A 269,588-nucleotide genomic window follows, 5' to 3' on the forward strand; every position below is an offset into this window, starting at 1 on the left:
TCTGTGCTCAGTGTAATGATATTAGTACTCCAGTAATGATACAGCTCTGTGCTCAGTGTAATGATATTAGTACTCCAGTAATGATACTGCTTTGTGCTCGCTGTAATGATATTAGTACTCCAGTATTGATACTGCTCTGTGCTCAGTGTAATATTAGTACTCCAGTAATGATACTGCTCTGTGCTCAGTGAAATATTAGTACTCCAGTAATGATACTGCTCTGTGCTCAGTGTAATATTAGTACTCCAGTAATGATACAGCTCTGTGCTCAGTGTAATGATATTAGTACTCCACTAATGATACTGCTCTGCGCTCAGTGTAATGATATTAGTATTCCAGTAATGATACTGCTCTGCGCTCAGTGTAATATTAGTACTCCAGTAATGATACTGCTCTGTGCTCAGTGTAATGATATTAGTACTCCAGTAATGATACAGCTCTGTGCTCAGTGTAATATTAGTACTCCAGTAATGATACTGCTCTGTGCTCAGTAATGATATTAGTACTCCAGTAATGATACTGCTCTGTGCTCAGTGTAATATTAGTACTCCAGTAATGATACTGCTCTGTGCTCAGTGTAATGCTATTAGTACTCCAGTAATGATACTGCTCTGTGCTCAGTGTAATGATATTAGTACTCCAGTAATGATACTGCTCTGTGCTCAGTGTAATGATATTAGTACTCCAGTAATGATACAGCTCTGTGCTCAGTGTAATGATATTAGTACTCCAGTAATGATACTGCTCTGTGCTCAGTGTAATATTAGTACTCCAGTAATTATACTGCTTTGTGCTCAGTGTAATGATATTAGTACTCCAGTAATGATACAGCTCTGTGCGCAGTGTAATATTAGCACTCCAGTAATGATACTGCTCTGTGCTCAGTGTAATGATATTAGTACTCCAGTAATGATACTGCTCTGTGCTCAGTAATGATATTAGTACTCCAGTAATGATACTGCTCTGTGCTCAGTGTAATATTAGTACTCCAGTAATGATACTGCTCTGTGCTCAGTGTAATGCTATTAGTACTCCAGTAATGATACTGCTCTGTGCTCAGTGTAATGATATTAGTACTCCAGTAATGATACAGCTCTGTGCTCAGTGTAATGATATTAGTACTCCAGTAATGATACTGCTCTGTGCTCAGTGTAATATTAGTACTCCAGTAATGATACTACTCTGTGCTCAGTGTAATGATATTAGTACTCCAGTAATGATACTGCTCTGTGCTCGCTGTAATGATATTAGTACTCCAGTAATATACTGCTCTGCGCTCAGTGTAATGATATTAGTACTCCAGTAATGATACTGCTCTGTGCTCAGTGTAATGACATTAGTACTCCAGTAATGATACTGCTCTGTGCTCAGTGTAATGATATTAGTACTCCAGTAATATACTGCTCTGCGCTCAGTGTAATGATATTAGTACTCCAGTAATGATACTGCTCTGTGCTCAGTGTAATGATATTAGTACTCCAGTAATGATACTGCTCTGTGCTCAGTGTAATGATATTAGTACTCCAGTAATGATACTGCTCTGTGCTCAGTGTAATGATATTAGTACTCCAGTAATGATGCTGCTTTGTGCTCAGTGTAATGATATTAGTACTCCACTAATGATACTGCTCTGTGCTCAGTGTAATGATATTAGTACTCCAGTAATGATGCTGCTTTGTGCTCAGTGTAATGATATTAGTACTCCAGTAATGATACTGCTCTGTTGTCACAGTAATTACAGCGGGAATGTATGTTTAGAAGAACTGTGCAACTCTCTAGGCAGCCTGTTACCGGATTGGTGAGAAGGCCCCCTCCCCTGTTCCGCCCCCGCCCCCCTTCCGCCCCACCCTTGTTCCGTCCCCGCCCCCACCCCTGTTCCGTCCCCGCCGCTTTCCCGCCCCGCCCCCGCACCTGTATATTGGAACGCTCTGCTCCTCTGCACCTTCTTCACGATCTGGTGAGCGGCCCGGATAGAGGTAAGTGATCGGCTGCCATGGACGCTCTCCATGCTGAGACTTGGGGCTGCAGGCGGATCTGGGCTGCTCGTACTCTCCTGTAGAGGCGCAGACGTGTCTGATGATGCATTGTTAGGAGAGGATCTGCACATCAGGACTTCCATAGATGTCTCTCGTCACCACGATCGTATGTAACTGACCTGGCAGTTCCTATTCTCCGGTCTCATACACCGCGGGCTGTGTTTGGGGCTTGCTATTTCTGCAGCGCTTCCCTCAGTGTATAGTGCTGGAGTGTGAGGTGAGCTGGGACTCTCCAGCGCTGACCCCAGGAGCCTGCACAGCAGCAGCAGGACCCGCACCCCAGGATTCCTACATCCTTTGTTTCCACCCCACAAGCCATGGCAGTAATTGAATGCAGACTTATGTAAGACATATGATGTAACCCACTGCTATAAAGAAATCCCTCACCAGGGGCTGAAAGTGTTTGTCAGAAGTATTGCCCGGGTGATACTTTACCTGTATAAAATAAAAACCACTCACTGGAGTGTGGCTTTAAAGATGATGCGGGCATTGTAGGTATTCTGGAATCCTTCTGTGGACAGGAGAGCGGAGCTAAGAGAGCACGGATAGTCATGTGAGACTCCCTCATTTTCAGCATATGTTCCTAAAGGACAGGGAACCAAAAAGTGATGCCATGGAGGACTTTAGATATGCCAAGCTACTAGTGATGGGTGAAGTGGCACTGTCAAGCACCGGGTCTGCGCATGGACCCCAAACACACGCCCCTCACCCCTTCACCCCCTTCCCGTTTTGATACCCAGTCATGACAAAGCCGAGAGCCAGGGCTGGTATTCTCGGGCTGTGGAGGCCCATGGTTATTGCCCCCTCCCAGCTGAAAATAACAGCCTGCAGCCTCCCCAAAATTGTTTCATCCATTAATGTGACAATTCTGGTGCTTTACCCGGCTCATCCCGATTGCCTTTGTGTGGAGGTAATATAAGGGTTATTGACAGCTCACAGCTGCCACTAAGACCTGGATTAGTAATGGGTAGGGGGGTCTGAGGACCCCCACCCCATTACAAAAAAAACCACCCTCTTTCTCCAATTTACTAACCCCCAAAATATGCAGGTTCGACATAATCCACATAAGGTTCCACGCTGATCCCGCCTCTGCTACATACTGAAATCACAGCATGCGGGTACGTTAGATAACATGACCATCCGCAGCGGCTGCAGGCAGACACTGACTGCACCACATCTGTGAGCAGTGATGTTACTAAGATCAATGAGACCTGCATGCCCAGGCAGAAAACTGTGTTTTGTTTTTGTTTTTTGCAAGGAGATGCAGATTTGGTGCTGAAATTTATTCACCAAATTCATTCACCAATTCTGCTTCTCCTTGCGAAAAAACAAACCCCAAACTCATCTAACCCACATCGCGTTTTACCCTTTTTTTTGCCAGGAGATGCAGAATTCCTGGTGCAGGAATTTGGTGCATAAATTTCAGTAGCAAATCTGCATCTCCTTGCAAAAAATGCAGTTTACTTGCATTTTTCCTCCAGGAGATGTAGATTTGGTGCTGAAATGTCTGCACCATATTTACATTGCATCTCCCAGCAGAAAACCGCACCGAAACAGCATCAAAACCTTTTGTTTTCTTTTTTGGAAGGGGGGAGGGGTTCTACCAGGAGATGCAGATTTGGTGTTTGAATTGATACACCAAATCTGCCTCTTCTGGCAAAAATGCATCAAGCCTGCATTGTGTTTTGATACGTTTTTCCGCCAGGGGATGCAGAACTGGTGCAGGAATTTGGTGTATACATTCCAGCACAAAATCTGCATCTTTTGTAAAAAAACAAAAAACAAAAACCAAAACACATGTTTCTGCCAGGAATGAGTTTAGCTGAGGTGAGTATACCTGTGGTCACAGCTGGGATACAATGGGAACCTCCAGCTGTGACCGCAGGTAAACGCGGTGATGTCACAGCTGTGGCTCAGTGTCTGCCTGAACTGACCTGGGAGCCTCGTGTGGTGTGCTGGCCCATGATGTGTGGCTTGCTGCTGTCTGCAAGCTTGGGGCAAGTTTCCAGATCGTGACTTTTGTAATTAGCCATGAAAAGAGGAGCATATATGGATGCACGTATTTTGGCTGGGATGGAAAGTGGGAAAATATATTGTAAACTGGGATTAGAAAGATACTGCCAGATAGAGGGTTGTTTGAAGCCAGATACAATGATGTGTTGAGTGCCTGATGTGAGAATACAGAAGATATGGGAACTCCTTCTGTGGGAAAGCTCTGTATGTCATTACAGTAGTTATGGAGGACTCAATGCCAGAGCGGATGCTGGATGTGGCTCGTGACCATCTCTGAGGTGAATGTGGCTCTCAATGTAAGAAAGGTTGGGGACCCTTGGGATATCTTACTGATAGCTGGAGGCCTGACTGCTTTGACCTCCTGCGATCCCCATCACAAATGGAGTGGCAATGGGCATGCTGCACGACATTCAGGCCCGCTCCCAGCAAAACGTAAGGCATCCCCTATCCTGTGGGTATGGACTTCTATCTTGGGAATAACCTTTTCCTATATTACAAATGTCCACATTTTTTTAATTTTTTTTTTTTTTTATTTTTAAAAAGACCAAAAGAATGGTAAATTCATCAGGATGCATTCATGTAATAAATTTGGTGGCTCCTTTATCAATGCCCCTTTTTCCAAACTGTTTTCATGCCTGTCGAGGAACGTGTAAGAAAACAAATTCTAAAGTTTTGAAGGTAAACCATACAGTGAGCAGAAGAAATGGGGTTCTGATCTTAAATCCACCACAAGTCCACACGATCCTTAATTCTAAGCATGCACGCCTTCTGTTCAGGGCCAGGGAAGATGCCAAGATGCTTGTGTATAAAGAAGCCTGTCCTGTGGCTTTCACTGACGCCAGCCGCACCCTGGTAATAGGCGTGATGGATCGGGATTGTCTTCTGACCTAATTTGTCACAATTGAAGGTTTCCAAAATCCATTCCGTCAGTTATATCAACAATCTCAGACTTCCATTGGCAAAATGTTTGTTGCTACTGTTGTCCTATATCAATAAATTATGTTTAGTAATCCATTAAAATACTAAAAGTATTGTGACTTCTTCTACATATTAAACCTGCAGGAGCTATTATGACCTCCAATTCGAAGTCCATAGGAATTAATATGGAGGTAGTTGTCGTCTCCTCCACTCTCTTGCTGAGTCTTACAGATCCAGAAAAGTGGATGGGATTTATAGAAATCTCCTGCCCTCTGTGCTCCTTTTACTGGGCATAATCTGACCTGCGGTGTGTTTTCCACATCCGCAATATGCCACTTTCTCTTGCTGTGAACCGTTTTATTCGCAGATTTGTCATAGACTTGCACAAGGTGCGTAGAATCTGCAGGTTAACAACAGATATGTATTTTTAGTGCATTTCCACCTCATAAACACACCATATAAGTAGATCAATAAGGTTTTGTTTAAACCACCTGTGGAGAGGTAAAAAAAAATACCTGGAATCAGCAGGTACAATTGTTTCAAGGAAAACAAGTAAGGGCACAAACACATCATTCTGCCGCACTGCCAGATCCGGCATGAGGGCAGTACAGTACAGTACAGTTCAGACAGTTCGTCAAGCCCCGGTCACCTGCTGTCACTTGCTCCGGTCACATTACCGCATGTGCCCGGAGCTTGCCAGTGAACCTTAATGTACTGTACTGTCCTTGTGCCGGATCTGCGAGTGCGGCAGGAAAACGCTGATGTGAAACCAGCATAATGCGCTCAACCAACATGACCTGTATGCATGCTCACCACGCAAGACTCCATTGCTGAACAAAAGGCATGTTGAAGTGTGTTGAAAGTTTTCTCAATAACCTATAGACAAGCCTGTGAAATACTGTGAGTATAGTCTGGTCAGATGAGACCAAAATTGAACTCTTTGGAGACCAAAAAGCACTGCTTATCACCCCCAAAACACCATACCAACAGTGAATTTGAAGGTGTGAACATCATGGTGTGGGGCTGTTTTTCAGCATATGGCACTGGCAAACTTTATATTATTGAAGGAAGGATGAATGGACAAATGTACAGAGACATTCTTGATAAAAATCTGCCCTCTACCAGGATGATGAAATGAAGGTGGAAATTTCAGCAAGACAATGATCCCAAACACAAAGCCAAGGAAACTCAATTGGTTTCAGAGAAAATAAATCTGCTAGGATGTCCCAGCCAATCACCTGACCTGAATCAAATAGAAAATTTATGGAAGAAATTAAAGCTGAGTTCACAGGAGCCCACAAAACCTTCGGGATTTGAATAGTACCGTATTTTTCGGACCATAAGACGCACTTTTTTCCCCCCAAATGTTGGGGGAAAGTTGGGGGTGCATCTTATGGTCTGACTAAAGGGCTGTGGCCGGGAACGAGGGTGCTGCGGTGGAGCGGGTCATCGGGGGCATGAGCAGGCTGTAGCAGCCTGCTGTGACCACGTGGGCCCGCTCATTACATATGCATGCCCATCCTCCCGCCCATCTCTCAGCGCAGAAGCCGGCACTGACAGGTGGGCGGGAGGACGAGCGGGGACGTGCGCATAGTAAAGAGCCGGTGCGCATGATCACCCCTGGCAACTACAGCCTGGAGTGATCATGTGCGGCTGTATTCACTGTCCCCCCCCCCCCCCCCCCGCGCGTCGTCATCATCAGCGCGGGGTGCAGTAAATCAGTGTACTCGCCCGTCCTCGTGTGTGGAGCCGTCCCCCTGCAGCACGCGATGTCTTCCTGTCTATGCCAGTGAGCTGATCTGTGCTGATCAGCTGATCGGCACAGACAGGAAGACATCGCGATGCTGCAGGGGGACGGCTCCACACACAGGTCAGCGGCGCAGAGAGGAAGATAAGTGTTGAAGGGAGTGAGGAAAAGGTGAGTATAAACGTTTATTTTTTTTCTCTGTGCTATAGGATACAGGCCATATACCAGGATGGTATATGAGCAGGATGGATGGGGGGGTATATGAGCAGGATGGATGGGGGGGTATATGAGCAGGATGGATGGGGGGGTATATGAGCAGGATGGATGGGGGGGTATATGAGCAGGATGGATGGGGGGGTATATGAGCAGGATGGATGGGGGGGTATATGAGCAGGATGGATGGGGGGGTATATGAGCAGGATGGATGGGGGGGTATATGAGCAGGATGGATGGGGGGGTATATGAGCAGGATGGATGGGGGGGTATATGAGCAGGATGGATGGGGGGGTATATGAGCAGGATGGATGGGGGGGTATATGAGCAGGATGGATGGGGGGGTATATGAGCAGGATGGATGGGGGGGTATATGAGCAGGATGGATGGGGGGGGTATATGAGCAGGATGGATGGGGGGGTATATGAGCAGGATGGATGGGGGGGTATATGAGCAGGATGGATGGGGGGTATATGAGCAGGATGGATGGGGGGTATATGAGCAGGATGGATGGGGGGTATATGAGCAGGATGGATGGGGGGTATATGAGCAGGATGGATGGGGGGTATATGAGCAGGATGGATGGGGGGTATATGAGCAGGATGGATGGGGGGTATATGAGCAGGATGGATGGGGGGTATATGAGCAGGATGGATGGGGGGTATATGAGCAGGATGGATGGGGGTATATGAGCAGGATGGATGGGGGTATATGAACAGGATGGGGGTATATGAACAGGATGGGGGTATATGAACAGGATGGGAGTATATGAGCAGGATGCGGGTATATGAGCAGGATGGGGGTTTATAGCAGGATCATATACAAGGCAGGAGGATCAATACCAAGGATGGGGTACCTTAGTAGAGAATTTGGGGACATTACTCCCATAACAGTGTCAGCCGCAGATCCTTGCCCCATAACAGTGTCATGACCACATTTTTTTGCTTAAAGTTTTATTTATTTTCCTATTTTCCTCCTCTAAAACCAGGGTGCGTCTTATAGTCCGAAAAATACGGTATGTGGAAGAATAGTCCAAAATCACACCTGAACAAAGCATGTGGCTAGTTTCTCCATACAGGAGTCATCACAAATAAAGTTGAGAGAGTACCTAACTATTTATACTCGCTATACTCATAACAAGTACTGTCTACTACCGAATAGCATTTGCAATGCAAGTCAATGGGGAAAACTCGCAAAGTAGAGTAACCCGAATGCCGTACTATTCGTGTGAGCAGCAAGTAGTACGGCATTTGGGTTACTTGTTACATTGCGAGTATTCCTCATTGACTTGCATTGCACACGCTATTCAGAACAAATACACGAGGACTAGATCATACTCGCTATACTCACAACGAGTACTAATAGTTAGGTACTCGCTCAACTCTAATCACCAACAAAAGCTTTTGTATGAATTATTAAATACATTTCAGTAAGTGTGTTCAATAGAGGAAGTTTGGTTCAGGTGGACCTTAAGGCTGCTTTCACACATCCGGTTTTTGCAGTGCGGCTCAATCCGGCTCAAAAACCTATGCAACGGAAGTGGCGAAAAAAACGGATCTGTTGCATAAGTTTTTCCATGCGGCCCGTCCGTTTTTTGACGGATGCGGCTTGATACTGAGCATGCGCAGTGTAAAAAACCGCGGCCGGATGCGGTTTTTGCCGCAGGACGCCGCATCCGGCGTCCATAGGCTTGCATTGTAAATAGCGCCGCATTGCGCCGGATCTGGCGTGATGCGTTTTTTTCGCTGCACAAAAAGTGCCAGGCAACGTTCCATCTGGCTGCCGCATGGGCTAAATATGCTGCATCCGGCAAAAACTGGATGCAACGCAAGGACATGCGGCACAATACGGCACTAATGCAAGTCTATGTGGAAAAACGCAACCGGCGGCAAAAAACGGTTGCGTTTTTTCTGCAAAGCGCCGTATTGTGCTGCTCAGCAAATAAACGGATGTTTGAAAGCAACCTAACACTAGAAGTCCCAGAGAGGGGTCATTTAACATTTCTACCTTTGGAAGCCAGAGACAGGTCGAATGACCTGAAGGATTTTAGCTAACTTCCTATAATCACCGTCTTTTGTTCTGTAATTAAGGCCATTACTGTCGCACCACAGGACGTTGTTGTTTTCCATTGAGTTTAGCCATTTAGTTTCTAGTTAGTTCTATTCAGTGTGGACTAAGGGTCATTTGACCCTCTTTCGGGACTTCAGGGGGAGCTCGAAATTTCTGGGAATTCTATTAAATAAAGTTCGGTTTGGGACCCAGACTTGACCTTAACTTCAATGGAAGTCACTGATTGGACAGTTTGGGTCTAACTGCTTGGAATGTGACAGCATCCCACCTTTACATGGATGGCAGATGTTGGAGCCTGGAGTCGGCCTCTAGGTACTATGGAACCTGACACTTGGTAGCACTGCCCCTGTGTATGATGTGTAATATGTTTTAGGTGTGGCCATCATCTGCATGCTGATAACCTTAACCATATGTAACTGACCTAGTATATGGTGACTTGCATTTTTTTAAGGCGTATACTGCATGTTTCAGAGTTACTTCACTTGTATTTCATGTTCACTGGGATAAATAGTTTTTTTTTTTTTTTTTTTTTTTTTTTCTTAACCATATATGCATGGTAACACTTCTGAGAATCTTAAGGTCCACATCACACACTGATTGCCCCATAAAAATACCTATTCTGATAAGTGGAACTGATTTTCAGTCACAAGAAATTTGGCAGCAAAAGTGCTGCATGTGAATAAACCCTTCACACTGGTCCATGTAGCAACTCCATTCCGTCACCAATAGTTTTAGCTTAGTTGGAACATTTTTGGATAGTGCAATATGTTTTTTATTACAATAGACTTTTCTAAGCATCTATAGGATTTACTTTATAATGCTCTAAAATATAATATATATGATCATGGTATTTTGCCGCAGTGTTCTGGCCGCCTATTCTCCACATCCTGTCATCCTGGTCTCTTTTCTTTGTTCTCGTTTTAGAACAATTAATCATGGCTCAGACACCAGTACTTCATTACTTCTTCGGACGTGGAAGAGCAGAATGTATCAGGTGGCTGTTAGCGGCAGCTGGTGTTGAGGTTGGTAATGTATATTTGTATCTAAATCTATCACATGCAGTCCTCCATATTGAAATTGCAACACCAAAAAGGAAAAATGATGGAAATCACGGGGGCGATAGCCACACATACTCGAAAGTGAATGAAATCAAAATACTTTGAAAAAAAAATAAATAACAAAAAAGTGTGTGTGTGTGTGTGTGTGTGTGTGTGTGTGTGTGTGTGTGTGTGTGTGTGTGTGTGTGTATATTCTGTAGTACCCAGGCGTTGCCCAGGATATTGACTGTCTGTATTTGTCTGTCTCTCTCTCTCTGTGTGTGTGTCTGTCTCTCTTTGCCCGGCTGTCTCTTTCTATCAGTCTCCCCACCGACATCTTATTACCTCACACACAAGCTTATTATACTAACAGTTTATTTTGTTCCTATAGCAATCACTGACAGTTGCTATTAATAGCCTGTAGCTCCCACCTCCATTCAGTTTAATGGAGGCAGGATTTTTGAGAGTAACTGTAAAGCTCTGGGTTAAATTTTCCTGTCAAAACATAGTCTGACGTTCCCTGAGTCACATGAGGCGTCTGTGCAACATTTCGTGATTGTAAATGCAACGTTGCGGATTCCTTTAACACACACACACATACATACATACATACATACATACATACATACATACATACATACAGCTTTATATACTTTTCAAAGTATCTTGATTTCATTCACTTTCGAGTATGAGTGCCACTTGGAGAAACACATGCGCTTTCATGCCTGGGAATGCTATTCGTTTGATTATTAAGTTGTCTGAGGAAAGTTCTTCTGGACTCTGTACTTTAGCAGAGATCATCAAGATCCAGTGCTGGCTGCTCCTTTTTTTTTTTTTTTTTTTTTTTTTGACCAATGACTTCCCAGATGTGATCATTGTGAACAAAGTCTGATAATGAGCACACTTTCCTGCACATGGATGCAGTGTCGTTCGCAATGTATGGACATTACTGGTCTGCGAAGTTCAGCACTAAGAGAAACCAAGGAAAAAATTGTGAAAACATACCCTGCTGTAACTAAATAAAAGCATAGTGCATATAAACATAGGGTACTTATTAAACACTGTTTTTGATCAAAAAAAAGCATAAAGCTATCCCACCAACGCCAAGGTGTACCCAGTTGGGATAGTACCTACACTCTCTAATATTAAAACCTTACCATGGGTCTAAAATAGGCCTCAATGTGGCTAAGGGCTGAGAGCGACCGGGTCCCAACAGGACACACACAGTCAGGGGGATTCACAGAATGAAATGTCCAGCTCGCTGAGAAGGGGGCCACTCCCTGTTTGTACTGAATACAAACTACATAAAAACAAAAAAGTGAGCCAGAGTATGAGATGGTATACATGGAACTTGTGAGACCATGTTCACACTGGCCATGAGACAAAGAGCACTAGTCTGAACTTATGTGCACAGATCACTAACGCAGACTAAACTCTCAGAAACATAAACATATGCATGACTGAATATATGAACAGCAAGTTGCTTTTAACAGTCAGTCTTTTTAGAGTAACTTCAGGTTTCCAAAGACATCAAGTGGTAAAAGAGGAGTGCTGATTATTTTTTAGGTGTTTTCTTCTCTGAAGATGCTCTATACATTCTATTAGAAGTCAGTTGCAATACTCAAGAGACGCATGGGCGTCTTTTTGAATATTTTTAATAAAAAAAAAAGTTTCTTTGAATAGCGTTTAAAGGGTCCAGAAAATGCACTTAAAAAGGATGCCACAAAAATACTGATACTTAAAAATAATAAATAAAAAAAATAGCTCGCTGATTGCCTTCATTCAGATGTCCAGTTTTTTGCATAAGAGTGCCGTCTGTGTTTTTTCAGGGCTAGCACTCATGCCTATAATACTGAATGGGTCTGTTTCTCCCCACCCCACCACATGTGTTTTGGGTGGTTTGTATTTTTTTTTTTTTTTTTGTTTTCACGAGTGCCAGGTCAGGTTTTAATCAAGGAATCTACATAAGGGCCGTTTCACATTTATGCTATTTTAACGGATTCGGGCTCCGTTACAAATACAGTACAGTTCATTTATTTACAGTGGAAGCGCGACATCGTGTGGACACAAGCGGGTACTGCATGACACACTCGCGCCATAGTAACGCGCTTCAAATGTAAATAAATGAACTGTACTACATTAGTGACGGATTCCGTTTGCATCAAAACAACGCAAGTGTGAAACTAGCCTAAAAAGTGGCATCCTAAAAATTTTTACAAAAATTTTGCTGTTTGTATTCGAGTATTTGAATCACTTGCTTAAAGTGAACCTGTCAGGTGCAATATGCACCCAGAATCATGAGCAGTTCTGTGCATATTGCTAATTCCTGCCTAACCGTCCCTGTATACACTAGCATAGATAAAGAGATCTTTAGAAAAAGTATTTCTATAGCTTTTATGATATGCTAATGAGTGCGGGGACTAGTCGCAAGGGCGTTAGTTCCTGCAGTCATTCCGCCCGTTTAGCACGCCCCTATAGGCGTGCTAAACATGCTATTCAGTGACTATTGCCCAGCATCATCATTGGCAGTGACACGCATACCTGTGTCCATTGTACTGCCTCAGACCACTGCGCATAGTCTCGGGGTGCGTGATCAGAAGTTCCCGTCACTTCTGATCATGCGCACTACACCAGTTTGAAGCAGGGATGCGTACACCCGGCTTCATAATGCGCATGACCAAAACTCCGGGGTCATGCGCACTGAACCAAAATCCAGCATCTGGCGATGTGGCAGTAGGTGAGATTGACCATGCCTCTGACACCGGTCATTCATTAGCATGTTGGCACGCCCACAGGGGCATTCTTGCATGCTAATAGGGCCGACTAGCCAAAGGAACGAACACCCCTACGACTAGTCACTGGCCTCATTAGCATATCATAAAGGATCTTTAGAAATACTTTTTCTAAAGATCTCTTTATCTATGCTAGTGTATACAGGGACGGTTAGGCAGGGGTTAGCAATATGCACCAAGAACTGCTCATGGTTCTGAGTGCATATTGCACCTGACAGGTTCAGTTTAATGTGGGTTTTGAAGTGAATCTGCTTCAAAATTGAACAAAAAAAAAATAAAAAATCCTGATGCCCAAAAAGAAACTAATTGCTATTTTTCTTTTGTCTTCACAGTTTGAGGAGAAATTTTACAGAACAAAGGAGGAATATAATAAGCTGGTTCAATGTAAAGTATTTTTTTTTTTCCAGTATGGTGAAGTATAGATGGTATATTATGGGGCCGGGAAAGTCACAAAAATTTTGTGTAACGTGAATTTGCTAAAAAATGTTGCTATGTTTGGTGTGTTTGCGCCACTTTGCATCAGCGCTGCTGAAATGTGTGGCGCTGAGGAGAAGCCATGGTGAGATCCAGTGTGGTCACACTTACCCATCCCATTCATAAAAAGTACCAGCGTTTTGTTCACAAAAAAATCAAAACACAAGCAAGAGCTCTACTCCTCTATATTTATATGCCGGACTGTATAAAGGGAGCCGGTGAGGTGCAATGTGCACCCAGAACCATGAGCAGTTCTGGGTGCATATTGCTAATCCCTGCCTAACGGTCCCTGTATACACTAGCATAGATAAAGATCTCTTTAGAGAGAGGATTTCTAAAAATCCTTTATGATATGCTAATGAGAGCAGCAACTACCCGCAAGGAAGTTAGTTAGTGGGCTCATTCCACCCTCTTAGTATGGTAGCACGCCCACAGGGGTGTGCTAACATGCTATTCAATGCCCACTGCCAGCATCAGCACCAACAGTGACGTACGTACCTGTCCGTTGCTGCAGCCTCAGACACCAGGCACTGGGCATGATCAGGTCAGCGCATTTCCGGTCATACGCACTATGAAGCTGGGTGAACGCGTCCCAGCTTCATAGAGGTCTAATGCGCATGACCGGAAGTGCAGGGGACTTCTGATTATGCACACTGCTTGGCGTCTGAGGCTGCAACTCAGCTGAGTTGTATTTCATGGTCCACACTGACCTAAATTTACAACCCATGTGTCTATTGGGCTTTTAGTTTGGGTCAGGAGACCCGTGGCCATATGCAGACTGTGAAATTCATCTTTCTGCCCCAGATGCCACATTTTATTTTTTTTTGGTTTCCTGCTATGCTACATGGATATTGTCTTCATGTGAACACGCTCTGCTTTGTGGGCTGTTTCTCAATAGTTAGCTTCATCATAGCCTCAGGCACTTGGATGGAGACCAAATGAAATATGAACGTTACTGGTATGTGCAAAAAAACCCCACATGAATGCCCCACCTCACAACTTGCAGGGCTCATAGGATCTGCTGCTAATATATACCAGTGCCAGCTATCACAGGAGACCATCAGAGGTTTTGTGGAGTCCATGACTCGCCAAAGACCATAAAGCTCAACATGCCACTTGTTGTTGCTCACATATATGGAGGAATAGAAAGTCCTTTTTTTTTTTTTTTTTTTTTTTTTTTGCTATTTTTGAGTTGATTGATCACCAATGTCAAAGGAGGATACACACAATATTTGGTAGGTAGTATTAACCCCTTAATGACCTGGTACGTCCAATGTCAGCTGAGCTCTGTGTTCGCCCTGGGCCTGCATCTTTCCTGTGTTGATAAGCCATCATTTGCTTCTAATAGATGTGGGTGCAGTTAAGGGTTTTCCACTGGTGTAAATGCCACTGTTAATCTCTGAAAGCTGCATTTATAGAGCACCATCTGGGGGGCACACATTTCTTAACACCCATCACCCCAGTCCCTTGATGCGATCACATGTCGATTTGTTAACATGTCTGTTAGGCAGATTGGGCTTTAGAGATCCCCAACAGTCATGTCAACCAATCGCTCAGCCCAAGTCATGATAGGCAGATTGGGCTTTACAGATCCCCATCATGACTTGGGCTGAGCAATTGGGCTTTACAGATCCTCAACAGTCATGTGAACCAATCTGCCTATCATGACTTGGGCTGAGCTTCACAAGAGACCAGGATTTGTGCTATAAACAGCAATACTATGGCATCAATCATCTGATCGATGGTTTGATTTCTTTGGCTGTGTGGATTGGATGGGTTGCTACCGACATCTGATGAGAATTTTAATTTCATGTCAATAGCACCCTTTTTAGAAATATATTTACTTAGAAAATTGGTGACGTGTTCAATACTTATTTCACCCGTTGTATATTTTTAAAAAACTTTACAAAATTGTAGAGGTTTTTTTGTTTGTTTTTTTGCAGACAATGGATCCACAAAAATAAATTGATGCCGATTTATTTATAATGGCAGGTGTTCTGTCTGTGAAAAGCACAGATATAAAGCGTACACGGATGTTTAGGTCGGTTTTTAGACTAACAATCTTAGCTCATATACAGCAGTGTACAAGCCTTCAGGCCGCAGATCTAGACTACTGTGCTCATTCACTAACTGCAAATAGAGACTTTAAGGAACTGAATCCCAAAGTATTCTGCAGAATTCTAATTGTACAGTCATTAAAGGAAGTAAAACTTCCTGAGGCCTTGTGCCGTCCATATGCAAAATGAATTACACGTAGACCTAGACCATAACTGAATCCACCCTTATACCATCTATTTATAACGGATACTTTGCAACAATTAGGCTGTGTGCACACGTTGCGTTTTTTACCGCGGAAACGCTGCGTTTAGAACCGCAGCGTTTCAGTGGCAAATTGCATGCGTTCAGCTTTCCCAGCAAAGTGTATGAGAAAGCCGAAAAATCAGTGCACACGCTGCGTTTCTAAACGCAGTGTTTTGTCTGCCAAAAATCGGTGCGGAAAGATAAGCAGCATGTCACTTCTTTTGTGTGGTGTGGCTGCGTTCTCTCCCCCATTGAATCAATGATGTGGGTCAGAACGCAGCTACACCGCAGTGAGCTGCTTTTTTGTTCCGGTCCGCGGGCTTTGTCGGCATACAGAACTCAGGCATTTACCTGGAAGTGAGGTAAAGAGGTTTCCTGTTGACCTCACTTCCTGGCAAAGTCCTGAAAAGCCCCCAATGTCGCCAAAGTGCCCGCCCCGACCCCCCCCCCCCCCTCCCGAAAATCCAACATGGCCGCGCGCACAGCAGCGCACCGGCCGCCCTACTCCTATGATTTCTGTCGCATGTGCCTTGAGACATGCGACAGAAAAATGCCCCCCAGGCCCTGCCAGGTCACCCCCTATTCCCCCCGGTATTCCCCCTTACCTGTCCGGTCGCAGCGCTGATCCCCCGCGGCCCCCTCCTCCTTCACAGCAGACGCCGGTCAGTGCGGTCACATGTGCAGATCAGCTGACAGCCAGCACTGTGTTCAGAGAGCTGTGCTGGCTGCTCGCACTCTGCAGCTGTGACCCGGGGAGAGTGGGTGCAGATTTTTGGCACCCACTCTCCTCAAATGGAGGGTCTGCCCTCCTAGAAAATGGGGGATACGTTCCCTGAACGTGCCCCCATATTCTAGAAGGTCCAGAGCCGACGTGGGACGTCCAAATGGATTTCTGCGGACCCATTTTTTTCAAATTTTTTGATTAAATTGGTGAATGAGGGAATGATTTGGGGAGTGTTTTTTTCTAATAAAATTTTTTTGTCATTTTTTTTGCTTTTGTTTACTGTCAATTAGTTATGTCTGGTATCTGATAGACGCCGTGACATCACTAATTGCTGGGCTTGATTCCAGGTGACATTACATATCTGGTATCAACCCATTTATTACCCCGTTTGCCAACGCACCAGGGCGCGGGATGAGTTGGGGCGAAGCGCCAGGATTGGCGCATCTAATGGATGCGCCACTTCTGGGGCGGCTGTGGCCTGCTATTTTTAGGCTGGGAAGAGTCCAATAACCATGGCTCTTCCCACCCTGAGAATACCAGACCCCAGCTGTCAGCTTCACCTTGGCTGGTGATCTAATTTGGGGGGACCCCACGTTTATTTTTTTTTTTTTAATTCTTTATTTATAAATAAAAAAAAAAAGCCTGGGGAGCCCTCCAAATTGATCACCAGACAAGATGAAGCTGCCAGCTGTGGTTTGCAGGCTACAGCTGTCTGCTTTACCCTGACTGGCTATCAAAAATAGGGGGGACCCCACGCCATTTTTTTCATTGTTTTTTTTTTTTTTTGGATAAATACTAAGCTAGGCACCCTTTAATGCCACATGAAAGGTACTAAAAGTGCCAGCTTAGAATATGCAGGCGGGGGTGGGACGTTATATATATTTGACATCCATTCATCCATTGACGCTTTTTTGGCTGTGTGCCCACAATCAGGTTTTGCAGTGGTTTGGGCGCTGAGTGTTTTCCCTGCGTCCATAACGCTGCGTTGTGCAGTAGAAGCACAGTGGAAGGATTTTTGGAGATCCCATGCCCACTGTGCTTCTTTTCTCCGCAGCATAAACTGACCGGTGGCGCAGCTTCCCGAGCCTCAGCATGTCAATTTATGCTGTGGAGACGAGAGTGCTCTCTGCAGGTAGAATAGAGCTAAAGTCCACAGCAGCCTGAACCCAAATCGTGGGCATGGCCAGCTGCGTTCTCCCGTGGACAACACTCACATCTCTGCAGGAAGGCGGGCACTGTGTACTAGACGCCGTGTCGCTGGATCACGGCCACATAGCCTAAAAGTGAGAATATTGTTGCTACAGCAACATTTTGGGTGAAGTAGCTGTGGATTCAAAATGCTTAATATACTCCTGAATAAAATCCTTGAGGGGTGCAGATTCCAAAATGGGGTCACTTGTGGGGGTTTTCTGACGTATAGGTACCCAAGGGGCCCTGCTAATGTGACATGGTGCGCGAAGTTTATTTCAACTTTTCCAAAATTCAAATGGTGCTCCTTCCATTCCAAGCCCTCCCATTTATCCAAACAGAATGTGGAGAAGGAAATGACATCACAGGTTTTTTTTTCCAAAGGTCTGTGTTCAACCAACTTTATTAACACTGACAAGTCTTAAAAAACGCACCTAAAAAAACACATGAAAAACGCATAAAAAACGCATGAAAAACGCATGCGTTTTCGATGCGTTTTTCTCAAAAAGCATTGTTTACAATTCTCCCCTCTGCCAGAGGGTGTTTTTTTTTTTTTTTTCCGCGCTGAAAAAATAGAAACGTGTGCACATAGCCTTAGATAGGAAACTATTATGGGTTTTTTCTTTTTATTTATTCAATTGTGGATGAAAAATACATATGTCTAAAAAAAAAAAAAAAAGATACAGAAAACTTATGGATGCGAAAAAATATGGGGATGAAACATTATCAGTCACCGTCCCCTCTCGCAGAATACTATAGGATTTGTGTGAGCCCTTACCGACCCTGGTAATGCATGACCCTTATCACCCTTTCTGGCCCTGCACCTTCTAGAACAGTGTATATCTTTATATACATAACACTGGTGCATTGCTTTGCTGGCTTCTGGGTGTTTCTTGCTATCTCGATGGGAAATTGTGTTCATGTGAACACGTTCTGATGTGTTGGCTGTTTCTTAGTCAGTTTGATTATGGCTGCAGGCAGTTGGGTGTAGAGCGGCTCACAACTATTCACTGCATAATACCGGCAAGTACAAAGACACTTCCAGAATAGGCAACCTGGGATTACATAAGGCGTGTAGCTCAGGGTCTCTCAATCATCTAATGTTGCTTGTTTAAACATGCGCCACAACCGTCTCTTCATTGCTTTAGAAGAAATGGGAGACTGGTATTTTCCAAAACCTGAGAACCCCGAAAGGATATGTGCACATGCTGTCTATTAAATGCTGGTGTACCCGCTGAGTTTTTCCTGCAAAAGCAATGATGGTGGTGTTTTTCCTGAGGAGTCTTGAGCTTCTTTTTTTTTTTTTTTTTTTCTTCTTGCACCTTTTGTCTCCTGTATGTTGACGTGGCTGGGGCATTTTTTTTTTTCTTTATGTATTAATGAGTGGCTTCAAAGTAGAATAACTGTTAGGGTACTTCTTTTAATCGCTTTGTGGAAGCATAAGGCTTGCAGCCAAAACTGCACCTTAGCAGAGAGAGCCTGGAAATGTCAGAAAAAACGCTTGTAATTGTAGGTGCGTTTTTGGTGCGTTTTTCACAACATTAGTTTTTGCTTTGTTTTTGTGACAAATGTTGACAAAAACGCAGGAAGAATGAACATGCTGCATTTTTTTTGTCACAAACTTTTGACAAATAAAACGCTGACAAATAAACTGCAGTGTGCGCATAGAAAATCTGACTTCTCATAGACTTTGCTGGGAAGTCAAATGTCAGAAAGTTCTGACAAAACTACAGCCAAAAACGCAGCGTGCGCATGTAGCCTAAGAAGCAGGGGCCGCTCCATGTGTGAAATCAGTGGGCTAAAAATGAGAAAGCTGCTCACCTGGTAAGATTGTGCAAAATGCTGCATAAAGCTTGAGGGATGGTAGGACTTAACTGCTGGTCCATCCGCTGAACCTTACCTAGTCAGGCATGGAATTTGAAGATGTAGAAATTGCGGTGTTGTGAGGCACTGTTGGGTCCAGAGTAAGCAGGGCACCCAGGAGATTGGAAAGTGGGGAATTTTGGAGTTGTTTTTAACTCCTTTATAAGGTACAAAATGGGCATGTAGACATATACAGTGAGCAGGAATGACCTATTGGGATACCCACCTCTAGCTCACATGAATACTTAAGGGAAGCATTAATGTTTCAGAAAAAAACAGACAAACATGCAAATAGCCTTTAAAATTAACATATACTTAGCAGGTATTTTGTATAGTTTCATTTAACCCTTCGGGGTCAATGTGCCCAGTTTAAAAATCCTATAGGACTTGCTGTTGATAAATTTCTGACACCATATGGTGACTGATGCTGGTATCTGTTCTAATAAAATGAAGACCACTAGGATCCTTGGAATGGTCCATGAAACCATGCTACAAACCACCATTTCTAATTACTGGACCTGTGCTTGTTCATCCTCTGTCTTGACAGTTTGGATGGTTCTGCCGACATATTGGAGATTTGTATCATTCCTGTATGTGTAATTCTAATCTGTAACTTAGGAGCCACAATATCCAGCTGTCGCTTCAATAGAGAGCCTAGAAATGCTGGCTTGATGAAAATCCATCTTCCCTCAAATATATATATATTCTCTTTTCCTTTTAGCTGGAGATCTGCTGTTTGGCCAAATACCAATGCTGGAAATAGATGGACAGAAACTTGTACAAACCAAAGCCATTCTGAATTACATAGCGGGAAAGTATAACCTCTTTGGAAGTGACCTGAAAGAAAGAGCCTAGTAAGTCCACTTACTTCATCACTCCTGAATGATTGTCTTTTTTTTTTTTTTTTTAGACAGTCTGTCATCTCTGCATTGAGACTAACATTTACTGTGGACAGTGGTTAAGATAATGTCTATATATATATATATATATATATATATATATATATATATATATATATATATATATATATATATATATATACTCTCAATATGTGGGGGGACGACTGGCACGATAGTTTCCTTGTGCCCCTCTAGTTCAATCTATTAATAGCCCCCTTTTATTTCAAAATTAACTTTATTCTCTTGGCAAAAGGGAACTAGCTGGCACGATAAAATGAGCAGTCAGTGAATATTTTTACCCCAGTATTTGTAACCCAAAACCAGGAGTGGGACAATTGGAGGAAAAGAATAGAAACACGTCACCACTTCTGTATTTATCACCCACTCCTAGTTTTGGCTACTAATACTGAGGTAAAAAACTCACCAAATACTCAACAAGTGCAGATGGCCTTAGGCCCCTTTCACACGTCAGTGATTCTGGTACGTTTGTGTTTTTTTTTTTTTTTTTTTTGTTTTTTTTTTAACGTACCAGAATCACGGACATACGCAGACCCATTATAATGAATGGGTCTGCTCACACGTCAGTGATTTGTCACTGCACGTGTCTCCGTGCAGCGTACCCGCGTGTGCGTGATTGCCGCACGGAGACATGTCCATTTTTTTCTGGCATCACTGATGTTCCATGTACCACGCAGTGGTGTGGTCCGTGAAACACGTGCCAGAAAAAAACGTACTTTTAAAATAAAAACATTTTAACTCACCCGGCGTCCAGCGATGTCCTCTGCAGCCCGTGCAGCTTGCTCCTTCTGTGCCGGCTGATTACTGTCGCGCATATTCATTATGCGCGACACAGCCGACCCGGAAGCAGCTGCTGCAGGGGTCACCGCCGGCCGGATGCTGCGTCGCGGGAGCGATCAGCACCATGGACAGCGGGAGCGGGCGCAGGTGAGTGAATCTCTAAGTGCAATCACGGGCCACGGAGAACGGAGCCCGGATTGCACTTAGACAACCCACGTGTGCCGTGATTTTCAGCACACGCAGGGACATGTGCGTGTTTTACACGCCAGTGAAAAACGTCACTGTTTTTCACTGACGTGTGAAACGGGCCTTAGAGGTATTCTCAAGTTTGGATGTTGCCCCACTCCATTCACACAAGCAGGATGTTTGAGGGCCCCAGTGATCTAACTCCTAGTGATAGGAAAGTTATCCCTGTTTCAAATATGTGGAATAACTTTCAAACTTGAATACCCTTTTTTAAAGCAGGTAGTCATTCCTTGCAAAACAACAAAAACCAGAAACAGCACTGTTTAAGGTATTAAAATAATTGACATGGTTTAATCGCTTCTATTTCCATATTGAGGTTGCCTGAGGTTATATGACAAAACCAACAATGACTTTTCTTAAAGGGAATCCATAAAAAAAATCTTCCTTTTAATAACTGAAAAGTGTAACATATATTAATGTTTTTAATGTTTTTTGTTTAAATATTATCCTTTGTTTTTAATTGACCAAAATATATACAGTGGAACCTCTGTTTACGAGTAACTTGGTGTACGAGTATTTTGCTATACAAACCTTGCTGTAAATTTGTAACTCAGTTTACGAGCAATCTTTGCTATAAGAGCAAATACCACACACCCTTCCGATAACATACTTTCACTGCGCTCTAACCCGCTCTTGCAGTCCGCACAAACACACACACATATTATGCTCACCTTACATTCCGTTCCCTCGGCAGCCTCCTGGTTCTTGTTGTCCACAGGTACAGTATGTGTATCAGGTAACCATCACGGCGATGGAGGAACTTATGCTGTCAGCGCTTCTCACAGGCAGCGCGCTGACCAATCAGAGGCAAGCGGCTCCTGCGTATGTTGTTGACTGCGGAAGCTCCTGCATTGTCGCGATGGTTACCGGATACACACACCTGCGGACTACAAGAACCAGGAGACCGCCAAGGGTAAGGTGAGCATAGAGTGTGTGTCTGTGTGTGTGTGAAATGGCACAATAGTGGACCAGGATCGGACATTGCACAAGTTGTGGAATGAATTGTCTGAGCTTCCATTATTTCCTATGGGAAATTTTGCATTGCTAGATGAGTAAATTGGTTTAAGAGTACACTCCCAGAACTGATTGTTCTCACAAAACCAAGGTTCCACTGTATATAAAAAAATTTAAAAGTTTGATATTTTCCAGTCTTAAGGCCGCTTTACACGCTGCGATCGCACCCGCCCCCGTCGTATGTGCGTAACGGGCAAATCGCTGCCCGTGGCGAACAATATCGCTAGGATGCGTCACACGGACTTGCCTTCCTAGCGACGTCGCTGTGGGCGGCGAACAACCTTTTTTAAGGGGGTGGTTCGTGCGGCGTCACAGCAACGTCAATCAGTGGGTCACCAATAGAAGCGGAGGGGTAGAGAGCAGCCGCATTCACGTCACTCCTACCTCGTTGCTGGAGGACGCAGAAACGCTGTTCATCGTTCCTGGGGTGTCACACGTAGCGATGTGTGTTGCCTCAGGAACGACGAACAACCTGCGTCCAAAATGAGCAATGATATTTGGAAAATGAACGACGTGTCAACGAACAACGATTTTTCACTATTTTGCGATTGTTAGCGGTCGCTCGTAGGTGTCACACGCAACGATGTTGCTAACTACACCGGATGTGCGTCACGAATTCCGTGACCCCAGCGATATCTCGTTAGCAATGTCGTTGCGTGTAAAGCGACCTTTAGACACTAGGGGGAGCAGCTGCTGAAATCCTGGTGTACAACTAGCTCACATTACAACTGCAATAAGTCGGCGGAATCTGCTCTCGTGTCACACCTCCCCCTTGACTTCCAGGATGTTTCCAAATGATAAGGGAGGATGAAATTTAGGATCACAGTGTGGAGCCATTTTGTTGGTGACTGCAGAGATCTTGAACTGTGGAAAGTGTCACCGAGGACTGCTAGTTTAGTGCCCCACTGTGTACTTTGCTGCCATATTGCTGCGTGTATTATTGTACTATAGATGTTGGGCTGCGATCACCGCCATTCACCCCACCTCCTCTCCCGACACCTCATCCTATGAGCCTGGTGTCTCTAACAGCTATACTCTCTCACTAATTAATTAGTGAAAGGAGCTGTCCTCCCTGCAGCATCTCCTGTCATCCCAGTGTCACTGCTTGACTAGCACAGAGTGGGTGACTGGGAAAGTGCAGCAACAGCATGCGTTATGGGCTCCACAGAGATGGTGCCGATCTCCTTCCAGAGCTGTGATCTGGACAGCCCAGGGGGGCGCATCCAGATCCCAGCAGAGGGAGCTCTCTGTGTTAGAGAATAGGGTCCGAGCCCGACAATCAGAACCAATGCACAGAGGGCTGCCATAAATGAGGTGAGTAACTGTTGTTACACACAGCAGATCCAAGATGGCATCCCTCAGTGTTTGAGTAAAAATAAACAATTTAATTTTGTATTTAAATTTTTGTTACTTTTTTATTAAAGGTAAGGTGTCACCTTTTTTATTTTTGTATTAAAAATAGTGATTATGAATTTTAAGTATTTTTAATACAAAATTAAATTCACTTTTTTGTTTTTTATTTAATTCTAGTTTTACTGAAGCACTGGGGGCTGCCATCTTGGATTTTCTGTGAGTAACGACCGTTACTCACCTCCTTTATGGCAACGCCCAGGGCATTCACTCTGATAGGCTGTGTGCGCACGTCTGCATGTTGCATGCTTTTACGCTGCGTTTAGAACTGCAGCGTACCTGCCTGCGACCCCAGCACAATCTATGAATGTGCATAATCCAACCGCACATTGCGTTTGAGAGCGCAGCATTTCGGAAGCTAAAATTTTGATCCAAAACGCTGCGTTCTAAAAAGCAACATGTCACTACTTGTATGCGTTTCGGATGCTTTTCCCACTCTATGGCAGAGCACGCATCTAGAACGAATGAATTCAACACTTCATCCAGAACGCAGCTTTTCGGCTGCGTTCTGAAACGCATGAACGCTGCGGAAGATTTGGCACGGCAGAACGCGGACGTGCGCACATAGCCTCAGTTGGACTGCAATTCTATACTTACACTCTGTATTATCTGCTGTGAAATGGATGCGCCCTGCGAGCTGTCCAGATCACCATAGAGGGAGGAGATCAGCGCCATCTTTGTGAAGCACACAGCGTATGCTGTGCTCCACTGTCCCAGTCACCTGCTGGGATGGATGGGGTGAGTACATGCAAACCAATTTGATGCAGTGTGTGGCGTATGGTTTGATCAATGACATGCTGACCACGCCCCACCCCTTTTAACCTCTGCAGCAATACATCTATTTTGAAAAGTTAATGTCTTGATATGACGTTTACCATGTGCACTCAACTTTTGTCTACCATGGCAAGGCCTGTTCTTAGTAGAAGCCTTTCTTGCTAAACCACGGTATAGTCTTGGCCACCGTGCTGCTACTGAGTTGCAGGGTGGTGGTAATATTCTTATAGACTAAGCCATCCTTATGTAGAGCAACAAATATTTTTTTTTTTTTTTTTTCCTTCCAGATTCTTAGAATTTTTTAGCCATGAAGTGTTGAATGTGTGAGCGATTAACACCAAACTTAACACCCCGGTTTCCCATTAGTACTTGCGACCTTGTAACGCCAATGAGTCACATGACACCGGGGAGGGAAAATGGCTAAATGGGAACAATTTGGCCATTTTTCCTTAGAGGTGTACTCTTTTGTCATCAGCGGACATTAATGGCTGTTAGTTATTTGGAATGCACTCCAAATTTACACTGTTATACAATCTGTACACTGACTACTTACTTTTTATCAGTGTTGTCTTCAGTGTTATCCCATGAAAAAATGTAATAGATTTACTAAAATGTCAGGGATGTAATCACTTTTTTCTGATAAACTGTATCTACCTGACAGATTGCATATTGTGTATTTAACTATTCACATTACCTACATACATATAGACATCTGTGTATAATTTATACATTGCTTTCTCTTGTCTTCCAGCATTGACATGTATGTTGAAGGAGCCAGTGATCTAAATACATTGATCTTGTCCTACTTCTTTCTCTCTGATTGTGATAAGGAAAAACAACTAAATCTGATGAAGGACAAGGCACATAAAAGATACTTTCCTGTGTACAGTAAAGTAAGAGATTACTTATTTTTAACTCCTTTTCTTTGTGGCCATCAGTTTTGTTCTAACACTTTATTATTGATGAATGAATTTACTATAGAACCTGAAGGTCTCATCTTCATCTCCTGTCTTTTTTATCCAGATATTGTCATTAGTAAACCAATAATGCTGATAGAGTATAATCGTAGATCGGAGATATTTGTTGGTGGATTGTGCCAATTCCATAGCTGAAAGTGACAGTTCAACAAACCATGTAGTGTGCAGTTTTTCACTATTTGGTCATTCAACAAGACCAAATCTGTAAACCTGTCCTGAGGCCTGCAATAACTCTGTGTGGTCAGTATGGACGCCATGCTCCTGAGGTTAAGGGAATACATATGGCTGTCGGTGACGGGCGGTGAGCAGTGGACAGGCCATTTGAAATATCTTTACTTCTTCATTACCAGTTAATTGGCTTGGTGGAAAATGTCTAAATCTTGGGCTAAGCCCCCCAGATTTCACAATAGAGCCTGCTGCTGGGTTTTCCATAAGGCCAATCTAGGCCATGGCCTAGGGTGCAAGAGTCAAGGGGGCATATAATAACCAAATAGAATTACAGCGTCGGCTCTATGCTTTATCTTTGCCACCGCTGTAGCTTCTAATTGTGACAGAAGACATCTTAAGGGTACGCTCACACGAGTGTTGAAATCGGATGAGTGCAATGCGAGAAAATCTTGCATTGCACTCGGACCTATGTTAGTCAATGAGAGAGCAGTTGGTCAGCTTTTCTCGCATCCAGATTCTGGATGCGAGAAAAGCGGCAGCATGCTGCGATTTTCTGCTAGAGCCGTATCCCTCGCACCCATTCAAGTGAATGGGTGCGAGAGAAACATCGGACTGTACTCTGATGTTATCCCAGTGCAGTGCGATATACGCACAGGCAGACCATGGAGGAGATGGGAGGATTAACCCCTCCCTCGCCTCTGCAGCGCCTGCCCTCACCTTCATAGCTGTGACCCGATCGCAAGATCGGGTCAGTCGCATGACACACGGCTCATGCTCGCAGCAGAGCCTGAGCAGGGGGTCATTAGCATATCGCATTATACTCTTATTATACTGACCTGAAATTATGAAGAAAGTATGCCAACATACTCCGGTCTAAGATGCATTTAATAATGCGTGTTATCTGGAACTGTATTAAATTTTTTTTTGTTGACTGTTGCCAGAATGGGTTTGATAAAATATAAAATGTAGCTAGGCCCATCAATCAAGCTGAAAAGTAATATCTAACAAAATATTCAGATTTGCCAATGTGGTCATAAGGGTCCTTAATGCCTCCCTAAAGGACTTTGACTTATGTTAAGCCTAGTCTGAGCTTGTGGGATGCTGGTTTGCAGCGCAGGATACCACAACCTCTGTGGCCTTCCTTATTGTGAAAGTGCAGGACCATGCTTTGCACTAACCTAGTTCTGCCGCATACAGTTACCAAACAGTGACCTCTCCAATGATGTTATCCTTTAGTGACCACTTAGTCAAGTATTCGGTTAAATGGCGATCTTGCTCCTTTCCCAGTGAGGAAGGCCACTGACTGTTGTGGGCTACTGGTGCATGCTGAGATCCCATAACCTGGAAGTTTGAACACACCTCATGTGAAAAGGACATTAGGGACCTTTGTGTCTACTTTTCCTAATAGGTGAGATTTAAACAAAAAAGAAACCCAACGGAGGCTGTCCCCTCTCTTAAATTAAATAAAAAGGGCAGCTCCAGAACAGTGACAGGTTACTTATCATTACAGATGCCTAATTTTCTATTTTAGGCTCTTGAAGGTAAGGATTTCTTAGTTGGAAACAAGCTCAGCTGTGCAGATGTATATCTATTGGATGTTATTTTAGCACTGGAAGAATTTCATCCCGACATTCTGCAGGACTTTCCTAACTTACAGGTAAGTGCTGTGCAACATTAAAAATATCTGCTGTTTTAGACGATAATGCAAAAAAATATGACGTAATTAAATTTTATATTCAGTTCATAGCTTTACAACTGTAGGAAAGAGACAGACTATCCTGAAGTCCCCCATAACACTTAACACTTAATATATTATATATATATATATATATATATATATATATATATATATATATATATATATATATATATATATATATAATAATATAATATAATATATATATCCCCCCCCCCCCCTTCCCCCTATGCTGCTCCACTGGGATGAAAATATTTTAATTTGTATGCGAATTGGTTTTGCAAGTGCATGGTGGGTGATTCAGTGCACTTGCAGTCCTGGCCTCATCACATCACCGTTCCTCCAGTCAAGGGATGCATACATCCTATGGCTGTAGATTTAGTTCTCTAATGTTTTCAGGCAGCGCCAAACATATCTTCACATCAGAATTTATTTATTATGGAGAAGCTTTGATGCACTGTTTCAATTCTAATGTATATTCTTATTCATTATTTAGGCTTTTAAAAAGAAAACCTGTGAAATCCCAAATATAAAGAAGTTCTTGCAGCCAGGAAGTAAAAGGAAACAAATGGCTGATGCCACCTACGTAAACACCGTGAAGGAACTCTGTTTCAGCTAATGACTGAGTCCAGTTGCATGAAAAATTCTGACTTGCTACCAGTGGACTTCACATTTACACCCTGGAAGTCTCTTCCCGTGATCAATCTTGGGCAATTAAGTTTTGTTACTTTTCAGAAGCCATACTTAATGTACCCACATCTTTTTACATGCTGCCATATCTGATTATGTAATGTACACTAAAAATGCTTCTAAAAATTGATTTAAAAAGTTTTTTTTTTTTTTTTTAATGGCTTTCGCATAAAAATAAAAATGTCGATTCCTACAATGCAATCTACACCTGACTTCACTGTAGAACAGAAAAATGGCATAGGTGAAGTATTTCACTGTAATGTTCACAAACAACGTCTGATTCATATATTAAAAAGGTGTATGTAATGGCAACATATTGAGGTGAATTCTTTACAAATACCTTTTATTGTACAATTTTAAAGGTGTATTCTCCCTTTGAACAGATCTCTTAAATATACCATGAATCTCTGACAGATAATGGTCCCATCTTTTGGAACCCTCCATGTGTGACATGTAGTGATGAGCAAAATTTGGTTCCAGTCTGGAATACAGTTCCCTTATAAGTCTATGGGGACCAGAATCCAGAGATTAAAAATGTTGGAAGAAGGGATAGGAGCGCTTGCTGTACTCACTGAGGATCATTCATGGCAGCACACTGCTTCCAGATCGCGCATTAGGCTCATCGCATATGCACTGTTTTGCCTGGCTGTACTGGCGTCTGACTGCCGTCAGATAAAGCCCATGGCTGCAGCCCCAGCCCTGCACTTATCTTGGCTGTGTGTCAAAATAAGAGAGCCACAGGCAGCTTTTTTTTTTTTTTTTTTTTTTTTTTTTAACACTATGCGCATGCGCTATGCTGATAGTCAAGATAAAGTCCGACAGCTGGGGGCTGGTATTCTCAGACTGGGAGGTCCATGCTTTAGTGGACCACTCCACCCCCATCCTAAAAGTAGCACCCTGCAGCTGCCCAAGATTGTCGCATCTATTAGGCTAGAGACACAACTGACTACAACCAATCACAGATGCCAGGATGGGCAGTGAAATCGGTGCATATGCGAAGAACCTAATGCGCGGCTCAAACACCCAGAATCCCAGGCCCTGCACCCAGGTACCTTTTGAAACCGTGCAGTCTGGACTTTTACAGTCTGGGTTTTCTCATCACTACCCATAAGTGAATAGAGTGCTGCGTACATGTGCTGCTATTCATTCTCCACGTGTTGATGCAACAGCCACCTCTCCAGAAGGATAGAAAGACAAACTTTTTTTTTAATGTATGCAGTTACAGCATAAATGTCCAAAGTGGAAAAGTAGCTTTTGAAGGTGGTGAGAAACCACAGATATTGATGTGGAATAAAATTACTAATGGTTGTCCGGTCATGCCATAATAAGTGATAGGTCATCAATATGAAATTGGTAGGGGTCTGACAACAATCCTCCCCACTGATCAGCTGTTATTTACATCTGGCGGCCACCGAAGTACACACATGGGAAGGAGCTGTGGAGTGCAGTGCTATTCAAAGTATAGTGGTCACTACTACACAAACTCCTCCTATCCTTTTGTATAGGAGCTTATCTGCAGTACCTAGCAGCTATTTCTATACATCAAAAGAAGCTGTACTTTGTGCTGCTTCAAATATTTGCTCTGTTAGCAGCGAAATGTAAAATGACAGCTGGTCAGTGGAGGGTACTGAATGGCTGCTAGGAGATAAATGAAATATATCAATTTCTCAGGTGTGAGGGAGTTGCGGTGTACTGATGCAGTCATCTTCAGGTTGGCCTCAACTATTGTACATACAAGTCCCTAATGTCTTCATTACACAAGTCAGCATGTGCCGCGCTTCAGCTCCCTCTGAACATCACTTCTTTATACATCCAACAAGTAAATGAAATGGCACTCAGTGTGATCGGCCAAGAATCAATGCATCGTGTCTGGGTCAGTTTCTTACCCTCACCACTGTCCACTACCAGAACCAATAAGCTTTAGGCTGCTTTTACATCAGCGTTTTTTTGACGAACGTAAAAAAAAAATATGCAAACCGCATATGACTAGATCCTGTTGATTTAGTGTTGAACGCATGCAAACGCAAGTGTTATTTTACAGGATCCTGTCACTTGCGGTTTAGGGGTGGACATTGAAGTCATGTGATCAGGAGTCAGTGGAACTCTACCTGACAGCCTGCAAATGCACACGCCACTGTTGAAGGTTGAGGGGGGGGGGGGGGAGAGAGAGAGAGAGGGACTCTCTGTGATCACGCCAGGCTGGTCTCTGGGCATGCTCAGTAGAGCAAACAGGATCGTTTCTATCAGCATACCACCGTTCACATGCGGTTGCGTGCGGTACAGTCAGGATCCAGTGACATGTGCTGTCTGTATACGATCTTTTATGTCCTACTCTGCCCAGGAAATGTAGTATAATCAGACCATGTACCTGTACGGTCAGACACAGCAGGTACACATAAGATTAGCTCAACACAGGAACTTTTTTTATTTTTCTTAACATCCAATAGTAGAAATTATTATTTTAATCAATAGATCTTAGAATGAACTTCAAAATTAACTGTGGGAAAACCCCTTAATAGCACTACTACTGACAAACTGTGCTTTACACTACACAAGTTGCTCTAAAACACTTTATCCTATAAAATATGCACATTAACCCTTTTGGTACTATAAGGTTGTGCTATAGGTTCTTGCACATTATAGCAGTAGCTGATGGAGGGTTACAACTTTCAGACAGAAGGTGCGCCAACCCATCTTACAATACGAAACAAAGGTGGAGAGCATTTGTGACGACTTTGCATAGTATAAAAATATACTCAATGTTCCTATATGCATTCGATCTGCGGGATTGACTGCAAAGTGTATACATGCTTTATCGTATTTCATAATACCCAGCCTGAAAGGTGTGCATTGGGCATCTAGCCATCCTAAACATGAAACTGTATTTATCAGTGCTCAATCAGCCATGCTAGGAGTCCATAGGATGAGCAGTGACCTGGTTTGACGCTTTGTTCTTAGTTTAAGCTATGTTCATATCTAAATTTGGTGTACAGTATGTTGGAGGCTGTCCCTGTATTAGAGACCATCTTCTACACAGAGGGAAAAAAAAAAAGTTCTTACATACCAGTGCTAGTATCCTCTTTTTACATGTACTTTTCTCTTGTCCTTTAAAGCCCATACACCCAGCACAAATTGCAAATTCTGTATTGCAGCAGGAAAATGAAGGGAATTTTGTTTACTTACCGTAAATTCCTTTTCTTCTAGCTCCAATTGGGAGACCCAGACAATTGGGTGTATAGCTACTGCCTCCGGAGGCCGCACAAAGTACTACACTTAAAAGTGTAAGGCCCCTCCCCTTCTGGCTATACACCCCCCCGTGGGAGCACGGGTCCCTCAGTTTTAGTGCAAAAGCAAGAAGGAGGAAAGCCAATAACTGTTTCAAAAACAAATTCAATCCGATAACAATATCGGAGAACGTAACTTATCAACATGAACAACATGTGCACCCGAAAAACAAATACCCTAAGAAAAAACAGGGCGGGTGCTGGGTCTCCCAATTGGAGCTAGAAGAAAAGGAATTTACGGTAAGTAAACAAAATTCCCTTCTTCTTTTTCGCTCCTAATTGGGAGACCCAGACAATTGGGACGTCCAAAAGCAGTCCCTGGGTGGGTAAAAGAATACCTCGTGATCGGGCTGTCAGGCAGCCCTTTCTTACAGGTGGGCCACCGCCGCCTGCAGGACTTGTCTACCTAGGCTGGCATCCGCCGAAGCGTAGGTATGCACCTGATAATGCTTGGTAAAAGTATGCAGACTCGACCAGGTAGCCGCCTGGCACACCTGCTGAGCCGTAGCCTGATGCCGTAATGCCCAGGACGCACCCACGGCTCTGGTAGAATGGGCCTTCAGTCCAGAAGGAGTCGGAAGCCCAGCAGAACGGTAGGCGTGAAGAATTGGTTCCTTGATCCACCGCGCCAGGGTGGATTTGGAAGCTTGCGACCCTTTATGCTGACCAGCGACCAGGATAAAGAGTGCATCCGAACGGCGCAGAGGCGCCGTGCGGGAAATGTAGATCCTGAGTGCTCTCACCAGGTCCAACAGATGCAAACCCTTTTCAAATTGGTGAACTGGATGCGGACACAAAGATGGTAAAGTGATATCCTGATTGAGATGAAAGGAAGATACCACCTTGGGAAGAAACTCTGGAATTGGACGCAGTACTACCTTGTCTTGGTGAAACACCAGGAAGGGAGATTTGCAAGATAACGCCGCCAGCTCTGACACTCTCCGAAGAGACGTGACCGCCACCAGAAAAGCCACTTTCTGTGAAAGCCGAGAAAAGGAAATCTCCTTCATAGGCTCAAAAGGTGGCTTCTGGAGAGCAATTAGAACCTTGTTCAGATCCCAGGGTTCCAATGGCCGCTTGTAAGGGGGAACGATATGACAAACCCCTTGCAGGAACGTGCGTACCTTAGGAAGTCGCGCCAGGCGCTTCTGAAAGAATACGGATAGCGCAGAGACTTGTCCTTTAAGGGAGCTAAGCGACAAACCTTTTTCCAACCCAGACTGCAGGAAGGAAAGAAAAATAGGCAATGCAAATGGCCAGGGAGAAACTCCCTGAGCGGAGCACCAAGATAAGAATATCTTCCACGTTCTGTGGTAGATCTTGGCGGAGGATGGTTTCCTAGCCTGTCTCATGGTGGCAACAACATCATGAGATAAACCTGAGGTCCCTAGGATCCAGGACTCAATGGCCACACAGTCAGGTTCAGGGCCGCAGAATTCAGATGGAAAAACGGCCCTTGAGACAGCAAGTCTGGACGGCCTGGTAGCGCCCACGGTTGTCCTACCGTAAGATGCCACAGATCCGGGTACCACGACCTCCTTGGCCAGTCTGGAGCGACGAGAATGGCGCAACGGCAGTCGGACCTGATTTTGCGGAGCACTCTGGGCAACAATGCCAGAGGTGGAAACACATAAGGTAGTCGGAACTGCGACCAATCCTGAACTAAGGCGTCTGCCGCCAGAGCTCGGTGATCGTGAGACCGTGCCATGAAAACCGGGACCTTGTTGTTGTGCCGTGACGCCATCAGGTCGACGTCCGGCATCCCCCAGCGGCGACAGATCTCCTGAAACACGTCCGGGTGAAGGGACCATTCCCCTGCGTCCATGCCCTGGCGACTGAGAAAGTCTGCTTCCCAGTTTTCCACGCCTGGGATGTGAACTGCGGATATGGTGGATGCTGTGTTTTCCACCCACGTAAGAATCCGCCGGACTTCTTGAAAGGCTTGCCGACTGCGTGTTCCCCCTTGGTGGTTGATGTACGCCACCGCTGTGGAATTGTCCGACTGAATCCGGATCTGCTTGCCCTCCAGCCACTGTTGGAAGGCTCGCAGAGCAAGATAGACTGCTCTGATTTCCAGAACATTGATCTGAAGGGTGGACTCTCTCTGAGTCCACGTACCCTGAGCCCTGTGGTGAAGAAACACTGCTCCCCACCCTGATAGGCTCGCATCTGTCGTGACCACCGCCCAGGATGGGGGTAGGAACGACTTTCCTTTTGACAATGAGGTGGGAAGAAGCCACCATCGGAGAGAGTCCCTGGCTGCCTGAGAGAGGGAGACATCCCTGTCGAGGGACGTCGACTTCCCGTCCCATTGGCGGAGAATGTCCCATTGTAGAGGGCGCAGATGAAACTGCGCGAAAGGGACTGCTTCCATTGCTGCCACCATCTTCCCTAGGAAATGCATGAGGTGCCTCAAGGAGTGGGACTGGTTCTGCAGGAGAGATTGCACCCCTGTCTGCAGAGAGCACTGCTTGTCCAGTGGAAGCTTCACTATCGCTGAGAGAGTATGAAACTCCATGCCAAGATATGTTAGCGATTGGGTCGGGTTAGATTTGACTTTGAAAAGTTGATAATCCACCCAAAACTCTGGAGAGTCTTCAGTGCCACGTCCAGACTGTGTTGGCATGCCTCTTGAGAGGGTGCCTTTATAAGTAGATCGTCCAAATACAGGATCACGGAGTGACCCTGCGAGTGCAGGACAGCTACTACTGCTGCCATGACCTTGGTGAAGACCCGAGGGGCTGTTGCCAGCCCGAAAGGTAACGCTACGAACTGCAGGTGTTCGCTTTCTATAACGAAGCGTAGAAAACGCTGATGCTCTGGCGCAATCGGCACGTGAAGATAAGCATCTTTGATGTCTATTGATGCTAAGAAATCTCCTTGAGACATTGAGGCTATGACGGAGCGTAGAGATTCCATCCGGAACCTCCTGGTTTTTACGTGTTTGTTGAGCAACTTTAGATCCAGGACGGGCCGAAAGGACCCGTCCTTCTTTGGCACCACAAACAGATTGGAGTAAAAACCGTGACCTTGTTCCTGAAGAGGAACGGAAGTCACCACTCCTTCCGCCTTTAGAGCGGCCACCGCCTGCAGCAGAGCATCGGCTCGGTCGGGCGGTGGGGAAGTTCTGAAGAAACGAGTTGGAGGACGAGAGCTGAACTCTATCCTGTACCCGTGAGACAGAATGTCCTTCACCCAACGGTCTTTGACCTGTGACAGCCAAATGTCGCCAAAGCGGGAGAGCCTGCCACCGACCGAGGATGCGGAGAGAGGAGGCTGAAAGTCATGAGGAAGCCGTCTTGGTAACGGTTCTTCCTGCTGTCTTTTTTGGGCGTGACTGAGTCCGCCAAGAATCTGAGCCTCTCTGATCCTTTTGAGTCCTTTTGGACGAGGAGAATTGGGACCTGCCTGAGCCTCGAAAGGACCGAAAACCAGACTGACCCCTCCTTTGTTGGGGCTTGTTTTGTCTGTGTTGAGGTAAGGATGAGTCCTTACCCTTGGAGTGTTTAATGATTTCATCCAAACGCTCCCCAAACAATCGGTCGCGAGAAAAAGGCAAACTGGTTAAACACTTCTTGGAAGCAGAATCTGCCTTCCATTCTCTCAACCACAGGGCTCTGCGCAAAACCACGGAGTTGGCTGACGCCACCGCCGTACGGCTCGTAGAGTCCAGGACAGCATTAATCGCGTAAGACGCGAATGCAGACATTTGAGAGGTCAATGGTGCCACCTGCGGGGCAGATGTACGTGTGACCGAGTCGACTTGTATAAGCCCAGCTGAAATGGCTTGGAGTGCCCATACGGCTGCAAATAACAGAAGACAATAGAAGTTGGTGTTTGATGCCGCGCCAAAGGATCACTGGTTCAGATAGTCAGACCAATGTCACTTTATTTTCATCCAGGTCTACGCGTTTCAGGAGCACCTGCTCCCTTCCTCAGGACCGTCAGTATACAAATAACATCAAATCTGTCTTACAAAGGATCAGACATACAATAAATAGTCATAGTGACGTCATAGGGCCATCCCTCTAAGGAAAAAAACAGGCGGGAACGAGGTGCCACGTTGTCAGTTATGACGTGTTAAACAGATTTTGTGGATATATACAAAAACAAAACATTTTAAACAGTAGGGAAAACTTATACATAGACAAATCTCATCGGAAGAAACAAATGAAAAAAACAAAAAAAACAAGAAAATAACATACTAATCGTGTATTGAAAAGGTTTGCATCAACGTACAAATATCCGTTGATTCACAATTGATAATACAAATACTGGATGTGAGATACACCGGGATCAAACCAGGGGACGTGAGGGCGCAAAGGAATATACTAATAGGTGTATGTAGGGTTAAATATCGAGGGGGAACACTTGTACTAGTGTGTGTCGCCACCCGGGAGTACATGGTTTTAATAAAAAAAAAGGGGGGGTTAAGAGTCACTATAACAGCACAAAAAGCAAGAGGTGTCATGGAAGCGAGCAGACAAGCAAAGAATCCAGAGGAGATTTTACCCGATTCAAGATTCAAGACCGCAAGTTTACTATCGGGCAGATAGCGTGGGAAAAAAATGAACCACGCATGCGCCCCAGGTCTATGCTGTGAACTGAGGGTTAAACAAGTTCAAGACCGTGGGAAAAAACTCATAGCGCATGCGTGATCATCGAAAACATCTCGCATTCGCCTCAGACAGCGAAAAAAGGGGAGACAGCAGGGAAAGCAAGGAATCAGCAACCGTACAGGGCCAGATAATCCCCTGAGAAGCTTTACAATAACCAAAAATATATGGGATGAAAGAAAAAATGCGGAACGAAACACCAAAAAGGCCATGTGGAAAAACATATATATATCAATGCCGGTTATACCGAAAAGGAGGGGGGAGAGAGGGAGGGAATTTTAGTGCCAATGGTGAGAGGAAAAAAATGTATGAATATAGATGCGGGATAAACGGAGTGGGAAAGGGTCCTCATAAACCCGAAAGAATGATAATAACAAAAAAAATTATTAGAACAACCTAAAATTAGAATAATAGGTATGTAAGCATATATATAAATACGGTCATGTGATAGTGACCACCCTACCAAAAAACAATTGAACCCAATTGTTATACGTGTACACAAAGAACCGTGTGCAGGATATACACACATAATAAGAAAACACAAAACATATATATCAATATAAAAATAAAAAGATAAAATCAAAGGTTCAAATACCCGACGGTAAGGGGAAGAGAATAAAAAATAGACTAAAAACGTGAGACCTGGTAATAGAAACATATAGAACATGCGATACAATAATTGGGTTGACAAAAATCACTAAAAACTAAAAATGTAAATATGTATATATATATAACTAAAAACAATTATTTTTATATAAAACAAAGGAGGAGGAATTACAATAAACGCTAAGATCACATAAAAGTATCAGAACGAAATAAAATACAATAAGATATAAAAGGCGTTTCAGTAAAACAGAAGAGATAGGAATTACCATAAAAACCCCTGAAACCACAATAGAAATGTAAAAATGGGTAGTACTCCTCATACCCCACTAAAATACCACAACAAAATTATCAATGAAATAGATCCGTCACCTCATTTAAGCCCCGAGGTTTAAGGGTATTAAGCCTATAAATCCAATAGGTTTCTTTTCTACCAAGAACTTCAAACCTGTTAGGATTATGTGCAGGTATCTGTTCAATAGGGGTGACTTTTAATTTAATTTTTTTATTATGATAAATGGTGGTATGACGGGACAACCCATGCAACATATACCCCACTTTAATGTTGTGCCTGTGGGAGTTAATTCGGTTATGTAGGGCTTGAATCGTTCTCCCTACATACCGCTTCCCACAGTCGCACTCGATCAAATAAATGACGTGGTCCGATTGACAATTCAGATGACCCTGTATCGGAAAATCCATATCCCCCGAGTCAGATCCAAAAGAGACCCTACCATGTTGAATTGATTTGCAGCACAAACAATTTTTGCTCAAACATCTATACGACCCAAAAGGTTTATTAGTATTGATATTATTACTACTGGTGCTGGAGGTACCCTTCAGTCTGCTCGGGGCTAATTGATTCTTTAGGTTGGAAGCCCTGCGAAAAGTGATTCCAGGATGAGTAGGTAAAACGTCTTTGAGAAAAGGGTCATTGCGTAATATAGACCAATGTTTCCCTAATATCCCTCTGATGGCGTCTCCATCACTACTGAACGTAGTTAAGAAATTGGATGCAAATTTATTTTTGGGGACGGATTTACTATCAGACTCAGCAGCTGCAGGGGAAGGGGTATCAAGTACCTGATGTCTATTTACCTGATACGCTTTTTTTAAAACAGTCAAAGGGTATTTCTTACATAGAAATCTCTCTTTTAGAACCAAAGATTGCTCCTTGAAATCATTGTCTAATGTGCAATTTCTTCTGATTCTTTGGTACTGATTTTTAGGAACGTTGAGTAACCACTTATCATAGTGATTACTGTTAAAATCAATATATCCATTGCAATCTACTTTCTTAAAAAAGGTTTTAGTCAGGATGGAGTCTTCAGTGTGAGAAATGGTCAGATCCAGAAAATTAATAGAAGTCTGATCCACAGTGGGTGAGAATCTCATACCCCAGGTATTTTTCTCTATTCCCTCTAGAAAAGGAGCGAGATTGCTCTCAGTATTGTCCCAAATAATGAATAGATCGTCTATATACCTTTTATAAACGACCACCTGTTTGAATAATTCAGAAGAATAGATAAACAATGTTTCAAAGAGCCCCATGAACAAATTCGCAAATGTGGGTGCTGCTTTTGAGCCCATGGCCACGCCACAGCACTGGTGATAGATTCTGTCTTGGAAAGTGAAAAAATTATTTTTGGAAATAAATTCCATACTATCCAGAATGAACTTTTTTTGTTCAGTAGGTAAGCGGTCATCCATCTCTAGGTATTGCCTGAAACATTCAAGACCCAGGTCGTGTGGGATATTTGTGTACAGAGAGGCGACGTCAAGGGTCAGGAAAAGAAACGAATCCTTCCATACAATGTTTTTCAAAACGCTTATAAGTTGAGGAGAATCTCTGAGGTAGCTTCTCAAATTAAAAACATGAATCCTCATGATAGAATCGACGTAAGCCGCCATATTCTCAGTAAGTGCCCCAATCCCTGAGATGATGGGCCTCCCAGGGGGGTTAGTCAAATTTTTATGTATCTTAGGGAGGTGGTAGTAAAATGCCAATTTTGGGTTTTTGACATCCAAAAACTTGAATTCATCTTTATTGAGGATCCCTGATTCAGAGGCTCCCTTGATTAAGGCATAATACCTGGAAATAGAATCCTGATATCGTGACATCTCCACTACCTCATAATGTGCACTATTGGACAACATCCTTAAGGCTTCCTGGATATAACTGCCTTTGTCTTGTAAGACAATACCCCCTCCTTTATCAGCACTGCGAATTACCAAATCAGTATTGTTTTTCAGGGAAGAAAGGGCCATTTTTTCCTCTCTGGATAGGTTAGTTGTAACAAGTTTCTTACTGCTATGGATCATTTTGAAATCCTCCAACACCAGATCGTTGAACGTCTTAATGTGGTGTCCTATACTGTGCAGGGGATAAAAGTTGGACTTCAATTTGTAATCAGTATGGAAAAAATCATCATCCTGAACTACTTCACTGTTAGTGGGAAAATGTTTGTTCATCTGGAAATGCCTTGTAAGAGTAAGCTTCCTGATATATTTCTGAAGATCAAAAAACAGCTCAAAATCATCAGAAGGTTTAGTAGGGCAAAAAGACAGGCCCTTTTTCAGGACACTAAGTTCACTTTTGGAGAGGTTGTAGCTGGATAAATTAAAAATGCCAGCGGTGTCATTTTTTGCTACATACTCTTTTTCCCTTTTTTGCTTGAGCCTACTCCCTGCTCTGGTCCCTCTATATCGTTTTTTCTTTTTCCTCCCCTGGGGGTCAGAAAATTCGTAATGGGAACCTGTGAGTTCCTGGCCAGGGGTAAAAAAGGCACACACAGATTGTTCTGAAGAGTATTATCTATAGTGATAGTACCCCTATTATGGATAGCCAAAGGGGATGTTCGAGTCGAGGGAGAAGAATTGCTTTCATGAGCCTCAGAGGAGGTGGGCAGGGGTATATATTCCTCGTGCACAGACAAGTCGAGTAAATCAATAAAATCATTGTCAGGATGGCCACTAGTCACAGAAGGAGCCATATGAGACTCTAGTGCTGATATGGAGTCCCTGCTCTTTCTGATTCTTTCAATTTGTAATCTCAAAGCCTCAAGCTGTTTTTTTGTGTGTTCAAAATCTATGGGTCCCCTCACTGAAGGTGGAACTTCAGATGTAGGGTCTATAGCCCCTATTTCCATAGGAGTATTCACTATCAGCATATTAGTTGTAGAGGAGTCAAGAAAAACCTCATCTGTATTAACATCAGTGGGAGGATCATGAGGCTGAATGCCATGTTCTGACCGAGAGGGGGGGGGGGGACCCCCCACAGGAGTGTCTTTCTGTTCTGAAATCTCATTAGGCATAGATGTGCCCCTTCTGTTTAGTGAACTCGTACTCCTCTTGTGGTATTTACTATTAAAGAAATTTCTATGATTACTACGAGATCTAGGTCTCCAGGCAGGGGGATTAGTAGCTTTCACGGCAACCCCTTCACCCAGGTTTTTATTGGGTAACATGTCAGACCTGTCCCTTTGTAGCTTTTTAGACTTACGGAATATGGTGTCCTGTTCAAGTTGGATCAGTTTGGTATTTATATCTGAATTAAGAATCTTGTATTCTGGATGCAGGTCGTACTTACTGAGCTCCTTATAGAGCTCCGAAATACTAGTGGAAGCATTCACAGCAATATCATTACGTTTCTTGTGCAGGCATTGCAACATTCCTTGCATACATGTTAGTAAAATCATGTCCCATTCACTGGTAAAGATCGGGTCAGCAGGGAAAGGCGAATCATGTTTGATCCTCAGCCCTCTGGGACACAACCTTTCTTCCAAGTAAATCGTCAGAAAACGGGCATCAAGCCCAAAACGAAGCTCCTCTTTGAGCAAGTCCTCCAAACGTAGGAAAAGTTTCCTCATAATACCTGTGTCCTCCTCTGAATAAATATCAGGCAAAACAAGTTCTCCATCAATGTTATGTATCTCCGGGGTACCTACAGTTTGTAGTATCAGCTTCTCTCTAGAGGACAAACGATTGTTGAAGTAATCCATATTGATAGACAAAGGACCCTCTGCTGCTCAATCCACCAAGGAAGAAGATCTGGTCTTGCCAGGTCCAGAAATCAGATGAATAAAAAAGCTGTGGATAAACAAGCGCCAATAGGGTCTTACCCAACAAAATGTAGGGAGGGGAGGGGGGAGTAATGCTACTCACCAGATGTGGTTGTCAAAGACACAACCACTATATCAGCATGAATAATCGATCCACGGCTGCAGCCACCCAGTGGCAGATAACAGAAGACAATAGAAGTTGGTGTTTGATGCCGCGATAAAGGATCACTGGTTCAGATAGTCAGACCAATGTCACTTTATTTTCATCCAGGTCTACGCGTTTCAGGAGCACCTGCTCCCTTCCTCAGGACCGTCAGTATACAAATAACATCAAATCTGTCTTACAAAGGATCAGACATACAATAAATAGTCATAGTGACGTCATAGGGCCATCCCTCTAAGGAAAAAAAACAGGCGGGAACGAGGTGCCACGTTGTCAGTTATGACGTGTTAAACAGATTTTGTGGATATATACAAAAACAAAACATTTTAAACAGTAGGGAAAACTTATACATAGACAAATCTCATCGGAAGAAACAAATGAAAAAAACAAAAAAAACAAGAAAATAACATACTAATCGTGTATTGAAAAGGTTTGCATCAACGTACAAATATCCGTTGATTCACAATTGATAATACAAATACTGGATGTGAGATACACCGGGATCAAACCAGGGGACGTGAGGGCGCAAAGGAATATACTAATAGGTGTATGTAGGGTTAAATATCGAGGGGGAACACTTGTACTAGTGTGTGTCGCCACCCGGGAGTACATGGTTTTAATCAAAAAAAAGGGGGGGTTAAGAGTCACTATAACAGCACAAAAAGCAAGAGGTGTCATGGAAGCGAGCAGACAAGCAAAGAATCCAGAGGAGATTTTACCCGATTCAAGATTCAAGACCGCAAGTTTACTATCGGGCAGATAGCGTGGGAAAAAAATGAACCACGCATGCGCCCCAGGTCTATGCTGTGAACTGAGGGTTAAACAAGTTCACAGCATAGACCTGGGGCGCATGCGTGGTTCATTTTTTTCCCACGCTATCTGCCCGATAGTAAACTTGCGGTCTTGAATCTTGAATCGGGTAAAATCTCCTCTGGATTCTTTGCTTGTCTGCTCGCTTCCATGACACCTCTTGCTTTTTGTGCTGTTATAGTGACTCTTAACCCCCCCTTTTTTTTTATTAAAACCATGTACTCCCGGGTGGCGACACACACTAGTACAAGTGTTCCCCCTCGATATTTAACCCTACATACACCTATTAGTATATTCCTTTGCGCCCTCACGTCCCCTGGTTTGATCCCGGTGTATCTCACATCCAGTATTTGTATTATCAATTGTGAATCAACGGATATTTGTACGTTGATGCAAACCTTTTCAATACACGATTAGTATGTTATTTTCTTGTTTTTTTTGTTTTTTTCATTTGTTTCTTCCGATGAGATTTGTCTATGTATAAGTTTTCCCTACTGTTTAAAATGTTTTGTTTTTGTATATATCCACAAAATCTGTTTAACACGTCATAACTGACAACGTGGCACCTCGTTCCCGCCTGTTTTTTTTCCTTAGAGGGATGGCCCTATGACGTCACTATGACTATTTATTGTATGTCTGATCCTTTGTAAGACAGATTTGATGTTATTTGTATACTGACGGTCCTGAGGAAGGGAGCAGGTGCTCCTGAAACGCGTAGACCTGGATGAAAATAAAGTGACATTGGTCTGACTATCTGAACCAGTGATCCTTTGGCGCGGCATCAAACACCAACTTCTATTGTCTTCTGTTATCTGCCACTGGGTGGCTGCAGCCGTGGATCGATTATTCATGCTGATATAATGGTTGTGTCTTTCACAACCACATCTGGTGAGTAGCATTACTCCCCCCTCCCCTCCCTACATTTTGTTGGGTAAGACCCTATTGGCGCTTGTTTATCCACAGCTTTTTTATTCATCTGATTTCTGGACCTGGCAAGACCAGATCTTCTTCCTTGGTGGATTGAGCAGCAGAGGGTCCTTTGTCTATCAATATGGATTACTTCAACAATCGTTTGTCCTCTAGAGAGAAGCTGATACTACAAACTGTAGGTACCCCGGAGATACATAACATTGATGGAGAACTTGTTTTGCCTGATATTTATTCAGAGGAGGACACAGGTATTATGAGGAAACTTTTCCTACGTTTGGAGGACTTGCTCAAAGAGGAGCTTCGTTTTGGGCTTGATGCCCGTTTTCTGACGATTTACTTGGAAGAAAGGTTGTGTCCCAGAGGGCTGAGGATCAAACATGATTCGCCTTTCCCTGCTGACCCGATCTTTACCAGTGAATGGGACATGATTTTACTAACATGTATGCAAGGAATGTTGCAATGCCTGCACAAGAAACGTAATGATATTGCTGTGAATGCTTCCACTAGTATTTCGGAGCTCTATAAGGAGCTCAGTAAGTACGACCTGCATCCAGAATACAAGATTCTTAATTCAGATATAAATACCAAACTGATCCAACTTGAACAGGACACCATATTCCGTAAGTCTAAAAAGCTACAAGGGACAGGTCTGACATGTTACCCAATAAAAACCTGGGTGAAGGGGTTGCCGTGAAAGCTACTAATCCCCCTGCCCGGAGACCTAGATCTCGTAGTAATCATAGAAATTTCTTTAATAGTAAATACCACAAGAGGAGTACGAGTTCACTAAACAGAAGGGGCACATCTATGCCTAATGAGATTTCAGAACAGAAAGACACTCCTGTGGGGGGTCCCCCCCCCCCTCTCGGTCAGAACATGGCATTCAGCCTCATGATCCTCCCACTGATGTTAATACAGATGAGGTTTTTCTTGACTCCTCTACAACTAATATGCTGATAGTGAATACTCCTATGGAAATAGGGGCTATAGACCCTACATCTGAAGTTCCACCTTCAGTGAGGGGACCCATAGATTTTGAACACACAAAAAAACAGCTTGAGGCTTTGAGATTACAAATTGAAAGAATCAGAAAGAGCAGGGACTCCATATCAGCACTAGAGTCTCATATGGCTCCTTCTGTGACTAGTGGCCATCCTGACAATGATTTTATTGATTTACTCGACTTGTCTGTGCACGAGGAATATATACCCCTGCCCACCTCCTCCGAGGCTCATGAAAGCAATTCTTCTCCCTCGACTCGAACATCCCCTTTGGCTATCCATAATAGGGGTACTATCACTATAGATAATACTCTTCAGAACAATCTGTGTGTGCCTTTTTTACCCCTGGCCAGGAACTCACAGGTTCCCATTACGAATTTTCTGACCCCCAGGGGAGGAAAAAGAAAAAACGATATAGAGGGACCAGAGCAGGGAGTAGGCTCAAGCAAAAAAGGGAAAAAGAGTATGTAGCAAAAAATGACACCGCTGGCATTTTTAATTTATCCAGCTACAACCTCTCCAAAAGTGAACTTAGTGTCCTGAAAAAGGGCCTGTCTTTTTGCCCTACTAAACCTTCTGATGATTTTGAGCTGTTTTTTGATCTTCAGAAATATATCAGGAAGCTTACTCTTACAAGGCATTTCCAGATGAACAAACATTTTCCCACTAACAGTGAAGTAGTTCAGGATGATGATTTTTTCCATACTGATTACAAATTGAAGTCCAACTTTTATCCCCTGCACAGTATAGGACACCACATTAAGACGTTCAACGATCTGGTGTTGGAGGATTTCAAAATGATCCATAGCAGTAAGAAACTTGTTACAACTAACCTATCCAGAGAGGAAAAAATGGCCCTTTCTTCCCTGAAAAACAATACTGATTTGGTAATTTGCAGTGCTGATAAAGGAGGGGGTATTGTCTTACAAGACAAAGGCAGTTATATCCAGGAAGCCTTAAGGATGTTGTCCAATAGTGCACATTATGAGGTAGTGGAGATGTCACGATATCAGGATTCTATTTCCAGGTATTATGCCTTAATCAAGGGAGCCTCTGAATCAGGGATCCTCAATAAAGATGAATTCAAGTTTTTGGATGTCAAAAACCCAAAATTGGCATTTTACTACCACCTCCCTAAGATACATAAAAATTTGACTAACCCCCCTGAGAGGCCCATCATCTCAGGGATTGGGGCACTTACTGAGAATATGGCGGCTTACGTCGATTCTATCATGAGGATTCATGTTTTTAATTTGAGAAGCTACCTCAGAGATTCTCCTCAACTTATAAGCGTTTTGAAAAACATTGTATGGAAGGATTCGTTTCTTTTCCTGACCCTTGACGTCGCCTCTCTGTACACAAATATCCCACACGACCTGGGTCTTGAATGTTTCAGGCAATACCTAGAGATGGATGACCGCTTACCTACTGAACAAAAAAAGTTCATTCTGGATAGTATGGAATTTATTTCCAAAAATAATTTTTTCACTTTCCAAGACAGAATCTATCACCAGTGCTGTGGCGTGGCCATGGGCTCAAAAGCAGCACCCACATTTGCGAATTTGTTCATGGGGCTCTTTGAAACATTGTTTATCTATTCTTCTGAATTATTCAAACATGTGGTCGTTTATAAAAGGTATATAGACGATCTATTCATTATTTGGGACAATACTGAGAGCAATCTCGCTCCTTTTCTAGAGGGAATAGAGAAAAATACCTGGGGTATGAGATTCTCACCCACTGTGGATCAGACTTCTATTAATTTTCTGGATCTGACCATTTCTCACACTGAAGACTCCATCCTGACTAAAACTTTTTTTAAGAAAGTAGATTGCAATGGATATATTGATTTTAACAGTAATCACTATGATAAGTGGTTACTCAACGTTCCTAAAAATCAGTACCAAAGAATCAGAAGAAATTGCACATTAGACAATGATTTCAAGGAGCAATCTTTGGTTCTAAAAGAGAGATTTCTATGTAAGAAATACCCTTTGACTGTTTTAAAAAAAGCGTATCAGGTAAATAGACATCAGGTACTTGATACCCCTTCCCCTGCAGCTGCTGAGTCTGATAGTAAATCCGTCCCCAAAAATAAATTTGCATCCAATTTCTTAACTACGTTCAGTAGTGATGGAGACGCCATCAGAGGGATATTAGGGAAACATTGGTCTATATTACGCAATGACCCTTTTCTCAAAGACGTTTTACCTACTCATCCTGGAATCACTTTTCGCAGGGCTTCCAACCTAAAGAATCAATTAGCCCCGAGCAGACTGAAGGGTACCTCCAGCACCAGTAGTAATAATATCAATACTAATAAACCTTTTGGGTCGTATAGATGTTTGAGCAAAAATTGTTTGTGCTGCAAATCAATTCAACATGGTAGGGTCTCTTTTGGATCTGACTCGGGGGATATGGATTTTCCGATACAGGGTCATCTGAATTGTCAATCGGACCACGTCATTTATTTGATCGAGTGCGACTGTGGGAAGCGGTATGTAGGGAGAACGATTCAAGCCCTACATAACCGAATTAACTCCCACAGGCACAACATTAAAGTGGGGTATATGTTGCATGGGTTGTCCCGTCATACCACCATTTATCATAATAAAAAAATTAAATTAAAAGTCACCCCTATTGAACAGATACCTGCACATAATCCTAACAGGTTTGAAGTTCTTGGTAGAAAAGAAACCTATTGGATTTATAGGCTTAATACCCTTAAACCTCGGGGCTTAAATGAGGTGACGGATCTATTTCATTGATAATTTTGTTGTGGTATTTTAGTGGGGTATGAGGAGTACTACCCATTTTTACATTTCTATTGTGGTTTCAGGGGTTTTTATGGTAATTCCTATCTCTTCTGTTTTACTGAAACGCCTTTTATATCTTATTGTATTTTATTTCGTTCTGATACTTTTATGTGATCTTAGCGTTTATTGTAATTCCTCCTCCTTTGTTTTATATAAAAATAATTGTTTTTAGTTATATATATATACATATTTACATTTTTAGTTTTTAGTGATTTTTGTCAACCCAATTATTGTATCGCATGTTCTATATGTTTCTATTACCAGGTCTCACGTTTTTAGTCTATTTTTTATTCTCTTCCCCTTACCGTCGGGTATTTGAACCTTTGATTTTATCTTTTTATTTTTATATTGATATATATGTTTTGTGTTTTCTTATTATGTGTGTATATCCTGCACACGGTTCTTTGTGTACACGTATAACAATTGGGTTCAATTGTTTTTTGGTAGGGTGGTCACTATCACATGACCGTATTTATATATATGCTTACATACCTATTATTCTAATTTTAGGTTGTTCTAATAATTTTTTTTGTTATTATCATTCTTTCGGGTTTATGAGGACCCTTTCCCACTCCGTTTATCCCGCATCTATATTCATACATTTTTTTCCTCTCACCATTGGCACTAAAATTCCCTCCCTCTCTCCCCCCTCCTTTTCGGTATAACCGGCATTGATATATATATGTTTTTCCACATGGCCTTTTTGGTGTTTCGTTCCGCATTTTTTCTTTCATCCCATATATTTTTGGTTATTGTAAAGCTTCTCAGGGGATTATCTGGCCCTGTACGGTTGCTGATTCCTTGCTTTCCCTGCTGTCTCCCCTTTTTTCGCTGTCTGAGGCGAATGCGAGATGTTTTCGATGATCACGCATGCGCTATGAGTTTTTTCCCACGGTCTTGAACTTGTTTAACCCTCAGTTCACAGCATAGACCTGGGGCGCATGCGTGGTTCATTTTTTTCCCACGCTATCTGCCCGATAGTAAACTTGCGGTCTTGAATCTTGAATCGGGTAAAATCTCCTCTGGATTCTTTGCTTGTCTGCTCGCTTCCATGACACCTCTTGCTTTTTGTGCTGTTATAGTGACTCTTAACCCCCCCTTTTTTTTGATTAAAACCATGTACTCCCGGGTGGCGACACACACTAGTACAAGTGTTCCCCCTCGATATTTAACCCTACATACACCTATTAGTATATTCCTTTGCGCCCTCACGTCCCCTGGTTTGATCCCGGTGTATCTCACATCCAGTATTTGTATTATCAATTGTGAATCAACGGATATTTGTACGTTGATGCAAACCTTTTCAATACACGATTAGTATGTTATTTTCTTGTTTTTTTTGTTTTTTTCATTTGTTTCTTCCGATGAGATTTGTCTATGTATAAGTTTTCCCTACTGTTTAAAATGTTTTGTTTTTGTATATATCCACAAAATCTGTTTAACACGTCATAACTGACAACGTGGCACCTCGTTCCCGCCTGTTTTTTTTCCTTAGAGGGATGGCCCTATGACGTCACTATGACTATTTATTGTATGTCTGATCCTTTGTAAGACAGATTTGATGTTATTTGTATACTGACGGTCCTGAGGAAGGGAGCAGGTGCTCCTGAAACGCGTAGACCTGGATGAAAATAAAGTGACATTGGTCTGACTATCTGAACCAGTGATCCTTTGGCGCGGCATCAAACACCAACTTCTATTGTCTTCTGTTATCTGCCACTGGGTGGCTGCAGCCGTGGATCGATTATTCATGCTGATATAGTGGTTGTGTCTTTCACAACCACATCTGGTGAGTAGCATTACTCCCCCCTCCCCTCCCTACATTTTGTTGGGTAAGACCCTATTGGCGCTTGTTTATCCACAGCTTTTTTATTCATACGGCTGCAAAAGCTGGCGCCAACGACGCTCCAATAGCTTCATAGATGGATTTCAGCCAGAGCTCCATCTGCCTGTCAGTGGCATCTTTAAGTGCCGCTCCATCTTCTACTGCAATTAAAGATCTAGCTGCAAGCCTGGAGATTGGAGGGTCCACCTTGGGACACTGGGTCCAACCCTTGACCACGTCAGGGGGAAAAGGATAGCGTGTATCTTTAAGCCGTTTAGAAAACCGCTTCTCAGGATAAGCGTGGTGTTTCTGGATTGCATCTCTAAAGTCAGAGTGGTCCAGAAAAGTGCTTAATTTACGCTTGGGATATCTGAAATGGAATTTCTCCTGCTGTGAAGCTGCCTCCTCCGCAGGAAGAGCTGGCGGGGAAATATCCAACATCCTATTGATGGACGCTATAAGATCATTCACTATGGCGTCACCATCCGGTGTATCCAGATTGAGAGCGGTCCCAGGATCAGAATCTTGATCAGTTACATCCGCCTCATCACCCATAGATTCGTCCCGCTGGGATCCTGACCAGTGAGACGAAGTTGAGGGCCCCTCATAACGAGCCCGCTTAGGTTGTCTGGGACTGTTGTCTGAGTCAGAATCGTCACCCTGGGGTGCATGTGACACCCCCGGAGCTTGGAAGTGTTCCAGCTGAGGGGGACCAGGGAGCAATGATGCCACAGTGTCCATGGTCTGAGTTACTGGTCTAGACTGCAATGTTTCAAGAATCTTTGACATGGTCATAGACAATCTGTCAGCAAAAGCTGCAAACTCCGTTCCTGTCACCTGGACAGCATTCACAGGTGGTACACTCTGGGTCACGTCCAGCAGAGGCCCCGGCTGTGCAAGTTGCACAGGGGCCGAGCACTGCACACAATGGGGGTCAGTGGAACCTGCCGGTAGAGCAGCCCCACATGCGGTACAGGCAGCATATAATGTCTGTGCCTTGGCACCCTTGCGTTTTGCGGACGACATGCTGTTGCCTCCTTGTAATCTAGGAGGGTATAAAGCCGAGAATCACCAGCGACCGTACAGTACAAAGTATTTGCAAACACAAAATACTCAGTATACAAACGGCACAAGTGGGGGTGAGCCCTTGAGGGCTGCTTACCGCCCGCTGAACAGCGGGTATGAGGCCGTAGAATCCCGTGTCTGGGTCTCCCCGTCTCCCCTCTGCAGCTCAGCGTGCAGGCAGGAATGGCTGCCGGCGTTCAGTGAAGAGGGGCGGACCGTGGGCGTGCCACAAACAAAGTGCGGGAAACTGCGTCCTACTGTGCCTGGTGTGAGGGCTGGAGTATGTAAAAAAGACTCCAGCCCTCAGCGCTGATGCTCTGTACAGCGTCCCGCCCTCCTCCTGACTGGCAGGTGCGGAGGCGGGAACGAACGAACTAGGCCGCAAAAGCCGGGGACTGTAGTAATAAGCGCGGCCGTGATATATGCACGGTCAGCGCGGAAGTCCCCGGCGCACCACAAGTCCCAGCCGCGTCGCAGTCCCAGCGGCCGGCGCGACCGTTCTCCCTGAGTCTACCCACTCAGCTAAGCTGAAGTGAGGAAATGGCACAAGCGCAGCAGCGCTGTTGTCCCCGGCGCACTAACACACCCAGCAATGCTGCGGTGTGCGCGCGTATGCACGGGGACACAGAGTACCTTGACGGAGCAGGGCCATGTCCCTGACGATACTCAGCTCCATATCCAGCGGCTTCTCCAGGGGCTGTGGATGGAGCACGGTCTCAGTGCCTGGAGACCGGTAAAATCCCACTTCGCCCAGAGCCCTAATGGAGATGGGGAAGGAATCAGCATGTGGGCTCCAGCCTCCGTACCCGCAATGGGTACCTCAACCTTAACAAGCACCACCGACAGAAAGTGGGGTGAGAAGGGAGCATGCTGGGGGCCCTGTATGGGCCCTCTTTTCTTCCATCCGACATAGTCAGCAGCTGCTGCTGACTAAATAGTGGAGCTATGCGTGCGTGTCTGACCTCCTTCGCACAAAGCAAAAACTGAGGGACCCGTGCTCCCACGGGGGGGTGTATAGCCAGAAGGGGAGGGGCCTTACACTTTTAAGTGTAGTACTTTGTGCGGCCTCCGGAGGCAGTAGCTATACACCCAATTGTCTGGGTCTCCCAATTAGGAGCGAAAAAGAAAAAAAGATTTTCAAATCAAAGCCATTGTGGTAAAAGTTCACATTGCTATCAAAATGGGACTGCAGTGGATGATGTGTCTGTATATAAATGAGAATATATGTAGTAATTACTGTTTATATGAAGGTGTAGCTTTTTTGACAACTTTTCCTTCCATACCAATTAAGTCCCTGCCCAAAGCAGAAACATGCCAATTCCTGCTCCATTTTTGTGATATGACGCTAGAGAAGGCACTATTCTACTCGAAGCTCCCATTCCCACACACCATACGACTATAGTATTGTCTTAAGTCCTAGTACAGTTGTATATTTAATAGCATATAAAAGCTGTGTCACACCCACCCAGAATATTAAAGTATTAATAGGGTTGTCAACTCCTCCAGGGGTGCTGAAATATTAAGACGTCACACATTGCTGTCCACCCTGCCCAGGTTATTGAAGGCTGCACATTCTCCTGGAAGAGAATTGGGCCAACTATGTTAATGTCACTCTGCTCAAACTCTGACCCAAGTGTACTTTACGGTGATCCAATTCTATCACATGAGAGTCAGATTGCAAGTGAGAAGACAGGAAAAAAAAAAAAACATTTCTCCATTGTCTAGCAGCATATCTTGGACTGCACTCGGATGACACATGGGGCATTGCCACTGATCAGCATTGCCCTACAGTTTGACATTGGTTCGAGTACTATTCCATAAAATAATCAGATAGCACTCGTCCGATACATATGCTTGTCAGCCCCAACAGTGGAAATAAGAGACCGCTCACACTGTTGCCCACCTGGTCCTTGAATACTGAGTATCCGCTTGACAGTGTGTTGCATAGATTATCTTCAATTCATAGCAGAGACTCTTCCTACTGCACATACTCACATGTACCAGTCCTAATAAATTGAGTCCATGAAGTTAGAGATCAATGAAAACCAAGCAGGGGGGAAGCTGTACTTAAATGTTTGTTCACATCATGCTGCACTGAATGCCTCCACTTCGCACAAAAGAACTGTTCAAACTGACAGTGCTTTTAACATTCTAGGACAATATATTCTATATAACTCCATGTTCCAAATTATTATGCAAATTGGATTTATGTGTCATAGCAATTTTTTTTTTCTTTTCAATGAAACTCATTGATGGTATTGTGTCTTAGGGTTCTTTGGATCACTTAAATTGGGGATTCCCAAACTCCAGTCCTCACGGCGCCCAACAGGTCATGGTTTCAGGATTTCCTTAGCTTTGCACAGGTGATGCCATGATAATGCTTCCATCACCTGTGCAATGTTAAGGAAATCCTGAAAACATGACCTGTTGGGGGCCATGATGACTGGAGTTTGGGAATCACTGACATATCAATCTCAGATACCTGTGATAATTAGTTTGTCAGGTGAGCCCAATAAAAGGAAATCTGGATGTTCCACAATATTAAGCAGGCCACAGTTTTCAAGTAACATGGGAAAGAAAAAGGATCTCTCTGCTGCTGAAAAGCATCAAATAGTGCAATGCTTTGGACAAGGGATGAAAACATTAGACATTTCACAAAAACTTAAGCGTGATCATCGTACTGTGAAGAGATTTGTGGCTGATTCTGAGCACATATGTGTTCATGCTGATAAAGGCAGAACGAGGAAGGTTTCTACCAGGCAAGTCTCAGATAAAGAGAGCAGCTGCTAAAAAGCCATTACAAACCAGAAAACCGAAATTTGAAGCTGCTGGTGCCTCTGGAGTCCCTCAAACCTCAAGGTATAGGATTCTTCAAAGGCTTGCTGTGATGCATTCGGCTACCCCTAACCAGTGCTCACAAGCAGAAACGGTTGCAGTGAGCCCAGACATCCATGAAGACTAATTTTCAAACAGTCTTGTTTACTGATGGAGTGTCCAGAAACCCTGGATAGTCCAGATGGATGGAGTAGTGGATGGTTGGTGGATGGTGATCATGTCCCAACAAGGCTGCGACATCAGCAAGGAGGTGGAGGAGTCATGTTTTGGTCCGGAATCATGAAGAGACATCTGGTAGGCCCTTTTAGGGTTCCTGAAAGTGTGAAAATGACCTCTGCAAAATATATAGAGTTTCTGATTGGTAACTTTCTTCCATGGTACAAAAAGCAGAAATGTGCCTTCAGGAGCAAAATCATCTTCATGCATGACAATGCACCATCTCATGCTGCCAAGAATACCTCTGTGTCATTGGCATGTATGTGCATAAAAAGGAGATAAACTCATGGTGTGGCCACCATCTTCTCTGACCTCAACCTTTTAGGCTATGTGCACATGCTGCGTTTTTTTGACGCTGCGATTGTGCGTTTTTGGCCACGAAAAACGCATAAAAACGCACCCGCAGCAAAAAACGCATGTGTTTTTGCCACGATTTGGTGTGTTTTTTGCTGCGTTTTTGATCTCTGCGTTTTTCGAATGCATTGCATGGGGGGAAAACGCAGAAAAACGCAGGAAGGAATTGACATGTCCATTTTTTTTTTTAAGCTCAAAAACGCAGCTTAAATAAAAAAAAAATTGTGTGCGGACAGCAAAAATAAACTCAGACTTTGCTGGGGAAGCAAAGTCATGCAGTTTTGAGGCAAAAAATGCACCCGAAAAACGCGCAAAAATGCCGCGAAAAACGCACTGTGTGAACTTAACCGTAGAGAACCTTTGAAGTATCATCAAGCAAAAGATCTATGAGGGTGGGAGGCAGTTCACATCAAAACAGCAGCTCTGGGAGGCTATTCTGACATCATGCAAAGAAATTCAAGCAGAAACTCTCCAAAAACTCACAAGTTCAATGGATGCAAGAATTGTGAAGGTGATATCAAAGAAGTGTTCCTATGTTAACATGTAACTTGGCCTGTTAGGATGTTTTGGATTTAAATAGCTTTTTATTTCAGTAAATGTGACCTCCTAATGCTGCAAATTCCACAAATGTGCATTTTCAGTTCTTTAACACTAGAACTACTGAGGTAGTCATTTTGACTACTTTGCACCATGTATTTCTATATAGGTGTCACGAGTCCAGTAGTTCTAGTGTTAAAACATATAAATGGCCAGAACTTTGGGTCAATGTAATAGACGGTGATCCCCAAATGCTCCCTAATTTACAAAACCCTCCACCAGGCTTCAATCTACCAAGGAAAACATGGGTTACTCTAAATCGTATCAGAACAAACTTTGGCGTCTGTGCAGATTTTATGTATAAGTGGGGAAAATATGACTCTCCGACCTGTGACTGTGGAGAAGATCGTCAAACTATCCAGCACATTGTTGAGGAGTGCCCACTGAGATCCTACCATGGTGACAAGAAGGATTTCTATATTGTAAAAGATAACGCTATTGCATATATAGAAAATCTTGATATTCAACTTTGATTTTTATCCTTTTGATATTTTTCAATCACTGTCTATTGTCTGGTGTTTATTTTTATATGATGGTAAGGTATACATTCATACGATTAAATAAATAAAAAAACATAAACATGTTTAGAAACTCTACTGTGTCTAATAATTTGGAACAGTGCATTTTGAGTTTTTTTACTTTTGAAGATTATACTGTTATCATTGGGAGGTTTCTTCTATAAAATTTGATGCATAATCTAACGGGTGATGGCCTTTATTAGACTGACCGTCATTTGCACCAGCAATTTAGGAAAATCTGAAAAAAATATCATTTGCATAATAATTTGGAACATGGTTTAAAAAAAAAAAAAAAAAAAAGTGTGATTTGCCAAGTAAAAGGCATACTATAAATAAGTAAAAAGCAATAGTGTAAATAAATAACAACAACAGGTACTTAAACACTTTTTGATTAAAAAGTGCAACGCCATCCTACAGTGACAAGGCGTACCCAAATCAGGGCAGTACCTGCACTCTCTAATGTTAGGACCAAATCACTCCCTGTCCTTATTCACATTGAGAACTGTTCTGATACATGGTAAGGTTTTAATATTAAAGAATATAGGTGCCATTCAGATTTGGGTACACCTTGTCACGGTCGGATGGCTTTACGCTTTCTTGTTTAAAAGCAATGGTTATCAACTACCCCATGTTATTTATATTTATTTATATGCACTATTGCTTTTTACTGCAGAGTAGGTGTCTATATTGTTTTTTTTTTATCTTCGGTTTTGTTGGCGATTGTGAACAACATGCACTTACAAATTTGCATGTAGACCAACATACTCTGGCTCATTCTTTTGGTTAAACATACATCAAGACCGTGACCTAGCTGTCATACAGAACTAAAAATAATTTTCCACATATTTATTGGGCTGAAAATGGTGTCCGTAGTAGTTAAAAGGGTCATGTTCACATGAGCACAGGTTTTCCAAGAGCAAACAACGTGAATTTGTAGAAGAAATGGTAGCTAAAGCTTGGGATAGCGCGAGGATTTGCAGCCGCATTAGCGCCAGTCTAGTCCAGAGTTGATTTTCATGCAGACATTAAGCAATAACAAACATACTATGAATTTTAAAATCCACACAGATTTTCCTAATGTCTATGACCAGATATAACACTCCATTTACAAATTATTGTTAGACGAAGGTCAATGGATTCTGTTTGATGATAATAAAATCAGCACCTAAATCCTGACAGAATCCCAAAAACATGGAAGTGTGGCCTATTACCAGCAAATAAACGTTTACATTTGTGGACTGCACAAGATTTACCAGTACAGTATTGCCAAGTTTTACCTACATAAGAGAGACCATTGGGAGCACTGGAAAAGCTTGTTTTATTAATTCCAGCTGAATTATTTGGCAATATGAAAAACAAAAATATATCTAGATTGAAAAATCAATACAACAGATTATAAAGATTCAGTGCAGATTTCATTTTTAGCAAAATGTATAAAATTGATCCATGGTTAGAGAAGGTCTTCAGTAAGTGCAGGCCTCTAGGTCAAGTTGATTAGCAGCTTGAAGATCATGACAATGCTGTAGAAATTAGCAAGCAATTATTAGTTTTACTGTAGTAACCAATATGTCATAGAATTTACATTTTAAAAAAAGTCCTAGATAATATCTTAATTTTTACAGTGTACCTAATAAAGAACAGGCAGGTAGTTGCTAAGTATCTGCCTATTGTGCCTAGATCCAATCCCTACAGGCACAAAGGTCATCGACCGCTCCTGCCAGCGATTCAGCAGCTTCCACTGATGTCATGTCCACAGAGCAGTGGCTTCTCATCCACTCTGCTCTGTTGAAGGGGCATGACTGCTGATGTCATGCTGATTGATAGCCGATTCCCTGCCTGTGGGAAGCCATCGGTCATTTAGCATGTCATTGACAAAGCAACCTGGATAAAGGGAGAGTAAGGCTATGTGCGCACAGTGCGATTTTCAGGTGCATTTTTGCTCAGAAAACTGCATGACTTTGCTTCCCCCAGCAAAGTCTATGAGTTTTCATTTTTGCTGTCTGCACACAGCGTTCTTTTTTAGGGGAATTTTTGTGGTGCCCACAAAAAACGCATGTCAATTATTTTTGCATTTTTCACCCATTCAATTCAATGAGATGTTCAAAAACGCAATGAAAAACGCAAATTGCAAATATAGCTTCGTTTTAGTGCGTTTCTATGACTAAAAACGCAGCTATAAACGCAAGTGGGAATTAATAGCGCTATATAAAAGAATAAATATTAATAGTAATAGTAATAATAATAATAATAATATTATTATTAAGTGGTGGGTAGAACCGTATTTTTCGGACTAAGACGCACCGGACCATAAGAAACACCCTGGTTTTAGAGGAGGAAAATAAAATTTTTAGCAAAAAATGTGGTCATGACACACTTATGGTGCGAGGATCTGCTGCTGACACTAATATGGGGGTAATGTCCCCAAATTCTCTGCTAAGGTACTCCATCCTGGTAATGATCCTCCTGCCTTGTATATGTACCCCATCCTGGTACATGCCCTTATCCTGCTATAAACTGGCATCCTGCTATATACTCCCATCCTGCTATATGCCCCCATCCTGCTATATACCGCCATCCATCCTGCTATATACCCCCATCCATCTATCCTACTATATACCCCATCCATCCTGCTATATGGCCCCATCCTGCTATATACACCCATCCTGCTATATACCCCCATCCTGATAAATAACCCCATCCTGGTATATGGCATGTATTCTGTATCACACACAAAAAAACCCAAAACGTTTATACTCTCCTTTCCTCGCTCCATGCAGCATTGCTTCTCCCCGTCTGTGGCGGCAGCAGCGCTGCTGGAGTGTGGAGCCATCACCGGTCACTTCCCTGCAGCATCCCGATGTCCTCCTGTCTGTGCCGGTCAGCTGGTCTGCATGACTAGCTGTGCGCACAGCGATGACGTCATCGCTGTGCTCACCGCTCTCTACACGGATCACCTGACCGGCACAAACAGGAGGACATCGCGGTGCTGCAGGAGAACGGTGAGTATGCCGTACTGATTCACTGCACCCCGCGCTGATGATGATGCGCGGGGGGCAGTGAATACAGCATGATTACTCCAGGCTGTAGTTGCCAGGGGTGATCACGGTCGGCGGTTTAATATGCGCGGTCCTCCCCCCGCCCATCATCCCGCCCACCTGTCAGCGCCAGCTTCAGCGCTGAGAGATGATGGGAGGGATTATGGGCGTGCATATGTAATGAGCGGGCCAACGTGGTCACGGCAGGCGGTGCCACAGCCTGCTTGTGCCGCCGATGACCCGCTCCACCGCAGCACCCTCATTCCCTATATTCAGACCATTAGGCGCACCCCCCACTTTCCCCCAACATTTGGGGGAAAAAAGTGTGTCTTATGGTCCGAAAAATACGGTAGTTGCCAATGTATGTAGAGCGCTATGGAATTAATAGCGCTATATAAATGAATAAATATAATTATTAAGTGGTGGGTAGTAAAGTGACATGTACAGGAAGAGGATTCCTTCTGTTCGTAAACACAGAAGCGTGAATCCTCCTGGTACCGCCATCGCTGCTTCCACCTCCCGCCCGGCGCCATGTCCGCTCCCGTCCTGCGCCATGTCTGGACGGGAGATGGAAGCAGCTGCTAAATCAAAAGTGAACAGTAGAAACAAACAAAAAAAAAAAGTCATACTCACCTGTCTGCAGACTCCCGGTGCCATGTCCACTCCCAGCTCCTCTTCCCAATACCGCCACCCCCGCTCCGGCTGTGTGCCAACTCCCAAGCACGTCCGATGGCTGCAGGACCTGGCGATGATCACCTGATGCGGTCATCTGCCGCATCAGCTGATCGTAAGTCTCGCGGTGACGCCAGCTTTTTACCGCCCGGCCGGCTAACACTACCAGCTGATGCCGTCAGGAGATTTCATCAGCTGATTACCGGCAGCTCCTGCAGCAATCGGACAAGAGTCAGCATAGACGTGTGGAGTTTTTGTGTTTTTTTTTTGCACTGATGCATCAGCGGATTGTAGAAACGGCTTTTATACAATCAGCTGATGTGTGATGTGATTCAGGCCCTTGAACCTGACATCATCTGATCGCTTTGCTTTCCAGCAAACCGATCAGATGATATTGGATCCGGATTGGATGGCGTGGGACCCTTGACCCAGGATTACTGCGGGGGGGGGGGGGGGGGTTCTCTATTTCAATAAAGATGGAGTCACTAATTGTGTTGTCTTATTTCTAATAAAAATATTTTTCTGTGTGTTGTGTTTTTTTTATCTTTACTAGAGATTCATGGTGGCCATGTCTAATATTGGCGTGACACCATGAATTTCGGGCTTAGGGCCAGCTGATAATATACAGCTAGCCCTAACCCCATTATTACCCAGCGAGCCACCCGGCATCAGGGCAGCTGGAAGAGTTGGATACAGCGCCAGAAGATGGCGCTTCTATGAAAGCACCATTTTCTGGGGTGGCTGCAGACTGCAATTTGTAGCGGGGGTGCCCAGAAAGCTTGGGCACCCAGCACTGCAGATTCCAATCCCCAGCTGCCAAGTTGTACCTGGCTGGACTCAAAAATTGGGCGAAGCCCACGTCTTTTTTTTTTTTTTAATTATTTCATGAAATTCATGAAATAAAAAAAAAAAAAAAAAAAAAAGGGCGTCCCTGTATTTTTGGTTCCCAGTCGGGAACAAATAGGCAGCTGGGGGTTGGGGGCAGCCCGTACCTGCCTGCTGTACCTGGCTAGCATACAAAAATATGGCGAAGCCCACGTCATTTTTTGAGGGGGCAAAAAACTCCTGCATACAGTCCTGGATGGAAGATGCTGAGCCTTGTAGTTCTGCTCCCCCTGCCTCTCCCTCCAGCATACAGTCCTGGATGGAGCATGCTGAGCCTTGTAGTTCTGCAGCTGTCTGCTCTCCTGCATACACTAGTGGAGAATGAAAAACATCTTGAAGAAGGAAATGACATCAGACTTTTTTTTTTCAACACTGTTTAATAGCATTGTTCATGTATGGCATGCGTTTTTTGCCGTGGGTGCGTTTGTGCGTTTTTTGCTGCAAAAAACGCACAAAAACGCAGCGTAAAAAAAACGCAGTGTGTGAACTTACCCTTAGGGCATGTGCGCACACTATGACCTGACCAGTGCAGAAAAAAAGCGCACCCTCTGGCAGACTTGACACTGTTTGGGCAAAAAGAATGCATCCAAACGCATGTATTTTGGATGCATTTTTTATGCATTTTTGTCAGTGCGGTCCCCCGGCAATTCAGCTCTGCTACATGCCCGCTGACAGCAGACACAGAGGCAGGCAATGAGAATGAACTTCACCTGACTTCATTGTCATTCCCCGGCTCTGTCTCTGTGTGCTGTCATGAACTCATATGCAGTATTAAAAGCAGATAATTTACAGCCAAGGTGAAAAATCCTGCTGCAACTCTTTTTATAAAGAGAGTGTGTGCACGAATAATGGGACACACACACTTCAGCAGCAGAGTACATTGGGTAATTCTTGCTTTGCAATTGGAAGAAAAATTAAACTCACCTTATTATTGTTACTAATCCAGCAGGCATGAGTTTCCTACTGTGATTGTACCTCACGCCCATTATTATAGTCAGAGCTGCTGCAGCAACTGTGTAAAGAAAGCAAATGATCATTGGTATGAACAAAAAAAAAAAAATTGAGAGAATTAATAATGAGGCAGTTTGCAGGGCTCAAGTCTGATGAGCAGTGAAGTGGCTGCTGGACCAGAATCCTGGGAGTTCATTAGCTTCTCTTTAGTTAAAATTACAAAAACTCACTGACCCACTTCTATCATCCCATCTGTCCTGCACCAGTTTTTTGTTTTTTTTTTGACCCAGTGCAGACGGTGCTTAAGATACTTGCACAAGACAGATTGGGATCTGAATGGGCTGTAGATGCATAAAAGGCTAGGTTAGGATAAAAAGTGACCAGTACGTAGTTATGAAGCATATACAAATTTTACTTTTTAAAAATATACTAGCTGTAGTACCTAGGTGTTGCCCGGGATAGTAACTGTCTCTCTGTCTCTCTCCCAGTCGCTGTCTCTCTGTCTCTCTCCCAGTCGCTGTCTCTCTCTCTCCCAGTCGCTGTCTCTCTCCCAGTCGCTGTCTCTCTGTCTCTCTCCCAGTCGCTGTCTCTCTGTCTCTCTCCCAGTCGCTGTCTCTCTGTCTCTCTCCCAGTCGCTGTCTCTCTGTCTCTCTCCCAGTCGCTGTCTCTCTGTCTCTCTCCCAGTCGCTGTCTCTCTGTCTCTCTCCCAGTCGCTGTCTCTCTCCCAGTCGCTGTCTCTCTCCCAGTCGCTGTCTCTCTCCCAGTCGCTGTCTCTCTGTCTCTCTCCCAGTCGCTGTCTCTCTGTCTCTCTCCCAGTCGCTGTCTGTCTGTGTGACTCTTTGGTCGGCCTGACTCTTTGGCCGGCCTGACTCTTTGGCCGTGTCTCTGTCTCTTTTTCTGTCTGTCTCTATCCGTCTCACCACCGACATCTTATTACCTCACACATAAGCTTCTTATACTAACAGTTTATTTTATTCCAATAGCAACCACTGACAGTTGCTATTAATAGCCAGTAGCTCCCATCTCCATTCAGTATAATGGAGGCAGGATTTTGGAGTTTGACTGTATAGCGCGGGGTTAAATTTTCCCGTCAAAACACAGTCTATGACGTTCCCTGGGTCACATGGGTCGTCTGTGCAAAATTTCGTGATTGTAAATGCGACGGTGCAAATTCCTTTAGCGGACATACAAACATACACTGAGCTTTATATATTAGATTGAATTTATGGGTATATACTTTCCACTACCTGGATATATGGAATATTGCTTAGTGTATAGCAACATTTTAAGAATTCTACGAAACGTGGAATAGAACTGCCTTATGTATGGGGCGCTAGCAAACACCAAGAATCAGAAATACTTCATATGCTGCAATAAGAGATTCCAAATTATGAAGTAGGCAGCTCAAACCCATGCAGAGCTAGTGGGACATTATACTACAAAAAAAACAAAACACACACACACACACACACACACCAATGAAGTTCAGGCAGGCACTCCCTGTAACGTTGTGGTGCTTTACCATAGGACGGCCTCCCCAATCATTATAAAAAGGAGGATCAGCACTCACTTTGAAAACACTTAAATAAAAAGCATCAAATAGATTTTAAAATGTCCAAACATGATGTTCAAGATCTAAATATCAAATATGACCTGTTGGCTGGTAGAACCTCTCATTGTGAATGCACTTCATTAAATAGGGTGTGTACCGAACACCTGAATTGCCCTAATGCAATTACAAGTTACAAAGTCTATTCCTCATAATATAAACAATCTTACATAAATGTGTTAAAACACAATTTATAATAAAATGAGAATAAAAACAAAAACAAGCATACTAAAAATACATACGAAGAATTAATACAAATTTATTCAGCGAGTTTTCAACCATATATATATAGACCTATTACTGGCATTATCATCCACTTCAAATTATATATTATATTAAATTATATTATGTGCTAAAGCAAAAATATCTAAAATTAAATATATTTCAGTCATTTTATTAACAAGGCCTACCATTTAAATGGTAGGAATGTGTTCAGTGAACAAAAGGGAGAAAAAAAAATCCTCAAATAGTGAAACAACATTACTATTATGTACAAAAATCATATCATAGACTAATTCACATCCTCCAAATAATCTTCAGTTATCATCCTGTGAACGAAAGACATGTTTTATACTTGGTTTAAAATATCCAAGGCATTAGTCACATATAACAATTCCTTTAAAAATAATAGAGTAAATAGCCAAGGAATAAAAATCAATCACACCTTTATTGAAACATGAAGGATAAAAAACATTGAAAGAGAAAGATAAGCCAAAAAACGTTCCTTTCATAAGCTTCCTATTTAAGCACACGTGCATGACATCGATCGATCGATCTATGTAATCTATCTATCTTTCTCATATTAGAACTCAATAAAGAGGGGGTATTGCACAATCCCAAGAGGTGAATACAATTGAATGATGAATCTCAGACAAAAATATTGACTGGAAATATATCTATACAAACCTAGAAAAGTGTTACAAAAAAAACCCAACAAAATATTGCACTATCCAATCAATATAACAAATGCCATCAGAGGAGGGAACAGAAGAAAAAAAAACAAAAACAAAAAAAAAAAAAAAAACAGGGATATACGAGCAGCCACAAAACAAAAAAAAAGCACAAGCAGTATATAGGCCAGAAATATTGCACTTGCCCATCCGTACAAAATGTAATACAAGTAAAGAGAGAAGGCAATAAAAGGGACTAGGAAATAGCCACTATATAATCCCAAAAGTTGAATATATGAAAAAGCGGTAGCCCAAAACGTATTGCACTGGCCCAAATACAATAGAAAACAAATGTGTCGCCCTGGGCAAGCCAGGGGACACAGGTCGCACACCACCACACCCTACATCCCAGGTAGAAACATCTAAGCTAACCAAAAATCCTTGTTGCCTTCCTCCAGAGACTGATGATTCACACCAGGGGGTGGGCCAGGCGGTTGGCTCCGCCCACCGAGGAGATCACAGCTCTGGAGGCGGGAAGTACCAGGCAGTCTAGAGCTGGAGTTGAGTCAGGGAGGAGGAAGTGGAAGGAGTGGAGGAGTAGCCCAGACAGGGCTAAAGTAAACAGCTAAGCGAAAGTGAAGAAAGAAAAGTAGTAAAGGAGGAAAGCAAGAGTGGTGACAGAACAGAAAGAGTGTGCAAAGCCTGAAGAGTCCAGCTGAGTGCAGGGCAGGTCAGCAAGGTCAGCAACGGCGGTGACTGTCTGAAGGGGGACCGTTTGGAAGTTCCTGGAAGGACCCCGTAGGCTGTGTGCCCGGTGGTCTGGAGCAGTGTTCCGAAGGACAGTCAGCACCAGGGCAGGGGCCTCTCGGACCCCGGCAAGGCTTGGAGTCGCCGTAATTTGCCGAATCCGTCAGTGAAGGGGACGTAGATCCCCCAACAACCAAGTCCCGATTGAAGGCAACAGCCCAGCCAGTGTAAGAGAGACACCGCCACCGCCAAGGCACCAGTTTCTTAGGGCCAGCGCCTGCGGGCAAAGAGTAGAGCTCCTCCGGTCCAGCTTGAAGCCGGGGAGCGGGTTACCGGTGGGGACCCATCGCAACCAACAAGTACACCAAGGTGCTAGGAAAAGGGACATCACCGTCACCTACCGGGAGAGCAAGTGCAGCCGTCCGTGGGACCGTCTTACCAGCAGTCTGGTTTACCGTAAAAACTGTGTCAACGTCTCAGGCTGAGTGAGTACCACAGTGCCGCAAGGTACAGCGCTGCCCCCGCGTCCCTGCGCCCACCAGGCCCTGCACCCCCCAAGCCATCACCGGGCCCCGGGATCACCAACCCCTACCCACGGAGGGGCAACACAACACCTGGCTGCTCCGCATCACCATCCCCGGGATCCCCATCCAGAGCAGCGGTGGTGCAATCACCACAACCGTGGGTGGCGTCACGGACAATAAACAATCCCCACACCCAAACAACCCCTTTCACTCACGGGCGAGGAGTGCCGCTCGAGAAACCCCCGGGATCCGGCCCACAGCTCGAGCCACCACTGAGCAGCAGCCGCCGGACCCAAGCAGAAGGGGTGAGCGTAGTGTGCTGACACCCTCCTCCCCGCCCGCGACACAAACAACAGGAGAGGCAAAGAGAAAGTTAAGGACACATAAACAGCTATAAAAGGACAAGTGTCAGGCTGTGGATACTATGCCAGGAGCAGATGAATAAGGACAAGTACTGACGTGCGTTTCGCTGGGGACGTCTTCACATATAGTCCAATTCCCATCACGCCCTGTAAAGAAAGCATCATCATTGATGACAAACTCTCCTGCACCAGTAACCATGATCCTGCAGGTAAATAATTCTCTTTATAAAAGGATATTCAGCAGTTTAGTAGTAGGATAATCATAACTAAGCTATAAAAAGCTAGTAATTTCAGTCTCGATTTAGCCTTTTTGGTTCTAAAGATTGCAATCTATCCAAAACCTGTCTCTGCTTGAGAATTTGGACCCGATTACCTCCTCTCTGTAGCTTCACCTGCTCCAAGGTTTGAAAACACAGTGGAGAAACATTGTCCACATTTCAGAGTGTGATGGTATAGGCAGTAGCTTTTTTTTGATGGATCATGTACTTCTACTTGGAGAAACGACCCCAAAAATGAAAAAGGGTTATCCAACATAAAAATAAGACAGGTTTTGTGGACATGCTAATGAACACGCAGAGTCACAGGATGATCTCACCTATCCGCTGCCATCACGTCCAACGGGGGATTTCGGCTCAGTGCGTATGTCCTCGGAGTTTGGGTCATGCGCACTATGAAGCCGGGTGTATGTGTCCTGGCTTCAAATTGATGTAGTGCGCATGACCCAAACTCCGGGGTCATGCGCACTAAGCTAAAATCCAGCGACGGTTGGCGATGGCGGCGGATAGGTGAGTGAGAACATCCTGTGACACTGCGTATTCATTAGCATGATAGCACACTTACAGAGACGTACTAACATGCTAATGGGGGTGAATGGCAAGGGAAGCAACGCCCAGGGGACTACTGCCCTCGCTCATTAGCTTACGGTGAAAAAAAATCTCTTTATCTATGCTAGTGTATACAGGGACAGTTAGGCAGGGATTCGCAATATGCACCCAGAACTGCTCATGATTCTGGGTGCATATTGCACTTGACAGGTTTCATTTAAACTCTGGCAAAAGGGGCTATTCAATAAAATGATTAGAAACAGAACAGAAAAACATTGGCTAATATTTGGCAGCATTGTAAAAAGAAAAAAAAAAAAAAAAATTGGTTCAGAGGTTTTTATCCACATTTAGAAAAGGGACTTTTGCTCTTCTGAATTGTACACATTGCTCAAGTTATTACACAAAAACATTTTTCATCATCCATATACAGACTTTTTTTTACGAAGTCTGTATATGGATGATGAAAAAGTTCTCGTATAATAACTCTCGAGCAATGTGTACAATTCAGAAGGGCAAAAGTCCCTTTGCTAATAAATACGGATGAAAACCTATGAAACAATTTTTTATTTTTTTTAAAAACACACACACACAGACACACACACACACGTAATTTTGTAGTTTGCATGCTGCAATGTCCGTGTGGACTTTGTTGGAAAAATGACCCTACAAAAAAAAAAAAAAAAAAAGTTATCCATACACAAGATCTGTCAAGAAAAGAAAGAAAAAAGGAATATATATATATATATATATATATTATATAATATATATATATATATATATATATATATATATATATATATATATATATATATATATATATATATATATATATATATATATATATATATATATATATATATATATATATAGACGAAAGTTACTGCCTATACCACCTCACTGCAATGTGGACAATGTTTCTCCATTGCATTTTCAAACCTTGGAGCAGGTGAAGCTACAGAGAGGAGGTAATCGGGTCCAAATTCTCAAGCAGAGACAGGTTTTGGATAGATTGCAATCTTTAGAACCAAAAAGGCTAAAGCGAGACTGAAATTACTAGCTTTTCATAGCTTAGTTATGATTATCCTACTACTAAACTGCTGAATTTCCTTTTATAAAGAGAATTAAATATTTACTTGTGGGATCATGGTTACTGGATCAGGAGAGTGTCATCAATGATGATACCTTCCTCACAGAGTGTGATGGGAATTGGACTAAATGTGAATAATGCCTTGGATATTTCAAAACAAGTGTAAAGTATGTCTTTCATTCACAATAAGATAACTGATGATTATTTGGAGGATGTGAATTAGTCTATTTTTGTAAGATTCTATTACGATTTTGGTGCATTTACTTTATTCAGTGAATAATAGCTGCCATTTAACTGATAGGCTTGGTTAATAAAAATGAATTATATTTTAGTTTATTCATTTAGTTATCTTTTGCTTGGTCACTTTCCCCATAGTCAAATTGGAAAGGAAGCACCAAAACAAGACACAGACACCAGTATGTGGGAGAAAGAAAAAAAATAAAAAATAAAATTTAAAGCTTAATAAAAGAGGGCTCTGGTGCTTGGACTGTTAAATACATCCCATAGAACTAGGACAAAAAAATAAATAAATAAAAAAATAGAAATTGATAATTTACAAAAAAAAAAAGTTGCCGTTAAACTTTGTGAATCATTTTTTCAGAATGTTTTTTTGTCAATACAGATGTCGTCACTTTCACAAGTTGCAATTTTGTTGTGAAATAGTTATAACTTTTAAAGTCACATGCCACCGCTAGATGGCACGCTGGCTGTAGCAGTGTCTGTACAGGATCAGAAGCTTTATATATACACACACTGAACAAAAATATGAAAAAGGAGAGCAAAGACAAGTGGTGTTTATCAGCTGAACTCAAAGATTAATCATTTTTCTATGTACAGAGTCCAACAATAGAGATAGGGCAGCACTCACCAGCGTCCAGTAAAAAAAGACTTTATTTATTCATGGTGCAGGTAAAAAAGCAGGAGCAGAGTTGACAGCAGGGCCCCCTCATGGACGGCAGCCGTTTCGCGTGTACTCACGCTTCCTCGGGTAGCGTGAGTACACGCGAAACGGCTGTCGTCCATGAGGGGGCCCTGCTGTCAACTCTGCTCCTGCTTTTTTACCTGCACCATGAATAAATAAACGTGAGTACACGCGAAACGGCTGTCGTCCATGAGGGGGCCCTGCTGTCCACTCTGCTCCTGCTTTTTTACCTGCACCATGAATAAATAAAGTCTCTTTTACCGGACGCTGGTGAGTGCTGCCCTATCTCTATTGTTGGACTCTATCCAGGAATTTTTTTTGCTTGGGGGATAAGCACCACTTGCCCAGTGTATGTGGAGGATTACCGTCTGCCGTCTACAAAAGCAATACGGCTGATGCCCAGGGGTAGGTAGCTGCGGCAATTTCTGTTGATTGATTTTTCTATGTACACAAAAGGCATTTTTCTCTCAAATATTGTTCATTAATTTGTCTAAACCTGTGTTCGTGATCACTTCTCCTTTTCTGAGATCCATCCACCTCACAGGTGTATCAAGATGCTGACTAGGCAGCATGATTATTGTACAGGTGTGTCTTTGGCTGGTCACAATAGAAGGCCACTCTAAAAATGTGGAGTTGTACAGTATAGAAGAGGTGGCAGAAAACCAGTCAGTGTCTGGTGTCACCACCATTTGCCAGTGTGCAATCTGCCCTATACAGTGAAAATCAGGATTCATCTGTGAACAGAACATCTCTCCAACGTGGCAGATGCCGTTGAATGTGAGCATTTGCACACTTAAGTCAGTTATGACGATAAAATGCAGTCAGGTGGAGACCCCAATGAGGATGACAAGCATGCAGATGAGCTTCCCTAAGAAGGTTTCTGACAGTTTATACAGAAATTCTTTGGTTATGCAAACCAATTGTTGCAGCAGATGTCCAGGAGGCTGATCGGAGATGATCTTGGAGGTGAAGATGCTGGATGCTGAGGTCCTGGGCTGGTGTGGTCTGTGGATGTGAGGCCAGTTGGATGCACTGCCAAACTCTCTGAAATGCCTTTGGAGACGACTTATGGTAGAGAAATAAAAAATTGTTTAAAAGAATTGAAGTCCTCAGTGGTTGATACCTTTTAGGCTAAAGCCCCACTTTGCGTTCTCCTACTTGCAGTTCAGAACGCACGTTTTGGGCTTAATTGATTTGACCAAAGATGCCTTTTCCAGAAATTTAGCGCTAAAAACGCATGCGTATTTATGCGTTTTAAGCGCTTTTTGCATGCTTTTTCACCTGCGTTTTGACAGATGCGTTTTGAACATCAAGACACTGATAAATAAAGTTGAAACTGTCAAACAGACTGAAAAAAAAGAGAAAAAAAAGGATCAGATCTATATTAATGGAAAAAATAATTAAAATGGATATATTTCATGAAATTATAGCGGTAATATACATTTTATTGGTAAAATAGCAATAAAAGTATATTTTTCTATGTGTATGTGTATGTATGTGTGTGTGTGTAAAGGGACATATGAAATCATTATTTTGAGGTTCAAAAGACTATATTACTTACCGGTAATGGGATTTTCCTGAGTCCACGACAGCACCCACGAGAGAGGGATCCGCCCCCTTCAGGACAGGAAACCTACAGATAAAAAAGGGGCAGTCCCCCTCCCTCATCAGTTGGTTGCAGAGAACCGGGAGAGGAACCGCCAATGAATGAATATACAAAATTGACAATCCCAGGACACCAAATGGTGAAAAACAAACAAGAAAGGGCAGGGGTGTAAAGGGTGCTGTCATGGACTCAGGAAAATCCCATTACCGGTAAGTAATATAGTCTTTTCCTTTCGTCACGACAGCACCCACGAGAGACTTAGAGAGAATACACTCAGAGGGTGGGAAAAAACTGCGCGAAGGGCCAAGCCTCCAAGGGAAGACAGTGGAAGAACAAAGGCCAGCCGGCAGAGCCCGGAAAGGCGGACGGAGAGGACCAGGGTGCAGCCGTACAATACCATCGATGGAGACACAGGTCACATTCACCCAAGGGGGAGGCAACCGCCCAGGAGAAGGATCCGACACCGAGGAGGCCAGAGGAACTCGCATCACCACAGACGATAGGGAAACAGCATCCCACAGCCATCGGGATAAGGGACGTCACGCCACGCGAGGACCACAGCCGGAATCCTGAAAGACAAAGAACAAAGACCAACCCCGCCGCCAAGGGGCCGACCTAGCGACATAGGCGAGGACAGAGCCCCCCGAAACGAAGGAATGGAGAAAGCACCCCGCGCGGGAAAAAACCCAAAGACACCCCGCGCGGCAGGAGAACAACCCGAACCGGAACACCCTAAGGAAGGAAGGACCAACGGACAGGGCCGGACAGGCGCGAACTTGCCCAGCAGAAGCAAGGGCGACCAAGAGACAGAGGAACAGGGACGGCACCGTACCGGACGAGGAGGAGAAGAGACTCAGAGGCGAAGCAGGAAGTCCGAGGCGCCAGGCCAGGAGGAAGGTCAGGGAGGCGCAAGGCGGCAGAGGCGCAAGGCAGGAGCGCCGCAAGGAGCAAGCATAAAAGCGCAAGGCCTAGAGACGCAGGACGAGAACACAGGCCCACACGACCAGGAGGCCCCGAGGACTCAGAGGCCAAGAGGCACAGAGGCCAAGAGGCACAGAGCCCTAGAGGCCCAGAGTCCAAGAGGCCCAGAGTCCAAGAGGCACAGAGTCCAAGAGGCCAAGAGGCACAGAGGCCCAGAGGCACAGAGGCCCAGAGGCCCAGAGGCCAAGAGGCCCAGAGGCCAAGAGGCACAGAGGCCCAGAGGCACAGAGGCCTAGAGGCCAAGAGGCCCAGAGGCCAAGAGGCACAGAGGCCAAGAGGCCAAGAGGCCCAGAGGCCAAGAGGCACAGAGGCCCAGAGGCCAAGAGGCACAGAGGCCAAGAGGCACAGAGGTACGGAGGCCAAGAGGCCCCGAGGCCAAGAGGCATAGAGGCGAAGAGGCACAGAGGCCAAGGGGCACAGAGGCACAGAGGCCAAGAGGTAAGAGGCATCGAGGCACAAGGGCCAAGAGGTACAGAGGCCAAGAGGCACAGAGGCCAAGAGGCACAGAGGCCCCGAGGCACAGAGGCACAAGGACCAAGACGACAAAGGCCAAGAGGCACAGAGGCCAAGAGGCACAGAGGCATAGAGGCCGGAGCCAGGAGGTATAGGGCCAGGAGGCCCACGCCAGGAGGCACAGAGGCCAGGAAGGCACAGAGGCCAGGAAGGCACAGAGGCCAGGAAGGCACAGAGACCAGGAAGCCACAGAGGCCAGGAAGGCACAGAGGCCAGGAAGGCACAGCAGGCCAAGAGGCACAGAGGCCAAAAGGCACAGAGGCCAAAAGGCACAGAGGCCAAGAGGCCAATAGGCACAGAAGCCAAGAGGCCGGAGCCAGGAGGCACAGAGGCATGGGGCCAGGAGGCCCAGAGGCCAAGAAGGCACAGGGGCCAAGAAGGCACAGAGACCAAGAAGCCAAGAGGCACAAAGGCCAAGAGGCAGAGAGGCCAAGAGGCACAGAGGCCGGAGCCAAGAGGCACAGAGGCCAAGAGGCTAAGAGGCACAGAGGCCGGAGCCAGGAAGCACAGAGGCACGGGGCCAGGAGGCCCCGATGCCCGGAACTACACAGAGGCCCGGACCACACAGAGGGCCGGAAGCCACACAGAGGCCAGGAAGCCACACAGAGGCCAGGAAGCCACACAGAGGCCAGGAAGGCACAGAGAGGCCAGGAAGGCACACAGAGGCCAGGAAGGCACACAGAGGCCAGGAAGGCACACAGAGGCCAGGAAGGCACACAGAGGCCAGGAAGGCACACAGAGGCCAGGAAGGCACACAGAGGCCAGGAAGGCACACAGAGGCCAGGAAGGCACACAGAGGCCAGGAAGCCACACAGAGACCAGGAAGCCACACAGAGGCCAGGAAGCCACACAGAGGCCAGGAAGCCACACAGAGGCCAGGAAGCCACACAGAGGCCAGGAAGCCACACACAGGCCCGGAAGCCACACACAGGCCCGGAAGCCACACACAGGCCAGGAAGCCACACACAGGCCAGGAAGCCACACACAGGCCAGGAAGTCACACTGAGGCCAGGAAGCCACACAGAGGCCAGGAAGCCACACAGAGGCCAGGAAGCCACACAGAGGCCAGGAAGCCACACAGAGGCCAGGAAGCCACACAGAGGCCAGGAAGCCACACACAGGCCCGGAAGCCACACACAGGCCAGGAAGCCACACAGAGGCCAGGAAGCCACACACAGGCCAGGAAGCCACACAGAGGCCAGGAAGCCACACAGAGGCCAGGAAGCCACACAGAGGCCAGGAAGCCACACAGAGGCCAGGAAGCCACACAGAGGCCAGGAAGCCGTACAGAGGCCCGGAAGCCACACAGGGGCCAGGAAGCCACACAGAGGCCAGGAAGCCACACAGAGGCCAGGAAGCCACACAGAGGCCAGGAAGCCACACAGAGGCCAGGAAGCCACACAGAGGCCAGGAAGCCACACAGAGGCCAGGAAGCCACAGAGACCAGGAAGCCAAGAGGCCAGAGGCACCGAGGCAGGAGCACGAGGTCAGGAGGCAACCAAGGCGCGCGGCCAGGAAGCCCAAGGCACAGAGACAGTACACATAGAGGCCCGAAGGCAGGAGGCACCGAGGCCAGGAGGCACAAAGGCCCGAGGCCAAGAAGTACAAAGGCCCGAGGCCAGAATGCCCAGAGACCCGAGGCCAGAAGGCACAGAGGCCCGAGGCCAGAAGGCACAGAGGCCCGAGGCCAGAAGGCACAGAGGCCCGAGGCCAGAAGGCCCAGAGGCCCGAGGTCAGAAGGCACAGAGGCCCGAAAGGCACAGAGGCCCGAGGCCAGAATGCACAGAGGCCCGAGGCCAGAAGGCACAGAGGCCCGAGGCCAGAGGCACAGCGGTCAAAGGCCAGGGGGGACAGCGGCCCCAGGCCAGGAGACACAGCGGCCCAAGGGCAGGCAGCACAGAGGACCAAGGTCATGAGGCACAGAGGACCAAGAGCAGGCAGCACAGAGGAACAGAGGCACACGCCAGGAAGCACGAGGCCCGGAGCACGAGGCCCAGAGACACAGAGGCCCGAGGCCAGGAGGGCCGGAGGCCAGGAGGTACAGGGACCAGGAGGCCCATGGACCCAACCCCAGGAAGCGCAAAGGCCAGGAGGCCCAGAGGCCGGGAAGGCCAGAGGCCAGAGGCCCGGAGGGCGCGAGACCAGAAGACAGGGGGGCTAGAGGACAAAGAGGTCACAGACACCAGGAGGCCCAGAGGCCACAGAGGCCAGGAGGCCCAGAGGCCACAGAGGCCAGGAGGCCCAGAGGCCACCGAGGTCAGGAGGCTCAGAGGCCCAGAGGCCCGGAGGACACACACAGGCCACATGGGCCAGAAAAACACATAGGCCACATGGGCCAGGAGACACAGAGGCACAGGGGCCCGGAGGCCACAGGGACCAGAAGGTGCCAGAGGCCACAGGGGCCAGGAACCCACAGAGGCCACAGGTGCCAGGAGCCCACAGGGGGCCAGGAGCCGACAGGGGCCACAAGGGCACAGAGCCTACAGGGGCCAGGAGCCTACAGGGGCCACAGGGGCCACAGAGGCCACAGGGGCCAGGAATCCACAGAGGCCACAGGAGCCAGGAGTCCACAGAGGCCACAGGAGCCAGGAGTCCACAGGAGCCAGGAGACCACAGAGTCCACAGAGGCCACAGGGGCCACAGGGGCCTGGAGTCAACAGAGGCCACAGGGGCCTGGAGTCCACAGAGGCCATAGGGGCCTGGAGTCCACAGAGGCCATAGGGCCCCGAAGTCCACGGAGGCCACAGGGGCCAGGAGTCCACAGAGGCACAGGGGGCCAGGCAAACACAGAGGCTACAGGGGCCCCGGGCCATGCGGCAGAATCCAGCTCCAAAGTCCGATCAGGAAGCCACACAGCCCGGCCCGAAGCCACGCACCGACCCCGGACCAGCGCAGGCAGGGACTCCGGGACGATCCTCCGTGCACTGCCGAGACACCGCCGAGGAGACAGAGCGTGGACGCGGCCCCGGACACAGCGCACCCGCCGTGCAGCCGGAAGGCGCAGCCCGCGCCACAGGGAGAGGCGCCGGCCACCGAGCACAGTGTGTTCGCCGGGCAGCGGTGAAGACGCAGGCACGCGTCAGGGAGAGGCTCCGGCCCGACCGCAATAGACTTACCAGCACCGCAGCGTCCGGCCAGGATGGAGGGGACCACGGGCTTCACGAGGAACCTTCCCGGCCGCTCCCCCGGAAGTGCTCCTGTATACTTCCGGGTCACTGCAGCAGGGAAGCGTGCACCTTCGACGCGGCAGGGACCCCCCCCCGCCGCGCACACGATCCGGTAGAAGCACACCCTGCTGCAGGCGTCATATCCCTGGAGGCAAAGCCGGACCAGGAGAAAGAGGACGAGGTGCACCGGAGGACGGAGTCCACGAGGGGAGCTCCACCGACCGTGCTTCCGGATCCAGAGCTCCGCCGTTCCCTTGGAGACCGCACAGACTCAACAGGACCCAGGTACTGTAGGTTCCGATCCCAGCAGGACAGGAAACCAACTGATGAGGGAGGGGGACTGCCCCTTTTTTATCTGTAGGTTTCCTGTCCTGAAGGGGGCGGATCCCTCTCTCGTGGGTGCTGTCGTGACGAAAGGAAAAAGCAATTTGTTTTGGTAGTGCAAAACGCATGTTTTCTGCATTGAAAAAGCAGGTAAAATGCAGGAATTTGAAGGAATCTTGGTTTTGGCCATTTCTCATTGACTTCGATGTTAGCAAAACGCACCCAAAATGGCAAAAACAATTGACATGCTGCTTCTTTCAACACATGGTTTTTGCCACAAAATATGCAAATTAACGCAGCGTTTTAAAACGCAAAGTGGGGTCTGGAAATCACATTTATCCATAGAAGATCATGGAAAGGCAAAACGCAGGCCATTTGGCATGAAAAAGGTGCTTCTAAAAATGCTGCAGAAACGCAGGTAAAAACGCAAAGTGGGGCCCTAGCCTTAATGGCTAACTGAAAAGTTCACGGTACACAGTACAAAGATATATTTTACCGGTAGAGAAATAAATATTCAATTCACAGGCAACAGATCTAGTGGACATTCCTGCAGTCAGCATGTCAATTCCATGCTCCCTCAAAACTTGTGATATCTCGGGCAATGTGCTGTGTGATAAAACTCCACATTTTACAGTGGCCTTTTATTGTGGCCAGCCTAAGGCACACCTGTGTAATCTTTATATGCCACACCTGTGAGGAGGATGGATTATTTTGGCAAAAGAGAAGTGCTCATAACTCAAATTTAGACAAATTTGTGATTAATATTTGAGAGAAAAAGGCCTTTTGTGTACATAGAAAAAAAAAGTCAGATACTGGATTTCAGCTGTAGGAAAATGGGAGCAAAGTTCAGTTTATATCTTAGCGACAGCCCTCTAGAACTGAGGAGAAGGTGTTTAGCTTTACATTAATCCTGCTATCCTGCTAGTATTGACAATTTTCTGTAGACATGACTAACATTCTCCCATCACAAAACGATCAAAGTGCAGAAAACCAAACACCATTCCTACAAGAATATAAATTGTACTTACTTAGTGATATCTTGATATCCCTTTGATTGTATGAAACACATATAGCCCCATAGCCTGAAATCAATCCAAATGCAAGACCGGCAAAAAGCGATACAATACTGCCTGCAAGATAAAGCAACAAGGTATTTGAATAAAGAAAAGTTTCAGGAGTTTGTTCATGCATTTTAAGTAAAGCACCCCCCACTGAGGAGATTTATTAAGTTATGTGTGCTTGAATTCTGGCACAATTTGTACCCCCCCTCCTCTTCTGTGATTTGTACCATAGTTATAAGTTTTAGACACTGACAAAAGGAGTAGGGTCTAGTGGAAAATGTGGATGGCTTATGTTACACCAGGCACCAAAATTTTGACTTTGGCGAATCTTTACATTGGAGTCTGTGAGAGGTCTACTCTAGCAGTGGAATGGAGTAAGGCTGTGTGCGAATGTTGAGTTTTTTCATGCGTTTACGCTGCGTTTTGCACCGCAGCGTAAACATACGCGTCCTGCGTCCCCAGCACAATCTATGAAGATTGTACAAATTCCATCCGCACGTTGCGTTTTAGAATGCAGCGTTTCGGCTGCTGAAATATTTTGCCAAAACACTGCGTTCTACAAAACAACATGTCACTTCATTTGTGCGTTTTGGATGTATTTTCCACCCATTGAAATCGATGTCGATCTCTCTGTCTCTCGGTCTATGTCGGTCTCTCTCTCTGTCAGTTGGTTGGTCAGTCTCTCTCTGTCGGTCAGTCAGTCTCTCCCTCTCTCTTTCATACTCACCGATCACCGAAACGGCACTGTGCACAGCTGTCACACTGCTCTGGCAGCTTCTCCTGCTTTTGAAAATGCCGGCCCACTCATTATTCCATCTCGTATTCCCTGCTTCCCCCGCCCACCGGCGCCTATGATTGGTTGCATTCAGATGAGCCCCCAGACTGAGTGACAGCTGTCTCATTGCAACCAATTACAATAATTAAAAAAAAACAAAAACTACGTGCGGTCCCCCCCAATTTTGATACCAGCCAGGGTAAAGCCGCACGGCTGAAGGCTGGTATTCTCAGGATGGGGAGCCCCACGTTATGGGGAGCTCCCCAGCCTAAAAATATCAGCCAGCAGCTGCCCGGAATTTCCGCATCCATTAGATGCGGCAGTCCCGGGACTCTACCCGGCTCATACCGAATTGCCCTGGTGCGGTGGCAATCGGGATAATAAGGAGTTAATGGAAGCCCATAGCTGCCACTAAGTCCTAGGTTAATCATGGCAGGCATCTACGAGATACTCCCCCATGCTTAACCTGTAAGTTAAAGAAAATAAACACATACACCCAATAAAATCCTTTATTTGCAATAAAAGACGAAAATAAAAACAAAATCACCCTCTTTCACAACTTTATTAAAATCCCCAAACAGCCCTCCAGGTCCGACATAATCCACAGAGGTCCCACGACTCATCCAGCTCTGCTACATCGGAAGCTGATAGGAGCGGCTGTAGAGCACGACCGCTCTGTCAGCTCCACGCAGCAACTGAAGCAAGACGCGCTGTCAGCGATAACGTCACTCAGGTTACCCGGCCAGGTGGAGCACTACAGCTGTGGCCGCGGGTAACCTGAGTGACGGCACCGCGGGTCACCTGAGTGACTGAAGTGAGACCCGCGATCAGCGGTGCCCTCAATCAGGTGATTTGCGGTGATCGGGCGGAGGACTCCAGCTGGCCGCGGGTAAGCTGAGTGACGGCACAGCTGATTGTGCGGCTCGCTTCAGTCACTCAGGGGATTTGCGGTTACCAGTGAGTCCTTCACCGGTGACCGCAAATCAGGCCGCGGCAGACAGTCGCGCAATGACAATGAAGTTCATCCAAGTTAATTCTGATCGCACGGCTCTGTCTAGTAGCCAGCTAGACAGACAGTGCGTTCCCACTCGGCTCTATGGTGATGTAGCAGAGCGGAGTGGGAACGCACTGTCAAAAATGCATCCATTCTGCATTGAAAATGCATCCATGCAGCGTTTTGATGAGTTTTGAAACGCACATGCAGTGGCAAAACGCTGCGGAATATGTGTCACGGCAGAACGCAACGTGCGCACATATCCTACATTTTTCCTATAATTTGCACTGCTAAACTCGAGTGTTGAAAAGGTTGCAATAAAAGAAACAAAATAAAAAAAACCCTGCATCGCACATCACGATGGTATAGAGGCGACGCGCTTCTTCTTTGAGGGTAGCAACTTGGGCGGCCCTTTACGTGGGCTGATTATCGAACTTTTAGAATTTATTTTGACCCACAACGTGTCTGTTTTCAAGGATCGATTCTACCTCCAGAGACGTGGCACCGCCATGCGCGCAGCATGCGCATCAGCTTACGCTAATCTATTTCTCGGTAAATGGGAACGGAACATCTTTCATAGCAACATCTTATTTTCCAAACATGTCATCTTTTGGTATCGATATATAGATGACGTGCTGTTCCTGTGGCAGGGTGCAGAGTCTCTGTTGGTAGATTTTATGAAGAACCTTAACCATAATGACTTAAACATCAAGTTAACATATAATGCACATCAAAAATGTATAGATTTCTTAGACATACACTTTGAGGTGGGGGCTGATGGTGCATTGCAGACGGACATTCACAGCCCACACACAGTCCACCATTAGGGCCGTCCCTAAGGGGCAATTCTTGAGGGCAAGACACGTATGTTCAACCAAACAAAAATTCAAAACCCAAGCTTTGGACCTCATGGAACGCTTTAAAGAAAGGGAATATAGCAACCGAACCATTACACATGGTTATCTCAGGGCAAAACATACCCCTAAAGAACAACTCCTCTTCAAACATGCCCCGCCCCCCCCCCCAGAAAACAAAATAACGAAATCAGATTCATTACTACCTTTAACTGCCAGTGGCAATCTATTAAAGCATCCTTACAGAATCATTGGGAGGTTCTAAAAACAGATGACGTATTGGGTAAGAATCTTTCAGATTTCCCCCTAATGACGCCCCAAAAAGGGAGGAATCTGAAAGACAACCTAGTCAATAGCCACTATGTGGCTAAGCCTAGAAACCGTTTTGGTACTACTAGAACAGAAAGGAGGGAAGGCTGTTACCCATGTGGAGACTGTTTAGCCTGTAGGGATGGAACTATAATCAGAAGTATGGAGTTTGAGTGGGCGGGTAACTAAAAACACCACAAGATCTTGAAATATATATCTTGTAGTAGTACCCACATCATTTATCACGCGACATGCCCTTGTTCTAACATATACATCGGACTCACCTCTAGACAACTTCGAGTCCGAACAAGAGAGCATGTCCGTGACATTATCAACTCCAGACAAACTGATGATCTTACATCCCTTAGAACCCTCCCCGGACACTTCAAAACCGCCCATAATTGTGACCCCTCTGGACTAAAGGTGAAAGGCATTGATGCCTTGCACTGTGGTATCAGAGGGGGGGACTTAAAGAAACAATTGGCACAATTGGAGTGTCGGTGGATCGTCACTCTAGCTAGCACCATGTCCCCTAATGGGTTAAACGAAAAATTAAGCGTTGCACCTTTCTTATAATCTATGCACCCCACCATTATCTATTCCTTGAATATGATCTATATTGCATCCTAATAATACATTTTTAATTGTGTTCTTGTCTCTATGTTTTTAATGTTTAGTGATAATCCATCACGAGCAATATTTTTGTATCCAATGTCATACCATCTCTGAAACACGTTGATATTCCAGACACGTTGAATTTTTGAAAAGTGACGTCTTCATGCCTTGATTAATCCATCTCACTGAAGCAATAATTCCATCTACACTTAGGTGCTATATCCCCATCTCTATATATTGCCTTTTTGCCTCATTGTTAATTACCATTTCTCAGTTAGGATAATGTCATTATTGTTATACACTGTATTTATCGGTTATTTGAGTATGAATGCTGTGCATCAGTACAATATTTATGAGACCCATTATTTAAAATTTCATCTTTATTAACATTCCTAGATTTAAGATAATTCTTTAGTGTTTCTAATATTCGAGATACCCCCTTATAAGATGTGGGACCTTCCTATAATATGGAATATACTCAGGTTCGCCACTTTTTTCTGGGATGATGAATGTGATGTCTGCTGCATATTCTCATATTTGTTATACTAACATGACACTTTTGTCTGAATATTTATCATGCTACTCTATACTAATGTAGCGTATAATATATTTATATTTCTATATATATATATATATATATATATATACACATACATACACACATATATACATACACACACATATATATATATATTATATGTGTGTGTGTATGTATATATGTGTATATATATATATATATAATCATACATACATACATACGTGTGTGTATGTGTATATATATATATATATATATATATATATATATATATATATATATATATATATATATATATACACATACACACACGTATGTATGTATGATTATATATATATATATATATATATATATATATATATATATATATATATATATATATATATATATATATATATACATACATATATATATATATATACACATATATACACACACATATACATATATATATATATATATATATATATATATACACAGTATATATTTTTCTGATGGATATTTACTTCATCTTACAGCGGTCCATCTGTAGCAGTAATCACATTCCACCCGAAATGGTTTGTATGCCATATGATAGCCTGCCCCCATAATGAGACATACTGATATTAGAGTGGATTATTCCTTCAATGTGCGCATGCACCACGGCGGACATTTCCGGGTGCATACACTCGGCGGCCTATAAAAATCCGACGCGCATGCTATAATGATGTCATCGGGAGATTTCTCCTCGAGCATGCACGCGCCGGTCAGAGTGCTGCCGGACTGTGTGCGATTCTCACGGATGTCACCCGCGACGCATGCGCCATACCCGATGGATAGATTCCACCTGAGGACGTCTTAATTAGACGTTTCCATATTGCACAGTGGCAGTGAACCTGGCAGTCTATCTTCATGGGTAAGTTACTCACACAGGATATTTAACCTCGTATTTCCTAATATATATTCCCAAATAAGTTTCTGCTGATATAGTATTATCATGTGCCTCCCTTTCTTCCAGGCTATCTGGATAGAATTATATGGGATGATGCACATTGAACCACTTAACTATATATGATAGACAACATGATATATCGACTGTGGCTCTCAAGGTAAAAAAAGGTTGGGGACCCTGAGGTAAAGTAAGCAGAACATGTTACAGATATATAGTTCCCCATGACTTGTATGCTGGCGTGTTTAAGCAGAACTGTACGAGGGGCTGCTGATAGGTCTTTGGCTTTACCCAGAAAGAAAGGAGATTGGATGATGAAACTTAACACACTTCTTTCATCTGTATTCAAAGTTTTGTAACCATAGCAAAAAGAAGGATTTTGTTTGTGCCTCAAACCAGGCATCCCTAGCAGCAAAGGCATCAGGAATGGTGTGAAATTTGGTACCCTTGAGGCGTTTCTTCAGATCTGGAAGCAAATGATAGTTGGAGGGAGCTAGATCTGGTGAACAAAGGTGGGTGGTCAACCAGCTGGAAGCCGAGCTCTACCAGTTTTGCCATGGTCACTTGCGCAGTGTGAGCAAAGGTGTTGTCTTGCAGGAACATGATTCCTTTGGACACCTTGCCGCGCCTTTTTGGCCTTCAGAGCTGCCTCCAATTGGTCCAAAAGTTCAATGTAATACCTTGCATTGATGGTGGCACCCTTTTGAAGGTAGTCCACTAGCAGCACGCCCTCCTTATCCCAGAACACAAGACGCCATCACCTTAGTGGTTGATTTTTGCACCCTGGACGTCTTTGGACAAGGAAAACCACTGTGCCTCCACTCTTTGGCCTGCTCCTTGTTTTCAAGGTCATACAAATAAATCCAGGTCTCATCCATAGGGATCAGTGGATCCAGGAAGTTCTCATCAGTCCGGAAATGCTAACAAATGGACCGGGAAGTTTTCATTCCCGTGCTTCTCTGATCTGTTGTCAAACATTTGGGAACCCACTTAGGAGATACAGTGGGAAAACCAATTATTTCGTCAGCCACCAATTGTGCAAGTTCTCGCACTTAAAAAGAGGAGAGAGGCTTCTAATTGACATCATAGGTAGACCACAACTATGAGAGACAAAATGAGAAAACAAATCCAGAAAATCACCTTGTCTGATTTGTCAAGATTTTGTTTTGGAAATTATGGTGTTTTGGGCCTGTCGCTGAGCAACATGGACATTCAACTCCCTCCAAAGGTTTTCAATGGGGTTGAGATCTGGAGACTCGCTATGCCACTCCAAGACCTTCATATGCTTCTTACGAAGCCACTCCTTTGTTGCCCTGGTGGTGTGCTTGGGACCATTATCATGCTGAAAGACCCAGCCACGTTTCATCTTCAATGCTCTTGCTGATGGAAGGAGGTTTGCTCTCTAAATCTCATGATACATGACACCATTAATTCTTTTACGGACCAGTCGTCCTGGTCCCTTTCCAGAGAAACAGCCCCAAAGCATGATGTTGCCACCCCCATGCTTCACAGTAGGAATGGTGTTATTTGGATGCAACTCAGCATTCTGTCTTCTCCAAACATGACGAGTTGTGTTTCTACCAAACAGTTCTACTTTGGTTTCCACAGACCATATGACATTCTCCCAATACTCTTCTGGATAATCCAAATGCTCTCTAGCAACCTTCAGACAGGCCCGGACATGTACTGGCTTAAGTAGGGGGAACACGTCTGGCACTGCAGGATCTGAGTCCCTGGTGGTGTAGTGTGTTACTGATGGTAGCCTTTGTTACGGTGGTCCCAACTCTATGCAGGTCATTCAGTAGGTCTCCCCGTGTGATTCTGGGATTTTTGCTCACTGTTCTTGTGATTATTTTGACCCCACAGGTTGAGATCTTGCGTGGAGCTCCATATCGAGGAAGATTATCAGTGGTCTTATTCTTTCTTATTATTGCTCTCACAATTGATTTCATCACACCAAGCTCCTTGCCTATTGCAGATTCAGTCTTCCCAGCCTGGTGCAGGGCTACAATTTTTTTTCGGGTGTCCTTCAACAGCTCTTTGGTCTTCACCATAGTGGAGTTTAGAGTGTGACTGTTGTGGACAGGTGAGGGGAGGTTGTGAATGAGAAGCTCTACTGGGGTCTAAAGGGAAAATTTTCTCCTTGCGGAGACTGACAAACCAAACTGGCTGTCAGTGGTGAGGAGCCTTATAGCTGCAATGCTCCTCTGGGTAATATTCAAACTGTCTCTTCAGGGAGGATTGCTTTAGCTGAAATTCGTTGATTCTCTAGTATGAGGTTGTGCACAGCATCAACAAAGTCCAGAACAACCACTCTCGGTCATCCAGGATGTTTCTCATCATTGATGCTGAAGTGGCCCATTGTAAATTTGACAACCCAGTTTTTAATTGTGGAATATGAAGGGCATTGATCCCCCAATGTCTGCGACAGATCACCATGAATATCCTTTGTGGACTTTCCTTGCAGAAACAAGAATTTTGTTACTACTCTGCTCTCAGTTGCTGTAAATATTGCATTAGACTCCGCCATTCCCCCCCCCCCCCATGCTTAGAGCACTGTTGCCATGAGCAACAAACACAAAAGTTTGAAAACACATATTAGACGCATAAGGCTTTCATGTGATGTAACATTCGTTACCATAGAAACAAAAAAAGAATCACAAAAGCAAAAGACTTATCAGTAGCCCCTTGTACAGTCACATGTGGGTATTGCCAAGTTCAGCAGAAAATGTGACCCGTTTTGATGCCAGTTTTACCCATTTTCCAGTGTGAAAGTGTAAAATCTGAGGCTAAAACAAAATGCAATAATTTTCTCTTTACCGCCCAACAGTATAAAGTTCTGTGACATGTGGTGTCAATATACTTGTGTCGCCCTGGGCAAGCCAGGGGACACAGGTCACAACACCACCACACCCCACACTCCAGGTAGGCACATCACAGCTAACCAAAAATCCTTGTTGCCTTCCTCCAGAGGCTGATGATTCACACCAGGGGGTGGGCCAGGCGGTTGGCTCCGCCCACCTAGGAGATCACAGCTCTGGAGGCGGGAAGGACCAGGCAGTCAGCTCAGGGACGAGCTTGAGTAAACAGAGAGTAGCCCGGGCAGGGCAAGAGAACAGTCAGGGAGGAGGAAGTGGAAGGAGTGGAGGAGTAGCCCAGGCTGGGCTAAAGTAAACAGCAAGTGACAGTAAGAAAAGTGAAAGTAGAAAAGGAGGAAAGCAAGAAGTGGTGACAGAGCAGAGAGTGTGCAAGCCTGTGAGCCCAGCTTTGTGTAGGGCCAGAACAGCAAGGTCAGCGACGGCGGTGACTGTCTGGAGGGGGACCGTTTGGAAGTTCCTGGAAGGACCCCGTTGGCTGTGTGCCCGGTGGTCTGGAGCAGTCTTCCGAAGGACAGTCAGCACCAGGGCAGGGGCCTCTCGGACCCCGGCAAGGCTAGGAGTCGCCAAATTTGCCGAATCCGTCAGTGAAGGGGACGTAGATCCCCCAACAACCAAGTCCCGATTGACGGCAACAGCCCAACCTGAAGCAGAGAGACACCGCCACCGCCAAGGCACCAGTTTCTCAGGGCCAGCGCCTGCGGGCAAAGTGTAGAGCTCCTCCGGCCCAGATTGTAGTCGGGGAGCGGGTAACCGGAGGGAATCCACCGCTACCATCAGTCAAACATAGGTGCAAGGAAGAGGGACATCACCGTCAACTACCGGGAGTGCAGGTGCAGCCGTCTGTGGGACCGTCCTACCAGCCGTTTGGTTTACCGTACAAACTGTGTCCAAGTCTCAGGCTGAGTGAGTACCACGGTGCCGCAAGGCACAGCGCTGCCCCCGCGTCCCTGCACCCACCAGGCCCCGCACCTCACCACCCATCACCGGGCCCCGGGATCACCAACCCCTACCCACGGAGGGGCAACACAACACCTGGCTGCTCCGCATCACCATCCCCGGGATCCCCATCCAGAGCAGCGGTGGTGCAATCACCACAACCGTGGGTGGCGTCACGAACTATAACAATCCCCACACCCAACCACAATCCCCTTTCACTCACGGGCGAGGAGTGTCGCTCGAGAAACCCTGGGATCCGGCCCACAGCTCGAGCCACCACTGAGCAGCTGCCGGACCCGAGCAGAGGGGGTGAGCGCGGTGTGCTGACACCCTCCTCCCCGCCCGCGACATACTCACTGCACCCCTAGAGGAATTCATTGAGGGGTGTAGATGGTAAAATGTGGTCTACCACCTAAGAGGCTCTGGCAATGTGAGATGGCACCTCCAAACCATTCCAGCAAATTCGGCACTAGAATATGGCACTTCTTCCCTTCTGAGCTTTGTACTGTGCCTCAAAAGTAGTTTTCCACCACATATAGGATACCACTTCGTGTATCTGTACTCAGGAGAAATTGCACAACAAATTGTATGCAAAATTTGGGACTAAAGCAGTTTGTGGGGGGTTTTTTTTTTTTTAAGTTTTTATTGCTTCAAGATTCCTGTGAAGCGCCTAAAGGGTTAATAAACGTCTTGAATGTAGTTTTGAGCATCGCAGGGTGCAGTTTTTAAAATGGTGTCACTTTGGGTAATTTCTATTTTGTATCGTATCTATGTCAAAGGAGAAAAAAAAAAAAACAACCAAAGAAAAACACCACACTTGCTGGAATATATTGAAGCGTTCTAGAGTCATTAGAACAAAGTGATACTGGTCAGGAAAATGATAACAGGTTTGGGGATGAAGGGGTTAACAGGGGAGAGTTTAGAGTGCTACTGGCATGGTATAATAGGCTATTGTAGCTGGAAGATCTGGAGGTCATCATTACTACCTCAGGGATAGTAAGGGAGGCGCTCTCCCAGCCTCCTCAATGCTGCGATCAATATGGATTGCTGCATTTAGGGGGTTAATACAAACAGGGACTGGGAATTGTTTATCACTCTATTGCTGGACATGTTTGGACCGGTGTAATAAGAGCGCATGAAAACGCAACCGATTTTCATCCAGAAAACTCAGATTACACTGGGTAATAATAGAGGACAAATAATTGTTAAAGGGAACCTGTCACCAGATTTGGTGACTATAAGCTGCGGCCACCACCAGTGGTTGCTTATATACAGCATTCTAACATGCTGTATATAAGAGCCCAGGCCGCTGTGTAGAACGTAAAAATCACTTTATAATACTCACCTAACGGGCGGTGCGGTGTAGAACGGTCGAATTGGTGTCTCCGTTCTCTGGGTCCGGCGCCTGCTCTTTCGGCCATCTTTGTCCTCCTTCTGAAGCCTGTGTGCATGACGCTTCCTAAGTCACGCACACTAGCCGTCAATGAGGTCCTGTGCATGCGCACTTTGTTCTGCCCTGAGTAGGGCAGATCAAAGTATTGTAGTACACCTGCGCAGGACCTCAATGCCTTCTCATGTGCACGATGTAGGACATGTCATTGCATCCAGGCTTTAGAAGGAGGAGGACAAAGATGGCCAAAAGAGGAGGCGCCGGACCCGGAGAATGGAGACACCCATCCGACCAATCTGCACCATACCGCCTGTTAGGTGAGTATTATAAAGTGATTTTTACGTGATTTTTATATTTTAAGAGCCCACTGGTGGTGGCCGCAGCTTATAGTTGCGAAATCTGACCGGTTCCTTTCAAGGCAATTATCTCTGTAGGCAAGAGCCCCTTAATGTGTAGAAGGCTATTTCAGAGTAACAAAAACATTAATATGTATTTATATTGCTCTTACCTTTACGGGAAAATCCCATGAAGCCCCCAGCAATCAACATGGATGCATATCCAAAACCAAACCAGTCTATGGCCATGATTCTGGAAAGATAAAAAGATATGAGCATTTTACCAGTATTTCTGGACAGAATATGGCACAATTAGTCATCTGATACAGTGCATGTGTCAGCAGATTGCTGTATGTTTTTACTCCATAGTGGGTAGGAGAAACTTGCATTTCCCACCCAGATATGAGAAAAAGCCAATGCCAAGCAAACACCCCTGATGGCCACCCACAATAAGGGTTATTCAGACGAAGTCCTTTTCAATCCCACTTTAAATAAGCTAGTGAAAGACTTCTGAAATATCATCCAAATGCTGCTTATTTTTTCCATCCAAACTTGAATCAAAGTGGGGGTCTCAGTCTCCCCCCCCCCTAAACTTGAACCATGGTCAATTCTTTCAGTGGTGATTGCAACACTTCATCTATTTAACTTAATGGAAAACATTCTGCCAACATTTTTAGATTTGTCTGCACCAAAATCCAAAATGTGCAAATACCCCAAGGCTATGTTCAGATGTAGCGTTTTAACGGTGTTTTCAGCAGCCAAAACCTGCTTTTAGGACTAAAAAACACTGCATTCAAAATGGCCATTTTCAGGTTTTGTGGGGGTGCAGATTACTTGTGCTTTGTCTAAAAGTGCAAGTTAAAAAGTTTTATTCACCAAAATGTTTCAAAAAGACTTATACAAAAAAAAACAAACAAAAACACCCCACAAAACACAACCCAAAAAACCCCCAAAACTTGTGCATGCAATTTCTGTAATCACGTAGATTTGAGGTACTGTGAAAAGCAGCTTTTAATTTGCAGAAATAAAAAAGCAGCAAAAATGCCGTTTGTGAACATAGCCTTGGAGACTTCACTGAGATGTCAGTGATTTTTCATGTACACAACCAGATCAGCGCTTAATCAGTGGGTGAAAACATGATAAAGGACATGTACCGAGTCCCACAAACAGGTGACAGCAGTTTTCTAAAATGGATGAGTGTATGGATTGATGAAGATCTATGGCTCCAGCACACATGTGAATGCAGCCGCCATAGCAGCCATAGTGGTGGACGCTCAGTGGGGTCTTTGTGCTGCCAGCTTCTCTACTGAGCGTACACCACATTCATTCAGCGCCATGAACATGGCATGATTACAGATCAATAAATGTAATTTTCTTCATTACAGACGTCCGTTACTTTTATTTTGTATAAAAACATGGAGATCAGTGTTTGATCAGTTTTTACTATTAGCGTTTCATCTGTAATTTTTACTGATGAAAAAGTAAAAAGCTTCTACTATACTTTGCAATATTAATCACCACACACCATTATTTTCACTGACCCATAGACTATTGCTGGTTATTTTTTATGTGTAGTGTGGATCAAAAATGGGCATGTCCCTGTAATTTATTTTGCAGGGACATGGTCTGCATAAACAGCACATACATGGGAAGAGCCCCGTAGATTAGTGGGTGCATGTTCTATGTGAAAAACGGACGGCTGAATGTAGCCTAAGAAGTGCGGTGGTCCTTCCTATATTATTGCCAGGATATCCATTCCTCTGTATTTCTAATTAAAACTAAAGAGGGGGGGGAGGGAATGACAACATCTCCATATCAAAATCGTAACACACAAGGCGTGTTTCGAACATACAATTTTTTTTCTCCTGTCTTCATGTGGATACTGGCCACAGGTTTTCCGTGCACATGATTAATGGAACCCGCATGGCTGAAGTGGTGAGCTGATACAATATATACAATTTTTTCCTTATAATCTTCCTGAAGGTGTCAATCAGGATTCTACAAACAAGTCAATCCAGTGTAATTCTTTATTTGGTCTATAGTGAAAGGAAATATAGAATATTAAAATATTTCTTATAATTATTATAATTATTTCTGCAAGAAAAGCACATTTTTTTTCAATGAAGCTAACATTTAATTAAGCAGAAATACACTCTATACATTGTTAATGTGGTAAATGAATATTCTAGCGGCAAACATCTGTTTTTTAATGTAATATCTACATAAGTGTATAGAGGCCCATTTCCAGCAACCACCACTTCAGTGTTCTAATGGTACATTGTGTTTGCTAACTGTGTTAGAAGGCTGATGGATGTTTAGAGATCCCTTGAAAATCCTTGTGCAAATATCTTAGCACAGCTGAAAACAGTTTTGCTGATTAGAGAAGCTATTAAACGGACCTTCCTTTGAGCTAGTTGAGAATCTGGAGCATTACATTTGTTGGTTCCATTAAACTCTCAAAATGGCCAGAAAGAGAACTTTCATGTGGAACTCGAAAGTCTATTCTTGTTCTTAGAAATTAAGGATATTCCATGCAAGAAATTTCAAAGAAACTGAAGATTTCCTACAACGGTGTGTACTACTTCCTTCAGAGGAGAGCACAAACAGGCTCTAACCAGAGTAGAAGGAGAAGTGGGAGGACACGCTGCACAACTGAGCAACAAGACAAGTACATTAGAGTCTCTAGTTTGAGACAGGTCCTCAACTGTCAGTTTCATTAACTAGTGAAGAAAAACCAAAAAGCCAGCACTAAATGTGCACTTCAGCACTAAAAATTCCAGTGTGGTTTGCAAATTCCTTCTGTTGCCATCAAAATTCATGTTGGTGCCTGTTCACACACAGCCACCGCCCCCTGGTCCATAGGCATCATTATTTAAGCACCACCTGCCTGAGGCTGTTCCGCCCTTCATCCATGCTTGCTGGTCTGGCACTGTGAGGGCCAGTTCTTACATTGTGCTGGTGTGTGTGGTTCTGCCACACACACTGGCACCTGGGCTGCCTTTATTCGCAGTTGTCAGTCCTTGCAGCATGTGAGCGGTTCTGACATTCCCCAGGTAAGTGGTGTTCTTATATGGTCCTGTTCAAGTCATTATATGAGACCTTATGGTACGATATTAATTTATAACATAGTGTAGGGACCCCCCTATAGAGATTTGCCGTGACGGGGCAGGGGGGCTCAAATCATTGATCAATAATTTGCAAAAAATCTCATTGAATTGTTACAGTAGGAATGAATTTGTGAATTTTACACTTTTTATTTTTTCATTGTTGCATGCCATTCATGAGCAATGCTGGCTCCCCTCTTCTTTTCATTAACTAGTACCCGCAAAACACCAGTGTCAACGTCTACAGTGAAGAGGCGACTCTCCCCTGAAGGCCAGCATACCAAAAACAAAGCCATATATGAGACTGGCTAATAAAAGGCAAAGATTAATATGGGCAAAAGAACCCAGACATTGGACAGAGGAAGATTGGAAAAAAGTGTTATGGACAGACGAATCGAAGTTTGAGGTGTTTGGATCACACAGAACAACATTTGGGTCATTCCACATCAAGTGGACCAGTTTTAAAAATCGTTCCCACTCGACCTTCTCTGATTTTGTTGAAAATTTCTAAGGATGTACATGTATGTTTGTAAAGAGGTTCTGTACATTTTTAGGGCCAGATCTCAAATACATTGGGCACTGTTAACCTTTCACTGGATGTTCCACCAAGCCTGCGGCTTCAGCTAAGAGGATTTTGCAAACTTTGGCACATAGCCATTAGAGTTGATGCTGAAATTTGGCATACTAGCTCAACTTTTGCTGCTAAACATGATAAAATTATTACCAGCTATGACAAAACAATATTTCGGCCGCAATTTTGTGTCAAAGTAGCTTGTAAAACGTGTCTCATAAAATGTATGTCTAACTTTGCCCATATATAACTCAAGACCAAAAACCAATAGTAACTGGTGCTTTGCCCTGTACACCAAACATCTAGATGACTTTGCATTGCTGCAATATCACGGTCAAAGCACATGTATTTGTGGAAATATTCACACCCACATATGATGACAAACTTTAAAAAAATGAATTTTACCTATTTTTAGGTCAAATTTCTCAAAAAGGGTACCCCTAAAATATATTAATTCTGATATCATTAGAAAGAGCACATTTTTCTCTACAAGGATCATTGTTTGTTTTTTTGGAGTCTCTCAGCTTAAGAAAAGAAAAATGCTACTGAACATGGTGTTATTTATTAATACGCAATGAATGGTAACTACACTATTCAAACCCTTGCGTTGGTCCATAGTGGTTATACCACAACCAATTCCCTAAGAATTGGTATTATAATCCTATTAAGAATTGTAATAATGCTGTCTTTCGAGAATTGGCAGCCCCATCGCCTAGGAGCCATGGCCGATAGCCGTGCAAGGCCAGCCGCGGCCGTCTCTTTATCGCAGGTTCCGAAGCCTGAGGGTGGGTGTCTTTGCCTAGGATCCCAAGCCTAATATTGGGTATCTTTTGTTGGTTCCCAAGCTATAATGTTCAGTCTAAATGGTCTGGAATAGTTGCTTCAGCAATGGATCTGCAGCCCAGTACAAAAATTTCAAACATTTTCTCAGCTTGTGCCACCACAATGCTGATTTCAATATCAGCGTTGAATGGAATTTTTTTGGTACCAGTCATGGAAAGTCGCCCTGTGATGGGATTGAAGGGACAGCAAAGAGGTTGGCAGCTTGTGACACCTCAAACAATGCAAAGAAAACAAGTTCATAATCAAACAATACTAATATTTTAGCTCAGGAAGAGTTAAGAAATCAAAATTTTGTGGACCAACCATGATTTTTATTCACAGCTTTCATGCATCTTGGAATGCTTTCCACCAGTCTTTCACACTGCTTTTGGGTGACGTTATGCCATTCCTGGTGCAAAAATGTAAGCAGTTCTTCTTTATATTATGGCATGTGACTATCCATCGTTCTCTTGATTACATTCCAGAGGTTTTCAATGGGGTTCAGGTCTGGAGATTTTGATGTAGTAGTCCTTCATCCACACATTGATTGACCTAGCTGTGTGGCATGGTGCATTGTCCTGCTGGAAAAACCAGTCCTCAGAGTTGGGGAACATTGACTAGGCAGAAGGAAGCAACTGTTTTACCAACTATAACACACACATGCAGACCCAGAACAGTACAGAGTGAGAAAGGGAGGTGAGAAAGGGAGGAATTATATGGATGTTGTCATGGGTTCTGGAAAAAACGGCTACCGGTAAGTAACCTTGGTGTTTTCCTTTCACCCATGACAGCACCAGGTGAGAGATTTTCAGAGAATAAACTTATTAGGGAGGGATCACAGCCTCACGCTAGGTCCAACCGAGTGTGTCAGAAAAAAAAAAAAAAGACTGCGGCCCTGCAGACCTGGTCAATAGATACCTGCGCTATCTCAGCCCAGGAGGTAGACACATTTGGTGGAATGTGCCCGTATGTCATCAGGGATGGCAGCACCACTATATGAGTAGGCTAAAGCAATGGCCTCCCTAATCCACCTAGAGATATTACTCTTTGACACCCAAAAACCTTTCCTACTACCCTGAAAGGCTATAAATAAAGATTGTGTTGTCCTCACACTATGTTTTACTGATATGTTTTGTAGTAGGGCTCTCTTAACATCTAGCGTATGGAATCTGCATCCCCCTGGATTTGTGGGATGGCTGCAAAAGGAGGGCAGAACTATTTCCTGCGTCCTGATCCAGCTTATCATCGAATATCTGAGTATAGGGATGAAATACCGATAAGGCTTGTTAGTCACTGACCCTATGATCAAGGTAACTAACAAAATTGTCTTTAACCCCTTCACCCCCGGCCACTAAAACACCCTAATGACCGGGCCATTTTTTGCAATTCTGACCAGTGTCACTTTGACAGGTTATAACTCTGGAACGCTTCAATGGATCCTGGCGATTCTGAGATTGTTTTTTCGTGACATATTGTACTTCATGTCAGTGGTAAATTTAGGCCGATATTTTTTGCGTTTATTTGTGAAAATTTAGGAAATTTGGCGAAAATTTTGAAAATTTCGCAATTTTCAAACTTTGAAAATTTATGCCCATAAATCTGAGAGATATGTCACACAAAATAGTTACTAAATAACATTTCCCACTTGTGTACTTTACATCAGCGCAATTTTCGAAACAAATTTTTTTTCCGTTAGGAAGTTAGAAGGGGTCAAAGGTCATCAGCAAATTCTCATTTTTCCAACAAAATTTACAAAATAATTTTTTTAGGGACCACATTACATTTGAGGTGACTTTGAGAGGCCTAGGTGACAGAAAATACCCAAAAGTGACCCCATTCTAAAAACTACACCCCTCACACTGCTCAAAACCACATCCAATAAGTTTATTAACCCTTTAGGTGCTTCACAGGAACCAAAGCAATGTGGAAGGAAAAAATGAAAATTTTACTTTTTAAACACAAAAATGTTACTTTAGCCATAAAATTTTCATTTTTACAAGGGAGAAAAGAGAAAGTACACTCTACAATTTATTGTGCATTTTTTCCTGAGTACGCTGATACCCCATATGTGGTAAAAATCAATTGTTTGGGCGCACGGCAGAGCTCGGAAGGGAAGGAGCGCCATTTGAATTTTTGAACGCAAAATTAGCTGCACTCATTAGCGGACGCCATGTCGGGTTTGAAGACCCCCTGAGGTGCCTAACCAATGGAGCTCCCCCACAAGTGACCCCATTTTGGAAACTAGAGCCCTCAAATAATTGTTCTAGATGTTTGGTGAGCACTTTGAACCCCTGGGGGCTTCACAGAAGTTTATAGCGTTGAGCCGTGAAAAGAAAAAAAAATTTTTTTTTACCACAAAACGGTTGCTTCAACTAGGTAGCTTTTTTTTTCACAAGGGTATCAGGAAAAAATGCACCATAAAATGTATTGTGCATTTTCTCCTGAGTACGCAGATACCTCATATGTGGTGGAAATCAAATGTTTGGACACACAGCAGAGCTCGGAAGGCAAGGAGCGCCATTTGAATTTTTGAGTGCAAAATTAGCTGCACCTGTTAGCGGACGCCATGTCGGGTTTGAAGACCCCCTGAGGTGCCTAAACAATGGAGCTCCCCCACAAGTGACCCCATTTTGGAAACTAGAGCCCTCAAATAATTGTTCTAGATGTTTGGTGAGCACTTTGAACACCTGGGGGCTTCACAGAAGTTTATAGCGTTGAGCCGTGAAAAGAAAAAAATTTTTTTTTACAACAAAACGGTTGCTTCAACTAGGTAGCTTTTTTTTTCACAAGGGTAACAGGAAAAAATGCAACATAAAATGTATTGTGCATTTTCTCCTGAGTACGCAGATACCTCATATGTGGTGGAAAGTAATTGTTTGGGCGCATGGCGGGGCTCAGAAGAGAAGGAGCACCATTTGACAGCAAAATTGGTTGGAATCATTAGCGGACGCCATGTCACGTTTGGAGACCCCCTATGGTGCCTAAACAGTGGAGATCCCCCACAAGTGACACCATTTTGGAAACTAGAGCCCTCAAATAATTTTTCTAGATGTTTGGTGAGCACTTTGAACACCTGGGGGCTTCACAGAAGTTTATAGCGTTGAGCCGTGAAAAGAAAAATTTATTTTTTTACCACAAAACGGTTGCTTCAACTAGGTAGCTTTTTTTTTCACAAGGGTAACAGGAAAAAATGCACCATAAAATGTATTGTGCAATTTCTCCTGAGTACGCAGATACCTCATATGTGGTGGAAAGTAATTGTTTGAGCGCATGGCGGGGCTCAGAAGAGAAGGAGCGCCATTTGACTTTTCAAACGCACAGACGCAGTGCACTGATCGGCCGCTGCAGGACGCACGGTCGGATGCGATAAAAAAAAGCGTCGGGGATACGAAAAAAAAAAGTCATGCCAAAAATTGACCATGGATGCAGATACGTTATGTGCATCCCTGATCAGCGCTTGGCGGGATGCACGGACGGATGCGATACAAAAAGCCTCGCAAATACGGAAAAACGTCACGCCAAAAATTGAGCAGGGATGCCGATCCGTTATCTGCATCCCTAATCAGCGCTCGGCGGGACGCATGGACGGATGTGATACAAAAAGCGTCGTGAATACGGAAAAAAGTCACGCCAAAAACTGACCACGGATGCAGATCCGTTATCTGCATCCCTGATCAGCGCTCGGCGGGACGCACGGACGGATGCGATACAAAAAGCGTCGTGAATACGGAAAAAAGTCACGCCAAAAATTGACCATGGATGCCGATCCGTTATGTGCATCCCTGATCAGCGCTTGGCGGGACGCACGGACGGATGCGATACAAAAAGCGTTGGGGATATGGAAAAAAAAGTCACGCCAAAAATTGACCATGGATGCCGATCCGTTATCTGCATCCCTGATCAGCGCTTGGCGGGACGCACGGACGGATGAGGTGTAAAAATGGACAGGGGATAAGGAAAAAAAAAAAAAAGTTATACTCACAGTACCCAGAGGACTAGCAGGAGGATCACTGACCAGAAGAGCTGCAGAGGAACAGATGGCAGAGAGATGGACAGCTTTACAGGAGCAGCAGGCAGATCAGCAGAATGCCCAGGAAGGACCCAGCGATGGACGCAGATGTGATCAGGCCGGTGAAGACAGGTAAGAGGACGTCGGGGGAGAGCAGAGGGGGAGAGGGGGGGTTGAGAGCAGAGGGGGGGTTGAGAGCAGAGGGGGGGTTGAGAGCAGAGGGGGGGTTGAGAGCAGAGGGGGGGGGGGAGCAGAGGGGGAGGGGGGGAGAGCAGAGGGGGAGGGGGGAGAGCAGAGGCGGAGACCGGAGAGGGAGCTGCAGAAGCAGAATAGAGATAATGGGGGAGGCAGTCAGATCGCGGGGGGAGCAGATCGGGATGTGGGGGGGGGGGGTTGGGGGGAGCAGATCGCGGGGGGGGGGCACGGCAGGGGCTATCACGGCAGCGCGCAGGGGCACCACGGGAGCGCGCACGGGCTGCAAGGTGAGCACAGTACTCACGTGCAGCAGCAGCGGTGACCTCAGCTACGGCGGCGGCGGCAGCAGCAGCGGTGGCGTGGTACCACAAGTACCAGCCACTGCACGCTGCAGACATGTTGGGGGAGGGCTCGCAGGCCAGCACAGGCCTGGGGAGGGCGGCCACCGGCAGATCAGACCGCCCCACTGCACACTGATTGGAGCGATCGTGCTATGACGCGCAATCGCTCCAATCAGTGCTGCAGGGGCTGGGGGCGGCATGTTTGAGGTCCACCTATGATATGCTGCAGCAGCTGCGGCATCTCATAGCTGGATTTCACAGGATCGCACTAATTCGGGCATTATTTTTGCCGAAATTAGTGCGATCGATGTGGTTGGCGGTTCAGATTTGAACAGCCAATCACATCGATCGTCGATAGGGGGTGGCGATGCCGCCCCCCTGGGGTCAAGCAAAGGTCCCCTGCTGTAATAAACAGTAGGGGACATCATTTGAAAGCCGTTGCTATGGCCACGGCAATCAAATGAAGTTTAGGCAGTAAAATTACGTCCCTGGTCGTTAAGTCACGTTAAAATAGGACGTAATTTTACTGCCCGCGGTCGTGAAGGGGTTAATGTTAACTTTAGGATGATTTCGGCAATGGGCTCAAAGGGATGACCTGTGAGGGCGTCCAAAACTAAAATTTAGATCCCACGGTGGAACTTTAGGTATGACTATTGGTCTAGTCCTATCGCAAGGTTTAATAAACCTTTTAACCCATTGGTTAGCTGCCAGGTTACAGTTGTATAGGGCCCCTAAGGCAGAAACATGAAACCTTTAGAGTGTTTACCGCTAGCCCTAGGTCAAAACCCCTCTGCAGGAATTCTAAAAAATGTATGGAATAGGAACCTCTACACCCAAGGGTCTATTTGCAAATGGAAAGAACTCATGGCACACTCTCCCATAGATTTTTGTGGCAACTAGCTTCCGGCTCTTTAGCAATGTAGGGACCAGGTTAGAGGAGAACCCCTTGCGCATCAGCAAAGACCTCTCAAGTTCCATGCTGTAAAATGGAACCCCTTCTCCTGTCCGTGGAATACTGGTCCCTGCACTAAAAGTTCCGGAATCTCCATCAGAACCCATAGATCCGTGACTGACATTGTCCTCAGGAGAGAGAACCATGGCTTCTTGGGCCAGAAGGGGGCGCTGAGAAGGATTATCGCCTGATCTTTCCTGATTTTCTGTATAAAACGGTCGGTAGCATGACAATTGGGGGAAAGGCATAGGACAGCTTTAAAGTCCATGGAAACAGAAGTGCATCCACAGCGTAGGGCTGGTCTGCCGGGTTTAGAGAACAGAACTGGTCTACCTGCCTGTTTAGTCTGGTGGCAAACAAGTCTATCTGCGGTGTTCCACACAGAGTCACTATCTGCTGAAAGATCCATGGATTCAAGGCCCATTCTCCTTGATGCAATTGATGGTGACTGAGGTAAATCTGCCGTAGTGAGAAGACACTTTATGTGCAGAGCCGAGAGGGAGAGGAGATTCTGCTCAGCTCAGTGGAAAAGACTGTAGGATGCTTGCATGAGAGATGGGGACCTTTTGCCCCCTTTGTGGTTTATGTATGAGCCTATGGATTGATTGTCCAAAATTACTCAAACATGTTGCCCCTGGAGGAGGGGAAAAAAGGATTTCAGTGCTCGTTCCACTGCCCATAGCTCCCTGAGGTTTGAGGGCTGCACTGCTTATTGTGCCGACCACGAGCCCTGGGATATCTGTTTGTGGAGGGGAGCTCCCCAGCCGGACTGGCCGGCATCAGTAGTAACCACTTTCTGATCCTGCGAAAGCCATGGAACTCTCACGGACAAGTTGTCTATGGATGTCCACCATAGCAGGGAATTCCTGACTGCCAAGGATAGAGTGACTTCCCCTTCCAAATGTTCTCCTAATGTTTTTGGGCAGACAGCATTTGCCATTGAAACCCCTCGAGTGGATCTGGGCCCATGGAACTGCTGGAAAGCAGGAAGTCATAGTGCCCAACAGAGACACAGCTTTTCTTAGAGACATTTTAGGATGGCGTATTGTCTTCAGGGCCAACTCCGATACCTTCAGTATTTTCTCTGCTGGCACATGGCATAACTGACACTTCGAGTCTAGTGTGAGACCGAGAAATGTTTGAATTGTAACTGGTTCTAATTTCGATTTTTCGAGATTCACAATCCATCCTAGGTTTTCCAGGACCATCTAGAGCAGTGTTTCTCAACTCCAGTCCTCAAGACCCACCAACAGATCATGTTTTCAGGTTTTCCTCAAGCAGGCTTTCAGGATTTCCTTAAAGTTGCACAGGTGATTGAATTATTCCGTGTCTAATATCGAGGAAAACCTAAAAACATGATCTGTTGGTGGGTCTTGAGGACTGGAGTTGAGAAACACTGATCTAGAGGTACTGCAGGTGTTTTGCACATTGTTGTTTGGAGTTGCCAATCACCAGGAAGTCGTCTAGATAGGGAACAAGCAGCACATTCTGGATTCGCAAGTGAGCCGTCATCTCCTCTACTATTTTTGTGAAAATCCTTGAGGCGATAGACAGCCCGAAAGGAAGCGGTGTGAACTGAAAATGGCGTAGTTTGTTTAGGATGAAAAGCACCACTTGGAGAAACCGTTGGTATTTTTGATGGCTGGGGACATGATAATAGGCGGCCCTGAGGTCTATCACTGCCATATAACAGTTGCGGACAGCTTTATAGCTGACTGAACGGATTCCATCTTGAATGGATAATTCTGAATAAATCGGTTGATATGTTTGAGGTTGATTATGTTTCGGAAAGAACCATCCGGTTTTCTTATGAGAAAAAGAGGGGAGTAGAATCCCTTCCCTCTTTCTGAAAGTGGAACCTCGCAAAGGACGTGCTTGTCCAGTAATCCCATGATTTCCTATTCCAGAGCCTGCTGTTCTTCCAGTGACCTCTGAAGAGGCGTTATGATGAAATGCTGCGGGGGAGAAATTGCAACATGAGACCATCTTTTACTATAGCCCGCACATAATTTGAGGAAATACTTTCCCATGCTCTCAGAAAAGGAGAAAGGCGTCCCCCTACTTGGTAGCCTGGCGTTATTGAGATGACTTCTTTGAGGAGGCGGTGGAGCCACCGAACATGAATCCTGTCTCTCGTCTGGGCTTGTGTTCCCATTTTTGATTATCCGGAGATTTGCCCCTACTGAATCTTCATCTCCGAAAGGAAGAACAAGAAGAGCCTGAGTGGAACCTAGGGAAGGACCTCTTGCTACCCAATGCTTTTTTCAGCGCATCTTCCAGCGGTTTGCCGAAAAGGGAACTGACCGCCACATGGTACTGAACACAATTTATGTTTGGTTTGAGGGTCCCCCAGACAACCCTTCAACCATAATGCCCTTCTGGCCAAATTAGACAATCTTGCAGAACAGGCTCCCAACCTAATAGAGTCAGCTGATGAGTCAACAAGGAATGCTGCCGCTCCTTGCAGTAGTGGTAATTTAGAAAGAATTTGCTCCCGAGGAGTTTTATCTTTCAGCTGATCGCCAAGTTATTGCAGCCAGATCATTAAAGCACGGGCTGTGCAGGTACTGGCTATAGCAGGCTTCAAACTTGCTGCTGACGTCTCCCACAAGTGCTTAAGACAGCCATCTGCTTTCTTGTCTACACTCCCTGACAGACGTTCTGTTGCTTATCCATGTTATGTAAATAAAAGCTTATAACCTGACTTTAAATTCATCCATTGGTTTTATAAATTACTCAAACCCTCCCAAATTTGGTTTAGGTTATGAAAATAAAGTTGCTGCAAAGCTGAAATATTGATCATTTAATGAACACAGAAAGGTCAGATTTTGGCAAGACAAAAGTTTTGTCACCCACAGAAAGTAAATAATTAACTTCTAATACAAAGATATGTTGCATAACATTGGTGAATGAAGTTGTGGTGCTATTAGAGCCATATTTAATATTGTGTGCGACTTCCATGAGCTTGAAGGACTGCATCCATGCTGTTCAACAATGATTAATACAATTTATTGATGAAGTCATCCAGAATAGCAAAGAATGCAGTCTTACATGCCTCCCAGAGTTCATCTAGATTCTTTGGTTTTTGTCTTCCAAGCTTCCTCTTTCATCCTACCCCAAACATGCTCAATGATGTTCATGTTGGGTGACTTGGCTGGCTAGTCCTTAAGCACCTTGATCTTCTTTGCCAGGAGGAACTTTGTTGTAGAGATGGATGTATGAGATGGAGCACCATCCTGCTGCAGAATTTGATCCCTTTTATGATTGGGAATGTAAGAGGTAGCTAATACGTCTTGATATTTTAGGCTACTGATATTGCCTTCCACCTTGCAAATGTTTCGCACACCCCCATACTGAATGTAACCCCAGACCATGATCTTTCCACCACCAAATGTAACTGTTTTCTGGGTGTATTTTGGATCCATACAAGCTCCGGTAGGTCTCCTGCAGTATTTGCGGCGGCTGTGGTGTAATTCAACTGAAGATTCATCAGAGAAATCCACCTTCTGCCACTTGTCCAGCGTCCATCTGTTTAGCAGGCTGTGGGACACGGTATTTTAATTGCCTTTTGTTTAGGGCTGACTTCTGGGCACTGATTTGACCATGGAGGCCATTTCAAGACAGAATCCTACAAACAGTTCTAGTTGACACAGGAACATGAGGTGACCAGGCCTGTTCGAGCTCTGCTGCAGTGGAAGAGGGGCTGGCTTTGCATTTTCTAACAAACGTTCCTCCTGAGCAGTTGTCTTGCGGGGTCTGCCGGACCTGGGCTTGTCAAAAACATCTCCAGTCTCTTCAAATCTATTTTTAATTCTTTGTACTTGATGCGGAGACACATTAAAAGGTGCCAGCCACCTCTGCAGTGGATCTGGTCTTCAGCCTCTTGATAATCAAGGCTTTGGTCGCAGGGTGGATTTTTGGCATGTTGTCAGAGGTCAAGTTGCTGTTCAAGTGACGGTCTGGGGTGCTGGGTTTCTTTTTATACACACCCACTAATTAAGCAATCATTTAGTGAGCCAGGTGAGGATGTAAACTAGGATTGAATGACAAAGGAATTCAGCTCCCCCACTCCAAGTCTCCAGGCCTTCTCACTGCAGCACGGACAATCAGTCGGGCAGCTGCAAGCATGTAAGATGAGATCCAGCGCAGAAAGGAAGGCACTCTTCAATATAAATTTCCATATGGTTTATTCCATGTGCACACATGTGAAGGTAGGTACAGACAGCCCCTAGGCAGGGGAAAAAATGACTAGCGACGCGTTTCGACCGTATTACACGGTCTTAGTCCATGTAATACAGTCGAAACGCGTCGCTATTCATTTTTTCCCCTGCCTAGGGGCTGTCTGTACCTACCTTCACATGTGTGCACATGGAATAAACGATATGGAAATTTATATTGAAGAGTGCCTTCCTTTCTGCGCTGATCTCATCTTACTTGTAAACTAGGATTGGGTGCATTATATGACAAGGCGACAAAACTTTTGTCTTGCCAAAACTGAACCTTTCTGTGTTCATTAAATGATCAATATTTCATCTTTGCAGCAACTTTATTTTCATAACCTAAACCAAATTTGGGAGGGTTTCTGCTTTCAAAATAGTAATTTATAAAATCAATGGATGAATTTAAAGTCAGGTTATAAGCTTTTATTTACATAACATGGATAAGCAACAGAACGTCTGTCAGGGAGTGTAGAGGGTCTTTTAAATGTTCCAGAATCCTCCAGGGGGAAGGCCCGCTCTCTTAGATTTCGCCACCGCAGCATCGATCCTCGGGGCTTTATCCCATATTGCCGTCTTCTCATCATCAAAAGGATATTTCCTTTTTGAGGAGGAGGGGAGAGCTCCTGCCTTGTCGGGACACTTTCACTCTTTTTGGATAAGTGATTCAATCTTAGTGTTTACCGGGAAGGTACACTTCTTTTTATCCTCTAATCCTCCAAACATAACATCTTCAAGGGATCTGGGGGATTTCTCATCCATTAGGCCCATAGTCGCTCTGACTGCCTTAACCAGATTCCCAACTTCATCAACTGGGAAGCACGGCCTGCCTCCCATATCACTATCTGAGGATGAATAGTCTGAGTGTGGAGTAGCACTGCACGAGGCGGAAGAAATGGAGTCAGAGTCTATTGTCTTTGACCTCTTCTTCTTCAAGGAATCTTATTCCTCAGATGTGATGACTGACCTAAGGTCCGCCGAGAACCCTGGAGTTTCCTCTGCAACTGTGCTAAGGATGCATGCCGCACACAATCATTTCTGCCACACTGAGCGGCTCTCGGCATAGAGGACATTCTATTATTCTTTTTTGATGTGGATTTTTTTTTTGAGCCTCTGTAAGGCAGAACCCCCCCCCCAAAAAAAAAAACAACACTGGAAAATCACAAGGGACCTATGGAGGCGACATTCACGAAGATCACTCACCCAACATAGTAGATGAAGGGTACCGGGTCTGGAGACTGCGTCGGAACATCCACAGGTCTCACGGAAGCTGCGGAGCCGCGGGAGGATCTGCTCTTCTGGCTGCCATGGCTGGGGTCGGCTTGCTTCACTAGAACGACTACTGTCCTTACGTACATGCTGCCGGCACGCCAGAGAGTGCTGCTGCCTTTCTGCATCAGTCACGGAATATAGCTTACAGCATAAGCACCTGTCAGCCAGTGTTACTCTAAAGGCTGCTTTACACGCGTCGATATCTCGTGTGATCGCATTTGCGATCGCACCCGCCCCCATCGTTTGTGCGGCACGGGCAATTTGTTGCCCGTGTCGCACAAAGTCAGTAACCCCCGTCACATGTACTTACCTCCCGAACGACCTCGCTGTGGGCGGCGAACATCCACTTCCTGAAGGGAAAGGGACGTTCGGCGTCACAGCGACGTCACACAGCGGCCGGCCAATAGAAGCGGAGGGGCGGAGATGAACGGGACATAAACATCACGCTCACCTCCTTCCTTCCGCATTGCCGGCGGGATGCAGGTAAGCTGCAGTTCATCGTTCCCAGGGTGTCACACGGAGCGATGTGTGCTGCCTCGGGAACCAGGGCTGTGGAGTCGGTAAGCCAAACCTTCGACTCCGACTCCGACTCCTCAAATTCTCTTGCACCGACTCAGACTCAGACTCAGACTCAGACTCAGACTCAGACTCAGACTCAGACTCAGACTCAGACTCAGACTCAGACTCAGACTCAGACTCAGACTCAGACTCAGACTCAGACTCAGACTCCTACATATATTGCTTATAGTTAGGTGAAAAATTTATTGTAGTACATGAATATGTGTATGTGAACATCAGACATTTAATAATTTTTATGATACAATAATCAAGATATTTGGATAGAACATAAAATATATTTATTGGAATACAACTTTAGAACACAAAAAACTGTAATAAATTGTAAATATGTAATACACTATGTAATATACAGTAGATTACATATATATCTTGTGTGTGTATATACACTGTGTATATATAATATATATATATATATATATATATTTTACATATTTACAATTTATTAGTTTTTTGTGTTCTAAAGTTGTATTCCAATAAATATTTTATGTTCTATCCAAATATCTTGATTATTGTATCATAAAAACAATTAAATGTCTGATGTTCACATTGTACTACAATAAATTTTTCACTTAAATATAAGCATTATACTAAATGTTATTATTTAGTAAAATATTCAGCACATTCTGCATTGCACTCCTGTCCCCAATTTATTATATATTTTAGGAGTCGGAGTCGGTGCATTTTATACCGACTCCGACTCCGACTCCACCAAAATGAGCTCCGACTCCGACTCCACGACTCCGACTCCGACTCCACAGCCCTGTCGGGAACAATGAGCAACCGGCACGCAGAAGGACGTTCGATTTTTTGAAAATGAGCGACGTGTCAATGAGCAACGATAAGGTGAGTATTTTTGCTCGTTCACACTCGCTCGTAGCTGTCACACGCTACGATATGTCAAACGATGCCGGATGTGCGTCACTTACGACGTGACCCCGACGACATATCGTTTGATATATCGTAGCGTGTAAAGCCTGCTTAAGGGTACGCTCACACGAGCGTGAAAACCGGACGAGTGCAATGCGAGAAAATCTCGCATTGCACTCGGACCTATGTTAGTCAATGAGGGAGAGCAGTTAGTCAGCTTTTCTCACATCCAGATTCTGGATGCGAGAAAAGTGGCAGCATGCTGCGATTTTCTGCTAGAGCCGTATCCCTCGCACCCATTCAAGTGAATGGGTGCAAGAGATACATCGGACTGCACTCGGATGTTATCCCAGTGCAGTGCGATATACGCACAGGCTGACAATGGAGGAGAGAGGTGGGGGGGCATTAACCCATCCCTCTCCTCCGCAGCGCGCGTCCTCAGCTTCACAGCTGTGACCTGATTGCAGGATCGGGTCACAGTCGCATGACACTCTGCTCACGCTCGCAGCAGAGCGTGAGTCATTAGCATATTGCATCCGATGCGATAGCATTGGATGCCAAACGCTCGTCTGAGTCCAGCCTAATAGGGATCCTCCGCCTTCTGGTCCCATATGGCTCCTCCCCCCTTCACCACGCTCCCAGCGGTGTCCGGATAGTTGACGCCACCCGCCATTTCCTCCCTGTTACACCACCACATATGCCGCTGTATGGTGCGCCATCTTCTTTTGGCGCGCTCTTGCATGACATCATGCGAGCACGTTTCTTTTTCCCTCGCATGCTCCTCGCGCATCAGAGTGCGCCCAACAGCACCCAGAAGGCCTATAGCAAGCAGGGGAGCGCAAGGGGGAGGATGGAGCGGCGGTCCGAGACCCATGGGATTGTTCCTGCCGCACACCAAGTCCCCTAAGGGTTAATGGACTGCGCTTCCAACCCCGAACAACGGTGCCACAGGACTCGCCTTGTAAGTAGAGGCCTCTTCTGGCCAAAATCTTCTTGCTTCATACCGCAGTATTTCAGGAACAAGGTCTCCCAACAAGTACAGGAAACCAACTGAAGAAGGGGAGAGGTACCGCCCTTTTATTTCAGAATGGTTTCCTGTCCTTGCTGGGCGGATCCCTCTCTTACATGGTGCTGTCATGGGTGAAGGGAAAAGGTGCTTCTTTTCATGCGTTTTTGCATGCTTTATTTCATGCTTTTTTTGTCATGGCAACCGTGGGTGTTCAAGCGCTGTACCCCCGTGCTCGCCGCTGAGTCTCCAGCTGATGTTACAGATGGGACCGGGCTCTCTGCTCGGAGCGGTGCCCACACTGCTCCTGGCAATTTAACTCCCTGAATGCTGCAATCAGTGCGATCGCAGCAGTCAGAAGGCAGGGAGAAAGACCTCTTACCTCTCCCTGGCGATTGGGTCCCTGGAAATAGATCACGGGGCACGATCGCTGCCATAGCAACCCTGGGTCATCCCCATGACGACCCAGACTTACTGAACTATGGAACGCCTCAAGGCACCTACGTCACCAGACTTCCCTTCAGCAAGGTCCCGTGGTAAAAACCACGAGGCATAGGTGCAGGGAACCCTAGTGACGTCGCAAGGTGAATCGCGTTCATGATGGTGGATCTGTAGGAAATCCCGGTGATCCACCGGCACGAACGCGATTTACCTTGTGACGTCACTCAGGTTACCTGTGGTCACAGGTAAACGTCCAGCAATGATCGTCCCTAACCTGAGTGATGTCACCGCTGATCGCGGCTCATTCTCTGCCTGCAGTTACAGTGTTCGGTCATGTTCCATGATTGCATGCTGTAATTTCAGATGTAGCAGAGCTGGAATCGTGGTGGGACCTCATGTGGATTATGTCGGACCTTCAGGGGTGTTGTTGGGGTTCATAAAGTGGTTAATGAGGATGTTTCTTTTATTTCAAATACAGGATGTTTCCGGTGTTTATGTTTATTTACTTTCACTTACAGATTAGTGATGAGGGGTGTCAGACACCTGCCATAAATAATCTAGAACTTATTGACAGCTGTGGGCTGTTATTAACCTCTTATATTATCCCGATTGCCACCGCACCAGTGCAATCGGGAAGTGGTGGGTGAAGCACCAGGCTTGACACATCTAATCGATGCGACAATCCTAGGCAGCTGAAGGTTGCTATTCTTAGCCTGGAGGATCCCAATAACCATGGGACTCCCCAGGCTGAGAATATCAGCCCCCACCTGTCAGGCTTTATCAGGGCTGCGTATCAAAATAGGGGGGACCGCACGCTGTTTTTTTTATATTTATTTAAATAATTTAAAAAAAAAAGCCACATGTGGTTTTTCTTATTTTGCTACCTATCCATCTATCTGTGCTGGTATCAATACAGGGACTGTCCAGCCAAACGATTCAGGATCACTCATCTCTGTTGCAGGGAACCCTAGTGACGTAAAGTAAAGTAAATATATTTTATCTACTATCCAAATATCTTGATTATAGTATCATAAAAATTATTAAATGCCTGATGTTCACATACACATGTTCATGTATTACAATAAATTTTTCACCTAACTATAAGCAATATATGTAGGATTGGGAGTCGGTGCAAGAGAAATTGAGGAGTCGGAGTCGACGATGCTGAAGTTGGTTTCTTATTCGTCCAGTTTCTTATTCGGCGATTTAGTTTTTTCAGTTTTTTATGCATTTAACAACAAAAATAACACATCACAATAATAAAATACAATGCAATGATGTGCCCTAATATAAATACACTCAAAATCAGCTGCAAAAATCATACAACTGGCAAAAAAGTGGGCATCAAAGTGGGCACCAAAGTATGTTAGTGAAAGGGTTAAATGGCTTTGGGCCACTGATCTAACACCAGAATTGCATACCTAGTGATGCCACACATCAAATACAGATCACTCCAGCCTGGCCCAAAGGGGTTCTGGGCATCAGAACTGGCATCAAAGTGGGCACACAGCCAATTTTCACAGATTTGTATAAGTAACTGGTGTTTTTGAGGGATTAAATGGCTTTGGGCCACTGATCTCACACCACATTTACATACCTACTGATGACACACATCAAATTCAGATCACTCCAGCCTGGCCCAAAGGGGTTCTGGGCATCAGAACTGGCATCAAAGTCGGCACACAGCCAATTTTCACAGATTTGAATAAGTAACTGGTGTTTTTGAGGGGTTAAATGGCTTTGGGCCACTGATCTCATAAAACATTTACATACCTAGTGATGCCACAAATCAAATTCAGATCACTCCAGCCTGGCCCAAACAGGTTATGGGCATCAGAACTGGCATCAAAGTGGGCACACAGCCAATTTTCACAGATTTGAATGAGTAACTGGTGTTTTTGAGGGGTTAAATGGCTTTGGGCCACTGATCTCACACCACATTTACATACCTAGTGATGCCAAACATCAAATTCAGATCCCTCCAGCCTGGCCCAAACAGGTTCTGGGCATCAGAACTGGCATCAAAGTGGGCAAAACCCCAGTTTTACAGATTTGAATAAGTAACTGGTGTTTTTGAGGGGTTAAATGGCTTTGGGCCACTGATCTCACACCACATTTACATACCTACTGATGACACACATCAAATTCAGATCACTCCAGCCTGGCCCAAACAGGCTGGAGTAATCTGAATTTGATGTGTGGCATCACTAGGTATGTAAATGTGGTGTAAGATCAGTGGCTTAAAGCCATTTAACCCTTCAAAAACACCACTTACTTATTCAAATCTGTGAAAACTGGGGTTTTGCCCACTTTGATGCCAGTTCTGATGCCCAGAACCTGTTTGGGCCAGGCTGGAGTGATCTGAATTTGATGTGTGGCATCACTAGGTATGTAAATGTAGTGTGAGATCAGTGGCCCAAAGCCATTTAACCCCTCAAAAACATGAGTTACTTATTCAAATCTGTGAAAACTGTTTTTTTGCCCACTTTGATGCCAGTTCTGATGCCCAGAACCTGTTTGGGCCAGGCTGGAGTGATCTGTATTTGATGTGTGTCATCAGTAGGTATGTAAATGTGGTGTATGGTCAGTGGCCCAAAGCCATTTAACCTCTCAAAAACACCAGTTACTTATTCAAATCTGTAAAACTGGGGTTTTGCCCACTTTGATGCCAGATCTGATGCCCAGAACCTGTTTAAGCCAGGCTGGAGTGATCTGAATTTGATTTGTTGCATCACTAGGTATGTACATGTTTTGTGAGATCAGTGGCCCAAAGCCATTTAATCCCTCAAAAACACCAGTTACTTATTCAAATCTGTGAAATGTGGCTGTGTGCCCACTTTGATGCCAGTTCTGATGCCCAGAACCCCTTTGGGCCAGGCTGGAGTGATCTGAATTTGATGTGGGGCATCACTAGGTATGTACATGTTTTGTGAGATCAGTGGCCCAAAGCCATTTAATCCCTCAAAAACACCAGTTACTTATTCAAATCTGTGAAATGTGGCTGTGTGCCCACTTTGATGTCAGTTCTGATGCCCAGAACCCCTTTGGGCCAGGCTGAAGTGATCTGAATTTGATGTGTGGCATCACTAGGTATGTAAATGTGGTGTGAGATCAGTGGCCCAAAGCCATTTAACCCCTCAAAAACACCAGTTACTTATTCAAATCTATAAAACTGGGGTTTTGCCCACTTTGCCAGTTCTGATGCCCAGAACCTGTTTGGGCCAGGCTGGAGGGATCTGAATTTGATGTTTGGCATCACTAGGTATGTAAATGTAGTGTGAGATCAGTGGCCCAAAGCCATTTAACCCCTCAAAAACATCAGTTACTTATTCAAATCTGTGAAAACTAAGGTTTTGCCCACTTTGATGCCAGTTCTGATGCCCAGAACCTGTTTGGGCCAGGCTGGAGTGATCTGAATTTGATGTGTGGCATCACTAGGTATGTAAATGTAGTGTGAGATCAGTGGCCCAAAGCCATTTAACCCCTCAAAAACATCAGTTACTTATTCAAATCTGTGAAAACTAAGGTTTTGCCCACTTTGATGCCAGTTCTGATGCCCAGAACCTGTTTGGGCCAGGCTGGAGTGATCTGAATTTGATGTTTGGCATCACTAGGTATGTAAATGTGGTGTGAGATCAGTGGCCCAAAGCCATTTAACCCCTCAAAAACACCAGTTACTTATTCAAATCTGTGAAAACTGGGGTTTTGCCCACTTTGATGCCAGTTCTGATGCCCAGAACCCCTTTGGGCCAGGCTGGAGTCACTTCAGTTTGATTAGAGGCATCACTAGATATGCAATTCTGGTGTTAGATCAGTGGCCCAAAGCCATTTAACCCTTTCACTAACATACTTTGGTGCCCACTTTGATGCCCATTTTTTTGCCAGTTGTATAATTTTTGCAGATGATTTTGAGTGTATTTATATTAGGGCACATCAGTGCATTGTATTTTATTATTGTGATGTGTTATTTTTGTTGTTAAATGCATAAAAAACTGAAAAAACTAAATTGCCGAATAAGAAACTGACGAATAAGAAACCAACTTCAGCATCGTTCGGAGTCGAAGGTTTGGTTTACCGACTCCACAGCCCTGGGAAATACCCACCACGTCACCTCCTTCCCATCTTGCCCTGAGGCAGGAAATAGATAGAAGGAGGTGACGTGGGGTCAGCAGCACCGCGCTTGCGCAGAACGAAGGACGCCGAGGGGGAAAGCGCGGTCCCGCGATTATGGGTGGTTGCTTGGTAATAAACATCACAGCACCGCCCATAATCTAAAGCCTGCGCGCACATCACCAGCGGTGACACTGGGCACAGTGCTCATCCACGAGAGATGAGCACTGGGCATGCGCGGGGACCTGTGGAGCACTGGGCGGCGTCCACAGCTATGAAAATCAGCGATGGGGGACGGCCTAAAGCGGCAGGAGGCAGACTAACGGCCATCAGGAAGCCCGCCCCCGTGTCACATTTACAGAATCTGCATACAAAAAGGTACCACTTTATAAAGTCTTTATTTTGGTCTCATATGGGGCACAATACTAACAGGGACCTTTCTAGAATGCAGCACAGGAGCTGCAGAGGGGGAATCTTTTAGGTTTTGGGCGAAATTTCTGCTGACAGGTTTCCTTTAATTCACTTAGTCATCAGGTTACTGTGGTCAAGAAACCAAACCAAAGGCTTCAGTATAATACAGACTTCCAGCATGGTGTGTCCGGGCATGGCATAGTGCACCACATCTATTCCCGCAATCCTCCTGCCCTGGTTCATGTGGATGAGACATTCTAAATGATCCACATAGAGCCCAGAAATCTTATTCCTGCATACACCAGCAGCCCTCCTAAAGCAGGACAATGCAATGTATTGTACATGTGCCAGCTTTACTGGTCATTGGCCTCTACCAGTGCATGCGCCTTACAGGCCTGTGCTTTTCCCCAGAGGGAAGTACGCCTGTGGAGGAGTGAGATTGGGGGCACTGTGTGCATGACATAGGCCGCACCATCCACACAGAGCAGGAGCAGCCGAGGAAGACCAGCAATGCCCATGGGATCGGCCCATAATGTATAAGGCTATGTGCCCACGCTGCGGATTTACCACGGATTTTGCCGCGGATTTGCCAAAAATCTGCAGCAGCGGCACTTCCAAGCCATTTCAATGGCATTTTGGAAATGCTGTGCCCATACTGCGGATTTTTCCGCGGCGGATTTGCCGCGGATTTTGATCCGGAAAAATCTGCAGCATGTCAATTATTGTTGCGGATTTTGTTGCGGATTTTTCCCATGCAAGTCAATGCAAGGTGTAAAATCCGCAAGAAATCCGCAGGTCTGTTCCCACAGGCTCTTTTTCCTGCGGATTTGGTGCGGATATCGCAAACAAATCCACAGGAAGTGATGTAGGATAGTTCAGGAAGAGGAAGTTTCACCATTTTGTAGTGTAGAGTAGTGTCAGTGTAGTCGTGTTGTGTCCGGACTCTGGATTGCCATCTAAAAGCAGCTAGTTACAGGCTGCTTGCTTTTAGCTGGCAAAACAGGATCCCAGGTCTTTTTTTACAATTCTTTTTAAAATAAAAAAAAAAAGTGCTCCGCTGTATTTTCACTGTCCAGCCCGATGCAAGCAAGCAACTGAGGGCTGTGCTTCTCAGCGGGATAAGGCTGAAGCATTCTCTGCCCCTCCCGCTGAGAAAAACAGTCCTCAGCTGCCCCTGAAAATGGCGGCTCCGTTGCGAAGCGCCATTCACAGGTGCTGTACCGAGGCTCATCCAGCTGCACTGATGCATTGGCTGGCTGGGTAATTATGGGGTTAATGCCAGTTTTCTGCAAACTGGCACGAAGCCCGAGGTTCATAATGTCATGCCTGTGTAGACACGGCCATTATGAACCTCCGTTTGGTACTAAAGAAAAGAAAACACTTTTTTTAAAAATTTTATTTGAAAGAAAAACACACACACACATCCCTGATTGCCATCTTTATTACTCCCTGAATCCCCGACGATAATCCATGACAACTCCGAGCCGGGCACTGACGTCAGCCGGTCACAGCAGCCGTCAGTGTATTATTAAATGCTGCACAGCTCTTTTTCGGCAGCTGGGAACGTCTGATATCAGAGCCCTGGTCAGCTGACTTAATTCGCGAGCGCGGGCGGGTCAGCTGACTGCACACCGATCAGCTGATGAGCCGGGCTCCGATGTGCACTCATGTGACCCGGGCACGGACGTCAGCCGGTCCCAGCAGCCGTCAGTGTTCGAGATGCTGCAAAGCTCTCTTCCGGCTGCTGGACCGGCTGACGTCCGTGCCCGGGTCACATGAGTGCACATCGGAGCCCGGCACATCAGCTGATCGCTGTGCAGTCAGCTGACCCGCCCGCGCTCGCGAATTAAGTCAGCTGACCAGGGCTCTGACGTCAGACGTTCCCAGCTGCCGGAAGAGAGCTGTGCAGCATTTAATACACTGACGGCTGCTGTGACCGGCTGACGCTGTGACCCGGGCTCAGCTATGAACTGAGCTGACCCGGCCAGTGAGTTCTGCCGCTCACAGCAGCCGGCAGAGAGCAAACCAGTGATTACAATTGTCCTGGATTAACCTCTGAGGCTTGGGAGTAATAAAGATGGCAATCAGGGATGTGTGTGTGTTTTTCTTTCAAATAAAATTTTTCAAAAAGTGTTTTCTTTTATTTAGTACCAAACGGAGGTTCATAATGGCCGTGTCTACACAGGCATGACATTATGAACCTCGGGCTTAGTGCCAGTTTGCAGAAAACTGGCATTAACCCCATTATATTACCCAGCCAGCCAATGCATCAGGGCAGCTGGATGAGCCTCGGTACAGCACCTGTGAATGGCGCTTCACAACGGAGCCGCCATTTTCAGGGGCAGCTGAGGACTGTTTTTCTCAGCGGGAGGGGCAGAGAATGCTTCAGCCTTATCCCGCTGAGAAGCACAGCCCTCAGTTGCTTGCTTGCATCGGGCTGGACAGTGAAAATACAGCGGAGCACATTTTTTTTTTTTTTTTTTTTTAAAAAAAAAAAAACAGTGAAAGGGAACATGGCACCACATTTTTTGGCTGTAAGCTGCGGCCACCACCACTGGGTTATTATATACAGCCTGTTAAAATGCTGTATATAAGAGCACAGTGGTGTTGGCCGCAGCTTTTTACAAAAAAAGTGGCGACAGGTTCCCTTTAAACATTTCTGCCCCTTTATTACAAAATGGGAGAAGAAAGGAGGGTTGGGACAGGAAATGACAAAGAGCCTTTTTTTTCCCTTCAAAACAGACTAAGCTTTATTCAGAAACACAATAGAGTACAATGGACAAAATCCGCATCAAAATCCGCAACGAAATCCGCGTCAAATCCACACCTATGCTAAGGTGCGGATTCCGGGGGAAAGCTGCGGATTTTGATGCAGAAAAATCCGCAGGTACTTTCTCCCGTGGACACATAGCCTAAAAGGGATTATAAGGAGGTATATTCTGGGATATACAGGGTACCAGACCAGGGTAAGAGGCCTTACGGTACTTTACATTGGACACTGGGGACAGGTTCCAGCCTGGCCGAGGGGGTCCTGCCCTTCACATAGGACTGTAGGCTGGGTGTACAGGACACCCATAATACACCCATACACAGACCATAAAATATGGCTCCTACACAGTGTGGATTCAGCCTAAAGCCATTTTCACACTGATAGTTTAATTTTGTTTGTTTTTTTACTGTGAGATTGCCATGATTTTTCCAACATTTTAGGAAATAGTGGCAAAAACACTTTTAATTCACTCTGCACTTTACCATACACAAGCACTTACCTAAGCCTATCACCTGAAGTAACACTGCTCCTTCCACCACACAACTGGACAGTGCTGAGTATAGGGAAGGATGCAGTAGCTTTAGCACTATGGAGGATGGGCACATGGCAGCCAATCAGACTCCAGCTCTCATTCTACATTGAGTAGTTAGAAATGAAAGCAGGAAACCTATTGGTTCCTAATAACGACAGCCGCGCTCTGCATCTCGCCTTCCGCGGTCACTCCCTCAGTCAGGAACTGATCCCCGGGGAGGAGGTGGTGGCGCTGGAGATGGCGCCGCACTGAGTGAGAAGGGAGTTCCCACTGAAGTGTGGGGAGAGCGGCCCCGTACACCGAGCTGCTCTGCACAATTCATAATTAATGCTCAAAGTATTAATAAGAGCGGAGACCGGGCAGGAGCCAGAGCCCACACCTACCTCACCCTGGTGCCCGCCTTTACTGTGACCTTTCACCAGTGACTCAGTGTGATACACTGGGGGTTTGTCCTGAGCCCGCATATTACAGTACACTGTTCTCCATTCTGAAGGAAACGTAAAACTTTAGGAGTTTGCTCGTTGTTTGTTGCCCGTGTTCTGTGTGTATAGCGACATCTTGTGGCTGCATCTAGTATAGCACCTGTGAGGGTTAGGGCTGGTGTGTGGAGACCGAAGGCCGTGTGCGCGGTTTTCACACGTATGTGGGGGGAGGAAATGGTGCCGGTGTCATGGTAGGTTTCTAGGATGGATGGGTCACATGCTATAGCATCTCCTATACTTTGCAGTTGTAAACACTACAGCACACTGATGCTATCCATCTGCTGTACGTGTTTTCCACAGACCCATAATAATACAGTAATAATAATAAAGTTTTATTTCTATAGCACCAACATATTCCGCAGCGCTTTACAATTCAGAGGGGACATGTACAGACAATTTGAGTAAACAGTAATAGAAAATGAGTGGGACTCAGCACCAATATAGATGAATAAAAATCTTCAAGCTTTATTTGAGAAGTTTAAAAATAAAGGAAGGGTCACAAATCATCCAAAATCGCCATGCGACTTGCCGTGCGACTTGCCGCACGGCAAGTCGCATGGCGATTTGGGATGATTTGTGACCCTTCCTTTATTTTTAAACTTCTCAAATAAAGCTTGAAGATTTTTATTCATCTATATTGGTGCTGAGTCCCACTCATTTTCTTCATAGTTTCATAGTTTTTAAGGTTGAAGGGAGACTCTAAGTCCATCTAGTTCAACCCGTAGCCTAACATGTTGATCCAGAGGAAGGCAAAAAAACCCCAATGTGTCAAATAAGCTCCAATGGGGAAAAAAATTCCTTCCTGACTCCACATACGGCAATCAGACTAGTTCCCTGGATCAACACCCTGTCATAAAATCCAATATACATAACTGGTAATATTATATTTTTCAATTAATGCGATCAGGCTCTGCTTAAATTTTACTTGTGAATCCCTCAATACAACATCATACGGCAGAGAGCTCCATAGTCTCACTGCTCGTACAGTAAAGAGTCCTCATCTGTGATTATGATTAAACATTCTTTCCTCAAGACGTAGCGGATGCCCCCGTGTTCCAGTCGCAGGCCTAGGTGTAAAGAGATCTTTGGAAAGGTCTCTGTACTGTCCCCTCATATATTTATACATTGTGATTAGATCCCCCTAAGCCTTTGTTTTTCCTAACTAACTAACCCCAAGTTTAATAACCTGTCTTGGTATTGCAGCCCACCCATTCCTCTAATAATCTTGGTCGCTCTTCTATCTACCTGTAAGATTATGCTATTTATAACCTTCTATACTTTTGCTAACAAGAAATGCATCCATTCCTCTCTTAAATTCATTCAGTGAGTTGGCCATCACCACTTCCTCAGCAAGAGAGTTCCAGAGCCTCACTGCTCTTACCGTGAAGAACCCTCTTCTATGCTGATGTAGGAATTTTCTTTCCTCCAATCGAAAAGAATGCCCCCTTGTTCTTGTCATAGTCCTTGGTACAAACAGATCATGGGAGAGATCTCTATATGGCCCTCTGATATATTTGTACATATTTATTAGGTCTCCCCTAAGTCTTCTCTTTTCTAGAGTAAATAGACCTAATTTTGATAACCTTTCCGTGTATTGTAATGCACCCATTCCATTTATTATTTTAGTAGCCCGCCTCTGAACCCTTTCAAGTTCAGTAATGTCTTTCTTCAGCACCGGCGCCCAAAATTGCACACAATACTCCAAGTGTGGTCTGACTAGTGATTCTATTACTGTTTACTCTGAAGCCGGACCTGCCTGTCCGCAGGACTACGTGCATCAACTGCAGACTGGAGGACCTTATATGGGTGAGCTGAATACCTTTTTTTCTCTACAGACAATTTGAGACAATACAAAAAAACAACCCTTAGGCTATGTGCCCACGCTGCGGAAAATGCGCGGAATTTGCCGGGGATTTTTAAAAAAACTGCAGCACAGCTACTCCCCAGCCATTTTTATGGCATTTAGGAACTGCAGTGTCCACGCTCCGTTTTTTTCCGCAGCGAAAATAATGCGGATTTCCCTGCGGAAAAATCAGCAGCATGGGAATTATTCCTGCGGACTTCTCTGCAGGGTCCCATATACTTACCTGCCTTGATAGAAGACAACGATGTCACTTTCTCCGTCCGGTGCACAGGAGCGTGGTCGATACAGGTACAGGAAGGAAGAGGTGGGCAGGGCCTGCACGAGCTCCGGTCATGTGACAGCCGAAGCTAGTGCAGGCCCGCCCACCTTCTCCAGCACAGTGCACCAGACGCTGACAGAGTGACCCGGCCGCCGGAAAGCGAGGTGCTGCAAGATGGAGGTAAGTATGAACACCCGATCACTGCAGCACTTGTTCTGCATTGAGGATGCAGTGCAGAAGCCATGGTACTGTATCCTCAATGCAGAATGCCCGCACCATATCCGCAGGACATTCTGCAATACATCCGCAGCATGGAAACAGACAGAAGTTTTCCTGCAGTTTTCTGGGAGCTCCTGCGGATATAACCGCAGGACACTGTCCCCGTGGGCACATAGCCTTAGACTAGTATTGGATCTTGTGGTACCGGAAAAAAAAGGACATGTTATGGAGTGTTTTGCACGGACACATGGTCCATGTAAAAACAGACATGTGAGCAGCCCCATAGGTTATACTGGGTAGATGCTGTGTCCGTGAATGAAACAGATGCCATGTGTAGTGGAAACATGGTCATGTGAATGAAGCCTTAAGGGTGCTTTACACGAGACGAGCTATCGTGCGATGCATCGTCAGGGTCACGTTTTTCGTGACGCACATCCGGCATCGTACACGATGTCGTCTCGTGTGACACCTCCTAGCGACGCAGTATCGCTCACAAATCGTGAGTCGTGTACTCGTCGCTAGGTTTCATATAATTGTTTAATTAAAATGGCGCCGGTTGTTCATCATTTCCGTGGCATCACACGTTGCTCCGTGTGACACCACGGGAACGATGAACACAGCTTACCTGCGTCCCGTGGCACCCGCCGTTTATGTGGAAGGAAGGAGGTGGGCGGGATGTTTACATCCCGCTCATCTCCGCCCCTCCGCTTCTATTGGCCGGCTGCCTGTGACGTCGCTGTGACGCCAAACGTCCCTCCCACTTCAGGAAGTGGACGTTCGTCGCCCACAGCGAGGTCGTCCGGAAGGTAAGTACGTGTGACGGGGGTTAAACGAGTTTGTGTGCCACGGGCAGCGATTTGCCCATGACGCAAAAACGACGGGGGTGGGTACGATCGCTCGTGCTATCGCACGAGAGATCGACTCGTGTAAAGCAGGCTTTACTTGGGGGGGGAAAAAAAAACAACAACCCAAAAAAACGCTTCTAAAAAGCATATGTTTTTTGTCGTGATTTGGTAAACGTGTTATTTCTTTTACGCGGTTGTGATGCGGAAACCACATTAGGTTGTTACACCCCATATCAACATGAATAACATCAAGAACCACACAGAAAAGTGCACTAACCCCCATCAAAACAGCGTGACTTCTCAAAAGTATGTGGTTTTTGGTGTAGTTTTGTAAAGTTTTTTTTATTTTATTTTTTCTACACGTGAATTTTTTTTCTAGCCGAAAAATGCATATAAGAAAAACTCCAGCTGCACAGGGCATCAGTTTCAGGTTGGTATGTTCCATAATTCATCTGAAAAGCACTAAAATTAACTTTAACCCCTTAATGACTGCCAATTTGCCTTTTAAAAGGTGACAGTAAGGCCATGTGCGCACGTTGCGTAATTACATGCTTTTACGCTGTGTTCTGCACTGCAGCGTAAAAGCATGCGTCCTGCGTCCCCAGCACAATCTATATAGGTTGTGCAAAATCCATCCGCATGTTGCTTTTCAGAACGCAGCATTTGGCATGCTGTCAAAACGCTGCATTCTGAAAAGTAACATGTCACTTCTTTTGTGCGTTCTGGATGCTTTCTCCGCTCTGTCTATGGGAGAGGCAGCATCCAGAACACACGAATTCTCAGGAATGCTGCAGACGCCAAACTTTCAGAACGGAGCTTTTCAGCTGCGTTCTGAATCGCACAAGCAGTGACTTTACGCTGCGGTGCAGAACGCACTTACGTGCGCACATGGCCTTAAAGGGCCTTATTCCACAACACCACTTTTTAACGACGCTCAGGAATAACATCTGTGCAAAACACAAACGTTTTGCACGGTCCGTGGTGTAGGTGCATATGTGTGTGGGTGTGTCCATGCAGTGGTGTACATAGAATCATGGGGCCCCATAGCAAAAGTCTAAATAGCCCCCCCCCCCCCAAAAAAAAACCAAAAACATTTACAATAAAATATTAACAATCATCATACACAATACTGGAGGCGGCTTATAGTCAGAAATAACACATACTACTAGATAGTGTTATTGAGCAACACCCACCATACCAAGGCCAATAATACATTGCAAAATAATGCCACCACTCAATGACCAATTATCACCAGAGTCTGAATATACCCATCATCCTGTTACTGAGCAAAGGCCAGTGGGTTCACATCACAAATCCCCAAAAATCTGCAATATGTGAACTTGGCCTAAAGTAGCGATGATGTCCTTCTTCGTGCCCCTCACCGCACAAACAATATACATTTTCACATCTGTCTCCCCCATATAATGGTAACAATTATGACCCCCTTTATAGCCTTAGGAACTATAGTAAAACACTGCAAAGTACAGGGATAACACACACACACAGAGTGATGGCACAGCCCAGGGGCAACACACACAGTGATGGCACAGCACAGGGGCAATACACACACAGTGATAGCACAGCACAGAGCAACACACACAGTGATGGCACAGGGGTAACACACACAGTGATGGCACAGTACAGGTGCAATACACATACACAACGATGGTACAGCACAGGCGCAATGCACAGTGATGGCACAGCACAGGGGCAACACATACACAGTGATGGCACAGCATAGGGGCAACACACACAGTGACGGCACAGTACAGGAAGCTTTCTGTAGTGTTACAGGCAGACGTTTGTACATTATAATACTCACCTGCTCCTGTGCTGTGAGAGATCATTAGTGGTTCCGGCCTCACTGTTGCACTTCCTGTGAGTCCTCCTGGCTGCTCCTCCTGTCTTGGTTTTTCTTTCTATTCCTTCTGTTCTCTGTTTCTCACAGCTTTTTATTTTCTCTGTTTGCTTTTTTCTCTTTTCTATGGTCTCTACTCCACTCCAGCCTGTTTTACTTTTCATCTGTGTTTCTCCCGCGCTAAACAGAATAAGCTCCGCCACTCTCCTGTTTGGCTGTTCTCCTCCTGGCGTCTCTTCTCCTCCTGGCGTCTCTAACAGCTTTCCGACTGGAAGAAAACGCTGCCTGGCCACTCCCTCCTCTTCAGCACAGGCCGCACACAGTGTGCAGTGCGGGCAAGTCTGCATCTCTGGGTTGCAGCCAGCCTGCAGCTATACAAGCAGTGCCAGCACCCAGCAGCCTTAATCAGCTGCTTGGTATTATCCCAGGGGCATGATGCTTGAAGGTGAAAAACGCACACACCGCGGGCAACCACCCACTGGGGCCCCTCCAGCTCACAGGCCCTGTAGCAGTGGCATGGTCTGCCTCTGTTGACGGTACGCCACTGTGTCCATGTGTGTGTTCAGCATGTGTGCTCAATATGCTATCCGTGTGACATCCACATAGCACATGTACAGTATAAACTTCTTTATTTACTCTGGTACATGTCACACTGATGTCACACGGAGCACATCCGTGCGGTCCGTGTGACACCCGTGCTGCCGGAGAAAAACAGGCATGTCGCTGTGTGGAGGACACGGACACATGTATGCTCCACATGGACACACGGTCCATGGGAAAACATGGACGTGTGCGCAAACCCATTGATTTTATTGGTCTACGTGTGCCAGTGTCTCCAGTACGTGTGAAAACAGACGTCACACGTACCGGGGACATGGATGTGTGAAGGGGCCTAAACCACTGTCCTATAAAATAGTCACCTTAATCTTTTGGTATTATAAAGTTGTGCTATAGGTTGGTGCACATTATAGCAGTAGCTGATGGAGGGTTACAACTTTCAATGAGACAGAAGGTGCGCCAACCCATCTTACAATTAGGGAAGATCGAAACCTCAAATATTCGGCTTGGCGAATATTTTCAGAATAGGTCGCCGCTATTCAACTATTTGCGAATATTCGATGCGCAATGTAAGTCTATGGGAAACCCGAATAACAACTATTCGGAACTATTCGGTCTTCCCATAGACTTATATTGCACATTGAGTATTCGCATAGTGGTGACCTATTCGCGAAGCCGAATATTTGAGGTATTCGATTAGTGTGTATATATGCGTTATCATATTTTACGATAACCAGCCTGAAAGGTGTGCATTGGGCATCTAGCCATTTGCAATCTTAGTGATTAAACTGTATTTATCATTGCTCAGCCATGCTATGAGTCAGTAGGATGAGCAATGATCTGCTATGATACTTTGGTGTTCTCAGACAATTTGAGCTTTGTTCATATCTCATTTTGTGTACAGTCTGTTGGAGGCTGTCCCTGCATTAGAGAATCTTATACACTGAGAGAAAGATATTTTCTTACATACCAGTGCTAGTATCCTCTTTTTACATGTACTTTTTTCTCTTGTCCTTAGGAGCCCATACACCCAGCACAAATTGCAAATTCTGTATTGCTGCAGGAAAATAAAAAGATTTTCAAGTCAAAGCCATTGTGGTAAAAGTTCACATTGCTATCAAAATGGGACTGCAGTGGATGATGTGTCTGTATATAAATGAGAATATATGTAGTGATTACTGTTTTATATGAAGGTGTATTTTTTTTTGACAACTTTTCCTTCCATACCAATTAAGTCCCTGCCCAAAGCAGAAACATGCCAATTCCTGCTCCATTTTGCTGATGTGACACTATAGGTAGCTAGTGATGAGCGAGCATGCTTGTAACTACTCGGTACTCGCACGAGTATCGCTGTACTCGGGCTGCTCGGCGGGGACCGAGTAATCTCGCGATACTCGTGCTGTACTCGTGGTCTTCATCCCTGCATGTTGGCGCTCTTTTGAGAGCCAGCCCTCATGCAGGGATTGGCTGGCAGACCACTGCAATGCCACAGCCCTGTTAGTTGTGGAATTGCAGTGATTGGCCGGCCTGCACAGCGTGACCGAGCCTTTATACCGGCCGGCGCGCTGTGCTCTGCTCACAGCTATCCAGACAGTGCAGGGAGAGTGTCGCTGATTCAGGGAAAGCTTTGCGGCCCTTTATAGCTTTTTCAGTTGCAGGGCTGCAAACAGTGTGACCAAAAGTCCTTCTCAGGACTATTCTAGTTGTATACAGGCAGGCAGGGTATAGCCAGGTCGGAGTACAGTAGCAGAGTCCTTCTCAGGACTATTGTTGCTATATACAGGCAGGGTATAGCCAGGTCTGAATACAGGCTAGTGACCAGAAGAGTCCTTGTCAGGACTATTGTACCAGTATACAGGCAGGCAGGCAGGCAGGGTATATATAGCCATTCCTAGTGGTGACCGTATACCAGCCTTCATCATATCTGGGGCTGGTGTACACAGTCTAAAACAGTCCAGATAGTGTCTGACTTGTCTGTAATTGTCGCTCCCCAAAAAAACCTGTTAGGTTCTTATTGCGTCCGTGCTTGGTTTTTAAAACCGCACGTGTGTGCCTGTCGGTGGCAGCGTACAGGTGCACTTGTGTGCAATTTCCACAAACTTTGATATAACGCACAAGTAGTGAATACACGTCAGCACAGCATTGCAAAATGCGCAAGGGCATTGGCAAGGAACAAGGAAGTGGACGTGATGGTGGTGCAGGCAGAGGCCGAGGTCGTGGGCAAGCTCTAATTTCGCCACAACAAAGGGCCACATCTAGTCGCTCGCACGTCCTGTCCCAAATTCTTGGGGACCGCAGCAGTACACCGCTCTTGAACCAAGACCAGTGTCAACAGGTTGTTAGTTGGATAGCAGATAATGCTTCCAGTCAGATTGGCACCACCACAAACACTCTGTCTTCCACACGGTCAAGTGTCAGTAGCCGTGATACTGCACCGCACATTTCTGAACCTGATCCTCCTTCCTACCACCAGGCTGAGTACACGTCCTCCTCGGACATTAATGATCCCACACTTGGACACTCGGAAGAGCTGTTCACGTTTCCATTCACACATTCTGGCCTCTCGCCAGCTCATATTGAAGTGGGTCATGAGGAGATCGTCTGTACAGATGGCCAAATATTTGAGCAGCCACGTTCTCACGAAGTTGGCAACGTGTCTCAACAAGTGGTGGACGATGATGAGACACAATTGTCAGGAAGTCAGGAGGAGGAGCAGGGTGCGGAAGAGGAAGACGACGTGGTGGATGATCCAGTAACTGACCCAACCTGGCAGGAGGATATGCAGAGCGAGGACAGCAGTGCACAGGGGGAGGGAGGCGTAGCATCACAACAGGCAGTAAGAAGCAGGGTGGTGGCCCCAGGCAGAAGTCAGGCAACCGTTCCCCGGAACAACACGACGACACAAGGTGCATGTACAAATGTTAGGTCTTCCCGAGTCTGGCAGTTTTTTAAGTTGGATCCAGATGATTCTAAAAAGGCCATTTGCAACACCTGCCGTGCCAGCATCAGCAGGGGTACCAAAACTAGCAGCCTGACCACCACCAGCATGATCAGGCACATGTCAGCCAAGCACCCGACTTTGTGGGAAGTACAACAGAGTCGAGGAGCAGTGCTTGCTGATGTCACTGCTACGTCTTCGCTGGTTGTGCATGCGAGCCAATCCCCTGTCCATGCTGCCTGCGAACAAGCCTCCTCCACTCCTGCACCTGCAGTTGCCTACGCAGAAAGAACACCATCATCAAGCACGTCCTTGTCCCAGCGCAGCGTTCAGTTATCCATTCAGCAAACCTTTGAACGCAGGCGCAAATACACTGCCAACACCCCACATGCCACAGTTCTAAATGCTAACATTTCGCGACTGCTTGCGCTGGAAATGTTGCCTTTTAGGCTGGTGGAGACAGAAGCATTCCGTGACCTGATGGCGGCAGCTGTCCCACGTTACTCGGTCCCCAGCCGCCACTATTTCTCCCGGTGTGCCGTCCCCGCGTTGCATAACCACGTGTCACAAAACATCACACGTGCCCTGAACAACGCTGTTTCACCCAAGGTCCACCTAACCACAGACACGTGGACAAGTGCTTGTGGGCAAGGCCGCTACATCTCGTTGACGGCACACTGGGTTAATATTGTGGAAGCTGGGACCCAGTCTGAGCGAGGGACGGAACACGTCCTTCCCACACCAAGGTTTGCAGGCCCTACCTCAGTCAGTGTTTCACCCACACTCTACAGCTCCGGAATGTCATGCTCTTCAGCCTCCTCCTCCTCCTGCGCATCCTCATCCACTGTACCCTCCACACCAGTCCCAAGCTGGAAGCACTGCAGCACTGCCTCGGCGAAGCGGCAACAGGCTGTGCTGAAGCTAATCTGCATAGGTGACAAACCCCACAATGCAGAAGAGCTGTGGACAGCTCTGAAACAGCAGGCAGATCATTGGCTCACACCTCTGAACCTAAAGCCAGGAAAGGTCGTGTGTGACAATGGCCGGAACCTGGTGGCGGCTTTGAGGCGAGGCCAGCTGACACATGTTCCATGCGTGGCCCATGTGCTCAACCTCGTGGTTCAGCGGTTTCTAAAGTCATACCCAGAGCTGTCTGATCTGCTGGTAAAAGTTCGCCGCCTGTCTGCACATTTTCGAAAGTCACCTACTGCTTCAGCCGGCCTTGCCGGCTTTCAGCGCAGTTTGCATCTTCCGGCTCACAGACTGGTGTGTGATGTCCCCACGCGTTGGAATTCAACTCTGCACATGTTGGTCAGGATATGTGAGCAGAAGAGGGCAGTTGTTGAGTACCTGCATCACCTAAGCCGTCGGGAAATGGTTCAAATTCCACACATAACACCTGAGGAGTGGAGATGGATGTCAGACCTATGTACCATCCTCCAAAACTTTGAGGACTCCACCAAGATGGTGAGTGGTGATGACGTCATTATTAGCGTCACCATACCGCTACTCTGCCTTCTAAAATGGTCTCTGCTGAAAAACAAACATGATGCATTGCAGGCGGAGCGCGATGAGTTGCAGCAAGAAACAGTAGTGGGTGTGGGTGATAACACACAGCCCAGCCTCGTCTCATCACAACGTGCAGTGGAGGACTATGACAAGGAGGAGGATGAAGACATGGAGCAACTCTCCGGCCAAATTGAGGATATGACATGCACACCAGTCATATCCTCGGTTCAGCGTGGCTGGCCAGAGGACAGGGTAGATGAGGAGGAGGAGGAGGAGGAGGAGGACAGCATGTTCAGTCATCTTGTTGGTCAGGCTACTGAAGTCCTGGCTGTTAAGAGTCTGGCGCACATGGCTGACTTTATGGTAAGCTGCCTGTCTCGTGACCCTCGCGTTAAGAACATCTTGGCCGACAATCATTACTGGTTGGTAACACTGTTAGACCCACGCTACAAGGAGAACTTTTTGTCTCTTATTCCCGTGGAGGAGAGGTCAACCAAAATGCAGCAGTTCCGGAAGGCCATAGTCACGGAAGTAGGCAAAGCATTCCCCTCACAAAACGCTAGCGGCATAGGTCAGGAATCATTGGACAACCGAGGCGTACAGCCGAGAGAGGCACAAGTCCAATCCGCCAGAGGTAGGGGAACAGTCTTTAAGATGTGGGACAGTTTTCTCAGCCCCTCACGTACCACAGCCCCTGAGGTGCGGGGTAGTGCCACAAGAAATCCTAAGTTTGCCCAGATGCTGAAGGAGTACCTTGCAGATCGAACAACTGTACTCCGACATTCCTCTGTGCCTTACAATTATTGGGTATCCAAGCTGGACACGTGGCATGAATTGGCTCTCTACGCCTTGGAAGTCCTGGCCTGCCCTGCCGCTAGCGTTTTGTCAGAGCGTGTTTTTAGTGCCGCAGGTGGAATCATTACAGATAAACGCACCCGCCTGTCAACTGAAAATGCTGACAGGCTGACTCTGATCAAGATGAACAAGGGTTGGATTGGGCCAGACTTCACCACACCACCAGCAAATGAGAGCGGAATTTAAAGTTTGCCATGTACCTCCACTCACCCATGGGTACACACTTCTGGACTTTGGATAATCGCTGGACTGCTCCTCCTTCTCCTCATGCGCCACCATGATGACCGTTACAAATTGCAATACTTAGGCCTTTGTTTCAGGTATACCCCCAGTGGTAAATTTTTTCGCCCATTCTTTGCAGAATGGACATTACAACGACAGGAGACCCGCTCCTTTGCAATGGGAACAATGTTTTGAGGCCCGTCTCTACCCAGGGACAACGTGGAGCCTCCCAATTTTTGGCTGCCCTGCCTAAGGGCTATACTATAATACACCCACTTCCTGACAATGGACACTTAATGTTTTGAGGCCCTCATGCACGTCTCTATCCAGGGACAACGTGGAGCCTCCCAATTTTTGGCTGCCCTGCCAAAGGGCTATACTATAATACACTCACTTCCTGACAATGGACACTTAATGTTTTGAGGCCCTCATGCACGTCTCTACCCAGGTACAACGTGGAGCCTCCCAATTTTTGGCTGCCCTGCCTAAGGGCTATACTATAGTACACCCACTTCCTGACAATGGACACAATGTTTTGAGGCCCTCATGCACGTCTCTATCCAGGGACAACGTGGAGCCTCCCAATTTTTGGCTGCCCTGCCAAAGGGCTATACTACAATAGACCCACTTCCTTCCAATGGGCACTTCAGGTTTACAGGCCCTCATGCACGTCTCTACCCAGGGACAACGTGGAGCCTCCCAATTTTTGGCTGCCCTGCCTAAGGGCTATACTATAATACACCCACTTCCTGACAATGGACACTTAATGTTTTGAGGCCCTCATGCACGTCTCTATCCAGGGACAACGTGGAGCCTCCCAATTTTTGGCTGCCCTGCCAAAGGGCTATACTACAATAGACCCACTTCCTTCCAATGGGCACTTCAGGTTTACAGGCCCTCATGCACGTCTCTACCCAGGGACAACGTGGAGCCTCCCAATTTTTGGCTGCCCTGCCTAAGGGCTATACTACAATAGACCCACTTCCTTACAATGGGCACTTCAGGTTTACAGGCCCTCATGCACGTCTGTATGCAGGGGCATTGGTGAACCTCACAATTTTGGACTGCCCTGGCAAAGGAAAATACTACAAAGACTCACTTCCTCAAAATGGGCACATTAGACTCAAGAGGCCTTCATGTACGTCTCTTCTCAGGGACATCGGAGTGCCACACAATGTTTTCACGTAAAATCTTTTATGTATTAATCTCAAAAAGTAACATACACCAGCTCTATCTCACTATTGGGTATGTGCCCTTAACATTTCCGCCATGAAAAATCATTTTGGGGTCATTTTGGAAGGTTTTCTGGTGAGTCCGTAAAAATGGCGTAAAACGCGGACAAAATTGTTCACAGCTGTGACTTTTCAGTGATAAATGCTTCAAGGGGTCTTCCCCATGCTGTTGCCATGTCATTTGAGCACTCTTCTGAGACTTTTGTGACATTTTTAGGGTTTCTCCATGCTGCCGGGGGGTCATTTCACAAAAATACTCGGGTCTCCCATAGGATAACATTGGGCTCGTTGCTCGGGCCGAGTACACGAGTATCTTGGGAGGCTCGGCCCGAGCTTCGAGCACCCGAGCTTTTTAGTACTCGCTCATCACTATAGGTAACATTAAACTACTCGAAGCTCCCATTACCTCACACCATACCACAATACTATTGCCTTAAGTCATAGTACAATTGTATATTTAATAGCATATAAAAGCTGTGTCACACCCACCCAGAATATAATAGTAGTAATAATAGGGTTCTCAACTCCTCCAGGGGTGCTGAAATATAAAGACGTCAGACATTGCTGTCCACCCTGCCCAGGTTATTGAAGGTTGCACATTCTCTCCTACAAGAGAATTGGGCCAACTATGTTAATGTCACTCTGCTCAAACTCTTACCCAGGTGTTATTTTCAGTGATCCATTTTCTCATGCGAGTCAGATCGCAGGTCAGAAGATGGAAAATCGGTATTACTTACCGGTAATTAGATTTTCCAGAGCCACGACAGCACCCAAGAGAGAGGGTCCACCCACCCCGAAAGACAGGAAACCTACAGCTTTTAAAAGGTGGAGCTTCTCTATACAGAGCATGAGAGGACATCCTTTTAGTTAGTATGACACATCTTTAAGAAAAGACAACATTACTTCCAACATATGCAAAGCTGAGGTATATGCCAATCTCATCATTTTTTATTTTTATTTTTTTTTAACTTATGGGGACACCCGTGGACAAAAGGAAAAAAACCCTCCACTTTAGTGACAAAGGACCAACACCAAAAGTAGGTAAGAACAGAAATAAGGGAGGGAAAATAGAGGGTGCTGTCGTGGCTCTGGAAAATCTAATTACCGGTAAGGAATACCGATTTTTCCCTTCTCCACGACAGCACCCAGGAGAGATTAGCAAGGAATCCCCTAGGGAGGGACCAAAGCCTATAACACCTTTCTCTCTCATTAGCACCAAGATCCAACCTATAGTGCTTGAAAAAGGTAGATGGAGAAGACCATGTGGCAGCTATACAGATCTGCTCCAGAGATGCATTAGCTTTTTCAGCCCAAGAGGTGGAAACAGCCCTGGTGGAGTGAGCCCTTAAGCCCAAGGGAAGATCTTGATCCCCTGCTCTGTATGCCAGATTGATCCCTGCTTTGACCCATCTGGCTAGGGACCTCTTTGATGCCAGCTGGCCTCTTCCGGGACCCTGAAAAAGAACAAAAAAAAAGTGTGGTAGCTTTTCTGAACTCTTTGGTCACCTCCAGATATCGTAACAAGCATCTCCTAATGTCTAGGGTGTGAAACTCCCTTTCCTTTTCATTCCTGGGGTTATCACAAAAGGAAGGAAGACCTATCTCTTGGGACCAGTGAAACCCAGAAACTATCTTTGGTAAAAAGGCTGGATCTGGTCTAGGGATTATCCTATCTGAAAGTAACACTGTGTGCCCACGCTACAGGATTTACCGCGGATTTACCGCGGATTTTGCCGCGGATTTACCGCGGATTTGCCGAAAATCTGCAGCAGCAGCACTTCCAAGCCATTTCAATGGCATTTTGGAAATGCTGTGCCCATGCTGCGGATTTTTCCGCGGCGGATTTGCCGCGGATTTTGATCCGGAAAAATCTGCAGCATGTCAATTGTTTGGTGCAGATTTGGTGCGGATTTTTGGCTTTGAATGGGGAAAAAAAAAAAAAAAAAATCCGCATCAAAATCCGCGGCAAATCCGCGGGTGCGGATTTGCCGCGAAAGTCGCGGATTTTCAGGCAAAAAAATCCGCAGGGACATTCTAGCGTGGGCACATAGCCTAAGGGGCTGGTTTATTGAGATAGCCTGTAGCTCCCCTATCCTTCTAGCCAATATAAGAGCTACCAAAAGTGCGGTTTTGAGGGATAGAGACCTAACCGTGCACTCTGCCAGGGGTACAAAGGGGGAGGTAAACAGGGCTGAGGTATTGATACAGATCGATCTGCTGCCTTTACAAACCTTATCACCCATGGGTGATCCACAACTTTATAGTTAAAGAGCACCCCCAACGTGGCGATGTGGATCTTGAGTGTATTCAAACTCAATCCTATTTCTTGCGCCTTCTGTAGGAACTCCAGGATAGCAGGCAAAAGGTACTAGCTGTCTCTCTAACTGATTAATTCCCGAAAAATCGAAAAATTAAAAAAAAAAAACTTCCTTCAGACCCTACCATAGATGTTAGTGATTTTATTCCTACTCCTTCATTAACGTATTTATCAGGCTATATGAAAAGCCGCTAGTTCTTTAAAAAGCTGCCGCTCAAACGCCACGCTGTCAAATGAAAGCTCTTCAGGTTGGAGGGCTGGACAGGATCCTGGGATAGTAAGCCTGGGACCTCCGAAGGACCCATGGGTCCTTTATTGACAACATGCAAAGCCCGGTGAACCATGACCCTCTGGGCCAAAAGGGGGCCAAGGGAACAGTTTCTGCTCGGTCTGTCCAAATCTTCCTTAGTACAACCGGAATTCGCAAGATGGGTGGAAAGGCGTAGACTAGACCAGTCGTGGAGTAGGGCATCTATTCCATGAGGAATCCCCGGGGTTTAGAGGAAAAAAAACCAAAAAAACCTTGTTTTCCTGTTTGTCCGATTGGCAAACAGATCTATACATGGTCTGCCCCATCTGAGAGCGATCATGTGGAATATTTCTGGATCTAGAGACCAATCGTGCTGTCTTAGCTGGTGATGGCTGAGGAAGTCGGCCCTCAAGTTTTCTCTGCCTTTAAAGAAAATTTGCAGACAAATGACTGAAAGTTTGATTTGGCCAGGACAAATACAGTATCTGCTCTGCTACTGCCATGATTCTCCTGGACCTCATGGCCCCCGTTTGTTTATGTAGGCTATCGCTGTCATGTTGTCTGACAGGACCATTACATGGTGTCCTGCAAGGCTCCCTTGAGCGCCATTTTTATGGCTGACAGCTCTCTTAGGTTGGAAGATTCTTTCCTTTTTTAATTCTCCTGACCATTCATCTTGAAGGACCTTCCTTCCAGTGTAAGTCCCCCACCCCCAAAGGCTTGCATCTGTCAGGGCCAGGTGGACGGGCAGACCCAGGAGGTGGATCCACTGGGCCGAACTCCTAGATGGTGGTAAGGGGTCCGGTAGCTGGAGCACTATAGGCAGCAGAACAGTCCGTGCATACGAGTATAACGGAGTAGTCCCTGGGACCACGGAGTCACTGATGGTAGTCTGGGTGACGCAGCTCAGGTTCGGAAGCCGAGAAGATGTCAGGCGGGGTCCGGAACCTTTGGAGCGGGATGACGGGTCACCGCAGGGATCCGAGATGGTACGGACTGTCAGGATGGCAGATGGACAGCGTTCGGGGGTTCGGGATTCGGCAGGACCGGATGGCGAGGCAGGCACGGCTCTACAAGAGAGATAGGTGAGTATATCATAGAGACACCAGGAGACCTGACTCCTAGCTTAAGAAACACGAAGATCAGGCCCCGCCCCCTTGGACATCAAACCCCTTTATACCCTGTACCTGTTTGCATCATTTCCTGTTAATGGACGCTGGCCCTTTAAGAAAGGGTCAATGACCGCGCGCGCGCCCTAATGCGCATGCACGCGGCCCGAGTGCCAGAAGCCAGAACAGGAAGCTGCGAGGAGGAAGCAGCAGGGCCAGGCTGGGGCTGAGAAGCCGACGGGCGCCGGGAGCGGGGACCAGGACGCCGGGGACGCGCCGGCAATGGATGCTGGAGAGCGGGGAGCGGCGGTGACCGGACCAAGGAACCGGGAAGCGAGGCAGGGGAGCCGGGGAGCGTGACAGGTGAGCCGGAGGGCAGCGCAGGGGACCCGGGGAGCGTGACAGCATCTGTTATAACTGGGTTCTTTATATCCCATGGCATGCCTATGCAAAGGTTCTCTTTCCAGCCACCAAAGTAGTGACTCACTGGTGAACTGGGAGATGGAAATCTTTCTGTTCAGCCTGTCACTGACCTTCATTTCTCTTAAGATTTTCCAATTGGAGCTTGCGAAAATTGCTTCTGGCCCAGATAACAGCAGGGATACAGGATGTTAGGGATCCAAGGGCTGAGAGTGGTAACTGGTTCGGTTATCAGGTTTTGTACTAATTCCCCTAGTCTTCCTATTTTTTTCTTCCAGAAGGAATGACCTCTGGAATTCAAGACAATGCCTTGGAAGATCTGTATCTGTTTGGGGTTGAGTCTTGATTTTTCTGTATTTACAAGCCAAATCGAGCTCTGCTAAAATATCCGAGACCTGACTTATCACCTCCCTGCAGCTTGATTGTGAACTCCTTACCAGTAAGAAGTTGTCTAGGTAGGGCATGAAAAGGATATCCTTCTCCCTGTTGTGTGCTGACATTTCTACCACTAGCTTTGTAAATACTCTGGGAGCCATTGACAGACCGAAAATTAGGGCTCGAAATTGCAGATGGGTGAGCTGACCCTGAATATATACTGTACCCTGAGAAACCTCTAATGTCCCTGTAAAATAGGCATGTGATAATAGGCATCCTTGAAGTCTATAGTTGCCATGAAAATCTGGCTATACAAGCCTTACTGCCGTGGCGACGGTCTCCATCCTCAAGTGCTTCTGTATTATGAATTGATTTAGACCCTTCAAAATTGCGATGGTTCTGAAGGATGCATTCGGCTTTTTCACTAAAGAGAGGGCTGTAAAAGCCTTTCCCTTTTCCTTGCGGAACTGGGGCAAGCACGCCCCCTCAAGATCTGGGTATTTGTGATCACAAACCTGCCTGGGGAGTGGGGGGTGGGGTCAGGTTCGGACTGGGCTGTCTGGGGCCCACCAGGAGAATTGACTCCAGGGGCCCACCCTTCAGCTAAATATAAACACCCATTAGCGTTATCCCCATTATTGTGTTGCTTTGACTGTATACACAGACGGCTCCTGCACATCTATATTGTGCACCATAACTGGGATGTACAATTATAGTCGTTTGCAGTAATGGGATCTTTGGTGAAAACAAGTTATCACCGATCCACAGGGTAGGTTGGTGATAACTTATTGATCGGTGGTGGGATGTGTGACCGCAGCTCCATTCATCCTCTGTGGAGCAGCCAGATAATAACAAGCGCAGCGCTCGCAGCCACTGAGGGAATTAATGGATCAGGGGTCGAGTTGGACACGAGCTCCAGTGTAATGGGGGAAAAAAGTTGCACGATCGGTGCAGGTCCCAGCAATCGGTCCACACAGATGAATAAGTTATCACTTATCTTTAGGCCACGTTCACACACTTTTTTCTCTGATTTTACTGCTCCTGGTTTTGGCTTCAAATACTGAGGTAAAAAAACTCACTGAATACTCATTGTGTGAACGTGGCCTTAGTAAAGGTGATTACTTGTTTTCACTGGAGAATCTCTGTAAGTGCATATTTACTGCAGTGTAATAGTCACAGGACAGGGCAGGACAGGGAGGGGAGGGGTTAAATGTTTAAGTATTTAATTTCTACTGGAAAAAATCTCCCCCTTAAGGCCCGTTTCACACGTCAGTGAAAAACACAGACGTTTTTCACTGGCGTGTAAAACACGCACATGTCCCTGCGTGTGCCGAAAATCACGGCACACGTGGGTTGTCTAAGTGCAATCCGGGCTCCGTTCTCCGTGGCCCGTGATTGCACTTAGAGATTCACTCACCTGCGCCCGCTCCTGCTCTCCATGGTGCTGATCGCTCCCGCGACGCAGCATCCGGCCGGCGGTGACCCCTGCAGGAGCTGCTTCCGGGTCGGCTGTGTCGCGCATAATGAATATGCGCGACAGTAATCAGCCGGCTTAGAAGCAGCAGGGAGAACGGGCTGCAGAGGACATCGCTGGACGCCGGGTGAGTTAAAATGTTTTTTATTTTAAAAGCACGTTTTTTTCTGGCACGTGTTTCACGGACCACACCACTGCGTGGTCCGTGGAACATCAGTGATGCCAGAAAAAAATGGACATGTCTCCGTGCAGCAATCGCACACACGCGGGTACGCTGCACGGAGACACGTGCAGTGAAAATCACTGACGTGTGAGCAGACCCATTGATTATAATGGGTCTGCGTATGTCAGTGATTCTGGTACGTTTAAAAAAAAGCACAAACGTACCAGAATCACTGACGTGTGAAAGGGGCCTTATAGAGAGAAAAAGTGACCTCCATACACAACACAATCCACTATACCAAAACCAATAATACCATATACAAGGGGGAAATACTGCCACACCGTGACAAGACAACATATTACCACCACATAGTGACCGAATACAACCACATACAAGGGATAAATACCGCCACACAGTGACCAGACCACATATTACCACCAAACAGTGACCAAATACAGCCTCATACAAGGGAGAAATACCACCACACCGTGACCAGACCACATATTACCACCAAACAGTGAACAAATACAGCCACATACAAGGGAGAAATACCACCACACCATGACCAGACCACATAGTGACCGAATACAACCACATACAAGGGAGAAATACCGTGACTGACTTACCAGTGACGTCTCTAGCTGACTTTATTCATCTTCGCTTTTTCTCTTCATCCTGCGCTGACCGTCATCACTTCTTCCTGCCATGACGCGACTCTGAAGAAAATAACAGTCACCTATAGCCGATCACTCCCAGAGCACATTCCTCACTATTTCCCCAATTTCTACACCACGTCAGACTCTTGTTCCCCCATTGGAAACAGTATCCTCAAAATTAACTTATATTTCATCAGTAATAATGTCCCCTAATTTGCCCCTACAGTAATTATGCCCCACGTGCCACCATAAACTAATAATGTATGTCCCACATTCTGGCCCCATATAGTAATTATGTCCCTCATCCTGGCCCCATATTGTAATTATGTCCCTGATCCTGGCCCCTTTTATTTAATAATGTCTGGGGAAACAAGTGGAATCAGAAGGGGTTGTTAATTGCTTCCTGCACAAAATATCACCCCACAATCCTGCTCTCCAAAATAGCCCCACAAAGTGCCCCTTTCCAAAATGTCCTCCCAAAAATTGCCCTTTCTATAATATCTCCCCCAACTACATCCCTGTATAAATCCCCCCCTCCTCATTATACTATGCTGCCTTCCAAAATCTTTGATGCCTCATAATGTCCCCCATTGCCCTATAATGTTCCAATTTCTTTCACAACGTCCCCCACTGACCTATAATGCCCCAATTTGCTTCATAATGGCCCCCATTACCCTATAATGTCCCCCACTGCCTTATAATGTCCTCCACTGCCTTATAATGTCCCCCGCTGCCCTATGATGTCCCCCACTGCCCTATAATGTCCCCCACTGCCCTACAATGTCCCCCACTGCCCTATAATGTCCCCCAATGCCCTATTGTGTCCCCCACTGCCCTATTGTGTCCCCCACTGCCCTATTGTGTCCCCCACTGCCCTATTGTGTCCCCCACTGCCCTATTGTGTCCCCCACTGCCCTATTATGTCCCCCACTGAACTATTATGTCCCCCACTGCCCTATAATGTCCCCCACTGCCCTATAATGTCCCCCACTGCCCTATTGTGTCCCCCACTGCCTTATTGTGTCCCCCACTGCCCTATTGTGTCCCCCACTGCCCTATTATGTCCCCCACTGCCCTATTATTTCCCCCCACTGCCCTATTATGTCCCCCACTGCCCTATTATGTTCCCCACTGCCCTATAATGTCCCCCACTGCCCTATAATGACCCCACTGCCCTATTATGTCCCCCACTGCCCTATTATGTCCCCCACTGCCCCATAATATGCTCCATAAAGTCCCCCACCGCTTCTTAATGCCACTTGTAAAATAACACTGCTCCTCCCCCACCCGCAGCCCCTCATATAAAAGTACATCTTCGGCTCCTCTGGAGCGCTTACCTGTGCCTGCGCGTCCTCCTCTTCTTCCCTGCAGTTGTGGCCCCGGTGATGATGATGTCGGTGCAGGACTGAGGCGCGCGCCTCTGCAGCCCTGGCGATGACGGTACGTTGCGGGGCTGAGCAGAGCTGCTCTCCCTCCTGTCACCGGCCGCACTGTACAAATGTATTGCGCGCCTGAAAGACGCGCATACATCTGAATACCGGCGCGGTCGGTGCAGGCCTGGGGACTCCCGCAGTGCACCGCTAGGACTTTTGGTGAGTCACATGACACATGTGATGTCACTAAAGGTCCTGCAACTGCGAAAACGTCAGTGATCATACAGAACTTGTACGATCACTGAAGTTTACGATTGAAAGGCTGGGTGACGGGGCCCACTCAGGCCTGTGCATGGGCGTACCCAGGATCAAAACTAGGGGGGGGGGGGAGCCATGGTCGTTCACATTGTAAAATATTAGAATGGAAAAGGTGAATGAAACGAAAATTTTGAGAATTAAATGTAACTATAGCTCGATTAATGACTCCGCACCCCTCTCCACACACACACACACACACACACACATATATACACACACACACACACACACACACACACACAATACAATACATCCCCCCATCACCCTGTCAGGTTTCCAGGTTTTCCAGTTCTCTTTTGAATGAGCTTGCCCTCGGTTAACATGGAGTTTACTGTTCTGTTGCCCTACTTCCTGTCCAGCTGCTTAAAAGGCCGCCTCTAAGCCTAGTCCAGTGCCTGAGTATACTGCTTGCTGTGTGCTCCTGCTTTGCTGCTGCTAATCCTGATTGCCTTTGGATCCTCCTAAAGACTACCGACCGACCGACTCTGGACCTTACCCGGTTTCTCTAAGCTGTGCCCGGATTCCGTCTGCCATCTTCGGTCAGCACTCTGCCCGGTTCTCTCTGGTTCGTAACCACTCTGGACAATCATTCCGTACGGACACTCCTGGACTTTTACCGCTTGCCCCTTGTGTCCCGGCTGCGGCGCATTTAGGCCTTCCGGGGTGATTGCCGGACAGTCCCTGTATAGGGGTTCGCTCTGGTGGTCTCCCTGGGGGAGTCCGGTGCGTGGCCCCGGGAATTCCCTTCGCTCCGTTTCGGAAAGGTATTTTGTGTATTTGTACTGCTGTGTTTTCCGTTGTGTATCTACCGTGGTTACATATTATAAAACATCTTGTACCAGGAACTCGTCTCTGATTGTCATTGCCCTACGCTATCGAAATCCTCAGAACATATATAAGTATTACACACCCACTACATACACACACACAAATACCATGCACCCCCCATTACCATCTCCCCACGCACACAATACAATGCACCCCCCCATCACCCCCTACACACACACACACACACACACACACACACTACAATGCACCCCCATTACACTCACACACACACACAATACACGCTCCATTACCCCCCCACACACACAATACACGCTCCATTACCCCCCACACAATACATCCCCCCATCACCCGCTACACACACACACACAAATACAATGCACCCCCCATCACCCCCTACACACACACCCACAATACAATGCACCCCCACTACTCCCTACACACACAATGCACCCCCATTACTCCCTACACACACACACACACACACACACACATAATGCACCGTCCATCAGCCCCTACACACACACAATGCACCCCGCATCACCCCCTACACACACACACACACACACAATGCACCCCCCATCACCAACTACACACACACACACACAATACAATGCATCCCCCATCACACTCTACACACACACACAATGCACCCCCCAATCACCCCCTACATACACACACACACACACACACACAATACAATGCATCACCCCCTACACACACACACACACACACACACAATACAATGCATCACCCCCTACACACACAATACAATACATCCCCCATCACCCACTACACACACACACACAATACAATGCATCTGTGGCGCCCCAGGACCTGGTCGCCACAACAGCATTGCCCTTAAAAGGGTTAATGCTGAGCCTGGAGGTAATTGGGAGGTCCATTGGCCAGCAAGTTTTAACACCCAACGCAGTTCTCCCTCCGGCCAGCAGGGGGAGCTCTGAACCTGGAATTCCAGGGAGCCTTCCCCAAGCCTGACCTGAGGGAGGAAGTAGTCAGTCTGTAGAGAGAGGTGATACTGAGCAGACGCAGAGTGAGCTGTCCTGTGGATCTGGGGCCTAGAGCTAGAGTAGCTTGGCCCAGGGAAGCAGGAGTAGCTGAGAGGCAGCGAAGAGACTCGGACATCGGAGTCTGTGGCCACCAGGGCTTAAAATACTCCCTGGTAGCCGAATCCGAAGGGCAGGACAGCTGCAAGCACCTGGCCCATATACATCCCTAACACACAGCTGCAGCATCAGGGCCCGGTGTGGACTCCAGCAGAGAAGCACCAGAGAGGGCCTGCGCAGCCTGCTACAAAGGGAAAGGGACGTACCACCGGTCCCAGCAGCAAAGAGGGCCATTGCTGGATTCAGAGAAGCAGGGTCCTATCATAACAAACAAAAGCACAGGAGTAGGCCTCATACTCAGCTGGCCAGAAAGATTCCCCCAAGTACTTCCAGGCCTACCGGATCCCCATCACCACCTGTAACGGTCTCCCAGGACTGGACTGTTTCCAAAGTAAAAGAGGAAAAGGTAAAGAAACTGTTGTTTGTGCCTGGTTCTTTCATTGCCTGTCGGCCCTGCACCGTGTTAGCCACACAACACCATAGACTTTCACGAGCACTAACAGTGTCCCCGGGGCTCCGCTCCACCTGTGGGGAGCAGTACCACCATTGCTGCTATATCATCACCCCGGAGGCCTCACACAGCAGCGGCGGCTTAATAGCCGCAGACCACAGGTGGCGTCACGAACACAAACTTTATTCATCAAGCCACATATTCTACTGACACCCAACAGGGCCACGGAGCCGGGCCCAGCCACCACTGACTACCACCGGACTAGTCCGGCCCGGCACCGGGTGTCCCATAGCCCTGGGGTGGGCGAGTCACATCCCCCATCACACCATACACACACACACACAATGCACCCCCCAATCACCCCCTACACACACACACACACACACACACACAATACAATGCATCACCCCCTACACACACACACAATACAATACATCCCCCATCACCCACTACACACACACACAATACAATGCATCACCCACTACATACACACACACACACACACACACACACACACACAATACCATGCACCCCCCATTACCATCTCCCCATGCACACAATACAATGCACCCCCCCATCACCCCCTCCAAACACACACACACACACAATACAATGCACCCCCCCATCACCCCCTACACACACACACACACACACACACACACAATGCACCCCCATAACCCCCTACACACACAATGCACCCCTCCATCACCCCCTACATACACACACACACGCACACACAATACAATGCATCCCCCATCACACCCCACACACACACACACACACAATGCACCCCCCATCACCCTCCACACAAACACACACACACAATGCATCACCCCCTACACACACACAATACAATGCACCCCCCATCACCCCCTACACACACACACACACACACACACACACAATACAATGCAGCCCCCCATCACTCCCTACACACACACAATACAGTGTACCCTCCATTACCCCTCCCCCACATACAATACAATGCACCCTCCATTACCCCCTCCCCAGACATAATACATTGCACCCCACATCACCACCCCCTGCAGACACAAATTACACTACCCCATCACTACACACTCCTGCCTCCCCTCCTCCGTCGGAATACAGTACTCCTCCTCTGCCTGTCACAAAGCTGTGTCTCCTTCACAAATGTTCGCCGTTATGTGTCCTCAGCCCCTCCCCACACATCTCCATTAATTACACCTGTCTCTTCGGCTCCTCCATGGAGCGCTCGCTTCCTGATGAATCCAGTGTGGTGCCCGCAGCACTGTGATGACGTTAGCCCAGCGCGCTGTTCAAATGTATTTACGTCTGAAAGACGCAAATACATTTGAATAGGAAGAAGCTGCAGTCACCGGCACCGGCGCGCTCCTCTGCACTGTGTGCATGTCGGGCACACAGCACACAGCAGGGCCGGAACAGCACAGCGCGCTGCCTCCTGCTCCTGCTAGTGTGCCCGGCATGCACACACTGATAGATACAGGCAGGTGACTGGTAAGAAGAAGAGCCCCCCCCGCACATACCCCCGGGGCCTCCGCACACACACCCCCGGGCCCCGCCTTCTATACTCACGCGCTTCTGCTCCTGCAGCCTGGCCTGGGGCGACGCTGGGTCCGTCCTCCGCAGCGCGATGCTGCCAGCACCTGCACAGGAAGGAAGGAGTCATCGCTCTGAGACTGCCTCCTCCTGCTGCAGTGTCGCTGCGCAGATGAGTCAGAGCCACGCGGCACTGACAGTGACAGCAGTTAGAGCAGGGAGATCGCTCTCCCTGCTTGCCGCTGCAGAGGGAATGGGATTGTCACTAATCATATCGGTAATGTGCCGATATGATTAGTGAAATTACCGGCCGGGGGGGGGGCCCTCTCACACATATCCATAGGGGCCCAGGGGGGGTAGGGGGGCGGTGCCTAGGGGGCATGGCCATCAATAGCAGGGGCCCACCGGGGGTTCTCCCGACCTCCTGGTGGGCCAGTCCGCCCCTGGGTGGGGTTAAGAATGGTAAACTCTAGCTTCAATCCATCGGCTACAGTACCCAGAATCCAATGGCTTACTAAAATCTCTTCCCAGGCAGGAAGAAACCTCAACAGCCTCCCATCTACCTGAGTCCTGGCATCATTGTCTTCTCTTCGTTTTCTGAAGGCCCTGGAGAGAAAAACAAAAAACAAAACACACCATTCTGGAATCCTTTCTTCTGCGTCCCCTTCCAGTTCTGACCTCCCCTTTTCATGTCTCTGGGCTGCCTATTTCTTCTGCCAGGATAGAACGATCTCCTAAAGTCTGGGAGGTTAGCCTTTGGGAATCCCTTCTTGGAATCGGATGCCTTCGCCAGTATTTCATCCAGGCCCTTCCCGAAGAGGAGTTCTCCTTCACATAGGACGCCACAGAGCCACGACTTGGAGTGGAAGTCTCCCTTCCAGAACCACAAGGCTATGTGCCCACGCTGCGGATTTTGCGCGGATTTTGCCGCGGATTTACCGCGGATTTTCCGAAAATCTGCAGCAGCGGCACTTCCAAGCCATTTCAATGGCATTTTGGAAATGCTGTGTCCATGCTGCGGATTTTTCCGTGGCGGATTTGCCGCGGATTTTGATCCAAAAAAATCTGCAGCATGTCAATTATTGTTGCGGATTTTGGTGCGGATTTTGGGTATAGAATGGGGAAAAAAAAAAAAATCTGCATCAAAATCCGCGGCAAATTCGCGGTAAATCCGCGGCAAAAATAAGGTGCGGATTTTCCGCGAAAGTCGCGGATTTTCATGCAGAAAAATCCGCAGGTACATTCTACCGTGGACACATAGCCTAAGGCTCTCCTGGCCAGTTTGAGAGGGAACAAGTTCATGCAGTGAGCCTCACAGGATCTGCCGATGCATCAGCCAGAAAATTTGCCACTTTTCCAATAACTGGGAGGCTAGACAGCATCTGGTCTCTTAAGCACTTGTCCTTTATCTGTGTTTCCAGCTGACCCAGACACATGTTCAGTGATCTAGTGGTACACATGGCTGCAATGTTGGGTTTAAAAAGTTGCTGCCCCCGATCCCCAGGCCCTTTTCAGGAAACTATCTGCTTTCTTGTCTAAATAAGGGATCTTTCAGGAATCCTGCATCGTCAAATCGAAGGGCCGTAGTCCTGGATACCTTGGAGACTGCGGCATCTATTTTCGTGATTTTGTCCCACACTGAGTCTTCTGAATCGAATGGATATTTGCTTTTCATTTCTTTCCGAATGAGGATCTTTTTATCTGGTCTCTTCCATTCCCGCTTGATTAAAGCAGTGATGTTTTTATGGACTGAGAAGCATTTGTGTTTACGTGCCTCCAGCTCACCAAATATTATGTCCTGAATGGATCTGGGCTCTGACGTCCTCAATTCTCATGGTAGCCCTCACCGCCTTTAGTAGCCTTCCCGCATCCTCTATTTGGAAGCACGGCTGTCCTCTAATGTCTAAGGAGGATGAGGAATGACCTGAATAAAATTTATTGATCTCCCCATCATCTTCTGGGCTGGAGTCTCCAGTAGCCATCTGTCTCCCTGAAGACGTGCCAGGCCTAACCTCACTCAGATTTCTTTACCTCATCCTAAATTAGAGATTTCCAGAACGTCCCTCCGGACAGCACAACTGGAGGAGTTAATCCCCTTTATCTATACAGGGACAGGATCAGAGAGAGGTTAAAAGGCCCCTTCCACCTCCATCATCTAGTGCTTTTCCTGTCTCTTCAGGAGACAGATGCATGAGAGGTGCTCCTAGAGTGGAGCTATTTTATCCTTTGGAATTTCATCATATGGACTCAAGAAGTACGGGTTCAGGGGGATCGGGTGTCTCAGCCTTCCCTTCACCTTGTCAAGTCGCCCGGGGCCAACACCTCTTGGAGAGGTCCCTCTGCCATAGTTCGCTGTATGAGAACGGATGCAGGGGGATTGGGGGGTCTCGGCCTCCCCCTCTCTCTGAAGCGGTCCGGGGCAGACATCTCTCGAAGAGGTGGTCCCTCAGCCATCAGTGCACCATCTGCAACGATGTGGTCTTCCTACCCATGATGCCACTTCTCTTCATGGAGGCCTCTTGGCATTACCAGTTTTCCTCTATCCCTCTAAGGTTTGGAGGTGGAAAGAAGGGGTGAAGCCACAGCAGAGTGGAGGCTTCACAGGTAAGTGCACTGTGAATGTGCGGAGCCTCTGGGCCGACTCAAGCTACATGCCTTATGCAACCTGGGCCTCATGCAGAAAAATTTAGCCTTGGAGTAGATCATGCCGCATGGTGAAGTTGCTGCCTCATGTTATGCTGGGATCATCAGAGCCTCATGTTTGAGTTCAGAATTTACCTGTTGATGGAACCTTATGTTAATCCTCATGTTGTGGTTAAATAACACTCAGTTGATTCCACTATTATCTCACCAGACCAGGTTCTGTCTGATTTACTCCTTCTATAGGAGAGCATAATGTGGATATGTGGCGCCCATGAATACATCAGGGTACTGCATCCTTACCCACAGGATGCAGGACATACCCCCCCCCCATGGTTCCAAGTTCCAAGAAACTGGAGTCACCTCCATCAGCACCACAAATCACAATCAACACCTCACATCATGACCTGTCAGACACACCAGTGGGCTTGACTAGCTGGAAAAGGGCCACCCACATAGGGTTCAGGCAGACTGATGGGAGGGAAGTATGAGAGTCTAGTGAGAGCCCTCAAAAGAGAGGAGCTTGGGAGTGTTAGCTTCCGGCGAGCTAGAACGACCGTGGTTGGGTCGCAGACAATAGTCCGGGACCGGAGGAGTCAGGGACCGGTGGCAGTGACATTGGAAAAGGGTGCGACGGACATAGTCTAGGAGGACTGTCGGCACAAGAAAGCCCAAAAGAACTGACCGGTACCGAGCACGACGGAGTACAGGACCCTAGGTCAGGAGCCGATTCAACGTCCTGGCAATTAACCGAGGAAGGTGACCTTTAGGGACCTTTCCAGAGAGCTCAGAGATTGAGGGCATCAGCACACCGCGGGGGACAGGGTTTTCCAGAGAAAGCAACCCATTAAAGTCCCATGTGCCAGCCCTTGCGAGCAAATCTTCACCTAAAAACTGAAGAGCGGGACCTTATAGTTTCAGGCCAGAGGGACCCACACAGACACGAAACTATGCACGGAGGCAGGCTCCGGATTACTACGCGACACCGGTGGGACCGGCTACTTGGACGGGCTTCCCACAGCGGCACACAGAGAATTTGGTTTACTTGCAGCATGTGTGTCTCTATTATAATCCTCATCCAGCACCACGACTACCCACAGTGAGTACCCTTGTCCACTGCACCCTGCTCTCCCAAATAACCACCAACTACACCCCTGAGCCCAGGGCCATCCCTACCTGTGGAGGGACTAACATCAGGCTGCTTAACGCCATCTGCCCCGGTACTCCTGTGGCGCCCTGGCCTAGCCAGGTCGTCACAGATAACACTCACACACCCCCACCCCCCATTAGACAGGGACACCAACCAAACACAAAACCCTTGTTGCCTCCCTCCAGTGACTGATGTCCACACCAGGTGGGGTGGAGCTAAGCGGTTGGCTCCACCCACTGAGGAGTTCACAGGCCTGGAGGCGGGAAAAGTGTCAGATAGAGTTTGGAGTTGGAAGTGAGAGGAGTAAACACTTGGGTGTCTGGGTTTGTGGCCCAGGCACTGACAGCAAGGTTGGCAGATGGTGGTGGCCGTCTGCAGGAGTGGTGGAGCAACGCGGAACCGTAGGACCGGGGTCGGGCGATGGCCCGCCGGTACCGACCGGGGAGCGAAGTGAAGCCAGCACACACAGGCAGGGCCATCGGACCCCGACCAGGCTTGGAGCCGCCGACAATAGTCAGATTCGAATGTGACTGGAACCCCAGGGGTTTCTTAACAGCAAAAGTCCCGATTGAAGGCAACCACCCACACCGTGAGGGTATACAGCTACCGCCTAAGGCTAGAGACCCAAGGGCCAGCGCCTGCCGGCAAACGGGCTCCTCCGGTACCCATACACCGGTGAGCGGACTACCGTTGGGAATCCATAGTAGTCAGAAGGAGAACATCAAGGTGCAGGGAAAGACAGCCACCATCACCTGTCTGGGGAGAGACACTGCAGCCGGCTGCGGGACCCGTCCATCCAGCCGTTTGGTTTACCGAGGACTTTGTACCTTTCTTGCTGAGTGAGTACTCCCGTGCCATCTGGCACCGCGCCGCACTGTCCCTGCAACCCTGCACCTCACCAACCCTGCCTCCCCGTTACATCATCTGGCCCCGGGACCACCAACCCCTACCCACGGAGGGGGGAAAACAACATCCCAGCTGCTCCCTACCATCGCTCCCGGGATCCCCGTCACCAGCAGCGGTGGTGCCTATCTTCACCACGACCCGTGGGTGGCATCACGGACTAAATCCCCCAAACCAACCACCCCTTTCACTCACGGGCGAGGAGCGCCGCTCGAGTCCCCGGATCCGGCCCACCACTCGAGCCACCGAGCAGCAGTCGCAGCAGCGCCGGACCCGAGCGTTAGTGAGAGCGCAGCAGCAGCGGCGTCCTCCCCGCCCGCGATACTCCCATTACCGCAACCCACAGGTGGCGTCACGAAGTTCTCCCCTGTAAATACCCACTTTTACAGATCAAAGTGTCCGCCAAGCCGGGTCCGGACGACCCCCCTCGAGCCACGATCCAGGATCCGAGCAGCCCGACTAACACCAGGGCGGCACAGATATAACATATTACCTCGCATTGGGAACTTGCCCTCCAGCTGAACCTCAAGGTGAGTTAATTGGTTCAGGTGTGACTAATTTGGCATTTAGGATAAGGCCGGTTTCACACATCCGGCTTTTCGCCGGTTTGCCGGATCCGACGCTCTCCCATACAGTGACCACAGTACAGTGACAGCGCAACAAGCGCCGGTCACATGCTGTCATGTGACCGGCGCATGTGACCCGGAAGTTACAGCGCTGTCACTGTACTGTATTGTCTGTACGGGAGAGCGCCGGATCCGGCAAACCGGCGAAAAGCCGGATGTGTGAAACCGGCCTAACACTCATGAAGTAGGAATCACAAAAGTCCCAAATACTCCGTCACTCAAAAGGAAGAGAAACAAGATTTCTTGTGAAATTTTTTTTTTTTATTGGTAACAAAAGAATCTTGAAATCATCAGTGACTGACAGTTTGCACAAACGTTTCGGCTTATTACATCATAAGTCTTTTTAAATACACTGTCTAATACAAACAAAAATTAAAATGATATTTAGATAGCAATCCATGCATAATGTCAGTGGAAAAAATCATAAACAATAAGTGTTAGTGTAAACAAGAAAAAGTGGAAGAATCTTAGTGATTGTGTAGAAAATGAGTAACTAAATAGTAGGTGGATCATGTGAAATATCAAGATTAAACGGTTGTATTATAAATCTAACAGGACTAGTGGGAAAGGAAAAAGTACCTGTAGGAAACTCTTTGGTAATTTGATGTATTTGTCAGAGAACCAAAATAAATCCAAAGGACAGGATTATCAAATTAGAAAAAATGCATACAAAAATATAAAATTTTTGAGCAAAATATACCTCTGCTAACCGCATATCTAAAGGCCATTCCAAGAACTCACCTAATATCACAAGTGATACCATGTAACTGATAATAAAATCCAACAAGAATTCAAAATCTCAGGATATGCCTGAAAACGATACATAAAGCAAAAAGTGTATTATCCTGAAGAATAACCTATGCAGGTACAAAATAACCACATAAACACACCTTATCATACATATATACACACATCAATCAGTATCGTTAATGATGGGGAGCATATAGGATTTTTATACCTTATTATCTATAGGTTAAAAAACAAAAGAAAATGCCAGTTATGAATACCAGTAATCTATTTTACTGGCTCGGCACATGTGAAGGCTATTGTGACGCCCTGGAAAAACCAGGTAGTCACAGATGACTGTACCCCCCACCAAGGGTGCAGGAATCGCTTCCTCCTTGGGATTACACACACACACCCCTACATGGTGCATATGAGCAGCCGCCGCTCCCCCCCAGTTAGGAGCTGAAAAAAGCAGCAGGGGAGGAGTTCAGTCAGTCGGAGGAGAGCAGCAGAATAGTCAGGAGTGTGTCTCCTGGGCTGCAGAGGAAGTTGCAGAGTGGTCAGGGGTTTGAGCCCCTGGACTGCGGGAACAGGTCAGGCACTAGGAGGGGACCTAAAGTGGACCGGGGCAGGGTAGTGGCCCGCCGGCATCGGGAACCCGGAATAGTGCAGGGAAGTAGACTTCCCCCCCGTTCCAACCAGAGGAGCTAAGCAGACTACAAGGTGCAGTGCAACAAAAGAGGGCTCCTGCTCATTGCATCGTGTGTGGGACCAGCACACCCCTCCAAAAGGCTCCCGGTCACCGGCAAGTTGGTTTACAGAGGACTCTGTTTTCTGACCACACACATCAGCCTAGCTTCCTCCAACACCAAGACAACTGAACTGTGAGTTTCCTGCTCCCTGCAATCCCTGCCACCACCACAACTCCCAATTGGGACCCGGGACTACACCTCCCCTACCCGTGGAGGGGATTCCACCTTGCTGCCCCACACCACCAGAGGCAGCGGCGGTGCCACCATCTCATCACCGCAACCCATGGGTGGCGTCACGGACAATCTCCCTTACCTAATCCCTTTTTGTTGTGGAGCCTGGGATCACAGACCAGGTCACGCCACCGTGATACCTACAGAAGTGACCCCTTGGCCTGGATCTGAGTACCCCCTATCCCTGAGTGACACACTGTGTAAGGCTGCCGCCATTATGGTCAGTCGGTCTCACCTTCTCTCTTACCGATCACGGGCGCGGCGCTGCACAGCTGTCACACCGTGGCGGGTTCTCCAGCTTTTGAAAATGCCAGTCGCACATTATTCAATCTCGTATTCCCTGCTTCCCCCGCCCACCGGCGCCTATGATTGGTTGCAGTCAGACACGCCCCCACGCGTAACAGCTGTCTTACTGCAACCAATCACAGCCGCTGGTGGGCGGGTCTATATCGTGTAGTAAAATAAATAAATAAATAAATAAGTGTAAAACAGCGACGTGCGGTCCCCCCTCAAATATTACCCAGCCGAGGTAAGCACACAGCAGCGGGCCGGTATTCTCAGGCTGAGGCATGGTTATCACCCCCCTTCCTGCAGCCAAGAAAATCAGCCCGCTGCTGCCCCGAGAATGTCGCATCTATTAGATGCGACTTTCCGGGCGTGTTAGGCTACTTTCACACATCAGTTTTTTGGCATCAGGCAGAATCCGGCTTGTGCCTGATGCAACGGATCCATCGTAGATTGTGTAAAAACAAGCAAAAAACGGATTTGTTTTTTGGAGAGGAGAGAGAGATCCCATCATCACCGCGCACCGGCACTACCGCCCCATCATCAATGCACACACACCGGCACTTCCGCCCCCAATATCACTGCACACACACCGGCACTACCGCCCCCCCATCATCACCGCACACACACCGGCACTACCGCCCCCATCATCACCGCACACACCTAGGCACTACCGCCTCCATCATCCCCACACACATCCCGACACTACCGTACCCATCATCCCCACACACCCAGGCACTACAGCCCCTATCACCGCACACACAGGCACTACCACTCCTATCATCACTGCACACACACAGGCATTACCTGAGTGACGTCCCTGCTGACAGCGTGACTCACTTCAGTTGCTGCGTGGAGCTCACAGGAGCAGCGGTGTTCTACTGCCGCTCCTGTCAGCTTCATGTAGCAGAGTTGAAAGCGTCGCAGGACCTTGTGTAGATTACGTCGGACCTGGAGGTGTATTTGGGGGTTAATAAAGTGGTGAATGAGGTTTTTTTGTCTGATTTCAAATAAACACCCACACTCTAAAAACCCTTTATTTACTTTCACTTACAGGTTAATCATTGGGGTGTCTCATAGACGCCTGCCATGATTAAGCTAGGACTTAATGGCAGCTATGGGCTGCCATTAACTCCTTATTACCTCAATTACCATCGCACCAGGGCAATTCGTGATGAGCTGGGTAGAGTCCCAGAACTGTCGCATTAAAGGATGCAGCAATTCCGGGTGGCTGATGGCTGATATTTTTAGGCTGGGGGGCTCCCCATAATGTGGAGCTCCCCATCCTGAGAATACTAGACATCAGCAGTGTGGCTTTACCTTGCCTATATCAAAATTGCGGGGGAGCGCACGTGTTTTTTTTTTTTATTTATTTATTTTACTGCACTATATAGACCCGCCCACTGGCAGCTGTGATTGACAGCTGTCTCACTGCAACCACTCAGCATAGTGGCGTATTTGACTGCAACCAATCATAGGCGCCAGTGGGCGGCGGAAGCAGGGAATACGAGATGGAATAATGAGCGGTCGGCATTTTCAAAAGAGAAGCTGCCAGAGCAGTGTGACAGCTGTGCAGCGACGCGCCCGTGATCGGTGAGTATAGAGAGACACCAAGAGAGAGAGACAGAGACAGAGACACAGACACAGACACAGACACAGACACAGACACAGACAGAGAGAGAGAGAGAGAGAGAGAGAGACACTATTTACACAATGTCTGGGCATGCCCAAAAACAAAAAACAGAAATCTGTGCCGGTTTCCGGCATATGACAGATGACGACAAATCCAGCACCCATAGGCTTCCATTGTAAAAAAAAAAGCCGTATGGCGCCGGATCCAGCGTGATGCGGTTTTTTGTCAGACAAAAAAATGTTACAAGAGACATTCCATGTGGCCGCCGCATTAGCCAATTACGCTGGATCCGGCAAACACATACATCACAAATAAAAGCTGTAATATCTATCCATCTATCCGTCTATCCATTATCTGTCTATCTATCCGTCTATCGGATAGATAATGGATAGATAGAGGGTAGAGGGATAGATAGATGGATAGATAATGTATGGATAGGATAGATAGAGGGATAGATAGAGGGATAGACACATAGATGGATAAAAAAGGATAGCTGGATAGATAGACAGGCAGACCGATGTCAAACACATATATAATGTCACACCTCCCTGCATATTCTAAGCTGGCACTCTTTAGTAACTTTCATGTGGCACTAAAGGGTGCCTAGCCTTGTATTTAGCCAAAAAAATAAATAAATAAAAAAAAACGACGTGGCATCCCCCAATTTGTGATAGCCAGCTAGGGTAAAGCAGATGGCTGCAGCCTGTAGACCACAGCTGGCAGCTTTACCTTGGTTGGGATCCAATTTGGAGGGGCCCCAGGCTCTTTTTTATAATTATTTATTAAAAAAGGGGGGTTCCCCTCCCCAAATTGGTTCACCAGCCAAGGTAAAGCAGATAGCTGTGGTCTGGTATTCTCAGGGTGGGAAGGTCCATAGTTATTAGCCCTTCCCAGCCTAAAAATAGCAGGCTGCAGCCGCCCCAGAAGTGGTGCATCCATTAGATGCGCCAATCCTGGTGCTTCGCCCCAGCTCATCCCGTTGCCCTGATGCGGTGGCAAACGGGGTAATAAATGGGGTTGATGCCAGATGTGTAATGTCACATGACATTAAGCCCAGCAGTTGGTGATGTCATTGCATCTATCAGATACTTGACATCACTAACAGTAATAAAAGTAGAAAAAAAATTTGTTTAAACACTCCCCAACCATTCCTTCTTTCACCAATTTATTGTAAAGAAAAAAGAAAAAAATTAATCTCCTGTAATCCATTTTGGAAGTCCCAGAATGACTCTGTACCTTCTAGAATATGGGGGGCACGCTCAGGGAACTTGTCCCTCATTTTCTAGGAGTGCAGACTCTCCATGTGAGGAGTGTGGGTGCAAAGAATCTGCACCTACCCTCCCCGGGTCACAGCAGTGGAGTGCGTGCAGCCAGCGTAGCTCCACAGCCATTCTCACGGAACACAGGAAGCTGAGCTGACAGCCGCACTCTGCGCAAGCACATAGTGTTCATTATGAAGGAGGAGGGATGCGGGAGATGAATGCTGCAAAAAGGTAAAGGTGTATGGGGGGGTGACTTAGCTGGACCCGGGGAGTAGTTTTCTGTCGCATGTGTCATGGCACACGTGACAGAAATCAAAGGAAGAGGGTGAATGGGGGCGGCGCGTTAGTGTGCGTCCGATCATCTTGGATGAATCGGGAGTGGGCAGAAATGCAGTAAGGCACCTGCTATAGGCTGTGCTCATACTATTTCTGCCTCTTCCCATCCATTTAAGCCTCTTCCCAAGTGACCACAGCTCACTGACGGGTCCAACATGAAACTATTCTGGTTTCCCATAGACTTGCATTGGGGGCAGAATATTTGCGAATATTCGAATAGCTGCGAGGTATTCGTCAGATATTCAGCGAAGCGAATAATAGGGTATTCGATCATCCCTAGTAATCAACCATCACATGTGAGCGGCGCTCCCAGTCACATGTCAGTGAAACTCAGGAAGAAGCCGACGTGGAACGCATATCTCGCGCATGCGCCGGACATCCGCACATGCACAATGCACCGGATATCCGCGCATGCGCAGTGCGCGTGACATGTTAAAGAAACCACTTCCTGAAAACTATAGGAAGACGCTGTTATGGGAAGGCGCTTGCGCAATTCGCTTGTTTGGTCTGCGCATGCGCAATTAGTTTGATAAGAATAGATAGTGTGAGAGCGGTGAGAATGGATTTTTTTCTGATCGGTGCTCAGGTGCCAGTGAGTGATAAATGTGCTATGGAGCACAAAGTGAGACCGCAGTGCAGAGATTGAAGTGCAGTGGTTCATGAAAAAAGCAGAGTGCTGAATTAGGTATTTCAGAGGACATTTTAGAGGACGTCAGACTGCTTTACAGTATTGGTGAAAGTAATCCTAATATGAGTGGTCTGGGTCCTTTCACAAGCTTAAAACAGAAGAGTGAAAAAATGCCACCACCAATGAGTGATGTAGGGTCTATTGATATCGTTTGTAATTTAGTCACCCGCGACATTGAAGATCTGCGGTTGGGTCGATCCCGGGACTTCAATCTCTCCAAGGCTGAAATGGGGGGTTTGTTGTCCCTGGAGCGTTCCCCCGAACTGATTATAAAAAAATCTGACAAAGGTGGTAATGTTGTCCTAATGGACGTTGACAACTACAGGGACATGTGTTTGAGCATTTTGAATGACGTCAAGGGGTATGGCAAACTTGCCACTAACCCCACGAAAATCTTCATGGGCGAGTTGAGAGAGATTCTCTTGAAAGCAAGGGATAAAGGTTTGATAAACAAAAATGAGTTTGACTTTTTACTTCCTAAATTCCCAGTAACTCCAACATTTTACTGTCTCCCAAAGATACATAAAGGTATGAATCCATTAAAGGGGAGGCCGATAGTCTCAGGGGTAGGCAGTCTTACCCAAAATCTGGGAATCTATCTGTATGAACTCCTCAAACCTTTTGTTATATCTCTCAACTCGTACCTGAAAGATACGACGGACCTCTTAAAAAAACTTGAGGGCATTATACTTGATGAAGATGTTATTCTAGCCAGTATTGACGTGGAATCATTGTATTCTTCAATAAGACATGATGTGGGTCTAAGAGCTGTAGCACACTTCTTGAATGGCCGAGGTAGACAGTTTAATGAGCACAATGCCTTCCTGATGGAGGTTCTGGAATTCTGCCTGACACGCAACATTTTCGTATTTGGAAACCAGCTCTACCACCAGCTCAGGGGCACTGCGATGGGCAGCCCTTGTGCGCCATCGTATGCAAATTTGCTCCTGGGCTGGTGGGAGGAGACTGTGGTTTTTGGGGGCGATTCCAGATTACCCACTGATAAAATCCTGCTGTGGTGCAGGTTTATCGACGACATCTTTATCCTGTGGAAGGGCACTGAAACTGAACTGTCTCATTTTGTGGAAGAGCTGAATAGTAATAATCTGGGCTTGTTCTTTACATCTGAAGTAAGTGGATCTAGACTGCCGTTTTTGGATGTCCTCATTGAGAAAACTAGTGAAGGATGTATTGCCACCAGCACCCACTGTAAAGAGACAGCAACAGACTCGTTACTAAGGTGGGAGAGTAGTCATCCAATGTCTCAAAAGAAGGGCATCCCAAAGGGGCAGTTCTCCAGACTAAAGAGAAACTGCTCCAATAAAGAGAAGTGTGTGCTGCAGTTCGATGACCTAGAGAAATGATTTCGCGATAGAGGGTATCCGAATACGGTCATAAAAAGGGCACGTGAAGAAGTCAATGGGATCAGCAGGCCGACCCTGTTGTATCCACCACCCAAACAGGAAGATGTAGCTGGGCTAGTCCGCTTCATCACAACATTTAACAATGGCTCGAGGGCCATGAGAGAAGTACTGGAGAGACACTGGTCCATTCTGAAGATGGACCTTGATGTTGGCAAATATGTATCAGAAAAACCACAGATCACTTTTAGACGAGCCAGGTCACTACAAGACAGGTTGACCCACAGTCACTTTGTGGACAATAGGGGCACGGGGTGTGCCTGGCTCAGAAATAGTCCTAAGGGATGCTTTCGCTGTAGTGGGTGTGTGGCATGCAGTATGGTAAGGGTAGGAAAGAAATTTTGGAGTACCAACACAGGGAAGGAATATGACATTCGATGTTTCGTCAATTGTCGCACTAAGGGTGTCATATATAAGGTTACATGTTCTTGTGGACTAGAATACATAGGGAAGACCAGGAGAGAATTCAGAAGAAGGGTAGGAGAACACCTGAGAGACATAAGAGTTGGGAATGATACCCCACTGGCAAAACATCTGAACACTTTTCATGGGGGTGATATTGATCAAATCACCTTCCAAGGCATTGATGTGGTTGTTCCGCTGAAGTGGGGAGGTGATTGGGATAAAAAAATCCTCCAGAAAGAGTGCAGGTGGATCTTCCGACTAAAAACAGTCCATCCTCTTGGTCTCAATGAATGTATTTCCTATGCACCCTTTTTGTAAGTGGAGTCCGTAGTGACAGTTAGGAGGGAAAGCCATCGGACGAGTGGGGGCGCCAATCACCGACTTTTTAGGGTGCCAACCCCCGCAGTAAGGCAGGGCCAGAACCATCAGTTTAGCCTAGTTGGTGATGGAGTTGTTAGCTCTTTCTCCACTGTCTTTCTATTCCTTTTAAATCCAACCTGCATTTTCCATCCCCTTATCCCTATAGTGCTGTAGCTGATGCTATCCTCCAGTGCTTCTCTCAGGGCCCTTTACTGTCCTCTGATAGCCTTCAGTAACTATTTTTAGTTTTAATGACCTTTTAATCCGCTTTTCTGTTCTATTTCTGAGATTTTGCCTCTGCTCTGACATCTAATCTCTATTTTTTGTTTGTATGTACTTTTGAAACCTGGTCATATCATCTGTTTTTTTAGCGGTTATCGCCCGTTTTGAGTAGTGTACGTTTTGACAATACATTTATCCTTCCAAGGTTAGGAAAGTCTGTGTCACGGACTAGGCGCATGCGTGGTAATGTAGCATGGGTTGCGCCGTTCCGATCAGGTGAGGGGGCGGGCCGCTGGGCGTTGTTGCGCCCCACTCTTGTATTACTAGGGTAGTATAATGAGCGTGCCGGATGTTGTCCGACGTCACTTCCTGTGGGACGTGCGTTCCACAGATGCGCTCCACCGGGAGGAAGCGGTGAGCGCGATCACGGATGTGACGTCAGACGCCGGCAGGAGAGTGGCGATTATTTAAAAGGTGCTTTTACTGGGCAGCGGTGTACAGCTTATAAGATTGGCGCTGTCACCATCTGGTAAGTCGCTCATTTCTCCATGTTTCCTCTATGTAGTGTGAGGTTTATGTTGGGGGCTGCAATTGAGAACCCCTCTTACTCTTCCCATATTCTCATTTATTCTAGATTAACCCAGTATAGGTTTACTCCTTAATGCTCCCCTGATGAATGGTGTATAAGAAACGCGTCGGGAGAAGGGAGAAGGAGACTCTGGGAGAGGACAGTGAGTCCATTCATAAGGGGTCCTAGACCTGTTTGATGAGGGTCTTTTGGACTATGCCGAATATGAGGACACACTGACCATCTGGGAAACAAGACACCAGGAATTGGGTGAGATTGTTCCCTTTCAGACAATACCAGGTTAACAACTTGAATCTCTGCATTCCTGGATATTGTTTATTTGTTCTAACCGGATGTGATGAACATTGTTTTTGTGACCAAATGTGTGTGGGTAATAAGGTCACTCAAAAAACTACCTCCTATTAGCAACTGGAGGATACTATTGGTTGTGAATAACACCACTGCCGTTATTGTGAACAGAGTTTGAGTGAGCAGTTGTGTGAAAAATCTTGACCATCTCGGTTGAATATATATATATATCTGCCAACACCAATCGTTATTGAGGTGTTTTTGCATTTTCACAGGGTTTGCTGGTCCCTCCCAGTACTTTGGAGGATTTCTAGCAATCGATTTAATCCCTGAGTTGATTTTTTATGCATAGGCAAGGTGATCCTTCCCTATTTTTAGAGGAACTATTAAAAGTTATATTTTAGGTATTATTGCTGTATTTCAGGTCCTTATAAATTATATACCATACCAGTGGCTGCATTATACAGTGGTTCATGAAGCCTTAAATGAAGAAAAATAATATTAATAACGAGAAAAACTCATGCAAGGACAAGTCACTATTACGATACAAGTAATAATGCCATAAAATGTTTATATTATATTATATATATATATATATATATATATATATATATATATATATAAAATTAGATTATATATTACATTTACATATATGGGATTAATTAAATAACCATGAGATCTTCCAAATAGGAACCTGTTTCTGTAATAGGAAATCACATTAATAATTCATAAAGTAACATATAAAATGACATCATAATCTATATTCAGGCCATATGGTTCTAATGTTTGTAGCTGGTGTATCCAATACGCCTTTCTTTGTTTCAGTTTTTTAATCCTCATGAAGTAGGTGTATGCTGAAGTTCACAGGTGGATTACACTCTTAAGGGCAAGTCTGATGGGGCCTCGCGCCTCACGGCTCCGGCCTCGCGCCTCACGCCACATAACTCTGACCATACGCCGCCTTTGCACCTTGGGACAGTCGAGGCCTCACTCACTGCTTGGCGACCCTGGTCTTCATGCTTCTCAGTCTAGACCTTCATAGCTTGGCTTCACTGATTCTCAGCCTCCAGGCTTTTACCTTCGGCCTCCAGGCTTGTGCCTTTGGCCTCCGGACTTGCGCCTTGCGCTTCATGCTTCTGGCCTTGGGCCTCTGACTTTGCGCCTTGCACCTCTGACCTTGTGCCTCTGGCCTTACTCCTCTGCGTCTTGCGCCTTTGGCCTCTGCGCCTCTAGCTTTGCGCCTTGCGCCTCGGGCTGCATACTTCACATCTTGGGTCTCTAGCATCGACTCCGATTAGAGGGGCCTCGTACTTCTGGACCTGGACTTAGCTTAGCATGATAAGCAGCCATACTTGGGTTGGCCTAGTAATTCTCCTTACTATAGCTTTAAAAAGTAAGGACTGTAGCTGAACTCAGATTCCTGTTCTGATCAGTAGTATTCAGCTGTGCTTAGCTGCTTAAATCTGGTCTCTCATTTATAACTTATGGTTAAAGAGAAATGTTTATTGAGTTCATCCTATAATGGAAAGAACTGAATGTAGCCGATAATGGTAATAGCCCCATATTACTGTGAAGGGTCCCTTGATGGTAAATCAGATTAGTTTTCTGGACCAATGTTCCACAAACAGAATCTCGTAAATAACCTGTGAGGTTTTTCCAACATCTGGTGGAAGGGAGCTCTATAGTCTCTCTCATAGGGTACGCTCACACGAGTGTGAAAATCGGACTAGTGAAATGCGAGAAAAAGATTCTGGATGTGAGAAAAGCGGCAGCATTCTGTGATTTTCTATTAGAGCCGTATCCCTCGCACCCATTCAAGTGAATGGGTGTGAGATATATCGGACTGCACTCTATTATCCCAGTGCAGTGCGATATACGCACAGGCTGACAATGGAGGAGATGGGGGGGGGATTAACCACTCCCATTCCTCCGCAGCGCTCGTCCTCAGTTTCACAGCTCTGTGACCTGATTGCAGGATCGGGTCACAGTCACATGACACTCGGCTCACGCTCGCAGCAGAGCCTGAACCGGGAGTCATTAGCATATCGCATCCGATGCTGTCGCATTGGATGCCATATGCTTGTCTGAGTCCAGCCTTAAGCGGGCTTTACACGAGGCGATAGATTGTGCGACATGTCGTCGGGGTCACGGTTTTCGTGACGCACATCCGGCATACCGCACGACGTCGTCTCGTGTGACACCTCCTAGCGATGCAGTAACGCTCACAAATCGTGAGTCGTGTACTCGTCGCTAGGTTTCATAAAATTGTTTAATTAAAATGGTTGTTCCGTGTGACACCACGGGAACGATGAACAGCAGCTTTACCTGCCTCCCGCGGCACCCGACGGCTTAATGGAAGGAAGGAGGTGGACGGGATGTTTACATCCCACTCATCTCCGCCCCTCCGCTTCTATTGGCCGCCTGCCATGTGACGTCGCTGTGACGCCGAACGTCCCGCCCACTCCAGGAAGTGGACGTTCGTCGCCCACAGCGAGGTCGTCCGGAAGGTAAGTATGTGTGACGGGGGGTAAACGAGTTTTTGCGCCATGGGCAACTAATTGCCCGTGACACAAAAACGACGGGGGTGGGTACGATCGATTGTGCTATCGCACAATCTATCGTCTCATGTAAAGCAGGCTTTAGGCTCACTGCTCTCACAAGATAAAATCCAGGGTCTCTCTGCTCTCAAATGAAGAATCACTCTGTGATTATAAGAGGCCCTCATTCCTCTAGATGATGTTCCCTGGTCACTATGGAAGCCTAGGTGGCATGTTTACACTAGTGTCCGGTATAGTGGTACTTACATGCTGATGGAGTATAGTCCATTTCTAGTTAGGTAGTCTGCCCCAGGTGGTAGAGATTTATTTACACCAGCTCAGGGCAACACTAGGCTCCTGTATTAGCAGCCACGGATATGACAAGCCAGTTCTTTTAATTCCAATATATTATATAGGAGGTTGGCCACCTACATTTTCTGGGACACTTTCATCACATCCAGATTCCAAACCCCGCTGTTATTGGCATCAGCACCTTGTCTATGATAAACAATGCTTCCCTCAGGTGGTCGAATGATGTACTTGGCTTGATAATATCGGCAGACGTGCCTTCCAGACTACAATTCTTCATGTCTTTAGTTTTCATGACGGTCCGTCTCATTACTCGAGATCCAGTAGTTTATGAATTGAAATCTTTGGGCTTCTGGGGCCAGAATGGGGCCTCTGGTGGAACGGTGGGCTGGTCTGTAACCACGTGTAGTCATTTGAGCCTAGGAGAGTTGATGACAGTACTGGCCTGGTTTATTATTGATCTACGATGGTGCTCATTTCTATCGGGCTGTGGTTTATTCATCCCTTGATAGGCTGTTGAGGACTTTAACATCTATTCTATAGTTGCGGTGTTATTAACCCCTTAATGACCACCGATATGCCTTTTAAAGGCGGCAGAAGAGAATACTTATTCCTTTCCGCCGCTTTTGTACAGCGGTCAGAAATAAGTGAATAGCGCCCCTCAGCGATGGAAAATCTCTGGGGTTTCACCTACCGGGAGTAGCAGAGACCCTGGAGATCACAATTCGGGACTTTTTTTCCAGTCCCCGATCACGTGATCCCCGGTATACACTGTGTACCATGATGACGTGATAGTAACTGTGAGCGCCGGTACAAAAATGATTTAACTCCTATCTGGCATGATAAAACATGTCAGATAGGAGATAAATCACCTCCTCCGGTTACCCGGTGTGGTCAGAGTGCCCCCCCAGCCCCCAACCCCCTCCTCGCCAGCAAAAAAGGCGGGCACGACTGGTGGCGCATGCTGCATTCAGCCTCCTCCTGATTTCTTTTGCATGTGACATCTCAGATGCAACAGAAATGTTGTTGCCAGGTCCCCCTGCTCTGTCCCGGTCTGTCCCAGTCGTCCCCCGGTCTGTCTCCCTTACCTCATTGCAGCGGTGATCCCCCACCCCACGATCCCTCCTCCTCTTCAGACACGTCGGTCGCCTGAGCAGAAGGCAGCTCTCAGAGCCAGCTCCTTGATAAGCAGTGACTGTAAGGTTACTGCCGCTCACACAGCCCTGGTGTAGACCCGGGGAGTGCGAGTGCAGTATTAGGTCACTGCGGCCACACTCCTCACATGGAGGGACTGCAGTTCTAGAAAAACAGGGTGTACGTTCCCTGAGCGTGCACCCCATATTCTGGAAGGTGCAGAATCTTCGCGGGACCTCCAAAATGGATTACGGCGGACCGGATATTTTTTTCAATAAATTGGTGAAAGAGGGAATGTGTTGGGGAGCATTTTTTCAAATAAAAAAAAAAATAAAGACAAACATTTTATTTTATTACTGACAATTATTGATGTCAGGTATCTGATAGACGCCATGACATCACAAACTGCTGGGCTTGATGCCAGGTGACATTACACAGCTGGTATCAACCCCTTAAATTACCCCAATTGCCACCGCACCAGGACAGCGGGATGAGCTGGGATGAAGCACCAGGATTGGCGCATCTAATGGATGCGCCACTTCTGGGGCGGCTGTGGCCTGCTATTTTTAGGCTGGGAAGGGCCAAATAACCATGGCCCTTCCCACCCTGATAATACTAAATCACAGCTGTCCGCTTTACCTTGGCTGGTAATCCAATTTGAGGGGGACCCCACATTGTTTTTTCAATTATTTATAAATAATTATAAAAAAACAACCTAGGGTGACCTCCAAATTGGATCACCAGCCAAGGTGAAGCTGTCAGCTGTGGTCTACTGGCTGCAGCGGTCTGCTTTACCCTAGCTGGCTATCAATAAAGGGGGGGACCCAAAGTCTTTTTTTTTTTTAATTATTTATATTTGGGCTAAATACAAGGCTAAGCACAATGAAAGTCACTAACAGGTGCCAGCTTAGAATATGCAGGGGGTGGGACATTATATATGTGTTAGACATCTATCCATCCATCCTAGGTTTTTAGGCTATGTGCCCACAATCAGGATTTGCAGCTTTTTGAATGCAGGTTTTTTTTTACTTTGTCCATAACACTGCGTTGTGCACTACAAGCACAGTGGAAGGATTTTTAGAAATCTCCTGCCCACTTTACTTTTCTCCGCAGCATAAACTACTGACCTGCGGCGCGGCTTCCTGAGCAGCAGCATGTCAATTTATGCTGCGGAGACAGAAGTGTTCTTCGGAGGTAGAATAAAGTCCACAGCGGCCCAAACCTGGATTGTATGCACAAGCAGCTGCATTCTCCTGTGGACAACACTTACATCTACGCAGGAGGGCTGGCTCTGTGCCCTAGACATAGTGTTGCCGGATCGTGGGCACATAGCCTAAAAGTGATAAATTTGGCACTACAGCAACATTTTTGTGAATTACCTGTAGATTCAAAATTCTCACTATACCCCTGAATAAAGTGCTTGAAGTGTCTAGTTTCCAAAATGGGGTCACTTGTGGGGGTTTCTGCTGTAAAGGTGACCTAGGGGCCCTGCAAATGCAACATGGTGCCCGCAATTTATTTCAACTTTTACAAAATTCAAATCATGCTCCTTCCATTCCGAGTCCTACTGTTTGTCCAAACAGTTTTTGTCACATATGGGGTATCACTGCACTCATAAAAAAATTGGATAACAAACTGTGTGGTCCCCTTTCTGGTATTTTCTCTTGAAAAAGTGAGAAATTTGGTGTTAAAGCAACATTTTTCTGAAAAAAAAAATATTTTTTTTTTTCAATATGACTACCTAAGGTTATCAAATTCTATGAAGTACCTGTGGGTTCAAAATTCACACTATACCTCTAGATAAAATCCTTGAGGGATCTAATTTCTAGAATGGGGTCACTTGTCCAGGAGCTCCACTGTTTAGGCACCTCAGGGGATCTACTAACACAACATGTTGATTCCTGACAATTTTGCAGTCAAATGGTGCTCTTTTTCTTCCGAGCCCTGCCGTGCACCCAAACAGTTGATTTCCACGATATATGGGGTATCGGTGAACTCAGGAGAATTTGCACGATACATTTTATAGTGCATTTTTTCCTGTTACCTTTGTGAAAAGAAAAAAAAAAGCCATCTCGTTGAAGTAACAATTTTGTGATAAATTTTTTTTTATTTTTCACGACTTAACATTCTAAAAATCTGTAAAGCACCATGTTGTTCACGGTACTCAAACATCTATATAAATTTCTTGAGGGGCCTAGTTTCCAAAATTGGATCACTTGTGGGTGTTTCTGCTGTTTACGTACCTTAAGGGCCCTACAAATGCAACATGGTACCTTCAGTCTTTCAGCAAATTTGCTTTCCAAAATTCAAATATTGCTCCTTCTATTCTGGGTCCTGCCATGTCCAAACAGAGGTTTCTTACCACATGTGAGGTATCAGAGCGTTCATAAGAAAGTGTGTAACAAGTTTTGGGGTCCATTTTGTTGTGTTCTTGTCGCGGGCGGAGGAGGGGACGCTGTGCTCTCCCACTGCTCGGGTCCGGCCGCGGCTGCTGCGGCTGCTGCTGCTCGGTGGTGGCTCGAGCGGTGGGCCGGATCCCGGGGACTCGAGCGGCGCTCCTCGCCCGTGAGTGACAAGGGTGGGGATTGGATGGTGAGGATTTCGTTATTGTCCGTGACGCCACCCACGGTTGTGGTGATATTGGTGACACCACCGCTGCTCTAGACGGGGGATCCCTGGAGCGATGACAGGGAGCAGCCTGGATGTTAGTTCTTCCCTCCGTGGGTAGGGGGGTTGGTGGTCCTGGGGCCCGGTGATGGAGTAGGGATGGATGGCAGGCGGGTTACGGGGCCTGGCGAGGTGCAGGGTCGCGGGGGCAGTGCTGTGCCGCACGGCACGGTGGTACTCACTCAGCCAATGATGAGGACACAGTTCTCGGTAAAACACACGGCTGTATGGACGGGTCCCACAGACGGCTGCGGTGTTGTTTCTCCCGGCAGGTTGATGGTGACTGCCTTTCCCTGCACCTATGTATTGTAACGGTTCCAATGGGTTCCCACCGGTAACCCGCTCCCTGGCTTGGATGTGGGCCGGAGGAGCCCCTTTTGCCCGCAGGCTCTGGCCCTGGGAACTTTAGCCTTGGCGGTGGCTGTGTTTCCCTCTCACGGTTGGACTGTTGCCTTCTGTCGGGACTTGGCTGCTGGGAAACCCAGGAGGTTCCCTTCGCTAACGAATTTGGCAAATTCACGGCGACTCCTAGCTTTGCCGGGGTCCGTAAGCCCCTGCCGGATGGTGCTGGCTTCTCTTTGCGTACCGGTCCGGTACCGCCGGGCCACCTCCTGTCCACAGTCTTTACGGTAAACTCCGATAGGCCACTCCTGCAGACGGTCACCACCATCTGCCAACCTTGCTGATCTGTCCGGGCCACACACCCGGACCAACTTCTGTCTGCTCCTTTACCACTTTCCTTCCTCTCACTTTCACTTCCCTCACTCAACTCTAAACTTCTCCCGCCTCCAGGACTGTGTACTCCTCGGTGGACGGGACCAACCGCCTGGCCCACCCCCCTGGTGTGAACATCAGCCCCTGGAGGGAGGCAACAAGGGTTTTCGTCTGACTTTGGTGTGCCTGACCGGGAGTGTGGGGTGTGTAGGTGTTTGTTCTCTGTGGCCCCTGGCTTGTCCAGGACGCCACATTCCCCCTTAGTAAAATGCAGACCATCCGCGGGCTGCCCATCCATCACCGGTTTTATTTTCACAACTGAAAAGATAAACGGTAAAACAGAGATTACAATTAAAATAACATCTTCCCACATTGGGAGGTACTCTTACTTAAACGTTGCAAAACGGTTACGGCTTCCGCTCTCTCCCACCCAAATAACCTGGCCCTGATGCTGCCCCTAAGCAAACAGGCAGCACCCCTTGACCCCAGTCCAGCACAAGTTACCCGAGCGGGTTCTGTCCTTTTCAGGGGACCCACGTCCATGGTGAACCCCTGAAACCCCCAGAGGATCGCCACCGGTTCCGGTGGTGGCTGGGCCCCAGCCTGCTCCACTGCGGGCCCTTCCTCCAATCTGCCTCTTTGGAGGCGGCAACGGTGAAAGCCATAAAACAACATTTTTATTTACAAGCCACAAGTTCGTGGTTGCCATGCTAGTTCTCAAGCTTGTCCATAAGGAGTCCCTTATGTAAAACTTGTAGACAGTCCCCACGGGGACAACGGTGCCGGCAACGACCGGTTGCAATCACTCTGCAAATCAGATGAATCTTCGGTAATCATTCTTTCTTATCATTCTTTTACAACTTTTAAACAACACACCGGTGGTCCCAACGGGGGACAATTGCAACGGTACTCCGCTGCCATCACTCGGATTCTTCGGCGTCGGTCGGGGGAGGGGGCGCGGTACAAACTCGGGCCTCTTGGCTGCCCCTCAGCTTTGCGTTCAACGCAAACCACCCCCTCTCCCCGCAGTGCCGGGTATACTGCACCAGGTCTCCGGGCATCAGATTGCGGCCTGGATGCTCTTCCGGCAGGTGGGCATTAACATCCCGCCGGGCTATAAAGACTTCGGCCTCCAGGCCCGGTTCATAGATGAAACCATAGCCCCGGCGGACATCAAACCGCTTCACCTGCCCTTGATACAGGGGGCCCCGGACACGGAAGGTCGCTTGACGGAGGCTCTCTTTTTCCCGGATCGTACGGGCCACCAACTCCGCCTTCTTCCTCTCTCTCTCGGCAATCTCTGGGCCCAGCGGTGTCGGTTCCCTGTCCCAATATGGAGCTGCTGCGAGCTCCGGCGCACGGGTCGGGCCCCGCGAGACCTTCTGGATACTGCCCACCACTGATGATCTGGGTGAAAGGTCCCACGGTGACTTGGCCTGGGTGCTGCCTTGCAGAGGCAACCCGGCGCAACCTCAGCCAAGGTGTGGGGGACAGGCACAGGGGTCCTCTTCCGCCGGGCCTCCTGCACAGAGCGGCCTGTCGGCTCCGGCTCGGGAAGTTTTTCGGGGGATGCCTCCGGCTCAGGCTTCTGCACCTTCCAGGGTATCACTTCCGGTCGGTCACGGGCTCCGGCTACAGGTCGATCCGCCTGGGCGGACATGCAGGGTACCGCTACCAGTTGCGGGGGTAGTGGGCCTAGTGGCGGGGCCGCGGCGGCCAGTACGAGTAGCGGGGGAGGTAGCAAGGTGAGCGGGCGTGGACCGGGTCCCTCGGTCGCGATGGCCGACCCACTAGGGGCACAGGGGCATGGGTCACTCACCCTCCCTTCCGAAGCTCCCTCTTCCTCGCGTCTCCGCACGGTCGCTACGACCTCCGCCATGTCAGCCTCCCACTCCTCTAAGAGGAGCTGCATCTTGACCTGCAGCCATTGTTGGAGCTGCGCGGTCCGGATCTCCACCCACGCCGCGGTTCCAGGCGCGGGGACTACGGTGCTACGGGACGGCATGAACATCTTTCTGGCGGCCTCTTCCAGAAACCAGCAACAAGATGGCCGCAGGGTCCTGGCGTCCCTGCTTTTATAGCCGCGCGCTACATGCGGCCAGACGCCATCAGTCCCCCTTAGTCTCTTTCCGGCTCCTCCTCTACAGGGGCGGGGCTTTGGCCTTCGTGCCTCCACTACTCGAGGAGACGCTCGAGCGTGAATTTTTCGCGCCCAAGATGGCGGCTTCTCAAATTTTCCGGCTGGACACCTCCGGCGGTAACAAGGCACACCTCTACCAGACGGCAGAGCGGTAAGATCCTGTTCGTGATGCCAAGTTGTCGCGGGCGGAGGAGGGGACGCTGCGCTCTCCCACTGCTCGGGTCCGGCCGCGGCTGCTGCGGCTGCTGCTGTTTGGTGGTGGCTCAAGTGGTGGGCCGGATCCCGGGGACTCGAGCGGCGCTCCTCGCCAGTGAGTGAAAAGGGTGGGGATTGGATGGTGAGGATTTGGTTATTGTCCATGACGCCACCCACGGTTGTGGTGATATTGGTGACACCACCGCTGCTCTGGACGGGGGATCCCGGGAGCGATGACCGGGAGCAGCCTGGATGTTAGTTCTTCCCTCCGTGGGTAGGCGGGTTGGTTGTCCCGGGGCCCGGTGATGGATGGCTGTGTTTCCCTCTCACGGTTGGACTGTTGCCTTCTGTCGGGACTTGGCTGCTGGGAAACCCAGGAGGTTCCCTTCGCTAACGAATTTGGCAAATTCACGGCGACTCCTAGCCTTGCCGGGGTCCGTAAGCCCCTGCCGGATGGTGCTGGCTTCTCTTTGCGTACCGGTCCGGTACCGCCGGGCCACCGCCCGTCCACGGTCTTTACGGTAAACTCCGATAGGCCACTCCTGCAGACGGTCACCACCGTCTGCCAACCTTGCTGATCTGTCCGGGCCACACACCCGGACCAACTTCTGTCTGCTCCTTTACCACTTTCCTTCCTCTCACTTTCACTTCCCTCACTCAACTCTAAACTTCTCCCGCCTCCAGGACTGTGTACTCCTCGGTGGGCGGGACCAACCGCCTGGCCCACCCCCCTGGTGTGAACATCAGCCCCTGGAGGGAGGCAACAAGGGTTTTCGTCTGACTTTGGTGTGCCTGACCGGGAGTGTGGGGTGTGTAGGTGTTGTTCTCTGTGGCCCCTGGCTTGTCCAGGGCGCCACATTATGTCTTCTAAAAGTGAATAAATTTGGGGTAAAGCAACATTTTTAGGTAAAATTTTATTTTTTGCTTTTTTTCATTCCACATTGCTTTAGTTGCTGTGAAGCACCTGAAGGGTTAATAAACTTATTGCATGTGGTTTTGAGTACTTTGAGGGGTGCAGTTTTTAGAATGGTGTCACTTTAGGGTATTTTCTGTCACCTAGACCTCTCAAAGTCACTTCAAATGTGAGGTGGTCCCTAACAAAAAAATGGTTTTGTAAATTTTGTTGAAAAAAAAAAATGGGAAATTGCTGATGAACTTTGAACTTTTCTAACTTCCTAACCCCAAAAAATGTTGTTTCAAAAATTGTGCTGATGTAAAGTAGACATGTGGGAATTGTTATTTATTAACTATTTTGTATGACATAACTCTCGGGTTTATGGGCATAAAAATTTGAAAATGGAGACATTTTCAAAATGTATCAAATTTCCAATTTTTTCCACAAATAAAAGCAAAAAAAATATCGTCCTAAATTTAACCCTATCATCAAGTGTAATATGTCACGGAAAAAAAAAAAAATCTCAGAATCACCGGGATCCGCTGAAACACTCCAGAGTTATAACCTCAAAGTGACACTGGTCACAATTGCAAAAAATGGCCTGGGCATTAAGTACAAAATTGTCTTTGTCCTTAAGGGGTCAAGAGTGTTCACCTAACACATTTTTCAGGTATCTCTCACTATATCTGATTTCTGTGGTATAAGCTGTCTACCACATTTATCCTGAATATTCAGCAGTATAGAATATATCACACTCACTATGGTGTTTTACTTTGTAGTTTTCTAGTACACGAAGGTACTTATCAAAGATTTGGTCCTTCTAATGTTTGTTCAGACATTGGTGGGTTCTGGGTGTTATGGATCCTACACCAGCCATGTTTGGTAACCCTTAAGATGCGCTGCTTAAGGTTTCAGATGCTTGCAGATTCATCCTACTACCCATATTTTTTGGTTTTACAGATTAATAGGTCTAACCTAGTTTTTGCCCGGGACTTGTGTCCTTAAGGCTTCTGTACCCGCCCTGAGATATTTACTTTGGTACCACTCCTGTGGTGCTGTCCGGAGGGACGTTCTGGAAAATATGAATTACACCTACTGATATTTGGTAATTCGGTTTCCAGTAGTCCCTCAGGACAGCACCCTTATTTCACTTCCCTTAGGGTTTATCTTGCAGATGAGTTATTATTTGTTGGTATAAACAGTTTGTATCCATCCTTCTGTAAGTACTTGAAAAAGACACTGCAGGGTGGAGGTGGGAGGGGCCTTTTAACCTCTCTCTGATACTGTCACTGTATAGGTCAAGGTCAACTCCTCCTGTGGTGCTGTCCTGAGGGACTACTGAAAACCAAATTACCAAATACCGGTAGGTGTAATTCATATTTTCAAACACTAAGAGTAATGGGGACTCCTCCGACAGGGTCTATGCAGGCCTGACAACTTATTATAGGTAGCAGCCAGCTTAGTTCTACATAGGGCACTTTTTCTATGTTTTGTCTTGGACAGTGATTTCTTAGGCTTGTCTTAGACAAAACAAAACAGAACCGACATGTGTACCGCCCCGGGGCTCAGCTGGCAGCCGAGCCGCTCGGATCCGGGTTCGTCGGTGGGTGGCTCGAGCGCCTCCGGACCCGGGGATCACGTCGCTCTGAAGGGAAGCTGGCGCTACGTGAGGGGGGGTGGTCTTCGGTGAGGAGGTGCAGGGCCGGGACTGTGGTGTTTAGGGATTTAAGTTCATGACGCCACCCACGGGTTGTGGTGAGTGTGGATGACTCGCCCACCCCAGGGCTATGGACACCCGGTGCCGGGCCAGACTAGTCTGGGGGTCGTCAGTGGTGGCGGGGCCCGACTCCGTAGCCCTGGTGGGTGTCAGTTAAATATGGCTGCAGTGTTGGGGGTTTGAATAAAGTTTGTGTTCGTGACGCCACCTGTGGTATGCGGCTATTAAGCCGCCGCTGCTGTGTAAGGCCTCCGGGGTGATGATATGGCAGCAATGATGGTACTGCTCTCCACAGGTGGAGTAATGCCCCGGGGCACTGTTGGTGCTTGTGAGAGTCTATGGTGTAGTGAAAGTCTAAGCAGACGGAATAACAGAGCCAACTCCAAGGGTGGAGTTTCAAGTTCTTTACTCACACGTCCTGGTAGGAGCTCACTGGTGCCCTCAGACGACTGGAACCCACTGTCAGGGACCTCCGCCGTTTCTGGGTGATTCTTGGAGTAAAAAACGGTACCCTTCTCTCTAAGGTGTCTCTGTCTTCAGCTGTCTTCCTAAGCCTAGCTCTTTTAGGATGAACCTGCTCGGCCTCCACTACAGCCTCCAGGCTGGGGAGTCACCTGTCGGATGATTATCCCCTTTCTAGAGGTTCTGCTGTGGGCTGTGGCCCGGGGAGTTTACAACTTTCCCTGGGCCTCGGTTTTTACTGTTTGGAGATGATTTTGCACTCCTCCGGTTTCTAGGGACCGTCCCCTGTTGCAGCTTGATCCCTCCAGCGATGTTCCTGTGGAGCAGGCCACCACAGCTCTACAGCTATCCGTGGCCCTGGAATCCCTTCTGTCTCTCTGCTTGGTGTTACCTGGACCCTCTGAGTCCCAGGATCTTCACCAGGAAGCGTCTCTTTCTTCTTCTCAGCTCTTGACTGACTAGAGCCTTTCTTCTACTTCTCCTCCTTGCCTGCCTCCTGCAGACCTCCTCCTCCTTCCCCACTCTCTCTCTCAGACTTCTGTTGCTTTCTCTGTGCGGACACTCTGAGCTCACAGAGCTCCTTTCTTTTTCACAGCTACATGCTGGCTCCTCACTCTCTCACTCTCTGAGGTAAACTGAAACTAACTTGACCTTCCTTTCTCTATCTGCTCTCTTGTGGCTCCTCCCACCTCCCCAGTTGCTAAGCTGTACCCTATAGGAGCAGGGATGGGTCTTATGGCCCCTCCCAGCATGCAGCATGGGAGGGTTACTGCCACTATCCCTGGTCCCAGTGTGTACCTAACAATGGGTGTTGTGTAGATTTACCAGGGGACCGGTGTTCACTCCTTTCCTCACCCAGAATGGGGCATCACACCACTGGATGGGGTGCAATGTCCTGTGGCGACGGAAGCCTCAGGGGCGCCACACTCCCCCACAGCGAATCCCAGCACGTCCTCGGGCTGAAAAACAAGAACAGTGGAAGAACTGCAAAATTTTTGTTATGCATAACATGAAACAATACAACTTTTCTTCCCTTTATGGGAGGCGGATAGATATGCTTGAACGTTGCAAAAACTTTAAAGTCTTTTTAAACTAGAGCAGACCAGCCACATTACGTCCAGTGGCCTGGTACACATCAACATACTTCACATTCACCGGGGACCACATTCCAGTCCAGTAGCCCGGTAACACATACACATGGGGGGTGACATCTTCGAAAAGTACACGGGGCAATAAGGCAGGGTAGGGTGTCGTCTTCAAAAAGAACATTGGACAGAACAAAAGGGATATCTTCACAAAGGGATGAGGGGCAGACAGGGTCTATATACAGTTCAGTTCTTCTTTCTTTTCATTCTTTTAATTGCAGAGGTCACGCTGCGGCAGGACCCTGGACAGCATGCAGGTCGTGCTCAGACTGGTCTGAGTCCCTTGGTCTTGTTCTCCAGCTGTTGTGGGGCTGCTGCGGGGTGATGGTATCGGAGCTGCGTCCTTGTCTTGGCGGGCCGCGCCTGGCATGGCGGCGGCCTTGATTGGAGTCGCTGCTGTGACCGGTTCTTGATGGGCCGCACCTGGCGTGGCTGCGGCCTGGGCTTGGCGGGCCGAGCCTGGCGTGGCTGTGGCCTGGCCTTGGCGGGCCGCACTTGGCGTGGCTGCGGCCTGGTTCAGCGGATGAACGTTGCTGCTGCGGCGGGATCTTGCTTGGCCGAGCGGGGTATCGCTGCTGGGGCCTGAGCTGGACGGGCCGGGCTGGGCGTCGCTGCTGCGGTGTGGATGGGCGTCGCTCCGGCGGCGAAATCTTGGCGGGTTGCACTTGGCGTGGCTGCGGCCCGGATCGGCGTCGCCGTGCCGGGCATCTTTCCAGGGACCGCGGGCATGGCAGCGGGGGTTGGGGCACTCGCACCGGCAGGGGCATTAAATGACTCACCCCTCAGTAGCATCTCCGGTGTTCTGGCGGTCGCTGCTCCGCGCGTCGCTTGCCGGATCTGCTGCATCACCTTCGCCTGCAGCCTTTCACACCACTGGTCCATCTCCCAGCCCCAACAGTCAGCGGAGTCTAGCTCTGGATCGCTGCGTGTGGACGCCATTCTCTCTGCGTCTCCTTCTGCACGATCTCCCAGCAGCAGGCTCGTCGCTTCTTCTAGTCGCCATATCTTCTTCTTCCGCCCTCCATGGCGGGCACTGCTTCGCGCTCTTTCTCTAGACAAGGGGGCGGGGCTTCTTCTCGCGCCCTTTCTGCTGGCACGCCCCCCTTCTTCCCGCGCTCAGTGGCTTCAATGGCGGGAGTTTCTCACAGTAGAACAGTCTTTTCACACCGTTTTGTCACACGGTTCTTCAGGCGCACAGTACCCGGTGGGACCAGACACGAAATCCTGTTCGTGACGCCAAAATTGACTCGCCCACCCCAGGGCTATGGGACACCCGGTGGCGGGCCGGACTAGTCCGGGGGTCGTCAGTGGTGGCGGGGCCCGACTCCGTGGCCCTGGTGGGTGTCAGTTAAATATGGCTGCAGTGTTGGGGGTTTGAATAAAGTTTGTGTTCGTGACGCCACCTGTGGTATGCGGCTATTAAGCCGCCGCTGCTGTGTAAGGCCTCCGGGGTGATGATATGGCAGCAATGATGGTACTGCTCCCCACAGGTGGAGCAATGCCCCGGGGCACTGTTGGTGCTTGTGAGAGTCTATGGTGTAGTGAAAGTCTAAGCAGACGGAATAACAGAGCCAACTCCAAGGGTGCAGTTTCAAGTTCTTTACTCACACGTCCTGGTAGGAGCTCACTGGTGCCCTCAGACGACTAGAACCCACTGTCATGGACCTCCGCCGTTTCTGGGTGATTCTTGGAGTAAAAACCGGTACCCTTCTCTCTAAGGTGTCTCTGTCTTCAGCTGTCTTCCTAAGCCTAGCTCTTTTAGGATGAACCCGCTCGGCCTCCACTACAGCCTCCAGGCTGGGGAGTCACCTGTCGGATGATTATCCCCTTTCTAGAGGTTCTGCTGTGGGCTGTGGCCCGGGGAGTTTACAACTTTCCCTGGGCCTCGGTTTTTACTGTTTGGAGATGATTTTGCACTCCTCCGGTTTCTAGGGACCGTCCCCTGTTGCAGCTTGATCCCTCCACCGGTGTTCCTGTGGAGCAGGCCACCACAGCTCTACAGCTATCCGTGGCCCTGGAATCCCTTCTTTCTCTCTGCTTGGTGTCACCTGGACCCTCTGAGTCCCAGGATCTTCACCAGGAAGCGTCTCTTTCTTCTTCTCAGCTCTTGACTGGCTAGAGCCTTTCTTCTACTTCTCCTCCTTGCCTGCCTCCTGCAGACCTCCTCCTCCTTCCCCACTCTCTCTCTCAGACTTCTGTTGCTTTCTCTGTGCGGACACTCTGAGCTCACAGAGCTCCTTTCTCTTTCACAGCTACATGCTGGCTCCTCACTCTCTCACTCTCTGAGGTAAACTGAAACTAACTTGACCTTCCTTTCTCTATCTGCTCTCTTGTGGCTCCTCCCACCTCCCCAGTTGCTAAGCTGTACCCTATAGGAGCAGGGATGGGTCTTATGGCCCCTCCCAGCATGCAGCATGGGAGGGTTACTGCCACTATCCCTGGTCCCAGTGTGTACCTAACAATGGGTGTTGTGTAGATTTACCAGGGGACCAGTGTTCACTCCTTTCCTCACCCAGAATGGGGCATCACACCGCTGGATGGGGTGCAATGTCCTGTGGCGACGGAAGCCTCAGGGGCGCCACATGGACACCATCGCTGCCGTTAACTAGGCTCCCGGGGACGGTGTTGTGCAGCCTGGTGTTGACCCCTCCGTGGGCAGGGGGTGATGGTCCCGGGGCCCGGTGGTTGCAAGGTGCGGGCGTGTTAGTGCAGTGCGGTGCGCGGCCGAGGGCACTGTTGTACTCACTATGAGATATACACCGGAGTCTCTGGTAAACCAAAAAGATGGTGGTCGGTGCAAGCAGCCGGCTGCGTCTGGTCCCCCACCCGGTTCGGTGGTTCCCGCCTTTCTCCGGCACCTCGTTTTGTAGATTTTGACTGCCTATACCTCAGTGACGGTAGTCCGCTCCCCGACTTTGTGTATGTTGGGAGAGCCCGTTTGCCCACAGACGCTGTCCCGTGGGATCTCTCTGCCTGAGCGGTGGCTTTCTATCCCCCTCGTTGGGCTGTTGTCTCCAGTCGGGACTTGGGTGGGAAAGGATCTAAGGTCCAGACCTCAATCAGTGAATTTGACTTGGTCCAGTGGCTTCTGGGCCTCGTTCTGAGTCTGAGTACCCTTCCTGGTGCTCCGGTTTCTAGTCGGTTCCCCGGTTCGGTACCGGCGGGCCACTACCTTGTTACGGTTCCACCAGCTGTCTTCCTGGCTCCTGCAGGCGGCAACCACCGTCTGCCTCCTGGCCACAGGATATCCGGGCTACGACCCAGATCCCTGACAGACGTTTACTCCTCCTAACTCCTCTCCTTTCCAACTACTCCACTCTCCTCTCCCTCCTAACAGATCTGTTGTGTTTTCCCGCCTCAGGCTATCCAAACTCCTCAGTGGTTGTGGCCAACCGTCTGGCTCCGCCCCCTGGTGTGAACGCCAAGACCTGAGAGGGGTGACTCAGGGTTTTTAGGTTGGCTGCTGTTACCTTGTTAGGGGACGGGTGTTTGTGCAAGGGCCTGTCTGTGACTACCTAGCTAGTCCAGGGCGTCACACATGCAGAAAGTCAAAACTATATCAGGGAACCCCCTGGACTCACCCACCAAGGAGCCAGAATACCAGGGCCAGAGGTGGAGTTGTACCGCCCCGCGCTCGGCTGCAGCCGAGCCGCTCGGATCCGGGCTCGTTGGTGGGTGGCTTGAGCGCCTTCGGACCCAAGGTCACTTCGCTCTGAAAGGGGATGCTGGCGCTTTTGGTGGGGGCTTAGGTAGGTGCGCGGCCGGAGCCGCGCTTGAGTTCGTGACGCCACCCATGGGATGTGGTGAAGGTAGACACCACCGCTGCAGTTACGGGGCACCCGGGGGAGATGGTAGTGCACAAAGATATTAACCCCTCAGTGGGCAGGGATGATGGCCCCGGGACCCGTTGGGGGTAGTTGGGCGGTGCAGGGCGGTGTGTGGCCGGATGGGACTGTTGTACTTACTGTTATTGACACACACAAGTCTCTGGTAAACCAAGTTGATGGTGGTTGGTGCCCGCAGCCGGCTGCGTTTGGTCCCCACCCGGTTCGGTGGTCTTGGCCTTTCTCCTGCACCATGTACTGTATTTGGGCTGCCTGCGCTTCAGCGACAGGAGTCCACTCCCCGGCTGTGTGAATGTCAGGAGAGCCCTTTTGTCCGCAGACGCTGGCCCGTGGGATCTCTCTGCCTGTGCGGTGGCTTTCTATCCCCCTCGGTGGGCTGCTGTCTTCATTCGGGACTTGGATGGGAAAGGACCTATAGTCCAGACCGCAATCAGTTAATTAACTCAGTCCAGTGTGTTTTGGACCTCGTTTCAGGGTCTGAGTACTCCCCTGTGTGCTCTGGTTTCCGAGTCGGTTCCACGGGTTGGTACCCGGCGGGTCACTACCCTGTCCCGGTCCACCACGGTTCCACTGAGCCGTCTTCCCGACTTCTGCAGGCTAAGGCCACCGTCTGCCTCCTAGCCAAAGGTGCCCGGGCTCCAACCCCGGCACCTGTCAGACTCCTCTCACTGCTCACTGACAAGTACTGACTGACAACTCCTTTTCCTGCCTCAGGCCCTCTGGAATCCTCGGTGGGTGTGGCCAACCGCCTGGCTCCGCCCCCTGGTGTGTCCATTAAGCTCCGACGGAGGTGACTAGGTTTTTATGGTTGGCTGGTGTTACCTTATTGGGGGACAGGTGTAGTGCGGGGGTCTATCTGTGACTACCTGGTTAGTCCGGGGCGTCACACTCCCCCTTGGTTAACTACAGACCATCCGCGGGCTGTCCGACCACCACCGTTTATTTTGTAACTGGAAAAGATAAAAAGAGAACATATGTACAATTATAATAACAGTATTTACAGTCAAGCATATGGTGTTTCTTCCCTTGCGGGAGGCATGTTACTTAAACGTTGCAAACATATAAAAGGAACATTTTAATTAACCGGAAACGGGACGGGATCGGGTCCTTTCCATTTGCCCACCCAAGCAAACCTAGACCTTGATGCTGCCTCTAAAAACAGGTCAGAACCCCTTTTCCCCAGTCCAGGAAATGGGTTCAGGTCCGGGTATTGCCCATACAGGCCGGGTAATAAGTTCCTTACCCGGCAGTCTCTCAGAGTCCCCACGTCCAGGGAACCCCTGACCCAGAGTGTAGTCACCGGTTCCTATGGTGATGGGACCTCGGCCTCCTCTGCCGCAGGCCCTTCCTCCAACCAGCCTCCCCGGGGACTGTAGGACCTGGAAGGGTGGTCCAGGATTATTTAAAGCATGTTAATTCTGCTGCTGCCGCAGCTTCCTCGGCAACTTTCCCACAGTCCACCACAGGGCAGCACGGGTCCCCAATGCCACATTCACTCACGGTGACACTGTCCAGAAAGACCCCGTCTTCCACTGCCTGCAGCTCGGGTACGGTAAACCGGGCTCTGTAACGGGAACTGTCCTCGCTCCAACTTAACTGGCTTGCCGTCCTCCACCAGGGGCTCCTACCCCTGATGGCGCCCTCTGGGACTCCAACCGCAGCGGCGCAAGTCGGGCAGCTTCTCTTTCCCTTCCACCCAGTGTGCTGGATGGCGTCTCCCGGGGAACTTGGGGATGCTCAACAAAGGGAGGAGTCATTATATCGGGAGCGGGCTCTTTAAAACTTTTCAACTTTTTAACTTCAGGGGTTAACTTACAGATGTGGCTACCATTGCAGGGGACCGTACTGTGCCATCTTCGGATGGGTTATCGGGCTCCCCTTCCAGGTGCAATAGATCCCTGGACTATGGACCTCCATCGGGAATGGCGGCGGGGGCAGCATAAACGGTACCTCTTCTTCCATGAGTTGCGCTACTCCGAGCTCACTTGTCACGGTACTGTCGGGTTCCAGCTCCCAGGTGATGAGGGACGACATGGGGGTCTGCATGGCTTTGTCGTGGCGCGGCACCGTGGCTGAGACCCTCTTTTCATGGGCCCACACCACGGCAACCATCCTCTGGACCTTCGCCTTCCAATCAAGCACCTGCTGCAGGGTCTGTGCCCTTACCCGGAAGCAGAATCGGCCCAGCTCCCGCTCCAACCAGGCAGCGGTTCCCGCGGGGAGCTCATTCGGGCTACGGTCCTCCGGATCAAAAGCCACTCCGCCTCTGCCGCTTCTGGGTCCCGCCACTCTGGCGAGGGGCATTGCTCCGCTCACCTCCCTGAATGCCGACATCTTCCATCCGCTCCCCCTTGGTCTTTTCGCAGCACTCCCTTCTTTGGCCGATCAGTTTCGCTTTTCGACCTCTCGCTGTGCTGCATGGCCGCGTTCCCAGGGGGCGGGTCTTCAGTTTTTCGCGCCCTTTCTGCGGGGAAGAAGGCTCTGGCGGGAATCTTCGCGCCAACAGATGGCGGCAAGATGGCGCATTCTGCAAATTTCGCAATGGATCACTGCTGACTTCACTTCAAGGCGCACTTCACTAGGTAAGTGAATAGGTAAGTATCCTGTTCGTAACACCAGAAAAGTCGATGTGTACCGCCCCGCACTCGGATCGCGGAGCGCTCGGATCGGGCTTGTTGGTGGGTGGCTCGAGCGCCTCCGGACCCAGGGTCACTTCGCTCTGAAAAGGGGATGCTGGCACTTTCGGTGGGGGGTTAGGTAGGTGCACAGCCGGAGCTGCGCTTGAGTTCGTGACACCACCCAGGGGATGTGGTGAAGGTAGACACCACCACTGCAGTTACGGGGCACCCGGCGGAGATGGTAATGCAGCAAGATGTTAACCCCTCCGTGGGCAGGGATGATGGCCCCAGGACCCGTTGGGGGTAGCTGGGCGGTGCAGGGCAGTGTGCGGCTGGATGACACTGTTGTACTAACTGTTATTGACACACACTAGTCTCTGGTAAACCAAGTTGATGGTGGTCGGTGCCCGCAGCCGGCTGCGTCTGGTCCCCACCCGGTTCGGTGGTCTTGGCCTTTCTTCTACACCATGTAGTGTAGTGTATTTGGGCTGCCTGTGCTTCAGCGACGGGAGTCCGCTCCCTGGCTGTGTGAATGTCGGGAGAGCTCTTTTTCCCACAGATGCTGGCCCGTGGGATCTCTCTGCTTGTGTGGTGGCTTTCTATCCCCCTCGGTGGGCTGTTGTCTTCAGTCAGGACTTGGGTGGGAAAGGACCTATAGTCCAGACCGCAATCAGTTAATTAACTCAGTCTAGTGGGTTCTGGACCTCGTTTCAGGGTCTGAGTACTCCCTTGTGTGCTCCGGTTTCAGAGTCGATTCCCCGGGTCGATACCGGCAGGCCACTACCCTGTCTCGGTCCACTACGGTTCCACCGAGCCATCTTCCCGGCTCCTGCTGGATAAGGCCACTGTCTGCCTCCTACCCAAAGGTGCCCGGGCTCCAACCCCGGCACCTGTCAGACTCCTCTTAAAGCTCACTGACAACTATTGACTGACAAACTCTTTTTCCTGCCTCAGGCCCTCTGGACTCCTCGGTGGGCGTGGGCAACTGCCTGGCTCCGCCCCCTGGTGTGTCCATTAAGCTCTGAGGGAGGTGACTAGGTTTTTACGGTTGGCTGGTGTTACCTTATTAAGGGACAGGTGTAGTGTGGGGGTCTATTTGTGACTACCTGGCTAGTCCAGGGCATCACACAGTCACTTCCACGGTCTCTGCAGGCTGCTCCATGTTGGCAAAGCACCATTTGTTCTGCAGTAAATTTGAATCTGGGGCGGTTTCCCACCACTGTGACGTCACATGGAGCGCTACTCTTAGGCGGGCTTTCCACACTACGACATCGCAGGTGCGATGTCGGTGGGGTTAAATTGAAAGTGACGCACATCCGGCATCGCATGCGACATCGTAGTGTATAAAGCCTAGATGATACAATTAACGAGCGCAAAATCGTCGTAATCGTATCATCGGTGCAGCGTCGGCGACGCGACGGTCCGATGTTGTTCCTCGCTCCTGCGGCAGCACACATCGCTGTGTGTGAAGTCGCAGGAGCGATGAACATCTCCTACCGGCGTCACCGCGGCTTCCGTAGGATATGCGGAAGGAAGGAGGTGGGCGGGATGTTTACATCCTGCTCTTCTCCGCCCCTCCGCCGCTATTGGCCGCCTGCCGTGTGACGTCGCTATGACGCCGCACGACCCGCCCCCTTAGGAAGGAGGCGGGTCGCCGGCCAGAGCGACGGTCGCAGGGCAGGTGAGTGCATGTGAAGCTGGCGTAGCGATAATATTCGCTACGCCAGCTATCACACGATATCGTACCTGCGGCGGGGGCGGGGACTATCGCGTGCGACATCGCAGCATCAGCTTGCGATGTCGCAACGTGCAAAGCCGCCCTTACAGTCTGGGTCAAAGGCCGCTTGCAGACAGGACCAGATAAGCTAAAAGCTACCGCATTACTTTGGAAGTCTCCTCAGCTGCCGACTGCTCCGGCCCCTAGGAGACACTGACGCCAGACCTGGCCGTGCTCCTCTTTCAGGGTGCTGCAAGGGGTCTGCACAGAAAATGCACTGACGCCAAACCAGGCTGTGCTCTCACCCCTCCACAGAGTTGGCTATAGGGTTAGTCTTCTTTCTTCTGCTGGGTCCTATAGGCTTCCCTCCCAAAGGACAGGAAACCAATGAACTTTATAGAGAGGCCCCACCTTTTAAAAACTATCGGTTTCCTGTCCTTCGGGGTGGGTGGACCCTCTCTCCTGGGTGCGGTCGTGGAGAAAAAAAGGGAAAAAATTCATTTCTCCATTATCTTTCACCATATATTGGACTGCACTCGGATGACACATGGGGCACTGCCCTACAGCATAACATTGGTTTGAGTACTGTCCCATAAAATATTAGATAGCACTCGTCCTATATATGCTCGTGAGCCCCATCAGTAGAAATAAGAGACCGCTCACACTGTTGGCCACCTGGTCCTTGAATACAGAGTAATCCGCTTGACAGTGTGTTGTTTAGATTATCTTCAATTCATAGCAGAGAAGCTTCCTACTGCACATACTCACATGTACCCAGGGGCGTAACTACTGCAGTCGCAGAGGTCGTGACTACGACCGGCCCGGCAGCTTAGGGGCCCGCGGCCGCCCGGCAAATCAGCAGCCAGCTCCTTTTTGTGAGAGGAGCAGCGCTGATCTAGGGCAGACCATGTGGCCGCTATATGACCCAGTGCCACCGCCGCTGATACCGGGCCCCCCTGCCCGGTGGTACCGGCACTGGGACCCCCTCCCCTGTCATCGCGCACAGAAACAATGAAGCGTGGAGCGGCCAGTGCAGCTCCACGCTCCATCATTCTACCCTTATGCCTGCGCGGTGACGTCACTCCTGTTCGTCGGCTGTGCTCAGAGCACAGGACGGGAGGATGCCGACGGCAGCAGCAGCAGGGGAATGGAGGAGAGCTGAGGACAGAGCAGCGCTGGAACGAGGAGAGAGGTAAGAAGAACTACTTGTTTTTTCTTTTTTTTTTATTAAATGAGTGTGTCTACGGTGGCCAGAGGCCATGGGGGACTGAATTATACATGGAGCATGGGGGGGTAGCCTGCATTATACATGGAGCATGGGGGGGTGGCCTGCATTATACATGGAGCATATGGGGGCAGCTTGCATTATACATGGAGCATGGATGTAGCCTGCATTATACATGGAGCATGGGGGAAGGTTGCATTATACATGGAGCATGGGGGCAGCCTGCATTATACATGGAGCATGGGGGCAGTCTGCATTATACATGGAGCATGGGGGCTGGCTGCATTATACATGGAGCATGGGGGGCTGGCTGCATTATACATGGAGCATGGGGGGCTGGCTGCATTATAAATGGAGCATGGGGGGCTGACTGCATTATACATGGAGCATGGGGGGCTGGCTGCATTATACATGGAGCATGGGAGGCTGGCTGCATTATACATGGAGCATGGGGGGCTGGCTGCATTATACATTGAGGTCTATGGGGCTGCATTATACAACATGACTGACACCTTATACATGGACTATATGGGTGTATTATACATGGAGGAGTATGGGGCTGCATAACACAATATGAAGGTATTATGGGGCTGCATTATAATACATATAGGACTATGGGGGCTACAGTATAATATATGGAGGACTATGAAGGCTACCTTATACATGGACTATGGGGGTGCATTATAAAACATGGAGGACTATGTGGTGCAGTATAATATATGAAATACTATGGGGTGCATTCTAATATATGGAGAACCATGTAGTGAATTATAATATATGGAGAAATAAAGGTGAATTATAATACATGAAGAACTTTGGTAAATTCATTATAATAATTGGAGGGCTATCAGGGCTACTTATACATGGAGGACTATAGGGGTGCATTATAATATATGGAGAACTATGGGAAAGGCATTATAATTTATGGAGGACTATGGGGTGCAGTATAATATATGGAGGACTATGGGGTGAATTATAATACATGGAGAACTATAGGAAATGCATTATAATACATGGAGGTCTATGTAGCTGCATTCTAATATATGAAGGGTTATGTGGGACCCTTTATACTATATGGAAGGCTATGCAGGGGTCATTATTGTATTTGGACAACTATATACAAGGGGGACAAAGATACAAGCATGGTATGGGAACGTTTTGTGCTGAGGGAAAAGGGCTCTTTCCCTCAGCACCCAGCTTTCCCATGCTCTGCTATACATCTTTCAGCACACAACTTTCACATGCTCTGTTGGGTGCTGAGGGAAAAATGTATAGCAGAGCATGGGGAAGCTGGGTGCCGAGGACAAGATGGATATCAGAACATAGGAAAGCTGGGTGCTGATAGAGGGATTTCAGATCATGGGAAATCTGTATGCTGAGGGTAAGAGCCAAGTGTCAGCGTCATTATCCCGTACCCTAAGTGTCGATGTACGTGGAGGGCGGCCCAGGTCCGAACTTTGCACCGGGGCCCATCAAACTCTAGTTACGCCACTGCATGTACCAGTCCTAATAAAGGACTAGTCAAACGAGGTGCTGGGTGCAACCTTTGTGTGGCCAAACATAAGTGCACCTTCCCACGTACTACTTTTTTAATTGCCTTTTTCTAGCTCTATGAAGTCACAGATAAATGGAAGTCAAGCAGGTAGGAAGCTGCACTGAATGCCTCTCCTTAGCACAGAATAGCTGTTCAAACTGACTGAGTCCCTTTTAACATTCTAGGACAGTTTTAGAAGACACCAGTAATTTTTAAATACTACAGTTTGCCTCTATAGACAAAAAAAACAAAAGTGTGATTTGTCAAGTAACAGGTATTTGTGAATTTAGAATGACCTTTTCATGGTAGCATTTTATTCTTCAGGAATAGAAGAATGAAACATACCTAGAAAAAAACCTTATAGAAAAACAATATGGACACACACTATAAACAAGTAAAAAAGCAGTAGTGCATATAAATATCATAAGGTATTTAAACCCTTTAATTAAAAAACGCAAAGCCATCCTACAGTGACAAGGCGTACCCAAATCAGGGCAGTACCTGCACTCTCTAATGTTCGGACCAAATCATTCTCTGGCCTTATTCACATTGAGAACTGTTCTGACACATGGTAAGGTTTTAATATTAAAGAATGTAAGTGCCATGCAGATTTGGGTACACCTAGTCATTGTTGGATGGCTTTACGCTTTGTTTAGAAACAATGGTTATCAAATACCCCATGTTATTTATATGCAATATTCCTTTTTACTGCAGGGTAAGTGTGTTTTTTCCTTCACCCTATGATGGCACCACAAGAGAGGATCTGCCCTTCAAGGACAGTAAACCTAAAGGATCAAAAAGAGCGGCACCTCTCACTGCATCAATTGGTTTCCTGCCCTTGAATGGGGATCCTCATGATACAATGGCCCTGGAGGACCTTGGAGGATTTTCTGCTTACCCAGCCCCGGCGGTCAGTTATGGCAGTGGCATGGGTCCTGCTTCGGCCAGCATGGGTTCCCTGGATGCGCCACAGCAGGCCCACGGGTCTTTTGACTGAGCGGACGCAAGCTGCGGCCCCCTCTTTTAGGTGGTAGCTACTGCCTTGAGTCTCTGGCAGCATGTGTGACAGCAGTGGGCAGCACCATCTTGGAAGACGTCACGTATCCCGTGCATGTGCAGGAGCTTCAGTGGCACCATCTTGTGTGTGGCATCATGCGCTCCAGTCTGTATGCGCAGACGTGCTGTGATGACGCTGCTCTGGCCTGTGATGATCAAACCCAGAAGTGGGTCAGTAGGCGCTGGAGGGGGCTGCCAAGCTCCCGGTCCATTTAAACTTGGTGTGGGGGGTGGTACACGGGTCGGTGGCATATGCTCCAGTTTGACCCCTTCAGCAAAAAAAAAAAATAAAAAAAAAAACAGGATCAGCAGCAGCAACAAGGGCTACAGCGAGTAAGAGTGGTACCCGGTCCAGCCAGAGCCGTGACAAGCCCGACAGCAGAGGCGCCTCCAAGGGAGAGTTGTCGGATGGCAGCACTCCACCACCCGACCCGGTGCCGCCTCTTTACATCGGAGTGGTGAGTGATTTTCGGGAAAGTTGACTTTGTAAAGGTTTTATGTGTCTCCCTTCTTTTCCAGTTGTGTTAGGTGGAGAAGCCAAGGAAGTGTTCAGATGAAGACAAAGAAGCTAGACCATACTTGGGCCAAAAGACTCAGCGAGGATTATATCCAGGAGACCCTTTCAGAGGAAACCTCGGGTTTGCATCAAATGCACCATTAGGTCTGAAGTAAGAAGCTCCCTTCAGTCCCTGAGAGAGACCCTCTGTAAGACGCACAAGCATTCACCTCCTACCTCGGAAAATTCAAACAGATTGGAGGGAGAATGTGGTTCCTCTGTTTCAGCATCTTCCTCCTCTTCTCACAGATGTTGGAGAGCGCCAGTGTTTTCCTGTAGAAAACACAGACAAGCTGACTAAGGCAGTCAGAAGTACGATCGGCATGTTGGAAAAGTAACCGCAACATTCTATCCAGGATGCAATGTTTAGGGGACTAGAGCAGAAGAAACGTTGGGCCTTCTCGGTGGTCAACAGATTGCAGTCCCTAATATTCAGAGGCTGGAAGAAATCTGACAAGAGGGTGTCTGTACCTGACAACTTTAAACAAAAAATACCCCTTTAAAGAAGCCATATGTTCCTCTTGGGATAGGGCTCATAAATTGGATGTACCGGTAGCCAAGGCATCCAAAAGGTATTCGATCCCCTTCAAGGACTTGGGGTAACTAAAAGACCCGATGGACAGAAAAGTGGATCCCTTCCTTAAAAATGCCTGGAAATTCGGCAGGTACCTTATGTGGTACGGGGGTCAGTGGGTGCTCTCGTCCGCTGGCCCAGCCGCCTTTAGAAAGACAGCATGGCCCAGGGCTCATCTCAACTGAACGCCAATCTCCTTAACCGTGGGCCGAACACTACTCAGACAACATAGGGTGAGGGAATCACAATATTAAGACTTTATTGGATCCCCAAACAATTAACGGCACATAACACATAACCAGCAAAACACACAAATGTAACAGGCAACAGAGTCTTACCCTTCCGCTGGCTCACCAGGGATTAGAATGTCTGTGCCTCAGAGCTTCCAGGGCTACTTACTCCAATCCAGCAGCACCCCGCTTTCGGCGGGCACCCACCGAGACTGGAATAACGCCAGATTTAGGAAGCTGGCTGAGGTCTGCAAAGTCTGTAGCCAGGTGACTGGATTGTCAAATATTCAAATATCCAGAGACATGGGTGAGACAGGTAAATTACATCACATCTAGCAATTCACTTAGTAATACAATGGGAAGTTTGCATAATTAAGTTATCTGGGTGACTGGCCTTCAGTGGCCAAAACAATTACATGAGTCAACAAAAACTTTAATACTAAACTCCTAAGGGGTGCTTCACACACAGCGAGATCGCTGCCGAGATCGCTGCTGAGTCACGCTTTTTGTGACGCAGCAGTGACCTCATTAGCGATCTCGCTGTGTGTGACACTGAGCAGCGATCTGGCCCCTGCTGCGAGATCGCTGCTCGTTACACACAGCCCTGGTTCGTTTTCTTCAAAGGTGCTCTCCCACTGTGACACACAGATCGCTGTGTGTGACAGCGAGAGAGCGACAAATGAAGCGAGCAGGGAGCAGGAGCCGGCGTCTGGCAGCTGCGGTAAGCTGTAACCAAGATAAACATCGGGTAACCAAGGTGGTTACCCGATATTTACATTAGTTACCAGCCTCCGCCGCTCTCACGCTGCCTGTGCTGCCGGCTCCGGCTCTCTGCACATGTAGCTGCTGTACACATCGGGTTAATTAACCCGATGTGTACTGTAGCTAGGAGAGCAAGGAGCCAGCGCTCAGTGTGCGCGGCTCCCTGCTCTCTGCACATGTAGCTGCATTGCACATAGGGTTAATTAACCCGATGTGTACTGTAGCTAGGAGAGCAAGGAGCCAGCGCTCAGTGTGCGCGGCTCCCTGCTCCCTGCACACACAGCTAAGCGGTGTGCGCTGGTAACTAATGTAAACATCGGGTAACCATACCCGATGTTTACCTTAGTTACCAGTGTCCGCAGCTTCCAGACGCCGGCTCCGTGCAAGCGCAGCGTCGCTTGCACGTCGCTGCTGGCTGGGGGCTGGTCACTGGTCGCTGGTGAGATCTGCCTGTTTGACAGCTCACCAGCGACCATGTAGCGATGCAGCAGCGATCCTGACCAGGTCAGATCGCTGGTCGGATCGCTGCTGCATCGCTAAAGTGTGAAGGTACCCTAAGAGTCTTGTAGAACAATGAGGAATTATCCCCCATCTATAAACAAACTGTCTTCATGTCTGGCTGAATTTTAAGAAACTGTAACCCATGAGAGTCCATGTCGTCACACCTTATGTCCAGCTATTAATGCTACATGTACAGCGAGATCCCTGGCGGTATGGCAGACTCAGTTGGAGGACAAACTTAAGAGGAAAGTACCACGGTAGGAAATTCTGTCTTCCTTGCCTCTGATGCAGGGAGGAGCTGCATTCCTCTCTGATGCATCAGCAGATTCGACGAGATTGGCTGCCAAATCGGCGGCGCTTTCTAACACGGCTAGACGGGCCTTATGGTAGAAATGTTGTCCAGGAGATCTGCAAGTGAAAGCCAAACTCTGCTTGATCCCTGTAAAGGAAAGTGTCACGCTGTACTCTAAGATGTACAATAGCAGTACAGCGCAGTAATGTGGGACTGAGAGGATATGGATATGGAAACTCTTGCCTGACCTTGGATGAGTAAAATGGTCACCCTTTATGACGTTGGAGCAGGCTGGACAATTTAAACATGGAAAGGTGCCCGTGCGTCTTGTTGCCAAAAAGGTCTGTGTGTCAGATTTAGTATTGCTCCCTATGTCAGCTCTAACCAAAGAGTCTTTTATGTTCCTGGGTCTTTTCTTACACATAAGGGGTGGGAGTATAAAAGGAACAATTTGTGGGTAAGTTTTTTTCAATAGAGGCCAGTGTCGGGTAATGATATTATAAATTTTGGGCATTGATGGGTGATAGGTATGAACAAAAGGAATTCTGTCTGTTGGTATCATGTCTCTGTCAATTGAGGTAGAGGCAGTTGCTATTTCTTTTTCCGTTTTTAATAATGTATTAGGATATTTACGCTCTCGAAATCTGTCTGTCATTTCATCTAGTCTCTCTTGTTGAGTGGTTAAGTCGGATACTATCCTGGTTACTCTTTTGAATTGGGACCTGGGTAGACTATTTTTAGTTGATCGTGGGTGGCAACTACTGTACAACAACATGCAGTTGCGATCTGTCGGTTTTCGGTATAGGTCTGATGACAAATGGCCAGATACATCCATTTCTATACTGGTATCTAAAAAGTTAATTTTATCAGGACTATAGTTAAGCGTAAATTTCAGTTCTGGCCATATGGTATTAATATGTCTGTCAAGCGCTAATAGGCTATCCAAGTCACCTCGCCAGATGCAGAACACGTCATCTATGTATCGGACCCATAGATGAGATAGTTGATCAAAAGATGGATAGGAATAGATGTAACGTCCTTCAAAGTAGTCCATGTACAAATTAGCATACGCCGGGGCCATATTCGAACCCATAGCGGTCCCTTGTGTCTGTACATAAAAATCGTCCCCAAATAGGAAGTAGTTCTCATGTAAAACAAGATTCAGAAGGCCTATTGTGAAATCAATTGATTCCTGATTTAGTTTAGAATTGTTGAGGGCTAATTTGGTGGCCCTAATGCCCTTCTCATGTGAAATTGACGTGTACAGACTGGTGACATCCCATGTACACAAGATACTATTAGGGGGGATGCATCCCAAATCTCTAATTTTTTGTAAAAAATTATTGGTGTCCAAAATGTATGATCTCGTGTTTTTTGTTAATGGGGTCAAAATCTTCTCCAAATAAATGGAGAGTGGTGCTAGAACTGAATCTGTCGAGGCGACAATTGGTCGACCAGGAGGGTTTATGAGCGATTTGTGAATTTTGGGTAGAATGTACAATACTGGAGTTATGGGATGTGATTTGGTCAGGAAGGTACATGTAGTGTTATCAATGGTGCCCCTATCTAAATACGCCGATAGAAAGTCTTTGATTTTCTGCTGAATTTTGAAAATCGGGTCTGAGGAAATTTTTTGATAGGTGGTTGTGTCCTCTAATTGGCGTTTGATTTCCTTGACATAGTCACAAGTATTCATAACCACAATAGCTCCCCCTTTATCTGCTGGTTTGATCGTGATTTGCTTATTGTTTTTTAGGGAATTAATGGCCATTCTTTCAGATGTATTCAGATTATTATGTGTAGGGAAAAAGCCAAGTGCATGCTCATGGATATTGTCCTTTATGTCTCGATCTACCAAATCTATGAATGTTTCTCTTGGGAGGCATAAAGTGACTCTGGTTACGTAGCCCTAATGCTTTAATGCTTGTCTCTTTAGGTGGTGTGGAAGAATCTGTAACTTGATTAGGGTTCAAACTAAAGTGTGTTTTTAGTCTCACTAGTCTATAAAATTTCTGTAGATCATTTTCTAGAGAAAAAGCGTCCCACTTAGGCGTGGGGCAAAAGGTGAGACCCTTATTTAGGACAGAAAGCTCATTAGGTGCCAAGGTGTAATCTGATATATTAGCCACTAAATTGGGACCCTTACCTGTGAACGAAGGGCCATTCCCCAGTCTCCTCCTCCTCGACCTCCTCGTGGGTTGCCTCTTTTTTTCTCGCGTCCTAAAAAAGAAGTGGAATTTACTCTGCTGCCGCTGGACTCGCTCCCTGAGCTTGGTGATTGGTTGTAAGCACTTTGTCTTTGCCATGGTCTTGTGGCGCTGAATGATCGGTCGTTCCACCTATATACTCGGTTGTGTAAATAGTCCTCGGTATCTCTTTGGAACTTTTGTCTTTTTTTATCTTCAAGATGGCTATATAGCTAGAATCATAATAGAAACTAATTCCTGTATTCTCAAAAGACCTAAGGTAATTGACCATAGGGGTATATAACTAAATGTATGTTACATATGACATTCATGTACTCTGTATTCTATAGGCGCCATATATACTATATCCTTTTAAAGCTCCTGGGACGCACAAACCCTATGTAAACAACAAAACAGGTACCTGATAGACATACTGAAGATTATATACATGAGTCATGTACACGACCAATTCATATGTCCATATTACATTTATTTTCAGAAATTGTGTACAGTGAACACAACCTTGCTATATTTTGGTGGACCTCCTCTATTTCACTTATCCCTGCATCTAGCAGAAACTGCTTCATATAAGCCAAATCTCCAAAACTTGAAGGTATGCCTAGGCCCCATACTATTTGTCATTCTCCCCCCTCCCCCCCATTTTCCCCACCTTTTGTTCTTTCTTTTCTTTTTCATTCTTTTCTCAGACTAAACTACTTACTTATTCCTTTCTATACGTATTGTTCTCTTTTATCTCTTGCCGTTGTCTCAAATGCATCAAGACCATACTTCTTATGGTGTTTATGTTATTTATTTGTATATATGTAAATATTGTATATTATTGTATAAAACTGATTATCATTTCTTCTCTTTATCCTAGTGACTAGGCGTGAGAAAGGCCTTATTGGGCCGAAACGTCCCCCTGTCACATTTCTATATAAATAAAAAATACAAGAATTTGCAAAGAAAAAACCTTGTTCTTCTTTTTTCATTTTTGAGAGTGCAATGTTGTAATCTTGATTAAGCAATAGCAAACATACTATGAATTTTAAAATCCACACAGGTTTTTCTAATGTCTATGACCGGGGTATGACACTCCACCTACAAGTATTGTAAGGGTATGACCACACTTTGCTTTTTACCTGCTTTTTTGCTGCTTTTTCAACTGCTGCATTTAATGCCAAAATGGATGTGTTCTGCTTTTCAAGCATAGTCTATGGGAATTTGGGTTTCTTGTGCGCACTATGCTGTTCAAAATGCTGCCTTTTTGTGGCAGAAATTTGGGCAAAAACTCTGCTTTGCAGTTCAAAACGCAAATGGCATAAACAATTGACATGTTACTTCTTTGAAAAGCAACGTTTTTGCCCAAATTTCTGCCACAAAAAGGCAGCATTTTGAACAGCATAGTGCGCACAAGAAACCCAAATTCCCATAGACTATGCTTGAAAAGCAGAACACATCCATTTTGGCTAGAGTTGAGCGCGGTTCGTGGTTCGTGGTTCTCCAGTTCTAGGCTCGAGTGATTTTGGGGCATGTTCTAGATCGAACTAGAACTCGAGCTTTTTGCAAAAGCTCGATAGTTCTAGAAACTTCGAGAACGGTTCTAGCAGCCAAAAAACAGCTAAATCATAGCTTGGTTTCTGCTGTAATAGTGTAAGTCACTCTGTGAATCAAACTATTATCACATTTCAGTGTATAGTGTGCGTGAACAGCGCCTTCAGATCACTGCTGTTTCTATAATGGCGATCGCCATTTTTTTTTTTTTTTTTCTTGTCTTCCTTCCCTAAGCGCGCGCGTCTTGTGGGGCGGGCCAGCATGTCAGCCAATCACAGACACACACACAGCTAAGTGGACTTTGAGCCAGAGAAGCAACGGCATGTGTGATAGGATCTGCATGTCACATGTCCCTGCATTATAAAACCGGACATTTTCTTCACGAACGCCATTATCTGCCTTCTGCGTCTTTGGTGTCAGACATCAGTGTCGCAGCTCCGTCCTCCTGAGTCCTATAGCCGATACAGCTGTATGCGCTGCATACACAGCGTTAGACAGCTTAGGGAGAGCACTTTCTAGCAGTCCTTTTAAGGGCTCAAAGCGGCAGGGTCAGAGAGCCATAGGTGACAGGTCCTGCAAACAGCAACAGCGTCTGTGTAGCCCAGGTCAGGGATTTCCTCCCTGCATTTCACCATTAGGAGGGAATAGAAAGGCAGGCTTCCATTCCTCTACCCAGAGCACCACAATCCTGCCACTGTACCCTCTTGTCCTCTGCACACTCCAACTCATAACTAAGCCATTATACTAGCAAACACTCAGTGTACCTAGTGGCATCCTATCTGTGGCTATTGGACTTTGCTATAGTCCCACTAGTGCAAAGACATTTGCAGAGCACGTCTGCCTGCATTGCACACTCCAACTTTTTTAAACTAAGCAATTTTACTAGCAAACACTCAGTGTACCTAGTGGCATCCTAAAGGTGGCTATTGGACTTTGCTATAGTCCCACTAGTGCAAAGACATTTGCAGAGCACATCTGCCTGCATTGCACACTCCAACTTTTTTAAACTAAGCAATTTTACTAGCAAACACTCAGTGTACCTAGTGGCATCCTAAAGGTGGCTATTGGACTTTGCTATAGTCCCACTAGTGCAAAGACATTTGCAGAGCACGTCTGCCTGCATTGCACACTACAACTCATTGTTACTAAGCCATTATACTAGCAAACACTCAGTGTACCTAGTGGCATCCTATACGTGGCTATTGTACTTTTGTCAATTCACAGTATTGGAACGTTATTTGCAGCACGTCTGCCTGCATTGCACACTCCAACTTTTTTAAACTAAGAAATTTTACTAGCAAACACTCAGTGTACCTAGTGGCATCCTAAACGTGGCTATTGGACTTTGCTATAGTCCCACTAGTGCAAAGACATTTGCAGAGCACGTCTGCCTGCATTGCACACTACAACTCATTGTTACTAAGCCATTATACTAGCAAACACTCAGTGTACCTAGTGGCATCCTATACGTGGCTATTGGACTTTGCTATAGTCCCACTAGTGCAAAGACATTTGCAGAGCACATCTGCCTGCATTGCACACTCCAACTTTTTTAAACTAAGCAATTTTACTAGCAAACACTCAGTGTACCTAGTGGCATCCTAAAAGTGGCTATTGGACTTTGCTATAGTCCCACTAGTGCAAAGACATTTGCAGAGCACGTCTGCCTGCATTGCACACTACAACTTTTTTAAACTAAGCAATTTTACTAGCAAACACTCAGTGTACCTAGTGGCATCCTAAAGGTGGCTATTGGACTTTGCTATAGTCCCACTAGTGCAAAGACATTTGCAGAGCACGTCTGCCTGCATTGCACACTACAACTCATTGTTACTAAGCCATTATACTAGCAAACACTCAGTGTACCTAGTGGCATCCTAAACGTGGCTATTGGACTTTGCTATAGTCCCACTAGTGCAAAGACATTTGCAGAGCACGTCTGCCTGCATTGCACACTACAACTCATTGTTACTAAGCCATTATACTAGCAAACACTCAGTGTACCTAGTGGCATCCTATACGTGGCTATTGTACTTTTGTCAATTCACAGTATTGGAACGTTACTTGCAGCACGTCTGCCTGCATTGCACACTCTAACTTTTTTAAACTCAGCCATTATACTAGCAAACACACAGTGTACCTAGTTGTATCGTAAACGTGGCTTTTGTACTTTTGTCTATTCACAGTATTGGAACGTTATTTGCAGCACGTCTGCCTGCATTGCACACTCTAACTTTTTTAAACTCAGCCATTATACTAGCAAACACTCACTGTACCTAGTTGTATCCTAAACGTGGCTATTGTACTTTTGTCAATTCACAGTATTGGAACGTTATTTGCAGCACGTCTGCCTGCATTGCACACTCTAACTTTTTTAAACTCAGCCATTATACTAGCAAACACTCACTGTACCAAGTTGTATCCTAAACGTGGCTATTGTACTTTTGTCAATTCATAGTATTGGAACGTTATTTGCAGCACGTCTGCCTGCATTGCACACTCTAACTTTTTTAAACTCAGCCATTATACTAGCAAACACTCACTGTACCAAGTTGTATCCTAAACGTGGCTATTGTACTTTTGTCAATTCACAGTATTGGAACGTTATTTGCAGCACGTCTGCCTGCATTGCACACTCTAACTTTTTTAAACTCAGCCATTATACTAGCAAACACTCACTGTACCTAGTTGTATCCTAAACGTGGCTATTGTACTTTTGTCAATTCATAGTATTGGAACGTTATTTGCAGCACGTCTGCCTGCATTGCACACTCTAACTTTTTTAAACTCAGCCATTATACTAGCAAACACTCACTGTACCTAGTTGTATCCTAAACGTGGCTATTGTACTTTTGTCAATTCACAGTATTGGAACGTTATTTGCAGCACGTCTGCCTGCATTGCATACTCTAACTTTTTTAAACTCAGCCATTATACTAGCAAACACTCACTGTACCTAGTTGTATCCTAAACGTGGCTATTGTACTTTTGTCAATTCACAGTATTGGAACGTTATTTGCAGCACGTCTGCCTGCATTGCACACTCTAACTTTTTTAAACTCAGCCATTATACTAGCAAACACTCACTGTACCTAGTTGTATCCTAAACGTGGCTATTGGACTTTTGTCAATTCACAGTATTGGAACGTTATTTGCAGCACGTCTGCCTGCATTGCACACTCTAACTTTTTTAAACTCAGCCATTATACTAGCAAACACACAGTGTACCTAGTTGTATCCTAAACGTGGCTTTTGTACTTTTGTCTATTCACAGTATTGGAACGTTATTTGCAGCACGTCTGCCTGCATTGCACACTCTAACTTTTTTAAACTCAGCCATTATACTAGCAAACACTCACTGTACCTACTTGTATCCTAAACGTGGCTATTGTACTTTTGTCTATTCACACTACTGCAAATCTATGTGCAGCACCTCTGCATGACAACCTCGTGCTCTGTTTTTAATAAGCTATAATGATAGCACAAAATACTGCCATTTTGTGGCATCATAGAACTGGCTGTTGTATTCCATTAGTGCCCCACTGGTGACAAGCTATTTCTAGCACCTCTACATCACACCCTCATGCACATTTTGCTACGCTAATGTTATAGCAAACTCATGGAATTCATTGCTGCATTTCATAATTCGGAGGGATAGAAAGTCAGGCTTCCTTTAGCTTTTCCTTCTGTTCATAGACAGCATCTCCAAGACAAATTTCCCCTCCACGTCTAAGTGTGGAGAGGCAGCAAGTGCGCATGCGTGTGCCGATGTACCCCAGCTGCAGCATAATTACAGTGTTTCGCCTAGTGAGTATGCTCAGCCTGACTGTGCCATTCCTGACGCTAAGTCTTCATTTCGGGATCCAGCGCATGCTCCCACACTAAGTGTGAAAAGCCTCTTTGCACAGGTGCTTGCATTCCGTGCCGGGTCTAAGTCCTGTTTTGTGCCTAGACACCATGCTAAAGCTGATAGTCTTTTTTCAGAGACTGTATTTCATGCTACTGAGCATGCTCAGGCACTTCCTGCATCAGAGACTAGGTCCGGTAATGAACTCTTTGGCCCTGGCCCTGATGTGGGGGTCCCATATAGACCACAGGGCATCAGGTGTCCTCCCAAATGGCTTGCAGAGGCCCACACCTATGACTTGTCATCGCATTATTGATGGTCAGACGATGACTGGTGAGGTGTTTGGGTCATGGCAGCCATGAGGTCATCATTGAAGTTGCGTTTCCAAATAGGACGCTAGTTATGCCACTCATGACGTGTCACTCTACTTTTGTCTATAGGAGGTGCATTGTGGTTCACCATGGTTTGGGGCGGACCCAGGTTATCAAAGGGGCTGGAGCCAACAAGGAGGTGCACAGTCTTCTATTATGCTCCGAAAGAGCACACCTCCATGTGTTGAACCCATTGCGGCTTTAGGCCAGAGGTAGGCAGGGATAGGGTGGTGGATGCAGGCCACCACCACAGTTGGTAACGCAGAACGGTTAAGACCAGCTCCTGTCCTAACAGTCCTGCTTGTGCAGCCCAGTGGCATTAACAGGCCTGCTGCTGCTGATGCGCCTGCTGTCCACAGGTGTGGCCCCTACGCACACGGTCAGCGTACTCAATGGCCCCTGTGTTGTTAACAGGGAGTTCCTGGGCTGGGTGGGCATGTGGACCCTGTGACGCTAACAGGGCTCACAGTCTCCAGATCCGAATGGCGTCTAACTCGGTTCAGGCTACTATTAGTTTCATAGCCACACAGCTCTGTATCCTCCACCAAACCTTCCAGTTGCCAACCTCTCCTTTTCCAACTGGGAGCACGGTGGACACTGACTGCTGATGGGGATATATACCTTTCTCTTTCTTTTCTTATTAATTTTCGTTATATAGCGGTCACAGATTATATACCACTTTATCCAAATCTGCCAGTCCCACTGTAACAGATGTTGTTTCTTCAGCAAATGTTACAGTTGCTTAACCACCAAATCCACGGACCAAAATTTTTTTCCCCTTTCCAACACACCTGTTCCCCTTTCCAACAGCATCTGTCCTTTTCCAACTCATTTTGGGATATGACCAAAAGTGCAACTGTGCAGGGACACCGTACTCAACGGCATCTCAGCACAGCAGCCATCCCTCGGTCCCTCCGATGTGGACAAGTAAAAGACCATTTCCTCCTATCCATGACAAAGCGTTGAGATTCACTCTGTGCAGCACTGGTGTTTAGTGGAAAAGTAGATCTAAGATTGCGTACCACATTCTGCAGATACTCCTGTATACGTGCGTCTATTTCTATGGCAGGAATTAGTTCGGCAAATTTTGTCTTGTACCGGGGATCTAACAGTGTGGCAACCCAGTATTCTGGATTACTTTGAATTCGTACAATCCGAGGGTCATGTTGTAGGTAGTGCAGCAAGAATACGCTCATGTGTCTTGTGCATCCAGGAGGACCAAGTCCTTGGTGTGTTGGTGGCAGAGAGGTGAGAATCGTGCATACTTCCTCTGTCCTCTACCCACAACCTCGCACAACCGAAATGTGAGCAAGCTCTCACTCATCTGCTGAGTCTTCCATGCCGATCGCCAGTTCGTCCTCCATTTCTTCATGGGCTCCTGCACTTTCATCAACACTTTTTGCTGATACTATGCGCCCTTGTTAATCCCTCTCCCTCACCATGACTGCCGCATAGGTGCCGCTGACCATCTGGACCTCGTAGATCTTGTTATCCCTTCCGCATATGACTCCTCCTGTACTTCCTCCCCTTCCTCTTGTCCCAACACCTGACTCTGAATAATAATTACAGTGTGCTCCATCATGTAGATGGTGGCTCAGTGGTTAGCACTGCAGCCTTGCAGCGCTGGGGTCCTGGGTTCAAATCCCACCAAGGACACCATCTGCAAGGAGTTTGTATGTTCTCCCCGTGTTTGCGTGGGTTTCCTCCGGGTTCTCCGGTTTCCTCCCACACTCCAAAGACATACAGATAGGGACTTTAGATTGTGAGCCCCAATGGGGACAGTGTTGCCAATGTATGTAAAGTGCTGTGGAATTAATAGCGCTATATAAATGAATAAAATTATTATTATTATTATTATTATGTAGATGACCAGAATTGTCACCCTGAGAATGACATTGCCAGTGCTAAACATCTTCGTCGACATTTCAAAACTGTGTAGCAGGGTGCATAGGTCCTTGATCTGACACCACTCCAGCAGCGTGATCTGCACCACCTCTGGATCAAGTTATCCCAGGCTATATGTCTTACCGTATTTCAGCAGGGCTCTGCGGTGCTGCCACACACGCTGCAAGATGTGCAGATTCCAATTCCTGCGTGTCGGAACATCGCATTTCCGGCGTTTAACTGCCAGACCCTAAGACTTCCGGAGTGATGAAAGTTGTTGAGCTGCTGTGTGCGCACGATGGAAGTGAGCACATAGTGAGCGTGCCCGCTGCACAAGTCCATGTAGGCCGTGATGGTGTTTTAAAAATTGCTGGAGAATTCGGTTCAACACGTGAGCCATACAAGGCACGTGTGTCACATTGCCCTGACGATGGCCCACAGCCAGGTTTGCATCATTGCCGCACACGGCTGTTAAGTCACCAACGTACTCCGCTCCGTCAATTTGTACTCCGGTTGCCAGGTGACAACGTGTTCCTTTCATGAATAGTGCTGATGATGGGAGAGTAGTCGATGCCAGCGGCGCAGGTGGACGCAGGTTATGCTCACCCACTGGGCTGCATTACCTTGACAGATGCAGAATCTCTGGCTGAATGTAGCTGGTGGGTATCTCACAGATGAAATACCATCATTCAGCTACAACCAATGGGAAGACACCACACCCTTTTTTATGCCCATCCTGTCTGCAGACCACTGCCAGACATAGCTATGAACCTCTGGTTAATTTTACCCCCAGTTCAGTTTTATGATTTTGTGTGCTTGTTACCTGACTACTTTTCCTGCTTGCTGTTTATGTACCTTGTTGGCCGATACGCATTTCACCTCTGCTTGTTTTCTGATTAAGTCCTGGCCGTCCCATTCTGTTCCTGTTCCTCAATTAATGTTTTGACCCTGCCTGACTACTATTCTCTGGAATAGCGGTGTGACTCACATTTCCCATACATTTCAAAGTAAAACTTTGACTGCCTGATGGCATTGAGCTCTGCTGCCAGCATAGTAAGGAGGTGTGTGGTAGTCCTTGTGCGCAGTTGCAAGGAAGGGTGGCCTGACCACACAGGGTTTGCGCCAAGGTAGAGGACCCACACGAGGTTGAAGAGGCAGAAGCAGTGTATTAACTTCTACATACAGAACAAGGATTGAAACAACTCGTGGGGACGGCAAGACTTGTACAGCAGACCCTTCTCCATCTCTCACCATAGTTTGCCAGTGCCCAGTCAGTGACATGTAATGACCCTGTCTATGCTTACTGGTCCAAGTATCTGTGTTGAAATGCACCCTGTCGCACACAGATTTTCTCAAGGAAGTGGTGATGATGTTGTGTGCGACATGCTGGTGTAGCGCGGGCATGCTTTTCTTGGAGAAGCAGTGGTGATTGGGCATCTGGTACTGGGGCACAGCGACAGACATAAGGTCTGTAAAATCCTGTGTGTCCACTACGCGTAAAGGCAGCATTTCGGTAGCCAACAGCTTACAGAGGGATAGAGTCAACCACTTAGCTTTGTCATGGGTCGCAGTAAGTGGCCTTTTATTTGACCACATCTGAGGGACAGAGATCTGGCTGCTGTCTGTAGACGGTGTTGAGTAGGGTGTCCCTGGAAAAATGCAGGTTTGTGAGAAAAGTGGAGGCGGAGACATGATGTTGCCTTCATCTTGCCTTCAGATCTGTTCATCTTGTATCATTTTTAAAAAACACAGCAAGCAAGGGTTACTCCAAGCGGAGTCTACCTTTTTTCCCAAAATTGGGCACACAGACACCCCATCAGTGGCAGCACTTGTGCCCTAGTTGCAAACAGGATGTTTTGATTTGCATCAAGCACATTCCAAATCCACAAGCATTTACTCTCCCCAGGATGACACAGGGGTAGTAAATTCCTTCTGGATCCATGACTTGTTCATTTTGATGAACGTCAGTCTGTCCACATTGTCACTGGACAGACGCGTGCGCTTATCTGTCAGCACACACCCAGCAGCACTGAAGACACGTTCAGAGACAACGCTGGCAGCTGGACACGACAAAATCTCCAAGGCGTAACTGGAGAGCTCTGTCAATTTTTCTAGATTTGAAGCCCAAAAGGAGCAAGGCTCCATTTGCAAAGTCATTGCATCGATGTTCATTTGGAGATACTCCTGGGAGAATCACTCCCTTCACCTGCACGGTTGTTTGGTGGAAAAGCCGAGCTAAGATCGAGTAACAGCTTATGCTGATACTCCTGCATACGTGCGTCCCTTTCTATGGGTGGAATTATGTCACAAAATTTGGACTTGTCCCGGGGATCTAATAGTGTGGCAAGCCAGTAGTCATCATCACTTCTAATTTTGACAATACGAGGGTCATGTTGGAGGTAGTGCAACAAGAAGGCACTCATGTGTCTTGCGCAGCCATGCGGACCAAGTCCACGCTGTGTTTGTGGCATAGAGGTGCTAACCGTTCTTTCTTCCTCTGTCATCTCCCCCCAACCTCTTTCAACTGAAATTTGACCAAGGTCCCCCTCATCTGCTGAGTCTTCCATGTCCATGGACAGTTCGTCCTCCATATCTTCATGTCCTCCTGCACCTTCCTCAACATGTCGCCTGCTACCATGCGCCCTTGTTGATCCCTGTCCCCCATGGTCCCATGCCTGCCGCGTTGGTGATGATGAACGTCTGGACCTTGGTGATGTTGTTGTGTCTTGCGCATATGAATCCTCCTGTAGTTCCTCCCCTTCCTGTTGTCCCACCCGCTGACTACGAATAGTGTTTAGCGTGTGCTCCAGCATGTAAATGACTGTAATCGTCATGCTGATAATGGCATTGTCAGCGCTAAACATATTCGTCGCCATGTCGAAACTGTGCAGAAGGGTGCATAGGTCCTTGATCTGAGATCACTCCATCAGGGTGATCTGCCCCACTTCTGCATCTCGTTGGCCCAGGCTATACATCATGACGTATTGCACCAGGGCTCGCCGGTGCTGCCACAGTCGCTGTAACATGTGGAGAGTTGAATTCCAGCGTGTCGCCACATCGCATTTCAGGCGATGAACCGGCAGGCCGAAAGACTTCTGGAGCGATGCAAGTCGCTCTGCTGCGGCGCTTGAACGGCGGAAGTGAGCTGACAGTTTTCGTGCCCTGTTCAGAAGGCCATCTAGGCCGGGATAGTGTGTTAAAAATTGCTGGACGACAAGGTTCAACACGTGAGCCATACAAGGTACGTGTGTCACCTTGCCCAGGCGAAGGGCCGCACCCAGGTTTGCAGCATTGTCGCACACGGCCTTACCAGGCTGCAGGTTGAGTGGAGACAACCATTTATTAAACTCGGACCGCAGAGCTGACCACAACTCCTCAGCTGTGTGACTCTTATTCCCAAGACATGTCAAGCTAAAGACCGCCTGATGCCGTTGCGCTCTGCTGCCAGCATAGTAATGAGGGGTGCGTGATTCCTTCTGCGCAGTGAGAACGCTGGTGGCCTGACCAGGCAGGCTTGGGGCGGAGGTGGAGGACACAGATGAGGTGGAGGATGCAGAAGCTGTGGCGGAACTTGGACAGACATAGAATTGACACACAAGTCGTGGGGACGGCAAGACTTGTGCAGCAGACCCTTCACCATCTATCACCATAGTTACCCAGTGCCCAGTCAGCGACATGTAACGTCCCTGTCCATGCTTACTGGTCCAAGTATCGGTGGTGAAATGCACCCGTTCACACACAGAGTTTCTCAAGGAAGCGGTGATGTTGTGTGCGACATGCTGGTGTAGCGCGGGCACACGTTTCTTAGAGAAGTAGTGGCGACTAGGCATCTGGTACTGGGGCACAGCGACAGATATAAGGTCTCTAAAATCCTGTGTGTCCACTAGGCGGAAAGGCAGCATTTCTGTAGCCAACAGCTTACAGAGGGATAGAGTCAACCTCTTCGCTTTGTCATGGGTCGCAGGAAGTGGCCTTTTATTTGACCACATCTGAGGGACAGAGATCTGGCTGCTGTGTGTAGACGGTGTTGAGTAGGGTGTCCCTGGAAAAATGCAGCTTTGTGAGGAAAGTGCAGGCGGAGACATGATGTTGCCTTCATCCAAAGTTGGTGCTATCGATGTCTGAGAGAGCTGTACACACTCACTTGTTTCCCCTTCCAAACCAACTGACGACCTACCAAGCAAACTGCCTGTTGCGGTTACAGTGGTGGAAGTTGTGGGTGGAAAAACAGGTGTGACAGCTGTCCCCACAGTCCTAGAAGATGACGAGCGCGCGGATGCCCTGGAAGGGGCAGGCGGTGGATGGTTGGCTCCACTAGGCCGCATTGCAGCACGGTGAGCTTCCCACCAGGCCATATGATATTTATTCATGTGACGATTCATGGAAGAAGTTGTCAAACTGCTGAGGTTTTGACCTCTACTAAGATAACCATGCCAAATGTTACAGATCACATAATTTGGCCGATCTTTTTTTATGTCAAAAAAGGACCAGGCTAGGCAAGGCTTAGAGGCCATGCGACCTGTTGATCCACCCCGAATAATGCTCAGAGGCAGAGTGGTGGCTGAGGATGCAGTTGTAGACGTGCTACCAGTGCTCCGACTGTGTCCAGGAAGGCGCCAGGTTACTTCGACGTCGGTTGCATCCTCCTCCACCGCCTCTATTGACCTCCTCGAGTGTCTGACTGTGGGTTGACAGTAGGTGGGATCTAGAACTTCATCAATTGTTGTGTTTGCACTCCCCTCCCCCTCAGACCGAGTTTCTTCTTGCCCTGACCGAATATTTAAGTTGTCATCCCAATCGGGTATCTGCGTCTCATCTTCATCAGTATGTTCCTCATTGCCTATAACCACAGTTGTTGGAAAGGCAGCATTTTGGTAGCCAACAGTTTGCATATGATGAAAGTCAACCTCCAAGCCATGTCATGCCCTTCTAAAAGCATGTAAAACACAGCGAGGGGACTCCAACCACAGTCTCCCTCGTTGCCACTAACTGGGCCACACACACCCCACTTGACTGGCATCGGTTGAGCCCCCTTTTGAAAAAGAAAAAGATGCTTTGCATGAAACACTCTCAAAAATACGCGTGCCTTTCCCGTCCCCTGGCTGACCCAGGGGAAGAAAAGTCCTCTGAGAGCCATGACTTGTTCATCTTGGTTCTTTTAGAAACACAGCGAGGGGACTCCAACCACAGTCTCCCTCGTTGCCACTAACTGGGCCACACACACCCCACTTGACTGGCATCGGTTGAGCCCCCTTTTGAAAAAGAAAAAGATGCTTTGCATGAAGCACTCTCAAAAATACGCGTGCCTTTCCCGTCCCCTGGCTGACCCAGGGGAAGAAAAGTCCTCTGAGAGCCATGACTTGTTCATCTTGGTTCTTTTAGAAACACAGCGAGGGGACTCCAACCACAGTCTCCCTCGTTGCCACTAACTGGGCCACACACACCCCACTTGACTGGCATCGGTTGAGCCCCCTTTTGAAAAAGAAAAAGATGCTTTGCATGAAGCACTCTCAAAAATACGCGTGCCTTTCCCGTCCCCTGGCTGACCCAGGGGAAGAAAAGTCCTCTGAGAGCCATGACTTGTTCATCTTGGTTCTTTTAGAAACACAGCGAGGGGACTCCAACCACAGTCTCCCTCGTTGCCACTAACTGGGCCACACACACCCCACTTGACTGGCATCGGTTGAGCCCCCTTTTGAAAAAGAAAAAGATGCTTTGCATGAAGCACTCTCAAAAATACGCGTGCCTTTCCCGTCCCCTGGCTGACCCAGGGGAAGAAAAGTCCTCTGAGAGCCATGACTTGTTCATCTTGGTTCTTTTAGAAACACAGCGAGGGGACTCCAACCACAGTCTCCCTCGTTGCCACTAACTGGGCCACACACACCCCACTTGACTGGCATCGGTTGAGCCCCCTTTTGAAAAAGAAAAAGATGCTTTGCATGAAGCACTCTCAAAAATACGCGTGCCTTTCCCGTCCCCTGGCTGACCCAGGGTAAGAAAAGTCCTCTGAGAGCCATGACTTGTTCATCTTGGTTCTTTTAGAAACACAGCGAGGGGACTCCAACCACAGTCTCCCTCGTTGCCACTAACTGGGCCACACACACCCCACTTGACTGGCATCGGTTGAGCCCCCTTTTGAAAAAGAAAAAGATGCTTTGCATGAAGCACTCTCAAAAATACGCGTGCCTTTCCCGTCCCCTGGCTGACCCAGGGTAAGAAAAGTCCTCTGAGAGCCATGACTTGTTCATCTTGGTTCTTTTAGAAACACAGCGAGGGGACTCCAACCACAGTCTCCCTCGTTGCCACTAACTGGGCCACACACACCCCACTTGACTGGCATCGGTTGAGCCCCCTTTTGAAAAAGAAAAAGATGCTTTGCATGAAGCACTCTCAAAAATACGCGTGCCTTTCCCGTCCCCTGGCTGACCCAGGGTAAGAAAAGTCCTCTGAGAGCCATGACTTGTTCATCTTGGTTCTTTTAGAAACACAGCGAGGGGACTCCAACCACAGTCTCCCTCGTTGCCACTAACTGGGCCACACACACCCCACTTGACTGGCATCGGTTGAGCCCCCTTTTGAAAAAGAAAAAGATGCTTTGCATGAAGCACTCTCAAAAATACGCGTGCCTTTCCCGTCCCCTGGCTGACCCAGGGTAAGAAAAGTCCTCTGAGAGCCATGACTTGTTCATCTTGGTTCTTTTAGAAACACAGCGAGGGGACTCCAACCACAGTCTCCCTCGTTGCCACTAACTGGGCCACACACACCCCACTTGACTGGCATCGGTTGAGCCCCCTTTTGAAAAAGAAAAAGATGCTTTGCATGAAGCACTCTCAAAAATACGCGTGCCTTTCCCGTCCCCTGGCTGACCCAGGGTAAGAAAAGTCCTCTGAGAGCCATGACTTGTTCATCTTGGTTCTTTTAGAAACACAGCGAGGGGACTCCAACCACAGTCTCCCTCGTTGCCACTAACTGGGCCACACACACCCCACTTGACTGGCATCGGTTGAGCCCCCTTTTGAAAAAGAAAAAGATGCTTTGCATGAAGCACTCTCAAAAATACGCGTGCCTTTCCCGTCCCCTGGCTGACCCAGGGGAAGAAAAGTCCTCTGAGAGCCATGACTTGTTCATCTTGGTTCTTTTAGAAACACAGCGAGGGGACTCCAACCACAGTCTCCCTCGTTGCCACTAACTGGGCCACACACACCCCACTTGACTGGCATCGGTTGAGCCCCCTTTTGAAAAAGAAAAAGATGCTTTGCATGAAGCACTCTCAAAAATACGCGTGCCTTTCCCGTCCCCTGGCTGACCCAGGGTAAGAAAAGTCCTCTGAGAGCCATGACTTGTTCATCTTGGTTCTTTTAGAAACACAGCGAGGGGACTCCAACCACAGTCTCCCTCGTTGCCACTAACTGGGCCACACACACCCCACTTGACTGGCATCGGTTGAGCCCCCTTTTGAAAAAGAAAAAGATGCTTTGCATGAAGCACTCTCAAAAATACGCGTGCCTTTCCCGTCCCCTGGCTGACCCAGGGGAAGAAAAGTCCTCTGAGAGCCATGACTTGTTCATCTTGGTTCTTTTAGAAACACAGCGAGGGGACTCCAACCACAGTCTCCCTCGTTGCCACTAACTGGGCCACACACACCCCACTTGACTGGCATCGGTTGAGCCCCCTTTTGAAAAAGAAAAAGATGCTTTGCATGAAGCACTCTCAAAAATACGCGTGCCTTTCCCGTCCCCTGGCTGACCCAGGGTAAGAAAAGTCCTCTGAGAGCCATGACTTGTTCATCTTGGTTCTTTTAGAAACACAGCGAGGGGACTCCAACCACAGTCTCCCTCGTTGCCACTAACTGGGCCACACACACCCCACTTGACTGGCATCGGTTGAGCCCCCTTTTGAAAAAGAAAAAGATGCTTTGCATGAAGCACTCTCAAAAATACGCGTGCCTTTCCCGTCCCCTGGCTGACCCAGGGGAAGAAAAGTCCTCTGAGAGCCATGACTTGTTCATCTTGGTTCTTTTAGAAACACAGCGAGGGGACTCCAACCACAGTCTCCCTCGTTGCCACTAACTGGGCCACACACACCCCACTTGACTGGCATCGGTTGAGCCCCCTTTTGAAAAAGAAAAAGATGCTTTGCATGAAGCACTCTCAAAAATACGCGTGCCTTTCCCGTCCCCTGGCTGACCCAGGGTAAGAAAAGTCCTCTGAGAGCCATGACTTGTTCATCTTGGTTCTTTTAGAAACACAGCGAGGGGACTCCAACCACAGTCTCCCTCGTTGCCACTAACTGGGCCACACACACCCCACTTGACTGGCATCGGTTGAGCCCCCTTTTGAAAAAGAAAAAGATGCTTTGCATGAAGCACTCTCAAAAATACGCGTGCCTTTCCCGTCCCCTGGCTGACCCAGGGGAAGAAAAGTCCTCTGAGAGCCATGACTTGTTCATCTTGGTTCTTTTAGAAACACAGCGAGGGGACTCCAACCACAGTCTCCCTCGTTGCCACTAACTGGGCCACACACACCCCACTTGACTGGCATCGGTTGAGCCCCCTTTTGAAAAAGAAAAAGATGCTTTGCATGAAGCACTCTCAAAAATACGCGTGCCTTTCCCGTCCCCTGGCTGACCCAGGGTAAGAAAAGTCCTCTGAGAGCCATGACTTGTTCATCTTGGTTCTTTTAGAAACACAGCGAGGGGACTCCAACCACAGTCTCCCTCGTTGCCACTAACTGGGCCACACACACCCCACTTGACTGGCATCGGTTGAGCCCCCTTTTGAAAAAGAAAAAGATGCTTTGCATGAAGCACTCTCAAAAATACGCGTGCCTTTCCCGTCCCCTGGCTGACCCAGGGGAAGAAAAGTCCTCTGAGAGCCATGTCCACATTGTCAGTGGACAGACACGTGTGCTTATCTGCCAGCAGACCCACAGCAGCACTGAAGACAGGTTCCGAGAGAACGCTGGCTGCAGGACACGACAAGATCCCCAAGACGTACGTGGCGAGCTCAGGCAATTTATCAACATTGGAAGCCTAAAATGAGCAGGGCTCAAGTTGCACAATAATGGAATCGATGTTTCCTTGCATATACTCATATATCTGTGTGTCCTACTCTTTTTCCTTGTCCAGCTCTTTTGTTTTCGCATGAGTATATGTCCTTGTCACTTTCCCATGTGTTGTGAGTTGTTTGTGACCTTTTGGACACCTTTGAGGGTGTTTTCTAGGTGTTTTTCTGTGTTTGTGATTGCCTGCCATTGTTTCCTATGCAGTTCGAGTTCGGTTCGTCGAACGTTCGACGAACCGAACTCGAACGGGAGGTCCGTTCGGCGAACCAACCTCGAGGCGAACCGCGACCGGTTCGCTCATCTCTAATTTTGGCATTAAATGCGGCAGATGAAAAAGCAGCAAAAAAGCAGGTAAAAAGCAAAGAGCGGTCATACCCTTAGACTAAAGCGGGCTTTACACACTACAATATATACGATGTGTCGGCGAGGTCACGTCGTAAGTGATGCACATCCGACATCGTAAGGTACATTGTCGTGTGTAACAGCTACATGTGATTGCGAATGAACAGTAAAACGTTCATCGCACGCACGTCGTTCATTCCTCATGAATTGAACGTCAGGTTGTTCATCATACCCGGGGTAGCACACATCGCAGTGTGTAACACCACGGGAACGATGAACACAGCTTACCTGCGTCCTGCGGCTCCCGGCCAGCAATTCGGAAGGAAGGAGGTGAGCGGGATGTTTACATCCCGCTCATCTCCGCCCCTCCGCTTCTATTGGCCGGCTGCCGCGTGACGTCGATGTGACGCCGAACGTCCCTCCCACTCCAGGAAGTGGACGTTCGCCGCCCACATCGAGGTCGTATGGACGGTTAAGTACGTGTGACGGGGATTAATAGTTTGTGCGGCACATTCAACAAAATTGAATGTGCCGCACATACGATGGGGGCGGTTACGATCGCATACGATATCGTATGCAGAATCGTAACATGTAAAGCAGGCTTAAGGTCAGTGGATTCTGTTAGATGAGAAGAATGAAATCAGCACCTTAATCCTGACAGAATCCCAAAAAAGAAAAAAAAATTAAGTGTGGACTATTACCAGCAAATGAACGTTGTTTACATTTGTAGGCTGCACAAGATTTACTAGTATTGCCAAGTTTTACCTACATAAGGGCTCGTGCAGACGTTGCATAATTGCATGCATTTAGGCTGCGTATTGATTGCACTGCAACGTAAATGCATGCGTCCCCTGCACAATGTAGATTGCGCGCATTGCTTTTATGAACACAGCGATTTGGATGCTAGAATTTTAACCCAAATCCGTGTGTTCATAAAATGAGCATGTCAATTATTCCGTGCGCTATGGATGCCGTTCCCACTCTGTCTCTATGGTGGGGGCAGCAGCCAGAGCGCATGAAATCTTAGGCTATGTGCCCACGGTGCTTTTTTTCAGCACAAAAAAAGCAGCTTTTTTCTGTGCTTGTTTTCATGCTTTCATGCTTTTTTTCATGCTTCTTTTCATGCTTTCATGCTTTTTTTCTTGCTTCTTTTCATGCTTTTTTTCTTGCTTTTTTTCATGCTTCTTTTCATGCTTTTTTCCCTGCTTTTTTTCATGCTTTCGTGCTTTTTTTCATGCTGTTTTTTCATGCTTCTTTTCATGCTTTTTTTGTTACTATTGAATGCTTGTTTCAGCTCATTAACGTTGGATGTGAAAAAAAAGGTGTTCTGATGTAATTTCCTTGTTCAACCCATTTTCTTCAATCTCCATTTTGGAATAAAAGTGATATGAAAATGATGATCTATTAGATCGTTTACCGGCACCGCTATTCACAATGAATAGCGGCGGCGGGAATCAGGTGCCCGGAGATCACCGTTGCTATAGTAAACCTCTAATTAGGTTACTATGGCAATGGTGATAGTGGTGATGACACCGCTTACCAACCTACAGTCTTTGCTCACACATTGAGTGATTAGACAGCACGAGGAGCAGAAGCGTTCTTCCTCCCCCGTTCTTTCTGATATAGCAAAGCTAGATCAGTGACAGAAGACCAGGATCGAGGAGGGGGGAGAGAGGGAGTAATAAAGATGGGAGTCCCTAAGTGTGTCTGTGTATTTATTTCTAATAAAGTATTTTTTCTGTGTGGTGTCTTTTTTTAACACTTTATTGGAGATTCTTAATGGCCGGGTCAAACTTGGCCTGACATTAAGAATCTCGGACTTAATACCAGCTGGTAAAATAAAGCTGGTATTAAAGCCTTATTACCCAGCGTGCCACCCGACACGAGGTCCGCTGGAAGAGTTGGATACAGTGCCAGAAGATGGCGCTTCTATGAAAGCACCATTTTCTGGGGCAGCTGCAGACTGAAGTATGCAGCAGGGGGCCCAGAAAGCTTGGGCCACTCTGCACTGCAGATTCCACTCCCTAGCTGTCTGGCTGTACCTGGCTGGACAGAAAAGTTGGGCGAAGTCCACGTCATTTTTTTTTTTTTAGTTTTTTGGCAAAAAAAACCCCTCAAGAAAATATTGCTTCCCTAGATTTTCCATTGCCAGTGAAGGTAACACTAAGAAGTAGGGGTTAGCAGCCAGTAGCTGTTTGGGTTACCCTTAGCTAGCAATAGAAAATGCAGTGGGAGCCTACGCATTTATTTTCTTTACCCCTAACCCTTTTGGGTTATGTGTTTTTGTTTTTTTTATTTTTTTTAATACATTTAAAAAAAATAAAACCAAAAAATCGACATGGGTTTCGCCATATTTTTGTATGCCAGCCAGGTACAGCAGGCAGGTACGGGCTGCCCCAACCCCCAGCTGCCTATTTGTACCCAACTGGGAACCAAAAATATAGGGAAGCCCTTTTTAATTACTTTATGAATTTCATAAAATAAAAAAAAAACAAAAAAAACGACATGGGCTTCACCCAATTTATGTGTCCAGCCAGGTACAACTAGGTAGCTGGGGACTGGAATCCACAGCACAGGGTGGCCCGAGCTTTCTGGGCATCCCCCCCGCTGCGAATTGCAGTCCGCAGCCACTCCAGAAAATGGCGCGTTTATAGGAAGCGCCATCTTCTGGCGCTGTATCCAACTCTTACAGTGGCCCTGGTATTGGGTGGCTCGCTGGGTAATAATAGGATTAGGGACAGCTTTGTATTATCAGCTGGCCCTAAGCCTGAAATTCATGGTGTCACGCCAATATTAGACATAGCCACCATGAATTTCTAGTAAAGATAATAAAAAACACAAACACAGAGAAAAATATTTTTTATTAGAAATAAAACACAACACAATTAGTGACTCCATCTTTATTGAACTAAAGAACCCCCCTCCGCAGTAGTCCTGTGTCGAGGGTCCTGCGATGTCCAATCCGGATCCAATGTCATCTGATCAGAAGGCAAACTGATCAGATCTGATCGGTTTGCCTTCCGATTAGATGATATTGGATTCACGTCTTTGAACCTGACACAGGTTCAAGAACCTGAATCAGATTACACATCAGCTGATTGTCTTAAGCCAGCTTTACACCTTACAATTAGGTATGCGATCTCGTATGCGATGTGACACGCCCAGGTCGCATATGCGATTGAATGAGATTGCACGTTGGTCATTCATTTGCTGTCACACGTGCGTTAGTAGTCTATGTTAAATTGATCAATTTTGTGTGCGATCCTTTAGATCATGTGTTCTGTGACGTATGCATTGATGCATTGGACACCCTTTTTTTTTTTTATTTATTGACTTGACAAGCGTGTGTAATGTGTAGGGATGCGGTTTTACTATGTCATCTGCCATTCAGCTCTGCTACATGGCCGCTGACAGCAGACACAGACAGCCATGTAGCAGAGCTGAATGGCAGATGACAGCAGACACAGACAGAGCCGCACTGTCAGAATGAACTCGGGTGAACCTCACCCGACTTCATTGTGATGCTGCGGCTCTGTCTGTGTCGTGCCCTGATTAGCGGTCACCTGTGAAGGGCTCACCGGTGACCGCTAAACTCCTGAGTAACTGAATTGAGCAGCCCTCTCTCATACTCACCGATCCCCGATCCCCGGCGCTGCACGGCCTTCACACTGCTCCGGCGGCTTTTACTGTTTTGAAAAAGCCGGCCGCCCATTGAACAATCTCGTATTCCCTGCTTTACCCGCCCACCGGCGCCTATGATTGGTTACAGTGAGACACGCCCCCACGCTGAGTGACAGGTGTCACACTGCACCCAATCACAGCAGCCGGTGGGCGTGTATATACTGTGTAGTGAAATAAATAATTAAATAATTAAAAAAAACGGCGTGCGGGTCCCCCCCAATTTTAAAACCAGCCAGATAAAGCCATACGGCTGAAGGCTGGTATTCTCAGGATGGGGAGCTCCACGTTATGGGGAGCCCCCCACCCTAACAATATCAGCCAACAGCCGCCCAGAATTGCCACATACATTATATGCGACAGTTCTGGGACTGTACCCGGCTCTTCCCGATTTGCCCTGGTGCGTTGGCAAATCGGGGTAATAAGGAGTTATTGGCAGCCCATAGCTGCCAATAAGTCCTAGATTAATCATGTCAGGCGTCTATGAGACACCCTCCATGATTAATCTGTAAATTACAGTAAATAAACACACACACCCAAAAAATCCTTTATTAGAAATAAAAAACACAAACATATACCCTGGTTCACCACTTTAATCAGCCCCAAAAAGCCCTCCTTGTCCGGCGTAATCCAGGATGCTCCAGCGTCGCTTCCAGCGCTACTGCATGAAGGTGACCGGAGCTGCAGAAGATACCACCGCTCCGGTCACCTCCACACAGCAAATGAAGACAGCCGGCGATCAGCTGAGCTGTCAGTGAGGTTACCCGCTGTCACTGGATCCAGCGGTGGATGCAGCGGTGGCCGCGGGTAAGCTCAGTGAGCGCTCAGCTGATCGCGCTACTCACCGCCGCTCCTCTCACCTCCACGCAGCAACTGAGGTGAGTAGCGCGATCAGCTGAGCGGTCACTGAGGTTACCCGCGGCCACCGCTGCATCCACCGCTGGATCCAGTGACAGCGGGTAACCTCACTGACAGCTCAGCTGATCGCACGGCTGTCTTCATTTGCTGTGTGGAGGTGACCGGAGCGGTGGTGTCTTCTGCAGCTCCGGTCACCTCCATGCAGCAGCGCTGGAAGCGACGCTGCATCATCCTGGATTACGCCGGACAAGGAGGGCTTTTTGGGGCTGATTAAAGTGGTGAACCAGGGTATATGTTTGTGTTTTTTATTTCTAATAAAGGATTTTTCGGGTGTGTGTGTTTATTTACTGTAATTTACAGATTAATCATGGAGGGTGTCTCATAGACGCCTGACATGATTAATCTAGGACTTATTGGCAGCTATGGGCTGCCAATAACTCCTTATTACCCCGATTTGCCAACGCACCAGGGCAAATCGGGAAGAGCCGGGTACAGTCCCAGAACTGTCGCATATAATGTATGCGGCAATTCTGGGCGGCTATTGGCTGATATTGTTAGGGTGGGGGGCTCCCCATAACGTGGAGCTCCCCATCCTGAGAATACCAGCCTTCAGCCGTATGGCTTTATCTGGCTGGTTTTAAAATTGGGGGGGACCGCACGCCGTTTTTTTTAATTATTTAATTATTTATTTCACTGCACAGTATAGACACGCCCACCGGCTGCTGTGATTGGGTGCAGTGTGACACCTGTCACTCAGCATGGGGGCGTGTCTCATTGTAACCAATCATAGGCGCCGGTGGGCGGGTAAAGCAGGGAATACGAGATTGTTTAATGGGCGGACGGCTTTTTCAAAACAGTAAAAGCCGCCGGAGCAGTGTGAATGCCGTGCAGAGCCGGGGATCGGTGAGTATATGAGAGAGGGGGATAGACTGACATGGACAGAGAGAGAGGGACAGAGATAGTGACGGACTGACAGAGATTAGTGCATGACAAACATTGTGAGGCGCTTCAGAACGCAGCTTTTCAGCTACGCTCTGAAGCGGACCTTTTTTAAGCTGCGGTGCAGAGCGCACACCTGCGCACATAGCATCAGACACCAAAATCGTATGAGGGATGTCACACGTTACAATTCACTAGGTTCATACAACAAAACGTCCAATGTATGAGGAATAAACGACGTGTATGCGATCACCGTATTTTCGGTCAATCTTGATCGCACGTAGGTTTCACACGCAAATACGTCACGAACGATGCAGGATGTGCGTCACTTACAACTTGACCCCGACGACGGATTGAAAGATTTATTGAAGCGTGTAAAGCAGGCATAAAAGTCCCATGGGCTCCAGGACCCGCCGGTAAGCAGCTAATGCTGTCACCTGATAGTATCATCTGATCGTTTACGTCCAGCAAGATCAGCTGATTCATCATCTAATTGTTAAAAAGCCAGCAGGCTTTTCACCGCTGGACGTAAACAATCAGCTGCTTACCCGCGGGTTCTGGAGCCAATCGGACGTGACCCGGGAGTCTGCAGAGAGGTGAGTAAGGTGCAGAGTTCATCCCAGCGGCGGATGTCCAGGAAACCCCGGCGATCCTCCTACATGAACTGTATTCCACTTGACATCCACGGACCTCCCTGTACAGTGGTGTCGTAAAACACCGCAAGAATACTGAATGCCTGGTGCACGGCACAAGGTGAACACAGCTCATGCAGGAGGATCACTGGGGTTTTTCGGGGTTCACCTTGACGTCAGTGGGGGTTCCCTGCATTTATGTTGCATAGGCTGTGCACCAGGCATTCAGTATTCTTGCAGTGTTTTACCACGACATTTCTCTGCAGGGAGGTCCGGGCATGTCAGGAGGTGAATACAAGGCCTTAGGCCTTGTGCCCACAGGGTGTTTTTACAGCGTTTTTTCTAGCGTTTTTCATTGCTTTTTTTAATCATTAAAAGCAAGGAAAAAGCATCCCAGCAAAGTCTATGAGCATCGGGACTTGCTGTGCCCACGTTGCTTCTTTTTCAGTTGCTTTTTTTCTTGCTGAAAAAAGAAGCAACATGTCAATTGTTTTAGCATTTTTTCCTGCTTTTTTCCCAATTGAGTTCAATTGAGTCAGGGAAAAAAAGCAAGAAAAAACGCATGTGTAATGCCCACGTTGCTTTATATTTTATGCGTTTGGACGTCTTTTATTGAGAAAAGAAAGCTATGGCTATATAGATTCCTTCATAGAAGAAAGCGTCGCCAGCTATATCTCCCATTGTTTACCGCTACACCTCTGCCAAGACCCCCGCTGACGTCATAAGGTAAAGAGTTCATCCCAGCGGGGATCTCCAGGAATGCGGGGAGCATTGCTCGGTAATCCCCCTGCATGAACTGTATTCACCTTGTGACATCCCCGAACTTCCATGCAGCGACATGTCGCGGTAAACAATGCAGGGACCCCCCGCTGACTTCACAAGGTGAATAGTTCATCCTAGCGGGGGATCTCCAGGAAAGCCCCCGGTAATTCTCCGGCATGAATTGTATTCACCTCCTGACATCCCCGGACTTCCCTGCAAAGAGATGTCGCGGTAAAACACCGCAAGAATACTGAATGCCTGGTGCACAGGTCGCACACATCCTGACATTATCGCCCACATCCTCACCGCACACATCCCGACATTCCCGCCCACATCTTCACCGCACACATCCCGACATTACCGCCCTCATCTTCACCGCACACATTCCAACATTACCGCCCTCATCTTCACCGCACACATCCCGAAATTACCGCCCACATCTTCACCGCACACCCCCCGACACTACAGCCCTCATCATCACCGCGCACACACCAGCACTACCGCACCCATCATCACCGCACACACACACAGGCATTACCTCAGTGATTTCCCCGCTGACAGCGCGATTCACTTCAGCTGCTGCGTGGAGCTCACAGGAGCGGTGGTGTTCTACTTCTGCTCCTGTCAGCTTCATGTATCAGAGCTGGATGTGGGACCTCGTGTGGATTACGCCGGCCCTGGAGGGGTATTTGGGGATTTTAATAAAGTGGTGAAAGAGGGTGGGGTTTTTTTTTGTCTTTTATTCCAAATAAAGGATTTTTTTTCAGGTGTATGTGTATTTACTTTCACTTACAGGTTAATCATAGAAGGTATCTTGGGGAGACGCCTGCCATGATTAACCTAGGACTTAGTGGCAACTATGGGCTGCTGCCATTAACTCCTTATTACCTTGATTGCCACCGCACCAGGGCAATTCGGGATGAGCCGGTTTGAGTCCCGTGACTGTCGCATCTAATGGATGCGGCAATTCCGGGCAGCTGCTGGCTGATATTTTTAGGCTGGGGGGCTCCCCATAATGTGGGGCTCCCCATCCTGAGAATACCAGCCTTCAGCCGTGTGGCTTTACCTTGGCTGGTATCAAATTTGGGGGGAGACCACATGCCGTTTTTTTTTTTTTAATTATTTATTTATTGTACTGCACAATATAGACCCGCTCACCGGTGGCTGTGATTAGTTGCAGTGAGACAGCTGTAACTCAGCGTGTGGGTGGGTCTGACTGCAACCAATCATAGGCTCTGAAGCAGTGTGAGTGTGTCTGTATGTATGCAGCAGAGCAGTGTGTGTCTGTAGGCATGCATGATGTGTATCTATGTATGTCAGTGTATATGACTGTATAAATTTGTCTGTTTATATGTATTTTGTGAGTTTGTCTTTAAATATGTATACATAGCTGTGTATATGTGTCTGCGTGTTTATGGGGCCCACTGGGACTCTTCCGCCCGGGCCCACAAAAACCTGGAGCCGGCCCTGTGCACAGCCTATGCCACATAAATGCAGGCAACCCCTGCTGACGTCAAGGTGAACTCCGAAAAACCCCGGTGATCCTCTTGCATGAACTGTGTTCACCTTGTGCCGTGCACCAAGCATTCAGTATTCTTGCAGTGTTTTACAGACACCACTCTACAGGGAGGTCCGGTGATGTCACAAGGTGAATACAGTTCATGTAAGAGGGTCACCAGGGTTTCCTAGACATCTGCTGCTGGGATGAACTCTTCACCTTACTCACCTCTCTGCAGACTCCCGGGTCACGTCCGATGGGCTCCAGGACCTGCCGGTAAGCAGCTGATTGTTTAAAAAGCCGGCAGGCTTTTCACCGCTGGACGTAAACAAGCAGATGAATCAGCTAATCTTCGCTGAACCTAAACGATTGGATGATGCTATCAGGTGATAGCATCAGCTGCTTCCCAGCAGATCCTGGAGCCCATGTGACTTTTAAACAATCCGCTGATGTGTAATCTGATTCAGGTCCTTGAACCTGTGTAAGGTTCAAAGACCTGAATCCAATATCATCTGATCAGAAGGCAAACCGATCAGATGATATGTCATCATCTGATCAGTTTGCCTTCTGATCAGATGATATTGGATCTGGATTGGATCGCGGGACCCTCAACCCAGGACTACGGCGGAGGAGGGGGATTCTTTAGTGTAATAAAGATGGAGTCAGTAATTGTGTTGTGTTTTATTTCTAATAAAAATATTTTTCTCTGTGTTGTGTTTTTTTTTATTATCTTTACTAGAAATTCATGGTGGCTATGTCTAATATTGGTGTAACACCATGAATTTCAGGCTTCGGGCCAGCTGATAATACAAAGCTGGCCCTAATCCAATTATTACCCAGCGAGCCACCCAATACCAGGGCCACTGGCAGAGTTGGATACAGCACCAGAAGATGGTGCTTCCTATGAATGCGCCATTTTCTGGGGCAGCTACAGAGTGCAATTTGCAGCGGGGGGGGGGGGGGGAGGGGTTGAAAGCTTGGGCCAACCTGTGTTGCGGATTCCAGTCCCCAGCTGCCTAGTTATACTTGGCTGGACACAAATTGTGTGAAGCCCACGTCGTTTTTTGGTTTTTTTTTTTAAATTCATGAAATCATTAAAAAGGACTTCTCTATATTTTTGGTTCCCAGCTGGGTACAAATAGGCAGTTGGGGGCAGCCCATACCTGCCTGCTGTACCTGGCTGGCATACAAAAATATGGCAAAACCCATGTTGATTTTTTGGTTTAATTTTTTTTAAATTGTTTTTTATTTTTTAAATAAACACAACCAAAAGGGTTAGGGGTAAAGAAAAAAATTTGCATAGGCTCCCACTGCATTTTCTATTACTAGCTAAGGCTAACCCAAACAGCTATTAGCTGCTAACCCTTACTACTTGGTGTTTCCTTCACTGGCAATGGAAAATCCAGAGAAGCCCTTTTTCCGTGAGTTTTTTTTTTTTTTTGCCAAAAATCTAAAAAATGACGTGGGCTTCGCCCAATTTTTGTGTCCAGCCAGGTACAAGCAGACAGCTAGGGACTAGAATCTGCAGCGCAGAGTGGCCCAAGCTTTCTGGGCCCCCTGCTGCGTATTGCAGTCTGCAGCTGCCCCAGAAAATGGTGCTTTCACAGAAGTACCATCTTTTGGCGCTGTGTCCAACTCTCCCAGTGGACCTGGTGCCGGGTGGCATGCTGGGTAATAAGGGGTTAATACCAGCTTTGTTTTACCAGCTGGTATTAAGTCCGAGATTCTTAATGTCAGGCCAAGTTTGACCCGGCCATTAAAAATCTCCAATAAAGGGTTAAAAAAATAACCCCAAAAAAACAGAAAAAAATTAGAAATAAATAAATACACAGACACAATTAGGGACTCCATCTTTATTACTCCCTCTCACCCCTCCCCGATCCTGGTCTTGTCACCGATCTAGCTCTGCTACATCAGAAAGCACATGGGGGGGGGGGGGGGAGGGGAGGAAGACCGCTTCTGCTCCTCGTGCTGTCTAATCATTCAATGAGTAAGCAGAGACTGTGGGTTGGTAAGCGGTGACATCACTGCTGCCACCATTGCCATAGTAACCTAATGAGTGAGTTGCTATAGCAACAGTGATCTCCGAGTACCTGATTCCCAGCGCCGCTATTCACCTGCATGAGCCGGTGAATAGCGGCGCTGGTAAACGATCTAATGGATCATCATTTACCTGTCTTTTTTATTCCAAAATGGAGATTGAAGAAATGGGTTGAAGGAAATTATATCAGAACACCTTTTTTCATATCCAACTTTAATGAGCTGAAACAAGCATTCAATAGTAACAAAAAAAAAAACAAAAAAAAAATAAGCTGCTTTTTATGCTGCTTTTGTTACTATTGAATGCTTGTTTCAGCTCATTAAAGTTGGTGGAGAAAAAAAAAAAAAAAGTGTTCTGATGTAATTTCTTTATTCAACCCATTTTCTTCAATCTCCATTTTGGAATAAAAGTGACAGGAAAATGATGATCCATTAGATAGTTTACCAGCACCGCCATTCACTGGCCTATGCAGGTGAATAGCGACGCTGGGAATCAGGTACTCAGAGATCACTGTTGCTATAGTAACTCGCTCATTAGGTTACTATGGCAACAGTGATGTCACCGCTTACCAACCCGCAGTCTCTGCTCACTCATTGAGCGATTAGACAGCACGAGGAGCATAAGCGTTCTTCCTCCCCCATGCTTTCTGATGTAGCAGAGCTAGATCGGTGACAGAAGACCAGGATCAAGGAGGGGTGAGAGGGAGTAATAAAGATGGAGTGTATATGTGTGTATGTGTGTATGTATGTGTATATGTGTATATGTATTATATATGTGTTCTAATGAAGTATTTTTTCTGTGTGGTGTCTTTTTTAACCCTTTATTGGAGATTAATGGCTGGGTCAAACTTGGCCTGACATTAAGAATCTCAGACTTACTACTAGCTGCTAAAACAAGGCTGGTATTAACCCCTTATTACCCAGCGTGCCACCCGGCACTTCTATGAAAGCACCATTTCCTGGGGCAGCTGCAGACTTGAATACGCAGCAGGGGGGCCAGAAAGCTTGGGCCACTCTGCTCTGCGGATTCCAGTCCCTAGCTGTCTGGTACGAGGCTGGACACAAAAATTCGCCCACGTCTTTTTTTTTTTACTTTTGGCCAAAACAAAAAAAAAAGGCTTCCCTGGATTTTACATTGCCAGTGAAGGTAACACCAAGCAGTAAGGGTTAGCAGCTAGTAGCTGTTTGGTTTACCCTTAGCTAGCAATAGAAAATGCAGTGGGAGCCTATGCATTTTTTATATTTACCCCCAACCCTTTTGGGATGTGTTCAGTTTTTTTTTAATAAATTTAAAAACACACACACACACACACACACACACACACACACACACACACACACACACACACACACACACACAGGTTGTGCCATATTTTTGTATGCCAGCCAGGTACAGGCTGCCCCCAACTGCCTATTTGTACCCAGCTGGGAACCAAAAATATAGGGAAGCCCTTTTTAATTTTTCCATGAATTTCATAAAATAATGAAAAAACAATGTGGGCTTCACCTAATTTATGTGTCCAGCCAGGTACAACTAGGCAGCTGGGGACTGGAATCCTCAGCACAGGGTGGCCCAAGCTTCCTGGGCCCCCCTCCCTGCTGTGAATTGCAGTCCGAAGTTACCCCAGAAAATGGCGTGTTCATAGGAAGCGCCATCTTCTGGCGCTGTATCCAACTCTTCCAGTGACCCTGGTAGCAGGGAAAACACTAAAACAATTGACATGTTGCTTCTTTTTTCAGCAAGAAAAAAAAAGCAATTGAAAAAGAAGCAACGTGGGCACAGCAAGTTCCGATTCTCATAGACTTTGCTGGGATGCTTTTTATTTGCATTAAAAAAAAGCAATGAAAAACGCTATAAAAAACGCCCTGTGGGCACAATGCCTTATTCTACAAAAAAAACTGCATCCATTATGCAGTGTTTCTACAGTGATTTGAAGCGCACATGTGCTGTAAAATCGCTGCAGAATATTCAGAAGTTATGTGCACATGAGCCCTAAGAGAGACCATTGAGAGCATTTGAAAAGCTTGTTTTATTCATTCCAGCTGAATTATTTGGCAATACGAAAAAACACAGTACCTAGATTGAAAAATCAATACAACAGATAAAGATTCAGTGCATATTCATTTTTAGCAAAATGTATAAAAATTGATCCATGGTTAGAGAAGGTCTTCAGTAAGTGCAGGACCCTAGGTCACGTTGATTAGCAGCTTGAAGATCATGACAATGCTGTAGAAATTAAACAATTAGTTTTACAGTAGTAACCAATGTTAGAATTTACATCTTAAAAAAAGTCCTAGACATCTTAACTGCTAGCATGCTATGATTAGGCACACTGTAAATATTACAGTTTTACTGTAGTGAAGGAAAAACAAACAAAAAAAAAAAACCACACAAACATGTCATGCCATTGCACCTTGAAGTACACAATACACTTGTACCATATAAATGTGGTGTCACTAATTGCACTGTCCGAAAAAGCCATTTAATAACTTATAACTTCACTGCATAATGAAAAAAAAAAAAAAAAAAAAAAAAAAAAGATATCCTGTGCTTCAGGCCCTGTGCGCACACTGCGTTTTTTTACCCATGTTCTTTTTCCTGCAGAGGTTTGAGAAAATGGTTGTAACCTTTCTGCAGACATTCCCCAGAAAAACCTATGGGGGCAACCAAAAAAAAAAAAAGTGTGCACACTGCGTTCTCTCAAGAACATTCTGCGGAATTTCTTAAGAATGAGCATGTCACTTCTGCAGGTACCTGCGTTTTTTGCCATTGATAATTGAAAAAAAAAAAAAAAAAAAAAAAAATGAATCACACTCACTTTTTTTTATACGTACCAGAATCACTGACATATGCAGACACATAATCAATGGGTCTACTCAGTGATTTTTCACTGAACGTGTCTCCGTGCAACATACACGCGTGTCCGTGATTCTGCATGGAGACAAGTCAGTTTTTTTTCTGGCATCACTGATGACCCACATACCACACCATGGTGTGATCCGTGAAACACGTACCAGAAAAACATTGACATAAACATTTTCAACTAACCTTTCCAGCAATTCGCTGTGCAGCCTCCACTCTGCAGCTCCTGCCCAGTGCACGAATATTCATGAAAGCAGGAACAGCCGACCCAGAAGTAGCTGCAGAGTGGTGGGCGGACGCTGCAAAGCCGATGAGTTCAGCACCATGGACAGCAGGAGCGAAGGCAGGTGAGTAATGTCCATTTGCAATCACAGATTGCACATGGACAACCCACGTGTGCCGTGAATCACGGAACACAAAGGGACATGTGCGTGATTTACACGTCAGTGAAGAACGTCTTTTTTCACTGACGTGTGAAGGGGGCCTTAGGGCTCATGTGCACGTAACTGCATAATATTCTGCAGCGATTTGATAGCACATGTGCGCTTCAAATTGCTGCAGAAACAATGTATAATGAATGCAGTATTTGTGGGGGGAGGGGAAAAAAAAAAAAAAAAAAAAAAAAAAAAGCACAGATTGTGTCAAAATTTTAGCACCCAAATCGCTGCGCTCAAAAAAAAAAAAAAAAAAGCAACGTGCGCACGTCTCATGCAATCTACATAGATTTGCAGGGGACGCAGGACACATGCATTTACACTGCAGTGCAATACGCAGCGTAAATGCATGTCAGTACACAACGTGCGCATGAGCCCTTATAGTGAATGACATCACGTTAACAGCAGTTTAAATGGAAATCCAAATGCAAGTGCTTAATATAGAGAAAGGGATAAATGTGATCCAAATTTTATGTAGAATATTCAACACTTAAACTCAAGCCACAAAAAAAATCCTTAATGGGAGTGCTTTAGGCAGTGCCTTGCAAGAGAATTCAGCCCTTTTGAACTTTACAACCTTTTCCCACATTTCAGGCTTCAAGCAAAAATAATTAAATTTTATGGCGACGACGACCAACAGACAATTGTGACGTTAAACAAAATTTGCTTATTTTAAACTTTTATAAAAAATAAACTGAAAAAGTGGGGCATGCAATATTATTTGGCTCCTTTAAGTTACTTTGTAGCACCACCTTTTGCTGCAGTTACAGCTGCAAGTCGCTTGGGGCATGTATCAGTTTTGCACATCAAGAGACTGAAATTCTTGCCCATTCTTCCTTTGCAAACAGCGGGAGCTGAGTGATGGATGGAGAGAGTTTATGAACAGCAGTTTTCAGCGCTTTCCAGATTCTCAATTTGATTCAGATCTGGACTTTGACTATTCTAATACTTGGATAAGTTTGTAAACCATTCCATTGTAGATTTTGCTTTATGTTTGGGATCATTGTCTTGTTGAAAGACAAATCTCTGTCCCAGTCTCCGGTCTGTTGCAGACTCCAACAGGTTTTCTTCAAGACTGGTCCTATATTTGGCTCCATCAATTTTAACCTTCTTCCCTGTCCCTGCTGAAGAAAAGCAGGCCGAAACCATGATTCTGCCACCACCACCATGTTTGACAGTGGGGATGGTGTGTTCAGGGTGATGAACTGTGTTGCTTTTACACCAGTTTGGCATGGTGCCCAAAAAGTTCGATTTTGGTTTCATCTGACCAGAGCACCTTCTTCCATGTTTGGCGTTTCTCCCAGGTGGCTCTTGGCAAACTTTAAACGACACTTGAATATCTTTGAGAAATTGCTTTCTTGCCACTCTTCCATTAAGGCCAGATTTGTGCAGTGTACAAACTGATTGTTGTCCTATGGACAGACTCTCCCACCTCAGCTGTAGATCTCTGCAGGTCATCCAGAGGGATCATGGGCCTCTTGGCTGCATCTCTGATCAGTCTTGTCCTCGTTTGAGATGAAAGTTTGGATGGACGGCTGAGTCTTGGTAGACCCAGCGGTATGATACTCCTTCCATTTCAATATGATCGCTTGCACAGTGCTTCTTGGGATGTCTAAAGTTGTGGAAGTCTTTTTGTAACCAAATCTGGCTTTAAACTTCTCCACAAAAAAAAAAAAAAAGGGGGCTAAACATGCATGCCAATTTTCAGTTTAATTTTTTTTTTTTTTACAAAAGATTAAAATAAGCAGCTCAGGACAAGGATGAATTCTCACCACCACACAATTAGAGAAAAAAATAAAAAAAAAAAAAATAAAAATGGATCTACCTGTGGCCAAACATTTTTTGTAACCCAGACCACAGCATCATGGACATAAAATTGCTGGTGTTGAAAGGAAATTTCAAGTCCCAAAGAGACAGGAGACTATGGGAATACAAACTTATGATGACCTTTGACACATTCAGAGCAGGAATGAATGTGTCATATAGACTCATGTCTTTTTACATCAATTAAGAGATGTGCTCCTCTGACCATCCGGGGGCATCACAGCCCAGACCAGAATAAGAACAATAAAACTGTCACACTGAACTGCAGCAGTATTTATTGCCACAACAGTTTGTCCCCTTCCCATACTGATAGTTCTGCTTCACAACTTGGTTTTTTTTTTTTACTGCACTATTCTATGTCCTGTTGTGTATAAATATGTGACTCTTCAGATTTTGTGTTATACCATGCCTGATGGAGACCTGAGTAGTCTCGAAAGCTTGCCATTACCATCTTTTCAGTAGCCATTAAAAAGGTATCAACCATTGAGGACTCAGTTCTTTTAAACAAACTTTTTAAAATAAAGCAATACATTTCATTCAACTTCACAATTGTGTCACAGTCACACTGCAACTGGAAGACAAATTAAACTCACCTTACTGCTAGTAATAATCCAGCAGGCATGAATTTCCTACTGTGATTGTACCTCAGGGTCATAAGTACAATCACAGCAACTGCACCAACTGTGTAAAGAAACCAAACAATCATTGGTATAAAATTAAAAATTGATTAATTTTTAAAGGCAGTTTGCAGGGCTCAAGTCTGATGAGCAGTGAAGTGGCTGCTGGACCAGAATCCTGCTAGTTAATTAGCTTCTTTTTTAGTTAAGCTGACAAAAACTCACTGACCCACTTTCACCCCATCTGTCCTGCACCCCTATTTTTTGTCCCAGTGCAGACGGTGCTTAAGATACTTGCACAAGACAGATTGGGATCTGAATGGGCTGTAGATACATAAAAGGCTAGGTTAGGCTTAAAAAAAAAAAAAAAAAAAAAAAAAAAAAAAAAAATGACCAGTATGTAGTTATGAAGAATATACATATTAACTTCTTAATATAGTGAAGTTATGGGAATATACTTTCCACTAACTGATTTATGGAATATTGCTTAGTGTATAGCAACATGTTAAGAATCCTATGAAACTTTCAATAGAATTGCACTCTGTATGGAGTGCTAGCAAACACCAAGAATGAGAAATATTTCATATGCTGCAAGCACAGAAGACATTCCAACCTATGAAGTAGGCAGCTCAAACCCATGCAGAGCTAGTGGAACATCTATAACCACAAAAAAAAAAAACAAAAAAAAAAAAAAAACAAAAACGCACCACACCACACACACACGTCTCAATTGGAGGCATCTTAAATGAAGGTCAGGCAGGCACTCCTTGTAAAATTGTGGTGCTTGTATCATAGGATGGCCTCCCCAAACATTAGAAAAAGCAGGATCAGCGCTCACTTTGCAGATGACATATATAAAGCTGAGTATGTATGTCTGCTAAAGGAACCCACACAGTCACATTTACAAAGTTTTGCAAAGCTGCCTCACTTCACTGAGGGAAGGTCAAAACTGTTTTGGGGTGGGAGGGGGGGGGGAATATAACCTTGCGCGTTAGCCTTTTATGAAAAAAGAAAAAAAAAAAAAAAAAAGTTTCCTTATGGTAATGTTTTTTTCGAGAGCTCATGACAGCACCACAGAGGTCCACCCATCTTCGCACAGGAAACCCAGTGTCTCTACTGCATCAGTTTGGTATTCCTCTTGCTCTGCTCTGTAACCTAAGAAAAAAGGAAAAAAAAATACACAACCGACTCCAACATAGTAAAAGACTAGGACTAGCACCTCATGTCTAGCAAGGAAGGTAATAGGGAGGTAAGCAGTGGTGCTGTCATGGGTTCTGGGAAAAAAAGAAAAAAAAAAAAAAAAACCACACGTAAGAAATTTTGATCTTTCCCTTCCACCATGATAACACCACCAGAGAGATTGTGATAGATCCAAAGCTTAGGGAGGGATCACCACCTGTAGAACCCTTCTACCAAATTATAAATCCACCATGGAAGACAAATCCAGTCGATAGTGTCTATAAAAAGGTGCAAGGGGACGACCAAGTAGCCACTTTACAGATCAGATCAATAGGTACCTCAGCATTTTCAGCCCAGGAAGTTGAGACTGCTTTGGTGGTATGAGCTGTAATGACTTTAGGAACCGGAACATTTTGGCATGTATAGGCCAGACTAATTGCTTTGACCCATCTAGCTATGGTATTTTTAGAGGCTGCCAAACCTTTCATGACCCCTTGAAAGCAAACAGTGCCCGACTCATCCTCCACCCCTTGGTAGACTCCAAGTACTGAATTCGTCTATTTCTTACGTCCAGAGTATGAAGTTTTTTCCCCTCTTACTGATTTTTTGGGGAAGGGAAAAATAGAAGGTAGGGCTGTCTCCTGGGATCTATGAAATGATCTGGACACGTTGGGTAAATAGTTAGGGTCTGTTTAAGGTTATTCTATCTGAAATGAGAAAGTGAGGGTTAGATGCTAGAGCTTGTAGAGTGCCTATTCTACTGGCTGATGGGACTGCAACTAAAAACAATTTTAAAGTGAGTATATTTAGCAAAGCTTGATCTAGGGGCTCAAAGGGAGGCCCTGTAAGGGAATCAAATACTAAATTTTAGATCCCAAGGAGGAATCTTTAGGGAAGGAACCGGAGCAGTCCTCTGGCAGGATCTCAAAAACCTTCTGACCCAACGATTCCCTGCTAAATCCCAGTCCTATAGTGCCACCAAGTCGAAACCTGGACTTTAAGAGTGTTAACTGCTAAGCCCAGTTCCAGTACTTTCTGTAAGAATTCTAGAATGGAACCCAGAGATACCTCCCCAACCAGAAGCTCCCCAGAGGAGGAGGGGAACTGGTTACAGACCCTACCGTGAATTTTAGTGTAGAAATAAGATTTTCTGAAAATCCACAGCTTGCCAACAGGTCCCTCTCAAATTCCAGGCAGTCAAATCAGGACCTGGAACCTGAGGATGAACAACTGGGCCCTGAGAGAGAAGGCCCGGGATTCCCGGAAGAACCCAGGGGTCCTAAAAACTTTTTTTTTTTTTTTTTAAAGCAAAGCCTTCTGGGCCAAAAGGTGCGATCAGAATAATCCTTGCTTTGTCCTCCCTAAGCTTCCGGAGAACTGCAGCTATGAGAATGAGCGGAGGAAAGGTATATAACAGGCCCGAGCCCCAATGAATCTGAAAGGAGAGTCTACTGCCCATGGCTTCTCATGAGGAGTCAGGGAACAGAACAGGTGAACTTTTTTGTTGGCTCTGCTGGCAAAAAGGTCTATTATCGGGATATTATCGGGACTCACCAAAGCTTCACTATCAGCTGGAAAAATATCCTGGTTCAGAGGATATGGCGGATTGAATGGCATCTCAAAAGAATCTGCGGTTACGTTTGCCACTCCTCTTATATGCAGAGCCGAAAGATTCTCTGGCAAGGACAAAATCTCCTGGGCTGCCATCATTGGGGGGGGGGGGGGAGAACAGAGTACCCCCTGATGGTTCAACTTGGACACTGCAACCCTGTTGTCGGACACAGACCTGGCGACCCTGTAAATAAGGCAGAAACTGTCTGAAGGCCCGTCCCACTGCCTATAGCTCCCTCAAATTGGAGGAATTCCAACTCTGGTGACGATTTCCCTTCCCTTGGGTTATGTGTTCTCAGGTGTGCCCCCCACCCAAAGGCGCTTGCATCCGTAGTGATAGTGTCTGATATCTGAATTGCCCAAGGAACCCCCACAGAGATTCGCTGCGTCCAGTCGCCTCCGATGGGAATCTGACAGGGAGGGGAGAGCTCTTTCCTTCTAGGGATGCCCTTAACCTCCTTTGGGATTTTAATACCTCCCACTGTAGGGGATGAGTGTGCAACTGCCCACAGCACTGCTGGGATGCAGGACACGAGAGCTTAGGAGAGACATGACCTTCCTGAGGGACGTGATTGGCTCCCATATCCTGGAGGACAAAGGCTTGGATATGGAAGATCTTTTCTACAGGGAGACTGCACAGCTGGGTCTCAGAATCTAGAATCAGTCCTAAAAAGGGTTGAAATTGCAAAGGCTGCAGCCTGGATTTTTTTCAGGTTTATTCAACACCCCAGATCTTCCAGAATTTATCAGCATCTAGATCTGGGTGCTGAAATGATGCTGTGAGTGCCACACCATTAAAAAAAAAAAAAAAAAAAAAAAAAAAAAAAAAAAAAAAAAAAAATCGTCCAGGTAAGGTATAATGAGTACATTCCTCGTGGAGCCATGGACAGTCTGAAGGGAAGGGCCCTGAATTGAAAATGACCCATCTTTCCTTGCCAAAGGAGGGCCACTCAGGAACTGCTGATGTGCTGGGTGAATGGGGACATTGTAGTACGAGTTCTTGAGATCTAAGGCTATTTGTGCACAGCAATTTTTTGATGCTGCGTTTGTGCTTTTTTGGCCACTAAAAACAAAAACGCACCCATGGCAAAAAACACGCGTTTTTGATGAGTGCGTTTTGCTACGCAGGAAAGGATTGACATGTCCATTTTTAAGCTCAAAAACGCAGCTTAAAGAAAATAAAAAAAAAAAAAAAAAAAAAAGTTGTGTGCGGACAGCAAAAATGATCACTCAGACTTTGCTGAGGAAGCAAAGTCATGCAGTTTTGAGCACAAAAAACACGAAAAGCGCACTGTGTGCACATAGCCTAACACTCCAATGTAGCAATTTGGAAACAGCATTTTTATTGCCGACGTAATTGACTATCTTGAAAGGACGATGTGTAAGATGTTTGTTTAACCTCTTCAGATTTATTATTTTGTAAGTGCCATCTGGTTTTGAAACCAGGGGGAAAAAAAAAAAAAAAAAGGGGGGTGGGGTGGAGGGAATAGAATCCCTTGCCCACTTTGTTGTTGGGAACTTCCACCAGGACTGCATTGCAGATGAGGTCTAACACCTCCTCCTGTAGAGAAAGGAGTCTCTCCTCCACTACTGAGTGATGTTATAGTTAGGGACCCCTTGGAAAAAGGCGGGGGGAGGCAGAAACGAGTGAAACTCCAACTTCAGTCCATGCTGTATGATATCCATAATCCAGCTGCTGGCTGATCTACTTTATCCAACTTTTTCTCAAGCTTGAGAAAGTCTTCCTCCTACCTGGGATCTGATGTCATTGGGCTGATTTTATTGCTGCTCTTGGAGGGACCACCTTTGGTCCTTTTTTGATCTCCAGGTGACTTGATTACTGGATTACTTTCTCTTGGGGTGTCTTCTGTTACGAAAGGAATGATACTGGAATTGCCGAAGGAAGAAAAAAAAAAAACAAAAAAAAAAAAAAACAAAACCTGGGAAAGCCTTGTTTACTATCCACAGCCTACTTCAAAATGTCATCCAAGGCATCCCCAAAATGGAAGTTACTGCCACAGGGAATGGTACAAAGTTTTTCTTTAGATCCCGGCCAGAAGCCAGAGTGCTCTCCTCGCAGAGTTGGACAATGCTGCTGATTTTTCTAAAAGACTAATTGTGTCTGGACGCATCTGCCACGAAGGCTGCTGCTCCCCTGCATAAGAGGTAGGGAGGAAAGAATCTTATCTCTAGATGTGTTCTTCACCTGGGCCTCTAACTGCTGCAGCCATACCATGAGGGATCTGCAGGTGCTGGCAACAGCTGGTCTCAGGGAACCTGCAGATGTTTCCTCCCAAGAGCCTTTTAGAAAGCCATGCGCTTTCCTATCCAAATCCTTTAAATGGAGCCCAGATCCTCAAATGGAAGGGAAGATTTTCTAGCCATTTTAGCTACTGCTAAGTCAATTTTTGGGCTTCTGTCCCAGCAAGCGGCTCCTGGAGTCTTCAAACGGGCATTTCCTCTTGAAAGTAGATTACAATGCAGTGTTGGGCTTGTTCCACTGCTACTCTACCACCCACTTAACCCTGTGATTAACAGGAAAGAAGCATCTTACACTCCAGGCCCCCCGAAACATAAGGTCCTCCAGGGACTCCGGCTCACGAGTATCCACCAGACCAATTGTGGGTCTAACTGCCTTAATCAATTGGTTAACCTCAGTCTGGATAACAGGGCCTTCCTTCCAACCCTTCTGAAGAAGACGACTAAGAAGGTGACGAGCATGTTGAAGCAGAGTCTGGCCTCTGACTCAAGATTTCTCTGAGACTGTCCTGGGACACGACCTCCTGCGACCCTTTGGGGTGTAAGTGAGACATGGCCTTAAGGGTCTCCATAATCTTAGTCTTTATCATAGTCCTAAGACTAGAGGCGAAGTCCGGGTTCTCCCTACATAATTTCTTCTGTGTCCCAGATGGTAACAGGGACTTACACAGAAGACACTTTGTCTTGGATGAACTCTTCTGGGGGACTTCCTACGGAATATGCGAAAATAATGAAAAACCCCCATTAGCAGATTAGCAGGATGAATTGAAGTCTACTTACCATCTGCAGAAACAAAAAAAAAAAAAAAAAAGAAAACAACCCCACGTACTGGAGGCTGCACCAAGTCACAATGATTCCTCTATCCTGGAACCTTTGGCTGGCACGGCTACTGAAGCGAGTGCCAGTCGGTTGTTTCTGGTGCTGAGGTGGCTGCGGCAGCGACTGGCGCTGCGGCTAGTCCTCCAATGCTTGAGGAGGGCAAAAAGCACCACTTAGGCTAGTTTCACACATACACATCCGTCTTTTTGCCAGATTGGTGGTTCCGACGCACTCCAGTACAGTATGACAGTACAATGGCAGCGCGGCAACGTCCGGGTCACATGCTCCGGTCACAGGAGTGCACCGAAACAGCCAATCTGGCGAAAAGATGGATGTGTGAAACTAGCCTTACCCCAGCCCTGCTTCCTTGGATCTTATGCACGGGTGTCGCCATCTTGCACGTGCCTCGCATGCGCAGACACTGAGGCCAGTCCCCTGTGCATGATGTCACACAGCTGTGACCACTGACGTCACCACAGGCAGCCGGAACCGCCTCTGGTGCACTCTTACCACCAGCCACATGGATGTATGGTGGGTGTGCAGACTGACAGTGTCCTTCAGATCTTTGTCCAGCGCACTCTAACCGTGGCTAAGCCCACAGGCTGCCAACGGGTGCGCTGACCCGGACAGCGCCTGGCAGAGGGACCTCATGGAACCTACCATGCCCACGCTCGTCACCGCAGCAAGGGGAGCCAGCCCTGAGGGGACGCATCAGAGGAGAAGCTTCGGCACCATTGCAGGTAATCCATACTTCAGCGACTGTTCACCCCGGGATACCGCTGTCTTCTCCAGCTGAGAACACAGCTGACTCTGGGTCTCCCATCTTGGGACAGGAAACTGAACTGATGCGGTAGAGAGGTACCGACCTTTTATTTCAGTGGGTTTCCTGTCCTAAGATGGGTGGACCTCTCTGGTGGTGCTGTCATTGGGGCGGCGGGGGAGGGGGTGGGTAAGGGGGGGTCAGACCTGCTTACATTAAAGTCCATGAAACTGGGAGGAGCAACAGACAGAGCGCCGGACAGTTACTATCCTGGGTACACCTAGTTGTAAATAAAATATATGTTTGATGCTTTTTAAAAACTTCCAGATGTGATGTGCAAGATCTAAATATCAAATATGACATGTTGGCTGGTAGAACCTCTCATTGTGAATGCACTGTCACATAGGTCATTGCATTAGGGTAATTCAGGTTTCGGTACACACCCCATTTAAATTACAGGTTATAAAGTCTATTCCTCATAATATAAACAAATCTTACATAAAATGTTGAAACACAAGAAAAAAAACAAAAACCACACTAAAAAAACCCAAAACATAATTAATCCAAATTTATTCAGCGAGTCTTCAACCATATAAAGCAAAAATATGTTTTCATTTTATAAATTTAGATATTTAATTTAACAAATCCTACAACTTGTAGCAATTTGTTCTGAGAGAAAAAAAAAAGAAAAAAAAAAAAAAAAAGGAAGGTTACACCCTATAACAGTCATGGCGAACCTTTTACAGGCCAAGTGCCCAAACTGTAGCCCTAAATCCATTTTTTTTCCTGAAGTGCCAACCAATCCTATTATGTAAATAATTGATTGTAATCTTACCTTTGCAGTCTTCTCCTCAGCAGGGGGCATCACGCTCATGCATGCTTACCACACATTGAAGCTGAGCCCCTGCCCTTTCCAGACACAGCAGTTGGATTGATCTTTCTGGAAACAATTGCAGCAGATTATACAGAGATTTTAGCATGGAACGCAGTCAGATGTCACCCTGTAATCCACATTTCAAAGTCTGAACATCTTGAAATCCCATAAAGACATAAGAGTTGCTCCCCTCCCCCTTCATTGTGTAGTTATGTCCCCCTTCATGTCCCCCATCCTGATATATATTTCCTACATTCTGGTATATTTGTCCACATCATGGCCCCATTCCTGGTAAATTTACCCCATCCTGGCATGTTCCCCCATGCTGTCAAATGACCCCATCCAGGCATGTTCCCTTATACTGGTAAATGTCACCCTTCCTGCTAAATGTTCCTCATCCTGGCATGTTCATGTTCCCCCCATTCTGGTAAATGTATCCCCCATTCTGGTAAATGTACCCCTTCCTGGCATGTTCCCCTTCCTGCTAAATGTACCCCATCCTTGCAGCCATGTTTGCCCCGTGCTCTCCATGTTTGCCCCATGCTCTCCATGTTTGCCCCATGCTGGCACTGTCCTCCCACCTTGGCACAGCCGCACACAGCTTAAAATAAATAAAAAAAAAAACCACACACCACACTCACCTTCTAGCAGCAGCTCCACCGCGCAGCCACAAGACACCGGCGCCGCCTACTGAGTGACGCTCCTCCGTCTCCTAGGCAACAAGCCTGCGGCCCAGGAGAGGAGGAGTGTCAGAGGGAGGAGAGATGTCTCCTCTGTTAAACACCACGTTGATCTGCCGGTGCGATCATATCGGCAGTTCAACGTGGCTCAGTGTGGCAACAGCGCGCGTGCCAACACAAAGGGCTCTGCGTGCTCAGTGTGGCACGCGTGCCATAGGTTCGCCATCACTGCCCTATAACACCACACTGAAATGGGGATAGTGTTTCTCCACTTTTCAAATCTTGGCGTAGGGGAAGCCACAAAGGAGAGGTGGTAATCTGGTCCAAATTCTCAAGCAGAGACGGGTTTGGATAGATTGCAATCTTAAGAACCTTGGCGGCTAAAGCGAGACTTTAAAATTACTAGCTGTGTTATGATTAACCCACTATTAAACTCCTGGATTTCCTTTATAAAGAATTAAATATTTACTTGAGGAATCATGGTTACCAGGGCAGGAGAGTTTGTCACTGAGTGGATAATGCCAGTAATATCTATACATTGTTGAAAACTCTGAATAATTTTGGGATGTCACATTTATTTAGTATGACACACACACACACACACACACACACACACACACTAAACATTATGTATTGTTAACAGGTTTAAGATTACTTTATATCAGGTCGGTGTCACACTGGTATGACTCACGTGCAATGCGAGAAAATCGCTCATTGTACGCCGCTCCATTTAAGACAAGAGCAGCTCACATCTGCAAGATTTTCCCTCACCTCTAACTGGACTGAAGGGGGGGGGGGGGGGCAGGGAATTTAAAAAAAAAATAAAAATAAAAAAAATATAAATATATATATATATATATATATATATATATATATATATATATATATATATGTATAAAAAATATTATATTTCGAACTTTCACGTGTTTGGACATTGCAAAACCATGAAATAAAAAGCATAATAATCAAGTGAATGCCAATCCTGCCATTTGTAATAATTAGAGGTGGGGGATTAACACTAATTGTACATTGAATACATAGGAAAACTGGGAAGGAAGCGTGGAGACACTCAGACACCAGTATGGAAAATAAATAAAAGCTTAATAAAGAGGGCTCTGGTGCTTGGGCTGTTAAGTACACCGCATAGAACTAGGACAAAAAGTATAATATATTATAGCCATTAACAACTCTGATTCATTTTGTCAAAATGGGAAGGGTAAGGGGGAGTGATGCGTGTCTGGTGTGACTGCCAATTGCCAGTCTACCATCTGCCCTGTACAGTGAAAACTTGAATTCATCTGTGAAGAGAACACCTCCTCAGTGTAGCAGATGCCATTGAATGTGAGCATTTGCCCACACACGTCAGTTAGGACGATAAACTGCAGTCAGGTAAGGTGAGACACTGATGAGGACGACAAGCATGCAGATGAGTTTCCCTGAGATGGTTTGACAGTTTGTGCAGAAATTCTTTGGTTATGCAAACCAATTGTTGCAGCAGCAGCTGTACAGGAGGCTGATCTCAAACGATCTTAGAGGTGAAGATGCTGGATGTTTGGGCCCTGGGCTGGTGAGGTTACACATGGTCTGCAGTTGTGAGGCTGGTTTGATGTACTGCCAAACTCAAAACTCTTTTGGAGACAGCTTATGGTAAAGAAATAAATATTCAATTCACAGACCACAGCTCTGGTGGACATTCCTGCAGTCAGCATGTCAATTGCACTGTTAGGGTACCGTCACACTTTTGCGATGCTCCAGCGATCCCACCAGCGATCTGACCTGGTCAGGATCGCTGGTGCGTCGCTACATGGTCGCTGGTGAGCTGTCAAACAGGCAGATCTCACCAGCGACCAGCCCCCAGCGACGCGTGGAAGCGATGCTGCGCTTGGTAACTAAGGTAAATATCGGGTAACCAAGCTTTGTTACCCGATATTTACCTTGGTAACCAGCGCACACCACTTAACCTGATGTGTACTCTGACTAGGAGTGCAGGGAACCAGCGTTAAGAAAACCGCTTTGCTTAGTTACCCGATGTGCACTCTGGCTACGTGTGCAGGGAGCTGGCACTGACAGCCTGAGAGCAGCGGACGCTAGTAACCAAGGTAAATATCGGGTAACCATGCTAAGCGCTCCCCTTGGTTACCCGATATTTACCTTAGTTACCAGCATCCGCAGCTTCCAGATGCCGGCTCCCTGCACACTCCGATTGTTGCTCTCTCGCTGCCAAACACAGCGATGTGTGCTTCAGGGCTGCTTCTCACTTGCGAGTTTTTCGCAGTAGAGCAATGCGAGAAAAACTCGCATTGGAATCGGACACATGTTAGTGAATGATTCAGCTCATCTGCGATTTTTTTCTCAGTCCAAAATCGGACTGAGAAAAAAAAAAAAAAAAAAAAAATCGCAGCATGCTGCTTTTTTGCGAGTTTCTACTGAGAGTCTCTCCAATGCAAGTCTATGGGAGCGTGTAAATAATCGGATGTCACGGGACGGCACTCACACCATCCTAGTGACATCCGATTTTCTAAATACATTTCTCGCATGTTTCCTAAAACACTGGAAACGAGTGATGTGTCACAATATCTGTCAATCACTATTCTCTGTCAGTCGGTCTCTCCCTCTGTCGGTCCGTCACTATCTCTGTCCCTCTCTCACAGTCTGTCGGTCAGTTTCCACCCCTCTCTCATACTTACCGTTCCCCGGCGCGGCACGGCTTTCTCACTGCTGCGGCGGCTGTTACTATTTTCAAAAAGCCGGCCGCTCATTAAAAACAATCTCGTATTCCCTGCTTTCCCCGCCCACAGGCGCCTATGATTGGTTAGGGTGAGACACGCCCCCACGCTGAGTGACAGGTGTCTCACTGCACCCAATCACAGCAGCCGGTGGGCGTGTCTATACTGTGCAGTGAAATAAATAAATTAAAAAAAAAAACGGCGTGCGGTCCCCCCCCCCCAATTTTAATACCAGCCAGATAAAGCCATACGGCTGAAGGCTGGTATTCTCAGGATGGGGAGCCCCCCCAGCCTAACAATATCAGCCAGCAGCCGCCCAGAATTGCCGCATACATTATATGCGACAGTTCTGGGACTGTACCCGGCTCTTCCCGATTTGCCCTGGTGCGTTGGCAAATCGGGGTAATAAGGAGTTAATGGCAGCCCATAGCTGCCACTAAATCCTAGATCAATCATGTCAGGCGTCTGAGACACCCTCCATGATTAATCTGTAACACACACACACACACACACACACACTACCAATTTAATAAGCCCCAAAAAGCCCTCCATGTCCGGCGTAATCCACGGACCTCCAGCGTCGCTTCCAGCATGCAGGTGACAGGAGCTGCAGCAGACACCGCCGCTCCGGTCACCTCCAAGCAGCAACTGAGGTGAGTAGCGCGATCAGCTGAGCTGTCACTGAGGTTACCCGCGTCCACCGCTGGATCCAGTGACAGCGGGTAACCTCAGCGACAGCTCAGCTGATCGCGCGGGCTGTCTTCAGTTGCTGTGTGAAGCTGACCGGAGCGGCGGTGTCTGCTGCAGCTCCTGTCACCTTCATGCTGGAAGCGACGCTGGAGGTCCGTGGATTACGCCGGACATGGAGGGCTTTTTGGGACTTATTAAATTGGCAATGAGGGAATTTGTTTGTGTTTCTTATTTCTAATAAAGGATGTGTGTGTGTGTGTGTGTGTGTGTGTGTGTGTGTGTGTGTGTGTGTGTGTGTGTGTGTGTGTGTGTGTGTGTGTGTGTGTGTGTGTGTGTGTGTGTGTATATATTTACTGTAACTTACAGATCAATCATGGAGGGTGTCTCAGACGCCTGACATGATTAATCTAGGATTTAGTGGCAGCTATGGGCTGCCATTAACTCCTTATTACCCCCGATTTGCCAACGCACCAGGGCAAATCGGGAAGAGCCGGGTACAGTCCCAGAACTGTCGCATATAATGTATGCGGCAATTCTGGGCGGCTGCTGGCTGATATTGTTATGGGGAGCCCCCCAGCCTAACGTGGAGCTCCCCATCCTGAGAATACCACCCTTCAGCCATATGGCTTTATCTGGCTGGTATTAAAATTGGGGGGGGACCGCACGCCATTTTTTTTTAATTATTTATTTATTTTACTGCACAGTATAGACACGCCCACCGGCTGCTGTGATTGGTTGCAGTGAGACACGCCCCCCACACTGAGTGACAGGTGTCTCACTGCACCCAATCATAGGCGCCTGTGGGCGGGGAAAGCAGGGAATACGAGATTGATTCATGAGCGGCCGGCTTTTTCAAAATAGTAAGAGCCGCCGGAGCAGTGTGAAGGCCGTGCAGCGCAGCGCCGCGCCGGGGATCGGTGAGTATGAGAGAGGGCAGCTAACTTCAGTCACTCGGGGGGATTAGTGGTCACCGGTGAGCCCTTCACTGGTGACCGCTAATCAGGACGCGGCACAGACAGAGCCGCAGCATGACAATGAAGTCGGGTTAAGTTCACCCGAGTTCATTCTGATTGTGCGGCTCTGTGTCTGCTGTCATCTGCCGTTCAGCTCTGCTACATGGCTGTCTGTCTGCTGTCAGCGGCCATGTAGCAGCGCTGAATGGCAGATTACATAGTAAAAAAATACGCATTACACACGCTAGTAAAATCATTAATTTATTCAGAAATAGCGTTGCACTCGCACCTAACGTGAACTAAAATCAGCCGAGTTTTTTTTCAGCCCAGTCGGACCGATTTTACTCGCATAGATGTGTTTCCAGCCTTAAGATAAAACTACATATTGTAGAATGGCCTTATATTGTGGCCAGCCTAAGGCACACCTGTGCAATAATCATGCTGTGTAATCAGCATCTTGATATGTCACCAGTGAGGAGGATGGATCTCGGCAAAGGAGAAGTGCTCAGATTTATACAAATTTGTTAATAGTAAAGAGAAAGAGGCCTTGTGACTGAAACACACACACACACACACACACACACACACACACACACACTTATATAATATATTATAAAAATAATAATGACAGCCCTTCTAGAACTGAGGATAAGGTGTTTAGCCTTACATTAATCCCCTGCTAGTATTGACATGGCTAACATTCTCTTATCACAAAATAACCAAAGTGCAGAAATCCTATCACCATTCCTACAAGTGTATACATTGTGCTTACCTAGGGATATCTTGATATCTCTTCGATTGCGTGAAACACACATAGCCCCATAAGCTGAAATCAATCCATAGATAAAACCTGAAAGAAGTGATACAACACTGCCTGCAAAATAAAAGCAACAAGGTATTTGAATAAAGTTAGAGTTTATGCATGCATCTTAAATAAAGCACCCCACACAGATTTGTTGTGCGTGAATTCTGGTATAATTTGTACCCCATCTTTTGTGACTTATACTATAGTTAAGTTTTAGACAAAGGTGTATGTCTGGTGCAGGGCCAGACTGGCCATAGGGCAGTTCTGGCAAATGCCAGATGGGCCGGTGCCTGCAGTGGGCCACTCACCCACTCCCTCCAAGGATGCACATGCAGCTCTTTTATCAGAGGCAGGCTGGGCCGGCATGGCATTTTCCTCCGGGACCGGTCCTCCAGCAGCTATTTAAGACTGCAGGGCTGCCGGCTCCTTTAGTTGCAGTCCACCTGCACTGTGCCTTTGTGAGGCTGCAGCTGATGTTACTACGCAGCTTGCAGGCTGGAATAGAGGAAGACGACATCTGATGTGTGCCTCAAGTCCTGCCGACCGGTCGCTCTTAGAGAGCTGACCTCTCTTCCTGCACTGATCTATGAGTGGCGCAGAGCAGGGGAGGAAATGTACTGGACCAGAACAGAGGCTGAGGTGAAGGCCCTGTCAGGTCATCTGACTAATCATGTGCCTGATCACATGACCAGTGAAGTGGGCAGGTCCTGTTCAGTTTCTGCAGCCTCTGTGCAGGTCCCAGAGGCTCCTCTCCTGCTCTGCATCGATCAGGAACTGCAAGATGTGCAAATGTACATATATTTTTCTAATGTGTAATTTAGGTCTTTGGAAAAAAAAAAAAAAAAAAAAAACCCTGTCTATTTACCAGACAATAGAAATGTATTTTTTTTAATTGTTATATAGTGCTTGTGTTTTTTTCTAGTCTTGAGGCTGCAATTCACATGCTTGTAATGTTGCATGTTTATTGAACATTTGTCACAGCTCAGTTTTTTGGTGTTTTTTGTCTGTTATCTTGCTTTAATGCAAGTTGGGGGTGCAGCCCTCCTGATACTGAGGCTGAACAATTACCTGCTTCTCACTTTTTGCTGTGTATTTAATCTGGGACCCAGCTAACCACTTTACCATCCATATTGAAGTTTTGACATGACACTAGTCAGGTACAGAATATGTTTTTAACTTTAGTAGGTTAGGGACTGTCTCAGATGGGTACACCGTGACGAGGTGGGACAGCTTCTTACCTTTTTGCAAAAATGTATATACTAAGTACCCTGTTTATTAAGCACTTGCAATTCATTTATTTATAGTCAGGGTATTTTTCTACAATTTTCTCCTTGTTTTTTTTTTATAGTGCTTGTGTGGTGTATAAGTATACTATCACCTGTCGCTGTTTTGCACAGGTGTTTTTGAAATCAGTGTGATCACTTTAAAAGGTAGCCGGCTTTCATATTAAGATAGAGCATGAATAAGACCGTGTCAAAACGCGTTCTATTATTTGATACTATCTGCTGCTTATCTGATTGATTTTTAACAAGTTTATTGAAATAAGACTTTTTTTAAGTTGAGGACAGTGCTGGATTTTTCTTATATCTGAACTTCTTGAATTTTTCTTTATCTAATTCAGGGGTCTCAAACACACGGGCCGCATGCAGCCCCTCAGGGTAGTTTGTGCAGCCCCCAGGCCCGTGCCCCTGTTCACTATCGCAGCAGGGGCCGCAGCCACTGTCTGCACTATGTCAGATGAATGTGTTGCCGGCGCTGCACTCACACCGGCAATACAATCATCTCACATAAATTACTGACAGTGACACTGCAGCGATAGTCACTGGGGGCCGCAATAAGCAGAGATGAAGCAGCGGAGGGAGTGCAGGACAGGTGAGAAGAATGGTGTGTGTGTGTGTGTGTGTGTGTGTGTGTGTGTGTGTGTTGGACGTTAACCCCTTAGCGACCTATGACGTACTGGGTACGTCGTTATGGCTCCCTGGTACTTAAGGACCCATGACTTACCCAGTAAGTCATGGCGAAATCTCAGATCTGCTGGTGGAGCTGGGGGTATACAGATCTGGTAGGGGGAGGCTGATGTCCCCTGCAGCAATGAGCACATTGTTTAGTAATGTGCTCCTGCTGGTTCCCTTCTGTCCCCATTATGCTGTGTGCCACCTGTCCTCCGTGCCCGCGGAGCCTCCAGCTGCAGCATACAGACTGCTCCGTGATAGCATGCGGTGTACGGAGCGGCCGCTGCAGGTTGATGTCATGGCTTTACTGCAGTTGAAAGCTTTACGGCTCCACAAAGCATTTAACTGCGGTACAGGGCTGAAAGCAGAATCGGCGGTGGCCCCGGACAGGCGAGTATACAGCAGTGTGTGGCTGTGTTGTGTGCATGTGCGCTATGTGTGTATGTGCTCGGTGTATCTATGTATGTCTGCTATGTGTATGTGTGTGCAGTGAGGACCTGGAAGGCGGAGCATCGTTCGAACTGCGGCTGTGCAACGAACAATGCCGCGGTGTATCATGGAATAGGAGAACAGACAAAACTGGTGATTATATAAGTAGATTCTAGAGTGCTACTGGCATGGTATAATAGGCTATTGTAGCTGGAAGATCTGGAGGTCATCATTACTACCTCAGGGATAGTGAAGGAGGTGCTCCCTCTCCCAGCCTCCTCAATGCTGCGATCGATAGATTGCTGCATTTAGGGGGTTAATACAACCAGAGACTGGGAATTATTGTTAATCACTCGATTGCTGGGCACCTTTGAGCCAGGGTAATAAGAGCGCATGAAAACGCAACCGATTTTCATCCAGAAATCTCAGATGATCATCATCATGACACATTTGGCCTTACCTTTACACTGGGCAATAATAGAGGACAAATACTTAAAGCGATTTTCTCTGTATGCAAAAGCCCCGTAATGTGTACACTGCTTTTTTAGAGTAAAAAAATATATTTATATTGCTCTTACGTTGACGGGAAAATACAAAGCAGCCTGAAGCAATCAGCATGCATGCATATCCAAAACCAAACCAGTCTATGGCCATGATTCTGGAAAGAAAAAAAAAAAAAAAAAAAAAAAAAAAAAAAAAAAACAAAAACAAAAGTTACATGGGTATTTTACCAGTATTTCTGGACAGGATATGGCACTATTAGGCTGCTTTCACACATCTGGTTTTTGCTGAGCGGCACAATACGGCGCTCTGCAGAAAAAAAGCAACAGTTTTTTTGCCGCCGGTTGCATTTTTTTTCCACATAGACTTGCATTAGTGCTGTATTGTGCCGCATGGCCTTGCGCTGCGTCCGTTTTTTTGCCGGTTGCAGCATATTTAGCCCATACGGTGGCCGGATGGACCGTTGCCTAGCACGTTTTTTTGTGTGGCGAAAACAGCATCGCGCCGTATCTGTCGTGATGCGGCGCGATTTACAATGCAAGCCTATGGACGCCAGGTGCGGCAAAAAACGCATCCGGCGGCCGGATGCGTTTTTTTGCACTGCGCATGCTCAGTATCAAGCCGCATCTGTCAAAACAGACGGGCCGCATGGAAAAACGTATGCAATGGATCAGTTTTTTTTGCCGCATCAGTTGCATTGGTTTTTGAGCCGGATTGAGCCGCACTACAAAAGCCGGATGTGTGAAAGCAGCCTTAGTCATCTGATACATTGCATGTGTCAGCAGATTGCTGTCAGTTTTTACTGCGTAGTGGGTAGGAGAAACTTGCATTTCCCTCCCCAATATGAGAAAAAGCCAATGCCAAGCTGATGGGACACATGAACCAGCACTGTCTTTTCTCCCATGTAAAAAAGACCCGATGGCCACCCACAATAATGGCTTAGTCAGACGAAGTCCTTCTCAATCCACCTTTAAAAAAAGCCAAGTGAAAGATTTCTGAAGTATCATGCAACTGTGGTTTATTTTTTCCTTTCAAACTTGAATCAACGTTTGGGGAAGGGGGAAGGGGGAGGGGGTGGAGTGAAGGTGTTATCCTTACATTTTCACCATACTCAGTTCTTTCAGCGGTGAATGCAAAGTTTGTATTTCATTCACATGAATAGATGAATCTGCCAACATGTGTACAGTTTTCTGCACCAAAATCCAAAACGTGCATATACCCCAAGGCTATGTTCACAGTGTTTTAACTGTTTTCAACAATCAAAACCTGCTCTCTTGGCATTAAAAACCACGCCATTCAAAATGGCCATTTTCAGTTTTGTTTTTGATTTTTTATATTGGGAGGGTTGGAGAAGTGTGCAGATTACTTGTTTTTGGTCTGAAAGTTTAAATAGTTTTGTTAACCAAAAATAGTTTTTCCTTCATTGCTTTCTATGGGTGATAAAAAGTTTGAAGACAAAACGTGTGCATGAGATTTCTGTAATCCCATAGCTTTTAAGGTACTGTAAAGCTTTTAATTTGCAGAAAAAAGCTGCATGTGAACATAGCCTTGGGGACTTCACTCAGATGTCAGTGATTTTTCATGTACACATCTAGATCAGCGCTTAATCAGTGGGTGAAAATATGATAAAGGACATGTACCGAGTCCCACAAACAGGAGACACAGCTTGTGTATAGATTAATGAAGCCCTATGGCACTAACAGATGTGACTGCAGCCATAGTGGTGGACGCGCAGTGGAGACTTTGTGCTGCCAGCTTCTCTACTGAGCGTACACCACATTCATCCAGCGCCATGAACATGGCATGATTACAGATCAATAAATAATTTTCTTCATTACCGACATACGTTATTTTTATCCTGCATAAAAACATGGAGATCAGTGTTTGATCAGTTTTTACTATTAGCGTTTCATCTAATTTTTACTGATGAAAAAGTAAAAAGCTTCTACTATACATTGCAATATTAATCACCACACACCATTATTTTCACTGACCCATAGACTATTGCTGGTTATTTTTTTATGTGTAGAGTGGATAAAAAATGGGCATGTCCCTGTAATTTGTTTTGCAGGGACATGGTCTGCATAAACAGCACATACATGGGAAGAGCCCCGTAGATTAGTGGGTGCATGCTCTATGGGAAAAACGGACGGCTGAATGTGGCCTAAGAAGTGCGGTGTTCCTTCCTATATTATTGCCAGGATATCCATTCCTCCACTGAGCACCATCTTCCTGAAGTGTCACTCATTAGGATTCAATAAACAAGTCAATCCAGTGTAATTCTTTATTTGGCATATAGTGGAAGTATAATAAACACACACACTGGTAACACTGGAATTATCACAGGAGTGGCCTTCAAAGATTAGCACATTCTGCAATTCTCTTATTCTACAAATGAACATTCTGTCTGAAGACAAACCCCCCCTCATCTTAACAGCCTTAATGAATAAAATTGGTCAAGTGCCATTTTTTTTGTTTTTGTTTCCCCCCCCAACAGACTGAAAATGTTCACCCTACACAGCGGCACTCCGAGTGAGCATCTGGTCATGTGAATGCCGGTTAAGGCTATGTTCACATTTCCGTTTAGGCTCAGTCACAATCCGCCATTCTGATAAACAACGCAATCAGTTTGGCGGATTCTGTCGTTTCCCATAGACTTGTATGAGCGGCGGATTGTGACTGATGATGCTGCGTTGCACCCGCCGCCCGACTGATCAGTAGTGGAACGACTGACCATCGGGCAGCAGGAACGCAGCATGTAACGTTTTTTAAGCAGCGGAATCCTTTTGTTTTCACTGTGCATGCTCAGATCTTGTGTTTAATCATTCAAATGAATGTGTCTCACTTGGCAGCTGAACGATCAGCTGATCGCCCGGCTTTTGAGAACAATCAGCTGATCGTTCTCTCGTTTTACAACGGAATCCGCTTTCTCATGACAATTAATTCCATTTCTTGTCACCCGTTGTACAACGCATCAGTCACAAGCATCAAGCAACGCAGGTGACTGATGCAAAAAAAACGGAAATGTGAACAATGCCTTCGGGTGTGTGAAATATATGCAACAAATTTCTAAGCCACAAACAAATCACTTGGCAGGAAAAACTACAGAAAATGCAAGTGATTTTGATGATTTTTTTGCATGCATTTTTCTTCCTTGTTCATATGAATGGGTGAAAACCCTGCAAAACACTGGAAGAATTGACATTCTGCAGATATGACACTGCTTCAAATCTGCAAGGGAGAAATAAGCAGAGTGTATGAGATTTCAGGAATGTCACTCACTTTACTGCTACTGTAAACTGCTGCATTTTGGTGCTGATGATTCGGCTGCAAATACTTAACATGTGCAGATTCCTTAAAGGGGTTTTCCCCCATGAACAAAGTACATGTGTAATCAACAGAGCTGGGAGAGATTATATATATATATATATATATATATATATATATATATATATATATATATATATATATATATATATATATATATATATATATATATATATATTCCTGTGCTGAGAATCATGCTCACAAAAACAAAATAAAAAATGTTGGGGTGCAGTCTTATGACAAAACATATGGCTAGCCTTGTGCCTGTAAAGTCAAAGAGAATCCTGAAGTGCTGTGTACATGTTACTTTTTTTCCCCTTGCATTTTTGGGTGGGGAACAAAAAAAAAAAAACAAAAAAAAAAAAACAGTTATTGGTGCATTTTCCCTGCATTCTGTTGCCCATCCAACTGTTAAAGTAAAAAAATGCATGGCACAAAAACACCAAAAAAAGATGCAGAAAATGTATGCACCAAAAAAAAATAAATAAAAAAAAAAATCAGCGTGCACACATACGTTTCAGGACTTTATGCACAATTTGCTGTTTAAAGCCTAAGCCACATGGCAAGAAAGTCTGTGCGGGTGGAGTGTGATAAAACATCACATTCCACTCTGACCTGTGTGTCAGCACTCATGAGCGATTATTTTCTCAGCCCTAATTGGACCGAGAAAACAATCGCAGCATGCTGTGATTGTAATGAAAGACTCTCTCGCACCCTTTCAAGTCTATGGGGCGCGAGACAAAAAAAAAAACAAAACACGCAATTGTGGAGTTTATTTTATTTCTAAGATCTATTAAAAATGTACTTGGTCAGTGGCAAAACCACTTTAAGGATAACCTGTCACCAAGTTCTCCCAATGAATATGGAGGCCCCACCTTTACTGCATCTGTTGTAGTAGTCTGGGAACCTGTATACAAGTCTGCAGATCACAAAACACCCCTTTTTACAATCCCCCATACAGTGTGGTTTGATTGCATGGGCAGCTCTGAGCACAACTATTCCAGCAATCCTCCTGCCCTGGTTTATGTGGCTGAGACATCCTAAATCTTCCACATAGAGCCCAGAAATCTCATTCCTGAATACACCAGCAGCCCTCCTAAACTAAGGCAGAGAAATGCAATGCACATGCGCCAGCTTTACTTCAGTCATTGGCCTCCCTGGGCACATGCACCTTACAGGTCTGTTGCTTTGCCCTTAAAAAGGGAAAAACACCTGACTGCGCAGGAGTGAGATTGGGGACACTCACTGTGTGTATGACATAGGATGCACTATCCACATACAGCAGGGCAGGGGGAGCCGAACAAGACCAGCAATCCCCATAGGACTGGCCCATGCTGTATAAAAGGGATATACAGGTGACCAGACTAGGTAAGAGGCCTTACTTTACATTGGACACTGTGGAGACAGGTTCCAGGTCCGGCCGAGGGTGTCCTGCCCTGAACGAGCCGCTTCACATAGAACTGTATTCACATAGGACTGTAGGCCGGGTATTCCGTTCAGGACACCCATAATACAGCCATACGCAGACCATAAAATATGGCCCCTACACAGTGTGGATTCAGCCTAAAAGCACTGCACACACTCCTAGTCATTTGTTTTTATCTGTGAGGTTACTATAGTTTTCCAACATTTTAGGAAATGGTGGTAAAAACTTTTTCTTTTTTATTATTATAAACCAGGAACTCCTTTTATACTAAAAAGAGTAGTAGCCAGCACTTTACCATACACAAGCACTTACCTAAGCCTATCACCTGAAGTAACACTGCTCCTTCCACCACACAACTGCAAAGTGCTGACTGCTGAGCATGGGGAAGAGAGAAGCAGCTTTATAACATGGAGGATGGGCACATGGCAGCCAATCAGACTCCAGCTCTCATTCTACAATAGGTAGTTAGAAATGAGAGCAGCAAACCTATTGGTTCCCAGTAATAGCAGCGCTCTGCATCTCGCCTTCCGCGGTCACTCCCTCAGTCAGGAACTGATCCCCGGGGAGGAGGTGGTGGCGCTGGAGATGGCGCCGCACTGAGAAGGGAGTTCCCACTGAAGTGTGGGGAGAGCGGCCCCGTACACCGAGCTGCTCTGCAGAATTCATAATTAATGGCCAAAGTATTAATAAAAGCGGAGACCGGGCAGGAGCCAGAGCCCACACCTACCTCACCCTGGTGCCCGCCTCCACCTTAGGCTGCTTTCACACATCCGTTTTTTGCAGTGCGGCACAATATGGCGCTTTGCAGAAAAAATGCAACCTTTTTTTGCCTCCAGGTGCGTTTTTCCGCATTGACTTGCATTAGTATTGTGCCGCATGGCCTTGCGTTGCGTCTATTTTTTGCCGGATGCGGCATATTTTAGCCCATGCGGCGGCCGGATGGAACGTTGCCTGGCACGTTTTTTGTGCGGTGAAAAAAACGCATCACGCCGGATCCGGCGCGATGCAGCGGGATTTACAATGCAAGCCTATGGATGCTGGATTCGGCGTCCTGCGGCAAAAAACGCATCCGGTCGCCGGATGCGTTTTTTTGCACTGCGCATGCTCAGTATCAAGTCGCATCCGTCAAAAAACGGATGGGCCGCATGGAAAAAAGTATGCAACGGATCCATTTTTTCGCCGCATCCGTTGCATAGGTTTTTGAGCCGGATTGAGCCACACTGCAAAAACCGGATGTGTGAAAGCAGCCTAAGAGAGCTTTCACCAGTGTGATACAATGGGGGTTTGTGCCGAGTCCTCATATATATTAGCAGTACATGGACATATAAGAAATGGTCGCAGACTGTAATGCAGAATTTATGCCATTATTCTCCATTCTGAAGGAAACGTAAAACTTTAGGAGTTTGCTCGTTGTTTGTTGCCCATTTTGTGTGTGTATAGCGACATCTTGTGGCTGCATCTAGTATAGCACCTGTGAGGTTTAGGACTGGTGTGTGGAGACCAAAGGCCGTGTGCGCGCTTTTCTGTTAGGCCTCCTTCACATGTCATACTATGGTTCTAGAATGGGTCATTAACTAAAGACAAAGCTTCTCCTATACCTTGCAGTGTTAAACACTACAGCACCCTGATGCTAGCCGTGTACTGTACGTGTTTTCCACAGAACTATAGACTTGTAATCCACGCTGACATTAAAAATACGGACATGTTGTGGAGCGTTTTGCACGGACACATGGTCCACGTAAAAACAGACATGTGGACTTCCTGTTCCTGCGCTGAGATGTGAGGAGGGGGAAGAAGCAGCTCCATACAGCCCCTGCAATATACAGCGACTAACAGAAGCAAACAGCACCCTAGACGAACATAGAGAGGCTGCACTGAATTACCAGCTGTCAGTGCATGGATCGTTATCTCCTCAGAAGTGGAGGAACACCATTCAAGCCCATAGCAGAGAGAGGAGGGGGTGAGTGCAGATAAGGCCCCACTCACACTTGCGCTATTTTGACGCAAACGGAATCCGTCAGTAATGTATTACAGTTCCTTTATTTACAGTGGAAGCGCGACATCGTGTGGACACAAGCGGTACTGCATGACACACACACGTGCCATAGTAACGCGCTTCCACTGTAAATAAATGAACTGTACTACATTACTGACGGATTCCGTTTGCGTCAAAATAGCGCAAGTGTGAGTGGGCCCTAAAATGGCACCCACAGTGAGGAGGAAGGAGGGGGAGGAGGGAGAGGAACCACAAGGACAGCTGCAGCAATGTGCAGGAGGCCAAGATAACAGTAGAATTCAGAGTATGCAGAGTGGTACAGAGACATTGGGCTGGGGGAAAGATATGAGATTGATTACAAAAGGTTGGCAAAAGAAGTGGCAGATCATCTGACAGCAGACATCAGAGAGGCAATAGCAACCTCAGTGAAGAAGGCTTTGGCTGCGCTGCAGGAGGATGTGGAGCACCATGATATGAGACTGACAGAGGTAGAGCAAAGAGTTTCTGATGCTGAAGAGAATCTGACAAGATTGGAGGGCAGATTTAAGGAGCTAAACACTAATGCTCAGCTTATGAAGGATAAAATAAAAGATCTTAAACAGATCTAGGAGGAATAATTTAAGGCTGGTGGGTCTGCCTGAGACAGTGACAACAAAATATTTGGACTCAATCTGTGAAAAATAATTACCCCAGGCTTTAGGCTTACCACATAGCTGCCGTGTAGAAAGAGCGCACAGAGTGGGACCCATTAGGGAGCAAAGAGATGGTCACAGTAACAATGATAATACCTCCAGGCAAGGTGAAATGTCCAGAGCAAGACAGGTCATTATAAAATACCTGGAATACAGAGATAAAGAAGAAATTCTACGGGCCTTCAGCAATAGGAAACAGGCACTATGCATTCAGGGACACAAGATTCTATTATTTGGTGACTATTCGGCAGAAGTCACACGAAAAAGAAAAGCATTTAGCCAGATCTGCACTGCCCTCTATCACAAAAACATTAAATTTCAGCTTTTATACCTAGCAATACTAAGAGTAAGAGGAGCAGATGGGGTCACAAAGACTTTTCGGGATCCTTCAGAGGTGGAGCGAGAGATACTACAGGACGGGAGAACACGGCGACAGGAGAGGAATGGAAAAGAAGGGACTTTCACTGATCCGAAACATGCAGATCCTGCAAACATAACATCTGCAGTTAGACCCGACAACAAGCCAGAGTGGAGTCAATCAAGATCCAGACCAGCCAGTCCAAAGGAAAAGCGACAGATGGCGACTTCAGCTGGGAAAAGAGGAGGAAGAGGCAGCAGCTCATGAACAAGCAGGCAAGACAAGGACTTAATTTGAGACTGCTGAATGGAGCCGTATGGTGACAAATGTGCCTTAACTCTCTAAAGTCTCGCCTACCTCCTTCTCTCTTTCTTCTCTATCTCTTTTTCTTTCACTCCCTTTTTCTCTCTCTCTTTTTCATGCATATCACTTTTTCCCTTTTATCATTTACTAATGCTTTTTTTTTTCTCTTCTCTCTCTCTTTTTCTTCTCTTAATGACGGTTTTAGGAGCTTGATAAATTTATAAAGGCTGTTTAGGGGCAAGGAGTTAATAGCCAACAGAGGGGGAGAGGTGACTTAGTGGGGTGGCTTCATGGAGAGCTTGACTTAAAGCAGGGGTTTGAAAGGAGTCTCAATCATCTCAGAAAAAATGGAAGACGTTAATTGTATTTGTAAAGTTGGGGATGGGAGGGGTTATATACAGTTGGGGGAGCGGAGGGGAGGGGAAGAGAGTTGGGGAATCCATGCGACACGGCCTGAAAAAGGAACTGTTGATTTTGGGGATTATGGTTAAGTTCATTACGTGGAATGTTAAGGGACTCAGATCGCCGCACAAACGAAATATGATACTACGTCATCTCAAGAAGCTTAAGGTTTATATTGCTTTATTACAGGAGACACACTTGCAAAAGGATGAGTTCTTCTGTATGAACAAGATGTGGGTGGGAAGGGTACAGTGCCTACAAGTAGTATTCAACCCCCTGCAGATTTAGCAGGTTTGATAAGATGCAAATAAGTTAGAGCCTGCAAGCTTCAAGCAAGAGCAGGATTTATTAACAGATGCATAAATCTTACAAACCAACAAGTTATGTTGCTCAGTTAAATTTTAATAAATTTTCAACATAAAAGTGTGGGTCAATTATTATTCAACCCCTAGGTTTAATATTTTGTGGAATAACCCTTGTTTGCAATTACAGCTAATAATCATCTTTTAAGACCTGATCAGGCCGGAACAGGTCTCTGGAGTTATCTTGGCCCACTCCTCCATGCAGATCTTCTCCAAGTTATCTAGGTTCTTTGGGTGTCTCATGTGGACTTTAATCTTGAGCTCTTTCCACAAGTTTTCAATTGGGTTAAGGTCAGGAGACTGACTAGGCCACTGCAACACCTTGATTTTTTCCCTCTTGAACCAGGCCTTGGTTTTCTTGGCTGTGTGCTTTGGGTCGTTGTCTTGTTGGAAGATGAAATGACGACCCATCTTAAGATCCTTGATGGAGGAGCGGAGGTTCTTGGCCAAAATCTCCAGGTAGGCCGTGCTATCCATCTTCCCATAGATGCGGACCAGATGGCCAGGCCCCTTGGGTGAGAAACACCCCCACAGCATGATGCTGCCACCACCATGCTTGACTGTAGGGATGGTATTCTTGGGGTCATATGCAGTGCCATCCAGTCTCGAAATGTCACGTGTGTGGTTGGCACCAAAGATCTCGATCTTGGTCTCATCAGACCAGAGAACCTTGAACCAGTCTGTCTCAGAGTCCTCCAAGTGATCATGAGCAAACTGTAGACGAGCCTTGACATGACGCTTTTAAAGTAAAGGTACCTTACGGGCTCGTCTGGAACGGAGACCATTGCGGTGGAGTACGTTACTTATGGTATTGACTGAAACCAATGTCCCCACTGCCATGAGATCTTCCTGGAGCTCCTTCCTTGTTGTCCTTGGGTTAGCCCTGACTCTTCGGACAAGCCTGGCCTCAGCACGGGTGGAAACTTTCAAAGGCTGTCCAGGCCGTGGAAGGTTAACAGTAGTTCCATAAGCCTTCCACTTCCGGATGATGCTCCCAACACTGGAGACAGGTAGGCCCAACTCCTTGGAAAGGGTTTTGTACCCCTTGCCAGCCTTGTGACCCTCCACGGTCTTGTCTCTGATGGCCTTGGAATGCTCCTTTGTCTTTCCCATGTTGACCAAGTATGAGTGCTATTCACAAGTTTGGGGAGGGTCTTAATTAGTCAGAAAAGGCTGGAAAAAGAGATAATTAATCAAAACATGTGAAGCTCGTTGTTCTTTGTGCCTGAAATACTTCTTAATACTTTAGGGGAACCAAACAGAATTCTGGTGGATTGAGGGGTTGAATAATAAATGACACTCTGAATAAACTTTTCACAATTTAAAAAAAAAAAAAAAATAAATAAATAACATTCTTTTTTGCTGCAGTGCATTTCACACTTCCTGGCTGATCTACAGTCCAAATGTCACAATGCCAAGTTAATTCCGAATGTGTAAACCTGCTAAATTTGCAGGGGGTTGAATACTACTTGTAGGCACTGTATATGGGTCGGCCTCAAAAGGTAGGAAAGCAGGGGTTCTTATTTTGATCAATAAAAACTTTGCACACGAGGTGGAAACACAAGATTCAGATGAAGAAGGAAGATACATACATATAAAGATTTCAGGTACTCAAGGCACTTTTAGTATCCACAATATATATGCACCCAATACGGAACAAAGGTTTTTTTTTTTAAATATAGCTAATAAGATCTTGCTGGATGGGGATATATGTAAATTGGTGGGGGGAGACTTCAATACAGTGGTTTCTCAGGAAGAAGACAGGAGGAGTCAGGGGAAGCAGGGAAGGAACACGGAGGGGTCGCTGAGAGCATTGTTAAATACAACTACACTACAGGATTGCTGGAGATTATATCACCCGCAAGAGAGAGAATTTACACACTTTTCCCACCCACACGACTCTTGGTCAAGGATTGACCTTTGGCTGACAAGTGAGAATTTATTGCAAAGGGTAGATGAGATAGTTATAGAGACTATGGTAATATCGGATCATAGCCCAGTGGTAGTCAGTATAGCTGACAAAGATCAGAGAGGACAGGATTATATATGGCGCTTCCCCTCATTCTTGACTTTGGACGAGAACTTCCATAGAATACTGAGAGAATGGTGGGTGGATTATACATTGACGAATCAGGAGCACAGTGGGGAAACACTATTGTATTGGGAGACGGCCAAGGCAGTTTTGAGAGGAAAAGTGATAGGATATACGACAAAGGTGAAACGACAGACACAAGTAAAGTTTCAGGAGGCTAGCCGGGCAGTCAGGGAAGCATATACTGACGTCTTAGAAAAACCATCAAGGGTGACAAAAGCAAAGTGGGTGGAGGCGAAGGGCAATTTTGAGAACTGGGTAGAAAGGAAAGAAGGTATGTACAGGACACAACAAGAGGCAGAGTTGAATTGTTTCGGGAACAAGGCAGGGAAGTTATTGGCAAATCTGGCAAGGGGACGACGACCGATGACACATATTATGACACTGAGAAACGCTGTGGGGAGTAAATCGACAGATCCCAAAGAGAGAAACGACATTCTTGGAGACTTCTATGCAGGTTTATATAAAGAGGAGGGGTTAAATGATAGGAGAGAAGGAAATGAGTGGTTAAAAGGAACAAAAATGCCTACGCTCACAGAGGAAAATTTACAGGCTCTGAATAAAGAGGTGACAGAGGAGGAGGTGCTACAGGTTATAGGAGAGTTAAAAACGACAAAGGCCCCGGGACCAGATGGCTTTAGCGGCATTTTTTTTCAAAATTATGAAGGATCAAATCTCACCTATACTGACAGAGTTATTCAATAAGATAATGGACGGGGAAAGAATATCGGGTACACTTAATACAGCCTATATAAAGCTCATAAAGGAGGAAAGAATTTAGAAGACCCATCTAGTTATAGGCCCATCTCACTGATTAATCAAGACCTAAAAATTTTAGCGAAGTTGATGGCAAATAGGTTAGCGGCAGTATTGCCAGAGATTATAGATCTCCCCCAGGCTGGCTTTGTTAAAGGATGTTCAGTGGTGACAAACATTAGGAAAGTAATGCTAGCAATTGATGTAGTAAAGCAGACGAGAGAAGGGGGGAGGGGAATCCAGCCTTGATCACCTTGGACGCAGAGAAAGCCTTTGACAATGTGAGGTGGTCATGGCTGGAACAGGTGCTAGATCACCTGGGCTTACACGGAGCTTTTAGGAATTTTGTGAGGGTCCTTTATGCAAATCCTCAGGCAAGAGTGAGTACCCCGGGATTTCTGTCAAAAACATTTCCTTTGATGAAGGGAACCAGGCAAGGATGCCCGATGTCACCACTATTGTTTAACTTGGCTATTGAACCACTGGCTAGACGTTTGAATGAGGGGGGGGGGTAGTTTGAAGGGATCAAGGTAGGGAGGAAGTCATTGCACTCAGCCTTATTTGCTGATGATATAATCCTGTTCATGAGCAAACCTAAAACGCAATTGAGTAGAGTCGTAGAACAAATTGAGGAGTTTGGGAGGTTAGCAGGGTTTAGACTTAACAAAAACAAATGTAAAATTCTCTTCTTGGACGGAAAGAGCGCGGAGGGGGAGAGGGGTGCATTATGTGACATTCCAATAGCTAGAAATACAATTAAATACTTGGGAGTACAGGTTGGGAGGGATACTAAGACCATATATTCATTAAATTATTCCCCTTTGATCGAGAAAATTGAACGTGAACTGCAAGGTTGGGCAAATTTGCCGTTGACTCGTCTGGGAAGAAATCATCTAATAAAAATGATGAGCTTTTCCAAGCTTCTCTATCCAATGCAGACAATCCCATTGCTTCTTAAACACTCGGATGTGAACAGATTGACAAAAGCGTTCTCACGTTTTTTGTGGAAGGGATATAGGCCGAGGGTTAGTGCCAAAAAGCTAATGTTATCAACAGAAAATGGAGGGATCAGACTACCTAACATCAGGGGGTACAATTTGGCCTGTATCTTAAGACATGTAGTCGATTGGATTAGACGAACAAGTAGGTATTCTGACTGGGATATAGAGGCTGAATTTTGTAAACCTTGGGACCTGAGTTCAATCCTACATACCTCCATTCCAAATTTGCCACCCAACATTAAACACTCACTGATTTGTAGAGACACAGTGATGACTTGGAAGGCGGTTAGGAAAAAGTTCGGGTTAGCCTGGAACATCTCCAAATTCCTTAATATATGGGCTTGTCCTGACTTTCCACAGGGAAGGGAAAATTATCTCTTTAAAGAATGGAGGGAAAAAGGGATTGGAACTCTAAAAAACCTGATGCATGATACAGAACGGAGATGGATGACGTGTGAGGAGTTGAGGGCAAAGTTTGACTTGCGCCCATTCCAGACTCTCCAGTTTGAACAGGTGAAACAAGGGATAATGAAGAAACTATACAACATAAATAACGAATATGAGGCAAATCAGATGGATGCGATCATATTAAGGGACATCCATGCCACAAATATATCAAGTCTTTATGGAAATATGAGAGAAGTGTTAGTCCCTAACATATCAGGAAGAATGTTGAAAGGGTGGGCAAAGCAGTTGGGAGATCAAGAAGTGGAGGAGAAGATTTTGAATGGTTGGATGGTGATGAGAAAGAAGATTGTGAATGAGAAGTTAAGAGATACCCAATTCAGGATCATACATAGAGCCATCTATGGATTTAATATACTGAATGCAAGACATCCAGATAAGATGATGAGTTGTCCAAATTGTGGTACGGAAAAAACAGATCTATATCATGGGATATGGCAGTGCGAAAGGATTGAAAGATTTTGGAAACAAGTCCAAGGGGTAGTGAGGAAAATCTGGAATAGAAATGTAGAGTTAGATCCAATGGTCTGGTTATTTCACTATCAGCATCGAGAGGAGGGAGAGAAAGGGGGAGACAAGTTACCGAATCTTTTCCATGATATAGCAATGATAAGTAAAAGGGCTATTCTTCAGAAGTGGCTGGTGAAGGAAACACCAACAAAAGAAGAACTTGTTAATCAATTGAAAAAAATGCTCATGTTGGAGAAGGTGATGGTGGAGAGGTGTAAAGAAAGGATGACAGCAAAATTGTTCAGTAAATGGAGAAAGTTCATAAGCGTTATATGTTCTAGAGAAGAAACATAATAATAATAATAAATACAAATAATGTCCACATTTGTGTCTACGGAATGGTACATGAAGGAAGACCTGTCAGAGTCCCTGTGCGAGCTGAAAGTATAGTTGGCCAAATTCTGGGTTGTGTCACATGGAGAGGGGAGGGGGGAATGGGAGGGATAGTGTTTACAAGTAAAGCAGAGTGAAGGCAGATAGCCGTAACGTACATGACTGAGGCAGTGATAGATCCAGGAAAGGGTTAAGGAGTAAGGGATGGGGGTTTTACCTAAGGAATGCGGTGGGGGGTGAGCGAGCAGGAGGAGAGACGGGGGCAGGGGCCATATAAGAGATAGGTCCCATGTTAAGGTGTCATTCCTTTGTCCTGGACTCAAAGACTGAACCAGCAGTTGTCCTCTGATCCTTCTTACAAACCAGGAAGGAAACTACAGTACAAGAATAACAAAGGACAGAGAAAAGAGCCCGACCATCTAACCAGAGAGACACCAAGAAGTGCAAGGAGAAAGTCCAGCTCTACTGATGTGCCAGCCAGAGAAGCAGCCACACAAGCTACAACTGACGTGACAACAGCCCACCATGAATCCTTAGAACTTCCTCAAAAAACTTTGTATCATTCTAGAGGACATCATACGGCCTCACCCCACGGGGGGACGGGCTTAGGACACACAACATTTCCGGATCCGGGTTCTCATTACACGAGGAGTGGTAGGAATCCAAAAAGACAACTGCGCAAAAGTACTTTAACCAGACAAAGACTTCTTCGGCCGGCTCAGGATTTGAGTCAGGCAATAAATCTACAGCTACAAGACTCAGCAGAGATTCCAGACAATGACTATGACACAGATAACGACTCCCCACTAGAGGGCAGCAGCACGCAGCACTTCAATAATGGAGGGGCTGTAGAGACTATAACTAATACGTCACGGACGGCTGGTCAACCTAGGACGCAGCCAGGTATTGGTGAGAACACTTTTTCTTGTCCTATATCTAGTGTAAAATCACCTGTAATGAGTCCAGTGGGCGCAGTTGGGGGTACAGTTCCCGGCAATGTAGGATGGGATCTTAATTCAGTAGTACAGCAATTAGTGTCAGGGGTTAAGGAGGCTTTGAGTCAGTCTAGCTTACCCATAACCTCTTCTCCTATTGCTGCATGGTGTGGAAATGGTCGCCGGACATCGGAGGTGGTAAGTCAGTCGTGTGCTGATCCAGAGACACAGGAGGACGCAGTAATTTCACAAGGGGTTACATTATCTGATGCAGCAAAAGGAGAATTATGTATGTTTTGAGGGTCCTCTAGGAATTCATTTGAAACAGGAGGTTAGGGAGAAGATTTGGGCCGACGAATATGTGGAAATATTTTCATTATTGCCCTTAGAAAAATATAACTTGGATAGAGTAAGGTTTGATGAGAGGAAAAGAGAGGAACAAGAAAGACGGTATTGTCTCATCCCCCAAACATTTAGCAATTGGTTCCAGGCCTTTGCCATATTAGCAAGTGTAATAGGCCAAAAAACTCCTGAACATTGCTCTGCCTTATTTTGTTACATGAATTCTATCGGGGAGGCGCACCGTGTGTATGGAGGTTTAGCATGGCTGCGCTATGATGAGCAGTTTCGCCAACGAAAGGCTGGTCGCCAAGGGATTCGTTGGGATCACAAAGATATTAGTTTATGGATGCGTCTCATGACAGCGCCACGTGGGGTTAATCAGCCCTTTCAGGGCTATGTCGGCAGATCATCAGCAATCGGATTGTCGGCAGCAAACAGAAAAGGTTGCTGCTGGCAGTTCAATGATAGCCAGTGCAGATTCGGAAACACATGCAGGTACAGACATGAATGCACCTTCTGTAGTGGAAACCATAGCCTATCCAAATGCTTTACACGAAATAAAACCCCAACAGCAGAGATTAACCAAAAAGGGGGAAACCCCAATTAGACTCGGGGAGATGGTGGGCTATCTAAGCAGGTACCCAGATAGAAAAGCAGCACAATTGCTGGGGGAGGGTTTCTCAGAAGGTTTTAAGCTCCCATCTACTTCAGGCCCATTAACCTGTTCTCGTAACCTTGCTTCAGCTTATACATATTCTCACATTGTCTCCACAAAACTAAACAAAGAAATTGACCTGGGCCGCATGGCAGGCCCATTCCCCAAAATGCCAATAGAAAACTTAAGGGTCTCTCCATTGGGGGTGGTCCCAAAGAAGGAACCCAATAAGTTTAGGCTGATCCATCATCTGTCCTTCCCTCATGGAAGCTCAGTTAATGATGGAATCGATCAGGAACTTTGCACAGTCTCGTATACTTCATTTGATACAGCGATTGCATGGGTTCAGAAGTACGGCAGAGGAGCTTTAATGGCAAAAACAGATATTGAAGCTGCCTTTAGACTCTTACCAGTCCATCCAGAAAGCTTCCATCTCTTGGGTTGTCAGTGGCAGGGAAGGTTTTATGTAGACTTGTGTTTACCGATGGGCTGCTCCATCTCATGCTCCTTGTTTGAATCATTTAGCACATTTTTGGAGTGGGTAGTAAAGAAGGAAGCCGGCGTGCGCTCTGTCCTGCATTATCTAGATGATTTCCTATGTATAGGTCCACCAAAGCCATTTGTTTGTGCTTCATTATTGGCAGCGATTCAGTCGGTTTTTAAGCGTTTCGGAGTACCGTTAGCATCAGATAAAACAGAAGGCCCGTCGACACTTATCAAGTTTTTAGGAATTTTAATTGACAGTGAAGCAATGGAGTGCAGATTACCAGATGACAAGGTCAGTGATCTGCTGGAGGCAGTCAGAGAAGCTAGTTCTCACCGTAAGATCAGATTAAAGGATCTACAATCGCTGTTAGGAAAAATGAACTTTGCGTGTCGCATTATTCCAATGGGTAGAGTTTTTTGTAGGCGCCTAGCTGCAGCTACCTCAGGCATAACCTTTCCACATCACTTTGTGCGGCTGGCTAGAACATTAAAGGACGATCTGGCGGTATGGGAACAGTTCTTAATGGAGTTTAATGGGAGGTCATTGTGGATCAGACCACCGGTTTCAAATTTTGATCTAGACATCCACACTGATGCAGCGGGGTCAACTGGTTTTGGTGCATATTGTTCTGGACAGTGGTGTGCAGATAGGTGGCCAGAGAGTTGGAGAAACAATGGGTTAACACGAAACTTAGTACTCCTTGAATTGTTCCCCATAGTGGTTGCTTGTGAAATTTGGTGCAATATTTTCCGAAACCGAAAAGTGAGATTTCATTGTGATAACTTGGGAGTTGTAGAAGTCATCAACAAACAATCAGCTTCTTCCCTGCCTGTTGTTACGTTGCTGCGTCATCTAGTGCTGCACTGTTTAAAGTCAAATTGTCAGATTACAGCTGTGCATGTCCCCGGTGTTTGCAATTCTGTGGCTGATGCTCTGTCTCGTTTTCAGTGGGACAGATTCCGTTCGTTAGCCCCGATGGCAGAGGTACAAGGCAAGAAGTGTCCGGATTTTCTGTGGTCACTGCCAGTGACACCGCATACGCTCTGATAGAACGGTCTGTGGGTGTAAGCACATGGCAGAGGTACCAGTCAGCATGGAGGGAATGGGAAGACTTGTGTGCTCTAGTGGGACATGATGCCAGTGTACATGACAATGTTTCCTTGTTGTTATTTTACATTAGCAGGGCCTTTGTGGACGGTTCTTCATTGTCCAGTATTGATAGTAAAATGTCTGGATTAGCTTTTTGGTTTAAGTTGCACGACTTCACTGATTACACAAAGCATTTTTTAGTTAAGCAGGCTCTAAAGGGTTACAGGAAAAGTTGTAAGAAGACCAGAGATAAACGGCGTCCGATTTCTTTCCAGTTATTGCAGCAGATACTGAGTGTACTAGGCCGAGTCTGGAGCAGTCCGTTTGAAGTGTTACTCTTTAGTTGTGCATTCACACTGGCCTTCTTTGGAGCTTTTAGAGTCAGTGAGTTAGTGTCGAGTAGCTCCACCAGAAGTGGGGGTCTACAAGCCGAGGACGTGCATCAGTACACAGACAGATTGGAATGTTTTCTAGCAAAGTCAAAAACTGATCAACAGGGTAGAGGAAAATGGATCACATTGTTTCCTTTAAGCGGTTCCAGGGCCTGCCCGGTCATCTGTTTTAGAAACTATGTCTCAAGAAGGCCAAATATCCAAGGTTCATTACTAATTCATGAGGATTGTAAGTCATTGTCACAATTTCAATTCACAGCAGTTCTTAAAAAATGCCTGACAATATTGGGAGAGTCTCCAAACGCATTCACTTCACACTCATTTAGGATAGGAGCAGCCACAGAAGCTGTAGATGGGGCTTAGGGCCTGACATAGTTAAAAAAAAATCGGGAGATGGGAATCGAGCAGATTTAAGAGCTACATTAGATTACATTTATTATAAATGGCGTACATGTATATATATGGGTACATTTATTATAAATGGCGTACATGTATATATATATATGTGTACATTTTGGCAATCTTATAGTAGTTGTGTCTTCATTTAGACAATTGTGTGATAATTGTGTTTTTTGTTTTTTGTTTTAGCTGAACAGCAATGCCTGGTTTGGATCATGGGACATTCATTTGTTTTTGGGGGGCCTTACGTGCGGCAGTCAGGCCTAATGGTAAACAGTTGGGGTTGCCCAGTTCCTTGGCACGGGTGACATGGATAGGAAAGAGGGGAATGCAGTGGCATCAGCTGTTAAAAGAAATCCAGTATCATGTGGAGTTCTACCGCCCCCCGGACGTCTTACTTATCCATTTAGGTGGTAATGATTTAGCAATAAGAACATCAAGACATTTAGTTAGGAACATAAAGCTCGATATGTTGAATTTATGGAGGTCTTACCCAGAAACAGTGGTGGTCTGGTCGGATATAGTAGCTAGACAAATGTGGAGAACAGCGCGATCAGTGGCTCGCATCAATAATACAAGGATAAAGGTTAATAAAAAAATAACAAAATTTGTGTTGGAAAACGGAGGGGTGGCCATACGTCACCAGATGCTTGAAAATACAAAGGAACATTTTTGGAGAGATGATAAGGTACATCTTAATGACATTGGCATTGATATATGGATGTTGGGAATATAAGAAGGAGTAGAACGAGCCATTAAGTTGTGGAGGAACTCACTCTTGTAAGGTGTCACAAGAGCGAGTCTTGGCGGGATGTGGTTGTTTAAACCCCCTCTTTGTTGGTTGGAGAATTATGTTTTTAATGGGGTCCCTGGGCCAGAGCTCAGCGGACAGTGGAATATGGGTCCCTGGGGAGGAGCTCAGTGGACAGTGGAATAGATGGGTCCCTGGGGAGGAGCTCAGCGGACACAAGGAAAATGATCAAGGGGTATACCCAGATTCCCCCTTGAGCTAGGTGTACACGGCGGAGGGGGATATGGGGCTGGGATTTATAACAACCACATCTCTGGGCCGATAATCTTGTTTTTTCTTGTTGATGTTTTTTCTTATAAAAAATAAAGGGCTGCTGTGGCCAAAATTTTAATCCATGTCACGCAGTGTGTGGTGTCTTATTTATTAGGTTACCAGGAGCGCAATTCACTAGTCCATCAGTCAAGCAGAGTGAAGGCAGATAGCCGTAACGTACATGACTGAGGCAGTGATAGATCCAGGAAAGGGTTAAGGAGTAAGGGATGGGGGTTTTACCTAAGGAATGCGGTGGGGGGTGAGCGAGCAGGAGGAGAGACGGGGGCAGGGGCCATATAAGAGATAGGTCCCATGTTAAGGTGTCATTCCTTTGTCCTGGACTCAAAGACTGAACCAGCAGTTGTCCCACCCACCCTCCCTACAATAAAGGAAAATGTATCAATATCAGGACTTTGCAACACTGTCAATATCTAACAATGTTTTGGTATTCGTACCGTTAATGATTGTTGTACGTATACCCTCTTTCACTTGTAAAGCGCCATGGAATAAATGGCGCTATAATAATAAATAATAATAATAATAATAAAGTATTCAACATCATCGGTATTTTATCAACATTATTAGTATTGTATCAATTGTTATCAGTAATGTATCCAAATTGACAATGTCATATCAACATATTAATATTGTATTAACTTTTTAATATTGTATGTTACAGCAGCATTTGGCGGCGGGATGTGGTTGTTTAAACCCCCTCTTTGTTGGTTGGAGAATTATGTTTTTAATGGGGTCCCTGGGCCAGAGCTCAGCGGACAGTGGAATATGGGTCCCTGGGGAGGAGCTCAGTGGACAGTGGAATAGATGGGTCCCTGGGGAGGAGCTCAGCGGACACAAGGAAAATGATCAAGGGGTATACCCAGATTCCCCCTTGAGCTAGGTGTACACGGCGGAGGGGGATATGGGGCTGGGATTTATAACAACCACATCTCTGGGCCGATAATCTTGTTTTTTCTTGTTGATGTTTTTTCTTATAAAAAATAAAGGGCTGCTGTGGCCAAAATTTTAATCCATGTCACGCAGTGTGTGGTGTCTTATTTATTAGGTTACCAGGAGCGCAATTCACTAGTCCATCAGTCATGTTTGTAACAAGTTATCAAGGAATGCTGAAGGGGGGTAGCGGAGACTGAACAATGGAAATATACACTGACGAAGAAGGGGAAGGAGCAAATTTGATGACTGTGACAAATATTTGATCGATAAATTGTAGAGACTATGTTATTTGATATTTTGATTTGTTGACCCTTATTTTCTTCATTCTGTACCCTATTTTACCATTACAAGAAAAGAAATAAAAAATTTGGTTTAAAAAAAAAACCAGACATGTGAGCAGCCCCATAAGTTATACTGGGTACATGCTGCATCCATGAATTAAACAGATGCCACGTGTAGTGGAAACATGGACATGTGAATGAAGCCTTACTTGAAAAAAAGTTTTTAAAAAGCATGTGCTTTTTGTCGTGATTTGGTAAATACATTATTTCGTTTACGCTGTTATGATGCAGAAACCACATTATGTTGTTATACCCCATATCAACATGAATAACATAAAAAACAACAAGAAAAGTGCACTAAACCCCCATAAAAACAGCAAGACTTTACAAAACTACACCACAAAACACATACTTGTGAGGGGTTTTTTTTTTTTCTTCACGTGAATTTTTTTCTACCTAAAAAATGCATATACAGTAAGAAAAACTCCATCTGCACAGGACATCAGTTTCAGGTTGGTATGTTCCATAACCCATCTGAAAAGCACTAAAATCAATTTTAACCCCTTAATGACTGCCGATTTGCCTTTTAACGGTGACAGTTAAAGGGCCTTATTCCACAACACCACAACGACGCTCAGGAATAAGGGATAGCACCCCCCAGTATAGGAAAATCTCTGATGTTTCAGCTACCGGAGGTAGCAGAGATCCTGGAGATCACGATCCGGGAAATTTTTTTCATCCCCTGGTCACGTGATGTAAAAGTAAAACACATTGGTGATTAAAAAATGATTTCTCTCCCATCTGACATGAGTTAGATGGAGGTTTGGCTTACTGACTCCACAGCCCTGCTTTATGTGACGCCCTGGCCTAGCCAGGTCGTCACAGACACAACACCATACACACCCCCTTCCCTGGACAGGTCACATCAGTCACGCATTAAACTCTTGTTGCCACCCTCCAGGGTTGATGTCCACACCAGGTGGGGCAGAGCCAGGCGTGTTGGCCCCGCCCACCGAGGAGTTCACAGGCTTGGAGGCGGGAAAACACAACAGTTGAGTGGAGTTGAGTCTAGAGAGGCAGTCGGACAATAAGGAGCGAAACTGTTGGTGTCTGGGTGGGAGCCCAGGCACTTCCAGCAAGGTCGGCAGATGGTGGTGGCCGTCTGCAGGAGTTGGCGAAGGTCAGCGGAACCGTAGGACCGGGGTCGGGCGGTGGCCCGCCAGTACCGAACCGGGGAGCAGATTGGAGCCAAACACCAGGCAGGGTACTCAGACCCCGACTAGGCTTAAAGCCAACTTTTAGTCAAATTCTCTGATTGCGGTCTGGACCTCAGGGGTTCATTCCCACCCAAGTCCCGATTAAAGGCAAAAGCCCAACCATCCCGGATAAGTGCCACCGCCAAGGGCCAGAGATCCAAAGGGCCAGCGTCTGCGGGCAAACGGGCTTCTCCGGCACGTAAACATCTGGGAGCGGACTCCTGGGGCCCAGGCATTGGAGTCAAGACACAAAACACAGGTGCAGGGAACGACAGCCACCATCAACCCGTCTAGGGAGAACACCGCAGCCGGCTGCGGGCCCTGTCCATCCAGCCGTTTGGTTTACCAGAAACTCTGTCCATCTGTGTCTGAGTGAGTACACCAGTGCCATGCGGCACTGCGCTGCACTGCGACCCTGTCAACACCCGAAACCTGAGGAGCCCCAACCTCCTACCGGGCCCCGGGACCAACAGCCCCTAACCACGGAGGGGCCAACACCTAGCTGCTCCCCGTCATCGCTCCCGGGAACCCTGTCACCAGCAGCGGTGGTGCCCACCGTCACCACAACCCGTCGGTGGCATCACGAACACTCCATCCATCCCGAAAACCCAACTCCCCTCCCTTTTCACTCGTGGGCGAGGAGCGCTGCTCGAGCCCCTGGTCCGGCCCACTCGAGCCACCGAGGAGAAGGTACCGGATCCAAGCGTAATCTCCCCGAGCAGCCCCCGCGACGCGGAAGCCGGCCCCCGCCCTCGACAACTTGGCGTCACGAACAGGATTGAACCAGTCCACTTACCAGTAGAAGTGCGCCTTGTGGTATCCGTCAGCGGCGTCCCGCTGAAAAATCTGAAGATCCGCCATTTTGGGCGTGAAGATTTCCCGCTCGAGTCGTCTTCCCGAGCAGTGTAGGCGCGAAAAGTGAAGCCCCGCCCCCAGAAAGGTGAAGTGCTGCAAAAAGACCAAGGGGGGGGCGTGCGAAGATTAGGCCCCATGTGACCCTGGGGATAAGAAGTGGGGACACCAGGACTCTGCAACCGTCTTGTTCCTGGAACCCGTGCGTGCAACATCCCGTGTGTGCAACATGTCTGCCCCATCTGGAAGGCTCGAATTCCCGGAGCCCGCGCCTGGAATATCGGCGTGGGTGGAAGCCCGGACGACCCTTATGTGCTGCCGGCTGCAGGTCCAGGTGAGGTACCTGACGGAGCAATGGACGGCTGAGATGGGGGAGATTGCCGCCGCTGTGCGGGCGCACGAGATGGGGATGAATTTGGAGGAGAGGGCGAGCGACCCACGCCACTATGTCCTTGAGGGACCGGCCGCTGTGGCTGAGGGACCCGGTCTGCCCCCGATTCTCCAGTCACCCCCTCCGCTCCCCGTGTCGGCCCTGGCTACTCCTCCGCTTGGCCTGCCGCCCCCAACACCGGCGGCGGAGTCCGTCCCAGATGCCCTGAAGGACCCGCCTGTGGACGCAGCCCGCGGGCGACCATATGCACGGCCCGCTCCTGTCCCGCTTCCGTGGAAGGAGGACTCCCGGAAGAAGCCCGTTCCCGAGGAGGCCCCATCGCTCCCGGAAGCGACCACGCCCAAGGAAGTCCCGGCCCCGGCAGTCCGCCCGGCCAAGACGGAGGTGCCCGGTACCCAGAGTGGGCAAAGCTGGCCGCTACCCAGACCCAGGCCTCGGCTGAGGCGGCGCAGGGTTGTTGCTGCAAGGCAGCGTCTCAGGCCATGACACGGTGGGGTTCCCAAAGGAAGGTGCCGATCGTGATTGGCACGGGGGAACTCCAACTGGGCCCAACCCGTGCCCCCGGGGGGCAGGTAAACGTCCCCTATTGGGAGTGGCAGCTAAGCCAGCTGGGCCGAGAAATCGAGGCCCGGGAAAAGAAGAAGGCCGAAGTCCTGGCCTGAACGATCAAAGAAAAAGATAATTATCTTTTTTATAATCTGAGGTGTGCCACCTTCTTAGTGCGGGGCCCGAGGTACGAGGGCCAGGTCCGGCGCTTTGACCCCGACAAGGGGTACGGATTCCTGTATGAGCCCGGCCTGGAAAAGGAGGTGTTTGTGGCCCGCCGGGACGTGTACCCCCATCTGCCTTTGGGCCACCCGGACCGTGACCTGATCCCCGGTGAGTTGTTCGCCTACACCCGCCGCTGTGGAGAAAGGGGCTGGTTTGCCCTGAACATCCAGAAGAGGGCACGGCAAGTAGGCCCGCAGTGCTCCCGGACCCCTCCCCCAATGTACAGCCTAGATGTGGAGCTGGAGGAGGAATATGAGGAAGGCGACCTCAAGTAGGCAGCAGATCCCCGTTGCTAAAGAACTGTCCCCGTTGGGACCTTACAGCAAGTCCCTGTTGGGACCCACAGTTATTTTATGGCAGCGCTGAGCTGTTGAAGCGCCCATCCCCGTTGGGACTGATGTTGTCCCTTTTGTCCCCACTCCCCAAAGAACACGGCCGAGAACTCGCAGACCACCCAAAAACTATTGGGTTTGTAAATATTCTGCCCCACTTGCCCTTCCCACAATTGCCAGTCTACGGAGAGGCTGGTTGGAGGAAGGACCCGCAGCAGAGCAGGCTGGGGTCCGGTCACCACCAGGACCGGTGACCATTCTCCAGGTCAGGGGTCCCCTTGGACATGGTCCCCTGAATGACTGCCAGGTGCAAGACACCGTACCTGTTCCCGCTTGGGTAGCCTGGGCCAGGTTCCTGTTTCCGGACTGGGGAAAAGGGGTGCTGCCCATTTCTTAGGGGCAGCATCAAGGTCTAGGTTGCTTGGGTGGGAAAGCAGAAGGACATGGACCCGTTCCCTGGTATTAATAAAAATGTTCCGTTTGCAGCGGTTTAAGAATGTGCCTCCTGTGAGGGAAGAAATGAAAGAAATGCTTAATGTTTTACATGTTTTGTTCCTGTGTTTTTATATCTTTTCAGAAAAATAAAACCGGTGGTGGACGGGCAGCCCGTGGACGGTCTGCATTAAACCAAGGGGGAGTGTGACACCCTGGAGCCCAGGCACTTCCAGCAAGGTCGGCAGACGGTGGTGGCCGTCTGCAGGAGTTGGCGAAGGTCAGCGGAACCGTAGGACCGGGGTCGGGCGGTGGCCTGCCGGTACCGAACCGGGGAGCAGATTGGAGCCAAGTACCAGGCAGGGTACTCAGACCCCGACTAGGCTTAAAGCGAGTTTTTTTCTTGTCCTTAGGAGCTCATGCACCCAGCACAAATTGCAAATTCTGTATTGCAGCAGGAAAATAAAAAGATTTTCAAGTCAAAGCCATTGTGGTAAATGTTCACATTGCTATCAAAATGGGACTGCTGTGGATGACGTGTCTGTATATAAATAATATAAAAATAATTACTGTTTATATGAAGGTGTAGCTTTTTTGACAACTTTTCCTTCCATACCAATTAAGTCCCTGCCCAAAGCTGGAACATGTCAATTCCTGCTCCATTTTTGCTGATGTGACGCTATAGAAGACACTATACTACTTGAAGCTCCCATTACCTCACACGATAACACAATACATACAGCTGTATATTTAATAGCATATAAAAGTTGTCACGCTTTCCCAGAGTATAAGGCTCTGTTCACACTAGAAAAGGGATTTTTCTCAAGAAATTTCTTGAGTCTGAAATATTAGTGCACTTGCAGTCAAAAAATGCACCAATAACGCACCGAAAACCGGATGCGGTTTTACCGTGTTTTTGCTGCGTTTTTTCTGCAGGTTGATCCCTGCATTTTTTTTACCATTATCTATGGCAAACAATGCAGGTACCTGCAGAAAAGAAGTGACATGCACATTCTTTTTCTCAAGAAATTCTGCAGAAAGAATGTTCTTGAGAAAAAACGCAGTGTGCGCACAGGTATTTTTTATTTCCATAGGTTTTCTGGGAATGTCTGCAGAAAGTTTACAACCATTTTCTCAAAAAAGTTCTGCAGCAAAAACGCAAAAGAAACGCGGGTAAAAACGCAATAATAGGATTGTCACTACTACTACTCCTGGGGTGCTGAAATATTAAGATGTCACTCACACTGCTGTCCACCCTGCCCAGGTTATTAAAGGCTGCACATTCTCTCTTACAAGATTATTGGATTTACGAAAAAAACCTCAAAAACCTGATAAAATTGATTATCTTTATTGAAATATTATTAAAAAGATTATTATGACACCCAGTATTTACCATATAACAACACAGTAATTGTATATATATAAACAGGGCTTAGAGAGGGAAAATAGGAACTAATCTATGCGATCCCTAGGAAACGGTAAGGAACTTGTATCGGCCTGAAAAAGGAAGGTATGTCACCATACGTTTTTGGGTGCCCTCGTTTCCACGTCGGCTGACCCTCTCTTTACCCTGGATCAATTCAGCTGCTTATGTGATGCCCCTGGATTATCAGGTCGTCGCAGGATATTGCACAATCTGCCCTCCCGTGCAGTATCCACCTCCTTCTTGCTTATGGGTCCACAACTATATGGTGTTGCCTACATCAGCTAATCAAAACCCTAGGTACACTCTGCACCACACCCACCAAACACACCAGTAGACGGCTTGAGTGGAATAGAGTCGCCCACCTGGGGGGTAGGAGAGGGGAGGTCAGGAGAGTAGTTTTGTAAGTGAAGGAGAGAGGAGGTCAGGAGCAGGGCTCCTCTCCTAGGAAGCTATCTAGGTGGCAGACGGTGGTCTGGGCCTAGAGGAGCTGGACCCCCGGTCGCAGGGGATCGTGGCAAGGGGCACGGATCTGTCGAGGAGGACAGTTGGCGGCCTTGCACCATCACCGGGCTGGGACCAGGGCACGACGGGGTGAGTGGACCCTAGGTCAGGGAGTAGCTTCAGGCAACCTGACAATTTACCCGATGTGAACGGTGCCTTCAAGATCCGCTCTCCACCCGCTCCAAAATCATGGTACTAGTGCAACAAGGGGGATAGGACTTTCCACTAAAACGGTCCAGAAAATCCCAAGCGTGAACCCTGAGAGCCAGCTCCCACACTAAGGCTATGTGCACATGGGGGAAAAGTGTCTGCGGTTATATCCACAGGAGCTCCCAGAAAACCGCAGCACAACTTGTCTGTTTCCATGCTGCGGTTTATTTGCGGAATGTCCTGCGGATATGGTGTCGGCATTCTGCATTGAGGATACAGTACCATGGCTTCGGCACTCCATCCTCAATGTAGAACAAGTGCTGAGTGATCGGGGCATTCATACCTCCATCACGCAGCACTTCTCTCCCGTCTCCGGCCGTGTTTACACTGTGAAGGAGAAGATGGGCGGGCCTGAACTAGCTCCGGCTGTCACATGACCGGAGCTCGTGCAGGCCCCGCCCACCTCCTCCTTCCTGCTCCTGTGCACTGAGGCAAAATGACCGGGTGTCTGCTATCAAGGCAGGTAAGTATGGGCCAAAGCAGGGGATTTCCGCAGGTAATGCCGCAGGAATAATTGACATGCAGGTATGTGCGGCTGCGGGATATCCGCAGTATATTCCGCAATCGCACATTCCGCAACGTGGACACAGCACTCCCCATGTCCCATAGGATAACACGGGGAGTGTCTGTACATGCTGAAACCTGCGGATTTATCTGGAAAATCCAGATAAATCTGCAGGTTTTCCTCAGCAAAATCCGCAGAAGCAAGCTCCCGTGGGCACAAGGCCTTAGCCATAGTAGGGAGCGGAACCCGGCAAGTTCCATACTACCGGGACCAACAGAGAAGTAAACTTAGTGCCAGGAGGCAGGTCACGGATCACCAGGCAGCACCATTGGGGACGGGACCGGCTGTAGGGAGCGCAAAAGCACAAATATAGCCTATGCCAGCTAGGGAGCAGAGGCCGAACGCTGACGCCCCTTACTGGGAACGACACCAGCAAAAGCTGCGACCGGAGATGTAACCCAAGATCAGTGGCAGCGGGAGATTGTTGCCCGTGCCCAGAGAGAGAAGGAGCATTTGAGGAGGGTCACCTTCGTGTCAGAGTGCCGTGGTGCAAGGGCCATGTAAAGCGGTTTGACCCCGACAAAGGGTTGGGTTTCCTCTGGGAAGCGAGCCTCTCGGAGGAGGTGTTTGTTGCTCGGAGAGATATAGAGCAACATCTCCCGAGGGACCACCCGCGTCGTAACCTGGAGCCGGGAGAGGTGGTCTCCTATACTCGTCATTGAAGTGAGCGGGGTTGGTATGCCCTGGATGTAAAGAGGCTTGCTATGGTTAACAAGCAAGTTTTCCCAGCTGCTGCCGTTGATTACCAGCCTCCAAGTGAGCGGTACCTGTAACATGAAAAGTCTAAACTGTTAGGTATCTGTGTATCATATTTACAAAGTTTGGTATTTTTCATATAGAAATGTTAGGAAACAACTGTGTTTTAATCAACAAGGTTTAAATCAGCAGAGAAAGTTACCTGATTGGAAAGAAGATTTTATAGTGTGTGCACCAGGTGCATGGACTTCATTTTATTTATGCACCAATATTTTGTAGTAGTAAAAATAGACCATGGTCATAAGACTGGTTGTGACAACACAGACTTGTGTATTGTAAATAGTTGCATGTCCTGTGCCCACCAGAGTCGTCTTTTGCAACACCCGGGACCTTAACCTGGTCACGGACCAACAATAGGTATGCAGCGGGGCAGGTTGTTTGGGTGGCGGGTTAAAGGGATCCGGGACATTGGGACTGGACTGTCGCAGGAAGAGGCTGCAATGGAGCAGGTTGAGCCTCCGCTACTAACCTAACCGGTAGCGTTCCACTGTTGAATGATGAACTCAAAAGTTTTAGTAACGTTTAAGTGCCAAGCCTCCCTAATGTGGGATGAATCTTGTAAATAAAAAATTTTTCTTAATTTCTATTTTTGCAGTTTTGAAAAAAAAAAAAAACCCCTCTGATGTCCTGTAGCTCGAGGACGAGCTACGTTTAACCAAGGGGGAATGTGACGCCCCTGGACTATCAGGTTGTCACAGGGTATTGCACAATCTGCCCTCCCGTGAATTATCCACCTCCTTCTTGGTTATGGGTCCCCAACTATATGGTGTTGCCTACATCAGCTAATCAAAACGCTAGGTACACTCTGCACCACACCCACCAAACACACCAGTGGACGGTTTGAGTGGAATAGAGTCGCCCACCTGGGGGGTAGGAGAGGGGAGGTCAGGAGTGTCTGGACAGTAGTTTTGGAAGTGAAGGAGAGAGGAGGTCAGGAGCAGGGCTCCTAGGAAGCTATCTAGGTGGCAGATGGTGGTTTGGGCCTAGAGGAGCTTGACCACCGGTTGCAGGGGATCGTGGCTAGGGGCACGGATCTGTTGAGGAGGACAGCCGGCGGCCTTGCACCATCACCGCGCTGGGACCAGGGCACGACGGGGTACGTGGACTCTAGGTCAGGGAGTAGCTTCAGGCACCCTGACAATTTTCCCGACAAGAACGGAGCCTTCAAGATCCGCTCCCCACTCGCTCCAAAATCGGGGTACTAGCGCAACGAGGGGGATAGGACTTTCCACTAAAATGGTCCAGAAAATCCCAAGGTCACGGATCACCAGGCAGCACCATTGGGGATGGGACCCGAACTAGCTCCCCTCAGCGGCAGCGGTATCCAAAACTTTGGTTTATCCAGTTGTCGTTGTCAGCTTAATGGACTGAGAGAGTATGCAAGTGACCCCTTTCCACCTAACGCCACTCTCCCATACCATCACTGAGCCCCGGGGTATTCCCCCTACCCGTGGAGGGTCACAACACCTGGCTGCCCCATTCCATCATGCCTGGGTACTCCCAACTGCAGCGGTGGTACCCCAATTACCACATACCACGGGTGGCGTCACGAACTTTACACTCCCTTATAAATACCCCCTTCATTTGAGTGGCCGCAAGACCCTCAGGTCCGGAGACCCCTCTAGCCACCGCGGATCCGGATCCGAGCAGCTCGGCTGCTGGCACGGGGGCGGCACACTTATTTGAAGTCCAACACCAGTGTTTATCAAAAACACTATGAACAAGTCCAGGTAACAAAATAGTGGAATTGTCAATATAAGCCCAGTTTCAAGATGGATGTAGCGCCCCACGTGGCAGGTGTTTTAACCTACTCATCGCCGGGCCGGGGGTGCAGATCCTCAGCGATGTCACGGGGTGGCATGGTTCAGTTCCATTACCCCGAGGCATACAGGAAGGAGGGTCGGAGTGTGGCAAGGAGAATGGAGGTGCTAGTTGGAGGATAGGAAAGTCTTTTTAAGGATCGTGACGCCACCTGTGGTACGCGGCAAGGGATGGGCCGTCGCTGCAGGGTCTCTCGCCAGGGCAGATATTGGATGCAGCTGGGATGGTGTCGCTCCCCACAGGCCGAGCAGGCCCCGGGAGGATGGCGGGGTAGTGGTAGTCCCTGTTGGCTCTGCAGCGCTGGGCGACGGCGCTGGTAAAGGAGAGGCAGAGACAGAGGCTGCGGTTCCAGGTCATTTTACTCACAGGTAGTTCAAGCGCTGCCCCAGAGTACCGATCTCTGCCACGATGTGCTCCAGTCGATTCCGGATCTGTGAAAGGTCAAGTCCGGTGTGGGTGTCAGCCTGTGAGCTCTTTCCTCCTTTGATGCGCTAAGTATCGGACCCCCGTGGCGTGAAGAACTTGAGAGTCCCGGTGTCAGTAAAGTGTCTCGTTCTGTATGCTGATAGCGCAATTCCGTTGTGGGGCCTGTCCTCAACCCCGGATCCTATATGCTATTTGCTGCAGACTCATTGGGACGGGTCCGATGACTGTTCTAGCCGTTGCCCGTGAGCCTTGCAGAGTTTGTAGATAACGTGAACTGTATCTGCCCTAGGATTCTGTATCCCGACAGCGCCGGTCCTGTGGAAGCAGCCGCCTGCTTCTCCCCAGCGATCATGTTGAACACCCTGGCCCACAGAGCTGCTCGCGGCACATCTGCTCTGCTCTGTCTGAAGCTGTTCTCCTTCTGTTGTAGTGTTGTTGTGTGTTCTGAGCTGTTGCCCCCAGCTGCTGCCACCACTGGCTGGTTCACTAATCTCACTTGGTCAACCTGCTCTTCCCACTGTGTGCTCCTGACTCCCCCTGGTGGTTGCTTCTCCCTGACCCTGAGTCCTCAGTTCCAGTGGATCGGGGAGCCCCTGGTGCAGTGGCGTCCTGTAAACCCACCGCTGTAGTGAACCCCTACTGTGATCTGACCCTGGCCCAGTCCCCATTGGGGAGGGCAACCCACTGAATGTATGTTTGTGTATGTGAAAACCAGCATCGACCTTCCCTGGACCCGGAATAAGTACTACACCCCAATGGGGATGCAGTAAACTATGGCACCTGAAGCCTCCGGGGCACCACATTCCCCCGTGGCAAATGGCGGCACTCCGAGGCAGCAACATTTTACAGTGATCACCTCATTTTTGTTATGCATTTAAACCAAAACATTATTTCTTCCCTTTATGGGAGGCACAGCATCTTGACCGTTGCCAAACAGTTAGCTCCGTACGGTTTTTAGGTAGCATTATTATCACATTCACACAAGGTAGAAACATTCTATACATGGTATCAACATTATGGTAATTACATTAGTTAGCAGAGCATAATTACACGTTATTTACATTTTGTACACGGGTTAAGAATTATTTACATTTTTTAACAGAGCATTATCACACCTTCATTAAAGAAAAAACGGTCATTAACGCATGACGCTGGAGTCCAGTGTGCCACCAGTCGATGCACCACTTTTAGCAGATATCCCGAAGGACCAAAAAGGTTGCAATAATTCTGGACGGGTGCACAACAGGTGCAATTATGTACAGGTACAGTTCCTACCGCACAATGTCCAGTGGCCTGGTTGTCCATTATTTCAAACGGGGAACATTTTAAACACAATTCACTGGGAGCATGGGAATTCCTGTCCGGCCGGTTTCAGGTAATTCTCCCTTGGGGTTTGGGTAGATTTGTGGCAATACCCCTCTTTGCAGGGCTCTTGGGGAACAACTGGTACTGGCTTGCCTACTGGGATGGGCACTGTTGCTGCAGCTGTCGCCTCCAGACGACACAGTCCCACATCCAGGGCATACCAGCCGCGCTCTCCTTTTTGCCGAGTGTAAATGACTCAGTCACCGGGGTACAGGTCTCTGCCAGGATGACCTCTGGGTAAATGGGCTTCTACATCCCGCCGGGACACAAACACCTCTTTGCCCAGTCCCGGTTCAGTGATGAACCCCCACTCCTTATTCAGGTCAAACTTTGCAACTGTACCTTTGTGGAGCTCTTCCCGAGTCGATGGACTGGCCCGTCGGAAATGCTCCTTGTTGGCCAGATTCCTTCGTTCCACCTCCGCCAGCCGAACCCGTCGCTTACTTTCTTCAGCGGCTAGATGGACAAGGGTGGCCCGGTGGTACTCCTCTGCGTCAGTGTCCACAAACATGGACTCCCCCGTTGCAGCCCCAAAGGAGGTGTTGTAGGACTTCTCCCACACCAGTCCTGGGTGGGTGTCGGGTGTCCGATTTGAGCCTCAGCTCCCGGTTCTCCACAAGCTTCCCATTCAGAGGCAACAGGTTCTCCTGCTATCGGTGCTAGGGAAACGTTGCAGGCGGTCTGGTCGACGGCAGCCTGTTCTGTGGCTCTCTGGTAAGAGGTAGCTGGATCCTGGTCAGCGATCTGGTATTTCCCACTCTGGTCGTTGTCTGCCTGGGCATTGTCTGCCGGGTTGGAAGCAGCGGAGTCTTCGGTCACCGAGATATCGGCTACTGGGTCCTCTGCTACCTGGTCGGCATCGACCTGGGCGTTGGCTGCTGGGTTTGAAGCAGCGGGGTCTTTGGCTGTTGGGGTGTCGGCGGCCGGGTCCTCAGCTGCCTGGTCATCGGCGGCCGGTTTGAGGGTCGGGTCACAGACCTCCCGATCAAGGGCTGGAGTAGGCAGACAGATCGGTGGTTTTTGGATGGCGTCCCTTTCGGCAGGGGCAACCAGGTCAGTTGTCACCCCTCCGATGTGCTTTTCCTCTAGGTGTAGTGGTCTTGGTCAAGCATAGGCTCGCGTCACTGCCACCAAGCCCATTCCTTGATGGCGTCCAGCTGCTGCTGCCTCATCTGCTGGGTCAAGTCTGTTGACATCTGGGGTGGAGCTTAACTTTTGCGCCACTCCATCAGCCCGTCAGCCTGTTAAGAGTGGAAATTTTCCCGCCAACTGGTATTCTGTAATAGCGGCTAAGTCCAGACTTTAAATAAACAGTCTCATTTCCATTAGGCACACAGTACCCGGTTGTCACGGGCATGATTATCTTGTTCATGACGCCAAATGTAGCGCCCCATGGGGCTGGTGTTTTAACCTACTCGTCACCGGGCCGGGGGTGCAGATCCCCTGCGATGTCACGTGGTGGCCTGGCCCGGGTCCATTACCCCGAGGCGTACAGGAAAGAGGGTCTGAGTGTGGCAGGGAGAATTGAGGTGGTAGTTGGAGGATAGGAAAGTCTTTTTAAGGATCGCGATGCCACCTGTGGTATGCGGCAGTTGATGGGCAGCCGCTGCAGGGTCTCTCGCCGGGGCAAATGTTGGGTGCAGCCGGGATGGTGTCACTCCCCCACAGGCGGAGCAGGCCCCGGGAGGATGGCGGGGGTTGTGGTAGTCCCCATTGGCGCTGCAGCGCTGGGCACCGGCACTGGTAAAGGAGAGGTAGAGACAGGGGCTGCGGTTCCAGGTCTTTTTACTCACAGGTAGTTCAAGCGCTGCCCCAGAGTACCGATCTCTGCCACGATGAGCTCCAGACGATCCCGGATCCGTGAAAGGTCAAGTCCGGTGTGTGTGTCAGCCTGTGAGCCCTTTCCTCCTTTGATGCGCTAAGTATCGGACCCCCATGGCATGAAGCACTTGAGGGTCCCAGTGTCAGTAAGCTGTCCCATTCTGTATACTGATAGCGCGGTTCCATTGTTGGGCCGTTCCTCAACCCCGGATCCTATATGTTATTTGCTGCAGACTTGTTGGGACAGGTCCAGTGACTGTCCACGGCTGTCCTTCAATGTCTGAGGATGATGAGGATGAGGAATGATCTGAATAAAATATATTTATCTCCCCGTCTTCTGGGCTGGAGTCTCAAGTGGCCATCTGTCTCCCTGAAGACGTGCCAGGGCTAACTTCACTCAGATTTCTTTACATCATCATGATTAGGGATTTCAAACTCTAAGAGGAATGTGTCTATGAAGGCCTGACACAACTTCTAATTATAGGTAGTTGCCAGCTTAGTTCTACATAGGGTACATTCTCTATGTTTTGTCTTGGACAGTGATTTCTTAGGCTTGTCCTAGAGAAAACAGAACAGACATGTAGACAATCAGTCAAAACTACATCAGTCACTTCCATGGTCTCTGCAGGCTGCTCCAATTTGGCAAAGCACCCTTCCTCCTGCAGCAATTTTGAATCTGGGGCGGTTTCCACCACTGTGACATCACTGGAAGCGCTCCACTTCCGGTCTGGGTCACAGGCCGCTTGTAGACAGGGCCAGATCACCCAAGCGCTGCTGCATTCCCCTGGAAGCCTCCACAGCTGCCGACAGCTGCAGCCCCCAGGAGACACTGATGCCAAACCAGGCCGTGCTTCTCTTTCAGAGTGCTGCCAGGGGTCTGACCAGGAAACACACTGACGCCAAACCAGGCCGTGCTCCCACTCCTCCCCAGAGATGGCTATAAGGTTAGTCTTTCTTCCACCGGCAGCACCTCCACCCACCCCCCCAAAGGACAGGAAACCACTGAAGAGTATAAAGAGGCTCCACCTTTTAAAAGCTGTAGGTTTCCTGTCCTTCGGAGTGGGTGGACCCTCTCTCCTGAGTGCATTCGTGGAGAAGGGAAAAATTGATTTCTCCATTGTCTGTCAGCATATATTGGACTGCACTCGGATTTCACATGGGGCAGTGCCGCTGATCAGCACTGCCCTATAGAATAACATTGGTTTGAGTACTGTCCCATAAAACATTAGATAGAACTCATCCTCTATACATTGGATTCAGACCCCTTTAAATTTTTCAATTTTTCATTTTGTTTCATTGCAGCCATTTGGTAAATTCAAAAAAAGTTCATTTTTTTTCTCTTTAATATATACTCTACACCCTATCTTGACAGAAAAAAACCCCAGAAATGTAGAAATTTTTGAAAATGTATTCAACAAGAAAACCTAAAATATCACGGTCATAAGTATTTAGACCCTTTGCTCAGTACTGATTAGAAGGACTCTTTTGATCTTTTAAACCCATGAGTCTTCTTGGGAATGATGCAACAAGTTTTTCACACCTGGATTTGGGGATCCTCTGCCATTCTTCCTTGCAGATCCTCTCCAGTTCCATCAGGTTGGATGGTGAACGTTGGTGGGCAGCCATTTTCAGATCTCTCCAGAGATGCTGAATTGGGTTTACGTCAGGGCCAGTCAAGAATGGTCACATAGTTGTTCTGAAGCAAGCCACTGCTTTGTTATTTTAGCTGTGTGCTTAAGGCCATTATCATGTTGGAAGGTGAACCTTCGGCCAAGTCTGAGGTCCAGAGCACTCGGAAGAGGTTTTCTTCCAGGATATCTCTGTACTTGGCAGCATTCATCTTTCCTTCAATTGCAACCAGTTGTCATGTCTTGCATCTGAAACGTACCCTTATAGAATGATGCTGCCACTACCATGTTTCACTGTTGGGATTGTATTGGGCAGGTGATGAGCAGTGCCTGGTTTCTCCACATATTCCGCTTAGAATTATCACCAAAAAGTTCTATCTTCATCTCATCAGTCCAGAGAATCTTATTTCTCGTAGTCTAGGAGTCCTTCTTGTTTTTTGCAAACTATGCTGGCTTTCATATGTCTTGCACTGAGGAGAGGCTTCTGTTGGGCCACTCTGCCATAAAGACCTGACTGGTGGAGGGCTGCAGTTGACTTTGTGGAACTTTCACCCATCTCCTTACTGCATCTCTGGAGCTCAGCCACAGTGATCTTTGTGTTCTTCTTTACCTCTCTCACCAAGGCTCTTCTCTCACAATTGCTCAGTTTGGCTGGCCAGCCAGGTCTAAGAGGAATTCTGGTGGTCCCAAACATCTTCCATTTAAGGATTATGGAGGTCACTGTGCTCTTAGGAACCTTGAGTACTGCAGAAATTATTTTCTAACCTTTGACAGATCTGTGCCTTGCCACAATTCTGTCTTCGAGCTCCTTGGGCAGTTCCTTTGACCTCATGATTCTCATTTGGTCTGACATGCACTGTGATGTTTTATATAGACAGGTGTGTGTCTTTCCAAATCAAGTCCTATCAGGTTAAACACAGCTGAACTCCAATGAAGGAGTAGAACCATCTCAAGGAGGATCACAAGGAAATGGACAGCATGTGACTTACATATGAGTGTCTGAGCAAAGGGTCTGAATACTTATGACTTATGACGTATTTCAGTTTTTCTTTAATAATTTTGCAAAAATTTCTACATTTAATTTTTCCCTGTCAAGATGAGGTGCAGAGCGTACATTAATAAGAAAAAAAGTGAACTTTTTGAATTTATCAAATGGCTGCAATGAAACAATAAAACGGGTCTGAATACTTTCCGTACCCACTGTATGCTCTTTCAACAGTTGAAATAAGAGACCACTCAAACTGTTGACCAACTGGTCCTTGAATACAGAGTAGGTTCCTACTGCACATACTCACATGTACCAATCCTAATAAAGGACTATTCAAACCAGGTGTTGGGTACACCCAGTGTGTGGCCAACCCCAATGTAACTCCTTTGAACAGCGGAGACAAAATCACTGGCAGACATATCACATGTGCAGCCGGTTCAGTCGCACAGGGGTCCAAAGGTTCAGGGGGCCCTTACTGGCCGGTTACTAATGAGGGCAATCTGACCTGTTGTCCGGAGCTCCAGGCTCCAGGAGGCCCCTGGTCAGATTGCCCTCATCACAAGCAGCGTGCCGGGCAGTCAGTGGAAAGCAGGAATCTGTCCTTTGTTCCCTGCCAGCACTTTCTCTGTGACACACGCGTGCCCTGATTTCGTCAGTACGGCACGCGTGTGTCAATTAAAAGTTCCCGGCAGAAGAAGCAGCACAGCCGGGACCCGTACAAGAAGCAGCAGCGGGGGCCCGAACAGGAGAAGCAGTGGCGGGGGCTCCTACGAGAGCAGCATTGGCGGGGACCCAAACAGGAGTAGCGGTGGGGACTTCTACAAGAGCTGCAGCGGCGGGAGGGAGAGGTGAGTGATGACTAATGTTGATGTATATTGCAGCTGTAGTATATAGGGGATGTTGTGACGTATATTGCATGTGTAGTATATAGGGGGTGTAGTGATGTATATTGCATGGGTAGTATATAGGGGTGTAGTGATGTATATTGCATGTGTAATATATAGGGGTTGTTGTGAGGTATATTGCATGTGTAGTATATAGGGGGTGTAGTGATGTATATGGTAGATGTAGTATATAGGGGGTGTAGTGATGTATATTGTAAATGTAGTATATAGGGGGTGTAGTGATATATATTGTAAATGTAGTATATAGGTGGTGTAGTGATTTATATTGCATGTGTAGTGTATAGGGGTGTAGAGATGTACAGTATATTGCATGTGTAGTATATATTGGGTGTTGTGAGGTATTGCATGTATAGTATATAGGGGTGCAGTGATGTATATTGCATGTGTAGTATATAGGGGGTGTAATGATGTATATTGCAGGTGTAGTATATGAGGGTGTAATGATGTAGTATATCACAGGTGTAGTATATGGGGGGTGTAGTGATGTAATATATTACAGGTGTAGTACATGGGGGGGGGTGTAGTAGTGTAGTGTAGTATACTATTACAGGCGTAGTACTTGGGGGTGTAGTATATTACAGGTGTATTATATGGAGATATAGTATATTACAGGTTTAGTATATGGGCGTGCAGTGATGTAGCATATTACAGGTGTAGTACATGGGAGGGTGTAGTGTATGGGGATTTCGTGAGATTATATATATATATATATTTACAGTACAGACCAAAAGTTTGGACACACCTTCTCATCTCTAGAACAACTATTAAGAGGAGACTTTGTGCAGCAGGCCTTCGTGATAAAATAGCTGCTAGGAAACCACTGCTAAGGACTGGCAACAAGCGGAAGAGACTTGTTTGGGCTAAAGAACACAAGGAATGTACATTAGACCAGTGCAAATCTGTGCTTTGGTCTGATGAGTCTAAATTTGAGATTTTTGGATCCAACCACCGTGTCTTTGTAGAAAAGGTGAACGGATGGACTCTACATGCCTGGTTCCCACCGTGAAGCATGGAGGAGGAGGTGTGATGGTGTGGGGGTGCTTTGCTGGTGACACTGTTGGGGATTTATTCAAAATTGAAGGCATACTGAACCACCTTGGCTACCATAGCATCTTGCAGCGGCATGCTATTCCATCCGGTTTGCGTTTAGTTGGACCATCATTTATTTTTCAACAGGACAATGACCCCCAAACACACCTCCAGGCTGTGTAAGGGCTATTTGACTAAGAAGGAGATTGATGGAGTGCTACGCCAGATGACCTGGTCTCCACAGTCACCAGACCTGAACCCAATCGAGATGAGTTGGGGTGAGCTGGACCGCAGAGTGAAGGCAGAGGGCCTACAAGTGCTAAGCATCTCTGGGAACTCCTTTAAGACTGTTGGAAACCATTTCCAGTGACTACCTCTTGAAGCTCATCAAGAGAATGCCAAGAGTGTGCAAAGTAGTAATAAAAGCAAAAGGTGGCTACTTTGAAGAACCTAGAATATAAGACATATTTTCAGTTGTTTCACACTTTAAGTATTTCATTCCACAGGTTTTAATTCATAGTTTTGATGTCTTCAATGTGAGAATATAATTTTCAGAGTCCTGAAAATAAAGAAAACTCTTTGAATGAGAACGTGTGTCCAAACTTTTGACATAGATATATATATATCTATGTCAAAAGTTTGGACACACAATATTTTTCAGATTAGAAGATGCAC

The 269,588-nt window shown here is 46.8% G+C and overlaps 2 protein-coding genes across 5 annotated transcripts; one reads left to right on the forward strand and one right to left on the reverse strand.

Moving 5' to 3' along the window:
- Nucleotides 1-1,894: 1,894 nt before the first annotated feature.
- LOC142296555 (glutathione S-transferase 3-like) lies at nucleotides 1,895-28,360 on the forward strand. Its single transcript, XM_075340311.1, has 7 exons — nucleotides 1,895-1,976; nucleotides 9,922-10,019; nucleotides 13,159-13,210; nucleotides 20,098-20,230; nucleotides 25,269-25,410; nucleotides 27,194-27,319; nucleotides 27,855-28,360. The coding sequence occupies exons 2-7, from the start codon at nucleotides 9,933-9,935 to the stop codon at nucleotides 27,975-27,977; spliced, it is 663 nt and encodes a 220-aa protein (XP_075196426.1). The 5' UTR covers nucleotides 1,895-1,976; nucleotides 9,922-9,932; the 3' UTR covers nucleotides 27,978-28,360.
- Nucleotides 28,361-54,373: 26,013 nt separating this feature from the next.
- LOC142295354 (transmembrane protein 14A-like) lies at nucleotides 54,374-236,320 on the reverse strand. 4 transcript variants are annotated; one of them, XM_075338458.1, is made up of 6 exons: nucleotides 111,035-111,153; nucleotides 86,305-86,488; nucleotides 84,626-84,705; nucleotides 73,870-73,971; nucleotides 59,259-59,346; nucleotides 54,381-55,262 (listed from the first exon to the last, which is right to left on the reverse strand). In XM_075338458.1, the coding sequence occupies exons 2-6, from the start codon at nucleotides 86,325-86,327 to the stop codon at nucleotides 55,223-55,225; spliced, it is 333 nt and encodes a 110-aa protein (XP_075194573.1). In that variant the 5' UTR covers nucleotides 86,328-86,488; nucleotides 111,035-111,153; the 3' UTR covers nucleotides 54,381-55,222. The 4 variants fall into 4 exon arrangements, with proteins under 4 accessions (XP_075194572.1, XP_075194573.1, XP_075194575.1 ...); XM_075338457.1 differs by lacking the exons at nucleotides 86,305-86,488; nucleotides 111,035-111,153 and adding an exon at nucleotides 116,143-116,375 and having other exon boundaries at nucleotides 54,374-55,262; XM_075338460.1 differs by lacking the exons at nucleotides 86,305-86,488; nucleotides 111,035-111,153 and adding an exon at nucleotides 236,302-236,320.
- Between the last annotated feature and the right edge of the window lie 33,268 nt (nucleotides 236,321-269,588).

This window comes from Anomaloglossus baeobatrachus, chromosome 3 (assembly GCF_048569485.1).
Source record: "Anomaloglossus baeobatrachus isolate aAnoBae1 chromosome 3, aAnoBae1.hap1, whole genome shotgun sequence".
NCBI classification, from domain to species: Eukaryota; Metazoa; Chordata; class Amphibia; order Anura; family Aromobatidae; genus Anomaloglossus; species Anomaloglossus baeobatrachus.

What these genes read in the sequence shown, in the direction of transcription:
- LOC142295354 (XM_075338457.1), bottom strand. Translation starts at nt 116,342, where the DNA reads ATGAAAAGTAAAACAGGCTGGAGTGGAGTAGAGACCATAGAAAAGAGA. An exon ending in CATGGGATTTTCCCGTAAAG is followed by an intron (nt 73,972 to 84,625) that starts GTAAGAGCAATA and finishes TTTATCTTGCAG; the next exon opens with GCAGTATTGTATCGCTTTTT. An exon ending in GGATATCAAGATATCACTAA is followed by an intron (nt 59,347 to 73,869) that starts GTAAGTACAATT and finishes TTCTTTACACAG; the next exon opens with TTGCTGCAGCAGCTCTGACT.
- LOC142296555 (XM_075340311.1), top strand. Translation starts at nt 9,933, where the DNA reads ATGGCTCAGACACCAGTACTTCATTACTTCTTCGGACGTGGAAGAGCA. An exon ending in ATATAATAAGCTGGTTCAAT is followed by an intron (nt 13,211 to 20,097) that starts GTAAAGTATTTT and finishes TTTTCCTTTTAG; the next exon opens with CTGGAGATCTGCTGTTTGGC. An exon ending in GACCTGAAAGAAAGAGCCTA is followed by an intron (nt 20,231 to 25,268) that starts GTAAGTCCACTT and finishes CTTGTCTTCCAG; the next exon opens with CATTGACATGTATGTTGAAG.